This window comes from Pristis pectinata, chromosome 1 (assembly GCF_009764475.1).
Source record: "Pristis pectinata isolate sPriPec2 chromosome 1, sPriPec2.1.pri, whole genome shotgun sequence".
Classification (NCBI taxonomy): domain Eukaryota; kingdom Metazoa; phylum Chordata; class Chondrichthyes; order Rhinopristiformes; family Pristidae; genus Pristis; species Pristis pectinata.
Window position 1 is genome coordinate 124,422,597 of NC_067405.1, and position 288,358 is coordinate 124,710,954.

Sequence of the window (288,358 nt, forward strand, 5' to 3'; positions counted from 1 at the left end):
ATTCCAGTTTCATTATAATTCCAAACATAATGTGAAGCAATCTAAAATACAGCATAACTTGTTATCGCCGGGACATGTGAAGACTGTCATCAGTCTTATGTGCGTTTGGTGTCATTTATTACAGTACAGTACTGTATTTAAGAAAGAAACTATAAACTAGTTACATTGATGTAAGTTATAGGGAAAATGCTGGAATCAATTATCAACGAAATGTCAACAGGATAGGATTGGACAGAGTCAACATGGGCTTATAAATGGGAAATCATGTTCACAAATCAGTTTGAGATTTTAGAAGTTGTAACTAGCTGAATAGGTAGCTGATGTGGTGTATTTGGACTTTGAAAGGTGCCACACAAGTTATTCAACAAAATTAGAGGGCACAGTATTTGGGGTAATATACTAGTGTAAATTGAAGATGGACAAAGAACAGAAAGTAGGAGTGGGAGGCTATAACCAGAGGGGTGTCACCAAGATTGCTGTTAGTGCCCCAGTTATTCACAAATATATTAATAATTTAGATGAAAGGATCGAATACAATACCCCCAAATTTGCTGATGATACAAAGCTAGGTGGCAAAATGAGCTATGAGGAGGATGCAGAGAGACTTCAGCAAATATAGACCTGTGAAGTAAACAGGCAAGGACATGGCAACTGAAATATAATCTGGAAAAATGAGAGGTCATCCACTTTGGTAACAAAAATAGCTGGAGTATGTTTTTAAATGGTGAGCAATTGAAAGGTGTTGATATTCAGAGGGGTTGGGGTATCCTTGTATATGAATCACTGAATGTTAACATGCATGCACAGCAAACAGTTAGGAAGACAGACAGTATGTTGACCTTTATTGCAAGTAAATTACAAGAGTAGTGTTACGGACTCAGTGAAAGTCCCTTTAAGATAGAGAGTGTGTGTATGTGTGTGTGGGGCGTGCTTACGTTAATAGAAGATAAAGGACGTAATGACGTTGTTGGAGAAGTCAGAAGAAGAAGAAGAGAGAGAGAGAGAAGGGAGAGAGACACCAGCCTGCTTGTTTTCTCTTATCGATGGATGAGAAACAATAACTGTGTCTGCCACTGAAATCCATGTATGGAAGTTGGAAGTAATCCGGTGGAGTTCACTTTGTTGCTGACCTGTAGAAGGAAACAGGTATTTATGTGTGGACGACCACGATTCGGATGCTTTTCGGGGTGAGGAAGTCACTACCGAGTAAACACTGAAGTGTCGCTTGGGTTCCATCGTGGAACATTTGGATTTCGTATTTACTCTCTCTATGTTTCTCTACGTCTACGTCTTATCTTCAGACAACAGTGGTTGTTGAAGAAGCCCTTGCTCATGTTTCACCTTATGGCTTGCGGAACTGAACTTTAAGAACCATTCTGGAACTGGGAGTTTTGGACTTTGCCACACACACACACAAAGAGTTTAGTTTTGGGGTTAACGTCCGAGGTTTAACATTTTTGAATTCTAACATACTAACATTTTTACTTTTATTTTACGCATTATCATAAGTAGTGATTAATAAAATAGTTTTTAACACTGAATCATGCTCAGTGTGCTTCTTCTGTTGCTGATTCATGACAGTAGAGACCTTTTATATGGTTGTTGTGAGACTGATAAGGGCTACTGTGTACACCTCTGGTCTCCTACCGAAGCAAGGGTATATTTGCAATAGCAGAAATGCTGCAAAAGTTCAGCACATTGATTTCTGAGATGGCAGTTTTGTCATATGAAGAAATATTAAGCAGACTGGGCCAATCTTGTGTTGCGTTTAGAATAAGAGGTGATTTCAATGCAAAATACAACATTCTTGTGGAACTTTACAGCATAGATTCAGAATTGATGTTTCCTTTGGCTGGGGTGTCTAGAACTTGGGGTCACAAACTCAGAATAAGATGTTGGCCATTCAGGAAAGAGGTGAGAAGAATTATTTTCACCCTGATGGTGGTGAATCTTTGGAATTCTGTGAAGGCCCAACGGCTTCACACAGTCAAGATGAAAATCAATAGGTTTTTAGATATTAAGGGAATTAAGTGTTATGGGATTAGAATAGGAAAGTGGTGCTGACGTGAAGGATTAGCTGTGATCTTTTTAAAAGGCAAGGGAGATGCAAGAAGACAAGTGGTCTACTCCAGTTTCTATTTCTAATGTTCTTATTGTTGATTCCAGTGAAAATAGACCAAATATACTCTCTCTCTCTCTCCTCATTGGTCAGACCCTCATCCCAGAAAGCAATCTCATGAATCTACACTGCCCCATCTCTATGCCAAACAAATTCTTCCTTTGGTAGAGTAACCTTGTTATGTATTTCCACATATAGACATAATGTATTCTATTGAATCAGGGAATCATGTGATATACTTACTTTGTCTGGGCAATAGTTACATTCATTCTGCAGTCAGAACTTGTAGGAGTAACATACATAAAGAATAAGTATGGAGTATTAAATCTTGTTGATGTCTTTTTCTTTTTCTTTGATATGTATTATATCCACTTTTATATGTTAGTACCACATATAGAAGACATTACAAATCTTTATCTACAGCCTTTGTCTCATTTACCAGAAGGTAGGCCTCAGCCTGCTTAAGTGGAACCTATCACAATGGAACAGTTCCTTCTTTCCCTGATATTAGTGGCAGTGTCACATGAATTGAAAATCCTTTCTCCCATACCGCCCTTCAAGCCACACATTCAACCATCTGCTTTATTCAGATATATTTTGTCAACGTGAATGTGGCCCTGCTAACAATCCAGAGATTGTGGGCTGGATCGTGCTGGCCTTGTGCAACAATGTACTTACCTGGGCCTATCTCGCCGGCCCTTTACTCGTTGGATTCCAATAACGTGACTAGATGGTGTGTGAATACTGCAGAGGCCCTCCCCTGAAAGCTAGCAATGCTGGGAAGCAGAGAGAGAGTGAGAGAGACAGACAGACAGACAGCTGGGGCTTTGCCATCAGTGAAAGTAGATGATTTTCATAGTTGAAGTGTCTTTTATATATTCAGAGACATTTAACATGATTAGAATTGAAATAAATAATTCATAAAGTAAAATCATTTGAAGTAGAAAGAACAAAGTTAAATAAAACACATAAATAATGAAAAATATTAAACTAAAGCAAAATAAGTTGTAACTCACTAACGTTCCTACCTCTTTGCCCCATGACGCCCGTTGAAATTTTGGAAGCTGCACACGATCCCAGTGTAATGCTGGTCTACCCTGCTGTTGAACATGTATTCAGCTGTGCAAGGTTAATAAGATGGACTATTGAGCTTCCATTCAGCAGAGCAGACATCAAATCAACCCCTGCCTCCTTGACTGACGCCACAATTTGACACTCTGTATATTTCAATCAAGTGAATGGTCACAGTCTTTCTTCCAGTGTAAGGGAGTCTAAAGCTAACAGGCATAGGTTTAAGGTGAGAGGGGAAAGATTTAAAGGGAGCCCGAGGGCAACTTTTTCCACACAGAAGTTGGTGGGTAAATGGAAAGAGCTTTCAGAGGAAGTGGTAGAAGCAGGTATAATTACAACATTTAAAAGACATTCAGACAGGTACTTGGATAGGAAAGCTTTAGAGGGGTACAGGCCAAATTCAGACAAATGGGACTAGCTCAGGTAGGCTACTTGTTCGGTCTGGGTGAGTTGGACCAGACCCTGTTGTTACGAGAAAGGTTCTTCTGGTAACTTAAAGATAAAGGTATCTGGACACACAGTCTTTGTACTTTAAAAGGAGGATTTTATTCACAAAGACCGACGCGGGAACAGAATGTGAAGGAACAAATGCACCCTCGCACACTCGCACTAGGGTGATCGCGAAACGTGGGGGGAGTCGCAACAGGGCTGAAGTGCACACACGCTCACACACACACACACACGCACACACACACACACACACACAACAAACTAGTACAAACGATCAGGGAACGAACAAATACGTTGTCTGGACCCCCTGAATCGGGATAAACAACGGCTCTACGCTACTGGGAATCTACTCAGGACGCTCCTAGACCCCTGTGGGAGTGCACCCTCTCACCTGTGGTCTCGACCCCAGCAGCAATTGGAAAAGAGGAAGAGAGCCCACATGTACCATCTTTTATAGGGCTGTAGCAGGGTGGAGCCCACTCGGGTGAAACAAGCCAATGATCCAGGGTCAAGAACAAAGGTGGGTTACGAGCCAATCCTTAGGTGTGCTCTTTAATGGGTGGGGCAGAGCCAGACCCTTGATTGGCAGTGGTGCAGCTTCCGACCTGATAGGCAATGCTATCATCCAACCATGGGGGCCAGTAGTGTTGTCACTGTCATCTGACCCCTGGCCTTCCATACTACATTCCACCCCTCAGAAGCTATACCACTTGTCAATCATGGGGATAGCTACAACTAAGCTAACAGAAATACGCGTCAGTGTGCGGTACTTAATGGAAGGCAGAAGTGGTTCTAATAAGGTGGCATGCACAGCACAAAATGCAGACTGCTATTACAACTAAAACGAGGGTGGTAGCCCAGTGGACGATAGTTGCCCACCATCCCCCCAGAGATCCAAATGGCCACCAGTTTCCCCATGAGGTGTCATGCTGGAGGAGCTGGTCTCTTGCTTTTGAATTTTAGTTACCGAGTCCCCAATGTGAGCAGCCAGGTCCGTGATGTTGCTGGACGCATCTGGGATAAAGGTGCAGCACTCCTTCCCGACCACTGCACAGGTTCCACCTTCTGCAGCAAGTAAGTAGTCCAGGGCCATCCTGTTCTGAAGGGGCATCAGCCTGACGGCAGCCAGCTCTGCTGTCGTCTGGGTCGAGGCATACCTGGTATGTTGCAGTGAGATGTTGGTTTTGTCAGCCACTGTCTGGAGCACGCTGGTTATCCTTATGACTTCTCAGGACAGTCGAGCCGTGCTATACATGGGAAAGACAATCATCCAGAACCTTTCCGCCGCTGTGATGGCTCTTCTGTGCCAGTGGCCACCGTATGCTGGGTGCTCCCCGAGGTCGTCGAGTGCGTGGATATAGGGCACCACAAACGCTGGGAAGCAGCAACCGTACCAGCTCGTGGGGAGCCACGGGTAGGCACGGTGCCCGCAGACCCAGTGGGAGCCATTCAAGGTCCAGGGAGCTCCCAGCTTAGCGGCACCGCTGACGTTGGTCACTGTGGCCCCTGGGTACCAGTTGGTTTTGCAGTCACTGTAGCCGACTGGAAAGGTGGAAGTGTGGTCGTTTTGGAGTCTGCGTCAACATTCTCTCGGCCGACTGGATGGCTGCGGGGTGACTCTGAGGGTAGGGACTTGGGTTGAGGTCAAATTGTAAGAAGGGAAATACCAGCTCCTGAAGCACCCACCCCATCGGGAATCACTGGAAGAAATATTCTGTATTGGAGAGGGGAGTGGTGGGGGACTACCGCCCAGCCCCCCCCAAGCCGATAGACCGAACCTGACAGGCGCAACAAGTCTGTGTAGGCAGTTCATTTGGAGATCATCAAAGGGAATCGCTGTAAGTAGCAGAGCTTCACCGGCGTGTGCTGGGGTTCGGAGGCAGATCCAGCAGTCTGATTGATTGGAAGTGTTGGCGAATTCGTATGCGACGCGGAGGAAGGTGTTCGTAGGCTCCTCGATGCCGATCATCGCAGTGAGGAGGAGGAGTAGCGCCATCATCCTGTAGGTTGGGGGGGGGGAGGGACAAACATTCTCGGCGGGTCAGGTTTTGTGTATGAAGGCAGGAGAGGTTAGTTTGACCCGGGATCGCAACCCGAGTGTCCCAGGGACCACGTGCAATGACTTCACCCTTCTGAGGGGGACCTTGTGGCTGTCGGACCCAGACCCTCCCGGACTCCTCAGTCTCGGGAGGTTCGGGGTCTTGCAAGTCGGGTGGTTGTGAGTGGGCCAGATGGCGGGATAATGGGGACCCCCCTTGGCCAGTGGGCCGTGTGTTGAGCTGATCGACAGCCTGCTGCAGCACGCCCGACCACCCCTGCAGTGTGCGGGAGGGTGTCAGTGTGTGTATGGTTTCTTTCAGCAGGCCGTTCATTCTTTCTATCAGGCCTGATGCCTGGGGATGGTAGGGGATATGAAACAGCCACGTGATCCCCACCTCAACTGCCCAGTTTTGTACCTTAGCCCCCGCGAAGTGTGAGCCCTGATTGGATTGTACCTCCCTGGAGTCCCATGGAGGAGAGGTGCTGCAATCCTTTGATGGTGCTGTTCTGGTCGGCCCCCTCACAGGGTACCACCACCAGGACACCCGAGTATGTATCCACCATCGTCAGGGCGTACTGTTTTTTATTGTGGCGGGGGAGCGGTCCCGCATAGTCTATTTGCCACACGCGACCCTCTCCCATGCTGTGGTGAATGTGACCCGGTGGCCCCACCAGCCAGCCTCGTTGTTTTACCTGCTGGCCGGTGGGGCAGTTTGCGACAGTGGTTTTGCACTGATCCACCGTAAGGGCAAACCTGAACTGTTCTGCCCAGCGCCGTGTACCATCAGCCCCTAGGTGACCGCTCTCGCGGTGCGCCCATGCAGCTAGGGTGCTGAGGTCAGGTTCCTCCGGGGAGACAGTAGCACAGCATATCTGGGCAGCCTGGTCCACAGCGGCATTATATATGGCCTCCTGAGTACTCTTGCGGGTATGGGCATCCACGTGGTGGACTGATATCTGTCTCTGGGCGGCTTGGTCCCAGATGTAGCGCCAGTGTTCCTGTCCCCAGAGGGGGCACCCGTGAATTTCCCACCCCGTCTCGTGCCACCGTGCCATCCACACTGCCATACCATTGGCTACTGCCCGGGAGTCGTTATAGATGTGAACTGGCCCGGTGGTGTCCCGTAAAGTGAGTGCTACTGCCGCCAGCTCAGCCAATTGACTGGACCCCCCCTCCGCTCCCTCTTTTGCTAATGTTTTCCCCATGGCAGGATGGAGTGCCACCCTTTTCCAATGTTGTTTCCCGTTTTTCCAGTAGCTAGAGCCGTCTGTGAACCAGGCGTGCAGTTTCTGTTCGGGGTCGAGGGAGTCGAAGGGTTGGCCCCAGGATACGAGAGAGGGCTTGATCTCGGGTATGTCCGGGGGTGGGTCCTGGGATTGGGGGCAGGACATAACCTGTTCGTGGAGGCGGCTGACCCCTTCCGGACTGGGTTCCCCCTGGTCCGCAATGCACCACTTCCACTTTACTGTCGAGGACCTCTGGGCTCTGCCCTCTTTGTGTGTGGAGTCGGAGAATTTGACCCAACGCATTATGGGCAGGTGGGGGCGAAGGACCACAGGGTCAGTACCGGTTTGGTTCTCGGTTGCGAGGAGCGCCAGGTAGCAGGCCAGCAGATGGCGCTCGAATGGGCTGTAGCGGGTGGCGGCCTCAGGTCCAGGACTCTGACCCCCTGGACCTTCTGCCAGAGGCTCCACTCGGCCACCGACTTGCTAGCGGAGACCTGTAACTCGAAGGGGACCCCTTCCTGTCGCGGGGAAAGGGGCAGGGCTTGCTCCACCACCTGTTTGTCTGATTCAAAGGCGGCCTGCTGTTCAGGCCCCCACGAGAAAGTGGCTTTCTTGCGGGAGATCTTATAAAGCGGTCTCAGGAATATGGTCAGGTGAGGGATGTGTTGCCGCCAGTAGCCAAGGAGGCCCACGAAACTCTGGGTGTCCATCTTGTTGGTGGGGACAGCAAAATTTAAAATTTTGTTCTTCGCAGTGTCAGGAGTTTCTCTTCTCCCTGCCTGCCACTGTATGCCCAGGAGCAATACATTCTGGGCTGGATCTCGTACCTTTTCCATATCAATGGCCCAGCCCCGTTCTCTGAGGGAGGATATTAACATATCAAGAGCCTCTGAGACAATAGCTTCCAAGGGCCCCTGTAACAATATGTCATCTATGTAATGAGTGACTGACACCCCTGGGGGAAAGTGAATGGCTTGCAGATCTCGGGCTATTAAGCCATGACAGATTGTTGGGCTATGGATGTACCCTTGTGGCAGACGTTTGAATGTATATTGTCTCCTGTCCCAGGTGAATGCAAATTGGTCCTGGGAGGTGTCGTGGAGGGGGCTGGAGAAGAATGCGTTGGCCAAATCCACTACGGCGTACCATGGTTTGTCTGGGCGCCCTGCAATATCTTCCACTAAAGTGACAATGTCGGGTACCATGGATGCGAGGTGGGGGCAGCCTTGTTTAAATGTTAGTAGTCTACCATCATGCGCCATGTCCCGTTCTTTTTGCGGACAGGCCAGACGGGTCTATTAAAAGGGGATGCTGCGGGTCTAATGACTCCCTCCCGCAGCAGGGCTTGGAAGGCCTCTGTGATGTCTCAGTGTCCCCCTGGCACCCTATATTGTCTACTGCAAACGACCTTGGAGGGAGGGGGAGCAACGACCGGCTCCCACTTGGCCACCCTGACTACCACCGTAGCACAGGCGATTCCAAAAGTGAACTTGCCCCGGTTGGTGTGCAGGGACTGTCCCTTTAAGACGTTGATCCCCAGTATACATTCCGTGGAGTCTGCGATTAAAACAGTCACAGTTCGGGGATGCTTGTTCCCGATGTCATATGGACCCTGACATCCTTTGCGGGCAGAATGGAACCCCCCCCCCCAACCCCTCTATCTGCATTTGGGCCCCCTTCCACGCAGCGTCGTTCCCTGGGATGATAGTGTGCTGGGCACCCGTGTCAACAAGTGCCATCCACCTCTGCACATTCCCCTTTCCCCAGTGTACCGCTAAGGGTACGTGTGGCCTCAGGTCCCCCGGGCGTTGAAGGGTGACGGAACAGATGCGCTGGGGACCCTGGCCTTCATCCTATGGGAGCGGGGTAGGGGGCTGCCACCCTGTGGGTGAGGATTCAAACTGGCGAAAGTGGGACATTTCCTGTCGCAGCAGGTCTCAGAGCTGAGCCCGGAGGGCAGGGAAAGCTGCTTCAGGTGGGGGAGGTGCAGAGGCAGTATCGGTGTCTGCGGAGGCAGCCCATGGGGTCCGGTGCTTGGGGGCGCCCCCCGTGTCGGGCTTGGCCCCTGGGTGGTCACGGGGCGTCCCCCGGCCAGGCTTTCCCCCATAGAACTCTTTCCATCGTGCAAGGAGAGCGGGGGTCGGGATCCCATCTACGGTAGCACGGTCCATCCCTGTGCGCAACAGGACCAGGTACAGCTGCTTGCGTGACAGGCGAGGGGTGGTGTCTCCAGCCTTCATCTCCGCCCTGCGGACCTGTGTGGCCACCCCCCGCTGCATGTATTCTAACCCCTCCAGGAGGGTAATGGCTTCCCGTACTGTCTTCCGCTGGCTGGTCCCTTGAGGGGCAGGACCACTGGCCTCAGGTCGGGGCGCGCGGTGGCAACCAGGTACCCTGCTAGTGCACTGGTCACGATGGTATTTTCTAACAACCCGAGGTCACCCATCCCTGCGTATATGCCGATCACTAGTGCCCACTCCCGGATGACCCTGGTGCCCTCACTGACCGTGCCCCACTGTGTCACGCGTATAAATCCCACTCGAGGAGGGTAGGGTATCGGATTCTCATGGTGGCCACTACCCGATCCCACAGGGTAGTGGCGTCCCCAATCCCTCCCAGTGGCGCCCACAGACCGTTATTAATGCTCTGTTGGTCCGACAAGCTCCCCAGGGCACTCACCTCCTGGTGAGAGAGGTTCACATTGGGGGCCCCCTCGTCCCACAGGCGGAGCAGCCACACAGCCAGCAGTTCGCCCGACCACTAGCGGTACCGATCCGCCAGCTGGGTGAGCTCTTTAATGGAGAAGTCCCGGGTCTCCGTGGTCTCGGAGGGACCGCGGGCACCTTTCCCTGCGGGGGTCCCATCCTGACTCCCTTCCCTTCTATGGCGGACCTGGGACCATGTGGTGACGGGTCGAGCCTGCAGGGGCTCAGGCACACTGGGCGGGGGGTAGGTATAATGGGGCTCGGGCTCTTCGGGTACCCCCCTCCTCATCCTCATCCATCCAAATGTCCCCATCCCCCAGCCATGCGTCCAGCTTGTCGCCACACTGGACCAAGGCACTGATTTTAAACGGGTCCAGTTGCCAGCCAGAACTGCGGGCGGCTTGTGCCTGCTGTACTTGAATCAGCTGGCAGGCAACCTTGGTACCTCTGGCCTCGAGGTCGTTGGCCCGAGTCTGGGCAGCCTGAATGGCCTCCTGCAGCGTGCAACATCGCTGCTGAAGCGTTTCTATCTCCTTTTCCCTCTGTAGGCAGGTATCCCACAACTGGTCAGTAATCTCAACCTGGCGCCTCAAAAGGGATGCCAGGAGCCAGAAGGCACCCCTTTGACTCCCTTTGGCTCTGGGGAACCCCGACTTCTGGAGGAGGGCCACCACGTGGTGCCCCAGTTTCTTACCACGTGGATCTAAATGTTCAGCCCAGTCCACTGGCTCCCTGTGGTCTGCCAGCAGACTGGCCAAGCTCCCAAATCCCTCTCTCTCATCGGTCCATCCTGGGATCCTCTCCTCAGTGCCTACACTTTCTTTCTTCCCCTTGTTCCAGAATATCCTACCCGCGTCTGTGTCCAGCCAATACCCTTAAGACCCTGCTCACAGTGCCAATTGTTATGAGAAAGGTTCTTTTGGTAACTTAAAGATAAAGGTATCTGGACACACAGTCTTGGTACTTTAAAAGGAGGATTTTATTCACAAAGACCGACGCGGGAACAGAATGTGAAGGAACAAATGCACCCTCGCATACTCACACTAGGGTGATCGCGAAACGTGGGGGGAGTTGCAACAGGGGTGAAGTGCACACACACTCACACACACACACACACACACACAACGAACTAGTACAAATGATTAGGGAACGAACAAATACATTGTCTGGACCCCCTGAATCGGGACAACCAACAGCTCTACGCTACTGGGAATCTACTCAGGACGCTCCTCTCACCCTCTCACCTGTGGTCTCGACCCCAGCAGCAATCGGAAAAGAGGAAGAGAGCCCACGTGTACCATCTTTTATAGGGCTGTAGCGGGGTGGAGCCTGCTCAGGTGAAACAAGCCAATGATTCAGCGTCAAGAACAAAGATGGGTTACGAGCCAATCCTCAGGTGTGCTCTTTAAGGGGTGGGGCGGAGCTGTACCCTTGATTGACAGTGGTACAGCTTCCGACCTGATAGGCAATGCTATCATCTGACCATGGGGGTCAGTAGTGTTGTCACTGTCATCTGACCCCTGGCCTTTCATACTACACCTGTTTCCATGCTATATAATTCTGTAATTCTATGTGCTAGTGTTGCAGGAGCAAATACCCTAGCCAACATGAAGGCTGATACGACTTGTATGTGTACACACTGACCTCGCTCAAAATACTATTATCCAATATTTAGCATTCACCCACGTATGTTTTATTGGTTTGTGTTTACAAGTCATTGGTATATCTCCTTTCGCTGACATACATGTAATAACACTCTGTAAAGGAATTGGCGTGCACTAAATGGCTGTCATTTGCTTCTGTAGCACAATTTCAGGTCACTCACACCCTCAAGATGAAGATCTTGTCTTGAGAATTGTGCTTTTTACTGCAGCCTTTTGTCCCTTCGGTCATATTTGTCCCTGGGAGCGGATGAAATACTTCGGCATTTCAGTGTTTTTCCATCAGGGTTGCAACAAGAGAGGGCTTGAAGGTACCAGTGCATGGCGAAGAGGATAGATCTAGGACACAGAGGGAGAACTAGTGGGAGAAGCAATGAATGGAGTGTAAATACCTGAAATCCTGGCTGTGGCCAGAATGGGAGGCCTGGAAAATGGAGCTGGAAGCCATGTGGGAGAATTCTGCAAGCCTTGTCAAATATATCTGCTTAACAATTGGACTGAATCTGTTTGTCATTTAAGGCACATACAAATCTGTCCTGCAGCACATGGTTTAAGAATTCGCCCAAGTTATACTGTGGATAAAACCTTTAATGCAACAATATATTTGATGACTTTTCTCCAGCTTCTTCATTCTTTGTGCCAAACTTCTAATTTTGCAATATTTCAAATGACTTTTTGATTTTGAATGCTTCCAATAACTCTGCCTTTAACCTTCTATGATATAATTGTACATTGTTACATTTAAAAAAACACATGGTCAGAGAACACAGTGGTGTAATTGCATGTCTGTGTATATATTGTTTAGCATAATGTTCAGTGAGAGTTGCGTGCTGCTAGAGTGGAATGAACATATTTGGTCAATGCTCCTGTATTGATTAGTTATTACAGTAAGCGAACGTACCAGACACCAGCAGTATCTGAGATCCAACCAATACCAATACCTTCCCTGCATTCGAGGCAAATAACCCCATCTTCTACACATTTTGAAATCCCTCATTCCTGGTATCATTCCGGCAAATCTCTACACTTTCCTAAGGCCTAAATATTCCTCCCAGTTTTATGTCCAAAATTGGACAGAATCGCACACTCAGAATCTAATAAGAGCTTTAAAAAGTTTAGTGTAACTTCCTGAGTGTTGTATTCTCAGTCACTATTTATAAAGACAAGAATTCCACATGCCTTTTTAACAATCTTCTCAACTTATCTTGTTACCTTCAAAGATGGAAAACATTAGGATAGATAGACACATGAATGTTAGAGAAATGGGGGGGTTATATGGGAGGGAAGGGTTAGATAGATCTTAGAGCAGGATAAAATGTCGGCACAACATTGTGGGCCGAAGGGCCTGTACTGTGCTGTAATGTTCTATGTTCTATGTGCAAATTCCCAGGCCTTTCTGCAATCCCTCCAACATTTAACATATAATCTTGTTTAAATCAAAACTTTAAGAACTTTTTGACTAAAATTTTCTATAAATACATTTTAAGAGTCATTAAAACAAAATAATTTCCAACCTGAGAAAGAAATTATAATAAAAGATTCTCCAAAAGCACAGCAATGTGATTCCATTTAAATAACAGAGTTAAACATTAATAATTAATGGAAAAAAGAGGTTTTGCAAACTGGGCATGTGTATCAAGTAAATAACAGTACTGTTGACTTTCTATCAGTGACCTTCCTACCAAGTCCCTAAAGTCCAACTATTTCACAATTATTCATTTTTTAAAATTATAAACAAGAGGGCAGTAAATCACAAATTCCAGATTGCTAGTGGGAAGAATAGCTAATAAGGTGGATCCCAAAGCCATTGGTAAAGTATTCAGTAAAATATTTTGTTGAATATTACAGTTCATTTGAGAAGTCATTAGTTATTTTTGAACAGTTTTGTAATGAATATTGTTCATATTATTGGTGAGTTTAGTGCTAATTATATATAATATAATTATGTATCAATTATGCAAAATAGCATGCTTATTTATTTCATCAAACGAAGGTGATATTTCAAGTATACAAAAATCATACAAACAAATGTTCATTTACAAAATACTATGACTGTCATTAGCAGAAACAGTTTAAGACGTTGCATAGCTGCAGAATGGCGAAAGGCGTTGTCACCATACCATGTTCCCAATTATTGTTTAATTGAACTTGTCACGCGCTGGGAAGGAAAATGCAAGCCTTCATGTGAAAAATGGTGTGTGTGTGCGTGTGTGTGTGTGCACCACGTGTGTGCGTTGGTGGGTTGGAAGGTGGTGTTAGGTTGCACTGAGATCTTAAATTAGATCTTCTGACTTAGGATGTTGTTATTTCCACTTATATAGTTTTTGTTCACAGCTTATTGTGGAATCAGTGGAGTTTGAATGTTTCCTGCATCCAATTGAACAGAGTTTGTTTGGGACCCACACTTATAGGATGTACAGCAGGAAAATTGGGATGGAGCATTGTAGTCTCTGCTCAATTCTGCATCCCTTGCAACCATGGAGTACAGAATCTTACTAACTGGGCTAGGTTTTATTCAAACAGGGCAACTGACCGTGTTATTGATAGAATTGCTAGAAATCCAACCTGTTAATGTACAGTACAGACAATGGGAAACCTCTGGACTGGTGGATAGTAGGACCTATGATGTATTTTCCTAAATAAGTGGGAGTTAATATTGAGAGTTAGAGGAGCAACGAGTGAAAGATGATTAGAGTGGATGGCTTCAATGTTAAATTAGACACAGAAAGATAAATAATGAAGTTGAATTAATAGATTAAATTGAATCAGGAATGTAGAGTAAGAAAAAAAGATGTTAAATTTTAAAATTTGACATTTTAAAAAATCTTATAAAGCATTTTATGATCTTAAAAATTCAAATCATATATTTGTACATGTTCCCTTTCTGAGCAAGTGGCTGATTGGCTGCCATTAACACTAATAACATTTTTAAAAGAGCACATTTGCTGTTAATTACTAGTGCTAACTTTCTGTGACATGTTTATTGAGCATTAATGTGCAAATGCAGCAACTTTACAAATATAATAGAAGAGTAAGAATGGAAATGCTGTTTTTGAATTATAAATTACTCAGCAAACTTGTGGTGATTCACAGTTCACAGGGCATTCTTTTCTTCTTCACCTCAGCAGCCAGCTAATTTACATGTTAGTAATGGTCTGGATCATACTTGCTCTAGCCCTTGCCTTGAATGCTCCTTTCCTGCACTCCCTGCAACTGCACTTACTTTTTGCAGCCATGAGGCTCCCAACAACTTTGAGGGCTTGCCTTCATGACATTTCATCAATGGAATGATCTGTAAGTAGCAAATGGGCCTCAGATCATGGATCTTGAAACTCTACCCCTGAACCGCCATGATGAACTGCTGAGACCTGTGCTGTCAAAGGCCCTTGTTAATTATTTCAAAATGACATCTGATATCAATATATTAAAACAATAAATCAAATTGAAAACAGGTGTAAATTTTTCTCTAGAAATGATTAAAATGATTAAAACAAAACCACTCAAGGGCAAAGCACGCTAACCCATAAGGAACACTTGAACCATTATTCAGCACTTACCTACCCACTTAAATCAATGGTATTGGTATTGGTATTGGTTTATTATTGTCACTTGTACCGGGGTACAGTGAAAAACTTGTCTTGCACACTGTTCGTACAGATCAATTCATTACACAGTGCATTGAGGTAGTACAGAGTAAAAACAATAACAGAATACAGAGTAAAGTGTCACAGCTACAGGGAAGTGCATTGCAGGTAGACAATAAGGTGCAAGGTCAAACAAGGTAGATTGTGAGGTCAAGAGTCCATCTCATCGTATAAGGGAACCAACCATTCAATAGTCTTATCACCGTGGGATAGAAGCTGTACTTGAGTCTAGTGGTATGTGCCCTCAGGCTCCTGTATCTTCTGCCTGATGGGAGAGGAGAGAAAAGTGACCCGGGTGGGTGGGGTCTTTGATTATGCTGGCTGCTTCACCAAGGCATCAAGAGGTATAGAAAGAATCCATGGAGGGGAAGCTCCATGATGCCAAGATGAATGAACGTCATTGTGATCACCTAAGCCACTTCAACCAAGGCAGATTAACAATGGCAGGCTCAATATATTTAATGCAACTGGTCTAATTGTAGCTTACTGTTTAAATTAAGTAATTATGTTTCACACATTCGGTGTTTTCTTTTAATTCAGCAGTGCGGTATATCTGATGGGAGATGGTATCCAACCTTTATCTAATTTAAACAGAATCCAAGGAAAATAATTGGTTGATAGGGTTGTTAAGAAGGCATATGGTGTTTTGGCCTTCATTAGTCAGGGTATTGAGTTCAAGAGCCACCAGGTAATGTTGCAGCTCTATAAAACTCTGGTTAGACCACACTTGGAGTAATGTGTTCAGTTCTGGTCACTTCATTAAAGGAAGGGTGTGGAAGCTTTAGAGAGGGTGCAGAGGAGATTTACCAGGATGCTGCCTGTAGAGCAGGAGAGCACGTCTTAAGAGGATAGATTGAGTGAGTAAGGGGTTTTTGCTTTGGAGCAAAGGAGGATGAGAGGTGACTCGATAGAAATGTACAAGATGATAAGAGGCATAGATCGAGGGGATAGTCAGAGACTTTTTCCCAGGGTGAAAATGACTCACACAAGGGGGCATAATTTTAAGGTGATTGGAGGAAGGTATGGGGAGGGGGGATGACAGAGGCGAGTTTTTTACACAGAGAGTGGTGGGTGCATGGAATGTACTCTGGGCAGAGGTAGTGGGGGCGGATACATTAGGGACATTTAAGACCCTCTTAGATAGGCACATGAATGATAGAAAAATGGATGACTATGTGGGAGGGAAGGGTTAGATAGATGTTAGAGCAGGATAAAATGTTGGCACAACATTGTGGGCTGAAGGGCCTGTACTGTGCTGTAACATTCTATGTTCTATGTTAATTTACAAAGAAGGCAGGAGAAAAAGTATGCATTAAAATATTGAAATTTTCCTTTATTCGAAACAGGAGTCAACTGGTGAAAATTATGATGCTACCAGTGATTTTGCTGTTAATCGTTACCTTATTAACTGGGACAGAAGCTTCTACAGTAAAGAAGAAACATCATGACCATCATGAAGAAAATATTCAGGTTCATGGCGAAGAATCTGCTCTGGCAGCAGCTTCTTCGGCAAATGTTGATTTTGCTTTCAATCTCTATAAAATAATTGCTAACCGGAGCACTTCCAATATCCTCCTCTCACCTTTGAGCATTTCCACGGCTTTAGCCATGCTGTCTCTGGGAACCAGGTCTGCAACTTGTGAGCAGCTTTTCAAGGGACTTCACTTTGAGAATATGACACAGGAACGAATAATGCAAATGAATAGAGGATACCAGCAACTCCTACAGGTCCTGACTGCAGAAAACAGTGAGATGCAGTTGCTTATAGGAAACTCTCTCCATATTCAAAAGGGGTTTGATGTACTACAAAGGTTTCTAAATGAAACCAAGAAGTTTTACGATGCAGAAGTTTTTACTTTAGATTTTCAACAGGATCCTCAGAATGCTAAACAACAACTGAACAATTACCTGAAAACGGTAACAAAGGGAAAAATTAAAGAGATGTTTACCACGATTGACCCTTCAACTAAACTACTGCTTATTAACTATATCTTTTTTAAAGGTAAATCAGATTTAGTGTTTTAATATTATACATGCAATTTGTTAACTGTGCTTTAGAAGTTCTTTGACTTTACAATAGTATAAGGAATATTCCACGGTAAATATTAAGATTGTTTCCATTGATCAGAGAAAGTACAAGCTATAAATTTTAGATAATTGCAAAGAGAATTTAAGCGAAGTTTAGAACTTTTTTTTGCTGAAAATAGATTTCAGAATTCTCTTCTAGGAATGCTGAAGAAGAGCCTAAAGACATAAAAAAAGCATGGGATAGCTACCTGGATAAAACAAATGTTGAAAGACACGGGTAGCAAGAAAAGAGTGGGATTGGATTAGGTGGCACAGGTGGAGGAAAGCATTGGAGTGGAAGAAGACTTATTGGATAAAAACACAACAAAGCAATTAGTTTGGATCAATTCAGCATAAAGCCAACCCCTACATGCAAGAGCAAATGGCCTATGGCAGTGTTGTAAACACCAAAAGACAGAATGTTTCTGCTAGTTGTTCATTCTCAAGACCATTCTGTCTCACACTAAATGAACATTCATCGTCCCGTCAAACATGCTTAAATGATGACTTGTTCAACCCAGGATGAGATGGTTCTATTCATATCATTTTGATGAACGTCCATGAATAATAAGCAGTCAGAGCTTATTGTACAATAACATCACTGAGACAGTATTACAACAGCTGAAGAGCTGTCTGTCATTCTGATAATGTCTGTATGTTTGAAATGGAATTCATTGATAGCCAAGATTGGTGCATTTAAAAAGACACACTTGGGGTTAAAATGTACAATGCTTTTTACTGTAAAACAGTTGCTGCTTTACTGCCAGGAGCTAACCATAGTCACTGTGACATTATTGAGAAACTCCTGCATCCCTGTTTCACCTGCTCTGCATAGGAGAGCAAATAGTCGAACTTTCTAGGGAAGCCCAGGACTGCCCGACCCTCAACCCTCCTTATCTGCTGCTCTGAAGTAGCAGTGGGAAGTGGAAAATCACCAATGATCTACCCCACTGGAAAAGGAAAAGGAAAACGAGAAGCTATTGACTACTCATCCTACTCAGAGCAGCTGTATTCCAATAGGGATCTAGGAAAGGCTCCAATATGCCTTTGGGAAAGCATGATAACATTTTGAATACTAAGAGAGTCAAGGATATAGTAAACAGGCAGGAAAGGAATGAAATATTAGATAAACCATGGTCTTACTGAATGGCAATGCAGACATGAAGCCTACACTCAGTGACTGTGCATCCATAACCTCTGAAATGGCAAATTCCCAAATCTCATAACTCACTGTGTAAAGAACTGACTGTCCATCTCAGTCCTAGATAGCCAAACTTTTATTCTGAGGCAATGCCCTCTAGTTCTACACTCTCCAACCAAAAAAAGTTTATCAACATCTAAGGTTTCATTCACTCATAATAATAATTGCTATAGTGAGGACATCTCTCATTCTTCAATCTCCCTTCATCCAGTGAATGAGCATGTGCTGTATCATCTCCAAGGCAAGTGTATTCTTCCTTGGATATGAAGACCAAGATTGCAAAGAGTCTCTGGGTGTGTACTCACCAAAGCCCTGTATATTTTCAGAAAAACTTTTACACCTGCGATAAAAGTGAAAATATAATTCAGCTTTCTAATTATTTGCTGTTCCCACACATTTACATTTTGAAAATAAGCTGTTTATTCTTACTTTCTTTCTGTCCTTTCATAACTATTCTTACCCCTAACCCCAAGAGATCTTTCCTTATGGACGTATTGTGTGGCACCTCAAAATGTCTTTTATAGATATAACACACCTACTCATTCCCTCTTTTCTAAAATGCTAACTACAAACTCAATTCTGTTAGGTTTATTAAACATGATTTTTCTTTCATAAAATGATGCTGGGTCTGCCTTAATCACACTATAATTTTCTAAGTGTCCTGTTACCAAGTCCTTAGTAAAAGATTCCAGCATTTTCTCAATAACTGATGTCAAGCTAACTAGTCCATAGTTCCCCATTTTCTCTCTCTTCCTTGAAGAGTAGTGTAACATTTTCTATCTCCTAATGCATTAAGACCATTCAAAAATAAAGTCAACTGTTCCAAATGTAATTTTGCCAATGTGATTTACCCATTCTAGATGAGGATTAAAGTTCTCCAAGGTAGATATTCTGTAAGCTTCTCTTATTTTTGATTAATTGTCTCTCCAACACTACAGCCAAGAATATTTGTCCTGTGTCATCTTTCATCATCACCTATACTGATTTTACTTCAATTTCTTTGAACCAAGACCATTTACTACGATCATCCTCTATTGTCAAGGATATCTCACTTCTCAACCATTCCTCATTTTGCCGGCCCTTTCCAAACATCTGGGACCCAGGAGTATTTAATTCACAAACCTGGTCTATATGCAAGCATGACTATTAAAAAATATTTAATTTTATTTGTGCCAAGACTGTATTCAGATGGTCTCCTTACCTAAGAAAAAGATAATGCAACATTGCAGGTAGTATAAAGAAGATTCACCAGGCTAACTCCCAGGATGAGAGGGTTGTCCTACCCAGACAGACTAAATAGTTTGGGTCTGTATTCCTTGAAATTTAGAAGAATGAGAGGTGACCTTATTCATACATATAAGGTCCAAAGGGGGCTTCACAAGGTAGTTGTTTTCACTGGAGACACAAGTGACTACAGATGCTGGAATCTGGAGCAACACAAAAAGCAGGTCAAGACCCAAAATGTCAACTGTCCATTTCCCTCCATTAATGCTGCCTGACCAGCTGAGTTCCTCCAGCAGCTTTTTGTGTTGTTGTTTGTTATCACTAGTGGGAGAGTCTTGAAAAAGGGGACATAACTACAAGATAAGGGCTTGGTCACTTAAAATTGAGGTACCTAGAAATTCTAGAAATTCTGGTGAATTTCTGGAATTCTCTGTCCCAGCAGGTGGTAGAAGCTGGATCATTATAAGTATTTAAAGTGGAGGTGGATACATATTTGATAAATCAGGGAATAGAGAGGGGAAATGGCACAGAAGAGGAGATGAGGCCAGTATAGATCAGGCTCCAAGGGCTTGATGGCCTACTCTTGCTCCTATTTTATTATGTTCTTATGAGTGTCTTTAATTTTAGCTATTGTAATTTTCCATGAGTTGGCCTTGTTCGAAGATGCATTTTACCATTAAACTTCTTATGCACAGCAGAACATTGTTATGCAATACACAAGTGAATTTCATTGGAAATCCAAATTCTAAATGGGATCAGACACTGCCTAGCATTTATGGCATATAATTGTAAACTGCAAATGGTGCACATCCAAAACGGAAGCTGCAGGATGTGTGACGCATACTTTACATCACTTGTCCATATGCTGTTTACAAATGGCGTGGATCTTAATTACGAGAGCATCTTACGCAAACATTAGAACCATAGAACCATAGAACAATACAGCACAATACAGGCCCTTCAGCCCACCATGTTGTGCCGACCTTTAAACCATGCCTAAGACTATCTAACCCCTTCCTCCCACATATCCCACTATTTTAAATTCTTCCATATGCTTATAATAACAATCTCTTGAACTTGACCAACGTACCTGCCTCCACCACCGCCCCAGGCAGCACATTCCATGCACCAACCACTCTCTGGGTAAAAAACCTCCCTCTGATATCTCCCTTGAACTTTCCACCCATTACTTTAAAGCCACGCCCTCTTGTATTGAGCATTGGTGCCCTGGGAAAGAGGTGCTGGCTGTTTACTCTATCTTTTCCTCTTAATATTTTGTATACCTCTATCATGTTTCCCCTCATCCTCCTCCTGTCCAAAGAGTAAAGCCCTAGCTCCCTTAGTCTCTCCTCATAATCCATACTCTCCAAACCAGGCAGCATCCTGGTAAATCTCCTCTGCACCCTTTCCAACGCTTCCACATCCTTCCTATAATGAGGTGACCAGAACTGGACACAGTTGCTTTATAGGGTCTGTTCCTATCTGGGCCACCACTGGGAGAATCTAGTAGTAAAGATTTTTCCGTTCTTCTTTAGGTGTGTTCCCATTTTGTCTTAGTGTCGTCAACAATCACTGCCACCCTACTCCCCACGATCCACCAAACTCTCTTTAATGGGCCATCCACGGCACTTTGGCTGTATCCTCATTCCACAAAACAATAGAACAATAGAATAGTACAGCACAGGAACAGGCCCCTCAGCCCAACATGTCTGCAGTGACCATGATGCCGATCTAAACTAATCCCATCTGCCTGAACGTGGTCCGTAATCCTCTATTCCCTGCCTGTTCATGTGTCTGTCTAAGCATCTCTTAAATGTTGTTATCATATCTGCTTCCTCCATTTCTCCTGGCAACACGTTCCAGGCACCTACCACTCTCTGTGTAAAATACTTGCCTTATAAATCTCCTTTAAACTTTCCCCTCTCACCTTAAACATATGCCCTCTAGTATTTGACATTTCCACCCTGGGAAAAAGAGTCTGACTATCTACCCTATCCGTGCATCTCATTATTTTATATACAGTACTTTTATCAGATTGCCCCTCAGCCTCTGATTCTCCAGAGAAAACAATCAAAGTTTGTCCATCCTGTCCTTATAGCTAATACACTCCAATCCAGACAACATCCTCTTCTGCACCCTCTCCAGAACCTCCGCATTCTTCCTATAGTGTGGTGACCAAAACTCCGCACAATACTCCAAATGTGGCTGAACCAAAGCTTTACATAGCTGCAACAAGACTTCCCGATTTTTATTCTCCTTGCCCTGACCGACAAAAAGCATGCTATATGCCTTCTTTACCACCCTATCCACGTTTGTTGCCACTTTCAGGGAGCTATGTACTTGCACCCCAATATCCCTCTGTAAGTCAATGCTCCTAAGGATCCTGCCATTTACCGTACACTTTCCGCTTGCATTTGACCTGCTGAAAACGACTATTATTTTTCAAGTTGCCTTCACCCCACAATAATTTTCCAGTTCCACAGTCTTCCGTCTGACACCTATTCTTCTTTCTGGCCTCTCCCAAAACTGTACCGTAGCTTACTCCAATCTCCTCCAACTCCATGGTTATGGCTCCCATGTTCCACATTCTTCTTCTCCCCAACTTTGCCCTTCTCCCCACACAGGACCTTCTCCCCTCCCAACTCAATCTTCCCCTCAACCACCTCACAACTCCCACAACAATCTTCCCCTAATCACTGTTGTCAAGGTTTCCAGCGGGAGACCATGGAATAAAATTTACTGTGTTGTTGGTACAAGCAGAAATACTCGTTTGAATGACAAAATGCTTCAAGGCAATAAGCTTGTTAGAATGTCAGACCCTCACACCCCATACCAAACTGTCAGGGTCACTCTTCTATTACTAAAAATGTGAGTTGAAACATTTCCAGCCCTTTACTGTTACACCCTGTTAATTTCCAAATTGCTAATTTGGCGTTTGACTTTTGTCTTTAAAACTAAAACTATCTTCTCACCTGAACCATTTCCCACACCCATCCTGACTTATTATCCAACTTGCCAGTACATTAGACCTAGCCCAGGTTCAGTCAAGCCAATCTGAAAGGAGCAGTTCCTTAATTCCCCAATCCAGGTGCTAGTGACCATGAATCAAAATGCTTGTCTCCCACATAAGTCCTTTCAACCATGCAGTCAATGCACTGAAACAATCACTTGTGCTAATATACACACGGCGGAGATTATTACCATTACAGCTCTATATTTTATTTCTTGACTTCTTTTCTAACAGATGGAGCCATGATAGAACTCAGTCCTGCTCCATTTTCTATCAACAAGAGATAAAGTGGACATAGATCTCAGGTCATTGCAGAATGTCAGATCTCAAATGTATTATAACAATGTATAATGATCTCATGTGTTCACTTTCTCTAACTCCTGTGCTTTCAGAATCAATCATTGAGAATGAACAATTGTTGTGCTACCAACTCTGTTTTATTTATGTCTGACAGGGAAATGGAAGAAACCATTTGATCCAGCGCTTACTCGAGAAGCATTTTTTAATGTAAATAAAACCACAAAGGTAAAGGTTCAATTGATGTCCCAAAGCAGTCAATTAAATAAGATATCTGACCATGATATTTTCAGCACCGTAATCAAACTTCCTTATTTTGGAAATGCATCCATGATTGCCATCCTGCCTGCGGAAGGAGGACTAGAATATGCAGAACAAAATCTTTCCAGAGAAAAATTTGAAGAGTGGCTTCAACAACTGGCTTACAACAAGTAACTAAAATCTCATTCCCAACAGTCAGTTAAATTGTCTCTAAATTGCTAGTCATACCTGCACCACTGCCATTTGATTGAAAATATTTGTGCTTTCTTTCTCCCTTGTTTGATATTTTGTACAGCAGGAATCTACAAAGGATCTTCTTTCCAAAACTGTCATTGTCAAAGACGTATGAGTTGAAAAATATCCTCACAGAAATGGGTATAAGAGATTTATTTACATCCAATGCCAATCTGCTTGGAATAAGTGAAAATGAAAATCTGAAAGTTTCAAAGGTAAAGTGTTGGATTTGCTTGTCCTGATGCAAAATATTTTGTACCATTTCAGCTGTTCAAACAGAAATAATAACTTTGTTGACAATGGAAGTCAAACATATTGCATCTTGGCCTTGGGGTAAATTGATTTGAATGGACTAACTTCAGGAATCCATGACAGCTGAATGAAAGACAATAATACAGTTCTGTCAGTTCTAGGGCAAAAAGCAAACTGCAGGAGTAACTCAGTGGGTCGAGCAGCATCTGCGGAAGGAATTGTTGACATTTCAGATCAAGTCCCTGCATCAGGACTGTCAGTGGAGAGAGAAGATAGTCAGTATAAAGAGGAGAGGGGGAGTGGTGAGACGGGGGCCAGCAGGTGATTGGTGGACCAAGGAGGGGTGAGGAATGATGGACAGGTGGAGCTGGGTGAGGAAGATGGAAGGGTGGAGTTGGGAGACAGAGGCAGGTGGGTTATAGGTGGAAGCAGACGGAGAAAAGGGTAAAAGGGGGCACAGGAGGGTGAAGGTGGAGACATTGGCTAGAAGATGATGAGTGGGGACACAAAGGTTACAAGTGCTGGAAGCTGATAAGTGAAGAAGGTGATAATGGGAACCATTTAAGGGAGTTATGGGCAGATGGATGCAGATGGGGGTGGGCAAGTGTGTAGGTAGTAGGTGAATGAAACCAGGAGAGGGAAGGGGATGAAAATAGGTGATGAGGGGGGTGTGGGGGGGATGGGAAAGGGAACAACAATGGGAGGCCCAAGGGTGGATTGGAAGGAGATAGAGAGGGGAACACAGGGGGGGTGGGGGGTTGGGCGGGGGAGGTGTTGCTTAAGGGTTACCTGAATTTAGAAAATTCAGCCATTGGATTGTAGACTACCCAGGTGGAATATGAGATGTTGTTCTTAATTCAATTATGGGAATTGCTGGCCTCTGGGTGCTGTATTACAATTCATGGCATTGCAGAGACTCTGAGCTGCCTGTTAGTTCCAGGGCATTGCAGGGATTGGGAACTGCCTGCCTATTCCAGAAATTGCAGGGACTGGAAGCTGCCTAATAACTCAGGGCAATGCAAGGACTAGGAGCTGCTTGTTGTTTCAGGGTATTGCAGTGACTGGGAGCTACCAGTCAATGGGAGATATTGTCATTACTGGGTGCTGCCTGTTATTCCATGGCATTGTGGGGACTGAGATCTGCCTGTCAATCCCAGGAACTGAAGGGATTCAAGGCTGCCTGCTATTTCAGGGTGCTGTTATTTCAGTTACTGCTGACAAACCTGTTGAACTACCTGAGACATTTTAAATAAAATAACTAACTCTTTCTTTAAACTGCCCAAGAAAGTGGGGTTTTGAGAAGAAGAAAGAGCTATATTTAAACTCTAGGCTTGCCACAGCTATATTTGGATTCCAGTATATTAAAGGGCTGCTATTTTAAACAGACATCATTTTACAGAGGTGTGGTGAAATACATAATGTGACACTGCTGCTTCTGGAGGTACCCCAGTGATGACTTTAGTTGGTGTTTTCGGACAGCATTGCACTGGGCAGCAGTCCAGATGAGCCAACCAGTTATCGATGCTTCTGGCTCTGCCTGTGCATTCTTTTCGTTCATTCTTTGTGTGTGAGTATTATCAGGAAGGCCAACATTTACAAAGAAACATAGAAAAGAGGAGCAGGAGCCACCGAGAATGATCATAGCTAATCATCAATCTCAATACCATATCCCTGTTCTCTCCTTATAGCCCTATTGCCTCTTGAGTCTAGAAATTTTTTTATATCCTTAAAAAAATTTAGTAATTTAGCGTCTGTAGCCTCTGCGGTACAGAATTCCACTGGTACACCATCCTCTGAGTGAAGAAATTCTCCATATAAGATATCTTTATTAGTCACATGTACATCGAAACACACAGTGAAATGCATCTTTTGCGTAGAGTGTTCTGGGGGCAGCCTCTCAGTCCTAAATCTCTTGTCCTGTAAACAGAGACTCTGCCCCTGAGACCCACCAGCCAAGGGAAACATTCTCCCCGCATCCAGTACATCTAGCTCTATCAGGACTTTGTATTTTCAGTTAGGTCCCCTCTCATTCTTCTAAGCTCAAGCCAATTCAAACCTAGACAACCTAATCTTTCCTCACATGGCAGTTCTGCCATACCAGTAGTCAGACTGCTGAACTTTGCTACGGTCCCTCTATGGCAAGTACATCCACATCACTGCTGTCCATCTGTAACAGCCCTTGAAAAGTTGATGGTGAACCACCTTCTTGAATCTGTCGTATCCATATGGTGAAAGTATTCTCACAATGCTATTAAGTAAAGTTGTTCACGGAATTTAACACAAAAGCAATAAAATGAATTCAATATATTTTAAATTCTGAATGGTTTGTGGGCTTGTAGGTAAACTTACAAGTGATGTATGGATCATTTTTCCTGTGTTGGGTGCCCTATTGTTGAAAAGACATTCATATCATAGAGAGTGCAAAGCACTGACTCTCTGGGGTACCTTTTCAGCAGATGAAGCATACAATGTATATTTCCAATCAAACCATGCAATACATGTACTTTTCCAACATGAACATCTTTCATTATAAGAATGCAAGATCAAAGAAAGGGTTTAAGGAAACTATTAAATAGATGGGAGGAGAGGAAGCCAATAATTAATCTTTTCACAACCCAAAAAATTTCTGCAAAGATGATGCATTAAATTAACGATGAGCCTCCTTCCAAACAACAGGAGCACTATTGATGTGACGCAATAGCCAACTTAATCATGTAAAAAGATTCTACCAGCCACACCCTGGCCAATCAATGGGAGAGCCAAAAGTGAACCCGATCTCCTTATTTGTGGTCATTCTAGGTAAGGCATTGCCTCATTTGATGGGCTGCTGCTAGATAAACAATGAGAAGAGACTTGAGATATTCTAGTTCCAGTGGAGTTACAATTTGATTGGAAATAGATTAGGAGGTATTAGTTATTTTAAAACTGTTTAGTGACTTGCCTCTATAGGCCTTTGTGGTAGAGATTCACCACCCTCTGAATTTTAAGGGGCTTCAGCAGGGAATAGGAAAAAATTATTTTCTCTCATGGCAGAATTAGTAACAAGTCATCAGCATATTGGCCTGAGGTTTCCTTAAAGAGGCTTATTGTGTGTGTTGGTGCAATTCATAAACATGCAAAAATATCCAAAAACATCAAGAACTATTAAGAATCAAAAGTGTTAAAAAGTTTTAAAATTAAAAAAATCAAAAACTGAAAAAAACAATCAAATCCATTTAAATTAGCACAATTAAATCAAAACCAGCACATAGATGCAACCAACAAGGAAGGCATGCCAGCACCTCTAGTTTCTCATAAGGTTAAGGAGGTTCAGTGTGTCACTGAACACTCTAACAAACCTCTACAGATGTACTGTTAAAAGTATCCTGACTGGTTGCATCATAGTCTGGTACGGCAATTCAAATGCACGGGAACACAAGAAGCTGCAGAGAGTAGTGGATATACATCATGGGCACATTCCTCCCCACCATCAAAAGTATCTATGTGAGGTGCTGTCTCTAGAAGGCAACACCTATCATCAAAGATCCCCACTATCTGGGCCATGCCATCTTCTTGCAGCTACCATTGGGCAGGAGGTACAGAAGCCTGAAGTCCCACACTACCAGGTTCAATAACAGCTACTTCCCTTCAATCACTGAGTTCTTGAACCAACCTGTACAACCCTAATCACTACCTCAGTATAGCAACACTATGGCCACTTTGCACTACAATGGACTTTTTTTTGTTCTAATTGCGTTGCTTCTTGTATAATTTATATTTATGTTTCTCTTGTGAATGTTGTATCTCTAATGGTACATGCCTGTGATGTTGCTTCAAGTAAGTTTTTCATTGCACCTGTGCATACATGTACTTGTGCATATGACAATAAACTCAACTTGACTTGACTTGACGATGTATAACTAATCTACCTTACCTCTGTCTCTTGCAGCTACTCTTCTGCACCAAAATGAAAGTAGTTACTGAATGAGCACCAGCATACCTGCTGGAAAACTGCAGAATTTCACACTCCACTAAACTCTAGAGTCAGAATGCAGTCAAATAGCAGCGATCAGCTGTTTGGTTCATGTATCTCTGTGCAGGAGTACTTGGCTTCCACATAACTATGGGGATAAATGTTCAAGTTCAAGTTTATTATTGTCATGGATGTGTGTGTGTGTGTGTGTTTATGTATGTATGTATAAATAGATAGAGAGAGAGAGAGAGAGGGAGGGAGGGAGAGTATAAATGCCATGAAAATTAGCTTTTTGCAGCAGCAGCACAGTACAGTAGAAGACGAGGACAAACATATGTTAACATAAACTTAAATTAATAAAAATTATACATAACTTACTCGTGTCTAGACGTTAATGGTTCCATGCAGAAAAGCTCCAACTTTTGTAGACATTTCAGGCCAATATTATGGAGAGTGAGGCTCAACGTTATGAGAATTTCATTTATACAGAGTTTTGTTGGAACAGGGTTGATGTACCTTCATAGAGGAAAGATAATTAAATGCTTCAGAACTTACCCAGGTCTGTCTCTGCAACTTTGGTGGAGGTTTCATGGAAATCAGTTTATGATGAAAATCCATCAATGTTCCTCTGACAAAATGGAAATCCTCTGAGAAATTCCCAGCAAAGCATGCAAAAAAAGCAGAACAACAAAGGTCATGAGAATCAGGGAAAATGTTGGATTGCATTGTGGGCTGATTGTAAGTTATACATCACTAATTGCTTCCCATGTCAAACCTTTTCCAAACATCAGAGAAGGATATAGGCCAACAAAATAAAGTCACATCTTAATTTACAACACATTTTGATGAAAGTAACTACAGAGAACTTAGTGTATTTTATTAATTTCATTTCACTAGGTTACTCATGAGGCAGCGCTGGAGATCGATGAAAAGGCCACTGAAGCAGCTGCAGTCACTAAAGTACAAATTGTTCCATTGTCGCATCAGTCGACAGTCAGATTTGATAGACCGTTCCTCTTTCTTATCTATGAGGAGAATACAAACAACATCCTCTTTCTTGGAAGAATAAAAGATCCATCGAAGAAACATTCTCCATGAATCTAACCTGCATGTGGAATAATTCAGGCTATTCTTCAATTTTAGAGCTTGAGGTGATAAGTCCAATATTGTAGTACATCACCTTGATAATTATTTCATTATTAATTTCATAAATTGGTGGGAATACACAGGAGATCTACCAACAGCTGTAAAAACACATTGACGTGTCACAACAGCAGAATTAACTACATTAAAAGAAAATGATTCTGCCAAGCATGTCCTGGCCAAACCTACAGGAACATTAAACCAAACACAATTGAATATTGAAAGTTGAGCAAACATTTCATAGAGTTATTTAAGCAACTGCGTAAAATGAAAGCAGGAAAAAGTGAGATGATTTTTGAAAAAAAATCTGAGAGATTGCAAGATCCAAAACGCATTCAAAAAGCCAAGTTACATACAAAAATATCAAAAAAAATCAATTGGTCTGATGAGCCTATTCTGCACAACACTGACTATCTTCTGTGTAATGATATTCTCTCTACCCAAAACACTTGCTTATACAATACAAAATCAGAAGGGGATAAGACAAAAAATTCGAGGAAATTCCTTGAGGACAACGAGGCAACAATAAAATACAGGACAATGGAGGAAATAGGGAGAAACTTATAAATAAATGCTGCATGTGCAGGAATTGTAAAATTGGACCAGAAAATGCTGATAATACACAATAGGCTCATTAGTCTTGAACAAGTTGGTTTTTCCCTGCTATACTTAATTATGGGTCTGCTCTTAAGAGGTCAAGTCAATTTTCTCTCGCAGAATGCCACAATCCTACATCAGTGTAGTAAAGGATACAATACTAAGGAGTGCTTATAAAATCAACGTTCAGATTAGAAAATCACAAAATAACCAGGAAAACATACCCTGTTCATTTGCAGATTTCTTTATTTTCATATTTTCTTTTATTAATCAGCTAAAATTAAGTAATTATCACTTCAAAACAAATATGCATAAAAATTCAGGAAGCCCAAAGATCTGTTGACAGTGCTTAATAAAACATAGATTTATGTGTCTCTATATCTTTTCCCCGTAGAATTGGTTTTCCCATGACATTTTATGCTTTCATGGTAGTGGTTTGGCCTCAGAAGGACATATTATATGGATGTACCATAGATCAGACTGCATCCAACATTTCATATTACCAGCCACCAATAATATTTTATAAATGCTCAATAAATCATCTCTATTCATGTTGACTTCTAATTTTTTTGATGAATTCTAAATCATTTATAACATCTCTCCTCTTAAACTATCAGTACAAAATTATTAAAAGGGAGCCAAGGACACACTTCCACAAACTTCAACATGCTGCAAATCTCTTCACTGCCAGTGAAATAATGTAGAACAGTCTGAAACTGTTCAGACCTCTGCCACGAGTTCTGTGAAAAGAATTGTTTAACCCACTATCTGCCACTTACTATAATTTTTCTGCAAAATTGCAGGAGCTCAGAAAGTTTCTCTGTACTGCTCAATTCTGAAACATCTGTGTGTCTTTAAAGCTGATACATTAAGTTAATGATGAGCCTCCTTTCCACTCAAGAAGTGACGGAGTATATTATCGATGTTACACAATAAACAATTCACTATGATGCTGGCTGGCAGGAAGAAGTAAAATTACTTGCAGAGTCACAATGAAATAAGAAGAGGACATTCATCTGTTGGGTTGTAATAAATAAAAGTAAGAAAGTCTTGAAAAGGTGAGTCTATTTTCATTTGAAAACTGCAGACGATGTAACTATTTTTTATATCTATGGCATAGACTAGATGGGCGCAAACTATCTCAATCATTTGTGAGTCTAAAAAGAGGAGTTACAGATACGGCTGTGAGGTGATCTGCTTCTTCCGTCAAATATGCAAGACCTCCATCTCCTCCTGAGGCATGGATTCAGAGTTCTCAAAACTCCTTCTTCACTTTCAGGGATCATAGGCCAGAGGTTCTCAGAAGTCAGTGGGGATGTTGTACTTCTTCAAGGAAGCCTTGAGCACATCCTTAAATATTTTCCTCTGTCCACCTGGTAATCTCTTCCTGTGACAAAGCTCACAGAGTGCCTGTTTTGGGAGTCTGGTGTTGGGCATGTGAATAACATGGCCTGCCCAACATTACTGACTCAGAGGACCAGTGTTGGTCTCAACACTGGATATATTGGCTTGAGGGAAAACACAAATGCAAATTTGGAGGACTTTTCACATTTAGCTTTTCTGATATCTTTCCATTGTCATGAGATGCCCACTCCATCTGCCTTTTTTTCTCTTTGTCTACTTCCACCCTTCACCCGCATGCCTCTGTCTCCCAAATCCACTTCTCCTCCTCTGCCACCTGGCTCCAGCTGCCCGTCATCCTCCTTGGTCCTCCGATCGTCTACTGGCCCCATCCTCACCCCTCCCCCCTCCTCTTTACACTAGCGACCATCCCTCTCCACTCACAGTCCTGACGCAGGATCTTGATCCAAAACACCGACAATTCCTTTCCCCCCAACAGATGGTGCTCGGCTCACTGAGTTCCTCCAGCAGTTTGTTTGTTGCTCCAGATTCCAGCATCTGTAGTTTCTTGTGTTCCCGCTATAGTTAGTTTAGGTATTTGAATCATACAGGAAGACAGAGATCACTGCTACCCAACTGACCATGAGTTTTGTGCCAGGTCTGCGATCTTGATCTTCAGACACCCTTTTCTTCATCAACCAAAGGCTTTGCTGGTGCATTGAAGGCAGTGGTGAATTTCGTGATCGATATCTGCCTTCAGCAAGAGGTGCTCCTGAGATATATGAAGTAATCCATAGTTTCCAGAGTCCTGCCATGCACCTTTATTGTTAGAAGGCAGTTCCCTGCAGAGGAGGCAGGTTGGTAGAGGGTCTTTGCATTGCATTTGTTAAGTGTAAAGCCCATCCTCTCATATGCTTCAGTGAATGAGTCAACGATGGCTTGGACCATTACCAATGTGCACAAACTTACTGTAGCTCAACCACTGAGGTTCAGTGACAATGGTTCTGGAGTGTAACCTTTAGTTCTTAAGATTAGTTCCACTTGCATGGGAAATTTGTTGTTGGTGAGGAGCAACATTGCTTCGAGAAAGATTGAAAACGGTGCTGGGTCAATGATGCAGCCATATTTGATACTGATCCTCATTGATCTTTATTGTAGATCCACTACTTGGTATCATGGCTTGCATCTCCTCATGAAACAAATGTAAAATGCAGATGAATTTCAGGGGCAGCTGAAATTGAAGAGGGTATTCCACTGTCGGTCCCATTCTAGTGGCTTGTACAGCCCTTTGCATTTCACTTGGGAGTTGATGCACAATGAACAATACATTACCACACAGTACAGGCCCTTGGGCCACGATGTTGTGCCAACATTTTATCCTGCTCTAATATCTATCTAACCCTTCCCTCCCACATAGCCCTCTATTTCTCTATCACTCGTGTCGGGTATAGTGTGCATCTAGATGGATGCAATCCACACTGTTTGGGGAGCTGATCTTCAGCCACTGGGCAGAGGCAGTTTAGAAAGAGACCACTGATGGCATTCCCTGTGGCAGAAAGCAGAAAGACCTCTCTGCAGTTACCACAGCGAAGGAACTAATTAACCTCAAATGTTCTTGTATTGGAAGCTCTACCATCCAGCAATACAAGGAGATAAGAAGTAGCTTTACAGGTGCTTGAAGGCAGAGAGCCAGCTGAAAAATGATGACCTAAAGCACAGATAGTGGAGAACACAGGAGGCTCAGCTATGACGTGCAGGTTTTTCAGCATTATTGAGGCCATTCATAGCCCAAACACCCAAGGACCCATCCCACTGAGAGCCAAGCATAGGGGTGAACACATCAGGTACAGAGAGGCAGTAAATCCCTGATAGAAGGAACACTTCAAAGACCTCAACCATAATTCTGTTCTGACCATGAGATCCCTTGACTTCACCTCACAACAATCTACTCCAGCCAGATTGACAAGAAATTCATAAGTATACTGAGGCCTCCAAGAAAGAATATCCACAAATGAAGACCTTCAGCCACGAATCCTCGATCTGATGGGCCAGTGGAGGATATATCAGGGAACCTCAGAGATTCTGTAATGATGGGACCATCTTCAAGGAAAATGACCTGATTTTGTCCATCATTGCATCTATGAACTTCCAGAGCGGCACTACGTTTCACAGCACCTAAAGCAGAGTTCTCAGACATCGTTGTTGCTCCAATACCCTTACATCTGCACGCAACACGAGTGCTTTTAGAACTGCAGGAAATGCAGACCAAATGTCTGGTTGGGAAGCAGGCCGGGGCTCCCAAGATGGCGACGGGGGAGAAGTGGCGGAGGCGGCCACTGGGCGGCGGTGTTGGGGGTTCCCGGGCCCCGCAGAATGAGGCTGTCAGCTTGGTAGACGGCGGACGGTGATGGCCGCGGAGCCAGCGAGGCAGTGGACCGAGGAGCAGTTGCGGAGCGAGGATGTGGCTAAGAAGGACATCATCGTGTTTCTGCAGCAGAGCGCCTCGGAGCCGGTGAGCGGCTGGGGTGGGAGCGGAGCAGCGGCGGCGGCGGCGGGTCCCGGAGGCTCAGCATCGCCGCACGCGGTTTGGCCTTGTCCCGCCAGCTCCTGCAAAGCTGCTGAGCTCTGCTCCATGCAATCCCTGTTCGCACCCAGTCTTAAAATGTTTCATGTGCCGTGTTGCAAAGTTGCCGAACGCTGTTCTAGATTTTATATTTTCAATGCAAAAGTTACTTTGCAATTTCTATGCATTGAAAATAAAATTAAACTAAACTTACTTTAAATACAAAACGACTAGGTATGTGAGAACGTTAGCTATTTTGGGAAAAGATTTTCGACATGACATTGTATATTTTTTAATAGTTTCTAGGCGAACATAAGTTAATGGGAAATATCAAGAATGTTGCCAAGACTGCAAAGAAGGAGCAGCTAATAACTGCCTACAATCATCTTTTTGAAACTAAGGTAAAGGATTGTGATTTGAATATTCGTTGTCCACTTTGTTTATAAGTTAAACTGTATAAAATTATTTGATCAATAACTCTGAATTTCTGGTTTGCAAACATAAAAATGGTTCATTTTGAATGCATCGAATGCAATGATTGATATGCTAATTCCCCATGATGCTGATGTAATGTTTGATTTTTGTAACACCTTATGACACAAGCACTTGAATTAAGTTTGAGGTCATTGACCTAATGAAAGAAATATATAAAAACAGGAAAAGATTTGTCCATCCTAATACACATAATTATAATGTCAGGTGTATCTCACAACAAATATAGAACTAACATGATACCTGTAAGCTGTTTATTTTCAAAAGACCAGTTTTAAATGTGGAAACCCATTAGAAAAAATAATTTGGAAATTTCTTGTTGACTCTCTTAGGGTGATCAAAATCATTCCAGTTCTGATTGATGTTATACTGTACTTAACGCTTATACAAGGTAATCTTCATCACTGCTAGAACAAAATTATGCTCTTCTGTGAAGTAATTTAGCAAAGTAGCATTCAACTTGAGTTGAGCCTGTTATGAGCATCCACTGTACTGAGGGAACAGGTGTCAGCTGTTCCCTTTTTGCACAACTCTTGCCATTTGAGTTGGATGATTTTGGTTAAAGTCCCACCCTTAAGACTTGAGCCCAAGAATATTGGCTGACACTTCAGTGCATTACTGAAAGTAATGCCAATTTTTTGGGGGTGGCATGTTAAACCAAGGTTCCACATGTGCTCTGAAGTGGATGTAAAGGAGCTCTTGGCAGTATTTTAGTGGGAGAGTGAAGAACTTCCCTACTGTCCTGATTGATATTTGTTCCTCTTCACAAAAAATTGACCATCTGGATGCTATCACATATGATGTGTGTGAGAACTTGCTGTGTGCGTTTGAGCTGCTGCGTTTCCTCCATTTCAACCTGATTACACTTCTAAAGTATTTCATTGGTTCAAAGTGATTTGGGCTGTCCGGAGGTCACAAAAGGTGTTATATAAATCTGTTCTAACTGCAAATACTTCTTTAAAATTCTCATAACTTTTAACAAGATTCTGCCTTTGCTTAATCAGGCAATTGCAATCTCGAGTGTTATCTAACGAAAAATAATCCATACTCTGCATGTTATAAACCTGATCAAATCAATTCTTGAGCAATGTTAACCCCCCCCCCCCCCCCCCCCCCCCCCCCCCCCCCCCCTCCCCCCCCCCCCCCCCCCCCCCCCGCCCCGCCCCACTCCCGAATCCTTTCCAAATCACCTGGCATAAATGTTCCAACACTGAATACTGTAGTCTTACGGAGGCCATATCATGATTTTAAGCAAAGACAATGGTATTGTTAGCCTTGCAGAGAATGTCCCTGTAAATTATACCGTGCCACCCAATTGGTCTAGCCATTGTCTCATGACAATAGCCGTAAACCTGTAACAGTCTATGAATTATAATTTACAGAGTATTTTCTTTCACCACCTGTTTTATTGCTTTTTCCCCTGAATGTTGTACGTATGTTCAGTATTTGTCCATTTGCTTAATGATAAACAAGCATTGCTGGTCACAAGTCCAGCATTTCTAACTCTGCACTTTTGTGTCTCACACTCATTGTGGTATAAAATTGTAAACCATTCCCCAAATACCTAGAGTGAGAACATGAATGCAAATGGTGAAGTTATAGGTACCTGCAACAGCAATATCTTCATAAACATTGATTTGATGGAAAGAATTTAGTATAATTGGAACAGAGCATTTCCATAGTGCACATCTCCTAAGAACAGTTGTAGTTACCCCACGCCCCCTCTTTGTGACTTCAGTTCTTAAAGCTCCAGTACCTGTCCATCTCCTTTCTAAAATTATTTATGGAATCGGCGCTACCATCTTGTGCAACATTCCGGATCCCCATTCCATTGAGTGTGTGAAGCTAATTCCCATTCTCCTTTGGATTTTTGAACAATGATTTTGATATTGATTTACTCACCAGAAGGTAGTACAATTTCCCATTTACTTTATCAACATTTTTCATTGTCTTGAAGTTTCTGTTAGGTCACGTAAGACACATCTCTGTTCCTATTATAATAGTTCTATAATTTCCATCCTCCCTTCACTTAACTCCTCATGCCAAGAAACACTGTAGGGAAAGTAATCCTGTACTGTTTCTGAGATGTAAAATCACTAGTTTTTCTGGCTATTTTTTTTGGAATAAAACCCTCATTGTGTTCCTTGACCTGCAGCGATTTAAAGGCACTGAATGTGCAGAGAAAGTCACCCAGCAGCTTAAAGATGTGAAGGTCGGGGCTGCTCAGGACAAAGCAAAGGGGAAAAAAACTGAAGTGACCGCAAGTGAGGTTAGTATGTGAAATTGGGAGAGTTTGTTTCAGAAAATTAATGAATTTATTAAAAATTAATGAATACAAATATTTAAGATGGATCTGATTATGTAACTTGATTTATCAGAATTACATTTTCAACATGGCATTGTACAGTTAATCAGTAGATATCGTTAAACAGATCAACTTGCAGCTTCAGCTTTAGATTTTAAACTGTTTTATTAATGAAATTGCTATTGTTGTGAGCTTATAGCAGTACAGCAAAGACATTTGGGACCTGGGTGGACAATAGAAGAAATGGGCATCTATAACCAATTACATGAAAAATCTAAGAAGAAGGTGAATTGGAGGAGGTAAATTCGATGACAAATAATGTGCAGAAAATGGAAATAAGAGTGGGAAAGAAAAATTGATTAGGAAAAAGAAAATAAAGGCTAAGTTGTTTTTAGTCTGAAGCCTTTTTAAAATCCCCAACAATTTGCAATCTGAAGAACTGAAACTTTATTCTTTTAATCACTTTCTCAGTCAGAAGTTTTTAATTGTAGTGATTGAATATAATTACATCATTAAAAGGTTACTAATTTTATTATTAACCAGAGTTCAATTAAATTGTGGGGTGGCCCGGTGCAGTTTTGAACCAGGCTGAACACATCTACAGCGATTTGTAATTCAAGACGCACTTCATCCTCACTTCAAGTCATTAGCTGGAGTGTGCACTAATAACAGCACGAGACTTGGCAAGCTATGTTTATGTTTCAGAGAAAATTCTGGGCCTTTGCTTCAGAAATCTTTAATACGGGGATGCTAAACTTTTGTTACTGGAGGGTTATTTTCAGATCAGAGTAGAACAAGCCAAGAATAAATACCCCCACCCCCAAACATCGACAAGCCAGATAGCTGATATTTCAGCTGAAAAGCCTTGGTGCTGCCATGTAGCTGTACGATGAGTTCATTTTCCTTCATTATTGCAGTATCTGATAAAGAAGATGGTGATGTCTCGGAGAAACACAAGACCAGAGTCCGATGAACACTCAAACACCAACTGATTTCGGGTTAGGAGAAAAACGGATAGAACTGTCTGCAGGCTTCCTTTAGGAGGCCTGGTTTGAATCCTTTTCCCAGGTCATGGCTCTACAGCTTAGAGCAGAACAGATCATACAGTGGGTGGCTCTGTCCTTAATGACCTTAGTTCAATGGTTAAAAACCAGCTGTGTGTGTAAGCTCATGTATAAATAAAAGAGGACAGGGTTTACAGTCAGATCCTTCTGCTGAGACATTCTTGGTGATTGTCCCCATCTGCAGGCAATAGTTTGAGCTTCCCCAATCTAATGTTTTGCCTTCATTTTATTGCAGTTTCACTTATTTGAAATAATAGATTTGAAAGTTGAGAATAAGATTCTATTACAGCAGTTGTTACAGTGCCTTGTGATCATTTTCAGGAACCACCAAAGTATACCAAAACCATGTTGCAAAAAGGTGACAAAATCAACTTTCCCAAGAAGGGTGACACTGTCCACTGTTGGTATACTGGAATGTTAGAAGATGGGACCGTGTTTGACTCAAATGTTGCTTCTGGTAAGCAACCTATGGAACAGAACTGTTTTGCCAATTTGGGGTATGAGCAGTTTGTAAGATATGATGTTGCCTCTTGCACCAAGTGTTAGAACATAGAGCAGTACAGCACTGGACAGGCCATTCGGCTCATGATGTTGTGCCGATCTTGATGCCAATTTATACGAAATGTCCTCCTCCTGTATATCATCTGTATCCCTTCATATTCATGTGTCCATCTAAAAGCCTCTTAAACTCCACCAGACTGCTTCCACTATTACCCCTGGTACCCTATTCCAGGCACCTATCACACTCTGCATGTAAAAAAAACTTGCCCCTTGCGTTGCCTTTAAACCTCCCCCTCTACCTTAAAAGCACATCCCATGGTGTTTGACATTTCTACCCTGGGGAACAGATTCTGACTGTCTCCCCTATCTGTGCCTCTCATAATTTTATCAGGTCTCCCCTCAGCCAACATTCAAGGGAGAACAACCCTAGTTTGTCCAACCTTATAGCTGATACCCTCTAATTCTGGCAGCATCCTGGTAAACCTCTTCTGCATCCTGTCCACAGTCTCCACATCCTTCCTATAATGGGGCGACCAGAGCTGCACGCAATACTCCAAGTGCAGTCTGACTAAAGTTGTATATGGCTGCAGCATGACTTCCTTACTCTTATACTCAGCACCCCTACCAATGAAGGCAAGCATTCCATATGCCACCTTTACCACCTTAGCCATTTGCATAGCCACTTTCAGTGTACGATGGACCTGGACCCCAAGATCCCTCTGTATCCCTCAATGCTATTATGTGGCCTACCATTAACTGCATACTTACTCCTCTTCATTTAACCTCCCAAAGTGCAACACCTCACACTCCATCTGCCACTTCTCTGCCCATATCTGTAACTGATCTATATCCTGCTGTATTCTTTGATAGTCCTTTACACTGTCCACACCTCCACCAATCTTGGTGTCATCTGCAAACTTGCTAATCCACCCATCTACATTTTCATCCAAATCATTGATATACAGTATATCACAAACAACAGAGGTCCCAGCACCAATCCTTGTGGAACACCACAGGTCATGGGCCTGCAACCAGAATAACAGCTTTCCACCCCTACTCTCTGTCTTCTATGGGCAGTCCAGTTCAGAATCCAAACTTGCAATTCACCCAGGATCCCATGCATTTTTATCTTCTGAATCAACCTACCATGAGGGACCTTATCAAATGCCTTACTAAAGTCTACGTCGATGACGTCCACTGCGTTACCCTCATCGAGCACCTTTGTCATCTCCTCAAAATACCAAGCCATGACCTGCCCCACACAAAGCCATGCTGACTGTCCCTAAGCAGACCATGCCTTTCCAAATGTGCATAAACCCTGTTCCTCAGTATCCTCTCCAGTAGCTTCCCTACCACTGATGTGAGGCTCACTGGCCTATAGTTATCTAGATTATCCCTATTTAACACAACGTTTGCTACTCTTCAGTCCTCTGGAACCTCATCTGTTGCGAGTGAGGACACACTGATCCTTGTCAAAGCCCCACCGATCTCCTCACTTGCTTCTTTCAATATTCTGGGATATCTGCCATCAGGCCCTGGGAACATTCACCTTAATGCTTTTCAGAGGACCCAGCACTACCTCCTTCTTAATCTCAAAATGTCCCAGCATATTAGCATGCCCCTCTTTGCCTTCACTATCCTCCAAATGCTTCTCCTCAGTAAATACTGACACAAAGTACTCATTTAGTACCTCAGCTGCTTGATCTGACTCCAAGCACACATTCCCTCTTTTATCCTTGAGTGGAACTACCCTCTCCTTAGTTATCCTCTTTTTCTTAATATATATATAAAATGCCTTGGGATTATCTTTGACCCTGCTTGCCAAGGACATTTCGTGGCCCCTTTTGGCCTTCCTAATCACCTGCTTGAGCACATTCCTGCTGGCTTTATATTCTACAAGGGCCCAGTCTTATTTTAGCTTCCTAAACCTTTAGTATGCTTCCTTTTTCTTCCTGACTAAAGTTAGGACTTTTCAGGTCATCCAGGGTCCTCCATCCTTGTCCTTACCAGAAGATGCTGATCTGAACTCTGGTCAGCTGGTCTTTAAATAATTCCCATATGTCAGATGTGGATTTGTCCGACAGCAGCTCTTCCCAATCAATGCCCCTTAGCTCCTGTTGTAATTTGCCCTTCCCCAATTTAGTACCTTCCCGCAAGCTCCGATTTTATCCTTACTCATAACTATGCTAAAAAAAAATAATGAGTTGTGGTCACTATTCCCAAAATGTTCTCCCACTATCAGGTCTGTCACCTGTCCTGGCTCATTTCCCAAAACCAGGTCCACTATGTTTTCTCCTCTATTTGGACTCTCCACATACTGTTTCAAGAAATCCTCTTGGATACACTGAAGAAATCCCACCCCATCTAAGCCTCTTGCATGAAGGAAGTTCCAGTCAATACTGGGGAAGTTAATGTCCCCCACTATGACAACCCTATTGTTTCTTCACCTTTCCATAATCTCTCTACATTATCTGTTCCTCCACCTCTCGGTGGCTATTGGGGGGGCCTATAGTATAATCCCATCAGTGTAATTGCACCTTTCTTCTTTCTGAGCTCCACCCAAATTGCCTCTGGATGAGCCCTCCAGTATGTCCTCTCTTGAGTACTGCTGTGACATTCTCACTTATGAGTAGTGCAACCCCTCCACTTCTTTTATTCCCCTCTCTATAACACCTAAAACAATGAAACCCAGGAATGTTGAGCTGCCTGTTGTTGTTGAGATGGTTTCTCTATGGTAATAAACTGAATGATCAGCAACCACAGTTAAGCTTGTTGCCTAGGAGATATCTCCAGGGTGGGGAGAGCTGCTGAACAAAGAGAGGAGGAGATAGCAGTTTCCATCACATCCAACAGGAGGTAATGAGAGAGACAGTAGGATCCAAGCAATTTGTCAACACTTGGAGCAAGTGCTGCCAGTCCCCAGCAATGGCCCACATTCACTTTTCCCAGCTAGGGTCTAGTCCTGAGCCTCGCATGTCATGCTGAGTGGTCCCACTACTTGCCCCTGCCTGCCCAACACCAGTCCTCACAGGCAGCTTCTCCTGAATGATTAATAGCAGATAGTGGTGGTGTGTCACGGCAGCACGCAGCCCAAGTGGATGTCCGTTTTTAAAGTTCTGTAAGGAACATACTTGTGAATATTTGTACTGGAGGACTAAGAGCTCTGTAGCGAAATATCGCCCTTGGGGGTACTGGTATATAGCATGCATAGAAGAACTTCAATAGAATTAACTTTTAAGTCATGACTGGACTTTTTTTAACAGGCTCAAAAAAGAAAAAGGCAACAAAGCCTTTGAGCTTTAAAGTAGGAGTTGGAAAAGTTATCCGAGGAGTAAGTACATAATTTGGATTTTAATAACATAAATGCATGAGCCAAATCTGTCTTTAAATTAGTATTTGTTTCTGTTTTTATTTTCACTTCACTTGTCTCCTGCAGAGAAGGTGCTGATTTGCTTTGTTAATCGGCACTGGTAGTATATATTCCTAGGTAACCATGCGAGACCAGGAAGTAAGTGAATGCACAAGTTAACTATGGAGAGAACAACAACTTAATCTTGCAGGCATGCAATGGTCAAACACTTGCATTGTACAGCAAGTTTACAAGCAGGAATCTTGAGTATAATTTCCCTTGCATTACCAAAGGTAGTGACACTATTTCTAGCAAGCTAGCTTGACTGGTATCAGCAACGACCGATAATAAATGCGGGACTTTATGGGATGGATTGAGAATTATCATTATTAGGTCAGACCAATGGGGAAGATTCTTTTCAACGTCAGTACTTGCCTACTTTTTGCTGCCAGATCAATAGACTTTTCTCTCAACAGTGGGATGAAGCACTCCTGACCATGAGTAAAGGAGAAAAGGCCCGGCTACAGATTGAATCTGATTGGGGATATGGTAAGAAAGGGCAACCAGATGCCAAGTATCCTTTTCTCAATGATAGCCTTGTGAAAATCTTAATATTGTAGATGAGGAGAGTACTTCTACACAGACAATTAGTAATTTCAACAAAATATTGTAATTAAATGATTACCAGCTAAGTTATGCTTTTTGGTTCTGTTGTAATGTCTTTCTAGACAGAATTAACTAGTAGTTGTGGATGTTTGTGCTTAGTAGAAGAAATGCAGTGTGCAAATCTTGCAACAGGAGTCTTGAGTTTGCTGCTGTTTTTATTCAACAAGCACTTTTATCCGCTGTTGTTATTAAGTGGTAGATCCACAGCACTTGAGGTGAATAAATTTTCTAGACTTGCAATGCCAGTTCACCCCATAGAACTTTTTTGTTTATTTTTTGCTAATCTAATACCTTGCTTCAATCTTTTGATTTTGCTTTGTGGAATATCCTGTAACTCAACTCCAGTGCCATTTATCTGAGGTGATGATGTAACTTGAGATTGGTTTTGAATTTTCAGGATCTGAACTGATTCTCCTTAACTGCATAACAGGATTCCACCAAATGCTAAACTCATTTTTGAAGTTGAGCTCGTAGATATTGAATAACTCCAAATACAACGTCTTCAAGGTCATGCTTCAGAATATTAAACAGTCCAATGTTGCTCAAAAAGATCTCCGTAAAACAAGATCATTGAATGCTAAAATATGCATCTTCTGGACAAAATTGTGAATTTGTACAAAGCCTTACTGAATTTCAAATGTTATATATGATTACATACCACGCTATTGGTGAAATGTAACTGGTAATCATTTTGATTCATTTAAATTCTTTTACTGCAGACCATAGTAATGCTTGGGACAAGATGAAAATTGCCAAAACAAAATAAAGCTGTTTTGGGGCCACTGCAGATATTCTAACCTGTGAATTGTGTTGTTTTATTTAACAAAAAAAAATTGTATGGTGTTATTTATCCCCCAAGAGCCTTTTATACCTTTGCAGATTTGCCCATTGAGATCGTTTCTCTCAAATGGAGTATTTCACGCTCATCGTAATGCCTAAATCTAGGCAACATATCTGCACTTGATCTGTATCTAATGCTAAGAACAAGCATGAATGACAGTCAAGACAGGGCAGAGGTGGCTATTCACCCATACCAGCTCACAAGCAATCACCCTGCTTTCACTTCCCAGCTCTTACCTTAGTTTTCTACTTTCCTCTGCATCCATCTAATTCCATTTTGAAAGCAGTGATTGGGTTTGCTTCCAGTATTTTTCCGGATAATGCATTTCAGAACATGAGAACTCACCAGATAAATTTGTTCTATTACCTGTGATACTATCACCAATCATTTCAAATCTATGTCCTGTTTTGAGATCCCTCCCACAATGGGAACATATTTTTTCCATACTGTCCAGCTCTTTCATAATAATGAATGGCTATCAAATCACCTATAGGCTTTCTTAAGTGTAAGGAGAACAATCTCGGGTTCCTCCATCTGAGCACTTAAAGTCAAACGTCCTTCAGTCGGTTCTATTAATCTTCTCTGTACCTGCCCTGGATTGTTCCATTCTTTCTGAAGTGAGCAGGGTTGGATGCAGTCCTCTGGGGTTGAACCATTGTTTTGTAGACTCAGGACAACTTTTTGCTCAGGAATATTTGGCATCTAATAAAGTCCTATTCTGAGCTAGCACAGGGAACTGAATGTGCAGTTGAAGATTTGCAAGAAAACAGAGCAGGTGGAAATAGGACTGATAGGATTACTCAACAAAGAGCCAGGGTTGGACTTTCTGGTCTGTAAATAGTTCACAATTCTCAGTGAAATGAATAAATCAAGGACTCCATTACCACAGCAAGGAAGGGAGGATATCTTTAAAGCTGGTTCAAATAAGGCCATGTTGTTGGAGCTTAGAAACAAAAGGGGACAGTCACTTTGCTGGAAGCTCACTTCAGGCCTCTAATTAGCAGGAGATAAAGGAACAGATAGGGAATTTCAACTTCCCCAAAATTAACTGAGATCACTTAGTGTTAAGGCTTAGAGGGATGGGATTTTTAAGTACCTCCAGCAAAACATTTTGAGCCAGTACATACAGCAAGTCAGGTAAGGGACAGTACTAGACATTTTTTTGGGAAAGTAGCCAGGCAAGTGGTAGGAGTGTCGGTAGGAGTGTCAGTGGGAGAGAATCTGAGATAGTGATCATATTACTGCAAATTTTAAGGAAGGATGAGAAATTATGATGATGAATTGGGAGGTGGGGGATTGAAGTCCAATTTCAATAATAACACAGGACCTGGCAAAAGTGGATTACGACCAGCCACTTGCAGGCAAGTCTACAGGCAACCAGTAGGAATCACTGAAAATGAAAATGTGTTCCCATGAGTGTGAAAGGCAAGTCCAAGGAACTCTGCATGCCAAGATACCAAAAGTTTGATTTTTTTTTTAAAAAAGCTAACACAAACTGAAAACAGGAGAGGCCCAACAGAAGTATAGAAAGTGTGGGGGAGAAAGAGCAGGTACTTTAAGTAACTAGGAGGGCAAAGAAAGGGCACAAAACACCAGTGGCAAGCAAAACTTAAGGAAAATCCCCAAGTATATTGAGGGCAAGCACCTAGCTAGGGAAAGAGTAGGGTTCATTAAGGACCAAAGTGCCAAAATATGTTTGAAGCCAGAGGACATAAGAGAGGTCATAAATGAATACTTCTCATCCATGTTCACTATGGACACTGCAACTGGAGAATTTAGAGAAGTGGTGAAATTCAAAAATTATCATTGAAAAGGAGGTATTAAATGTCTTAGTAGACTTAAAGGTGGTACAACTACTTAAAACAGTTGTTGACTCACAGCATTGTGTGCAGCACTAATCACCACAGTATAGGATGTGATTGCACCAGAAGGTGCAGAGGAGATTCATCAAGGATTCAGCTAGGAGATGAGTTCAAAATAAAAAGTGCTGGAAACACTCAGCACTTCAGGCAACATTAGGACAGTGCCTGGGATGGAGTGTTTCAACCAAGCAGGAACTGCATAGGCTGAGTTTGTTTTCTATGGAGTAGAAAAGGCAGAGGGGGAAAACAGACCTGATAAAATTTTAAAAATTTAAAATTTCAATTTACAGTGTGGTAAAAGGCCCTTCCAGCCCAACAAGTCCACACCACCCATTTTAAACCCATTATTAACCTACCCATACATCTTTGGAATGTGGGAGGAAACCCACGCAGACACAGGAGAATGTACAAACTCCTTACAGACAGCGACAGGAATCAAACCCCAATCACTGGTGCTGTAATAGCGTCACGCTAACCACTATGCTACTGTGCCACCCCAAAATTGAGGTGTACAAAATTACAAGGGCCATAAAGTAAATAGTGAAAGACATTTCCCTTTAGATTAGTGGTGATAACCAGACAGCAAATTTTAAAATAACTGATTTAGAAGGGATTTCAGGAAGGAGTTCCCCACCCCAATGAGAATGATTGTAATCTGGAACATACTGCTTGATGGGACAGTTAGATATATGATGCATGACAGATTGGGCCAGATTCTATGCTGAATAACAAATATATAAACCTGCTGGACAAGAGTACATAATGGTGATAATTTTTTTATTAGCCCTATTACAGAATTTAAGTGACTAATATCTGGCAAGCCAATCTTTTGCTTTCTGATTTTTCGTAGCAATACCAATATACCCAATCATGTCTGCAGGAGGCAAAACTCAATGCTGATTAATCAAAGTTTTAAACGACAGAAACAAATTTAGGAGTTTGAGTTTGGCCCCTTCCTCTTGCCAAAGTATGGCACAACATTCACAAAGCGACGATTGTACTGCATGCGCCTCTTTGCACGGCCAGTCTTCTTTTTCCTTTTTTCTTGCTTTGCTACCTGCGTAAAGAATTGGTATTTTTAGTTTGTGGAAATTCAAGGCAATTATAGTAACATAACCAGCTTTTACATTTGGCTCTAATCTCAGAATGCTGCACAGTTTTCTCTCTCAGTTATCACAAGTAGCCCACTTGCTGATTTTGAGTTACATACAGCTAGACCAGGAGCTATGTATACCCGTGCAGGAAAGAGCTTTCTTGCAAAATACACTACACTTGAAGTGTAAAATCAGTGGACTAAAATGAATATAGAACATATAACCAAATTGGAAAAGGAACAGGAAAAAGACAACCAGAAAAAGAACGTTTAAAAAGTAGGTCATTATTAAACTAACTTTATAATCCCCCACCCACCAAATGCACAAAAAATAAATATTAATCCCCAAGATGCTTTGTTGTGAGCACATTTTCAATTAAACTTACCTTTGGCGTCTGACCCTTCACTTTTCCAGCACGAGCAAGGGATCCGTGCACCTTGCCTAACAGGGGAGAGAAAAACCATCAATTTCTAGAAGTAAACAACTTGGAGGCATTCCAACTAGTATATGAAGTTAATTTATTCCTAAGGTAACAAGATCCACAACAAATGCTCGAAAATGGTATATTGGTCCTTAGTGAAATAAGGCTGGTGTGTAAAAATGGAGATATGTTGTTACAATTGTACAGGCAAGGCCACACCTGGAATACTCTGCACCATTTTGCTCTCTTTACTTAAAGGATATTCTAGCATTGCAGATAGTCCAAGAGAGACTCACTAGACTAATTCCTGGGATGAGAGTGTTGCCCTATCAAGAGCAGCTAAAGAAATTAGTATTAAACGCCAAAGAATATCAATCTATGGAGATATGATCTTACTGAAACACACAAGATCTAAAGGGGCCGTGACAGGGTGAATGTCAAAATATTTCCATTAGCAGGAGGCTGTCAAATGAAGGGACATAGTTAAAAGGTTAGGGGTAGTCATTGTTTTAAATGTGCTTAGGAACTTCTGAGGATGGTGCATCACTGGAATTCTCTACTCGATGACTGTGGAAGCCAGTGATGGAAGATGTTTAAAGAGAAGGTAGATAAAATTGAAAGATGCAGACTCCTATACCTACTGCCCACCTAGTTGAAAGGATGGAAAACAGTGCTGTTTGGGACAACTGATTCTAAGGCAAGTCAAGTGGCAATGAAAATTTAGACCCAAAGCAAATGCACAGTTGTAGCATGCAACGAACAGGCAAAATGGGCAGGTTATAGAGTCAGATACAAAGCATCGAAGCAGACCCTTGTGGCCCATCCAGGCCAACCACCCACCACCTACCTACACCAATCCTACAATCATCCTGTTCTTTTTTTAATTCTCCCCATCAACTCCTCCCAGATTCTACCACTGTAGTATTGGCCACCATTAGTAAATACATGCATACTTTTAGCATCAGACAAATGTATTTAAATACATTGAGAAATTTCATTGAAAATGACTGCTGCAAAGACAAATTCCCCAAATTCAGCCACGCCACTGTTGTGGAGAAAGGGCAACTGAAAGGAAACTATAAACTATGAAAATTTAATCAAAGTACTATCACATTATTATTACATGCATAGACAGTGGGTGTAATAAAAGAAATTCAAGTCAGCAAAATACATACCACCCAACAATCGAGCAACTACTTCCAGAGTAGTGTGCTCACTGATGCCACATTGCCCAATAACAGCATCATCATCCAAGGGAGAGCCAGCCAAAAGGATCACTTGATCAACAGAAGAGACACCTTCCAACGATTCAACATGGGCCTAGATGAGTGTTTAGAAAAGATAAGTTCTTGGGAATACCAACTTGAATCATGTCAAGAATAAATATGTGCCACTAGTTTTCTACTATAGGCCAAAATTTTACTTTGCTTTCAGTCTAAACATTAAGCAAAAAAAAAATGTAAATAGCAGCATTAATTTCTACAATCAAATTCAAAATTGCAATCAAAATTCTAGAGAACCAAAAACAATAGACTAACACTTTCTGTGGTCAGCACCCTACCTTAAGTTCCCCAACAGTCTCTTCCCCAGTCACATCAAGTGTGTGGGTGTTCTGACCTCGTAGAAACAGCTGCATGGTGGTCCTGTGAGCAAATAAAAAGTCAGATGTTTCATGACCTGAGCATTTTACCCTTTCAAACTATTCTGGGTGCAGTGGTAGTGTCAGTAATAATCCAGAATCTGGACCAGCAATTTAGAGGCAAGAGTTCAAACCATCAAGATAGCCGTGGAATTTAAGTCTTAAATCTTAAAATGGGGGGGGGGGGGGGGGGGGAGGGAAGGAAGGAAGGAAGGAAGACGGGTGGCAATAGTCCGAGAAGTGACGACCACGGAAACGACTGACTTGTTAGAAAAAGTGTTTGCTAGTGTTCTTTAGGGGAGGAAATCTTTCATCCTGTGGTTTCTATGACTCTAGACTCATCCACGAGTTTTGCTCTCAAAAAACCCTCTAAAAGGCCCAGCAAGCCCATCAGTTGCCACCCCTGCTTAAAGGGGAATTATGAATGTGCAAAAAAAAATGTCGCGGTGAAGCCACAAACTGGAACACATTTAGAAACAAACCCCGCGATGCACCAGCCGGATCCCTATCGCCGACCGAAGGTACAGGTGAGGCCGCGTGGCTACAGACACATCGCCAGGAGCTGCAGCTTCGGCACCACCACCCTCCCCTCCCCAAACCTCAGCTGCCCCACACGATCAACCCAGTGGAGTGGCGATTCCCCCAGAGGCGGCCCGGGGTCCGTGGAGCGCGGTTCGGAGCCTCCCCCAGCGGGCCCGGGGCCTCCTCGCCGCGTCCGTGGACCATGGATCCGGGCGTCCCCACCGCGCCAGGGGCCCGGGACCGCGGCCTCCCCGACGGGCTCAGCGCCATTTGCCTCCTCGCACGTACAACCACACCCCAACAGGCCACACACCGGCGGCGAGGAGAAGCCGGCTGGCAAGAAGCCGCACGCCGCCGGGAGACTCACCAGGAACTCGGGCCGCCGCCGCCACCACAGCTACTCGCAGGTCGGGTCGAGAGAGAAAGAACTACCGCGCAAGCGCAATTTAACAGCACAAGTTACGCATGAATCGCACTGCGCCTGTGCACAATCGGGTAGGGCGGGTGAAAGAATCGTACTGCGCATGTGTACAACTGGGGCGGGGTGGGCGAAAGAATGGCACTGCGCATGTGCACAATCGGAGGCGGGGTGGGCGAAAGAATCGTACTGCGCATGTGTACAATCTGGGGCGGGGTGGGCGAAAGAATGGCACTGCGCATGTGCACAATCGGAGGCGGGGTGGGTGAAAGAATCGTACCGCGCATGTGCACAATCTGGGGAGGGGCGGGTGGAAGAATCGCATTGCGCATGTGCACAATCGGAGGCGGGGAGGGCGAAAGAGTCGCACTGCGCATGTGCACTGTTGCGTGGCGAAGAACAATTTATCGGTGCAGGGTGGGCAGAAATGAAGGAAACGTTCAGCAGGGCGGGCTGTATCCGTGGGGGGAGAGAGAGAGTGTTCACTGGAGTGGGAAATCCAGAAAGCTGGTTTTCAGTAGCAGAGTGGGTTGGAGAGGAATATATAGGATAAATACAATGTGTGAGGGTGAGATCAAAGTTGTGGAGGGGAAAAACTATTTCTACAGTTATCTGGCTGCTATAATCAGGACAGACAGAGAGGGCGAGATCTAATAGGAATGCTAGTGCAGAAAGAACCAGAGCCAATATCACAGCTGGATGACCTAAAGCATAAATTGATGGTTCCGAGACAGCAATGAATTGATATGTACAAACAGTATGCAAGTGACAATAATAAACCAGTACTATCAGGTTCTTGAACTGACCTGCACAACCCTAATCCTACCTCGGAAAGAGAACACTACAGACCACTTCTTGCACTACTATAGGCACGTTTCTGATTTTTTTTGCACTATTGTTTTGCACAGTCTTTTTCTTCACTGACTTGTATAATTTATATTGTGTATTTGAGACACAAGAGACTGCAGATGCTGGAATATGGAGCAATAAACAATCTGCTGGAGGAACTCAGTGGTACAAGCAGCATCTGTAGGAGGAAAAGAATTGTCAATGTTTCAGATCAAAACACTGCATCAGGATAGGTGTCATTCTGTGTGTTGTCTGAATCTATGTACCTCTGATGCTGCTGCAAGTTTTTCATTGTACCTGTACCTCACTATACTTGTGCATGACATGAAACATTGACAATGCCCTATGCACATGATTTTTTTTTAGAAAAAACATACCAGGGCTCTGGCTGTAAACATTTACTATTTGCATGTCTATTAGGAAATGCAACTTTTTTTTTGCACCGAGGTGAGTTTTACAGGGGTTCTCCAACTCTTCTCCCATAATTGAAGGAAGAGCTGCAGAAATCACCCCCCCCCCAAAATTCTGAGACTATTAAAAACGTACCCCAAGAAAATTCCTTTACACCTTAGTCATGATCTTCAGATGCAGAGGTGAGAATTCTGCTACTGAATTTAGTTGCGGGTGGTTATAGGGAAAGGTAATAAAGGAGAAAAATCAAAGGGAAGTCATCAGTAGAAAGGTTTAAAGTGTTTTTATTTTACAATAATGATAGGCAATACAGGAGAATTTGGATACTTTTAGATACCCAAGGTCAGGTAAGTAGCAAAAGATCTAAAGGACAGCTTAAAGGAGTGGGGTACTGAGCATACTTATGTAGGTGCTGTACATCTAAGAATAAAACAGAAATTGCTGGAAATATTCAACAGGTCAAGCAGCATCTATGGACAGGGCACAGTTGAAGTGGATACATTACTAGCATTTCTGATGAAACAAATTAATGTTAATTTAACGTCTGCATGTGATTTCATGATGGTTGTATTTTCTTGAGGGAATCGATAGGAAGTAGGAGATTATATTGCTAAATAACAGCAATACAAGGCAAGGAATTTAAACAATGCATAGGGTTCTTCAGGAAACTAAAATGACTACCTATGGATGTTTGTGTGGACATTTCACAGTTTAAAATCACCACACATAATGAAGATGTATAAGCAGTTTACAAAAATCAAGTAATAAAAGCAAAAAGTGCTGGTAACCACCCCCCCCCCCCCCAACCCCCACCCCGAAGATTAAGCAGCAAATGCAAAGGAACATTTTTACAGGGTAATCAATGTTCATGGATAAATAACAAAGGTCAATATTAATTATGTTGTGGAAAATTAATGATACTAGTAAGGCTTTTTTTTATTCCATTTACTTCTGTTAGCACAGAGTAAATGGGATGTTAAGTGAGCTATTAAGGCAATTTTTTGACAATTGAATTGGTTCCTCTGGATTGAATAAAGTAGTTCCATTAATCAAGGGGGGGAAGAATCTTGTACCTGTGAACTAAATTTGTTGTCTGTTAATTAATCCGACACATTTTTGAAGTGACAGAATGGTGGACCTGATAATCCTAACAATATCACTTGATTTTCAGAAAATGTACTTTATCATATACTACTCAATTTGTTAAACATTACAAATGTGTTGAAAATGAAAAATCTGTTATTGCAGTACAGATTTGAAGAGAACCATACTTAAAAGCCTTTTGCAAGGCCTTATGTTGGAACTGGTTCTGTCAAACATTTTAATTGGTATATAAAATGTTAATTGCAGATGTGTAGTGCATAATTTATACTAAATAATGACTAAAACAATGAGATCAAGTAATCACGTCAGGGGAAATGGTCTTATTTGTGGCCAAATCCTTGTACACAAATAGAGTGCCAAGGATTTGGGATTAGGTAACTAACTCCACACACATTTATTTCAATGAAAAGATACTTAATGATAACAGATGAGTAATCTGAAATAATTATTAGTAATTATTGTTAAAGAACACACTGAAGTGTGATGACAATGGAATTTTTGTAATGCAATCTAGATTTTGACTATATAGGGGTGGTATATCTGCATTTAACAGGATTAGATCCAAAACCGTTTGAATGAGGATAGGCTACATGTTTAGATCATTTTGTCGATAGAAACAAAGGGTTAGAGCATTGTGGCAGTTTTAGAAAAGAGATTGGAGGGATTTAGCTTGAATAGTTCCTATGGATGCAAATAGCAGAACTGCAAGCATATAAGTTTTATCAAATTCTAGGAGGTATTCCTTTTGCCAGGGAATTATCTTCATCTGCAAAGATCACAAACAATGATATAAATGGATCTGTAGCTCATCTCTAAATGGGAACATGGTCAAAGTGAGTGGCAAGCACAGATCTAGTCTTTCTCCCACTACCGTAAATTGCACAAAATATATTGCAATCAAATATCATACAAGTGATAAAACAATTAAAACAGCTGTGACAACATGGTGAAGGGGAAGAACATAGACAGAAATGATGAACAGCTTGTTTTTCAGCTTAGAGAGAAGCATTTTTCCCCAGAGAGTGATAATACCACTTTGCTATTTGATCTTGAACTTAGCTGCATAGGGTACAAATTTAGAAGTTTGTTGAGGACAATATTCTGAAATGTCAGATATAAAGGGGTCATTATAGAATGGGCAAATATGCAGAAACACGGTGGTCAAAATCAATGCATAGATGTACAAGAACAGATATCTGGGGATGTGTGTACAGAAATTTCTGGCGATGGCAGGGCAAGTTATGAAATCTACTCCAAAAGGAGATGGTACCCTGAGTTTTTATTAATAAGAATATTAAGTACAAAAACTGAAAGTTTTGAAAAATCTTTATAGGACTCTGCTGGATATCTGTAGTCAATTGTAGAAATGAGAGACTGGTGGTGCTTGTGGTTATTTATGTTAGAGGAGAGCATGTTAAGAGGAAATTGGTAAAGATATTCAAAATCATGAATGGTTTATCAAAGTCAATAAGGAGAAACTAGTTCAAGTAGCAGAAGAGTTGATATCCAGGATACAAATTTAGGGTATTTGCTAATTGAATCTGATGCAACACAAGAATAAAAGAAGAGAATGTGGAGCTATAGGGAAATATAGGGGAGTGGAACTACTTGAATAGCTCTACCAAAGACCTGGCATGTGTACTAATGACCATATGGTGCAAACAACCCTATATAATTTAATAACAAAGTTAAGCAAGGCCTTGACTACCATATTTAGAGCTGAAGAGTAACTTTTCTTTTGAAAGAGAATTAGCAGGTTACTAGAAGTGTTTCAACTGAGAAAAACAAAAACTAATAGCAAAACTGTTTAAACTTAAGCCTTAAAAATGCTGTTGAAGATAAATGTGATTGGCTACTCTGCCTATTAAGTATCCATGCTATACATATTCAATTATATACCATAATAAATAGAAGCATCACAATATCTTAAGAAAAAGATTTATTTTTGCATCACCCAGCAGTGTTAACATGGTGCAGTTGCAAAGAAAACAGATTTAGAAAACAGCCAAAAAGCATGTTATAAAATGGATCTTGCTCCCCTACAAGATTAGTTCCAAAAAGGACAAAATTCACTCATATACTTTGAGCTGTAATATTTAGATGGCTTTATCAATAACTAAAATAGTAATCCTGGATTTTGATTACTGCTGAGAGGTAATAAGGAAGAAAGAATAATTTAAAGTGTTTCCTTTCAGCAGAAAAAAAATTATTGCAAACAAATGTGTATCAAATGATTTTATAGGAATCAGAACAAAAAGAGCTATAGCTTACAATATATCTCTAGTGCATGGTGTGACCTACTTTCAGATGACCTTCTTTACTCAGAATTGCTCAACTTTTGGCATCAAACTTTCTCTTAACAACTGTAGGATTACATTGGCTATGTCTTGAGGATGCTGCAATGGAATGCATTTAGCAAATCTCCTAAATCAAATACAAGGTTGATATAGTAATACAATTGATTTACATTAAAAAAACTTTTTGATTCAAATAATTGAATTCTTCCAGAATACAGTGACCTTCCCTACCCCAAAAATAACTCCCTTAAATTTACAGGCTTACCCTGTTTTTCCTGAAAATCCATTGTAGCTATCATTCACCTTATACCCTATGTCTAAGAAACAAAAATCTCAGTGTTCATCTTAAAATTTACTGTACTCAGACTTGATTTGATACCCTCTCAGCGCTCCAAATTGAGAGAACTTCTAGATGGCACATTTGCATGAACATTTTTTACATACATGTGAAGTTGCTAGCAGATTATAGCTATTAGAAATCCCTTTAATAAAACTGTTCCTAGAATTGCACCAAACTGCTTTTACAAAAAGCAGTTTCTATGTTTAATTTTGAACAAAGTAGTCTAAAGTGGTTGGGAAATATCCTCAATATCCCATTGCATTACTATGTTTAAGATGGCTAATAAATAGATGAGTACTACATTCACAAAGCAGGAATTATCACTGACACTTAAGCATGAAAAGTCAAGACTCCCAGATGTGTTATTAAATTTTAATTTAATCCAAAAAGAAAAATACTTCTTTGAAGTTAACCTCTTAGAATTACAAGTACGCTAGCTGTACTTTGAAATTAGATTACATATTTTCTAAGCAACTTTTCAAAAACTTACGTTTGCACAAAATTGGCCGTTAAGAAACTATACCATCAGTGGTGCTCTGTAACATTTTTAAAATTTATTTTCCTATTAACAAATTAAAGGAGGATTTAAAAAAAACATTCAAAAAGATATGAGAATTCATTTACGTGAATACAAACCATGCCTGACCTCAAGTATTTTGCATTAAACACTTTTCCCCAGCTTTATTCATTGAAAAAAAAAATTCCACAATTTTGGGTGACATCCATTAAAATGCAGTATTTTCCATTTTTTACTTTTAAAACAAAAGAAAAATTCTTCATTCCCATCGTAAATCCAAGAAAATTATGTAGGAGGTGGTGGGTAATACTGCCCATAGTTCCAGGGTGTTTGATAATTGTACTGTTGAAGAAAACAAATACTGGTCAAATATTTAGCAACAGAGGTTTGTAAACAAATTTTTTTTCCTCGAAAAGAACAATAAAAAATATATTGTTGGTCATACCAGTTTGTGCTTCCAGTGTCAAGATTAGGTATTCCAATCAAATTCAACATTCAGTTGTACAGAAAAGTTTCTTTTATACGTCAGTGTTGCAGCCCAACTTTAGACGAGCAACACTCATTTTCCAATGATATTTTAGCATCGCCACAACAATGTCAATTTGTATTAAATGAAAGGAAGCTTTCAAATGCTAAGCAAATCAGAGACAGGACAATCAGCTTGAGGAGGAGATGGGGTACTAGTCAAGTGGCCCACCTTATCTGGAGGGTGTCAAGCTTGCAGCTGCACTCATCTAGGTCACTGAACAGCATTCCAATATACTTCTAAACTGTATCTTGTAAGTACTTAGAAAGCAAAAGTAGACACATAATTACCAGCTTTGACTTGTTATTGTGATAATGACTGGTTGAGCTTTAGTTTCAAGTCATTGGTGACCCCTACAGGATGTTGATGGGGAATTTGGCATGTTATTATCAGGGACTGTCACGATAAATGGTTTGTTGTTAGAGGTGATCATTTCATCTGTGCAAATATCACTTGCCATGCACAAGTCTGCATTCAGCTTGTGTTGCATTTGCAATATGTAATAAACTGTAATTAGAGCTGAACAGTTTGAAACTAGCCACAAAGCCTTGTTTTGGACCAGATGATGGAGATGGCCATTAACGAATCAACTGAAGATTGATGGTGTAAGATGCTGCTGAGGGATTCAACAAGATGCTGGTACAATGCATTCAGTTTTTACACACACACACACACACACAGTTTTTGTTACAGGCCATCCCTGGGTTAAGAACACCCATTTATGGACACCCAGTGATTTGTGTATTTTCCAACTTATGGACAAAGTTGACTGATGGACTTCTGTAGAAATGGAATGTATTTGTTGCCCAGGGATGGCCTGTTGACTCTTCTCAAAAATCCAGAATTGATTACTTAACTTGATGGAGGATGGAAGGTACATGACAGATCAAAAAATTATAAACATAAAATTTTGCAGCTGCTGATGGCATTTTAAGCTTTTAGATGTATGTAAATCTTTCCCATTTAGCATTGTGGTATCAATATGACATAATATCCCATTTCCCCAATATGAAAACAAAATTACATCTTTGTAATGATATTATAGACAAACAAAAAGGTGACATTTAGATTAGCAAGGAAAGTGACATTTAGATTAGCAAGGTTCAAAAGTCTCAAGACTTGCATGTCATCTGAAGCCATAAAATATCACAAGGTTGCAAATCAATGTTCAACATGTCCAGACGTATCTCTCCAACCTTACCAAAGTTTATAATGGAGTCCAAAGTACACAACAGAGTCTAAGTTCTTGTGGGTCTGTTGAGGTAGTCGAATTGCATATAAACAGGGACAATGGAGGAGTATGCGAGGTTGGCTGACAAATGAACTGCATGTACAAATCCAAGACAATATTTCAAGTTTTTTTTTTGAAAAATGGAGCGAGAAGATATTACACTTGATGAAGTTCAACAATCTATGTCAGAAATGAGTTTTATGATTCTCAGTTTTATAGCAATATAACTTGAGCAGAGATTACCCACCTGATACCAAGCATTGTAGTTATATGCAGCTGGATTAGCCTGCAAGTCCCCACTCATCAGCTGAGTAGAGTCCAATGTTGCATCACTTCTTTGCTTTTTCTCCTCTGGTTCCTCTGACCTGTCACATTTAGACAAAATGAGCAAAAATCATTTATAATACATTTGCCATGAAAATTTGAAAATTATTAAAATATTACCTTTAAATTATTTGTTCAAAGATGACAAGAATATAGGTTCTAAGCTAGTAAGATTAGGGAGATATATTTAATCATTTTGACAAAGTCCTGCATGGTAGGCTGGTTCAGAAGGTTAGGGCACATGGGATTCAAGCTGTGTTGGCAAACTAGATCCAAAATTGGCTTGGTGATAAGAGGCATAGGGTAGTAGTCGAGAAGTATTTCTCTGACTGGTAGTCTGTAACCAGTGGTGTACCACAGGGATTGGTGCTGGGACCATTGTTGTTTGTCATAAATGACTTTGATAAATAAGTAGGTGGCCTGATTAGTAAGTTTGGTGATGACACAAAAATTGGTGGAGTAGTGGATAGCAAAAAAGATGGTGAAAGGATACAAAGCAACACAAATCAGCTGGAAAGTTGGGTGGAGCATTGGCAGATAGAATTTAATCTAGACAAGTGTGAGATAATGCATTATGGTACATCAAATACCAACAGGACATGCATAGCAAGTGGCAGAAACCTCAGGACTATTTGTGTACAGAGGGACCTTGGGGTACAAGTTCATAGCTCCCTGAAAATAGAAACACAGGTGAATAGGGTAGTGAAGGCAGCATTCAGCATACATCCCTTTATAGGCCAAGGCAATGAATACAACATTTGGGATATCATGTTGCAGCTGAACAAAACAACAGTCAGGCTGCACCTGAACTACTGTGTATAGTTCTGGTTGCCAAACTACAGGAACGATGTGGTAGCATTAGCAAAAAATGCAGAAGAGATTCACCACAATGTTGCCTGGAATGGAGGGCTTTACTTATAAGGAGAGCTTGGACAGAATGAGTTTATTCTTGCTGGAATGTAGAAGGCTGAAGGGGATCTTAAATAAGTTTATAAAATTATAGGGTTGATAGAGTCTTGGATTGGGGGGGGAGGGGAAGGGGAAGGGATCTAAACTAGAGGTCATAGGTTTAAGGGAGAAATTTAAAGGAGATCTGAGGGCAAAGCTTTTCCTCAGAGGGTGATGAATATCTGGAACGAGCTGCCAGAGGAAGATACAATTACATTTAAAAAGGCATTTGGACAAGTACTTGGATAGGAAAGAAGAGGGAAATGGCCTAATGGGGGCAAATAACATTAACATCGACAGGAATCACGGTTGGCATGGATAAGTTGGGCCAAAGGGGCTTTTTCTGTGCTGTACAACTCTACGACTCGGAATTTTGTTGGACTGGATAAGTTAGAACACCATTTTAAACTTTATCCTAAGGTGTGAAACCAAAGAAAATTCAAAAAGATATCAAAACCTGTCATTTTTGACCTCAGAACTCACAGCCCTATAGTTCTCTTCTGTCTAGTCTATCTCCCACCTCTTAAATCTGCCATTATCTCAGACTTAAAGAATGGGGTTCCACCTGTACTCCCCAGTTACCAATTCATTTCCTATGCTTGCTATTACATATCTTAAAGAGTTGCTGCTTCTGATTAGCAATGATGGAAAATCCACAGCATGTCTCCTCACACGTTAGCTTTTGTCTAAGGTAGACTAATGTACTTGACCCTTTATATTTAGAATTACCCCATTCAGTGGTTTTACTTATGGGATTCCCTGTTCACCCCAACTTTTCTTGCTTATGAATGCCACATCTGACCTATCCTGGTTCAAACATTCCTAGTGACAAGGAAAATAAGCTGTAGAGTTAAAATTCACTCCTAATTTGGTGTTTCAACTGCTTAATTATACCAGCTTGACACTTTGGCTTCATTAGTTGTTTACTGTGGCCACAGTGCTGCTTGGGAGTTCATAAAGAAAGACTCAGGAACCACAGTCTGGTTTATACACAGTGGTCCCTGGAGTGCAGCAGTCTTCAGAATGCAGGCTTTGGTAAGTAAGGGGGAATTTGGTGAATAGGGTCTGTTGGAGAAGCCTAACATTAGCTTTTGGTTCAACAGTGTGACAAGGTGCAAGGCAGGTTTGTGGGTGATGAGTCTCTTCTGATACATTTATAGCTTGCAGGTTATCCAGTGGGGATGTGGCATGGCAGTGCAGCTCAGTTAATGTGGAATGCACATCCTGAACTACATAGGAGATTCATGAATACTTTCAGTGTTCCAGGCAACCACATGTGCAGGAAGAGTTTCCAGATCCAGCAGCTTGAGCTCCACGTCTTGGAGCTGGAGCAGCGGCTGAAGTTCTAATTCATCCATGAGGCTGAGAACTAAATACACTATAGGGGGCATGGATGACACCAACAGACAAGATGAAAGAGTCTGGTAATCCTCCAAGTCCATCTCACTCACCAACAGATTTTTCCTTTTGGATACTATTGGGGAGGGATCTTTATTCAGAGGTATGAAGTTAGAGCTGGGAAGTGGCACAATGAGTGCCTCAACTACACTTGGGGGAAGGAAGAAAAATGAAAAAGCAATAATGACTGGGGATTGTTAGGGGGCTGGAAAGGTTTTTCTGTGGTCCTGGACATGACTCCAGGATTATACGTTGACTCACAGATGCCAGGGTCAAGAATGTCATTGAATGATGGCAGAGCAACATGCAAGGGAAGGGTGAACAGCCAGAGGTGATGGTCCATAACAATACCAACATAATAGGGGGAAAAAAAAATGTCATCCTGCAAGCAGAGTTTATGGAGCTGAGAGAATAGTTAAAAAGGAGGACCTCAAAAGGTAGTAATCTCAAGATTACTCCCAGTCCCACATGCTAGAACAGATGAATGTGTGGCTGGACAGACAGTACAGGAGGAAGGGCTTTAGATTTTTAATGCATTGGGGCAGGTGTACAAATTGAACAGATAAGATGGTTTGCTGGTGCTAATGAGAAGGTTGGCAAGGCAAAGGAAACCTCAAAGGCATTTCAGGAAGGAGAGAAAAAGCAGGAAGCTAGGAAAGTAGTGCAAAATAAATAAACAACAAAAAGAAAGCCAGGCAGCACAGAGGTTAAAATACAGAAAAATGTTAAAATTACAAGATAAAACTCTAAGAATTCTCACAGCATTTGCGATAAGGTAAATGAATTCAGAGACAAGAAATTCTGCAGATGCTGGAATCTGGAGCAATACACAAAAAGTGCTGGAGGAACTCAGCAGATCAGGCAGCATCCATCGAGGGAAATAAACAGTCGACATTTTGGGCCGAGAACCTTCATCAGGACTGGAAAGGAAGAGGGCAGAAGCCAGAATAAGAAGGTGGGGTGAAAGTGCATATGCAGGCAGGTGATAGGTGAGTTCAGGTGAGAGGGGGAAGGTAGGTGGGGGGTGGAGGGGGGAAAGAAGATGCAATAAGCTGAGAGGTGATAGGTAGAAGAGGCAAAGGGCTGAAGGAGGAGGAATCCGGTAGGAGAGGGCAGCGAACCATGGAATAAAGGATGGAGGAGGGGAGGAGAGGAGATGGGCAAGTCATCAAGGCATGGTAGTGTGCAGCAGGCACAGTAGTGTAACGGTTAGAGTAACTCTATCACAGAGCCAGCGACCCGGGTTCAATTCCAGCCGCCGTCTGTAAGGATTTTGTACGTTGTCCCCAAGTCTGCGTGGGTTTCCTCTGGGTGCTCCAGTTTCCTCCCACATTCCAAAGACGTACGGGTTAGGAAGTTGTGGGCATTCTATGTTGGCACCGGAAGTGTAGCCACACTTGCGGGCTGCCCCCAGAACACTCTACGCAAAAGGTGCATTTCACTGTGTTTCGATGTACATGTGACTAATAAAGAAATCTTATCAAGGCAGGGGAAGGGAGCCACAGGAATAAGGAAAGACAAAGGAGTTGGGCGGGGGGGGGGGGGGGGGGGGTGGGTAGGGAAGAAAATGAAGGGGGGGGATTACCGGAAGTTAGAGAGTGGGTTGGAGACTCCCAAGGCAGAACATGAGGTGTTGCTCCTCCAACCTGCGTCTCGCGTCAATGTGGCAGGAGAGGAGGCCATGGATAGACATGTCAGTATGGGAGTGGGATGTGGAATTGAAGTGGGTGGCCACCGGGAAGTCCCGGCTATTGCGGCAGATGGAGCAAAGGTACTCGACGAAGCGGTCACCCAATCTGCAACGGGTCTCACCAATGTACAGGAGGCACAAATAGAAGTGAATTGGGGGGGGGGGGGAAATGAAGAAAGAACCTGAAAGGGCGAAAAGATAACATCTGATAGGAAATGAAAGTGGACCATGGAATAAAGGGAAGGAGATAAGGAGGGGAGCTGGAGGGAAGAATATGTGGGTGATGGGCAGATTGAGGTAGGAGTTACTTATAGGCTACCAAATAGCATAAATCAAACGGGCTACATGTAATCGTGGCATGGTAACTGTGGCAGACTGATGTACACCGTGACTGGATGGATTACATTTTTTGTATTGAGAAAATCAAATTCATGGAATATACATGATGCTTTTCTAGACAGATACATTGCAGAACCAAAAAAGGCAAGAAACATAAAAATGAACTGTAAGAGCATTTATAAGCATGTAAAAAGGAAAACACTACGGAGGGCAAATGTGGGCTCTTTATAGAAAGATAGAGAATTTATAGTGGGAAAATAAGGAGATGGTAGAGGAATTAAATAATTCGTATGTGTACCTCTTGACAGAAGACACAAAACATGCCAGATATATTTGAGAATCATAAATCTAGCAAGAATAAGGAACTGAAAGAACAAGTATTAATCAAAAAATAGATGTAGAAGTCACTGGCAAGCATGAATCCCAAAATCCTAATCAGACTCTTTCAAGAATTTAAGGAGGTGGCTTTAGAGATAATGGATGCTCTGGTTATCTTCCAGGACGCTATAGATCCTTGAATTATTCCTGTGGATTGGAGGGCAGCAAATGTGACCCTATAATATAGAAGAGGGACACAGAAAGCAGAAAACTATTGACCTGTTAGCCAAATGTCAGTGGAAGGGAAAATGCTGGAATCAATAATTAAAGATGTAATAGCAGAACACCTCAAGAAGAACAGTAGAATTGAGCATAGTCAGATATTTAAAAGTGTTTCGTTTATTGGCTGAACCTCGTTGAGAATAGAAATAGATAAGAAATCCATGCATATTGTGTATTTCGATTTCTGGAAGGTTTTTGATAAAATCACACAGGAATATGGTCATCAAGGTTAGAACACATGGAATTAGACAATATACTGATATGGACATAGAATTTATTACTGGAAAGAAAGCAAAGAATGGGAATAAATGGATCCTCCTTATATTGACAGGCTGTGCATAGTGAGGTACTGCACGGATCAGTGCTTGGGCCTCAGCTCTTCACAATTAATTCCAACAATTTGGCTGAGAGGACCGAATGCCATAATTCCAAGTTTGCTGATGATACTAAACTAGGCAGGATTGTGAGAACTGAGGAGGATGTAAAGCGGAAATGAAAATCTGATAAAGGGTCTTCAACCCGAAGTATTAACTTCCTATAAGGCGAAACCTAACAGCATAAATGGCAGTGATGCTTCACTGCCCAATGAGTTCAATGCTTTTGAAAAGGAGAATAACACTACACCTGTGCGAATCTCCACAGCATCTGGCGACCCTGTGATCTCTGTCTCAGAGGCCAACATCAGAACATCCTTTAAGAAGGTGAATCCTCGCAAGGCATCAGGCCCCAGTGTACCTGGCAGGGGACTGAGAATCTGTGCCGACCAACTGGTTGGGAATGTTCAAGGATATCTTCAACCTCTCACTGCTGCAGTTGGACATTCCCACCTGCTTCAAAAGGGCATCAATCAAATCGGTGCCCAAGAAGAGCAGGGTGAGTTGCCTCAATGACTATCGCCCAGTAGCACTCACTTCTACTATAATCAAGCACTTTGAGAGGTTGGTCTTTGCTGGGATTAACTCCTGCCTGAGCAAGGACCTGGACCTGCTGCAATTTGCCTACCGCCACAACAGGTCTACAGCAGACGCTATCTCACTGGCTTTCCACTTGGCTTTGGAGCACCCAGACAACAGCAAAACATACGTCAGGCTGCTGTTTATCGATTACAGATCAGTGTTCAACACCATCATCCCCTCGGTACTAATCAACAACCTTCAAAACCTGGGCCTCTGTACCTCCCTACCTCCCTCTGCAACTGGATCCTTATTGGGAGACCACAGTCAGTGCGGATCGGTAGTAACATCTCCTCCTCGCTGACAATCAACATAGGCGCACCTCAAGGATGCGTGCTTAACCTACTGCTCTACTCTCTCTACACTCATGACTGTGTGGCTCGGCACAGCTCAAATGCCATCTATAAATTCGCCGATGACACCACTGTTGTTGGCAGAATCTCAGATGGTGATGAAGATGCATACAGGAGTGAGGAAGGTCAGCTGGTGTCACAACAACCACCTCACACTCAGGAATTGATTGTGGACTTCAGGAAGGGCAAGTCAGGAGAACACACACCAGGACAGGGTGCATTTCTACACGTCACTGAAAGTAAGAGGCAGCCGATGTTTAAGAGGACAAATAGTTGTTAGCCTTTATAATGAGAGGGCTCAATTACAGCAGTAAATAAGTTTAATTGCAACTGTACAAGGCCCAGTCCGACAGCACTCAAGTATTATGTACAGTTTTGTCTTCTTACTAAAATGGTGTACTTGCCGTAGAGGAGTGTAGCAAAGATTTACTTGATGGGTTTCCTGCATAAGAGGTTGAGTAGACTGGGGTGGTATTTCTAGAGTTTAGAAGACTGAGTGATCTCAGTGAAACTTACAAAATGTTTTAATTTTGCAGGCTTGACGCAGGAAGGATATTTCCCCTCAAGGAAGAGTCTAGGATTGGGAGCAAGTCTGACAATAAGAGCTAATTTTCCCTTACTGTCAAACCTAATAGGCCACTTAAAACTGGGATGAGAAAAAAATTGTTTCATTCTCTATCCAAGAAGGCTGTGGAAGCTTAGTCACTGTGTTCGTTAAAAACAGAGATTGATAGATTTTTGGACACTAAGGGGTCCTGATGCAGGATTTTGACCCGAAACGTCAACAATTTCTTTCGGAATCAGAATTATCATCACTGACTTGTGTGACATGAAATTTGTTGTTTTGCGGCAGCAGGACAGTGCAAAGACATAAAAATTACTAGAAATTACAAAAAATAAATAAATAGTGCACAAAAAAAAGAAATAACAAGGTAGTGTTCTTGGGTTCATGGACTGTTCAGAAATCTGATGCTGGAGAGGGAAGAAGCTGTTTCTGAATCATTGAGTATGGGCCTTCAGGCTCCTGTATCTCTTGCCCAATGGTAGTTGTGACACCACTCAACCAGCCGATCTATCTCAGTCTTGTATGCCTCCTCATCGCCATCTGAGATTCTGCCACCAGTGGTGTCATTGGCAAATTTATAGACAGCAATTGATCTGTGCTTAGCCACACAGTCATGAGTGTAGAGAGAGTAGAGCAGTTGGCTAAGCACACATCCTTGAGTGCACCTGGGTTGTCAACGAGGAGGAGAATGTTATTACCAATCCGCACTGACTGTGGTCTCCCAATAAGGAAGTCGAGGATCCAGTTGCAGAGGGAGGTACAGAGGCCCAGGTTTTGAAACTTGGTGATTAGTACTGAGGGGATGATGGTGTTGAACACTGAGCTGTAATCAATTAACAGCAGCCTGACATGTTTTGCTGTTGTCTAGGTGTTCCAAAGCAGAGTGGCGAGCCAGTGAGATTGCATCTGCTGTATACCTGTTGTGGCAGTATGCGAATTGCAGCAGGTCTAGGTCCTTGCTCAGGAAGGGTTAATTCTAGCCATAGCCAACCTCTCAAAGCACTTCATTATGGTAGATGTGAGTGCTACTGGGCGATAGTTATTGAGGCAACTCACCCTGCTCTTCTTGGGCACCAGTATGATTGCTGCCCTTTTGAAGCAGGTGGGAACCTCAGACCACAGCAGGGAGAGGTTGAAGATATCCTCGAACACTCCAGCCAGTTGGTTGGCACAGGTTTTCAGTACCTGGCCAGGTACATAGTCAGGACCTGATGCCTTGCGAGGGTTCACCCTCTAAGGATATTCTGACGTCAGCCTCCAAGACAGAGATCACAGGGTTACCGGATGCTGTGGGAATTCGCACAGGCGTAGTGTTATTCTCCCTTTCAAGGTATACATAAAAGGCGTTGAGCTCGTTGCTTCCACAGATGCTGCTCAATCTGATGAGATCCTCCAGCAGGTTGTTTGTTGCTTCAGATTTCAGCATCTGCAGTTTTAGAACATAGAACAGTAGAGCACTGGACAGGCCATTCAGCCCACAATGTTGTGCCAATCTTGATGCCAATGTATACGAAACGTCCTCCTGTATATCACCTATATCCCTCCATTCCCTTCATAATCATGTGTCTATCTAAAGCCTCTTAAACTCCACCAAAATGCCTGATTCCACTACTAACCCAGTAACCCATTCCAGGCACCTACCACTTGTGTCTCTAAGCTGAAGAACTAGATGTACTGAGTGCCACTGCAAGGAGCATAACAGCCAAGGGCAATTCTCCTTTTGAGAATTGTCTGATCTTAATAAGCACTCCACACCATGCACAGGGAACTTTGTTACACCATGCACAGGAAAGTAAAAAAGTGAATTGGTGTCCTATCTAGTGGGCCGATGATGCCTTTTTAATTAAGGGTCACCGTTACACCATTTTTGAAAAAGTATGAAAATCCATATTTTACAATAGAGTCCATAGAAAAGAGAAAATTCAACTAACATAATATACACAATCAGGATGACTGTATATCACCAATATTTTGGGCTCCTGAATCAATTCTTAGTCCACTGCTATTTTTAAGTACGTTCACAGGGATAAACAATACTTGCCCATTTTCTGCTTTTCTTTTCAAGGACTCCTGATCTTTTAAAAGCTGTTGATGATCATCATAAGCCACCATGAGTCTGGGAGATAAAAAAACAATTAGTGGCTGTTCCCACACAAAAGAGATCTCAGAAGTTATTTTGTTCGAACAGATCAAAGACTGTCATTAAGGCCATTCCAGGAAAAGGAATGAAGACAAAAACTGATTAAGCTAGTTGCTTGAAGACTGACATGTACTTCAGGATGTTCCTGTAATGCTCATGCGACACAACTGAAGACTGTGCCCAATAGGGTAAGAGATCCTTACTTTTGTTTGGCATCATAAGCAGAGTATGACTGCACATATGTGCTCTTGTTATTACAGATTCTAACCCATTTCCCATGTTGTATATTGTACACTGTCACAAACATGGAATATGGATCAAGGTGAATCAGTTGTCAGGATATCAATCTGATCTTTAAAATGAATAAAATAGTAAACAAAATAATGCATAAAACATTACCTTTAGATAACATATCTAAGTTGTACTTCTGCTTCTCACAAAAGCAATTACCAATTGTCAGCCATTCAATAGCATTTTCCTTAGTTTTGCAAAATATTTGAGAATCTACCCATTAAAAACTGGAAATTGATGATTTAATTTATATAAAAAAATGCTCAGATTTGGATTAGAGGGAAAGGTAAAATACTGTTAACACTAGTACAAATGCAGAAGTTTGTTTAAAAAGCTACCTGGTGAAACAGAAAAATGTATAATTTAAAGACAGGGTAAACAACAAAGACCAATGTTTCAAATGTTTTTTTTGTTTAAGAAAACAACGAATCTTTACTAATACATTCACCAGTTTCCCACTAAACAAACAGATTTAAAAATACATTCTTTTGTTTCATAATGTCCACTGAAACAAAAATAAAACTCACCTTTTCACATCTGAGCCAAAATCTTCCAAAAATTCAACTTTTCGCTGGGAGAAGGCAATTCTTGTTTCAATGGGCATTGAGCTACTTATTGCAATGTCAAATGCATTCAGAATGTTTTCTTCATTCAGTTTGAGGTCTGAATTGTATTCAAGTTCCAACAAATTCAAATACAGTTTGGTGCTTTCCTAAAAATTAAAACAAATCAACCACCATTATTCAAATGTTTGCAACATCCAAAATACTACCTAGTTAAAATATGGCAATACTTATTTCATAGAAACTAAATGACTACATTTAATTGTTCAGCTCCCAAGTCAGAATCCCGAGTCGGATTCCCAGTCTTGTCAACAATTGGGCTTCCATGGAGAAGTTTCATTCGTCTTAGTCAGCCTGGAGAATGGGAGGGAAAATAAAAATCAGCACTTTTTTGAAAATACATATCCTGAACTGGTGGACTGTGGCAATTTTTTGTCACAGGATGGGAGTAAGAGAACATACCCAGCTGTACACAGCATGGTATATGGTAGTAGAATAAAGTCATTAGAGATGATCCAATGGGTCAAAATATTGTAGAAGGTAATCTGAAAATACACAGGAATGACGAAAGTGAAAGCTCAAGTAAATATATTTCTGTTCAAGTTGCCCACAAATGTGTTAATAAAAAAAACAATTCATACAGAAATACTGCACATTGAGATTGAAACATTTAACTAAATTAAACAGAACAATTCTTATCCAACTTTAAATAAATCACATTTTATCTAGGCATAACAGATACTTACTCTGCAGAAGGCATAATCTTCAGAATTATGTTGCTGATCACAATAATGGCTTTACTTAAAAATTTAAATGTTGTGATAGTTGTATTCTTGATTTTACTAATATGCACATATTAACAGAAGAGAAAATTGGAAATGTACTGAGTATATTAACCAGAAACAGGCCTAAACTGGCAATTTGAGAAAGCCTTCATAGCTTCTGTCACCTCATGCAACATACAATCTCAGGTCTGGATGATATTAAAATTCAGTAGGGATTAAAAACAATGCTGACATTTCACAGTATGATCAAACACATTTGTCTTACAAAAGCATTCATACCGTTATAACATTTGAATTGTACTCGGTACATTTTTCTTACTCAAACAATTCAATGTGGTGGTTGGGGGGAGGGGGGTGGAGGGGAAAGGGAGGTTACCCCACAGATGAAATAAGTGGCAAGGACTAACTAATCTTACTGAGTTCAAAACATATCCTCCTCATTAAACTGGAGATGAGGAGACAACGGTCTGGGGGAGTGTGGTGAGAACAGGGGAAAATGGAGATAAGTCAAGCAAAGGAAGCTTCAAATACACTCTTTATATTTTAGAAATAACTCTGAGGTGGTGCCATCCCAGCACATTATCTAATGATGGAATTAAACACGTTTGCCCATAAATCCAACTAAATAACATTTCAGTGACTCAATTTAAATACTAGATAGTTATTCTGACTCCATTACATAACTATATTTGGTACATTCTTTGCTGTGAACTTTGTATGGCCAGGCACTTCCTTCTAGTGATGAAATGGGTTCAATATGAATAGAACTCTCATTAGTTTTGAAAGTGGCTGTGCATGCAAATGAGTTTGCTGTAATTTTCACAGGGCACTGGGTAAGAAATTTTGCTGGCTTTGATAGAATGCACGTTAGATTTATATTTACAAGTTTATTAAAATCAATGTTATTATTCTACTAATGCAGAATATTTCCAGATGTGAAAAGTGTTCTTCAACTTCACTAGAATTGAAACCTGCAACTCTGCTCCACTAGCTTGTTTGCAATTGTCTGGGTTTTAAAAGTTCGGATTTGAGATAATTTAATTCATACCTTATCAAACTCTATGGCTTCCACTAGAACCTTCCTGGCCTTTGGAAGACTCTTCTCTACTTTGAATAAAAGACGAGCCAACTTCACAGCATAGAAAGATGCCTCATTGGGTGTTTTACTGTTTTTAATAGCATCTTGTAGCAGAAACTCTGCTTCATCAATATTTCCGTGGCGACGTTCTAGACTCACTCGTCTTAAGCGGACCATGGCTAACCCTGGTACAGATTCTTCTAATGCTTTCAGGATTCTTCTTGCTTCATTGATGTTCCCTGTGAACAGGAATTTAAAAAAAATATTTTAAATACTTATTATGTTAAAATTAGGCTTGGCAACGAATCACAACTATCACTTTATCAAGCTGCATCAATTCAATCACAACAACAAGGATCTATGTCCAATTGAATTTAATGGTATAGATGGTATGAGGGTTTATAGCAGCTTACCTTGCTGTTCCTCAAAAGCTGCCCATAGTAAGTGAACCATGGGTTTCTTTGAGAGATGAACTGTACATGCTCTGCTATAAACATGTCGTACACCTTCATTGCTGTGGTTCTCCATATATTTGGCATACTGGAAAAAAATAATCAGAAAATTTGTAAATAATTTTCTTTGCAATTCAAATTAATGATTGCGTTAAAGGCCTGCAATTGCATTTTACTGTGGAATACCAGTATTTTTCAGTAACAAGTCAGAAGTAATTAACAGCTCTTCTTGTTGAATTGCTATGGTCCATTTAATTCAAACTTCAATGCCAAGATCAAATTTTGGACAGCAAGACAGAATATTTATTTGAACTTTGATAATGAAGGCCTTACAAATCATAACACAGATCTCATAAATTAATGACTTTGAGTCACTACATTCAGCAGGTACATTTAACAATCTTAACATTTGAAAAAACCCAAGCCAGTTGAGATTAAACTTAATTTTATTGAGTCTAACACTTGTACTAGTGTCACAGATTTTGGATCACCCCTTAAAATTTATTTTCCTCTTATTGATCCGAGAGCATAAGAAATAGAAGAAAGAGGAGGCCACAGTCCACCATTCAATAAGATCATGGATGATTCTTGGGCTCAAATAATCTGTAGATTCAGGGCTACATTCTATACATAGCAAGTGAAAATAGCAGCACTTTGAATAAGGTTAAAATAAAGACACTTACTTTTATCCAGAAGTCTTCATAAAGGGCACAAGCAACAAGGCACCTCTCAAACAAAACCACTACTCGTTCAAGGGTTCCATTTTCTATCTCAAAGTCAAGATAATCTTTCCAATTTTTTAGCTGTGCTTTTTCCAGCGGCTTCACGTGAAAGTAAGGTCGTTTAATCTATCACATAAAGAAAATTATATTTTTTAAAAAATGTTTTACCCACATAAAAGTTGGAACTAGCTATTCCACATATTTAAAAAAAACGATTATTCAGCAAACCAAGCATACACTAATAACTGCCCTCACAGGAATAATTTTGTCTCGTTCCACTTCCTTGCTAATTTTCCATACCTTTTAATATTCCCCTTTTTCAAATAATTATCTAAGTAATTTAAAACAGAAAACGCTCAGCAGGTCAGGCAGCACATGTGGGAAGTGAAAAAAATGTTAACTTTCAGATCAACGACTTTGTCAGTTTCTGACCTTAAACATTTACTGTAGAGAGAGAAAACAGTTATTGAAAAGCAAAAAAAAAGTACAGATGATGGAAATCTGAAATGAAAGCTGGAAAATACTTAGAACAGGTAGCATCTGTAGAGACAAGAAAAACAATTAATGCTTTTGATATCCTCGTTAATTCTCTTATGATTATTTTTGGAGTAGTTTTTTCTTATAGTGTCACCTATCAAAGAATTTTAGACTTGTTATAATACTGAATGTGCTGTTTGGTCCATTGAGCCCATTCTTCCCGTCTAATAAAGGATCCAGCAAACCAACAATAATCAATTCATGTTTTCTATCATAAATTTATTTGACATTTAATGAAGTGCTTCTTAAAAAAAAAACTTCTTCAACATTATTTCTTTGTTACAATTTAAAGATCTCATATGTGATCCACTTTTTAAATACATGAATTGAATCGAAAAAAAATGGTATTTCTTCAAGGCCTTGGTAATAGCACCTATTTTATAGATAGTAATTTACTTGCAAACAAAGCATAACTACTTAATTTCTTTGCTATATTCCCCTTCATGAAATGAGTAACATGTTTTCCAGATCATTGGTACAATTATCCACTTATTTAATAAAATATATAATGGCACTGAAGGCAGTCCAAAAGAGCTGATTCCTAGAATGATAAGGTTATTTTTTTTAAATCACAAGTGGCTCAAGAAATTAGATCTATATTTCTTGAAGGTTAGGAGAATGAGGGGTGACCTATTGAAAAGGACAAGGGGACATCAGTGGACAGGACAGAGTAGATGTCTATATTGAGTTGATGATAAATATCTGAAAGATCAGGGATTTGAGGGCTCTGGGAAACTGGCACAGAAGAGGAGAAGAGGCTAAGGGTAGTTCATACTAAATGGCAGGGTTGACTTGAGGGCCCAAGACTCCTTTCCCATTTTCTTATCCTTCCATAGAACCTTGGAAAATTATAGTTAGAGCTGCCACAATTTCTTTAAACACAAGATATAAATGATTGAACAAAAATATGACCCAATGCTTTAAAAGAAAACATTGTGGCATTTTTACAGTCAAAGATTGAGTACAGCTGTTGTGTTATAAACAGGCAGAGAATACCAAATGCAGAAATACTTTGAATATTATTAGATCTACAATACTTTAAAATGAAAGGCAGGAGAATCACACGCAGACTAAACAGTCATGGACGTTGCCTTTAGAAGGGAGCTTGGCAAAACAGCTCAATCTTTTTGTGTGCTGCATAGAACACTTCCATTCAAATCATGGGAGAACAAACTCAGTAGATATCAGCCAATCAACCTAATGTCAGTGAGGTAAAAACTACTGGAGACTTGTCTCAGTAATAAAAAAAAATCAGTTCTCACTTGGAGGAGTAAAAATTGGAGGCAGATGGCAAACAGTGTTTGAGATGAATATAGAGTAATTTGATGAACGTGTGGACTGAAGACTGCAAAGTAAATGTATATATGGGTTTACAAAAGGCATTTGATGAAGGACTCCATAACTGATTTAGCAGGATAACAACAGTTCAGGAAATCAGACAGACCGGTAAAATAGGTAGATACATGGCATATGTGATTTAATGTGGATAAGAATGAAGCAAAGCATTTTGGAATTAACAGAAAGTAAAATCTAAATGGCCCTATTTTGAGATGAGCTGTGAACAAGTCAAATAGGTAAGTATATTCACAAATTTTAAGGCACCAGGGGAAGATGAGGATGCTTATGGTATACTTGGTTTTATAAACAGTAATTTAAAACAAAAGATTATTCTACACCTTTACACATCTGACTAGAGTACTGCATGCATGTCCAGACAGCACACATTAGGAAAGATGCCATGGCTTTAGATTGAATAATAAGGCAGTTTGCAAGGAATGATGGTCCTTAGTTACTTGGAGAAATTAAGTAAAATAAGGGTGTTGTACTTATACCAGAGAAAGTTAATGAGAAGTGGGCTAGGTATTCCAATCTAGGAACAGTTTTGTTAAAGCAAAAAAGGTTTTCCTCTGGCACATGGATCACTAACAGAAGGTCTTAGATTTAGAAGTAATTGACAAAAGAATTTGAGGGGATACCCGTGAATTCCATGGACATTCCACACATCTGGAATAGAAAACACAAAGAAGTGGAAGAAGTAGGTTCTTTGAGAACTTTCAAAAGCATGTTTTACTTGTTTAGTTTTATGAGAAGGCTGGGGACTGTGTGTAAATAAAGTGGACTGGTCTTTTGAACTGGCAGAGGCACGATGTGACTTCAATCATAAACTTAAGGATTCTGTAAATACTTGGTACAAAATAGATAATCAACAGTTATAAGTAATGTTTGGGGCTTGAATTTTCCTGTTGCAAGTATATAACATGGATAAATCCTTGCTGCCAATTAATGTTTTTGGCTTTCTTGCTATCAGGCCACTGACCAATATATCCCTCAGGCTAATGGGATTGGTCAGAATCTATCAACATATTTTAAAAGCGACATACAGCATTCTGAAATGGGAGATAGATTACAAGGAGTCCTGTTACTTGGAGAATAAATAAGGTGGAGATTTTAAATACATAATTAAGAGAAAAGTTAAACCAACCTGTAAGTTGTTATTTCATTGGTTACTGACAAAACTGCCTGTTGGATTCAGAGCAATTAGATGGAATCAACATGTGGTACTGATAATGTGACAGGAAGTGATATTAAAATAAAAAACAAGCATGAGGAGAAGGGGAATGTCACTCATCAAGCAGTTCAGCTATTGGTGCAATCGGATTACATTGAATAAAACCAAAAGACACCAAGTTTTTACAAAAGAGCTTCAGCATTGAGAAATGTGCCAAATCCATTCCAGCATTACAAAAATATTTGCTGGAGGTTTTGGGAAAGATAACAACACATTGAAATCTTGGTGAGTAATTATAAAAAGCTATTACCCCTCATAAAAGCCCTGTGATACTTGGTAATCCAACTGCTATTTGTGTAAGTCTTGACCAAAGTTCTTTAATACTCAACATTAATCAATTATGCCAAACACTAAACAAAACTGAAAAGCAGCCTCAAACTGAATTAAAAAATTCAAGTCTTACCAATATTCTTCTAATTTTCAAGGAACAAATGGTCATACATTTTTTCCTCAAGTTTATGCATGGAAAATATTAGAAATCTTCCATATAAATAGCACATACAGAGTCTAAGAACTATTACACTTAATTTGCTTTCGTGACTATTTACTATTGTTAAAAATACTTACCCCTTCCTCAAAAGCCCATCGTCGGCTAACTTCATTCTCATTATGGTTATATATTTCCTGACGAACTTCAATAATTCTATGGCGCATATTTTCTATTTCAGAAACAATCTAGAAAGAGAACAAAAAATTCTCAGCAAAATCAAAAACAATGAAAACCAATCTGAATGAGAATAAATAAAGAGGTAAAAGTGAAGTGCACAATTCCACATTCTGAAAACAGATACAAAATTTGAAGACCAGTTAACAATCTAAAGAAATCTACACAAGTACAGCATCTGTAAAGGAAGCAGGGGTAAGAGGTGCACAGAAAGACAAATCTAGAAAGAGGAGAGAGAGAGCGCAAGAGAAATAAAAACAGAAAAGGAAACAACAGAAGAAAATAGGGCAAAAAGATAGTGAATAGGAAATGAAGTAATAAAAGTGGAAGGTAATAAAAAGGAAAAAGATGTGAGAGGAAAGTATATGAAGAGGAGAAAAGGGGCATAGGAACATTAAAGATAAAAGGAGTAGATCCTTTGGGTCCTCATAGTTACTCTGCCATTATATCTGATCTTTCATCTTAGTGTGACTTTCCTGCATTAAATCCTTTTCCGTACTTCACTTTATATCCAAAAATATACTGACCTCTGCCTTAAAAATACTGAATGACACAGCTTCCACAGCCCTCTTGGGGACAGAATTTTAATGGTTCACTGTCCTCTGGATGAGGAAATTTCTTCTCATTTGTTTTGTTTGGCTGATCACTTACTGTGAGTCTGTGATGCTGGTTTTAGACACCCCAGCCAGAGGAAATATTAACTTTGTAACTCACCAAGCCCTAAAAGAATTTTGTATGTTTCAATGGGATTTCCTCTCATTCTTCTAAAGAACACAGGTTCAGTTTGCTTAATCTCTCCTCAGAAAACAAACCCACCATCCCAAGAATCAATCTGGTGAACCTTTATTGCATTCCCTCTGTCAAAAATCTTCCTCCAGAGGGATGCTAGATCTGTTCACAATTATGCCAGGTGTAGTCTCACCAGAACCCTAGATAATTGCAGCAATATACTCTGCATTTAAGACCAACATATTATTTTCCTTGACCTTGCTATACCTGCACGCTAACTTTCAATGATTTATGCACAAGAACACCTGGGTGCCTCCGAACACCAACAGTTTCCACTCTATCACCATTTAAAAAAACACTTTATATTATTTTCTATGAAAATAATGAACGACCCCAAATATTTCACATAGGATTCGACCTGCAATGTACATTCATTTAACCTAACCATATCCCCCCTGAATCCTCTGTTTCCTCCTCAAAGCCCACACTGCCAGCCAGGCAGCTCTGAAGGAAGCAAGCAGCAGTGATTGTAGGGGAAGGGGTGGTCTCTGGGAGTGAGCAAGTGATAATTAGCTGGACAGTGGGATGGGGAGAATGGAGTGTGGTAGAGAGGAATCAAGAGAGAAAAGAGTTAAGTAGTGAAAAAAGGTGACTGAAGGAGGGAGTTAGGGAATGGAAGGAGACAATGGGAGTGAGGGAGGGAGAGTGAAGTAGGGGAGTGATCAGGTTTGAAGCCGTGGTCATGTGTATTTTTGTTCTTGTGTGCCTGTGGTCAGAGTGCATCTGTGTGTCCACATACATGTGTATATTGAGTCTATGCAGCAGAACCTGGTCGCTAATGGTCTTGGGATTCCCTGTGGTTCCTGGCATACAATGGCCAACTCAACATAAAGGACTTCACAGACAAGCATCTTCACACCTCAGAACCGAGATGGTATCAATTAAGAAAAATACACTTCAAAACATTTATATAAACCATGAATATCTAGGGCCCCAGCACCAATCCCTGCCAGTCTAAGACTCCTGACCCAAAAATGACCCATCTATTTTTACTCTGTTTTGTCTATTAATTTTCAGTCTATGCCATAGATCCCTAATACCCTGCCCTCTAATTTTGTGTGGCACCTTTTAGAACATCAGCTGTTTTTTTCCCTCATCTATTCTGCTAGGCGCAACCTGAAAATACTCAGATTTGTTAAACATTATTTCCCTTTCATAAATACAGATGAACAGGAAGGAAAAGAGGAAAAAATGTCCAAAAATGATTAAAATAAAAATACTGAACGAGTGAAAGCAAAGTTTGACAAAGAGGGAAGAAGTAGAGAGAAAACAAAATATAAAGATCAAGATGCAGAAAGAATCTGAAAGTGTGAAAAGCAGAAAAGCACAACAGAAAGGACAAAGGGGAATAGTGTAAGACTGGGCCTTGAAACGAAAGAGAAAAAAAAATACGTAGAAAGTCAGAAAAGAAAAAAGAATGAGAAAGAACATTCCCACATTCCTGTTTAATTAAACCAATCTCTGATTGTAATTGAAAGTCAAAACATGAACAGTGTATTTCATGTATTTGATATCTGATGTTCTTTTTAAAGCCCCAATTTCCACAAACAGTATACTTGTTCTTTGCAAAATAGTTTGCATAATAAAGCAGATAACACAATGGTTTCATCTTTGCTCAACAGAAGAGTATCTATAGATTTTCTGCTGCACGATTACGTTCCTGGGGGGGGGGGAAGTTAATCTTTAAACTGAAGAGTTTAGCTCTTCCATTTATGAAAGAATAATTAAATGAGAACTGGTATACAAATACAGAAAAGGAGGAACATTAATAAGTGGAAAAAAGAGAGAGAATGGAGCATCACATTTCAGTATAACTAAGGCCAAAAGGTATTTTTAACAAATTATCTATCAGCAACCATAATATCCACTATACTCATTCAACCTTTAAAAAGCTGGAGTTTAATTATTAACCAAACAGGAACTGAGTTGCAAAGATTGCAACATAAAATTTAAAATATAATATTGAATTATAAAATAATTAAAAAATTCTTTCATACTTGTATCTTGTTCAAACTACTTTAATAAACTAATTAAATAAATGTAATCAGAGGGGCTGCATTCTCATAATTGGAATGAATAAATCAGACAACATACAAACATCAGGAACTGCACCTTAAGAAGTTTTTAGTTTTATATGTGGGTGGACCAGATGAAAGCACAACAAAAAACACCAGAATCCCACATACAGGAATAAAGGGCAAAAGAGGAGGAAAAGATAGCTTTTTTTTCCATGTTTTGTGTCAAGACAATATTCTATGACTCCTGATAATGTACCCACACAGCTCAAGTTTGACTTTTTAAGATTACAGGTAGGGCATCAAAAAGGAAAGGCAACAGTGCCTGGGATATAGCTCTGTATTCAGCAGTAGAAAGTGATACCTTCCCACTGATTTTGTTCTCTCTTAATGATCTAAGGCACTGAGGTTAGCTAGAGCAGTTATTGATCCTGGCATAAAGGTGAAAATATGGTTTCAACATTGCAAACTTTTCTGGTCAGTCTAAGCTCATGGCACCACTCTAGTCTTCATCAGAAGATTTGAATTCAAGCCCCATTCCAGAAGCTTGAACATAACAATCAAGCCAGGTACTTCAATATAGAACAGAGAACTTCACTGATGGAGGTACATTCTTTCTAATGATATGTTAAATCAAAGTCCCAGGTGGACATAAAGATCTCAAGGGATTGTTGAAACAGCAAAGTTCTCTCAGTAGCCCATCTAATATTCATCTCTCAACTAACTCCAGTAAAACAGATTGGATAGATTCACCTCATTGATGGCAAGACTTGTTGAAACTCAGTCCCTGGGTTTCAAAACATTAAACTTCAAAACTGCTTTGGTTGCTAAAAGCTATCATAACATTGTGAATGGCACTATATGAATCCATGTACTTTCATTCTACTTCTTGGAAATGACCTTGTGACTCCTCAGATAACGAAGCAGTCCACAACCAAATGCAACAAGACCTGGAAGATATCAAGGCCTGGGCTGATATGTGCCAGGCAATGACAATATCCAAAGAGAGAAAATCCAGCTATCACCCTCTGGCATTACCTTCACTGAATTCCTGCATTATCAATATCCCAGGGGTTACCATTAACCAGAAACTGAACTGGAGTAGCCACATGCACAAGACTACAAGAACAGATTAAAGGCTAGGAATGCTGCGGCAAGTAACTCACCTCCTAGCTCCCCAAAGCCCATCCATCACCTACAAGGTTCAAGTCATAATTTGCCTGGATGAATGCAGCCTCAACAACATTCAAAAAGCTTGACACCATACAGGACATAGCATGTTGCCTGATCACATCCATTCATTCACTCACTCCTCAAATGAGGCACAGTAGCAGCAGTTTGTACCTTCTACAGGATGAACTGCAGCAACTCACCAACGCTCCTGAGACAGCATTTTCCAAACCCAAAACCTCTACCAACTTGAAGGACAAGGGCACCAAAAGCATGGGAATAACTACCACTGGAAGTTGCCCTCCAAGCCACGTACCATCCTGACTTGGAAACATATTGCCGTTCCTTCACTGTCACTAGGTTAAAATCCTGGCACTCTCATCAACAGTATTGTGTGTATACCTACACCTCAAGAAATGCAGCGGTTTAAAAAGGTAGCATACCACCAACTTCTCACAGGCAACCAACGATGGGCAAATAAATGCTGGTTTAGCCTGCAAAGCCCTCATCCCTTGGATGAATATAAAAAAAAGATCCCACGAGGTCAGAGTCTGTATATCCAGACCATGCAATGCAGAAGGTTTAGCTCCCCACAACCAGCTGCTCCATCAACTCATCTGTATGCTTTTGAAATGTATAAAATCCTATCTACAAGTTTCAGCAACAGTGACTGACAAGTTTGTTACTATATTCACTAACTAAAAATAACTTGCTCCTAATGTATTTGATTATTAGAAACTGTAACACCAGGAGCAGAAGACAAACATAAGATTTACATTACCTGGTTGCCCCCGACTTATTATGTGGCATTGGGACCAATGATCAAACAAGTGTACAATTAGGACTGGTAATCAACCATCAAATGGTTCTGAAATCTGACAGCAGTAGGGGACAACAGGATCTAATAGTATTTAGAAATGTTACGAATGCAGCACAGGGCCTGATAGTGGCGAAGTGAGCAAAGAACAAATGCTGCAAATCTGAAATAAAAACAGAAAATGGGGTAATCTGACCTGATGGCATTGCTCCCATCATTCTGTTTTTAATAAAGCTAAAAGAGGGCCATTAGTAAAAAATCCTTTTTCTCATTTTTTCAAGTTTCAGAAAGAACTGGAGTCAGTATAACAGAAAGTAGCAGAACAGAACTTAAAAAAAACAAACAGAACAAATTTATGGCTACTTGATCATTCATTAGTGATACGTGTTAGTTACATTCATGTATTTTGAAATTCTCAAAGTTATCCAAAACATTCTGACTGCAGATGAATCATAAAGATGTTATATAGTTCACATTACTTGTGCAGGATCATTTATGTCAATTGCAGCTGCTACATCACTTCTTGGAGTACCATCATTGTCAAAGTGTTCATTTGTGGATGCCAGCTCTTGACGTAGTTTAATAAAGTCCTCTGGCGAGATTAAATCTTTAGGCAAGTGATTCTGAACATGATCTCTAAACCTGAAAAACAGTAGCATCATTTACACCATATGGGATATCCCACAGTAATGAGCCTTTTATTACCAGACAAAAAGTTAGGAAAGAAAATTCCAGTTTATAATACAAAATATTGGGATACACTACAGGAATTTTCCTACCCTGAAGATTCAGTTTATTGTGAATTTCACATTTAATCCTTTGTTGACTGTAGTAGAATTTCTGCACAAAAATAAAAATAAACTATTACAATTTTTAATTTACTAAGAATATGGAGAATTTAAAAAATATTCTGAGGTTTAGCACAGTTCTTGAATTTAATTTCTTAATGATTTTTGCAGACGATATCAGTCAGGAAATAAAAGGTATTTAAAAATTGAGGTTGTTTTTAGTGCAGAATCGTTAGGCACTCATGAACAGCCCAACATAATAAACGATGTCTGCAGCAATAAAATTCTAACATTGATAAACTGCAACAAATAAAGGCATTATACAAGATGGAATCTGTGCCAGCCAACTTTCTTAAACTTTGCTTGCCAACTAAGACGAGAAGTGTCCTCACTCCATATGTAACTAACCATCCGTGCTTCTTTCTCCCATTTCTATTTTTTTAATACAAAGTACTTCGGTTTTTGTCTTGATTCCTCGAAAAGCAGAACAAGATTTTCAATAGCAGGACATAATTTGAAGTACAAATATAAATGTTTTTCAGTTTTGATTCTTCTACCTTACCTTTGGAAGTGATGACTGTAGAGCTGTGTTGGAATACCAAGAATACGATCATAAATTGCTGTCACCTCTTCCAGATTTCCCCTGTCATTTTCCCAGTTGATGTAAGTTTCCCACAATCTATCTGAGCGAAAGTCAGTTCCTGCAGCTAACACAGCATGTTCAAACACACTGTAAGAATATAGAAGAAAATGTCAGTTTGTTGCTGTAACCAGAAGTTTCCATGTGTCTGTATTTTCTTTTGAAACCCCTAATTGGTATAACTGAATGCAAAACATTGCAAATATTTATGGTCAAAATACATTCAACATAATTAAAGTTTCAGCAACCATTTGTGCTCATTTTAAAAACACTTCAGAAGTAAGCCCTACCCATAATTCTGGCCACAGCCCAAGTAGAATTTATCACTTTCTGTTTCTGTTAATTAAACCGATTTAAACTTTATTTATACAGTACAGTAACAGTCCCTTCCGGCCCAACGAGCCCGCGCTGCCCAATTACACCCATGTTAACCTACTAACCCTTACGTCTTTGGAATGAGGGGGGGAAACCAGAGCACCCGGAGGAAACCCATGCAGTCATGAGAACGTACAAACTCCTTACGGACAGCAGCGGGAATTGAACCCCGATTGCTGGTGCTGGAACAGCAGTATGCTAACCGCTACACTACCATGCCACCCCAAAGACTTTGAGGAGGATCTGAAAAAAAATAAGCTGCAGTTTCATGGAACAAGGCTATATTATAATTGGCAAGTTTGAATATTTTTAAAAAAAGAAACTGATTACTGTACTGCAAACTAACCAGAAATACTTCTGGATATTTTCTAAAAGTTGCCTTCAATAATAAAATCACATTCCTTACAGGTGGTGGCTGACAACTTCATACTCGTATCTTTTTGGGCCCAGACACCAATAATAAAACTCTGCCTTGGTCTGTAATCCCCACTCCTCTGGCACTCTCCTCAAAAAAACTCCCATCTCCTAATCCCTGTATTCCTGCAATCTCATTTTCTTTTCCAAAGTAAATTGATAAATTAGTTTATTATTGTCACATGTACAGAGGTACAGTGAAAACTTGCCTTGCATACCGTCCATACAGATCAATTCATTACAACAGTGCACTGAGGCAGTACAAGGTAAAAATAACAGAGTGCAGAATAAAGTGTTACAGTACAGAGAGAGTGCAGTGCAGGTACTGGTCATAACAAGGTAGATTGTGAGGTCAAGAGTCCATTTTATCACACTAGGTAATTGTTCAATAGTCTTATAACAGCGGGAGGGAAGCTGTCCTTGAGCCTGGTGGTATGTGCTTTCAGGCCTTTGTATCTTCTGCCCAATGGGAGAGGGGAGAAAAGAGTATGTCCAGATTGGGTGGGATCTTTTGACTCTGCTGGCTGCTTTACCGAGGCAGCGAGAAGTGTAGACAGAGTCCATGGAGGGGAGGCTGGTTTCCGTGATGTACTCAGCTGTGTCCACAACTTTCTGCATTTTCTTGCCGTCATGGGCAGAGCAGTTGCCGCACCAAGCCATGATGCATCTGGATAGGATGCTTTCTATGGTGCATCGATAAAAATTGGTGAAGGTCAAAAAGGACACACCAAATTTCTTTAGCATCCTGAGGAAGTAGAGGTGCTGGTAGCCGTCTTGGCCATGGCATCAACGTGGTTGGACCAGGACAGGCTATTGGTGATGTTCATTCCTGGGAACTTGAAACTCTCAACCTTCTCGACCTCAGCACCTTAAACTCTTAACCCTCTCAACCTCAGCACTAAAATCATTGAACATGACCCTCAAACTGCATCCATCTTTCCTAGATCCCCTTGTCTGAACCCCTCCAATCAGGTTTCAGTTCCTGCCACTGTACTGAAATAGTACTGATCAAAATCATTAAAGAAATCCCATGTACTGTGATAATCTGTCCTCCCCCGGCCCCTTGTCCTTCATACATTCTTCCTCTAACTTCTCCTCACTATAAATAACCAGCTGGGTGGAAACATTTTTATCCTTCCCACAGAATTACCACTAGGTTTTACTTATGGCCTCTACCTCTCATCTACAAGCTGCCCTTTGGCAATATCATCTGAAACCACGTCCATTTCAAAGTTTACGCTAACAACACTCAGATCTGTTTCACCACAATTTTTCTTGATGTCTTTTCTCTCTAAATTGTTAGACTGCTTGCCTAACAAACTGTCTGGATGCGCAGAGATTTTCTTCAAGTATTTGAAAGACAAAAATTGTTTACTTGATTCACATCACAAACTTCATTCCCAACCCACCAATTCTATCCCTTCTATTCCATTTCTTACACTTCTGCCCCCATCCACTCTCCTCCCATCCAGTACAAGGAAATAATTTTCCTTGTCCTCCTCTGCCATCCCACCAGCGAACAGATTCAATGGATGATCCTCCACAACCTTCATGATCCTGCCATCTTCAATATAAATGAAACACCAGTCACATTTTTTCTTCCTCCATCATTCCAAAGGGAGCATTCCATCTTCCATCTCCAACAACACCCACTCCTCTTCTTACACCAGTGACCCATGCAACTGCAGGAGATAACACTTGCACTTTTACCCCTTTCTTTTCTATCATTTAGAGGCCTCCTTACTACTTCCACGTGAAGCAATTCCCTTGTAATTCCAATGTTTTTGATATTCGATGTGGTCTCCTCACACTGGATAAACCAAAGGTTGTGACCTGCAAAGATGACCCTGACCTTCCAGCTGCCTCTCACTTTAATTTTCCATCCCATTCCAAATTGTCTTTAGCTTCTTCACTTCCAAAAAGCCCAAAACATAAATTTGAGGAATAGCATCTCATTTTCTGATAGGCACATTAACCGTCAGGACTCAATTTCAGATAACTAGCCTTATATTCTGTGTCAGGACTGACCATTTCTGATTAAAATTCACCAAGTTTTAAGGCCAATTCAGTTTTTTGTCTCTCTCAGATGCTGCCTGACTAGATGGGTTTTTCCAGTATTCTATTCTATTTCAGCTTTCCAGAAACTGCAGTGTTTTGCATACATCTGAGCTTTTTCCCTTTTTCCATTTCCTTCTATTTACATGTCTCATTAACATGCCTTCACCATCCTTTCCCAGCTTGTACCACCACCTTACGTCATTCAAACAGACATTCTCTTTGTCTTTGTCCCCTCTCCAACTTCTCTGCAAATTACAACATTCGATTTCTGAAAGGTTACCAATCTGAAACATTAACTCTCTTTACAGATGATATCAGACCTGCTGAAGTTTCCAGCATATTCCACCACTGAGTTCCTCCAGCATTGGGCACATCAATGGCACAGCTGCTGCACACAATTCCAGCAGCCTGGATTCAAAACTAATCTCTGTGCTATCTGTAGAACTTACAAATTCTCCCTGTGCCTGTTTCCATTCCAGTTCCCACCACCACAGAATCATAGAAATTTACAACAAATGGCTATTTAGCCTAAATAAATTAAAACTATATAAAAAACTATATTAAAAATAACAAAAACTTCCTAACTTCCTTACCCAAAGGGATTCATATCACACTTCTCTAAAATTTTTTCTATTAAAAATAAGGTAATGTTCCTTAATGATAAAGGCACCTACATCAGACTCCTATTTATTGACTACAGCTCTGCCTTCAATACCATAATTCCAAACAAACCCATCTCCACACTCCTAAATCTAGGACTCGGTTCCTCCCTCTGTAACTGAATCCTTGACCTCCTGACCAACAGATTGCGATCAGTAAAGATAGGCAGCAACATTATCAAAGACCCTTCCCTCCTCAGTCATTCTCTCTTCTCTCCCCCTGAAAACATGCACCACCAGGCTCAAGGGTAACTTCAATCCCACTGTTATAAGACTCTTGAATGGATCTCTTGTACGATAAAGAAAAAAACTTGATCCCTCAATCTACCTCGTCACAGCCGTTGCAGCTTATTTTTCTGGTTTATTTGTCTTATTAAGTGCACTGCACTTTCTCTCTAATTGTAACACCTTATCCTGCATTGTTATTGCATTTCCTTTTGTACTCAGTGTACTTATGTTTGGAATGATCTGTCTGGATGGCATGCAAAACAAAGCTTTTTTCTGTATCTTGGTACATGTGACAATAATAAATCAAGTATCAAATATGAGCAGAAAATAGAGTACAGACACAAAAAACTTCAATGTCATGCAAATGTGATAAAATTCAGCAAGAGAGACAAGCATGAGCTGCAGATAAAACATTTAAACTCAAGCTCATGACAAAAGGTCAGAAAAGACTATTTTAAGTTATACATTTTTCTACAACAAAGAAGCTAGAGCAAGCCTCTTGTTTAAAATTTCCAAAATTCTATGAATCATGAAGGTGCATGGTTAATAGAATCAAATCATAAAGTATAACTTCCAGTTTAATCAATTTATTCTTATGAAATTTACTGTCAAAGTCAGCAGAAAGATACAAATTGAATTATCATGTCACCAAAATTCAGGTGCCAATCCAATATTACCTTTTTATTTTTGCATCAGTCTCTGGATTGTTGCTATCCAAGGTCTCTTTTAAAAAATTGATATAGTGGAGCCAAAGATCAACACTAAGAGGGATTGCTTGCAGTCCTTGTCGGTACACCTGTGACAAAGAGTTTCTAGTAATAACTAAAACTAATTTAATAATAAAAAACCACCAGCAGAGTCTGTATACTGAAAATGTTACTTTCCAGGAATTTGTTTGAATAATCATCCATTACCATTATGTGGAGGGTGGTAAGAACATCACAATGTTCTGCTCTCCACGCGTACAGCCTTGATCTTCAGAGTGTGAGATGGCTCCTGCATTCTGACAAGGTAGGGCAGGCTTGGGGTACAGACCATAGGGCACAGACCCATTAGAACATCACTGACAGCCTCTAACCACAAATGTAATAAAATTCAGCAAAAATAAAAACACAAACATAAATATAGGGAAAAATAATTGGGTTTAAAAATCATAGCACCCAAGTAAAACTGTCAGAAAAGCCCTGCCCTACTTGTTAAACTGCATTGATTTGCACTGCAAAGCTCGACAAACTGTTGTACTAATGAACCTGTTAACAAAGAGAGAAGACATTAGCTGAAAACTGCTAAGGGAAAATATTTTTATTTTAACTCTGAAAAAGTGGATGAGACCATAAAATTATTTACTAAAGCCAAAATCAAAATCTCAAAACCTCTTACAAACATGGTTTGTTTTAGCCTTTTGAGTAGAATATGGCTTGTAGTAATCTGAGACATGGCCAGATTAAAATTAAAAGTGAAATGCAAATAGAAGGACAAAGTCACAAGAAATCATTCACCTCATCTGCCTCTGTCACGTTGTCATGTCGCCGTTCAAGATCAGCATACTTTTTCCAATAGCCATAACAATATGGGTAGTGGGACAAAAAATGATCAAAAGCTCTTCTGGCTGCCAGAATGTGGTTCTGTAAAAAAAAATGCTTCAGTTTATTTTCAACACATATACACACATTACCTTTCAGGCACCACTTTGTTTCCTGAACTCAATTATATGGTTGCATTTTGATTTACTACAATTAGAATTCAAAATTTTCAAATTTCCATTTAGCGTACAATAATTATTCACTGAAATTCATCTTTTGTAGCAGTGTTATGGACTCAGTGAAAGTCCCTTTAAGATAGAGAGTGTGTGTGTATGTGTGTGTGGGGCGTGCTTACGTCAATAGAAGATAAAGGACGTAATGACGTTGTTGAAGAAGTCAGAAGAAGAGGAGAGAGAGAGAAGGGAGAGAGACACCAGCCTGCTTGTTTTCTCTATCGATGGATGAGAAACAATAACTGTGTTTGCCACTGAAATCCATGTATGGAAGTTGGAAGTAATCCGGTGGAGTTCACTTTGTTGCTGACCTGTAGAAGGAAACAGGTATTTGTATGTGGACGACCACGGTTCGGATGCTTTTCGGGGTGAGGAAGTCACTACCGAGTAAACACTGAAGTGTCGTTTGGGTTCCATCGTGGAACATTTGGATTTCGTATGTACTCTCTCTATGTTTTTCTACATCTACATCTTATCTTCAGACAACGGTGGTTGTTGAAGAAGCCCTTGCTCATGTTTCACCTTATGGCTTGCGGAACTGAACTTTAAGAACCATTCAGGAACTGGGAGTTTTGGACTTTGTCACACACACACACGAAGAGTTTAGTTTTGGGGTTAACGTTCGAGGTTTAACATTCTTGAATTCTAACATACTAACATTTTTTTTTTACTTTTATTTTACGTATTATCATAAATAGTGATTAATAAAATAGTTTTTAAACACTGAATCATGCTCAGTGTGTTTCTTTTGTTGCTGGTTTGTGACAAAATTGGGGGCTCGTCCGGGATAGTTCCCAAGGTTAACGAGTGTCGTCTGGGATTGTACCCCAGATTGACGAGATTTGTTCGGGATTCAATCCAAAGATTTTTGAGGAAGGTCTGATAAATTCTTTTTAATTGGCTTGTGTGTGTGGAAACCAGCAGCAATGGATATTAAGGCATTTTTGGAGTCACCAACCCAAAAGGGATTGGAGGTGGCGAAAAAGGATGATCTGATAAAGATTGCTACAAGGCTAAACCTTACAGAAGTAAAGCAGTCTATGAGAAAGGCAGATATTCAGAGACTGATAGCTGGCCATTATGTGGAAAAGAAGGTGCTTGAGAAGGAAGTGTTAAAACAGTTTCCTGGCAGTGAAATAGCAATTTCTGAGGCACAGGTGCAGCTGGCAAAGATAGAGGCTGAACGAGAGCAAACTCAGTTAAAGATAGAGGCCGAACGAGAGAAATTAGAGGCCGAACAAAAGATAACTCAGATGAAGATAGAGGCTGATCTAGCAATGAAGAGGATGGAGCTGGATAACGAGGAGAAAAAGAGGCAGCATGAGTTACAAATGAAGCGTAGGAGTTCGGAATCTGATTCTGATGATGGTTTTTCAGCCAGTAGGGAGGTTCGATTAGTCCCTCCTTTTGAGGAAGATCAGGTTGATCAGTATTTCCAACATTTTGAAAAGGTTGCTGTGAGTTCAAACTGGCCAAGGAAAGGATGGACTCTTATGGTACAGAGTGTGATTAAAGGTAAAGCTCAAAAAGCTTATTCTGCTTTGTCTGTTGAGGATGCAGCTGATTATACCAAGGTAAAACAAGCTATATTGAAGGCCTATGAATTGGTCCCTGAGGCTTATAGACAAAAATTCAGAGACTTGAGGAAATCTGCAGATCAGACTTATATGGAATTTGCCAATGGAAAGAGAATATGTTTTGAACGATGGTACATGGCTAAAAATGTAGATGGGGATTTTGATAAATTGAAAGAATTGATACTAGTGGAAGACTTTAAAAGATGTGTTCCAGCTGAATTAACAACATATTTAAATGAAAAGGCAGTGGAAACTTTACAAGAAACTGCTAGGTTGGCAGATGATTATGCTTTAAACCCATAAATCCAAATGGGGACAACCTAAAACCTTTCAAAAGAGTTACAAAGACAATCCAGGTAAACCAGAGATTAAATTGGGAGGTAATCAAAAAGGAAAAGATGAAAAGAAGCCAGGGCTGGAGAAACCTGTTGAGCGTACTTGTTATTACTGTAGGAAACCTGGCCACGTGATATCTAATTGTGCCCTTTTGAAGAAAAAGAAGGAAGCTGGGCCCAATGCTTGCTTTCAGGCAATTAAAAATCAAAAAGGTTTAGGAGATGCTGTTAAAGATCAGTCCTTGCAAGAGGGAAAAAGCGGAAAAGTTGGAGGAGGTGAGAAAAGAATTCCGTTCTTATGTATCAGAGGGTTTTGTTTCACTGAATGATGAGTCACCCCAGGTGCCAGTGAAAATTCTTAGAGATACTGGGGCTAGTCAATCTCTCTTGCTGGACAGTGTTTTAAATTTTGGTGAAGAAAGTGACACTGGTGAAGTAAATCTAGTACGAGGCGTTACAGGTGAGACCATGTCTGTCCCTTTTTCACAGGGTGATTTTAAAGTCAAAGTTCGTAGAAGGACCAGTCGAGATAGGGATAAGACCTAGTTTGCCAGTGGAAGGAGTTTCTTTGTTATTGGGAAATGACCTTGCAAATGGAGAAAGTGATCCTGTGGTACGGTTAACGACCAAACCAAGGATTGATGAGTCTGAGGATGATTCAGATGTTTACCCATCATGTGCGGTGACTCGAGCTAGAGCTAGAGAATTAGCCAAGACAGACAGTCCGATGCAGTCTGATGTGGTTCCTTGTGACAGTCCTAAACAGGAAGAAAATTTTGATGCCTTATCTGAGACTTTTCTGTCTTCACTGGAGGATCAACATCCTTACAGTGAGCCTGAATTTAAAGATTTGTCTTGTCAAGGAAGGATTTTATGGTGGAACAGACAAAGGACCCTGAGTTGACAGAATTGAAAGAAAAAGCACTCTCATGTGAGGAGATTGAAAAAGTGCCAACTGGATACTATGTCAAAAATGGAGTGTTAATGAGGAAATGGAGACCTCCTCATGTTCCTGTTACTGAGGAATGGGAAGTTATTCATCAGGTTGTTGTTCCAAAAGTTTATAGGGATGAGATTTAAACCTGGCCCATAGTATGCCTTTGGGTGGTCATTTTGGTGTGAATAAAACTGTAGGGAAGATCTTGAAACAATTCTATTGGCCTGGTTTGAGAAAAGATGTGGTGATGTTTGTCGAACCTGCCACACATGTCAGATGGTAGGTAAACCAAATCAAAAACCCCCTGTGGCTCCTTTGAAACCAATTCCTGCTTTTGGTGAACCCTTTTCGAAGGTGATTGTGGACTGTGTTGGCCCATTACCAAAGTCTAAGACTGGAAATCAGTATTTGTTAACCATCATGTGTGCCACTTCTAGATTTCCAGAGGCAATACCCCTTAGAAATATTAAGGCCAAGACGGTGTCAAAGGCTCTTGTAAAATTTTTTACCTTGTTTGGTTTGCCAAAAGAAATCCAATCTGATCAAGGTAGTAATTTTATGTCAAAAATTTTTCAACAAACAGTCTATGAGCTGGGAGCAAAGCAGATTGTATCATCTGCATATCACCCAGAATCTCAAGGAGCTCTGGAGAGATTTCATTCTACTCTCAAAAATATGCTGAAGACTTATTGCTTTGAAAACACCAAGGATTGGGACGAAGGTATCCATTTACTTTTGTTTGCCGTTAGAGAATCGATCCAGGAGTCAATAGGATTTAGTCCGTTTGAGCTTGTGTTTGGACATCAGGTGAGAGGACCTTTGGAGTTGTTAAGAGAGCAATGGGTAAATGAAGAAGTTCACTTGAGTCTGTTGGACTATGTCCAAAAATTTAAAACTCGGTTGGAGAGAGTCTGCCAGCTAGCGAGAGAGAATCTGAAAACAAGCCAGATAAGAATGAAGACATATTTTGATAGACGTGCTCGGCCTAGGACATTCGCAGTGGGGCAAAAGGTATTGGTATTTTTCCCCTAGCCAAAATAATCCCTTGCAAGCTCGTTTTTCTGGACCCTATGTTATTGAATCTCGAGTGACTGATCTAACATATATAATCAAAACACCAGATAGACGCAAGAAAACACAACTCTGTCATGTAAACATGCTAAAACCTTATTATGAGAGGGATTCAGTTGTGGCCTTGGTGGATGGTGTAAAGGTTGTTTCTAGAATGCCTGATGTTGATGTTGAGGAAGGCCAATTTAGACCAAATATTGTTCCATCGAAACTGAAAAACCAAAATATCCTGGAGAACCTTGAACGAAGTTGGACCATTTACAAGTTTCACAAAAACAACAGATGAGAGAATTAATTTTAAAATTTAAAAATCTGTTCCCAGATGTTCCAAACAGAACATCGATAATTACCCATGATGTTGATGTTGGGGATGCAAAACCAATCAAACAACACCCATATCGAATGAATGTGGAAAAAGTAAACCTGTTGATCAGGAAATCAAATACATGTTGGAAAATGATATTATTAGACATTCTACTTCAAATTGGAGTTCGCCCTGTGTTATTGTACCTAAACCTGATGGAACTGTTAGATTTTGCACAGATTACAGGAAAGTGAATGCTGTAACAAAGTCAGATGCTTACCCTATTCCTAGGGTGGATGATTGCATAGACAGAGTGGGAAAGGCAAAATTTCTTACAAAGATTGACCTATTAAAAGGGTACTGGTGTGTTCCATTAACAGATAGAGGAAGGGAAATTTCAGCCTTCGTAACCCCTTCTGGATTGTATGAATACAATGTTTTGCCATTTGGAATGAAAAATGCTCCGGCAACATTTCAAAGAATGATTAATTCAGTGATTCATGGGTTAAAACATACAGATGCCTACATTGACGACTTAGTGACTGGGAATGATACTTGGGAAGATCACATCTCTGCGTTAGAAAGGTTGTTTGAAAGACTTTCCAAGGCTAACCTTACAGTTAACTTGGCTAAAAGTGAATTTGGCCATGCCACTGTGACGTATCTTGGTTATGTTGTAGGTCAAGGCAAGCAAGCTCCTGTTCAGGCAAAAGTTCAAGCAATATCTGAGTTCCCTATTCCCACAGGTACGAGGACTGTTAGAAGATTTTTGGGAATGGTTGGATATTATCAAAAATTTTGTAAAAATTTTGCTGATATTGCTCTTCCCCTAACTAATCTTCTGAAGAAGGGAGTAAAGTTTGTTTGGACAGATTCTTGTCAAGAAGCATTTGAGAAGCTGAAAGCCATTTTATGCTACCATCCTGTGCTCAGAACACCTGACTTTGAAAAGCCATTTTCATTAGCAGTAGATGCCAGTGATGAAGCTGCAGGAGCTGTGTTGTTGCAGAAGGGTGACCTTGATGATATTGACCATCCTGTAGCTTACTTTTCAAAGAAATTTAATGAGCATCAAAAGAATTATTCCACCATAGAGAAAGAATTACTGTCGCTTGTTTTAGCCTTGCAACATTTCAGTGTATATGTTTGCACCGCTCAGAAACCATTGACTGTGTATACAGATCATAACCCATTGGTGTTTCTGAGCCGAGTCAAAAACAAGAACAGAAGGCTGTTAAACTGGAGTTTAATTTTGCAAGAGTTTGATCTCATGATAACTCACATTAAAGGCAAAGATAATGTGATTGCTGATTGTCTTTCCCGATGTTAAATGGGAAACATGTATCTGTACTAATCTGATAGTCTGTAGTTGTGTAGCATGATAATTATTAACATTACTAACTGTATGCGCGGTTAAAATTTTCTTGGGAAAATTTTTTTTTTAGGTGGGAGGTGTTATGGACTCAGTGAAAGTCCCTTTAAGATAGAGAGTGTGTGTGTATGTGTGTGTGGGGCGTGCTTACGTCAATAGAAGATAAAGGACGTAATGACGTTGTTGAAGAAGTCAGAAGAAGAAGAGGAGAGAGAGAGAAGGGAGAGAGACACCAGCCTGCTTGTTTTCTCTATCGATGGATGAGAAACAATAACTGTGTTTGCCACTGAAATCCATGTATGGAAGTTGGAAGTAATCCGGTGGAGTTCACTTTGTTGCTGACCTGTAGAAGGAAACAGGTATTTGTATGTGGACGACCACGGTTCGGATGCTTTTCGGGGTGAGGAAGTCACTACCGAGTAAACACTGAAGTGTCGTTTGGGTTCCATCGTGGAACATTTGGATTTCGTATGTACTCTCTCTATGTTTTTCTACATCTACATCTTATCTTCAGACAACGGTGGTTGTTGAAGAAGCCCTTGCTCATGTTTCACCTTATGGCTTGCGGAACTGAACTTTAAGAACCATTCAGGAACTGGGAATTTTGGACTTTGTCACACACACACACGAAGAGTTTAGTTTTGGGGTTAACGTTCGAGGTTTAACATTCTTGAATTCTAACATACTAACATTTTTTTTTACTTTTATTTTACGTATTATCATAAATAGTGATTAATAAAATAGTTTTTAACACTGAATCATGCTCAGTGTGTTTCTTTTGTTGCTGGTTTGTGACAGCAGTGACAAAATAACTATACACTGTTTTATTATTAAACTAATTTTATACTTTATCAGCTTAAGGGATGATCAAACACACTCAGTAATGGTGCATGTACACTGCAGTTATCAGTAAAACTTTAATTCCAACCAAAGAAGAATCAAATTTACATTATCTTTTCATGATGCAAGGGTAGGCCTAAATTCCAGATTCACACAACTGGGTAAATGACTGGGATGCTAAAATGTACTTCCCACCAATACAAAAGCTGGAGAATTTGTTAAAAGATTGTTCAAAGAATGAGGGTGATATTTGAAAGAATGCACTAATTGGACCCAATCTTGATAAACCGAGAATGTAATGATAGGTCACTTTCTTGAACCAATGTACATTAAGTGCACTTCAATAGTTTTCCCCAAAATTCTGCAGCAAACCAATAGAAAGTGAGCAAATACAGACTGACAGATTCTATCCCACAATAACAGGTTATCCAGTCAATTCACTCTAATTTCTTCATGGTGTTCCACCCTTTCCAGAATACCAACATTTCTTTGGTTAGGGAATATATCCCATGAAAGCAATCTGCAGATACCTAGGCTAAAAATCTAAAAATTCCTAAAACTTACAAGGCAACAACAGCTGGTGTGAATTAAATGTGAAGACAACATGTGCATATTACACTAAACAACAAAAAATTACTTTTATAAACTCTACCATAGATCTATATCTACAAACCTTTCTTTGCACTCCAGAGTTAACATATTGGCATCCATTGATCCTGCAAACTGAATTTCAATGGTGTGTAATAAATGAAATATTCTCCCCCGGAAAATAGATTATAGTTTATAAGATAAACGCTGCCAGAAAATGCTGGAGATATTCAACATGTCAAGCTGTTACTGTGGAGAAGCAGTTAACATTTCAGATTTATGAACCTTCATCAGAACTGGGAAAATTTGCAAAAAAGTGGGAGTGGAAATGGTGAAGAGTGGAAACCAACAGATGTTATTCATCCAGTGGGTGGTGATGCCAGCTGAAAGAGGATGCTTAAGGTATTTTATTAATGGCACATAATCTGTCTATCTGGAGCAGCTGTGAAGAGAGGAATAAAAGAAAAGGTAAAAGAAAGGAGAAGATTAAAATAATGATGGAATTGTGAAATAAAAAACACCAGAGAAGCAAAATATTGCAGGTGATGCAAATCTGGTACAAAATAGAAACTGTAAAACTCCGCATATCAGACAGCATCAGTTGAAAGAGAAATATGAAGTTCATGAATTCTCATCAGAACTTCCCCGTCATACAAATGGGAAAGGCTGATTACCTGAAATTGCTAAATTCAAGGTTGACTCCCGAGAGCTGCAATGTACCAAGCTGCAATGACGAAGAAGGAGTGTTTCTCAAGTTTATATTGGGCTTTGTTGGAATGGTGGACAGAGAGTTCAGAGTGCAATGAAGAATCAAAGTGGTGGCATCTAAAATTCAGATTGAACAGAGATGTTCAGCAAAGCAAATGCAGGGACCTCATTGTGAGAGCTGAACAGCAAGTTGGAAGATGTAAAATAATTTATTTGTTCATCTGAAGAGGTGCTTTGGTCTCTGGAAGTGGAACATTTCACATAGGACTTTTCAATTACTAACATGTGTCTTGCAGTTATCTTAAAAGTGAAATTATTACACAATAACTTTTTTTTTTACGAGTAATTGTACACCGTTCATCTACCAGTACTTTTAATTTGTCCATTTTGCAGATCAGACATAAACTGTATTTATAATACTTTATTAGTTGGAGGGGAAGTGCTTATGGCTCACAATCTTGCACAGTAGTCAATTCATTCAAAAGCAAGGAAGGGAATAGAAACCACAATAACTTCTCCCAATAAACACAGGGTAATTCCTCCAGAAAAATGCAACGTGAAGGATAATTAATTTTAAAATAAATGCTGAAATCACAATTATTTAGAGTTGTGTAGCCATTAAACTGGACTGACAAAGCAATTATGCAATCCCCTCCACTATGCCTGGCCACAGCATTATCATTATAAGCATCTATACAATAAATTGACATTTTTTAAAAATAATATCAAATTATTAATGTGGAAGATGTTTTCCATTTTCTAGCTACCAGATAGAATTAATAGTACAGGGGCTCCCCAGGTTATGGAAGACTCGACTTAGGGAAATTTGACTTTATGCAAATTCACCCATAAATTTTTTTAAAGAATTTTTCAAGATAATAATAGTTTATGGTATTCATTAAAAACTGTATACAGTATATGTTCCATCAGTTTAATTAAGGGTAATGTTAGAGTGAATCTAGAAGATAGTTGATGAAATGAAATTATAGAAAATATATGCTGGGCGATACAATTTGGATAGCTGTAGCAAAGAGACATTTCTGATTTACGTGGGGGGGGGGGGGGGAAGAGAAAAACAATTGGCTTATGGACAGTTCTCAGGAACAGAACCCTTATGTAACCTGGGGACCACCTCTACTATGAATTCTGTTGATCTCTATAGGTATTTAATCCAAATAAATATAGATTATTAGTTATGATAATTCCTACAGAGGTAGGATTTCAGTGATAATTTATCATATTGCAGTAAGAAAAATACATTTTCTTTAACAGAGAAACTCTTTAAAAAAAATTATTGTATAATAATATACAAACTCCTGATGAATGACACAGCAGATAACCAACGTTTATTTTATGGTTGAAATTAGCACCCAAGGACTCAGCAATGAACCATAATGAAATCTTAATTGTAAATCTTTTAAAATGATATTTACACAGAAGCAATGGCAATACATCTCTAAATGACCACATTTGGTTGAATTCATAAGTCTGACAATCATCTAGCTTGCCATGCACCATATTTTTTCAATTGATAGGAATTGTTACTCACACCAGCAATAAAAATTCTGTTAATGAAATAACTAAGCTTTCGGTGTAAATATGACAACACACCAGTATATTAAGCATGCTTTTGTGGAAGTGATGAAAAACAATGAAGCAATATTTTGTATAATCTACTCACCTCCTGCTCTACATATTGCAGCAAATATGTCCAACCTGTGAAGTCCTGGGGATTGTCTTCAACCACCTTCCAAAACTTTTCATATTCCGCAGGAAAGGGAATTTCAGAATCATTAAGTCCTGCATTTTCTATATCTTCCACTATTCTATCTGGTGAAGAATTCTCAGCTTGAGATTCAGTGTCCATTGATGCTGAACCTTCAGGAGATTCCACTTGCACTGCTAATGATTGTGGCAAATTTGTAAAGGGCTCCATACTAGTTTCCTGTTCAATAACTTTATTTTCACTTACTAAAGCTTGTGGTTCAGAAGTTGAGATCTCATCTGTATCGGAGTGCTGAGAGTCTGGCACGAGCATCTCTTTTGGAAGAGAATTGTTTGTGGTGGAGATATTTTTATACAAGTCACTTTCATCAATGGAAGCAAGTCCATCGTTCTGCGACAATGCTGTCTCACTTAAGCCTTAAAAAGTAGACAGATAGAAAATTAGAGACATTGATCATACCCCAAAACAATTCTCCAAAATTCATCTTTTCCGCAGTTTCATTGCTTTACAAATACAAACCTATCACTAAGGATTCTCATCAGAAAAAGATATGCAAATTAATTCAGTTTTAAGAGATTGCTTTACTACTACTAATCAGTAACATCTAAATCAGAGTTGAAATTAATTTGTTTTTCTTTAACATCAGGATGCAAGAGTATACTCTGATCACTCAATGTAGGAGTTTTAACATTTCAACATTACTCAAGTCCAAATGCTTAACTGTGATTAAGAAAATGCACTTTATCTGCAATTTTAGAAAATTTGATGCTAACTTTATATGAGTCTTTAAATGAAAATTAATGGAAATCCTAATTAGAGGACATTCTCAATTGGGAAGCATGGGTTGAATATCTTTGTTGATCACGTATCTTTCTTAGAGTATCATAAAGATATTCAGTAGATTTAGACAAAGTAATGTTTGCAAACAAGCTAGACAGAATATTTGCTAGTGCCATTCCTCCCAGTGGACATGAGAAATGAGCTTTTTGCATTGTTTTACTATTCTCATGAAAGTGGTAAAAGGGAAAATTTATTCTTGTTATGGCATTGATGTTGAAAACTGAGAAAATTTAGTACAAAATCTGTGGGTTTATGAGAGGGGGAAATAGGCTAGAAAGGAACAGAATGAAAAACCTTTGCTTCTATTTTTGAACAGTGAGCAATAAATCAATAGCAGCAGGAAACAGACTGGTGGAATGGGTAGATGCATGGTAGGAGTTTAACACAGTGAAATGTGAGGTGATACATTTCAGTAGAAAGAATGAGACACAAAATAGAATTAAGTTCACTGTTCTCAAAAGGATGCCGGAGCAGAGGAACCCGAGGGTATGTGCACACACATAATTTTGGGCTTTATCAATAAAGGCACAAGTATAAAAGCAGGGACCTTTAAAAAACTCTGGTTCAGCCTTGACTGGAGTATTGTGTTCGATTCCAGTCACCACATTATGGGAAGGATTTGAAGCCATCAGAGGGATTACAGAAGAGATTATCAAGGAAGGTTCCTGGGATGAGGGATAATAGTTACAAGGATAAATTTGGACTATTTTCTTTAGTGAAGGCTGAGGAGAGATTTGATAGAATAATGATGGGTCTAAACAGCGTGAATAGCGGATAAGGTGATGGAGTGATCTGAGGACTAGCGGTCACAGGTATAAAGGGAAAGAGAATTCAGCGTGTGGTTGGAATCTGGAATGTACTGCCTGCCAATATGACAGGTTCCACTGTAAACTTCCAGAGGGAAATGAATTATTATGTGGTGAGGAAAGATTTACAAGGCAATGGAGAAAGGGCTAGCATGGATACAATGGGCTATGGTCTCCCTTTGTGCCGTAAGCACTTTAAGAATTATAATGCCCAGCCTGTGCTGTTAATGTTTTCTGTAGAGATAATTTTTACACTTTGGCTTGAATACTTGGATTGAATTGGACTGGTAAGAGATACCCACATAATACATTAATTGCTTTAGTACCCTTCTTGAGAATGAACATTAAATTCTAAATAATATACAATCTGTTAAGTGTGTGTTTGTCAAGCACATTGGTTTAAACTAAGAATGACCAAATATAAGATCTTAAAGCAGAAAAAAACTACATGGAAATGTGGAATAAAAAGTAGAAATACTTAATAAACAGCAGTGGGGAAAGAAACAGGATTAACTTTTCAAGTTATTTCTCTAACGTCACATTCAAAAGACAGCACCTCTGACAACAAAGCATCTCCACAATATCCCATTGGGGTGTCAATCTAATGTCCTGTGCCTGGAGTGTGAACCCACGACTTTCTCAAGCGAGGTGACAATCCTGCCAATGGAGCCACAGCTGATACTATGGTGGTCTCCATAAAACAGGTCCTGGAGGTTTACCATAACGTCTTGAGAGGACAATGTTCTAAGAGTTTTGCTTCGTTACACGGAGTGGAAGTTGACACTAAGTTTAGACTTTTCAACGATTAACTACACGACTCCAGGGAACAGGTGTTCTGGCAGCCACAGCGAAAACTGCGTGGCTGACTTCATGACCCCCGGCTGCCAGCGGGGGATGAGAACTGATATATTTAGACATAGCCGCACCCCACATAAGCACATCACCGCACCGCGAGGACCCGGGACCGGGCGACGTCCGGGGCCGGCGGCCCTCAAAACCCGGGCCCGATGCCTTTCCTACACGTCCCCGAGATTAGGCCTGAGAACCCGGGCTCGAGCAAGGCCCGAGGCCCGGCCGCAACGCAAGCGGCGCGCAGCTAGCCTGTGATAACAAGGAGCGGCAAGAGCCCGCTGCCGGCGGCGGCAGGGCCACTCAGCCGCACGGCTTCACCGTCAGCACTCACCCCGCGCCGCCATCCTGCGGTCCGTTAACGCCGTGGCTGCGCCCACCCGCCCGCGCTCCTGACACGCAGGCGCACAACACCAAAGCCCCGCCCACCCACCTACCTCTGACGTCATCCGTACTGTAAACAGTGAGAGAACCATCCGCGCCTGGGCGTCCCCGGAGAGGGAGCATGTGATAGGCAGCAGTCTCCTCCGGGAGGGCTTGTCGTCGTCGTCGTGGGTTGGAGGGGGTGATGACGGGATGATTTAATTTAAGCAACTTTTAGGAAAGTAATTTTTAAAAAAGCTCCACATGTTCACCTCTTGAAATTGCAGCAGATATATAATTAAAACAATGACCCATTTTTTCAAGGACGACAGGTAGCGTGCTTATAACAAACCAGTAAAGGCGTCACTGGATTGAAATATCACAGCAAGAAAAAACAGCAGGAGAGTAACTGTGTCAAACTCGATGGCAATTTCGGAAGGGTTTTAGCAATGATTAATAAAACTTTTTATTTTGCTGTTTTGTATTTACTCAGGCGTGTGTCAGTTAAAACGGATGAATATCTTTATTAGTCACATGTACATCGAAACACACAGTGAAATGCATCTTTTGCGTAGAGTGTTCTGGGAGCAGCCCACAAGTGTCGCCACGCTTTCGGTGCCAACATAGCATGCCCACAACTTCCTAACCTATACGTCTTTGGAATGTGGGAGGAAACCCATGCAGACACGGGGAGAATGTACAAACTCCTTACAGATAGCAGCCGGAATTGAACCTGGGTCGCTGGTGCTGTAAAGCATTACGCTAACGGCTACACTACAGTGCCTTAATGGCTGTAAGGCACTTTGGGATATCCTGAAAAGGATGAGAAAGATGCTCTATGCCTGCAACACCTAAGATATGCAATCGCAGCAAGAGGAGTCCAGGGAGCATTAAATCCATGGCACTTGAAACACCAAGGCATAGACGACTTTGGACCAAGTGCTGATAAATGGGATTATTAAAGATAGCTTCTTGATGGTCTGCATGGACATGCTGGGCCAAAGGGCCTGTTTCTGTGCTGTATAGCTCTAACTTTTGGTCTGCTTGATGTTCGAGCATAGCGCATGCATGATTTAAGATCATGTCAAGACTGACTTGGTAGCTTTCACTGTGTCCATCAACCGAAAGGTACACCACTTTGGTGGATGAGTACGAGAAGACTATGCAAAAACAATTTGCCTGCCACTGGCACAGAAGAGGAGTTGAGGTCAGCCTAGATCAGCCATGATCAAATTGAATGGCAGGGCAATCTTGAGGGGCCTGGCGCCTTACTCCTGCTCCTATTGTGATCTCTATTGGCACTGGCCCAGTAATGAAACACCTCATGGTCAGTGTGGAGAGGTTGCCAGAGGTATTGCTGGTGTTGGGTGGACCAGGGTGAGAGTACCACCTTTCAGCACTGAGACCTCGGCTGCACCCAAGCTGGCACAGAGTGTGTAAGCCGTTGCTGACAACTGGCAGAATCTATGCCATGTGTTGGGAGACTGCCCAGATCCTACGCTCTCTCTCATCACCTATTGAAGCTGCAGTTTTTCTCTTCCTTGATTTGATTGCACTGCTCTTCTCACCTCCATGGCAACAGACTCAACAGCCAGCAACTACCATTGAGCTTGTTACCATAGAGAAACAGGAACAGGCGTCTGGTTAAAAGACATTTTTTTAAAAAGCTGTTCTCTCAGTAGAGCAATGATAAAGACAGGTACATCAATAGGCTGGAGAGATATGAGCAGACTCAGGCATTTGACCTTTGTGAGGAAAATGGTGAAATATTCCTGAAGATGAATATTACTGTTGACATGCAGGTAACAATACAGGACAAAGGAGCACAGCCATACATGAGAAATAGAAGGTGATGTTGTTGATAGGGTTGGAGTCATATAACACAGAATATTACAGCATAGTACAGGCCCTTTGGCCCACGATGTTGTGCCAACATTTTATTCTGCTCTAAGATCTGTCTAACCTTTCTCTCCCACATAGCCCTCCACTTTTCTATCATGGACGTGCCTATCCAAGAGTCTCTAAAATGTCCCTAATGTATTTCCCCCCACAATCTCTGCCGGCAGTGCGTTCCATGCACCCACCACTCTCTGTGTAAAATACTTACCTCTGATATTCCACTTATACCTTCCTCCAATCACCTTAAAATTATGCCCCTTCGTGTTAGCCATTGTCACCCTGGGAAAAAATCTCTGACTGTCCATTCAAGCTGTGCCTCTTATCATCTTGTACACCTCTATCAAGTGACCTATCATCCTCCTCTCCAAAACGAAAAGCCCTAGCTCACTCAACCTATCCTCATAAGACATGTTCTCCAATCCAGGCAGCATATTGGTAAATCTCCTCTGCACCCTCTCTAAAACTTCCACATCCTTCCTATAATGAGGCAACCAGAACTGAACACAAAACTCCAAGTGTGGTCTAACCAGAGCTCTATAGAGCTGCAACTTTACCTTGCGGCTCTTGAACTCAATACCCCGACTAATGAAGGCCAACACTCCATACCCCTTCTTAACAACCCATCGACTTGTGTGGCAACCCAGAGGGATCTATGGACGTGGACCCCAAGATCCCACTGTTCCTCCATACTGCTAAGAGTCCTGCCATTAACCTTGTATTCTGCCTTCTAACTCGATCTTCCGAAGTGTATCATTTCTCACTTTTCCGGGTTGCACTCCATCTGCCACTTCTCAGCCCAGGTCTGCATCCTATTAGACTACCAGTGAGTCTACCAGTGCCCTGAACTACAATATGAAGACTTAATGAAAACCTTTAAGAGACACCTGAACATAGCACCAGTAGAGATTTTTGAGAGTTACAAGTTTGTTACATTCAACTGAGGAGCAAAAGAAATGGATGGTGAATACATGGGTCGATGAAAGACAGTGGCACAATTGTGTAATTTCCAGATTGGGCATTGAGGGATCACTTAGTGTTACCTGCTTACTGCCAGATCAGAGAATTGAGGTGAAACTATTTTATATAGTAGACTTAATATACAGGGGAGCATACAGGATAGCTACCATTGTGGAAATGGTGCTTAAAAATGAGATATTTTAGGTGAGGGGGGTAGGTTAAGAACAGACGTGAGGAATATGTTTTTTACTGAGAGAGTGGTGGATACCTGGAATCCATTGCCTGATAGGGTGGTGAAGGCAAATTCATTGGGGGCCTTTAAGAGGGGCTTGGATGGGCCCATGAACGAGAGGAAAATAGAGGGATATGGGCATTCTGTAGGTAGGAGGGAATAGCTATGTCGGCACAACATTGTGGGCTGAAGGGCCTGTTCTGTGCTGTTTTATGTTCTTACGACATTGGTGAAGCAGCATGACAGTGAATCGGAGAATAATATTCATGGAGGTGGGTTTATCATAAGACGGAGTAATGTTAACAAAGAATACACCTTCAGAGACAAACAGAATACTAATGGTATTCTTTGAAAATCACGGGCTAAGTTGAAAGCCTTGGAGGCAATACAGGGAGTGTCGGAAGAAGTGACTTCAATCTCAAAATGGGCAGGAGGAAAAACTGGATTTAATGCCTTCAGGGAGTCAATGCACAATGGTGTGAAATCAGAGGAACAGAAATGAAGTGCCTTATGAAGCAACAAAAGAGATTATTGCAATTGGAATAATGTTATCCAATAATGTTTCATTATAACAACTGCAGGAATTGATGAGTCATTTGCCTCTGCCTTAGGTTTTATTTGAATAGCATAGCATATAAAAGTGGTGTCAAGAATCTATTGAACACACAATCACAGAACTGGATACAATACCAAATATTGAAACTACGGATAGTGGAAATCAGAAATAAAAACAAAGTGCTTTAAGGGCCTTCCGATGAAGGATCCTCGACCTGAACTGTTAACTCTGTTCCTCTTTCCACAGGTGGTGTGTGACTTGCTGAGTGTTTCCAACATTTTCTGTTTTTGAGAGATCAGATTTGTGTGAAGCCTACCTTGGGAAATGATCCACTGGAATTACTAGCGCCTGCTCTGGATACTTCAAAGATGTCAAGTACAACTTCCAGTGAAGAGTTCAGTGAGCAAAGAGGCCAAAAGATCAAGTGAATTTATAGTTAGTTGAATTCATAATTGTATGTTGATGATTAACATTGTATAATTTCATGTATGTGAACAACTGAAACTTTGAATGGGTTTATTGTTTCTACAAAAAAGGAAGCAGTGTAGGTGTACCTTGAGGTTAATCATATGACATAACTTTAATTATTATTATTATTTTATTGGCCATCATTATTTATTCACTTCATTAAGGAACTTCTGTTAATAGCTCTACCCATATTATTTTCTTACATAAGCAGTAACATGGAAGTGCCTTCAGGCAGGCACGGCAGTGTAGCAGTTAGCATAACGCTATTACAGCACCAGCAACCTCAGTTCAATTCCGGCCGCTGTCTGTAAGGAGTTTGTACGTTCTCCCTGTGTCTGCATGGGTTTCCTCCGGGTGCTCTAGTTTCTTCCTACATTCCAAAGACATACGGGTTAGGAAGTTGTGGGCATGCTGCGTTGGCGTCAGAAGCGTGGCGACACTTGCGGGCTGCCCCCAGAACACTTGACGCAAAAAGATGCATTTCACTGTGTGTTTTGATGTACATGTGACTAATAAAATATATCTTATCGATATACACAAGACAGGCTCCTGTTAGTTCAGGCAATAGGAGGTTAGGTAGGTATAAATTAAGGATTTAGCAGATCAGAGGAGGGTTCATGTTATTGATAACAGTATAAAAGCAGTCTTGAGAGGAAGAGGATTTTAGACAATACTTATGGCACTCAAGTAATGAATCAGAGGGGACGTATATGTAACTGTGACCTTTTACCCAGAGCATCATGAGTCTTCATCACACTCTGTAAACTACTACTCAAGATACTGGAATAAAAACAGAAAATTCTATACATACTAAGCTAGTTAAGTAGCACTTGTAGAGAGAAACAATTAACATTTAAGGTTGAAGCCCTTTCATCAGAACTGGAAAAAAATAGAAGGAAAACAAGTTTTAAATTGTTAAGGGGAAAGGAGCAGAGAGAACAGAAAGGAGGATTTGTGAAGACCATGGTAGAGATCAGGAGAGACTGAGTGACACCAACATAAAGCACTAATTTTTCCCTCCTAAACCTATGCTCTTGCAATTTTCCACATTGAATTATATATGTCATCTGTTTTCCTATTCCAACTGCCAGTCTTGAAGGCTATTACAATCTTAGCAATTTTGGTATCATCTGCAAATTTAAAAAATTTGCTCTATGATCCCAAATCCAATTTAATGTGTAATAAAAACACATGTTTCAGTGCAGAACCTTGGGGACAATACAGCATGTACATTCTATCAGTACAAAAAAAAAGCCATTTGCTATAATGGTTTGCTTGCTTTAGACAATTTTGTATCCATGCTATTTTGTCATTTGTTTTGTAAAATCCCATGGGTTTTGTATTTGCAACCAAGCCCAGTATATGGTATTTTATTAAAATTCTTACACAAGTTAAGATACACAGCATTCACCTGTTGCAAAACACAATCATGTTGGTCAAGCACCATTTCCTTTTGACAAATCCGGGATGGCTCTCCTCTATTATTCATACTTGAAAATTTTCACTTCGATTATTGTTTTTAAAAGCCTCCCTAACACCAATATTAAATTGAATAATCTTCCATTGGTAGCTTTGTCAATGCCCTCCTGATTAACACCCACCTAAACTGTACATCTAGCCATGAATTCTGCCCAAACTCATCCTTCTGACAACTCGTTTACTATTTCTACACATTTCAAAAGCCTTTAAATTCCCTCATACATTAGATACCATTCTATACTAATTAATCAGTTTTTTTTTTACTTGTGATGCCTGTTTGCTCATTTTTTATTGACTTCTCATTTTTCTTACATTGATCCTGATTCTTGTATATCAAGCTGTCATTTGTTTTGATTTACCTTTTTCATTTTTTCTATCCTCTTTCCTGGGTTATATACATTGTTGGCAATGGAAGAGTTAAAATGTTATAGTCGACCTAGCATTAATATATAACAACTTGCTGTAAAACATCATCAAAAATAGTCGAATAACAACAGAAAATGCTGGAAACATTCAGCAGCTCAGGCCATATCTATGAGAAGAGAAAGAGCTACAATTTCAGGTTGCCTTGACCTGCTGAGCATTTCCAGCGTTTTCTATTTTATTTTAGATTCCCAGCAACTGCAGTTTTTTATTTGATTGTCATAAATATATGAACCGCATGCATGTTAAGTGGTGTCATAGAGCAGTACAATTGCAATTTTAAAATGTAGCTTCTTCATTGTGAATGCCACCTCTAACCAAGCATTTTACCCTCCTGTCCTTTGGGAAAAAATTTTGGAGACATTAACAGAGCAACCTTCCTCATGGAGCAGTACCTCTATCTGCCATTAAGCGAAAGGGCTCAAACACCAAATTCAAAAGTCCAGACATTTCCTGGTTCCATATTTATTCTACTGTACACATGCTAATGGTGGCCTTTTCTTTGTCTGAAGAGCTTGTAAGAAAGTTAAAATAACAATTTTTAAATCATAAATGTACCCATCATCCTCGAAAGGGACACAATACAAATGGCTGAGTTTTAGTGCAGAACATTTTGTGGCTGATCTTTCAGGAATGGTGGAGAAAAAGTGCTGAAGCTCTGTATTTCAGCAATGTACCTTCAGCTTAGACGTTGTGTTTACCATTCATCAAAAGTATGCATATATTTAGCCTCACCATGGTGATAATACACTGAATTGTTGATTGCAAACACAGATAAGAATAAGGAAATGCACTGAACTCTACTGCAGCAGATCCGAATAGAAATTCAAATAAGCATTTGATTAATTTACCAAAAATAATCAAACTAAAACATACCGCATTTAAACAAATAAAGTCATTTACTTCCTTTAAACATTTTGCCTAACATCACATACCTTTGCCTGTACAAGAGCACTGGCGCTATTGTCAACTGACTGTACAAATACACAAATGGGCTTTAGTGTTATTTCACAAATTTGTAGGTAAAAGCAAGATTTTGTACGCTCAAAAATATGGAATATACATTTATCAATGTTGCTTTAAGACAACTATGTATTAGAATCTGTAACAAAAATATTTTTCTTTCAGAGATCTTGGTCATGCCTTGTTAACGTATTTTAAACACAATGTAAAAGCAGAATTCTATGTTCAGCTTTCAAGCTAATGAAATAATTTACAACCAGGAGAAAACTAACACTACACAATTGGAGACATAAACGCTTTCATCTTGGAGGACTAATACAAAATAAACATTGATTCAACTTTGCCAGCCAAGACACTCTACCAATTACATTCTTCCCTCTCCCAGCCTCCAATGATATAGAAACTTAGCATTAAATAGTGATCAGTGGGTATATTAGTTAACACTTGATTACAAATATAGAAACAAATATAATATATTTCATGTGCACTACATCTTTAAAATAAATGACAATTTCCATAGTGATAGTTACATGCTTATTAGATTCTACTGTACAGAAGTGCAAAATTAGCTGCAGTGATTTTTAGTGTAAATGTTGCTCATGGTTACTGCAGAAACCAAACTGTATATTGCAACAGTTACAAAATTTAGAATCCAATATCAACTTGTACCATATATATGAGCAGAGATTTGTTCTAGTCCTTAATAAAAGATCCATTTCAATGTGTGAAAAGTGCAGGTACAATAGGAACACATTTGTGTTATAATCCCTCTTATTTTCACTGAAAATGTCACTGAAGCTGCTTTCTGGTTTTAGGGAGTGGAATCTAGCAGGTCTTGTAAAGTCTTTGAAATATGTGGTGGCCGAGTAGGGGCTTGATCAATTAAGCTTTGACCCATTTGTTCAAACAGAACTTTTGCCAATTTAGCTGCAGCAATACGAATATTTCCTCCGCTACCAGGAAGTGAACCACTGTTCGTCATGTTCCCCAGAAGATGCCACAAAACTGGTAAAACCTTTTGCTCGACAATTTGAGGTTTTCGTATATAGAGGTCTGGCACCAGATCTGAAATGGAAAAAGGAATAAATATGTTATTACAGCTTTTATTTTAAAGTCAATGTATCAACCCATTGTTACATTCAATGAGGCATTCATTATAATTGCTGACCAGCTGAATGATGCATCACAAAAGTGGTTATTTGCTTTTCATTGTTCATGAGATGTGAACTTTACCAGCATTCACTATCCATCCCCAATTGGTCCCTGAACACTGAGGCAACTAAGTTCTAGATTCACATAATAGGCCAGACCAGGTAAAGATGACAGTGTTTCCTTTCCTGATGCAAGAGTGAAAAAGGCAGTCATGAACCAGATGGGCTTTTTCTATTACTGATGGTAACTTTTTAATCCTTATTTAATTACCTGAATTTAAAGTCCCCACCTCAGGACTGGGATTTGAACTTGCATCTCTGGATCAGTTGTCCAGGTTTCTGGATGTCTGTCCAGTAACTTAACCACCGTCTACTATATCCTCATTATCTTTGTCAAAATCCTCTGCCACTTTTCTAAGAAAAACTGTACATGAGGAAGTCAAACAAGGGAATATTAATTGAATTATAGAATACCATGAACTTTACAAGATCGTATTTCCATAGATTCCAGTGGTAGCAGGATAGGTAGAGAAGGTGGATAAGGCAGAATATGAAATTCGCTTTGTATTTTCCATGTTCTGCCATCCTTCGTCCTGCTTCTCTGCCATCGAAAACTAACTTGTTTTCCCTCTTTCTTAGTTCTGATGAAAGGTCCCAGACCCAGGATGTTAACCATTTCCCTTTCCATGCACACTGCCTGACCTGCTGGGTGTTTCCAGCATTTTTCATTTTTAAGCTAAATGCAATATTTGCCTTTATTAGTTCAGACAGAGCATATTTGCAGGAAGATCAAGCTTGAACAATATGAAACATCAAGTCCACACCTGGAGAACTAATGTGGTAACACTAGGGAAGTTACACAAAAGACCAAGAGGATGTTGCCAGGATTGGAGAATTTTAGTTACAAGAGGAAAAACTGACTAGGTTGAATTTGTTTTCTTCTTGTCAGAAGAGGACAAGAGGAAATTTAATTGAAGCATCTAAAATCAGAGAAGCCTATATCTAAAATCAGGATCAGAAGGACTATTTCCCTTGGAGAGCTCAATAACCAGGAGTCATTGATTAAAGCAGAGTTTCACTCAGAGTGGTAAGGGGCTGAAACTCGCTGAGTGAAAGGGGATAGAAGCAAAAATACTAATAATAATGATTAAGAAAGCTCAATGTGGAAAACTTAATAACTGGATTACACTGGGTACCAATTTTTTTTAACCAGCATAGGCTCAACAGGCTAAATTACTGTCTTCTGTGCTGCAAATCTCTATTCTTTTTGAAGCACCTGGTACACAACATTGAGATTTTGAGAGACTAATATCATTACATTTTTTGAGGAAGTAACAAAAAGGGTTGATGACTGCAGTACATTTGATATATCTACATGGATTTTTAGCAAAATAGAGCAAAAATGGGATTTTTAGCAAGGTCTTTTTTGACAAGGTGTCACACAGAAGGCTGGTCCAAAAACTTAAAGTCCATGGGATCCAGGGGAAATGATAAATTGGATCCAAAATTGGATCCAAAATTGGCTTGGTGGCAAAAAAAAACACAGGTGGATGGGTATTTATTTCATTATTAGGCTGTTATCAGTGGGAATCCACAGGCTTCAGTATTCAATCCCTTTGCTTTCTGTAATGAATATTAATGAAAGAAACTTAAATGTAGGTGCCATGATAACTTAATCTGCATTTTTACCAAAACTGACTGTGAGGTTGACAGTGTGCCACTTTAGACTTCAGTAAGACCTGGATGGTCTGTACAGTTAGGGAGAAAACTGGCAAATGGAATTTAATCCAGGTAAGTGCAAGGTAATGCATTTGAGAAAGAGTAACAATATAGAGGAATATATAATAAATTGGAGGATATTGAGTGATGTAGAGTAACAGATGGACCTTGGAGTCCACGTCCAGAGACCTTTAAAGGTAGCAAGACATGCCAATAAGTTGGTTAAGAAGGCAGATAAGGTGCTTTCTTTTATTAAATGAGACAGAAAATATAAAAACAAGGAGGTTATACGGAAACTACATACAGCACTAATTAGACCATAAAGCTGGGTACTGCCTGGTCATATTACCACCAGAAAGTGCAGAGGAGATTTATAAAGATACTGCCAGGACTGGAAACCTATAGCAGTAAGGAAAAAATTGGGTAAGCTAGAGTTGTTTTATTTGTTAAAGAAGTGATAGACTGGATACTTAGATATTTAAAATTATGAGGGGGTCTAGATGAATAGGAAGATGTTCTTTCCCTGGGAACATAGAGTTAAGGTAATTGGTAGAATTATTGGAAGGGAGGTAAGGAAAAATGTTTTCACCTTGAGAGTGGTAGGGGTCTGAAACTCCCTGCCCAAAATGGTGTTAGAGGCAGGAATGCCCATCAGAGTTAAACAGTACTTGGATATGTATTTGGAAAGCTCTAACCAACAGGGTTACAGATCTAGTTCAAATGACCTTCTCCTACATGACAGATTTTCTGTGATTCTACAAATTCCACTCTTTAAATTCATACATCTCAATATTTTCCTTAAATAATTAACTTTTTTTTTACAATACAAACTGCATTTCCTTAATTAATCCCTATCTTTATAATGACCATCTCTAGACTATATTACAGTCACAAGAAGGTATCCACAATTACCTTCCGGGTCTATAGTACCTGGTTTGTACCTTAAGACACAAGTGGATAAAACTGTTTAAGTGTCATTGCTATAATTCATCTTAAAAGAAAACATCACTATATACCTTATAAAACTTCTTCATTAGGTTCACATATTCAAAACGCAAATTTATGATGAATTTTCAGTGGCTGAAAGCATTTTGTCTGTTTGCAGCCAATCAAAAGCCCTTGGAATAATGCAGTTAAATCAATGTGACCAGTTTAACCTTTGCTTCAAGTCTTCTGGAATATCTGTTTCCATAAAAGTGTCAGCAGCTGATATAACTGGATAGTACTTGGTCAAGGCACCTGAAGAATTAATAAAACCCTACCAAATAAGAAACGTTTTCAATGGTTTGTAGATTTTGGAGCGGGCACATTTACTTTGAATTATAATGGAGACCAACTCATTGCTGCCATGGAATATCCATCACATGTCCTAAAGTCAGCTGTTGAGGAGAGAAGGAAATGGCATAGATTCTGTTCATCATAATGGCAAATTACAAGTGAAGGTACAGTATACAATACTAGATCAGTATTTCTTCACCACTGCATTGTTTTCATTCTACGTGAACTATAATTGAAGAAAAATATCCCTTACCTGCAATTTTCTCAGTCATGTCTTGTTTGGCTTTTCCATTCAGGAATTGAGCCTTGTTGCAGAAATGTTGAAGCAGCTGTAAATTATCTGAATACAAATTAAATTAAAATATTTAAAGAAAGGACTTGCATTTATATTATTTTTACATTTTAACTCTGCAATTAGTTTACATTGAAAAACTGTTAAAGAAAAGCTTCAGATATTGGAAATCTAAAATACAAACAGAAAGTGCTGGAAATCAGTTCAGACAGCCCCTGTAGAGTGAAAAAAAAGGTTAACAGTTCAACTCTGATGAAAGGTTATCGATCCCAACTGTTAAATCGGTTTCTCCACATAAATATTATCAAGCAACTTACACTTTTAGTAAAAGCTGGAAGAGCAGGAACATTTACTGATCACCTTTAAACAATGCTAATGGATATTTTATATCTTCAACAAAGCTCTGGGACCTTGGCTTGTCTATATCAAATGCTACCAAGTTAGTCCCCAAATGTGAGCCATGAGTTCTCTCCTGCAAAGATATTATTTTTCATTCTGCAATACTACTCACCCTGAGTACATCCTGACTTAGTACAGTGGTTCTAATGCATTTAAGGCAACACCCTTAAAGTCAAACAAAAGAAACTTCAATCCACCAGCATGATCTGTATTGTTATCAAGGTTGCAGTGATGAAAAGCTGGTGTCTAATCTACACAAAGAACCTGCTTCCACATTCTTAAAAATGGGTGAAAACATCAAGGATAGAAAGTGCCAGAAATACTTAACAGTTTAAGCAATATCTGTGGTGAGTTAATACTTCAGGTCAATGGACATTAAATATGGTTTCTCTCCTCATAGATGGTACCCATTGGTCAATTCCAGTATTTTTCAATATTTTCTCCCAGTTTGTACTACCTCAGTGCACTGTCTGATGAATTTATCTGTACAAATGGTATGCAAGACAAGTTTTTCACTGTACCTCGATAGAAATTACAATAATAAACCAATACCAATTTCCAGATTCTCTAGTATTTAGCTTTTATCAAAGTAAGGCCCCTGCTTATTTATAATAAACTGTATAGGGTGCACAAAGAAACTTTACCTCCTTATTTAATGAGAAAGAATTGACTAACAGGTTCATTCTGATGGATCCTAATGGAAAGTGAGCACAATCATATAATTTTGTATAACAGATATCCAAAAATCACTAAACAAGCATTCTAAAAATGTAGACATCGCAAAAGCTTTTCCTCCCACAAACTGCAACAGATCTCTCACAAAGCATTGATAAAAATTGCTCAAAAATCCTAAATTAAATGAAATTTCAATTAGCTGAACAACTTAAGAAAATGGAAAAAGAAACTATTTCAAGAATGATAAAAGTTCAGCTAATCACACAAAATGCTGGAGGAACTCAGCAGGTCAGGCAACATCTATGGACTGATGAAGGGTCTCGATCCAAAACGTTAACTGTTTATGTCCCTCCATCGATGCTACCTGACCTGCTGAGTTCCTCCAGCATTTTGTGTGTTGCTCCAGATTCCAGCATCTGCAGAATCTCTTGTTTCAAAGTTCAGCTAAAGAAATGTTACTGTGCCTTTCAATATGTTCTTCATTTTTTTTATTTCAAGGCCTGAGTTTTAACAGAATGCACTGCCTATGGATGTATCCTTTTAACCTTGGAACAGTTAAGCTCTCAACAGAATGTACTGTTTGCAGAATTTTATAAATAGATAAATTGCACCAGGAGTGGAAGATAATACTGGTGCATCCAGTACATGTGACAGTTTCTTTGTCTTTCTTCAAAAGGATTTATTCAAACTGTTATTCAAAATGAAATTACTTAGCTTTGTATCTGGCACAAAGCCTGAAGATGAAATTTAAGGCAACTGATGACACTCGTGTACTGTTTCCCTTTTTTCTTAAGCTTTCAACAGCATACAATTTCAAATGCTCTCAGCTGATACATAACAAACTTTAGATGGAAATAAAAAATGCGGATGCTGGAAATCTTAAATAAAAACAGAAAATGTTGGAAAAAACTCTATATTCCAACGTTAGATGACTCACTCTTTCTTTCAGTTTGCATCAGGACTGGCTGTAATTGTATGCCATCCTTTTTTCTTTTCCTTTCATATGTTTGGCCCAGTATGAACCAGTAGGACAGACTGCACAAGTTTACACAGACTTTACAACATTAGCAACATATTACACAAGGAAGCTTAATGGCCCTCAACATCCACATCATTTTACCCTATGAGATAAGTTCCCTTTACTCCACCTATTGTCCTTCCCCTGCTTTCTCTGCTACCAAGGCTAACTGGTTTCTCCTTTCTCGTTTCTGATGAAGGGTCCTAGACCTGAAATCTTAACTGCTTCTCTTTCCATTGATGCTGTCCGACTGAGTTTTTCCAGCATTTTCTGTTTTTATTTTAGTTAGATGGGTATGAAGACACATAGTGGTAAAGTTATGTTCTGCACAAAAGGTTCACGTTATTGTAGTAAGACAAAATCCATCTCCAAACATGTTCTTGTCTGCACATACTTGGAGACAAATTTTCACCAAACACTATTTTGATTACAGGACAGACATCTTAAAAATATCAATTCTACATACCTATATGTTGAACAAGGGCGTCAATAACATTGATAGCAGCATTGTAAATCCCAAGGTTCTTAGAATTCAGATTATTGTCTACAATAGCAGGAATAAGTATATTCAAAACTTGAGCCAGATTATTCTTCAGTAATGGGATTATTTTCTGCATGGCTTCTAGTGCCATTTGATTCACCTTGCTGTTGAAGTCATGCAATCGAGGTTTGAAGGCATCAAATATCTAGATGGGAAAAGTAAACATATTGCTTTGTATCATCATTTTTAAACTCAGACTTGGTAAGAAGCAAGCACTGATGGGAAATGGATCTGTTTTCGCATTAAGGCAGTCACAGGCCAGGTATAACACGGTTTTGAAAACTAAGATAATGCTGTCTCCACTGAACTGAAACTTGGCCACATGGAAGCAAGGTGGAAGAAGAAATACGGAAATAAATATATATTGGTGTGGAATGGTAATTATGCCAGATTTTAAATACTTCCAAACTGGATAGTAGCAGTGAAAAAGATATAGGGATAAGAGCGATTACAATCTGGGGAAGACTTCTTTTTCATGTACACTCCAGGATCTTGTAAAAGGAGATCAATCAGGAATGCAAACCTAGGGGACCAACCAGGGAGTTGCAATTATAACACAAGGTTTAAGATAAAGATAAAGAAGGTTGCAAAAAAAAGCCAAAAAAACAAGTTATAAATTAGAACACAACTAGATTTCTAGGTAAGTGAATGGAGACCCTTCATCAGGACTGGAAAGAGGGAAGAAGCCAATATAAAAGGGTGGGGGGAGGGAGTGAAGCGAGAGCTGGCAGGTAATGGTTTAATCCAGGCGAGGGGGGAAGATGGGGGGGGGGAAGAGGGAGAGTTGGAATGATGCAAGAAGCTGGGAGGTGATCGGTGGAAGTGACAAAGGGCTGAAGAAAATGGAATCTGATAGGAGAGGACAGTGGACCATGGAATGAGATGAGGAGGGGAACCAGAGGGAGGAATGTGTGGGTGATGGGCAGATTGAGAAGGGGGGGAAGAGAGGAAAGAAGGGGTGATGGGGCCAGTGGGATAAGGGAAAACAAAGTGGGGGGAACAGTGGTGAGTGGATACCAGAAGTTAGAGAAATTAATGTTAATGCCATCAGGTTGGAGACTATCAAGGCAGAATACAAGGTGCTGTTCCTCTGATCTGCGTCTAGCCTCAATTTGGCAGTAGAGGAAGCCGTGGACAGACATGTTGGTGTGGGAATGTAACAGCCAGGATCTCCCAGTGGCCGGCCATTTTAAAAAAGTCAGCAGTCCCACACCATAGTATTGATGAGCTGCCAACAACCCCTATTCATCTCAACCCAATTAATTGCTATCAGCTGCAGGATATGGAGGAAGAGTACACAGGACATTAAATCCATCCACACCTCCCCTCACTCCTCTTCCCTCCCAATCACAACCTGACTGGGATCTGCCAGGTATTCAAAACCTATGTCAGCATCGCGCTGGTTGCCGAAGTGGCAGATCCAGGATATCCCTCTGTCAACAGAGAGAGGGACCACAAGGCGGCAATCAACCACAAAACAAACAAAAAATGAAATGAAATCATATTCTGCTGACAGAGTTCAAGAATCTGGCACAAATTCATATGAAGGAGGGAAGGAAAGAAAAAACAGCTAATCCTGGAGTTTCTGCTTCATCCAATTTACTACATTGACAGTGAAAATTCTGAAAATACTGATCCCCTGCAAAATTAAGGATACAAGATCCTTAAATGTTTCTTTTTTTCCAGCTTTCACTGCAGGTTTAACAAGATTTCAGGAGAAACTTCTTTACCCACTAAGTGATTATAATCTGGAAGAATCAGAGTCATACAGCATGGAAACAGACTCTTTGGCCCAACTCCTCCATGCCGACTGAGTAGCCCAGCGAGCTGGTCCCATCTGCCCACATTTGGCTCATAGCCCTCTAAACCTATGTACTTATCTATCCATATACTTATCTAAATAGCTAATGTGCCTGCCTCAATCATCATTTCTGGCAGCTCATTCCAAATACGCACCACCCTTTGCGTGAAGAAGCTGCCCCTGATCTCCCTTTTAAATCTCTCACCTCTGATCTTAAACTTATGCCTTCTTGTTTTTAGCACCCCCTCCCTGGGAAAAAAGACTATGTGCTTTCACCCTGTCTATGCCCCTCCTGATCTTATACACCTCTATCAAGTCACCCCTCAATCTCCTGTGTTCCAGGGAATAAAGTCCCAGTCTATGCAACCTCTTCTTGTAACTCAGGCCCCCCAGGTCCAGGCAACATCCTGGTAAATCTTTTCTCCACTCTTTCTAGTTTAATAACATCTTTCCTATAACAGGATGACCAAAACTGTACACAATAGTCTAAGTGTGGCCTCACCAACATTATAACTTCAACACAACTTCTCAACTCCTATACTCAATACCCTGACTGATGAAGACCAGTGCGCCAAATGCCTTCTTCACCACCCTATCTATCTGTGACGCCACTTTCAGCGAATTATGCAATGCTCTTCTAGATCTATCTGTTCCATAACACTCTCCAGGGCCCTACCTGGTACAGTCTACCCTGGTACAGTCCTACCCTGGTTTGATCTCCCAAAATGCAACACCTCACATTTATCGGGATTGAAAGCCATATGCCAATCCTCAGCCCACATACCTAGCTGATCAAGATCCCCCTGTACTTTTCATAACCTTCAACACGTTACACAACACGAACTATTTTAGTATCAAACACAAACTTACTAACCATGCCTTGTACGTTCATGTCCAAATCATTTATATAAATTACAAAACAAAGGCTAGGGTATTTCAGGCTACCAGTACAAACTTATTTAAAGGGCAACTCTTTCTATCCACTTTGTCCTTCAACTCATTATTCAATTCCTTTGGAATTCTACTATTGAATTCTGCCTAAAATCATGGACCTGTACATTGTATCGCCATTTCTGTTCTACAAATCTTATGCAATACATCATTATGTCACTTTTTCCACCAACCTTTCCCATTTTTACTTTGTGATAATGAATTCAGAAGAAACCTCTTTAGAAAACGAATGATGATAATGTGGAATTTGCACCAGAGAATCCTTGAAATGAACAAAATGGATGTATTTAAGGGGAGGCGAGTTAAGCATTACAGTAAGGAAAAATGGGGTCACACTAGTGGAGTTAGACGATGAATCGCAAGGGAAAGGCAAATGCCCATAGAGGGTCATAAGACCCACATAGATCCAAGTCAAAAGTAAACTGAGATGGACCAGATTTTTCACGTAAACCTCTTGCAATCACACAAGGGTTTCCTTGCTGGCAATCAAAATAAGGGCAAAAAGATATTTAAAAAAATTACTCCATGGTGTCAAAAGGTTTTATGTATGTATTGGAGAGGAATAGAAACACTAAAATCAGAGCAGTCTTATAAATTCACAAACATAGATTCAGTTGTGCATGCAGGATTATGTAATTGGAATGTACACTCATCCTTTGTTATTCACATGTTTGTTATTCATGGTTTTAACTATTATTAACCAGTGTCTGTGGAACATTATGAAAAATATATAGGATTGTCTGTACAAATATTGTGATCAGTTTCCAGACCACTTGTATGAAGTGGCTTCCTGCTGTACAAAATGGCAGCTGCTGTTCTAAAAGACATTGTGATTTCAAAACTCACCACTGCTGGTATGTATCAATACATTCAATAGTTTAAAGTCTGGTTTGTGCTTATTTCAATGGTTACTATATTAACTGTATATCCACTGACTATGGCTTGTTACTCCCTCGCATGCTCACCCTCACAATTAATAAAGCTGGCCCACAGATTCCAGTTTCCCGTCTAGTTGTTTCTGAACCTGCACAGATAGTATAACATTCCATATCTATGACGTAATTTAGTTATCAATGTTCTTAAAACATAATGTGTACTTAATAGCTTATTCTGGTGTTATTTTAATATTTATTTTTGTATGTAGGCATTAAAAAAGGATTTATTTAAGCCAAAATTATTTGCAAAATTTGTTATTTGTGGACATCTCTGGAACATAACCTCTACAACTAATGAGGATTGTCTAACAAGTAACATGTCAGTTAATAATATTTTGACATTAAATGGGACTTCCTTATAAAATAACATTTATTCAAAAAACTCTGTAATTAAGAGAACCATATACCAGCAGATCCTTCCCTTCTTGTTCCACCTCCTATCCTAACACCCATCCCTCCACCTGCTCAACCACAGAAATTGAGGCTCTGGGTAAGAAAAGAAAGGAAGCATGGTCAGGGACGAGTGAATTCCTTGTTGACTATAAAAAGACTAAGAATACTTTTAAGAGGGAAATCAGGAGGGCAAAGAAAAGGTATGAGATTGACCTGGTAGGTAAGGTTAGGGAAAATCCCAAGAGGTTCTATAGCTCTTTTAAAAGTAAAAAGGGCGGCTGGGGAGAGAGTAGGTCCCCTTACAGATCAGCAGGGCCGCCTATGTCTCAAGCCGCAGGAGATGGGTAGGATTTTTAAATGAATATTTTTCCTCTGTGTTTAATGAGGAGAAAATCATGGTTGCTCAAGAGATGAGGGAAACTATCGGAGATGTTTTGGAGGAAATTCATATTACCAGGGAGGAGATAAATGTGCTGTAAGGCTGCAACTGACCAAGTGCATCCTCCGACTTTGTGAGAGGCTAGAAAAAATTGCAGAGGCCCTTGCAGAGATATTTACTTCATCGTTAGCCACTAGTAAAGTTCCCGAGGACTGGAAAGTGGCCACTGTTGTTCTGTTGTTTAAGAAGGTTAGCTTGGACAAGCCAGGGAGGGAATTGAGGGACAGGATCCACCAGTATTTGGATAGACAGAGTCTGATCGGGAGGAGTCAGTATGGCTTTGTGCGTGAAAAGTCGTGCTTGATGAATCTTTTAGAGTTTTATAAAGAGGTAATCAAAAAGTTAGATGAGGGTAGGGCAGTGGATATTGTCTACTTGGACTTTATCAAGGCCTTCGACAAGGTCACGCATGGTAGGCTGGTCTGGAAGGTTAGGTCCCATGGAATCCAGGGAGAGCTAGTTAGATGACTTCAAAATTGACTCGGAGGTAGGAAGCAGAGGGTGGTGACTGAAGGTTGTTTCACTGAATGGAAGCCAGTGACGAGTAGTGTGCCACAGGGATCGGTGTTGAGACTCTTTGTATTCACTATTTATATGAATGATCTGGATGCGAATGCACAAGGCTTGATCAGTAAGTTTGCGGAGGACACAAAATTAGGAGGTGTTGTTGATAGTGAAGAAGATTATCGTAGATTACAGGGGGATCTTGATCAGTTACGGAAGTGGACAGAGGAGTGGCAAATGGATTTCAATACAGATAAGTGTGAGGTAATGCATTTTGGAAAGTCAAACCAGCATAGGGCTTATACTATGAATGGTAGGGCACTAGGGAGTGTAATGGAACAGAGGAACCTAGGAATACAAGTGCATAGTTTGTTGAAAGCAGCGTCACAGGTAGACAGGGTGGTGAAAAAGGCATTTTAGCACGCTGGCCTTCATCAGTCAGGGCATTGAGTATAAGAGTTGAGACATTATGTCGCATTTGTACAAGTTGTTGGCGAGGCTGCACTTGGAGTACTGCGTACAGTTTTAGTCATACTGTTATGAAAGACATGGTTAAACTGGAAGGAGTGCAGAAAAGATTTACGAGGATGTTGCCAGGACTAGAGGGCTTGAGTTATAGGGAGAGGTTGGCCAGGCTATGTCTTTATTCCTTGGAACGTAGGAGAATGAGGGGTGACCTTATAGAAATGTTTAAAATTATGAGAGGCACAGATAAGGTGGATGGTAACAGTCTTTTCCCAGGGTAGCGGAGTCCAAAACTAAGAGGCATAGATTTAAGGTGAGAGGGGAAAGATTTAAAAAGAACCTGAGGGGCAACTTTTCCACGCAGAGGGTGGTGAGCATATGGAATGAGCTGCCAAAGGAAGTGGTTGAGGCAGGCACAATAGTATCACTTAAGAAGCATTTGGATAGGTACATGGAGGGGCAGGGCTTCGAGGGATATGGACTGAAAGCAGGAAATTGGGACTAGGTTGGTGCACACTGTGGACAGCATGGACTCATTGGGCTGAAGGGCCTGTATCCGTGCTGTATTGCTCTATGACTCTAAATGCAACACTACTTGAAAACTAGAGAATGATCCAGAAACAAATATCTCAATTGTTCATTTATCACAGTGATTTGAACAATGATTACCCCCTACATTACCTTAACAATGTTCACTATAACAAGTTCCTGGTTGTTTTGACAATCTGTTAATAACTGTTCAATCCCTCGGCTACGATCCCGAAAGTCCTTCGCACCCAAAAGGCCAGTTATTTCCTTCAGGTATTCTGCATTTTCCATCAAGTTTCGTGGAGAAGGCTTCCATGTATAATCACGTAAATTCACCACTGCTTCTATGATATCCCTGTTACAAATTAAAATCTATAAATCATACAAATAAAATTTGAAGGCAGTTTTTTTGTAAACATTTAAAATACATAAAAGGTGTGCTCAAATAAAACATGCATCATATAGAAAATGTTTGTTTTCTAAAAAGCAACTGCACTTTTGATTGTATACATTAACTAATTTGATTTTGAAGACACAATATGATTTTCCCTTCAGAATATCACATATCAATTATAAGCATAGTGCGCTATAACTGCACCACTACTGCTGGTTACTTGAGTGATGATTAATAAGAAAATGCAATAGAAGCTCAGTCAGGAGGTGCAAAGGAGCGGGAGTGAAAATTAACAATTAGCCCACATTTTCAAAAGACGCATCTGTTTCTGAGAATTAATTGGGAGATCTACTATTGCTGTCGTGCTTCGATGTCTGTTTTCATCTGCATAATAGATGTATGTTAGCCTCGTGTAACTTTTTGTAGTTACTGATTCTGTAACAAAAAAAATACCTGATATGATAAAACATTTAAGTTTTGTATTTGTATAAGACAAACCAAATTTAATGCAGTAGCGCTTTTTTTTAAAAGAGAGGTTAGAAATAACCAGGAAGAGAAAGAACAGGGATACCCAACCAGTTACAATGTCTGGGGTTGGAGTTTCACATTTTCTATCATTTGAACTCATTTTATAAGCGCAGTTCAACTAAAGATGCAAGTCCAAATAAGAAAATAAAATATTTTAAAAAGAACAAAAATTTAGTATCATATATACTGGTAATTGTAAAAAAAACTAATGAATGGAACTCATACCAGAGCCAGCAAAGTAACTGGATTTATATTTTATAAAATAAATTATAACTTGACTATACATCCTGTCACCCTGCTTCAAGTGTCTAAGGCAAAGACTTCTGCCAGTTTCACCTTCTTCATCAAGTCTTTTCTGATGATGCCACCTTCCTTAACTGTGTTGCTTGTATGCCCTCCTTTGTTATTAATTGTGGATTCTCCTCCACCAGATTAGGTGAAGCATGAAAAAGCTGAGAAGGTAGAGCGAAGCGGTGAACTATTGCCAGGCCCTCAACTGTTTTCGTTTCATTTCCTGTACTTCTGCTCTCTGTCCTCCAACATCCAGAATCAAGACCGCATTTCCTTGTCCCCGCTGTCCACCACACCAGCCTTAACATTCAATGTAACATTCTCCATAACTTCCAACATGTCCAAAGTGATGCCACTACCAGACATATCAGCTTGCCCCCACTTTCTGATTTCTGAGGATGTCATTCTCTCCTTCCCCACCAATACCCATTCCCCTTCCATGGCATGTTCCTGAGCTACTGCAGGAGATGGAACACCTGCCATTTTACTTCTCTCTCTCTCTCTCTCTCTCTAGGATCCCAAAGCACAACTTCCAAGTTAAACAGTGCTTTATTTATATTTCTTCCAACATAGTTCACTGATTTTCACTACATCAGGGATAACAAACACAGATTGTGTGGTTGCTCTGTGGAACATGGTCTGAACAGTGCACAACTATTACCTGAGCTTCTTGTTGACTGTCACTTTAATTCTTTGCCTTACACTCACTCTAATTTCCCTAACAGAGTTCAACAATTTCAGATTATGAACATTTTCAACATTTGAATTTTGGTTTGCCGGCTTTTTTTGGTAATTTCAGAAAATTATTCTGCATTTACATCCCCCCTACACTTTAGTTAACTTGCACTATCACCTTATTCCAAACCATCATCTCATCCTGTCTTATCCTCTCATCCCCCTCTCTTCTGGATGTTAAACTTTATTTTATTTCTAACTATTCTCCACTGATGAAAGTTCTACAACCTGAAGCATTAATTCTGTTTTGTTCTTTGCAGGTGTGTATTTATAGCATAAAACAAAGTGCCGGGGACTCGGCAGGTCAGGCAGTATCTGTGGAAGGACATGGACAGTTGCCGTTTTGGGTCAAGACTCTTCATCGTGACTGCATTTAAAACATATTCAGTTTTTATTTCAGGTTTCCAGCATCTACAAAAATTTGCTTTTGTAATGTAAAACTATTGCATGAAATAGTAATGAAACTAGAAATTTAGTTACTACATTGCAATGCTCTTTTTGTAAATATTTAACTGCAAAGTAAATACCTTCCTGTTAAACTTTGTACCTCCCTGGAGCTAGACGAAGCTCTCATACTTCCACTACCTGGATATCGTCTAATCTTCGCTGATGGGGTATCTAATGGCATTTCTCCAAGGCCCTTGCAGAAGTAAAAATATAATTGGATCCATTATAATAAAGAAAAATGTTAGTATGCCAAAAAAGCTGACATGCAAAGCAAATTAATTACTTAAAAAATTCTCCTTCTGTAGTGGCAAAAATGTTTTCAAATATTTACATTATTAATAACCAAATTCACAACTTGCACTTGAAATATAAACTTTTGTGTACCTTTTGTCGGAGATTATTGACAGTCTCTCGAATATAAGGAAGGTCCCTCGGCGATAAATGCTTTTCAAGCACTTTGTCAAAATCATGATGAGGCATCATAATAGACAGCATCTTGCGTCCATAGTACCTGCATATGCATCACAGTATTACAATTCAGCATTTTTATTGCCAAAGTTAAGAATATGCAGTGGATGGTAAGTTAGCTTCAGAATTCAAGTGTGTTATATGATTTGACAAAGCTGTCACATAAGGTTTTAACCGAATAATTTGAAAACTCATTTTTAAGTTCAAATAGTTTAGATTACCAGGCAAGTAGCCTCATTTCCTAATTTTGCTAGAGTATTGGAAGCTATTTATCAGAATAAGAGAACATCTACTATTGTCTTGAATATGCCAAAAAAAAGATTAAAATTCCTTTTCAATCCATGTAAAAATATTCACACTCAGTAATAGCTAATTCAGTTTTCTTTTCAACTTTTTCCCATGCAAAAATGTCTGTTTCACTAAGTAGGTACTATTCCCATAGAAGCCATGTTTCAGCCTTAACTAGACTACAACAAATGCAGTTGTGCACTTAATTTTGGTCTCATCTTACAAAAGGACGTTGAGAACTAAAAAATATGCAAAGATTTATATGGACTTACTAGAATTAAAAAGATGCAACTATCAGGAATGGTTCAGCAAATAAGAATTATTTTCTATTGAAAAGTAACCAAGATAACTGACAGAAATCAAAATTATGAAGGAATTCAATAGGGTAAATATAGAGAAACTATTTCCACCTTGAATGTTTAATTAACAATAAGATAGCGACAAAATATCAAGAATATTTATTCTTTGGAACGTTGTCAAATGGAATGTTTGAAGCAAATGACACATTGAGAGGAACATTTGATGTATTCATGGTTCGTGAAGGAAATGCAGAGATATTGTTGCAGGCTTGAAGGAAATAATTAGAGGGAAAAGGGGAATGTTTGTAATAGATGTGTGTGTGATATATAGGCACTGATCAACTGGGCCAATTGGTCCTCTTCTATATTCTGTATTTCATGTAACAACTAGAGCTGCTGATTGCTCACGTTACAACTGCTAATGACACACATTGATAGCTCTATTAAACAATCTTAAAATATATATACTTGCCTAGTTTCTGGTGATCCATCCTGTGCAAATTTTGCCACTGCAAGTACAACTCGATCAGTTATATCTTTAATTCCAGATAATATTCGACCTGCTCCCATTCGCTCCACCACATTGGCAAGATGCTGTGCTGTACATTTTCTGACCACAGCATTAAGGTGGCTGAAAAGAAGTGAAAATGTAGTTAAAGAAAAACTGTGCTGAAGCAAAGTCATGTATTAGTAGATTTTCAAGGTGAAATATATGCAAGCAAACAGCCTGCTTCACAGAAGCTTCATAATTGCATTATTTATATGCCTTGTTAGGTTTAAATAGGTATCAAAACTGAAAAAGAAATTATACTTTAATTGCACTTTAAGGAGGGATAATACCAAATATGCAATCAGAAAATTGTTGAGAGAGAAAACTGATAGCACAGTATTTTCCTGTAAATTACAGATACTGAAATAAGTGTCATGCTTACTTTAGTCCACCATTTATTAAGGAGGAAACTGCTCGCGCTGGGGTAACATTGAGGACCATTGCATTCAATGTTTTGTCAACATCCTCCCGTATGAAGGCATTTGATTCACCTGCTTTATGTAAAAGGACTTTAACAGTAATATCCAGTTCTTGATCCATATTCTTTTTTAAAACTGTGAACAATTCTCCCAAGCAGAGCACTGCTATTCGTGAAACACCAGAACGTAGATTTTTCACCTGTCAGCAGGAAAAAATAGCTAATTCTAAAAATTGCATATTTTTAAAAAAATTTAAATGCTATTCCTAAATTAAGCATCAATTTGCTATATTTGTCTACCTGGAACTTATGCAGGTTCCTCCAATATCCTCAGTGGGCTAAGCTGTGCTGGTTATGGCCAGCAGCTCCATAAAGACCACTGGTATTCAGCTATTGCTATCAAGTAAATCCTGGATTGCAGAGACTCACTACAAGTCTGGGATGTGTTGAGATGACAGATGCTGGAGCATCTGATGTTGTTCAGACAAGACCGTCAAAGTAGACTTACCACATAGGCCTCCCTGGATCCCTCCAAGGTGCAAACAGTCAACTTGATCAGACTTTAACGCCCAACCCAGATAAGTGCAGGCAGGCAGAGACTGGAGGAGATGGTGCAGATCTAGTACAATTTGGCCAGGCATGTTCTAGAGCTGTATAGTGAATTAAAATGACCTTTGGGAATATCTAGCCCCTGACTGCTCAAAATGGAGAAGGAACATTGGGATGAAATTGAGAACCTCAAGGCCATGCAGAAGGTACACAGAGACCCTGGGTAAGCAGAAGGAGCAGACTACCTCACAAAATACTGCTCTGAAACCACCACCTGCTCCATCTGTGGAAGAATTTGCTATTCCCACATTAGCCACCTCAAAACCTGAGTGCAAGTAAATCATCCTCAATTCTGAGCAATTGCCTAAGAAATAATTACTTTTGCAGAATCCAAATTCAACACGGTACTACAAATGGCATATTAAATTAATAGCTTTTAATGAAACTGTTTTTACTGATGGGAAGTTGGAAATGAAAGGATGTCAAGCAGAAGGAAACTTGAAAAGATAGCTCCTCCAGATGCAACCATTTTGTTTTTAGTCCACTTCAGTATCAACTCAGATCTTAGAATGCATATGATTACACCTTTCTTCACCAGAGTAGAGATGGCTGGGTAATTCTATTTAACTATTTATGTTACAGGACATATCTTTCTCGCTTACGGATAGATTTTGAATAGTGCAAATTCTAATTGTGATTGAAAGACCAGCAATGCTAACAAACTGTATCTCAAAGGCAGTATGGAATTTTGTACTCAGTACCTTTACAGTCATATTTTTGAGATTCTATTTGAATTTAAAAAAAACACTATTTAAATAGACCAGGTTTCACCTGATAAAAGGAACAGGGGTTATCTATTCAGCTCGGTATTTTCTTTCCTATTTTCAACTCTATCAAAAAATTCTATTCTATCATTTTCAGTCTATCACAAAAATCAGCCTCCCCTCCTCTGACTCTGTCTACACTACCCACTGCCTCAGGAAAGCAGCCAACATAATCAAAGTTCCCCTCACCCCGGATATTCTCTCTTCTCCCCCCTTTCATCAGGCAGAAGATAGAAAAACTTAAGAACACGTACCACCAGCCTCAAGGACAGCTTCTATCCTGCTGTTATTAGACTCTTGAATGGACCTTTTATACAATAAAGATGAACTCAATCTCTTGATCTACCTTGTCATGGCCCTTGCACCTTATTTGTCTATTTGCACTGCACTTTCTCTGTAACTTTAACACCATATTCTGCATTCTGTTATTGTTTTACCTTTTGTACTATGTCAATGGACCCATGTTTGGAATAATCTGTCTGGACAACATGTGCACAAAGCTTTTCACTGTACCTAAGTACACGCGACAATAATAAACCAATTACCAATTCTACTTATCCATGCTTTTTCCATAACATAGAATCATAGAATGTACAGCACAATACAGGCCCTTCGGCCCACAATGTTGTGCCGACCTTTAAACCTCGCCTAAAAACTATTTAGCCCCTTTCCCCCACATATCCCTCTATTTTAAATTCCTCCATATGCTTATCTAGCAATCTCTTGAATCTAACCAATGTACCTGCCTCCACCACCGCCCCAGGCAGCGCATTCCATGCCCCAACCACTCTCTGGGTAAATAACCTCTCTCTATATCTCCCTCGAACTTCCCACCCATTACTTTAAAGCCATGCCCTCTTGTATTGAGCATTGGTGCCCTGGGAAAGAGGTGCTGGCCGTCTACTCTATCTATTCCTCTTAATATATTGTATACCTTTATCATGTCTCCCCTCATCCTCCTCCTCTCCAAAGAGTAAAGCCCTAGCTCCCTCAGTCTCTCCTCATAATGCACACTCTCTAAACCAGGCAGCATCCTGGTAAATCTCCTCTGCACCCTTTCCAACACCTCCACATCCTTCCTATAATGAGGCGACCAGAACTGGACACGGTACTCTAAGTGTGGTCTAACCAGAGTTTTGTAGAGCTGCATCATTACCTCGCGGCTCTTAAACTCGATCCCACGACTTATGAATACTAACATCCCATAAGCTTTCTTAACTACCCTATCCAACTGTGAGGCAACTTTCAGGGATCTGTGGATATGAACATGGGAACAAAACCCATACATATTCTACAAGTATGTGAAGAGCAAGAGGATAAGATGCGAAAGAATAGGGCCTATCAAGTGCAGCAGTGGGAAAGTGTGTATGGATCCGGAAGAAATAGCGGAGGTACTTAATGAATACTTTACGTCAGTATTCACTACGGAAAAAGATCTGGGGGATTGTAGTGGGGACTTGCAGCAGGCTGAAAAGCTTGAGCATGTAGATATTAGGAAAGAGGAGGTGCTGAAACTTTTGGAAAGCATCAAGTTGGATAAGTCACCAGGACCGGATGAGATGTACCCCAGGCTGCTGTGGGAGGCGAGGGAAGAGATTGTGGAGCCTCCGACGATGATCTTTACATCGGCGATGGAGACGGGAGAGGTTCCGGAAGATTGGAGGGTTGCAGATGTTGTTCCCTTATTCAAGAAAGGGAGTAGGGATAGCCCAGGGAATTATAGACCGGTGAGTCTTACCTCAGTGGTTGGTAAGCTAATGGAGAAGATCCTGAGAGGCAGGATTTATGACCATTTGGAGAGGTATAATATGATTAGGAATAGTCAGCATGGCTTTGTCAAGGGCAGGTCCTGCCTTATGAGCCTGATTGAATTTTTTGAGGATGTGACTAAACACATCGATGAAGGGAGAACAGTAGATGTAGTGTATAGGGATTTCAGTAAGGCGTTTGATAAGGTACCCCATGCAAGGCTTATTGAGAAAGTAAGGAGGCATGGGATCCAAGGGGACATTGCAGTGTGGATCCAGAACTGGCTGGCCCACAGAAGGCAAAGAGTGGTTGTTGAAGGGTTGTATTCTGCATGGAGGTCGATGACCAGTGGTGTACCGCAGGGATCTGTACTGGGACCCTTGCTCTTTGTGATTTTTATAAACGACCTGGATGAGGAAGTGGAGGGGTGGGTTAGTAAGTTTGCGGATGACACAAATGCTGGGGGTGTTGTGGATAATTTGGAGGGCTGTCAGAGGTTACAGAGGGACATAGATAGGATGCAAAGTTGGGCTGAGAAGTGGCAGATGCAGTTCAACCCAGATAAGTGTGAAGCGGTTCATTTTGGTAGGTCAAATATGATGGCAGAATATAGTATTAATGGTAGGACTCTTGGTAGTGTGGAGGATCAGAGGGATCTTGGGGTCCGAGTCCATAGGACGCTCAAAGCGGCTGCACAGGTTGACTCTGTGGTTAAGGCGGCAATGGTGTATTGTCCTTCATCAATTGGGGAATTCAATTTAGGAGCCGAGAGGTATTGTTGCAGCTATATAGGTCACTGGTCAGACCCCACTTGGAGTACTGTGCTCACTTCTGGTCGCCTCAGTACAGGAAGGATGTGGAAGTCATAGAAAGGGTGCAGAGGAGATTTACAAGGATGCTGCCTGGAATGCGGAGTATGCCTTAAGAAAACAGGTTGAGGAAACTCTGCCTTTTCTCCTTGGAGCGACGGAGGATGAGGGGGGACCTGATAGAGGTATATAAGATGATGAGAGGTATTGATCGGGTAGATAGTCAGAGGTTTTTCCCCAGGGCTGAAATGGTGGCCATAAGAGGACATAGGTTTAAGGTGCTGGGGAGTAGGTATAGAAGAGATGTTAGGGGTAAGATTTTTACTCAGAGAGTGGTGAGTGCGTGGAATGGGCTGCCGGCAACGGTGGTGGAGGCGGATATGATAGGGTCATTTAAGACACTGTTGGATAGGTACTTGGAGCTGAAAAAAATAGAGGGCTATGGGTAAGCCTAGTAATTACTAGGGTAGGGACATGTTCGGCACAGCTTTGTGGGCTGAAGGGCCTGAATTGTGCTGTAGTTTTTCTATGTTTTTTTTCTATAACCTGGGGGCTGCCTGTACTAATCCCATTTACCAGCAGTTGATTAGTCTAATCAAGATATTTAAACTTTTGGGAACATGCACCAAATTTAGGGAACGTGTGCTCATAACATTACCATTGCAAGGCCAGATAACATTTTGAAATATCCACCATATACACATTCCAGAGATGACTTCCTGAGGGATTGTGCTCAACACTAAAACCAGTACCCTAGATAGAGTCTGACCAACACCAAGGAAGCAGCATTTCTTCCCCTTTGTAAACTCCCTAGAGATAAAGGCTCCTTTCTGATTGATGTTCATGTCTATTTACTTGCTTTCAATGGTTTATGTACTGAATTTGTAAATCTTTTTGCTCTTCTGGTTTCCTATATTTTTATCATTTAAGTAGTATTTCTGTTATTCCATTATTATTCCTCAGACACACATTTCATTTTACAATGCCAGTTCCTAGTTGGACACTAACTATGTTTGCTAACTTAGTCTCACCTGCATATTCTTATATTCCATTAAAGTTATTTAAAAATATGATGAACAGTTAAGGTGCCAAAATACTTCCAACATCCTGCCAATCAAATATTCAAAACCATTATCCCACATTCCTTCCAACTTCCCAACACATTTACAACTCAAACATTTTTCAGACTGCAGCCCCAATTTTTACATTGATCTGCAATTTAATTCATTTTGTTTTAATTCCACACTGAAAAGCAACAGTATGGTCATTAAATCCTCAGTGGAAAAGCTTAAATTAATCACCTCTTGAACAACAGCAAAGACAGCCTCATGCAATCTTGCTGTTAACACATCTGTGTGGTGTGCAGACAAACATCGAATGCAATTGATGCCTTCAATTTTTTTCTCCCTGTGAAGATGTACAGAAAGTGAATTAGAATCCCACACTATTCAAATTACTAATAGTCAGAATTACAATTCCATTTACCCATGTTTACTGCTATGCTAAAGGCTGGAACACAACTAACTCTTCTACAGGAAGACAAGTCTTATGCAGGGGTGGTAGGTGAGAGTGGAGATAAGCCCATATTTTTCTTTAGAGTTCGCATTCATTTTAAAGTACACGTTCATCAGAATGTGAGTAGATTGTATGCCAGTTCTCAGGCTGCTTAACACAATTTCTCATTTCTTGTGGAACCACTGGGATACACATCATTGGTTTTACTATTAGAGCAGTCGAGGAAGGAGAGTGAAATTGTTTTTAAATCTTCATGAAAAAAAAGCACATTTTCATGCAAAGTGGTTTGGTGTTCCAGTAAGCTGAACCAATGCAAAATTTAAAATATCAACTAAGGAAACAAAGTACAGCACAGCATGTCTTTTAAATGAAGTGGATGTGATAAATTTTAAGATAGACTGTATATTGTGCAGAAAAAGAGGAAGCAAATTTACTCAGCTGACTAACTACATAGCTATGATTGGTCTCAGATATCCAAAATTAGGTTTCGTAGACCAACTTTATTATAGGAACATGAAAATTTGGTTGTTCTGAAGTAGATTATTCAACTGTAATGCAGAATAACCAAAAACAACTGATGTTAGTTAAAGAAGACAATATTCAATCCATACCAATCTTCGTCAGATATGAGTTTCAAAGCTTCTGATAATGCAAGATCTGGTTTGGAGAAAGGTCTAGCTTCACATGGATCTACAAGCTCTAAACTAGGCAAGACTGAAGATGTTTGATCTCTGTGTGATATTCTGCATCCTGGAGAGTTCTCTCCTCCTATAAAGGACAGAAAATTTTGGAGTACTTTGTTAAATTATATTTTGATTTGAATTGAATGTTAAACAACATTTCAACAACCCATTAAAAATCACTCGAAGCAATTTTCAGTTCACTCAATATCAGAAAATGCTGGAAATACTTAGCAGGTCAAGTAGCATATGCGGAAACTGAAAAGAGTTAATATTTCAGATTGAAACTGGATAAGAGAGAAAACAAGTCAGTTTTAAGTTGTGGAGACAGTGGGGGAGGATGGATAGGAGGGCGAGGCCAGGATTTCCATGCGAAGAAATGTATCCATCAGATATGTTAATTTACAGCTTCTCTTCACAACAATCCTGAACTCATCCTAAAGAGATATTTCCTTTGTCTTATCCATCTCTCACCATCCTCACCGTGCTTCTCCAGTCTTTCCACATAACTTAAGTCCATCATCCCTGATGTCATTTTGCAATCTCTCAAGCACCTTTGCCAAGGCCATCATATCTTTCCTAAGACATGGTGCCCAGAAAAGAAAACAGCCAAGGCCTAACCACATACTTTATTAATATCCTCTCACCTTATCTTAACTACCTTCAGAGATTTGTCCATTGAGGCCTCTGGTCCTCACTCTTTGTACTATTTAGTTTATATTCTCTCTCATTTCTTCAAAAATGTATCACTCCACAGTTCTCTGCATTAAGTTTCATCAGCCACATGCCATTTCAACAATCTGCCCTGCTGTTTTATTTCATCTGCAAACTTGCAGATTATGTACTGCATACTGATGTCTGGGGCATTAATGTATAGTTTATAAAAAGAACCAAGGTTCTAACACCATACCCTGAGAATACCAGCATGTCCTTCCTTCCAGTCTTAAAAGCAACCATTCACCAATACTTTTCTGCTTTCTGTTCAATAATCAATGTGCCATTGCTAACTAATTACTTGGGATTTCATTTTATTAACATATATCATGTAATATTTTGTTAAACACCTTTTAATCTATAAACAACAACTGCACTACCAGAGAAAAATACTGTAGATGTAGTGAGTCTGAAATAAAAACAAATTGCTGGAGACACTCTGCTCAGGCAGCATGTGTAGAAAAAGAAACCGGGTTAATGATGCAGGTAACTTTTCATTACAACTGAGAAAAGTTAGAAATTAAATGTGTTTTAAGTTGCTGAGAAAGGCAGGGGTGATGTTCAATGGCATCATCACCATCCACACACTATCAACATTATAGAGTTACCACTGACCAGAAACTCAGCTGGATCAGTCACATATATACTGTGGTTATAAAAGCGGGTCAGAGACAGGGTATCCTGCAATGAGTGACTTAGCTACTGACCACTCAAACCCTTTCCACTTCCCACAAGTCAAAAATGTAATAGTATACTCTCCACTTGTGTGAAGCTCCAACAATATTCAACAGGTCCATTCTGCTCTTGACAAAACAGCCTACTTGACTACTACCCCATTCACAATCCTAAACATTCATTCCCTTCACCACCAGCACACAATGGCTACAGAGTGTACCATCTACAAAATGCATGGTGGGTACTTGGCTAGATTGCTCCACTACCCTACAACCTCCCAAATCTGTGACCTCGACCACCAAGAAGGACAAGTGCATGGGGACAGTTACATGTTCCTCTCCAAAATCCAGATTGCCAAAAATATCTAACTTTAAAGAAATGTTTTCCCCACCAGAGATGACTGCTCCTCCTGTTCCATGAATTTGTAGGTTTTATCAGCAACTCAGTGAAAATTTTTTTTTGAAGTTCACCCTACAATTTAGGTGGGAGCTTAGAAATGGAGAAATTAAGGCAAAGACACAAGAAATTATTGAAATAAAACCACAGTGACATTCAATGGAATGGAAACCCATCACCTATACAAAATGTGTATTTTCATGTCTACACTTTTAAGTAAATAACAAGTATGAAAGCTGTAATTGTTTTGGCTTTATTCACTTATGCAATACAATTATACAATCTTGCATTTAACCAAACACTACATTTCTAATGCTAAATGTAACCTTGAGATTGAATAGCTACTTACCAGAATTTGGTGAGCTGGAAACGCGACTTTTCCTCACACTAGCACTACGTTTGAGTTGTGAAAGATTAGGAGTGGCTACTTCCACGGGTGAAGAATCAGTTTTCAATGGAAGGAAAACCTCACCACTAATGTCCAACCCTAAATCACAAAGACAAATGCTACCTGGTTAAAATTCGGGTTAGAAATCCTTTGAATTTAAAATCTTAAAAATACTCTTCCAAATATAGCTGCTTTTCAAAAATGTCAACATAAATGTGCAATGAATGTCCATTTTACAAAGCAATTCCATCCCCCAAATAATGGTGAATGTAGCCATTATATGTCTCTTCCTAATCACTTTGCCATGCCAGTGAAATTTCAGAGCAACAAAATGTATCATCGACTTTCCCCTTCCTTTCTGTTGGTCACAGCACACAACTAAAATCTCAATAAACCAGCCAGCATAGAGCAAAGAATTCCCTGAAGTTGATGGCAATCTAATGAATGAATACGTATTCATAAGGAATGGAGAAAAATCAGCTATAGAGACAAAAACAACAGTAGTTGATTGGTATAGGAATCTTACTTTCAGTTCCAGCCTCGTCTGGACCTGCAATCCTTAATTTTTCATGCAACCTTTCTTCCTTTTTTACAGGATCTTTATAATTACGGTCTCTTAGTTCATCTGTATGACACTGTTGAGCTCCTGCCTGTTTCCTTTGCTTCATCTTATTCCGAGCTGATTTTGACATGGAGATCTTTTGAAGAAAGAAAACCTACATTAATATGATGACCTGCACATCCAAACATTATCTTAAAGTACTTTTTAGATAATTAAGTAGTTCTTAAAAGTTTAATCAATGTATGAAAATCAGCAGGGAAATGGAAATATAGCAGGGTACCATAGAACAAAGTTTGACAAGTTTGCTGGGTAGTGAAGGAAGAGATAAACAGGACTCTAAATAGTGCATCTAGATCATTAATGCCCTTTCAGCTCTGTAATATTTAAAAAATGCATGTTCATAGTAAATTTTAGTGTTTTACACAAGTACAGGGGCTCCCCAAGTTATACATTACTTGACTTGTGAAAATTCTCCCAGACGTTTTTAAATTATTTTTAATATATAATATAAATGGCCAGTCTATGTCCACTTTACAAACCAATTCCATCCCTCATCAAAAACTTAAAAGTGAATACATTCATCATTATTTAGTCTCTTCCTGATCACTCTGCCATGTCACTGAAGGGCATAAATAATCTATATGCACTATTTTAAAGAAATATGAGTCCTGTTTATCCTCCCCTCCTCCACCCTACTCCAGTAGTAATAATAATATTTCATGGTATTTATTCATGACTGGATACAGTACATATTCCATTAGTTTATTTATGGACAGTGTTAGCGTGATTATTTAATGAAATATAATTATAGCAAGCGTATGTCGAGTGATACGATATGGGTTACTATAGAAAACGGATGTTTCTGACTTACGGAGAAATTGGCTTATGGACAGTTCTCAGTCACTGAACCCTTGCGTAACCCGGGGACTATATACATTTTTGTCTAAAATTAAATTGATTCAACTGAAATGCATGATGCATGATAACCAAGTTGATATTTATTTTATCTTTAAGAAGTTCCTGCTTTCAGCTCTTTTGTTAATTTTACCATACAAGAAATGTTACAGGTCCTATCAAATTTAACTAATTGTTGTGATTTGTTGCAGCAGGGAATTTTATGCCCATTGTCCTGGAACATTTAGGCCTTTAAATTTTTTGTGGCATGCTGCCAAAAGTGAGAGCATGAACAGAGCATCTGGGACCCAGGAAAACTGTGCAAGCAACATTTTCTTTAGGCAGAAAGATGCAAAGCAAACAGTTAAAGAATCAAAAAAATTAAACTGAAGTCAAGCAGGTGAGGTTAACTTCAAATTTAGGAATATAAAAAGGCTTGGAGAGAGAAAGACTGGATAACAATGGGATGTTTCTCCTTTTCAAGAAATAGGGTCTCAAAATAAGTAGGGTGGCCTTCGAAATGAGAAGAATTTTCTTCACTCAGAGGGTGGTGGAGACAGTCACTGATTGTATTTACACCACATGGGGATTGGGCAGGAAAGTGGTATGCAAGGTAGAAGATCAATTTTAATCTTTCTAAACAGCAAAGAAAGCTCAAGAGGCCAAATAGTCTACTCCTGTTCCCACTTCTTCTATTCTGATTGACAGAAAAGTTTTACACAACAATTGGGCACCTGGATTTCAAATGATAAAAATTAACTTTCTGTGGTTAACTTTGAACCATGCTTGCAAGTACATCAAGCATACCATTTAATGCACATCTACGATAAGGCAAACAGCATGACGCCTTTTTTGATACCTTTTTAATGAAGCAACCTAGAGCGCAGCTTTTGGATTTCTGCATTTAATCACTCATGCATCTGTCCTTTCAGCTGAAGTTGTTGGATCATGCATAATGGTGACTCCCATTAGCCCGTGCACTAGATTGACATCAAAATCTAGCCTAATATAATGTATTATGTTAGGATTTGTTATCATCTGCAGACATACAAAACAGCATAACTGGTTGGAAAGATTAAGAATATCATCTCCAAATTTCAGGATCTGAATCTATTAAACACTGATAAAAGTTGTATCATTTCACTGACTATAAACATAGTTGTAACTAAATGTTAGAGAATCAAATAAGTTCCTTTCAGGCACGATTCTACAACATTAAATAATAATTTGACTAGAAATTAATTTTAAATAGCAAGGTTCACAAAGCCTTGGCCTTAAAACAAGTCATACCAGAGTAATGAGGCAACATTTGAAGTAAATTAGCTCTGCATTAAATCTAAGCTGAGAATGGTTTACAAATGTGTATAAATCTTTGTGTTTACTATTTCAACAGAATCAAATGTATTAGTGGTTGAACAGATCAGAATTGTTCCTTATACCAACATTATACTTTGCTTGCATTCCAGATCACTTGCAATCTATCAGTTTGTAGCAATTACCTCTCTTTCATTCTGTACAATATCAAAGCCGGTTTGACTATTCTGATGTACAGCCCTTCCATAGATTCCTGAAGGAAGGTCCATTGTTGGCCTTCGTTCGCACGCATCATCCGCACTATTAGATGGGGTGACAGCTGGGTTGTGTATTACATTAACTGACTGGGGACTTCCGAAGACACCTAAATACATTAAAAGAATTACAAAGAACTACCTTATTTTGAAAACTGCAATGCATGTCATTAAAACAAATGAATTTTACTTCTATAAATAGCAAAACAAAGATAATCTATTATCAGCTGAAAAATGAACTGTTGGAGAATTTTCACAATACCAAAGGATCAGAAATAGTGATAATCCAGACTGCCTTGCTTAGCCATGGCCTTTCAATGAATAGAAGTGAAAGTTATTCACTATGGTGCAATAGGAACAAGGAGGAAAACAAAGCTCAATAAACTTACCTTTTCCTACTACAACCACAGAATCCTCATGGAGTTCATTACCAGAAATGATATCGTGATTACCCACCAGCTGCGTGCTGATGGTAGATCCTGTCAATCCACACACAGTGGGTTATAAGGACATAATTTGAACAGATGACCAATGTCATTTTAAGAAATTTTATTGCTTCCATAATCCAAAATGCACATGCATAACAGCAAAAATGTGACTTAGGATAGCTTTGTTATCACAAATAATAATGTAATAAAATGTTAATAATCTGATAAAATTACTGATTGCTATTTATCAATATGAATATATTTGTACCATCTATATGTGGAGATATTTAAGTATTAATAAAGTATATGAACAGTTGTATAGCTATGGATTTGTGTGAAAAGTACTTTGCATAAATAGTTATACTAACCTTTTGCAGGTTTATTACTAGTACTTTTTTGAGGCTCTTTGGATTGTAAGTTAGAGTCAACCTGAGATATTTCATTTTGTTTCTCCTCTTCAAAATATGATATTCCATTTCCATAAGTCATGCGTTGTCCAATAATACTCACATCAGAGGTGTTTCTATCATGGAAAGTCACTCCTGTATTTTTTTTGAAAGAAAAAGTACTCATAGGTGCAAACATCTTTTAACTCTATTTTCACTTGATATTATTAAAAAAAAACTTTTCCCCTTTCTTACAAATTCCATCTAGTTGTACCTATCAGAATTCAAAATGTCCCACAGAATATTGTGATCCTTCCTTCATAGCACACAAAGAATGCTGAATGGAAGCTAATCACAAGGATGCATTGTGTGCAAAAACCAAGAGAAGACAATCTGGTAACAAGATAGCTGTCATACACCAATAGCACCATTCAAGAAGTCTTCTCCATATACTTCATTCTAGCCTCAAGATTTATAATTAACTTTATCATAGGTTGTGTTTATATTTTCTGCTAATAGCAGAAACAGAGTAAGTGCATAAAAAGTTTGGTTTAGCTGTACCAACACTGAAAAGCCTGAGACTGGGATTTTAGTAGGTGGTGAAAAGGACCAGCAATAAAGAATAACCCAATCCTCACTGATAAGAACAGTCATTATTCAGGCAAGTCTCATCTTCCCACTGGCAACTCTTTCATCAGAAGAATTAGAGAAGAGCTGAGAAGAAATTATTTCATCTGGATGTTGGTGGATCTGGAACTTACTGCCTGGAAGGATTGTAGGGACAGTAAGGTTTATTGCATTTATACGCTAAGTGCTGAGTGTGGGATTTGGAAGGATAATTGTCTTTTGGCCATCAGTATGGGCTAAGTGGCCATTGATATGAATAATTTCTGAAAGCCACATCAATACCTACTCTCTAATGTCCAAGAGTGGAAAAACTAAATAAATGAAGTTCTTCATAAAATCAGATTTGAACCGAACAATATGAACAACAACGTTAGGATTTGGAAGGCACCACTCCCACGCGACCCAAGTAGTTTGTAGACCTTCGGTAATGAGGTAAAGAATTAACACAAGCAGAAGTAATGAGAGCAAATGGAGACCAGCTTCAATCGTTCAGTGGATAAAGATACTGTCTGATGCCACAAAGAGCAAGATTCCTGTCTCTCTCACAGAAGAGTGATTGATGCTAATAAAGGGAAGATAACTAAGGAAATACATTAAGTATGAGAACAGATGGAAGTTGGGGAAGGCAAGGACAGGAGAACCACGTAATACTCTCCAGTATTTACTTGCCCACAACAATGTGCAACTTCTTTGGAGAAATACCACCCAGATGAATAAGAGACTTCCAAAGCATGTCGATATAATAGAATGTGGATAGAATGGAAATAATAGGCTAGAAGTGAAATGCAAACTATTCATAAAGACTAAAATAGAGACATGCATACAAACCAAAGCACCAGATTCAACCTTATCTGTCTGGCAGAAAGAGAGGAAGTCTGGACTGAGAACCGTTTACATGTCCAATTTTATAGTGCATTAAGCTAGAAGAGCATAAAATTCGACAAGCTGAAAAATAAGTGCCCAATCTGGACCTTATAAGTGGGTTACACTAAATGCAGGGCTCAAGTTTCTAAAAATGTGTACAGGTGAACAAATGAGCAGAATATGCAAAATGTTAGTTTTCTGAGTCACTTGCAGTCATTCTTGAAGTGAATGAAGAGATAAAGTAATTACATCATAAAACATTTTTTTAATATATAAACACATTTGGCTTGCCTTGTGATTGCTTAAGGAGGAAATAAATAGATAGCAGTACCTGAGCTGGAGTTGTATTCCACTGGAGGAGGCCTGGACTTTTCTGATGGCATTCGACTATGGTAGGCTTTAGATCCTAACTGAATACACCCATCAGACCTACAAACATCAAATTGAGTAGTTTTAAAGGTCAATAAAAATGTTTAAGCTATAATTTTCAAAGATGCATTTGGCCAATTTTAGTAGTTAAAGTAATTGGTTTTAGCATAAAATGATTGAAATATTTATTTAAATGATTATCACAATACCACTGCAACCATTATGTTTCCACAATGTAGGTCACTGAAGGTCAATTATCACAGACCCAGGATATCAGTGTAGGAGTTTATCTGTTGATGTTTAAATAAAGACTTTACAGCTGTCTGTTGCTGAAGCATTCCAGTGAAAAGTTGTACACTGTTGGGATAGGAATGAGCCCAGCTGGATTTATCCTTCTTTTCATGGATATCTAGGCAACGTTCCCTATAGTCAGATAGATGCCAATGTTGTGGCTATGCTGAAACAGCTCATCTAGAGGCACAGTTAGTTTTGGAAGACACCTTATCAAACTACAGCCAGCTACAGCTTTTAGTGTTTCTAGTAATCTCCTGAATTCTTGAAATCAACAAGCGCTTCAACCTCTTCTTTGTCACATATGTACCAGGCTCTACCACATGGATATTATTGGAGCTCCTCCTTCCATGACCTGTTTATTTATCCACCACTATTAATGAAAGCGCCATAACTCCAGAACTTTGATTTGATTTTCTGGTTGTGGGATCCCTTAGCTCTGTCTATTACTGCAGCTTTTGCTGCTTAGTAGTTATGCTATTGGTATCACATTTTAAGAATGGTTAATACTGCTGCTTGCACGGCCTTCAACCAATCCAATCAGTCTTGATAATAATGGTACAATGCGGTTTGGTAATTGGTTTATTATCATCTCATGTACTGAGATACAGTAAAAAGCTTTTGTCTGCATGCCATCCAGACAAATCACTCCATACACAAGTACATGGAGGTAGTACAAAAGGAAAAAATTCAGAATGCAGAATATAGTGTTACAGTTACAAAGTGCAAACAGGAAAAGTGCAAACAGGAAAAGTGCAAACATTAAACCACAAGATTGTGGTGGAATATTGAGCAATGAGATTGCAGTGGAATAAAATTAATTGCTTTTCTAAAATTCTCCAAAATGTATAGTAAATGCCAGGGGAAAAACACGTAAACTTAACTGCAATACTAAAATTCATTAAACTAAGTTACAGGATAACATTAAAAGGATGCCTGAAAGTAAATACTGCATTTTTAAAAAAATATATTTTCATTTAAATTGATGCTTATCATGCACATTTCAGTCCAGAAGGTTTATATTAATAAAGCATCATTTGTCCAAATTAAAAAAACAAAATGTTAGGCCAGGTAGATGGTTATTTGTCCAGAAAAAATTTACAACAAATATATTAGGTGAAGTAAGATTAAAAACACAAAAAGATAAGAGTAAGATAAAATGAGAAGCATTTAAAATTTGTTTACATACACTTTAGGATTGAGTATAATTACTTTCAAGTGCGGGGAGTTTTGCTAATGCAGTGTTTAAATTGTGTGCTTTTTGGGATCATTGTGCACAAACTATAGGCCCAGAAGTAAAATACATGCAGTGAGCATTTCCTGGATCTGCCAGCAGTCTAAATTATATCAGCCACATCACCAATTCTTCAGCCATTTCCATAAAGAGCAAAAATAATGAAGGAATGTAGAAAATAAGAAAAGGTTTAAGAGTGAAATGAAATTGTAAAATATAACAGAGAAGACTTTATTACTTGATGCAATGTTTTAGATCAATAATTTTTTGCAAAACCTAGCAAAATGTATTATCCTTGAAGCAAGGATGGATTTGGGTATGTATTATGTTATGGATTAGGTTACTATTGGTCAATGTCTCTTTAAGGCATAGCACAGTAGTGCGTGTGCGTGTGGTGTGATCATGACAATAACAGGAGATAACGACGTGATGACGTTGTTTTGGAAGAGAGAGAGCGAGGGAGAGAGCGAGGGACCCTGCCTGTTGGTCTCTGTATCGTTGGATGAAAAACAATAACTGTGTCTGTCACTACAATCCACATATGGATTTTTGGAATAATCCAGTGGAGTCCACTTTGTCATTAACCTGTACAGGGCCACGTCTCGAATGCCTTTCGGGGTGGCAGATACTTCAGAACAAAGGAATGGAGATCATCCGTGACTGAGGTGTCGTATGGGTTCCATCATGGAACATTTGGATTTCATAATTTCTTTCTATTTTCTCTCTACATCTCTTCAGTCAGCGGTGGTTTTGCAGAAGCCTTTGCTCACATTTCACCTTATGGCTTGCTGAACTGAACTTTGAGAACTATTCCTGGACTTGGAGTTTGGGAATTTGCCACACACACACACTTCGAGTTTAGTTTTGGGGTTAATGTTTAAGATCTAACATTTTTACTTCTAACATTCTAACATTTTTACTTTTATCTTTTCTTATTATCATAAGTAGTTACTAATAAGATAGTCTCTGACACTTATCCATGACTCAGTGTGCTTCTTTTGTTGCTGGTATTTAACAATTATTACGGTTTAAATGCAGACATAGAACTCAGTAATATTGAATAATGCCAATTCTTAATACTTACATTACTTTCTTGCCACAAGGCACTGGGGAAATCAAAGAATCCTGGCTGTAACTATCGCTTTCACTGTAAGTGCTTGTATAAGGTGATGAAGTACGTGATGTAGAATCCAAGCCAAGTTCCAGTTTAAGGGCGGAATCTGGACTCTCAATATCAGATGCACCATTGCTCAATTTAGCCCTTTTCTTTGCAGCACTGTTTCTTAGTGACCTTAGGGCACTCATCATCTGTAAGAAATGCAGATATGTCAATTATCTGCAAAGTCAAGTAAGGAATCATTGATAGTGCCATCATTCAACACTTACTCACCACCAACCTGCTTGCCAGTGCCTTGTTTAGGTTTTGCCAGCACTATTCATATCCAGATCTCATCCCAGCCTTGGTCCAAAAATGGATCAAAGAGCTGAATTCCAAAGGTGAGGTGACAGCGACTGTCCTTGACATCAAGGCAACATTTGTCAGTGTGGCATCAAGGAGCTAGCAAGACCAAATTCATGGGGAATCAAGGGGAAAGCACTCCTGATGATTAGAATCATTCCTTGCACAAAGGCAAGTGGTTTTTGGAGGGCAATTATCTCAGCCCCAGGATATCACTACAGGAGTCTTTCATGGTAGTGTCCTAGGTCCAGCCATTTACAGCTGCTTTATCAATATTCTTCCTTCCATCACAAGATCTAAAGTGGGGATGTTTGTTGACTGTATGATGTTTAGCTCCATTTGCAACTTCTCAGCAAATGAAGCAGTCTAATGAACAATCTACAAGGCAACGGACCAAGAACTGGAAAGTGAGATTAGTTTGAATAACTGTTTGTTACCTGAATGGATAAGTGTCAAGTAATACTTTTATGCCATAAAGTGACATGCAATAGCTATCTCCATCAAGAGAGACTAAACACCCCCTTGACATTCAATCACCAAGTCTCTCACTTATCTAAAAAATGTCGACAGCCCAGCATTACATAAATACTGTATTGAATTGACACCGTAGATTTTGAAATTACATCTCTGGGATTGCCTATGAACTTTAAACTTTCTGATTCAGTGGAACTGACGTGAGCACTGATCCAAGGCTGACAATTCTAACAACAGTTGGTTCAAGCCCTGTACCAATGTGAAGTCCAAATCTAATTGATACTCTTCAGTACTCCTTACAGTATATGGCAATTTGGTGGCACAGTTCTTTGGGAAGCATATTAAGCTGAAGGACTGTTTTCCAGTTGTAACACAGGTGCACATTAAAAATACTACATTACTCAAAGACCACAGTAAATATGCCTATTGTTCCTTTCTCAATTCATACCAAGATTAAAATAGATTATCTGGTGCAGACTTGCTCCCACATTTGCCAACTTAACAGCTTCTGAACTCCAAAAGAATTCCTTGCTAATTTGAAAAAAAAATAAATCGAAGTATTAATTTCCATGCTTCACGTTCCAGCATTGAAAGTTATAATATGTGAACAATCACTCTTTTTCATGCAAGCATACACTAACCTCTTCGTGATCAGTTTCATCTTCATTGTTATCCAACAAAGAAAGATTCAATTCCAGATTTTTGTCAATGTTGTTCTCTTCCTCCCATACCTCTTTAGATTCTGCTCTACTTGTTTCTTTTCTATTATCACAATCAGGTACTTCTGCTTCAACCATTGGACTAGTACCCCTTGGAATGGGAGGAACTGGCTTTGTTGTGTTAAGATCTCTCCGAGATGATGGTGACCGCACCAGTGCAGGTTTGAGTGATATAGGAGAACGATTTTCTTGCGAGTTGTCTCCTGGATAATCAGACATTTAAATAAATATGCACAACATACATCAAACTAGAATTAAATGATTTCTATATCTTATAAGTAAACTAAAGGTAATGCAAGTAAAAATGTCTTTGGACCTATTAACTATTTATATCATTTGCAACTCACTAATGCAGAGGATTTGCAAAATATTTTCAGTTTTCAGAGAGCAATCATGGATAGGAATTTTGTCCAATTTTTTTATAAATATTGGGCCAGATCTTGTAGGGCAGACCACCTGCTTTGGACACTTATACTTACCTGGTCCAGATATGGAGGACTAATCTTGTTGGCAGAAAACAACTTGTAGCATGACTTCAATGGCAGTATTCTATCACTGATGCTCCCCTGATAGTCATTGAGGGGTGGCAGAGCCTTCCCCATCTTTGCTTAAGTTATTTATTTCAATTTCAGAATAATTGTTAAAAACACAGAAATAATCAAAAACATTAATTTAATGCAAAATAATTAAAACTAATTAATACCTCTCCTCACTATGCTTCCAAATTCATTGCCCAGCAAAATCAAAAGGGTTCTACAAATCTGACCTGCAAGTTCCAAGATTCTCATCAAGACTGGGCTCTACTTTTAGATTCCATATAGGATCTATCAGTGAAGCAAATTGACAAGATTTGAATCTATCAGTCGAGGCAGGACATTCGTGACTGTCTGTAATAGAATTGTCTATATAGTGTCTGTATAGAAACATGAACACACTGGTGTTTAATCAACCATCCTTCGTGAGATCTGGTCCATTAAAATAAAAAGGAAAATGCAATGCATAATATTACATTATTTTGTCATGTACCACGCTTGAAATCGTCTCAGACAATAAAGAGTACTAAAATAATCCAAAGCAAGCAAGATTCTTCTTAAAATTAGGTAGTAATTTACAGGACAGGGGTACTTCACATATAATTTTTTTATAGTTTAAATTAGACATTTGCAAAAGTTGTGCTAGATAAGTTGAATAATGTGACCACTAGCTGATGAAACATACAAGGAGTATTGTAGTCACTGCTATACTTCTTTGCTCACTACATAAAAATAAACAGGAGAAAGTTATTTATATTACATGATGGGTCGATAATTAGAGAATATGAATTTATGACTTCGGGGGTTGTAAAGGGTTAAAAAGTCTAGGGTCATTAAATAAATGAAATATAATACAATAAACGATTAATAATTTCCAAAGTGCAGTCCTTGCTGTCATGGGGAAACATGACAGCCAATTTGTTCAAAGCAAACTCCTACAAACAGCAATGTGATTACAACAAATGATCTGTTTTCACAATATTGAGCTTTTGCAGAGACCCAGTGCAAGTATAATGGGTTGAACAACAAACATTGTGCTGTAAGATTTATGATTTCATAATGGTGAGAGTAGAAGTGTACAAAATTTCAAAAAACTTTGATTATTTTCTAGACACACTAATTTGAATAAGCTTATAATATTCAAAATTATTTACCAGAAGTGAGCAGATCCTCAGATAATTGGTTAGTTAACCTCCGTGAACTGGCTGTAGAAGCCCCTTCAAAATGTTTTGTAGGCCATGAGTTTGAAAAATTAACACATTGTTCTTGAAATTTCTTCGAGGATCCTTCGAGTGCAGAGATCTGGTTAAGTCGAATTCCAGATGGTAATTGAAAAGATGGAAGATAATGAGTTCCCTGGCTGGAAGTGGAAATTGGAAATGGCGCAGCTTCGATTGGCATAGGGCTGTAGAGAGCACGGTTCTTGCAGGACAGAACCAAGCTGGAACGAACTGTTAAAAAAAAGCACACAAACTATTTAATTGAAGCAAACATCTGGCTGAATTCAAAAGAGGATTACAACCAGAGCTGAAAACAAGTCATACAAATGCACGGGGATGATAAAATGATTCCAAAGTCCAAAAGTAATTATTTTTCAATTAGATTAGATATTAATTCAGAGATTAATTCAATTAGATACATGTTACAATCAGGAAACCTCTGTATGGTTACCACTCATCATCCTCCCTCAGCTGATGAATCAATGTGCCTTCAAGTTGAACATTTGGAAGAAAGACAAAATAGCAAGGGCATTGAATGTACTCCGGTTGGATCTCTTCAATGTTCGTCACCAAGAGCAGAAAGATTACCAAGCTCACCAAGATCTGATGGACATAGCTGTCAAACTGGGCCTGCAGCAGGTAGTGTGTAAACCAACACAAGGATAAACCTACCTGACCACGTCCTTACCAATACACCTACCACAGATGCATCTGCCCATCACTCCATCATTACTATCAAGAGAAGGAATCAACCCTGGCTCAATGAGGAGACAGAAGGGCATGCCACAAACAGGGATACCTAAAAAAATGAGGTGCTAACCTGGTGAAGGTACAAGGCAGTAATGTATACATGCTAAACAGCAAAATCAACATGGACTATTCACAGCTAAGAAATCCCACAACCAGAGGATCAGATCAAAGCTCTAGCAGTCCTGCCACATCTAGTCATGAATGGTGCTGAGCATTTAAAAAGTTAACAGGAGGAGAAGATGGCTCCATGAACCAACCCATCCTTTTCGAAGGTGGCGCCAAGTATGAGAGGGCTAAAGACAAAACTGAACACTTGCAACAGGCAGCTGAAAGGACTAAGCACACCTTCTTCCAGGAGAGCAAACCAGAAAGGAGGTGATCTTTGTGGGGTGAACCTTGCTGTCAAGGATGGCTAGTCTGGCATCTCTGCAACTACCCATGAGATATGTGAACACCTCATGACCATCTGGCTCACTCTAATATGAAACTAGCATAGTGTAGATCAGTGCATTCGCCCCAATCTCGGAAGCAAGCTTCATGTAGCCAAGGAGGACTTCTACTTCGGGATGTGGGACAAGGTTTTTCCCCCCAATACCAGAGGAAAACATATACTCCCAAGCATAACCCTCTGATAAGGTGTAATTGGTGAGGAGAGATGAGAGAGAATTAATCCAGTGGAACTCTCTCCTGACAAAATGCTTGGAGCACAGTGTTGTCATAACCAACACCATGTTTCACTAGATTGTCAAGCACAAGACCTCACACCAACACCTACAATCCAGGCACTGGAATCTGTCAGATTTTGTTAACTGTCCAAGCAAGAGACCATATAGCACCTGTACCATGACAGGTATTAATTACTACTGGAATGAACTACTGCCTAATCTGCTCCATTGGCTTCATCTACAGCTACAAAGATAAAGATCACGAGGACCCAAAGATAAATCTTCACAGAGCATCTGAACTGACAATAATTAGCTCCTGTGAAAACCTCACCTTCAACAAGTGTTCTGCTGGAGTGGAGCTAATCTACAGGACAAACGGGAAACAGTTCAATCTACATAACTGTCTGTTAGCAGAACATTTGGCCATCTGAAGAAAAGACTGTCTGAAGATCAAGACCTCAAATCTGACACAAAACTTATGATCTACTGGGAGCAGCAATGATTCCCGTCTCACCTGCCCCTCCCTCCGCACACTTCAGAGACATGACCTATGTATGACAGGCATGTCAAAGGACTAGAGAGTTACCGCGAATTCTGTTTCTGCAAAATCCTTCAAATCCACTACTAGGATAAGTGAATTAATGTCAACATCCTCAACAATAAGGCCCTATTTACCCTCAGTCAGCTCCAATGGGCAGGTTACATCATTTGTATGCCCAATGCCACACTTCCAAAGAGGCACTCTTATATTGAGATTACCTGGTGCAGATAGAAACAAAGGACATTCTCATAGTCTTCTTGAAAAGCTGCAAGATACACACAGCATGTGGGAATCCTTGGCCCACAACCACTCAAAATGGAGCAGTAATATTAGGGATGCTACTGAGAACCTCCAGTCCATTTGTTAGGAGTACAAAGAAGCCCACTGTATATAATGGAAGAAGTGCACCATCTCCCAAATGAACCACTTGCCTGCTCCATCAAGCACTTTGTGGCCTCAGAACCCACAGAACTGGAGTGGAAGCAAGTTGGTCTCTATCCTGGGGATGAGCCCAAGAGGATGACTCAGCAATAACCTGCTTGTTGATGCCCAGTTTGGGTCCTGCCAGAACCAGTAAGCTCCAGCTCTCATCATTGGCTTGCTCCAAACATGGACAAAGGAGCTGAATTCCAAAGTTGAGACTGACTACAGTGTACATCAAAGTGGCATTTGACTGAGTGCATCAACAAAGAGCCCAGGTAAAACTGAAGCATAGGACATAGGGAAAAAAAAACTACAGCACAATTCAGGCCCTTCAGCACACAAAGAGAGAAAATATGCAATGTCCATTTAATTGGAAGTGTACCTTGTAAAAAGATGGTGGTGCTAATCATCCCAGCCCAGAATATCACTGCAGTAACTCCTCTGGGCAGTTTCTAGGCCCAACCATTAGTGACAGTCCTTCTAGCACAAGGCCAGAAGTGGGGAGGTTTGGTGATGACTCTGCCATGTTGAATTCCTTTCACAACATGTATCATAAAAAGCCTACTTACCATAGATCATACATGAACTAATCTTCAAACACTAATGTTAACCAAAGGATGCTCTCAGTACTATGTATAAACATCTCACCAAGCTATGAAGTCAGAAGACATTACAGACCATACAGTCAATGTAACTTTAAGTACAAGTTATGATGCTACCTGGTATTCGGCGGTAAAGCAAATCAGCATTTTCATTACTTGTTTTAGCATGTAATTTTATCATAGCAGGTTAGATGATAACAGTAAAAGGAAAACAGTCTTGTTTTTAGAGCCACATTCTACAAAACAATGCACACCATGCTTTTAAAAGTTTGCAGTATTGGGCAACCTTTTTGACATGTTGCACTCTAACAGCAAAAAGTCTACTTAATGCGTAGCATTCATTGTATCCAAAAGAATCCAAGCTAATTAGTAAATCATCAATAACTGATACCTTTGTCTTGTGGCAAGTGGTTTCCAATGCCCAAAAGCTGCAAGTCAGAGTCCACACTAAGACTTTGCACATTTAGCATTCTGGAGGAACTAAAAGGCATCCTCCTACTTCCAGGATGAGTGTGAACTGGTTCCCCAAATCCTGCAACAAAATGAAAGTAAATGTTACTTATAGCAATTACATTTTTTTTCATCCATTGACATTGCTACCTGAAAATTTGGAAGAGAGAAAGCAATATGTTTGGAAATCTCTGCTGTTAGAATACAACAATGAAAGGTACCCTCAAGCAAATATGTTTCCACAATGAAAAATGGTGGAACTGCCCAATCTAGGCCACAGCCACCCCACCCAATCCCCTCCCAACTCCAAATATAGCACTGAAGCTGGACATCCCTGGCTTTGACCTGTTCCCACTATGGAATGGACTCATGAAAAGGTGGCAGCACAGTTAAACAGAGTTGAGAGGGAGTAGCCCAAGGAGTTCTAAATCTTATGGCATCAAACACAGGAAAAGAAACCTTTTGATGATTATCTCTTCCTTCATCTGATTAATCATCCATACTCAACACTGTCACAGATCAAATGCCCACAATAGTAGTGATATTTGTGTCACTGCACGTTCTTGTACAGACCCTCTCCTCTTCATATCAAGGTTAGTTAGCCTCCATTTTGTATTGGGATGGATTAAAATTAGATTTAGCAGAACAAAATTGGGCATTCATATTGTGGCCATTAAAAGGAGAAATGTAATGTACCACAATCTGCAATGTTAGTTTTGCATGTTCTTCACTCGATTATCACCACATCAAGGGTCAACTCTGGTGCAATGAGGAGTGTGGAATAGTAACTCCTAGCACATGTAACTGTGAAGTGCCAACGTAGTGAAGATACAACAGGAATAAAGGCACGTTAAACAGCAGTTATAGAATGCTACAGATGGAATTAAGTGATTCCACAATCAACAGTTTGGATCAATCCGGAGCGTAAATTGGGAACAGACATTCTTGGGAGGAAGTGCACAGCGGAAATGTGGTGGTTGTTTAAGGAATACTTGCATGGGGTTCTGGATAGGTTTGTCTCATTGAGGCAAGGTAAGAATGGTAGAGTGAAGGAACAGTGGTTGACAAGAGATGTAGAATATCTTGTCAAGAGAAAGAAAGAAGCTTACCTAAGATTTAGAAAGCATGGATCAGACAGGGCTCTGGAGAATTACAAAGTAGCCAGGAGGAGCTTAAGAATGGACTTCAGAGAGCTAGTAGGGGGCATGAGAAGGCCTTGGTGAATAGGATAAGGAAAAACCCAAGTTCTACACTTATGTGAAGAATAGGAGGAGAACTAGGGTGATGGTAGGCCTGATCAGGGATAAAAGAGGAAACATGTGCCTGGAGTTGGAAGTGGTAGGGGAGGTCCTTAATGAATACTCTGCTTCAGTATTCATCAGTGAGAGAGACCTTGACGCCTGTGAGGATGGTGTACGACAGGCTGATATGCTAGGGCATGTCGACGTGAGGAAAGGGGATGTGGTGGAACTTTTGAAAAACATTAGGATAGATAAGTCACCGGGGCCGGATGGGATATATCCAAGGTTATTACAGGAAGCGAGGGAAGAGATTGCTGTGCCTTTGGTGATGATCTTGGCATCCTCACTGACCACAGAAGTGCCAGATGTTTGGAGGGTGGCAAATGTTGTTCCTTTGTTTAAGAAAGGGAGTAGGGATAACCCTGGGAATTACAGACCAGCGAGTCTTACTTCAGTGGTGGGCAAATTACTGGAGAAGATTCTTAGAGACAGAATTTATGGGCATTTGGAGAAGAATAGGCTGATTAGGGACAGTCAGCATAGCTTTGTGAGGGGCAGGTTGTGCCTCACGAGCCTGATTGAATCTTTAGGAATGTGACAAAGCATATTGTTGAAGGTAGAGCCGTGGATGTGATGTACATGGATTTTAGTAAGGCATTTGATAAGATTCTTCGTGGAAGGCTCATTCAGAAAGTTAGGAGGCATGGGATCCAGGGAAGCTTGGCTGTGTGGATTCAGAACTGGCTCACCCATAGAAGGCAGAGGGTAGTGGTAGATGGAGCCATTCTGCCCGGAGGTCGGTGACCAGTGGTGTTCCGCAGGGATCTGTTCTGGGACCCCTGCTCTTTGTGAGTTTTATAAATGACTTGGATAAGGATGTGGAAGGGTGGGTTAGTAAGCTTGCTGATGACACGAAGGTTGGTGGTGGTGTGGATAGTGTAGAAGGTTGTTGTAGATTACAACAGGATGCAGAGCTGGGCTGAGAAGTGGCAGATGGAGTTCAACCCAGAAAAGTGTGAAGTGATACACTTTGGAAGATCGAATTTGAAGGCAGAATACAAGGTTAGTGGCAGGACTCTTAGCAGTGTGGAGGAACAGAGGGAACTTGGGTCCACGCCCATAGATCTCTCAAGGTTGCCATGCAGGTTGATAGGGTTGTTAAGAAGGTGTATGGAGTGTTGACCTTCATTTGTCGGGGTATTGAGTTCAAGAGCCGCAGGGTAATGTTCTCTAGAACTCTGGTTATACCACACTTGGAGTATTGTGTTCAGTTCTGGTCGCCTCATTACAGGAGGGATGTGGAAGCTTTAGAGAGGGTGCAGAGATTTACCAGATGAGGATAAGTTGAGTGAGCTAGGGCTTTTCTCTTTGGAGAGGAGGAGGATGAAAGGTGCACATGATGATAAGAGGCATAGATCGAGTGGACAGTCAGAGACTTTTTCCCAGGGCAAAAATGGCTAACATGAGGGAGCATAATTTTAAGGTGATTGGAGGAAGGTACAAGGGAGATGTCAGAGGTAAGTTTTTTTTTTACACAGAGAGTGGTGGGTGCATGGAATGCACTGCCGGCAGAGGTTGTGGGGGCAGATACATTAGGGACATTTAAGAGACTCTTAGATAGCCACATGAATGATAAGAGAAATGGGAGGGAAGGGTTAGATAGATATTAGAGCAGGATAAAATGTCAGCACAACATTGTGGGCCGAAGGGTCTGTACTGTGTTGTAGTGTTGAATGTTCAATATTCGGCAGTCAGTCATGAACTACAATGGCAATTAAACAAAGGAGACAGTTCCTTAAACATTCACAGCCAGACCCCTGCACATGACAGTAAAGAGCAAGGCTAAAGCATTGCCCAGTGGAATTCCAATTTGGCCTCCCCCTGAAGTACACACCATTGTAGCCTTATATCCAATCAGCAATCGACTGACAATCAAAAGGGTTCATCTAATGAATAGAAGTCAGGTACAGATCTTGATTTGCTCGACACTTTTCCTGGATTTGACGAGCAATGAAGATCATGTCAGCTGTCCCACAGGATGGTCTGAACCTGCAGAAAGCCTAGCAGAATATCATTGGCAATGGGAAGTAATTTATTTTGAGAGAACACATTCTTATTTAACTAATTTCTTAAAGATTGTAAAATTATTGGCATTCTCCAGCATCCCAGATTATGAGAAAATTGGAGAGACAGTTTGTGGAGTTTCAGTTCTTCACCCCCACCTTTATAAACTTCAACTGGTGAGCAGTCTAGTCCTTGTTGTTCTTGGCTTGCATTAATGGTGCCTCATACTTTTGAGGATTTCTGCAGTGGGGTAGAGAGATGAAAAAGAGGTTCTCTTTCAAAGTGCTGAGAGGTGGATTCAGTAGTGGCATCTATTACAGTTGGTTTATGGTTCAGAAGTGCCTCAAAATAATTGCCTACAGCAAAGACAATGAACTCCAATGACAATGCAGTTTTGATATTGAAGACGTGCTTTTGAACTGGCCTTGCGTATAGCCAACCTGGTTTAGTTAACCTACAAATGGTATTCACCCAAGAATGTGGAAAATTGGTCAGTTATGCCCGGTCCAATACCAATTCAATCAAGTCAAGTACCAACCCATCATCGCTTACTCAGCTTCAAAGTACCAACTATGCAATCAATCAGCATTCCCTGCCTGCCGATCCTTGATTTGTATTCTGCCAAGACAATGTGTTTCAGACTTGATAACAACGTTGGTCCAACAATGACAAATTTTGACTTTCAGGGGAGAGACAAGAGTGAGTGCTCCTGACACCAAGGCGGCCTTGGGCAATGTGGTAAACTGGAATCCCATGGGAATCAAAAGGAAACACTTTATTGGCTGGAGTCACATTGAGCACATTACTGTTAATTTTCTCAACCAAGGACATTGCTGCAAGAGTTCTTCAAGGCATTATCCTAGGCCCAAGTAACTTCAGCTTCTTTATCAATAACCTTCCCTCTATATGATTAGAAGCAAGGATGTTTGCAGATAATTGAACAATATTAAGCTCCATTAACTCCTCAATTAATGAAGGAAATCAGGTGTACCAAGTTTCGGATAGCTTTCAAGCCTGGGGGGAAAATAACAGAAAGTAACATTTGCTTCTAACAAATGTTAGACAACAACCAGAAAAAGTGGCAAACCATTTACACTTGATACCATTCTGAAGGTGTCATGATCAAGTAGAACAACTGGAGGAGCCAAACAAATACCATGGCTACCAGAGCAGGTCAGAGACTCAGCATTCTGCAGTGAATGACTCACCTCCTGACTCCCTAAAGCTTTTACACCATTTACAAAGCACAAGTCAAGCATGTAATAAAATGCTCTCCATTTTCATGGATGAGTGCAGTTTCAACACAGGCAGGCTTGACACCATCCTGGCAATAGCAGCTGATAGCATCCTGTAATTCAAAATGGCCAGAAGTTTTCAATAGGAGAGAGAGAGGGGGGGGAGAGAGAGGGGGGGGGGAGAGAGAGGGGGGGGGGGAGAGAGAGGGGGGGGGGGAGAGAGAGGGGGGGGGGAGAGAGAGGGGGGGGGAGAGAGAGGGGGGGGGGAGAGAGAGGGGGGGGGAGAGAGAGGGGGGGGGGAGAGAGGGGGGGAGAGAGAGGGGGGGAGAGAGAGGGGGGGTGGAGAGAGAGGGGGGGTGGAGAGAGAGGGGGGGTGGAGAGAGAGGGGGGGTGGAGAGAGAGGGGGGGTGGAGAGAGAGGGGGTGGAGAGAGAGGGGGTGGAGAGAGAGGGGGTGGAGAGAAAGAGAGGGGGAGAGAAAGAGAGGGGGAGAGAAAGAGAGAGAGAGAGAGAAAGAGAGAGAGAAAGAGAGAGAGACAGAGAGAGAGAGAGAGAGAAAGAGAGAGAGACAGAGAGAGACAGAGAGAGACAGAGAGAGACAGAGAGACAGAGAGAGAGAGAGAGAGAGAGAGAGAGAGAGAGAGAGAGAGAGAGAAAGAGAAGGAGAGAGGCTATTTCTTTCACTGGGGGTGGAGGGAGAGACTATTTCTTTCCCGGGTGGGGGGGGGGGGGGTGGGATTCAAAAACAAGGAGGCAATTTAGCACTGAAATCAGACATTTTAAAAAGTATAATGGGTAGTATGGGTAGTAAACAAGCTGGAATTAATCCTTGCAAGTCGTGTATAAGGCCAATATTTGAATGTGGAACAGATTCTTGGGCCCAAATGAAACCTTAGCACAATTTTACTTCTTACCTTTTAGCTTGCATCATAAGAACATAGGCTTACTTTATAATAATCTACAGTGCAAGTAGCAATTTATAATGCAGTTCTCTCAATATCTTGCACATGTAGAATATAAATATTCTAAGTGAGTTTAATTTGTTACATTGTGATGAGAAAATTACATTCAGCTGCTTTAGCCTAAGCTCTGGAATTCCCTCACTAAAGTTGTAATTCTCTTTTAACTGAATCTTATGATGAGCTCCTTGTCATACTCTTTCTCTAAATCTTTGGTTGTCTATGGCTTGAATGACAAGGGTTAACATTCTGTTAAACACCTTGGGAAATTTTAGCCCTATATAAATAAATATTTTTTGTTTGAGAACATGAACTTCTCACTTCCACTCCATCAAATGAAGCAAATCTCCAATTTCAGAACATATTTAGCAGTGGCTTAAATTTTAATGTTTCTCAACATAAACCCATACATATAGAAACACTTCTATAGAATTATAATGTACAATTACATACCATGTAATAGCACTTTAAAATAAAGGAATGTGCAAAGTAAAGTTTAGCTATTAATACCATAATTATCTCAACACTAGCATCCATTTAATCACAGTAAATCCATCTACAACACAATATAGTGCAATGCACTTATCAAGCCTAGTCTTGCCCATCATGTTTGCGCTGCTATTGTCAACATACCATGATGACTTAATGTGATTAAGGTAACTATCGTCAATCTTAGTTTCCAGCACATCTCTTTTCAGAAAATCTCTGACAACAATCTTTCAAAATCACTTAATGAAAAGCTGAATGTATTTTAATACATTTGTAGGAATCTGCCTCTTTACTGGAAATTGGCAGAGTATAACCCCGTATTGCTCATAATTAAGGTGAACAGCAGGTTGTTCTACACAGATGGACCTGAACAATCTTTTCCTCTATTACAAGGGACTGTGCTTCAAAAGTATTTAATTCATAGTCATGTGCTTTGATACATAATGAGGAGCTGTAGAAGAAGTGTTTCATTACTTTTCTCTAAAAATATTTGGCTTCTCAAGAGCAATTAAATGTGAATTGAAAGCAAATCAAGGCAAAAATAAATCAGCAAGAAAATGGGCTGTCATGAGGTCTGCAACATCAATGAGATTTTTGGAGAGTAATTGCTTTTTGACATTTCCTCATTGTTGGGTAATTGCTAATGGTATGGCTGTAAATGAGCTTTGCAAGCATGGCCACCATTTAAACCTATCCCGAATTGCCCGAGAAGTTGGTGGTAACTTGCTATACAAACTATTACAGACTTTGCAGTAAAGGTACTCCCACTGGACCGCTTGGTAGACCAGGGATATGATTTGCTCTGAAACAGATGTCTTTAGTAGCACAGTCAGGATGTTGACTAGGCATCTAGACAACTCAAAAGTGGAACAAGTCAAATTGGCTCAAAGTTGGTTCCTCCAAAAGGTACAAACTTCAAGAGGCCAGAATGGACTATTGATTCAGCAGAGTGAAAATATTCCAGCCTCACCTTTTGCACTCACGGGGATTTGTCATCATGAGGAGGGGGATGAAGATTAGGAACCACCTCCTAATGGTTACTGAATTATCCCACAGCCATTCAACCTCAATGTAGCATAAGTGACCAGCTTTGAACTGCAGCCTTGACTGTCGAAAAGTTCAATTGCAACTTTAATGGCCTGCTTCTGCTGTTTGGCATTTGTGTAGTCTTGTAGCTTCAACAGGCTGGCACTGTATCTTAGATATACTTGGGGCTGCTCCCAGCACTGTCTTCTAACAGTATTGGTCCCTTGGCTTGATAATGATTAGGAATAAGCATTAAATGATGACCATGTTAGTAATGTCCATATCATGCAAATTATTGCAAAATTTCTTCTCAGGCATTATATTTGCAGCTTCCCATCTCTGGTACAAGAGCAGCAATATGCTTAGCTCTTAAATCAAGGTGGAATACATTTGCGTGGCACCTGAATGTTCCACACATAGGACCTCCCAAGACTGCAACTGCAAAGGAAAATGCCATAGATACAGAATCTGCAATCAAGTTTTCCTCCAAGTCATGCACCGTTTCAAAATGGAAATGTTTCTTCATCCTTGCCAGGTCAAAATGCCAGAATCTACTTATGGCTACCTTCCCCAGAAGGAATGCAGCAGCTCAAGGTGGAAGGTCACCAACACCTTCTCAAGGGCAGTTAGGAATAGACATTAAATGATGGTCATGTTAGTAATGCCCATATCATGCAAATTATTATAAAATTTCCTGTCAGACGTCATATTTACAGCTTCCCATCTCTGGTACAGGAAGAATACACATTGGCCTCACTCTTCTTTCTATAACGAATATCAAAAGCTACACTTCAGGTCTGATCCAAATGTGGTTTTATACAAGTTATTCATAATCTCTACATCAATTGGTTGGCAAATGTGCCAACATCACAATAGTTATTACCCTTAAAAAAAGGCATTGTTGAGGCATCCTAAAAGCAATGGACCTTCTGGCTACATAAAAGAATGCAAAGACCATAATAGTCATAATGGCTGCAATAAGATAATGAGGAACAAGTTTGAAGCAATCAAAATTAGGAATGTGTGCACCATTGAAAATAATTGGAAACTTGTTACAATGTCTGGTAACTAAAACACAACTGTTCTATGCTTAATTCCAGTGATATGCAACCACAAAACACAATTTTTATATCATTTATTCCATCTGTATTAACCTAATAATCCTTATGGGGATAATCTCCCCTTTGCTCATGCACGTTGTTTTCAGACATCAGTACAAAGCAATCATTGGCATCCAGATACTGTGATGTCATCAAACTGGCTGAGCAGCAGATTACATTAAAGAATTTTCACTGTCAACATACCAGAAATCAAAGAGCAAATTAAAAAAATATATATCTTCGGAGAAGTTATGTTAAATTTTATAAACCATTGATTTGGCCACAACAGGAGTATTGTACTAAATACTGACCACTTGACCTGAACAAGGATGGGAATGTCCTTGAAACGGCATATATAAACAAAAATAGAAGTTTCATGGATGAGGAATTTTAGGTACAAGGTTACAGTGGAGAAACTGGGGCTGTTTGTTTTTATGTAAAGAAAGCTGAGAGGCGATTTAATAGAGGTGTGCAAGAACATGATTGGTTTAAAGGGTAGAGGGAAGCTGTATTCATTAGCAGATTGTTCAAGAATCAGGGCATGCAGATTTAACATTTTGGCTACAGATGCGAGAGTCTCCTCTCCTCTCCTCTCCACAACACCCCCCCCACCCCACACACACACCTTGAATTCACTGCCCATGAGATTGGTGAAAACAAAATCCACCAGAATCGAAAGGGAATTGGATAGGCTTTTGGGAAAGAATAATTTTCAGGGCAATGGAAAAAAGCAGGGAATGGGACTGACATGATCTGTACATTAGGCATAAATTTGATGGACCTAATGGCCTCCTGTGCTGTAAAAATGGTACGATTCCTACATAATTTGAGTTACTTACACAAGGTTATTAAAAATAAACTATGTATTGTCTTTGTAAGCATTGGATAACTTGCTGACAAGTACGGCTCAGCAATCATGCCATGTTATTGCTTCACCCAAGGATCAATCCAGAGGTTCCTTGCCTGCAGTGGAGAATGTTACAAACTGCACAGCTGGCGGAGGAGGCCTGAATTACTAAAAGCAACTTCACAATTTCTGCACGATTTACACATGCACGGGAATTCCAAAGCTCCTATTTTTCATCTCACTCGCTGATAGTTTTATGTACATTATTAATGCAAAATCCATGCCAATATACAGTGACATGCAAAAGTTTGGGCACCCCAGTCAAAATTTCGGTTACTGTGAATAGCTAAGCGAGTAAAAGATGACCTGATTTCCAAAAGGCATAAAGTTAAAGATGACACATTTCTTTAATATTTTAAGATTACTTTTTTATCTCCATCTTTTACAGTTTCAAAATAACAAAAAAGGAAAAGGGCCTGAAGCAAAAGTTTGGGCACCCTGCATGGTCAGTACTTAGTAACACCCCCTTTGGCAAGTATCACAGCTTGTAAATGCTTTTTGTAGCCAGCTAAGAGTCTTCCAATTCTTGTTTGAGGGATTTTCGCCCATTCTTCCTTGCAAAAGGCTTCTACTTCTGTGCGATTCTTGGGCCATCTTGCATGCACTGCTCTTTTGAGGTCTATCCACAGATTTTCGATGATTTTTAGGTTGTGGGACTGTGAGGGCCATGGCAAAACCTTCAGCTTGTGCCTCTTGAGGTAGTCCATTGTGGATTTTGAGGTGCGTTTAGGATTGTTATCCTGTTGTAGAAGCCATCCTCTTTCCATCTGCAGCTTTTTTTTTTACAGACGGTGTGATGTTTGCTTCCAGAATTTGCTGGTATTTAATTGAATTCATTCTTCCCTCTACCAGTGAAATGTTCCCTGTGCTACTGGCTGCAACACAAGCCCAAAGCATGATCGATCCACCCCCGTGTTTAACAGTTGGAGAGGTGTTCTTTTCATGAAATTCTGCACCCTTTTTTCTCCAAAATTTCCTGCATCCTCAACACAAAATTCAGTGTCAGAAATTTGCAAAGGAACATCTAAACAAGACTGATGCATTTTGGAAACAAGTCCTGTGGAGTGAAGAAGTTAAAATAGAACTTTTTGGTCGCAATGAGCAAAGGTATGTTTGGAGGAAAAAAGGTGCAGAATTTCATGAAAAGAACACCTCTCCAACTGTTAAGCACAGGGGTGGATCGATCATGCTTTGGGCTTGTGTTGCAGCCACTGGCACGGGGAACATTTCACTGGTAGAGGGAAGAATGAATTCAATTAAATACCACCAAATTCTGGAAGCAAACATCACACTGTCTGTAAAAAAAAAGCTGAAGATGAAAAGAGGATGGCTTCTACAACAGGATAATGATCCTAAACACACCTCAAAATCCACAGTGGACTACCTCAAGAGGCACAAGCTGAAGGTTTTGCCATGGCCCTCACAGTCCCCCGACCTAAACATCATCGAAAATCTTTGGATAGACCTCAAAAGAGCAGTGCATGCAAGATGGCCCAAGAATCTCACAGAACTAGAAGCCTTCTGCAAGGAAGAATGGGCAAAAATCCCTCAAACAAGAATTGAAAGACTCTTAGCTGGCTACAGAAAGCGTTTACTAGCTGTGATACTTGCCAAAGGGGGTGTTGCTAAGTACTGACCATGCAGGGTGCCCAAACTTTTGCTTCAGGCCCTTTTCCTTTTTTGTTATTTTGAAACTGTAAAAGATGGAAATAAAAAAGTAATCTTGCTTAAAATATTAAAGAATTGTGTCATCTTCAACTTTATGCCTTTTGGAAATCAGGTCATCTTTTACTCGCTTAGCTATTCACAGAAACAGAAATTTTGACCAGGGGTGCCCAAACTTTTGCGTGCCACTGTACATTTAGCACCATTCTGCTTATGAACTACTTAGAAAAATGGCAACTAAATGAAAATATATGCTTCAGCTCGATGGGTAGTATCAGTGCCTCTGAGCAGGTTGAGTTCAAAACTTTGGGAGATGGCAGAGTAATAATTGGTTCGAACACAAAAAAAAGCTAGGTACCATAATTGGTGGTACTGTAATATGGAGTAAATCTAAAGTGCTTAAAATCCAGTTTAATTGATCTATAAATTGAACCAATAGTAAAAGGGTTTCTCTAGCAACAATCCCTTAGCCAAACAAAGTGTTTCCATAACAGTCTGTCATGACTTCTCCAGAGGCATCAAATTTACTGCTTTCATTATGTAAATCAAGTTAGAGAAGAATACATTGGGAATTCATTCAACTATTCTACAACTTTTTCCTGTCATATTTAAGTTTTTCCTCAAGTTATTTAATTTGGTTGAATATTTTTCAGTCCGTTGAAAAGTCAGTAACTAAGGAGAAAATATTCTTCAGGCTACGACAATGCTTTCAAATTGACGTCCAGATTTTTGTTTGAGGTTTTAACTACAAGATATTAAAGTTAGATATGTTTGGACCCAGCAGTTTTCAGACTAATTCTAGACATTGAAGACAAAAACAAAATTGGATAATAATCCTTCCATGAGAAAAAGAAAACATTTTCACTGATGCCTAGGTCAAAAATAATCATTTCAACCAACTTTTAATGCTACCAGGCTAAATATTATTTTGTTCACAGTCCCTTGTACTTCATACATTACTTTAATGGTGGACAAACTGTTTTACAAGAATGTATTATACAGCAAGTCAACAAATCCTTTTTTTGGATAGTTCTGTGGCAAATTCATATTCTGTGAAGGAAGAGCAACATAAATCCAAGTCAGGGTGTGTGACATGGAATGGATATTTCCATAATATTATTGTTATTGCCTTCTATTAATACATGGCCAAAGAGAGAAGAAAGGTGCTGTTGAAGTAATGTTGGCGAGTTGCTTCAGTGCTCTGTAGATTACACATACTGCAGCCACAGTATACACTAATACACGGTCTAAAGATGGATCAAGCAAACTGCTTTGTGTAAGATGGTGTTGAGTTACTTGTGTTGTTATGGGTGTACCAACAAGATGAATGACAAAAATTCCAAAATCCTCAACTTGAGCTGTGCAAATGATGAATTAAGAGATTAAAACATGAACACTGCAATTCCCCCTGCATCACTCCTACTTCCATGGCACTGATATGGCTGACCCAATTCATTCCCAAGACACTGATTTGGGTAAATTGGAGGCAAGGCTCAATAATTGTACATTGAAAGTTCAAGTGAGATAATGACCACATACAGATATGAATGTTATCTGCCACATACAAGTTCAAGCACAAATATTATTCAAAGCTTGCAGTAGGTCAGATCAGCTGCTGTATTATCAAAAGAATGGTAATTGCAGCTGAATACCATAAATTAAATAAAGAATATCACATTTGAAATGAAGATTATTTCAATGAAGCAAATTAAGATGGATGGGCCAAGGATATTCCTTTACAACAATGCCCTGGAGGTGAGACAATTGCCATCTGCTACCATGACCACATTCCTTTATATTAGGCATGACACCAGCCACTTTAATTACATTACCTCAATTTTACTGGGAATCCTTGATGCCATTCTCAGTTGAACACTCTATGATAAGGAGGGCTATTACAATTAGTTCTACTCTGGCATTCATCTTTTCCATCCACATGTTGGTCAAGGCCACGTTGAGTCTAATTTGAGATTTATTAAGTAGTTACGAGAATATGTTGTTGGGGTACTTCTACTGATTACTACTTAGAAACACATATTGACAAGTCCAACTACAGGTGCATCCAGGTTTTACCAGACTAGTCCATGTGACAAATCAATGAAACTGGCCACCCCTACGATAGATTTTTGAACAATTAATTGGCCTGAGATGTCCGAGGTCCAAAACATGTGGGGTGGGGGCTCTGCTTTTCCCAGAGAGTACTGAATCTGTGGAATTCTCTGCCCAGGGAAGCAGTAGAGGCTACCTCATTAAATATATTTAAGACACAGTTAGATTTTTGTATAGTAGGGGAATGGAGGGTTATGGGCAAAAGGCAGGTAGGTGGATCTGAGTCCACGGCCAGATCAGCCATGATCTTATCGAATGGCGGAGCAGGCTCGACGGGCCAGATGGCCTACTTCTTATGTTATGTTAGGTCAAACATCTGACCCTTTCCTAATGTTGCCGTTTAGATTTGCACAGGAGTATTCCAATTATACGTGGAGTATCACCCAGCACTGGCAATTTACACTTGGGCTAAGGTTTAATTAAAGCACAACATTTAGGTATGGAAAACAGATCCATTAACATTCATTTTTGTCTTTAATGCACAAATAAAAATGGTCCGACCCAGGTTAGATTGTGCTAGCAATCATCCACACAAGAGGAAACTGGCCCAGACACTTCAATACCCAATTCACTTTTGCATAGCTGTCATTTTCTAGACGTCAGTCATGCATCTAATGATATCACAATTCTTGCACTGTACGTTTTCGTCACTGTTTACAGTCTTTTAATACAATTCAAGTCAGATGTGTCTGCTGTGATCTTAACCATTTTGCACTTTGTAGTGGCACAGAGCCGCTTGCGGCACAGGACTCAATAAAGGGGTGCCCAGATCACCATAGTCCTTTCATCGTGTTTTCCCTCATCTCTTATGCAATTGCTGTCATGCGGAGAGTATCTGTAAGGCCTGATACTCTTTCACCATGATCAGCATAGGTCCTGTTTTAGTACATGATTCTATATGAAAACTGTCAGTGTTACTTTTAATATAGTTATGGACAATTTGATAAATTTTGCAGGGGCATTAGTGCAATATGTGGCACTTGCTGAGCATACCAAAGGAAAACGAAACCTAATTTCTAGATGTTACTTCCTCACTTTAGTTATCAATAGCCACCCTGTAACATGAAGATAAAATTCACAGAACGAGAAATGACAGAACACATTGCTGTCATACCTGTTATTGCTTTATACCAGCTCTTCAACTGCAATCTACTCCAATCTCATTTTGCTGCAATTTCTTTTCATTACTCACACAATATTTTTAAAATTACATTCCCATCTCCCCTATCAGCTATATGTATTAAAACGTTACATCTTCTAGAAATCCTGGTAAAACAAAAGGGTGTCAGCAGAAGCCATTCACTCAAGATAAGCACAACTGGTCCCTCCTATAAATGGACTTCTCAGTTCTATGATCAGGTAGCATGATTACTGCCCTATACCTGGTAACAAAATAGAGTTAGCCAAGTACATGGACAAGATTCCTTGCTGGGCATTTTATAATTCTGCATACAATGGATGTGGTGGGGGGGGGGGGGGGGGGGGGGGGGAACTAAAAAAGCACCTTTGAATCGAGGTTAATTATAAACCAACAAATAGGTATAACTACATGAAAGATATCAAATATCTCACTTGCAGCAGGCCACAATGTAATCAAGGACCACTCATTTACCAATCCTGTTTCACCCACCCCCAAACTTCAATATTTCAGGTTACTACCGATACTGCTGGTAAGTTCTAATCTGACAATGATTTCCTGATGTATCAATGCTGCTTCCTGCACTCGTGTGGAACTTGCCAATTTTATCACCTTTGCTACTATTTTCCACCCTGCCCTCAAATTCACTTGTACCATTTCTGACACTTCTCTCCCTTTTCTGGATCTCTCTGTCTGCAGCTCAGGAGTCAAACTATCCACTGATATCTACTATAAACCCACCGACTTCCACAGTTACCTCGACTACACCTTCTCCCACCCTGTCTCCTGTAATGGTGCCATCTCTTTCTCTCAGTTTCTCTATTTCTGCAGCATTTGTTCTCAAGATGAGGCTTTCCACCCCAGGACAGGAGAAATGTCCCCATTTTTCAGGATGTGGCTTCTTTCTACTGTAGTAGACTGAGCCCTCACTCCATTTCCCGGGCATCTGCTTTCAACCCCCTCCTCCCCCTTCCTTGGTCCTCACTATTCACCCCACTAGCCTCTGCATCCAGTACATCATCCTTTGCCATTTCTGCCGGAATCCCACCACCAGTCAAATCTTGCCCTCTCCTCTTCCCCCCACTCCCCTCCCTTTCTGTAAGGACCACTGGACCTAAACAGCCCTTCCAGGTGAGGCAGAGATTCACGTACACTTCTTCCAACCTCATCTATTGCATTCATTACTCTCAATGTGCCCTCCTCTACTTAGCAAGACCAAACATCGAGTCAGCAACTGTTTTATGTAGCACCTACATTCTGTCCCCAAAGGCCATCTTGAGCATCCAGTTGCACGTCACTTCAACTCCCCTTCTCATTCCCACACCAATCTGTCCATCCTCGGTCTTCTCTACCGCCATTGTGCTTCAAAAATAAAGGCAGCTATTTGTAGTGTAGATGCTGCTGCTGTTCCTACTCTCTCCTTCTCCCAACCCCTTCTCCCTCCATCTTACACTTCTTCTTGCCTTCCCTCTACACTTCACCCTATTTTTGCCCTCTCACCACCCTCCACCTCTAAATCCCAACACAACTTAACTGCTAGCCTCAAAACCATTGGCTATTCTGCATGACTGGAACATTATTTATCCCAGACTCATTCAGTTCAGATTGGCCTGGAATTGTATCTTTTATGATTGGATGCCTGGTTGGCAAACCATACGAGAAGTAGAGCATGCTGTATTGATATCCTAGAGCAGCCGATTCTCTATATGATACAGGATTTCCCATCCTATACAGGACTGTTGGCAACTCTGGCAATAATCTTAATTTAAAGGCATTAGACTTGATTCCCCTAACTCAACTACTTCATTGCTCCAAATCACAAGTGATTCTAAATTAAATTTTACACATATTAAGCCCCTAAATAAAGGAAAACAACAAATAAGTTGGCCAAGGCTCATCTTTATTGAGCTGGTACTACTCCAACTCAAACAGAAGGTTGATATTAGGAGGTTATGTAACAAAATAATGGTTCATATAAAGCTTTGTTTTGAGAATTCAGGAAATCATTCAGGAAAACTAAGGATGGCTGGTGGAAATAGCAGTTTTCATTGTCTTACATGAAGACACAGTAATGAAATCAATCAAAGGAATGCGTAAACAGTTGCACTTTATCAATCCCCCCACCCTGCCATAATTTCAAACCATGAATGAGGACCTTTTATGAAGTAACTTACTAAAATATTAGCAAAAATCATAATATTATCTTACCAGAATTTGTTAGGATGGTCAAATTATTCTCAAGGTTTGTATTTCTGATATTAGATTGTCTGGTAAAAAACACTTCATCAGCAGCATGCATCATCTGACTGCTCCTTAGTTTTGGAGACTGCTGCACATCATTGGACAGTTGAACCTTCAAGAAAATAAAAGAACAATCACTGATGCTTTCCTTAAAATATAATCCAAAATGAGCAATTATTTAGTCATTCTCAAAAAAAAACTAGCAATCTTTATAAACTATTCACAATCTGTATTATGTATATTCCAATCCATTAGTGATTCAATATTTAATAAGAAAAAGTCATATGTTAGCACTTAGATGAACAATTATCAACATTGAGGTTTAGAAAACAGAAAAATGTAATTTTGGAAAATACTTTAATGCTTTCACTAATAATGAAGATTGCTTACATTTCAGAAGTAATGGACTTTGTTGGGTACATATTCTTTAGTTATACCGTATATATTTTTCAGTTTTACAAGTGAAAAAATAATAGCATAATTTAAAAATATTTCTCATTTATTATAAACTATTGGGTAAATCATTCAGCAAAATATGTCATGTACCAGATACAATGGAAACATGTAACAACTAACATAAATATAGTTTAAACTAAAAACTTATACAATGAAGAGCTGCAAGTAGCCAGTTAATGCCTCAGATGACTAGTTTCCAAAACACACCCTGTGTTTACTTCTGATGATTTAATAAATATCTCTACTTGCATAGTCAAAAATTTACAAGCAGATTTGTTACTTCAAAATAGAAACTTCAAAGTAGGACAGTTTGCAAAGTGGTATGTCTATTATATACTGCTGGGATATTTCAATCATAACTTTGCAACACTCAGCTGATACTGTCATCAGGAGCTGCCAGGATTTCTACAAATACCAAGAAACTTTAGGTCACATCCAGGAGGTAATCTGGTAGAAGGGAAATGGGAGGATGGAGAATATGATTTCTGCATACAAGACTATAGTCTAAGTACTGATGAAGGGTCCTAGGCCCAGAATATAGAGTCCATTTTTTTTCCAAACTGATGCTGCTTGACATGCCCAGTACTTCCAGCATTTACAGTTTTTCTGTTGCTGTCATGATTAATTACTTTAACTTGTATAATTCTTGCAGCACAATAACATGACTATCAGAGATGGCGAAATTACTTTTGCAATCACAAATCTTCAAATTATACTGTTCAATTCATCTCACTGTAATAAAATTGTAAGTACTCATTAACTAGAACAAATCTGCAGGCTAAAATGAATTTTATATAAATTGATCAATCCAAACTGTGCTTACTGCATTTAAATAAACCACTGATTATTTCAGCATGGTTTATAAAGATCTCCTTAGAATAAAATTATTAAGGCACCATTTCATAAATATGTAATTTTCTACCAAAAGGCTCATGGGTGGATTCAATACCATTCCTCCTATCCTGTTTTCACATTCCAAAAAGCACTTCTGACAACTGAACAGCAGCTTTGTCATGGTTTACAATTCTTTACCTAGAAAATTGCATTTAACAAAATGTAAATTGCTAAATTGAATGCAAGAAATAGACCAAGACCAATAATAAATTTTACCAGTGTTTCCAACTTTACTGTCCTTACTAGTGAGCAATTGTGTTAATTCAGATACTTAAAACATTCATACACATGCATACATTTTTAGCAGTAGTGAGGAGGTATATTCCCATAGCTTCCTTACATTACTTGCACCAAGGAGTATGTGCAGAAAACTGTTGAATAATAAGAAAGCAGCCGAAGTAAAAGCAAAACTAAATTATAAAATCATAAAAGTTTTTAGCTTACATTGACTAAAATTAAATAAACACATCAGCTGAAAACCAGGACCAAGCTGCTAATTGTCAGAACAAGGTTAGCTCTTTGGAATGGGGTGAGAGGCCAGGAGGATGGACAGGCTAGAGCCCAGCAGAAGGGCAGGTGAATTACCAAAGGTTGGGAGGAAGAATGAAATAAGGACGAGAGGCCAGGAGGAGGAGGAGAAGTGGGAGATGGAAGAGAAGAGATGAAGAGAAAGAGGATAGGGTGAGACAGACTGAACAACCCAAAGCAGAACTGCTGAAGAGATTCAAAGTCCTCCAGTGGGCTGAACCGTCTGTGAAGTGCTGGGATAGAAATACAAATCCAACCTGTTATAACTTCTGCTATAATCACTTTCCTAATGCGACTTAGCAATTAAATTATAGTCATGCTTTGATTCAATAAATATCAGTGTTAACTGGAAGTTTGGCACATTTTGGATTAAAAATCCTAGCATAGTTCTCATATGAAATATATTAATGGATCTTTCAGAGTACAGTACAGAACCTTAGAAATAGAACACTGTTTTGGCTCGACAATATAAAAATCTTGGTTATCCAAGAAAAATAAATTAATTAGTTAGCAGTTTATTACTCAGACAGATTCTCATGTTAATGAGAGTATTTTGGTTTATTTTTTGAATGTTATGATGAATTGTCTGCGTTAACATCAAGACCAGCACCAAATGTCCCCACATCAAACATTTTATAGATATTACAGTCATTAGAACCATTGCACCATTATCTGAAAAGTGTGTCTATGATTTCTTTTCATCTTCTCCATTATTCATCCTCATAGCCTTTTTGTACCAAACACAATTTTGTAAATAATATATTTAGGTTAGTTGCTCATGATTTAAGTCCAATGGAAATCTAGGATTACATTTTGACTAAAATATCCTTTCAAATTACCCACCGTTATTGCAGCACAATTCACTGACTTTTGCAGCATCAGGGAATTGCTATAAATTTATTTCACTAAAGAATACTGAGATACACTAGGGAAAAAAACTTGCTCTTATTTCTGTGATTAGCAGTTTCTTTGTTAATTTAATGTTTATAGATATGATTATAAACTCAAATGCATATAGAAATAGCTGATATTAATACAGCTACCCATCCCTAAAAAAATAACTTGCCTAGCAACAATGATGCATAATTAATCATTTGTACTGCAGGGTTGTTGGCAGTGTTGGAGGTAGAAACCAAAACTTTAATTCATTAGTCAATTTTTGATCTATGTTGGCAATAAGAAGAATTTAGACAGCAGGTTTATATGATTAAGCATCATCCACCCTAATCTATAAATCTATTACCAAAAGAACAGCGGGGGAAGAAAAATAAGCCAATTTAGTAACATTGTAATCCCTATATGAAGAGTTTTTCTGGGGGGGGGGGGGGCAAAGTTAATTCTGATCTTTGCCAGACTTTTATTGAATGCGCTGGGAGACATTTAAGATATTACCCATCAATAATAGATGTCTGTTTTTTTTTCTAACAAAAGCATACATTTGTGGTAGAATAGCATGAACTCAGAGTTCCATGCAATTAGTCTGGATACAATAATTTCTACTTGCTGGCTAAAAAGTGCACATTTGTCATTATTCAACAAAATGAAAGAAAACCTTTAAAAACTGTAAACAAATGAAAACATTTTTTGGTAAAATTTTGGGGTTTTTGACTTAATTGTAATTTCTTACTGAAAACAAAGGCAGCATCTCCACACAATAACATCACCTGTGCATCTAGTTAACCTATCCTATAATATTGATGCAAATGACTGGTCTGACCCAAATATTTAGGTCTGTACAGTTCACTGGTTATGAAATGAACTTACAACTTTATATTTACCAAATCTTATTGGTTTTTGCAATGCATATATTTAATTAGAACAAAAAACAGTTTCTACAAAAAGGAAGAAATGCTTCTTTGACAATTCCAATACACATTAGGAACATCAAAACAGAAAATATGTGAAAGGCGTAAGTGAGATGATAAAATATGAAAAATGCAGGACCAAACTTAAATTAGAACAATTTCAAAGTAATATTATTTTATATTTATAGATTCAACTTTATTTTAAAAAGCTGAATTAGTAAATGATTACTTATAAATGTAGCTATTCAATAAACTAGTCTCATTCAAATGTGAACTCGCATCTTCAGAAATAACAGATAATCATTATGTATTCTGCCAGTGTTGCTTAGATACAAATGTGCATCTATGGCTGCACAGAACAAAATGTCTCCAGCAGAGCCAACAATTTAAAAGCCAGAAAAAAATACTCAATTTAAAAACAATTGCATTTAAAAATGACTAATTTATAACTGATGGAAATGCAATTAAAGCTATATACACACAGACACTAGAATTAATACCACTAATGCAAGATCCTACTTTTTAATATAAATTATCAAAGATAGTCCCAATAAGTTTCTCGATTTTGCAGACTTAAAAAGGATAGATTTCTATGGTCATGATGCACGTGCACACATGTTCACGTACACCCACAATCATTTTCAGCTTCTTAATCCCCAGACACCATAGCATTTCCAATGCTAACGTGTTAATCAGCCATCTTAGGGTTATTAATATCACTGATTTCCAAAATCACCTCCCACTAAAGAATCTTGCTGCACAAACTTGTGTAAAGGTAATAACAACCACACATTTCTACTAGTCCATGGTAGAATTAGCTTTATTTTATATATATATATATTCAAGTATAAATTTATTGATCCTTTCATTTACTAAGTACTTTTGGCTTTGGTATTTGCACTATACGTTAAGTCTTAAGAACCCATGAGGTCTTTACTGCAACTATATGGCCTGCCACATTATCCTATGTTATAACAAGGATTCAATTTCAAAAGTACATTAATTGGCTGTAAAGCATAATGGAACATCAGCAGATCACAAAAGATGCTAATTAAGTTCCTTCTTTTATAAGAATTTAAGACATTATAACATAATTTAATTGTTTCCTTTACCAGGGAAATTTTCAACCCAGTTAGTTTACTACCATCAAATCAACACAGATAGTTTGTTTACCTCATAAAAGATAGCTCTTTTGATTAAGGAGTTCAAGACAACAAGGCAGGTCATGAAGTGGGTGCAAAATTAGAGAACCCACATGGCAGTGGTTTAAAATAAATACCTAGCTGAGGAGCTAACTACTTTACAAGAAAACTGATTTTATTTAAAAGAGCTTTTTTCCCCAATAACAATTACTTTAATTCTGTTACAGTCACTTCTAATCTGTAACTGTTTTAGTGATGGGAACTCTACACAACTTGACACCCTTTCTAAAATTAAGTTTGTAATGGATCAAATTTGGTTCTTTAAATTTTACAGCTGCACTAAAACCTCTTTCAGTATTCTGATTTCACTCCCAATTATGCACAGAAGGATTCCGGCACTACTTGTGCAACTATGCTGCAAGATTACATTTGTTCAGATGAAACTAATTTAAAAAAAGTTCTGCCCATTAACCCTCCCCAATATTAGTAAAGATTCTTTTGAAAGCCTCGGTGTCGGCCTGTATCTGCATTTTGTTATGTTCTTAATTTCAGCTACATGAAGCTAAGGAGAATTACAATCTTCTCTTCCCAAAAAATCAGATTTTAGCATCTCTATATTTCAACCTAAAAACTTGCTTGCATTTGGACTAATTAGTGAGATCAAAGATGCTATGAATTATTTATGTTTTACTGTTATGTGCAATATAGACTCAAACAATATATTTTAACTTTTTCGTATTACTAGGTTTATTACTCCCAAATGATTTTTTCCAGATCTTACCTGCTCTGCAGGAGCAGTATTGGAAAACCCAGTTTGCTGACCAGATCCCCTGCAGGTTGAGCTTGTGCAATCCCATGGTAATTTGTTCTTTGCTCGGCCAGCACTTAATACTCTTCTGAATGAGGTATATTCATCTGTATTAGGGCTGGGTGACCCCAAAGATTGAGGCTCATGATCACCGTGATAACTGTGGGCACTCTGGGTTCTTCCGCTAGCCAGCAGCCACTCAGTATCTGCTCCTAATGGAACCTGCATCCCTCTACCATGGGCAGAAGATGGCATTGGTATTGCGTATTCTACAAGTCCTTGAGGACTTAATTTTGGCAGAGTTCGCCTTGCTAGTCTGGCTTGTATTGCTGCCATTACACCATCCCCATCTTCCTGTAATTCTACAGTATCCACTGCCTTAATCAAAGACTTCTTGTTGGAACCAAAAGATGAAGCTAACACGGCAAAAGCCTCTAATGCAGCATGGCGAACCTTTCTCTTAGAGTCAGTCAATGATGGAGCAATAACATGACAAAGTTTGGGCAAATCAAAGTCTTCACTCGGAAAAGTCAAAAGTGAAGCAATGGCAATGTTTAATATTTCCTCCCTAACTCTGGAATTTTTGTGTTTGATATTGTCAAGCAAAATATCAAGTATTTTTTGAGGTCGAATCTGCTTCATTAAACCCATAAAGACTTTCATATATTCCTGTTTGGTGACAACTTTATTGTCACCTAGCACTTTTATTGTTGCAGATGTAATGGGCTTGAGATAATTTACCACACCATGATTTAACTTAAGTACCAGTAAGTTGATGATTTCCAGTGTACCATGTACAACTTTAAAATTTGAGTCATCAAGCAAAGTACTTAAAAAGCCAATAAAACTCAAAATAGCTGTAGAAGACAGAGCCATAAAATTAAAGCTGTCAACAACATTCTTTAGCTCTTCAACAGCATGAGTTCGACTCTTATAATCTTCCCGATCTAGAAGCCGAACATACAATTCCTGTGGAATTATTTGAAACTCCAAGTTGCTACAGTCTTTGGAAACTTGTCTGGAAAATTGAGAGACATCTTTGATATGACTGATAGATCTTCCACGAAATCCTGAATTTGTCCTAAAGTTCCTACTTAGCTCCAGCTCAGGAACAGCATCTCCATTTAACTTGGACTGCGACTCATATTTTATTTCCATTAATTTGTTATAATCTTTTCTAAGAGTCAATGGCAAACGTTTTAAGTAAGAGTTGAATTCTTCTTCGCCAATATGATGTTTTATATGTCCCATGGTAGCAAAGGCTGAGAATGAGTCGTCCACACTATCACCATTTAGTTTTTTAGCTAGACAAAGGGTTACATCAAATAAATTGTCACTTTTGAACTCCTTAGTAAGTAGGATGGGTAAAACATTAGTTACAGCTCTCCTAACAATAGCATCCTGGCTTTCCAGTCCATGCTCTATCATCGCCCAGAAAACGTCCTTAGAGATGTTGGGGCATTTTAAATATGCATGCAAGGTTTGCACGAGCTCCTTGCGCACATTAGGGTTGTCATCCCGCAGACTCCGTATAAGGTTGGGCAGCACAGCAGCCCTAAAGTAATCCAGATCTGAATCCGACCCTTGAATGATTTCTGATATCAGCTGAATGCACGCCACTTTGACCTCCCCTCTGCCGTCCACTAGCACTTCGTTCAAAGTTGAGAATAGATCCTTCTTGTTGGCAAAGGCCAACCTGCCTGCATTCTGCCTGACACTGACACGGAGTGCCCTGAGTGCCTCGGTGCGTTTGATCAAAGCCTGGCTGTTGAGTTGCCGAAGAATCGCATCCTCTTCCATGTCGAGCGTGGGACTGGAAGGCGCCGCAGCCGCCGGGTTGCCGTTCCTCCCCGCGGACATCACGCCATCCCGGGTACGTGAACCACGGCCGCCCACGTCGCTGCCTCCCCTGCCGTCACCACCACCACCCCGGTAGCCGTTCTGTTCGCACTTAAACACCGGCGGAAGGCACTTGGCGACCGAACCTGCCATGAAACTTCCCCACGAGCGGCGCCCATCCGTGCACCAGCGACCGTAAACGCCGCCGTCTCCAGGGCTTCATGCCTTCCCCTTTGACGTCACCCAATCGTTTTTTATGACATTTGCCTTTCTGCACAGCAATCAGCGCCTTCACTCTCCCCCCCCCCGCCACCGCCACACACAGCACCGTCACTCCGCCAGCCTGACTGGCCCTCACAACAAACCGTCCCCGTCCCCGCGCACGCACGCGCAGCGCCCAAAAGCGGCCGCGCGCGCGCGAGCTGTTTTTTTTAAATGGCCGTAACCAGGCAAACCGGTCACGTGAACAAAACGAAGCCTCGCCGCGGACCGCTTCCATGGTGAGGAAGGGGATCGACGCTCCGCCCGGGGTACGCCGCCGCACGTCGGTATCACCCAGCACGCTGGGAACTGTAGTCCGTGGAACCCCGGTCACTGAGGCAGAACTGCGGTGATCGGAACTACAATTCCCAGTGTCGCTCTGTGCGTGGCAACAGGATACTGTGTGAAGAACCAGATTAAGAATTCGAACAGCCGAGAGGATCTTGTAAATTTAAGCAAGTAAAATGTTTTATAATCTGCGATTTAATTATAATTCTTGACTTTTAAAAAAAATTAAAATCCTAACCTTTGCCGGAAATTACGCACTCCCCACCTGTTTTGTATTTGTGTTTGATAGGGAATTGGAGGATTTGTTCATCCTTCGCTTGGCGGTTTTCCACCGTCCTCTTGTTAGGTGAGTTGGGTTGGATGTGACGTTTTAAAATGTATGCATTTTTATTCTTTTTAAATGTGGTAACTGACGTTTTTATGTGTGGTAATAGAAATGCTTGAAATAGGTCAAGGGCCCTTATTAACGCCAATGAATTGGTGGATTAAGTTATGAAAAGTTAAAGAGCCTGATTGTAGAATTAAGTGTACAGATGCATGAATTGTCTCTTGATTGGTACAAACCAATGCCACAACACGAAATATAGGTAATAAAGAAGTGCGAACTTCGTTTTGAAATGATTTTCTTGAAAAAATATATATATCAGTTTTGTTTTACTTGTTGAACGTAAATAAATAGTAACTAGATTGTTTGGGTATAATTTCATGACCTATGACTCATTAATTGATGCCTTTTTCCTGTAGTAATACTCTTATGAAACTTTCCTTCACTCTTGATTTGACGGGCTTTAGGTTTTCAAATGAGCGACATAACAAAGGGGTGAAAGTATCATATTTTGCCCCACGTTATGTTGTAGTATATTTCGAGGTCCGTGGGTGAGAAAATTGCTAATCGTCAACCCTAACGTTGTCTCGCAATGAATCGTTCAGATCTTGTATGTTAAAGACTGTAACTAAAATGTTAATTTCTTTTCCATCTGTAATATAAAACTCTTTCAGCTACTTGTACCTAGTGCCATAAAATGTCACAAACAAAATGCATTTATTCTAAGTATTAGATTGCAGAATTCTGATATTTAACACAATAGTTTTAGTTGGATCTGTTCATAAATGGATTTCTCCCAAATTTGCATTTGCCATACAGAGAAATGACTGAAGATTTATCAGCCATTTTTAACGCTTCTCTGATTATTTGTAAAGGATTGGTGCTATTTCTAAACCAGCATAAGTAAAACATGATGTTGGGTGCCTGGTTTATAATCGTTTTTCTGCAGCAGTTCAAATGGATATCATTGTTTCATCAGTGTGCTTGACTTTTTTTTGCTTGAAGCTCGAATTGTGCATCAGAGAAATATTGTAATTTGTACTATGTTAAATTGAATTTAGAGGTAGTGGTGAGAGCTATTGAAAGTAACATGTCAATCTTTAGCAATAGTTTTCTATAATCTGTTGCCTGTAACAACCTAGCAACAATGTTGTAATTTTAATTTGAAGATGATTGAATATGTAGAAAAATAAGAAATCTGTATTTTAACTTTGTCTTTAAGACTGTTCCTGACCTTGGAGAAGATGTGCATAAGTATGTTGTAGTGGAAATGAAATTTTCCAATGAATGAGGTTTAATGGTTTTCATTCCTGTCAGTATGAAAATAATGCCAAAGAATATTAAGGGGGAGATGAATTGTCAGTTAGCCCATTTATACACTTCAAGTCATTATGAAATGACAATTTGTACTAAATTGATTACAGTTCATAGGTTTATTACTAAGAAAGATAAAGGAGGGAGTGAAATGGAATTGATTTTGGGTCAAAGCAAGGAAATGGGACCATGTAAAAATTGCCTTGGAAATGCCTCCATTCAGAGAGGAGAATTTTTTTCTTCTTGATGCAGTATTTTCTTTTGATTTAAGACTTCTAGATTAAATCAGGAATTTGTGTTTATTCAAGAAAATAGAGATGAATTCTTATGGATTTGATTGGATTCCTTACACTTTACTACATTTTGCTGTTAGCTTGTAGTATCATGATACATTTGAATATGTATAAATACCTGATGAGGGAAATAATCAATTTTTAATGAGATCAGCCTGCACTGAACAGGTATTTATCCATGTTGCACCTGCAATTTTATGCCTTTCTTTGATCATTTTGTACCTATTATGGTGAGAGAGATCTAACAACTTCCTGTTTGGAATATTCTGTTAGCCTTCAGGATTCCCAGGTCAATTTAAAATGCAGTAAAATAATGGAATTGTGATTAGCATCTCATCAACAAAAAAAACATTTGCCAGCAGTTTGTCTTTGCTCTGGCAAAATGTAATTGTCTCAAACTTTGAGCCTACTTATTACATTAGCTTGACACTTGTTTCCATCAAAAGCTATCCTGTAGCTTTTGAGTGAGATTGCAAACTTGTGTTGCTGATTTGACACTACTGGGTATAACTTGCTCATTTTTTTGTAGGATCTTTATAATTAATAAGAATTCTTCATTCAATTTACAGTGCTGGTTTGAAATCAAATATTTGAGTGGTGACTGGACTGAGTTAATCCTCTGTGAGTACAATTACCATGATGAATTTCGATAGACTAAATAGAGGCTATATCCATTGGCAGATAATTCAAGAAATGAAAGGCATTATTTCAAATGAAGAGCAAAAGATACACAAAGATCATGAGCAAAGACTCTTTAATTCATACAGTGGTGATGATCTGGAACCTGCTGCCTGTAAGCATAGTGGAAACAAAATCAACTAAAAAATATGTGGCATTGTGGCACAGCTAGTAGAGCCACTGCCTCGCTGTGCCAGAGATTGGGGTTCAATCCTGACCTTGGGTGCTGTCTTTGTGCAGTTTGCACATTCTTCCTTTTAACTGCTTGGGTTTCCTCCCACATTACCACATCCCAATGACCTGCAGGTTGATAGGTTAATTAGCCACTTTAAGCTGCCCCCAGTGGGTAGGTGCACGGTAGAATCTGTGGGGTGGGCGGGTGAGTTGATGAGAATATGGGAAGAATAAAAATATATGGTGGTTGATAATCTGAATTCAGTGGGGCAAAGGGCCTGTTTCCCTGTTGCATCTTTCCCTATAATGATGTAAAATAATTTACTGAACTATGAGGAAAGAGCAGAGGAATGGAACTAAGTAGAATACAGGATTTGTGGGTCCTGTAGAACATTGATGAAAGGGCCTGTTTCTGTGCTGTACTCTGTTGGGTTGCCCAAATGATGGGATCCTGAGCTATGACAGTTTTGTGATTCAACAAGCAACCATGAATCAATTATTTAATTGGGACCCATGAATATAAATCTACTACACTATTGTGCCATAGCTGCAGCATATAATTTATCCTGTACATGGCAGGAAGTTAACAAATGTTTTCTTAGCAGTCACTATCAAGCAATGACCTCCATCATTAGAAAGTCAAAAGTAATGGCTGCTTACGAAAATCATCACGTCCAAGTTTCCCAACTTTCTAACTTGAGTTTTATTTTGCCATTTGTTTACTGTCACTAGGTCAAAGGTCTGGTCCTTATTCTCTGACAGCATTGTGGGAAACAAAAGAAGCAGTGTTTTAAGAAGGTAGTTAAATCTTCAGGTTCCCAAGGCAATGGAGGGGGCATGGGGGGCACAAATAGGGCACCCATGCTGGTGGCACCCACACCCTAAAAACTTTCTTTGGAAAGTTGGTGTCTTTAGTTCTTGGTAGATGTTTGAATTAAATTAAAAATGAAATTTAATAGTCTAATAATTTTCACTTAGTGTGCATCACTAAGATTAACCTTGCACTCTAGTGCTTACTTCTCTAACAAATGAATCCAACTGTGGTTGTGCTTTGTTGTTCAAGATATAACCTTGGCCTCTGTTAAAATTGGGAGCTGAACTGAGTGGTACTTCAAACATCTGTCAGTTCACTGGAGAATTGGATGGTTGCTGTATGAATTTCACTGTTTTAAAGTTCTTCTGTAAGCATTGTTTGTAACTATTATTGCAGCTTTGAATGAGCTACATGGAAACCAGAGCTATAGATGTAACAGGACTTTATTCAGCAAAAGCAGATACACAAAGGAGACCTAGTAGAGAATTTCTTTGAACTTGAAATACATAAAGTTCTTGTACCCTTTTTTGTACAAGGATAATTGCAGATGATTAATTGCATAATTTAAATATTTTGCGTATGGACAGATGGTTCCATAAAACTACACACTTACAATGGGAACAAATCTTAACCTGACAAGACCAACTATGAATGTTCAAACACTTTTGTAGGCCAATATTGATATTCTAAAAGCTTCTGAGGACAAAACCAAGACAGTTAAAACATCCTGTTTTTGCCACAGTATCATGAAGGATGTCTCCTTGGACACACTAACACCCCAAGTATTGATTGACAGAAGAAAAATGACTGATGTGCAATGTGGTTAAAAAGAAAGCCTAATCTGGAACCCGTTGTGTGAAATCGTTCTTTTCCGAGTTAAGGATCAAGGACTCTGAACACGAGCTTTGTAAACCAAAACTAGTTTAATCACAAAGGCAAATGCGGGACAGAATGGATGGGAACAGACACACGCACAGGATATCAGGAACGTGAGAGGGGAAGCGCAACTAGTTTAGGATACACTCACACACTGATACAAACAAGCACACAATAACAATGTACAACTTCAGGATATAACACTTCAATGCCTGTCCCACACTAGCATTGGCCCTTAATGCTCCCTGAGTCTGAGTGAAACACTCCCTGACCATGTGGTGATACACTCTTACCAATGATCTCTGCAGCATTGTCTCACTACTCCTGGGGTCGTCAAAAGAGGAAGGGCTAGTGGATGCAGCCCTTTTTATGGCACTAGGAGGCTGGGTGGAGCCTCACAGTTATGATTTAAACGAGCCAATGGTGTGGGAGTCAAAGACAAAGGCACCTGCCACAGCCAATGGTCAGGCAGGTTCAGAGACAAAGGGTACTGGTCAGGCAAGTTCAGAGGCAAAAGGTACTCTCACACCTGAGGGGTGGGTGGAGCCACACCTTGATTGACAGTGGTATAACGTCTGATCTGAGGAGCAATGCTGTCCTCCGGTCAGCGGGAGTCATTGTCGTTGCTGTCACGTGACAGCCATGTGGATTTCTCACAACAGAACCTCCCTTGATCCATGACAAAAATAGTGCAAAGTATCTGGGCATTTCCAGATGTCAAGTGCCTGGTTCCAGTTTCTAGACATTCATCTATTGTATAGTCATGGTTAGGATTTCAATTTTGTCCAATTTAATGTAGCCCTGTTGTCTGTATTTTCGCCCATGTATATGAGAATTTCTCGTGATAATGCCATTTACCAAGGCATTTCCAGGATTCCTGCTGTGAGCTGGTAGTTTGTTCCCTTCACAGACAGTCATGTTTATTCACACAGCTAGCCTTGTAATTTTAAAAATGATTATGACTTCTAGATTAAACTTGAGAGCATTTTGACTATTGGTTCTTATTTGTATTAATAGCCACGTACACTTTACACTCTCTGACAATGGTTGCTCTTCCCTAACATCATTAAGTCTACGTAGTTGCCTTTAAGTGCTACTGTGTTTGTATTGTATGGACAATGAAATTATTCACTGTTAAATTCAATAAAATCTTTTATTTAATAATAATATCTATTCAATTATAATGTTGTGGTCCAATGATGGATTTTTGGAGATGCTCTTAATTGGTGGGAAGATCTGGTGATGATGTGTTGCAGGAGGAGTAGAAATGTTAATTACGAGTCCACAGGATTGGATAACAAGGAGAGATTGATAATGGAGAATTTATATGGTTATCTGTATTGAATGTCATTTGCAGTATTGTGGAAGCCAAAGAGGGATGATGTACTATTTTGACAGTGCAGTTTTTCTTTTGTGCCTTTGGTGACTTCTAGTTCTGAAATTGTCCAAAACAGTCTGTAAATCTCAACACTTCCACTTAAAATTATTTTGATCTTCAGTACCTAGAATGAATAACTCTAAATTTCAAGTCCATTCACACTTGAATTATGTTGCGGTGAAAAGTGTTTGCTTTGTTGAAATCTATCAGTACTATAAATAAAACTTCAATGTACACTCATCAAGGTACAAGAAGTAGATATTGAGTTATACATTTGAGGTTGATTGGCATTGTGTGGGGAAAAATATTTCTTACACTGTAAATAGTCCAAGGGAAAATGCTGCCCAGGGTGAATCCTAGCTCCAGAAGCATCATCCTACATTTCCCTTGTCTTTTGAAAAGTGCACTGCTCTGCATCTCCACTACTTAAGCAAAACATTGTAATTATTGCAGATGATACTGACTTTTAAATCCACCCCAAACAAGTATCTACTGGTGTTGGGCCATGTTTTCCCACTTGCATTTTGTTACAAGATGAGGAAATCATGGGGGAGACACTAACCTCCATTCATACAGACTCGACAAAAGCGTCTAAAATCACACCAGCCATTCTGGAAAACAACAACCAATATTCTTGTCATTGGTACTAACGTATTAATAGTTGGAAGGAACTAAAGGACATATTCCATACAGGAAGCAAATACCTCTTTACTGGTCCTACAGTGGAGGTCCCTGCCTTTGATCTCCACAAAAACTACAGACTGCCTCAACAGAATTCACACAGACTGTGGACATTGTGGCTGCCACCTCCACAAGTGGAAAAATGCTTGATAGTCCAAAGTGCAACTGTGGCTATAAATCCCAAACTATTGACTGCGTTACTTTGAACTGCCCATTTTAAGATGTGTTACTGAAAGAACCTCATTTTCCTACTTGGTATTTCAGGAGACCATTGGTTGACAGGACTGAGAGATTGGACATATTTCATTGCCATATAAAAGAGAGAAGGGGACTTCTGCACAAGGAGATTTCTTCAAATAGCTTCAATCACTTTGTGACAATCTTGAATTGATGCACTGTCATGAATTATCCAAACAGATTAAGTTTTCCCCTATATACCATTTTTATTTTTTTAATTAAAACTTTTTATTAGCATTCTTCTTAATTTTCTCTACTCCTATGAAAATGACTCCAGTATCTTGAGTCTATTGTTACAGAAAAACTCCAATATTCTGCTCCCCATTGTTTGGAAATTGATGATTCCACATCTGCCTCACTGAAGCTTCCTTTAAGTCCCTAGAACTCCCTTTAAACTAGATGATTCACTGGTAAGCCTACTATATGGCTGTATAACATCAAAAAAAAATTAAGTGTATGGGGGTAATAATGTGAGTAATGTCCAATAATCTGGAAGTCTGGCAATACCAAAGTCCTGAGGATGCCAGATTAATGTAGTTTTACTATAATTACTACTCGCTTTCTGCCAGCTCCTATATTTTGATATTTGCTTCTTGTGTCCAAGACCAAATAATCTATTTGCTAAGTAGAAAAGTAGATCAAATGAAAAGTAAAGAAAAATGCAGGTGCTGGAAATCTGAAATAAAAATGGAAAACGCTGGAAATTCTCAGCAGCTCGGGCAGCATCTGTGGAAAGAGAAACAGTTAACATTTCAGGTTGGAGACCCCCAAGTAGACCACTTCCTGATCCCTAGATATATGGGGACTCTTTAATGCTTTCAACTCTCAAACCAGACTGGATAAAACAACATTGACTTTTTGTCATGTACAACTTTAGTGTTACAGAGTTTAAATAACATTTTAGTGATTGCTTAAAGTTTAGTATCTGGTCAATTAAATATCATTTGGATATTGGCTTCAGAATTTATTAAAGCTGTCTCCTCAGTTTGGAAATCTGAATGCATTTTTCTAACTACAATGTGTTTTCCGTGATATACTTGTAACTTCTAGTATGAATAGATTTATACTTAGTTTGCTCCACATGACTGAATTTTAAAACAGTATAAGGAGCAACAAGTATCAACGTATCATTATCTGTGATGTTATTTGAATTATTGACCTACTTTGCTCAAATATTCTAGATTGCCTTTTCACTTCTACGCATGTGAAGAAATACTTGGCAGAGAGTAAGTCCTTGGTAAGTACAGCTGAAATTCATTTATTGCTTTTAAATTATCTTGCTACTAGCATCAAGATTTTTAATTACCAATAATATGTTGGTATTGGTTCATTATTGTCACTTGTACCGAGGTACAGTGGAAAAACTCGTCTTGCATACCGATCGTACAGGTCAATTCATCACACAGTGCAGTTACATTGGGTTAGTACAGAAGCTTTGTTTCAAAAGCTTTATTGAGAAGTATTGTAGTCCATTGGAAATGGTTTTCAATTAAACAAAATATGTTATTTTCTCAAACTTGCATGTAAATTTTTATACCAAATTCAGGTATTGTAATGTTAAAGTTTTCTTAGTTGCAGTTGGATATTTTGTTCTGATCTCTTACTCATTCATTCAGATGGACCAGTCCCCTCAATCCTACATGCTTGCCAATCTGACACATCCACATTGTGAGCAGTTGCTGCAGGGATTAAATCTTCTTCGACAACATCGTGAGCTGTGCGACATTGTCCTCCGGGTTGGTGATGTCAAGATCCATGCCCACAAGGTGGTGCTGGCTAGCATCAGCCCATACTTCAAAGCCATGTTTACTGGAAACTTATCTGAGAATGAAAACTCTGAAGTTGAATTTCAGTGCATAGATGAGACTGCCTTGCAGGCTATTGTAGAGTATGCATACACAGGAACTATATTCATTTCACAAGATACAGTAGAATCACTCCTACCAGCTGCAAATTTGCTTCAGATCAAACTAGTACTAAAAGAATGTTGTACGTTCCTTGAAAGCCAGCTTGATCCGGGCAATTGCATTGGCATTTCCCGGTTTGCTGAAACATATGGTTGTCATGACTTGTACCTTGCTGCCAACAAGTACATTTGTCAGAATTTTGAAGATGTCTGTAAGACTGAAGAGTTTTTTGAGTTGAACCACACAGAGTTAGATGAAATAATCTCAAATGACTGTCTGAATGTTGTGACGGAGGAGTCTGTTTTTTATGCATTAGAGTCGTGGATTAAATACGATGTGCAAGAAAGACAAAAATATTTGGCACAGCTGTTGCACTGTGTTCGACTGCCGTTATTAAGTGTAAAATTTCTGACAAGATTATATGAAGCAAATCAGCTAATTCGCGATGAACATACCTGCAAGCACCTTCTAAATGAAGCCCTTAAGTACCATTTTATGCCAGAGCACAGATTTTCCCATCAGACTGAGTTATTGACACGACCACGTTGTGCTCCCAAAGTACTTTGTGCTGTTGGTGGAAAAACTGGATTGTTTGCAACATTAGACAGGTAAGTCATTCAACCAATATAAAGTCCAAATTAATGAGGATAATTTATTTCTATTTTACTGATGTGGAGCCTATATTATAAAATGGAACCATTCAACATTGTGTGCAGTGTTTCTATCTGCTGTATATTTGGCTGAATGCAATAGGGTACTTTATCTTGTAATGTATTCTTGGACACCTATTAGAAGATTATGTATGTGGAAATCATACTTCAAATATGTATCAATTTTGCTATTCCATTGCTTTTGCGCAAGAGAAATTGATGTTGAAATGTACTCTAATGTTATATTGATAGCTCCCTGAATCTATTATAAATTTACCTTGTTCAACGTGAACAGTATAAGCAAAATAAATGACTGACAGCCTAGCTCAGCTCAATTTATCGGTAGTGGAATGTGTATTTTGCTCAAAACTTTTTCCCCAGTGTTTAGATATACAGATTTTTAGTGTGGAGTGAAGAACTCTGATTGATTAATTAATTAATTAAGGAGGTCTCCTGGGCATTTTGCAAACTATGTTAGGGATTGCCTTTTAATTTTTACTTTGTTTAAAAAGTTACAATCTTTGGTGGGCTTCACTAATTTGCTTGAGATTGACATCTGACCCCACTTTTGATGTCCAACTAGAAAAAATGCAACATGTTTCTATTTAACTGTATCAGTCCACTGACTAAGAATCTAGTCTTTTCACTCTGATCAGGAAAAATTTTATTTGCTATTGGAAAAACATACGTACAATAAATGGAGTGTATCCATGAGAATATAGTTCCTTGAAACTGTTAATTATTAGGTTTAGTTATATATGGATTCTTGAATTTGATTTGGAGAAAATGTACTATTGCTGTCAGCAGTATCACTTTCTAAGTGTTAAAATGCATGTTCATGAAATTGGACAAATATTTGACTGGTATCTGGGATATTCTGTTGCTGCTTGACTACCTCTTCCCTCATTGTTTTAAATTAAGATCTTGAACTTCCTTCTGCCTCCTCCATTGAGGCGTTTAGATAAGTACTTGTTGTTCAATGAAGGCTAGCTTATTAACCTGCCTCTGGTTATAGGATAGATTTTAGTAAATATAAATGTTTTAATTACCTTTTTGATGCACAAGGAGATTATTTCCAAAATTTGACCTGAGGGGGAAGTTGGAATTCTGATTTGCATGAAATCTTAGAATTATTTCCTAAAAGCAACTACAATACTTAAAAGTTGGGCTATATTTGTTTGACAATCCAAGGGTATTTTTGCAGTTTTAGGATAAGATGTTGGGCACAAATAGAAGACAGTTTTGCTCAAGTTGAGTGATGCTTTGGTCAAAGTATATCTTGAATATAATAAAGGAGCTGGCTTTTTTGGAATTTCCTTAAATTAACTAGGAGGTTGGTGACTTTCATTATAAATGTAAGTTGCCTGGAAACCTAGGATGTTTAGCCTTGAAAGTAAGTGAGATATGATTTCAATATTTAGAGTCATAGAGGCATATAATACAGAAACAGGCCTTTGGCCCACCAAGTCTTTGCCGACCATCAACACCCATTTACACTAATCCTACCTACACTAATCTTTTTTTTTAATTCTCATTAATTCTCTTTTTCCCTCCATTCTTCCCCCCCCCCCCCTCCCCATTCTATCACAGACCTACATGGACAATTTACCTTGCCCAATTAACCTACCAACCAGCTTCATTTAAAAACCATTTTGCGTTATTTGGATATCTGCCAATTTAATGCAGCCACCTCCTTTAAAATGAGGTATTGATATGAATGGCTTTTGGCAAAGCAAGAAATTGGGAGGTTTAGGCCTCTCAAGTGACACAATTCCTTTCACTTGGTTCAAAATAGAACCAAGTATTACTGATGAAATAGTTGCATACTGTGTGTCTAGGTTAATGATGACCCAAGCAGTTTCCATCTCACGAAATACAGGTCCTCCCCAGCTTATGAATGCCCAAACTTGTGTACAACCTGTACATACGAACAAGCATTTAGGAGACTGGCAATATGGATTTGCTGGCTGCAGAAGAGGGCTGCAGGCATCTTCTGTCATGTGGGAACTCAATTTATGGCCGCGATTCTGATTTTGTGAACTGTTTGGGTTACGAACAGTTCACAGGAACAGAACCCTGTTTGTAGCCTGGGGAGGACCTGCAATTGGTAGGCAATGTTTTAAAATAACCATACAATAATTTACTATGTTTTTCAGGAATTCTTCTAAGTATTTGAAAGAGGATTCTCTGTTACTAATCAATACTGCAACCGTTTCAAAATAGCTCATTAACCAAGTACACAACCTTAATGAATATTAATAGTCAAATGTAGTTGAGGTTCATTTGAATTTAATCAATAGCAGGCTTGTTATAATAGGCAGAATTTATTCCTTTCAGCTTTTAACAAAAAATATTGCAATCAAATCTATGTAGCTCTGTATCTGAAGTAAAGGAAAGCTGCCCCTGGCAGATATTATAGCCCTATATTACAAAATAATGTTATCGTAGACATATTTAATGAGCTAGCCATTTATTTTTCCTTTCTATCCCTTTTGCAGTGTGGAAATGTATTTCCCTCAGACGGACTCCTGGACAGGTCTGGCACCACTCAGTAGCCCACGTTATGAATGTGGAGTTGCTGTTGTTGATCAGAAACTTTATGTGGTAGGAGGAATTGCAACCCATATTCAACAAGGAATCAATTATCGAAAGCATGAGAATTTGGTGGAAGGTTGGAATCCAGAGACAAACAAATGGACATCTGTAGAAAGAATGAATGAATGCCGAAGCACTCTTGGAGTGTCTGTATTAGCTGGTGAACTGTACGCATTAGGTGGTTATGATGGAGAAAATTATTTGCAGTCTGTGGAAAAATACATCCCTAAAGTCAAAAAATGGCAACCTGTTGCACCGATGTCAAAAAGCCGAAGCTGTTTTGCAGCTGCAGTTTTGGATGGAATGATATATGCTATAGGAGGATATGGTCCTGCCCACATGAACAGGTAATGCAGTACAACCTTTATTCCATAAAATACAGCTTTGAAAACACAAAATGGTAAATTTGTATTTGTTGAGGATAAATAGTAGAGATTTTAAAAGTACTTCCATTCGGTCAAAATCTGTTCCACAATTTTCTTTGCCTAAAATGTTAACTCTTATTGTATTATATTATGGGTTCCATTATCACTTTTGGCATCTATGTATGGAGCCCTGGTTGATGATCCTACATATATAGTTGCTAACCACATTCTTCTTAGTGTGAGACAATTTTTGGTCTGTTAAATGCCATGAAAAGTTCCACATTCAATACATAGTGAACAAGAATGAAAATCCTAGCATATGTTTTTTTTTCTGCCCTCATTTCCCTGGTTGAAATAAATTAACTCCACATTGGCCATGAATAGAATCTCCAAATGGTGGGCCAAAGGGCCTGTTTTGTGCTGTGCTGTATGGTTCAAAGTTTTGCTATCTGTATTCTGTTCCTCATGAGATTATAGCTTATCTTTCCATGGATAGTTAGACTTCAGAATGTTTGAATGAAGACTACAAGTCTGTTGCTTGCATAAAAACATACAAATTAGCAGGAGTAGGCCACCTGGCCCCATGAATCGACTCTGTCATTCAATAAGATGATGGTTGATCTGGTTATAACTGTAAAGTGACATTACTGCCTACACTGGTAATTTTTCATTCCCTTCCTTATCAAGAATTGACCTACCTCTGATTCAAAAACTGTTTCCTCTTTTTATGAGAATAAGAGTTGGGGGTGGGGGGGGGGGGGGCCGCGAAAGAAAAACTCAGCCCTCAATTTTTTTTGCTGCTTGTCTGTCTAAAATGGGCAAGACGTCTGTCCACCCCCCCCCCCCCCCCCCCTTATTTTTAAACGGCGACTCCTAGTACTAGATTCTCCCAAGAGAGAGAACATCTGCCCCACATCCTCCAGGATCTGGATAATTTCTGACAAAGGGCTTTGCTCCTGAAAAGTTAATTCTTTCCACAAATGCTACCTAAATTGCTGTGTGTTTCTAGCATTTTCTGTGTTTGTTCCAGATTTCCAGCATTTGCACACTTTCATGTTCATTAGTCTAATAAACCTTTGCTGAACCGTCTTCAATGTCTTAAAGTCCTTCCTTAAGCCAGTAGACCAATACTGTACACAAAGCTGCAGATGTGGCCTTATTTGTGCCCTGTATAATTGAGGCACAACCCCCCTACTTTTATTCATTTCTCCCAGAAATGAATAATAATGACTGGTTAGATTGCCTAATTACTTGCTGTACCTTTTAGCAAATCATGCCGTGGGACACCCTGGTCCCTATATCTTTGCAATCTCTCATCCTTTGGATTTTTTAAATCTTTTTTTTTCCTGCCAAAAATGGTCAATGTCTCATTTTCACCACACTACATGCTATTTGCCAGATCTTTATCCATCCACTTATCTATGTCCCTTTTGTAGCCTTGTGTCCTTGGAGGCATTTTTTTTGTGCCATGTATATGTAGCTTAGCCACCTGGGACATCTTTCAGAAATGTGATCTATTTTGTCTCGTGTTCTAATTAAAGTTCATTTTGATGCAACATTTTGAACCATGAACAACGAATGTTAAAGGTTTAAAATCATTTCCAGGTATCAAGTTTTGGGGGGGAGAAAGACTACTGGTTTCTTGGGCCAATATAGTAGTTGACACGGTACCCAATTTCACTGACAGATTTATTGGCCTTTCCAATTAGCAAATTGTCATTTTAAAATACCATGTTCAGAATTAACTGAACAGTATCTAAACAAATTAAATCCCAATTTGAAGGGTTACATGATGGAAAGTAATTTTCTTCCACATTTTGTTTTATTTTGATTATCTAAACTGAGTATTCTGGATAACAGTGTCCATCTTGAATTTTTGAATAGGAACATGTATATTTTTGCTATAAAATTGCAATTTAATTTTTTCATGAATGTAAAGTTAATTCTTGCATTCAAACCCAGGATTGAAGGAACCTGACATACTTGAGTCAAATAAGTTATCAACTTTTATCAAGTGGACTGACTCCAGTATCTAATGAAACCAAATAACCTTTGATCACTTCAAGGCCAGAAATGTGAAAAGTATTAATAGGGGAATCAAATTTTTGCAATCATTGTGCATTTGTGTTTGTTTTCAAAATGTTTCTGAAAATGTTAGTTAATGGTAACCAAATTGTTGAATATGTGAAAAGCTACATGTAGAGCTTGGTTATATAACTTTTTTTATTCTTGTAATTGCTTGTTCAAGGTGAATTTAATCTGCTCTTTTACTTTTTGTGCATGAAAATAGTGTGGAGCGTTATGATCCAAGCAAAGATTCCTGGGAGATGGTAGCTCCAATGGCTGATAAAAGAATTAACTTTGGTGTTGGTTCAATGCTTGGATTCATCTTTGTTGTTGGTGGACACAATGGCGTGTCACATTTGCAAAGTGTTGAGAGATATGAACCCCATCAAAATCAGTGGACTTTGTGCAGACCAATGAATGATCCAAGAACAGGTAAATGTATAATTCATCTTGGATACTATCTTTTATTGTAGTAACTTGTAATTATATATAATCTTAAAATGATTTTGTGAAATTTCTAGTTTTAAACTGTACAATATTTTTGAAGCCTTTTCATGAAAATCTTTCTTCCCTTGACAGGAGTTGGTGCAGCCATTGTAGATAATTACCTCTATGTGGTGGGAGGTCATTCAGGGTCATCATACCTGAACATGGTACAGAGGTATGACCCAACCCTAGATACCTGGTCAGATTCTACTGGTATGCTGTCATGTCGATGCAACTTTGGGCTGGCTGCATTTTGATGATTGCTTTGATTATGAAGAACTTACTGTGGTAATAAACCCTGCATGACAAGATGACCAACTGTGCTGAGATTGAGGAGTTGCACAATCTTTCAGGTTTCACTGAGCATCTTGGCTGCTACTATTGGTATTTACTTTGCAGAAAGTATTGTTTTTAATTGAATTGGTTACATTGTATATCTTGTGCTATGGGGAAAATAAACTGATGCCTGAAATAGCCAGGGCTAACAAAAGCTCCAGCTTTTCCACCTTATAAACATTTCCCTCCATTTTAAATAACTGTTGCCTCCACCTGTCCCCATTATAATTGTAATGGATCACACAAATTCAAAGCCCTTTCATCTTGAAGAGTCCATGTCTGTTTTGTGCATTATGTTCACTGCATTATCATGTTCAATTTAACATCAGTGATTCACATAAACTTAAGGGCTGCCTTGTCATATCTGTCACAAGTTTTTGAATACAACTTCCTCTTGTTTGCTTGTATTATGCAGTGTGATTTATGTAATTTGTAGAGCTGATGAGTTGATGTAATGACATTAATATTGTGTATATTTTGCTCCTTTTAGCAATCTTCCATCTGAATGATAAGGTCATTTATTAATATTTAATATTTGATCTGGTTTTATTCAAAAAACAATGTACATCTAAAAAGGGATCTTAATTGGGTTACCTGTGCAATTACAATTTGTACTTTTCACAGCTTGAAGTTTAGGAAGTTCTGAACTTGTATTGTTACAAACCTATATTCACAGAGCTCAACGTAGGAATACTATTTCTGAATTGAGTAGTTATAGACTTTGTGAATATAGTGTGATATTTTAATCAATACTGAAGTTTTAAGTATTTGTATATTTTGCCATGTTATTCAGCTCCAATTGGCAAGTGTTGAGTTTATTCATGTATTCCTTTTGTAATATTCTACAGCTGCTGTTGAGGGAGACTTAGTGCCTGGTGCTATCCTAGAATTCAGGACTCAGATGTTACATACACTTATGTTGTAAATGTCCTGTAAATTGATTTTTTTATTCCTCCAATTTTCATGTACCTCCTGAGCAAGCAAAGCTGGAGCGAAGGAATAGTTTATACAATTAACTTTCAGCATCTAAAATCCTAACCTTGCTGACTAACTTGTAATTTGTTCAATGTTGCAAACTGAAAGTAAGTTCATTTTCAACTGCCTCTCAAAATGGTTTTCCTTAATCCTAGTCTATCCAAGGACCTCATTTTGTTAACAAAATGTGGTTGCCAAACTTTTATTTTCTTTCTATAACATTTTGTCACTTTCTATTTTCATCTCATACAATACTTTGAATGTTTTTTGTTTCCAAATTTTCAGATGTACTTCACACAGATACTGTTTTTCCTGTATGTAATGTGACATTAACTGATGCAAACAACTTTGGCGATATGTTCAATTGATATGTGTTCAAAATGATTTACAGATGCACTTTTTCAAAATGTTAGAAATATAATCTCCCTATAATACTGCAGCTTTTTCTGTACCTAAAAATGTGCAAAAAAAGATTTATGTAATTGTGGCAAAGTTTGAATTAACAATCTTTTTAAAAAAAAATGGTTCTTTTGACTTGATTGAAGCTATAGTTAGTATGTTTAGACCAGATTAGCAAAGTACCAACACAATCTTTGTACATGTGGTTGGTAAGCTGTACATTTTGGTTTTGATTGTTAGAGTTAATAGTTATGCATTTTGGTGGTTGCATGGACTTGTGTCTGTGCACTTGCATTAGTGTTCAGGTCAGGCTTAATCATTGTGTGCTTAGTATCTATCCTAACCTTCTGGAAGTTTCTGGATCTTGATGGTGAAGGCTACATATGTTTGTTGGAATAAAATGGTGCAATAACATTTTTTATATGGCTTTTTTATTAAGTGTAATTTATACTTGTGGAAGGATGGGTTGATTTACAGAACTATTGTGCTCTAAATACACCACTTGTCAGCAAAATGTATACAGTAAAATGTAACATTTGTGATGTTCCTTGTGTAGAATGAAGTTCCGTCCTTCTATAACCTTCCGTATTTCTAAGTACAAGTAGAACATTATGTATTTTGTTTCATTTAAATAATGGCATGATTTAATGTACACTGAAATAAAAATTAGTGAAGTCCACAGAAACAACATAGTCCCAAAGGCATGGCAAACTACACAGGTCCTACTGGTTTAGTAGCACAAGTGTTTATCTTGATGGCAGTAATAGATGTCACAGCAATAACTACTGTCAGTGGCATCTGAGAAAATGATAACCTTGTTTGGCCAGTTATTTTGTTAATTTTAGGAATCTTTATATAAAAAAAATCTACTTGATATAAAGCATGTCAGATGTGGGTTTTGCCCATAGTAATGAAGACTTGGATCTAGTGGTAAGTTAAATACTTGGCCTTCATTCTCTGCAGTTAGATATAGTTGGGAGTGTTTGCCAGTTTACACATTTTGCATATTATGCACGTCACAACTCGATCATTAAACAAAAGGATTTGGAAATTTTGGCAAAATAATAGGAACTGACATTTGACATACTTAATATGCAACTTGGAAACTACTTTAAACCCGTTTTTGTTGATTTTTGGCATGTCTAGTAGAAGGAATAATAGACTTTATACATAACCTACTGATGTGGACAAAGCAATTGTCTTTTGCAGCATCTTTATCCCCTACAATTTTTTTTTAAAAAGGGCACTTGTGTTTGTGTCATACTCTTCTGTATTATCTAGTTAGATTCGCACAGAATTTTCCGTAGCTGGTAACTTGATTACAAATGCAAAAATGAGCATTTACTAAAATGAAATATTGTGCACTCAGTTTGTATATGATTAATACAAATATTGGCCATAAATGCTTTTTCTGGAATCAATGTTTTAATCATTTGTTGCTATCTGCATAGCCCCATCTTCTGCCAAGGGGATTTTTTTTTTCCCCTTTTGTCAGAGGAGTTATAGGATACATAAAGCATGTATTTGGATACTACAACTGGAATACTATTATAAAGTACTATGTACAAGAACAAAGTTTTTTTTCATCTACTTGGCTTTCATTTGTTATGGGAGATATTTTGCTGAAGTTGGATGTGGAAACTAATGTTTCTGTGCTGTGCACCACTGAGAGACTTACATGCAAATAAACTGTAAAGAAGTTTTAGGGGACTTTGATTTATTCTGCTAATGTAATAGCAGTTACACTTTGTTCTGAAATTGATAGCAACTTGGATAGTTTAGTTGAAATATTTCTGCCCTTTTATTCACTAAAACTAAATTTGTAATGTTCACTTAACACATTTGAGCCACACTTTACACTCGTTCCCAAATGTCTTAATGAGATTTAAAACAGGATTTTAAACTTCGAATGAATGGCCTAAAATAACATCATTAATGGCGATAGTGGACACTGGATTACTATGGAAGTTTTGCAAATGCAAATTACTTAAACTGATGAGGGACATAGGCAGGGCTATAGTCATTACTGATTTCATAGCTTGCCTTAACTTTTAACTTAATACTTAACTGGATTTTATCTACCTGCCTTTCAATCCAGTGCTTTCCTCTAAATCCAGACTGCTTTATTTTGTTTTTAATAAAATGTGACTCTAAACTTTGTAAATAAAGATTAAAGACCTATTTGTATTTTGACTTGAGGGAATGACATCATTGTAAATGGTTAAATGTTAGTTTGTATAGTTGTATGCTCTGTACCTGCAAATGTCAGTCTTTCACTTAAAACATGAATAACATTTCACCTGCTTTTTGGTGTCTTTTGTTACACGAGTAAAAGTGCTAAAGGACTGTTTTACACCATTTGAGTTCTGTTTTCTTGAAGTAGTGTCCAGATTTCACATGCTTGTGGTACCGCTGTGTCAAATACTGTTTGTTACAGTATTTCATTGTTTACAAAATAAATAACTATTTAAATCTGAAAAGTGGTGTCTTGCATTACCTCCTTTCTACCTTTTAGGGTGGCTAATTACCACCACTAGATTAACATTGTATTGTAGATGAGATTGTTTGTTCCAGTATCTGCAATCTGCTGAATTCAATTTTTTTAAAAATTATCTCCCCTTTCCATTCTTAGTCCTGATGCAGAGTTTCAACCTGAAACATAGACGATTCCTCCCCCCACCACAGATGCTGCTCAACTTGCTGAGTTCCTCCAGCAGATTGCTTGTTGCTTAACATTTAAAAATATTTACATTTGGATAATAATTGAACATGGAAAAACATTTCTGAACTGCTAACACTCAGTAACATGATTTCTGGAAATCCCCCTCTCCCAATTTACATTGGGCTCAGGTTGTGGATAGCATAGCCAAGAGCCAGGGTCTGCATGCTCAGGGACAGCAATCTAGATGTACCACTGTTTTCTTCTAATGCAAGCTCACCACTTGTTCAATATCCAGCTAGCTATAAGCTGTACCTTCTCTAATGAGGTGCTTAGATTTCAACTTTATTTCTGTTACTACGTGCTTTGGGACATCCAGTTGTGAAAGTCACTCAGTAGCACATCCTCAAACTTGTTCATGCAAAATTGTTGGCTGCATGCTTTCTAACTGAGTTCATCCATGGCAACTAAGGAATTTAAATTCATATTTAAATCTGGAATTTAAAACTAGCAACAATAAGTACTGGATCATTTGGGGGTGGGGGAGGGGAAGAAAATCAATCTGGTTCCCTAATGTTCTTCAGGAAAGGTTATCTATTGCTCTTACCCAATCTGGCTGACCCTTAACTGATCAGAGTTCTGGGGTAATTGGGAATGGATAATAAATACTAATACTGCTAGTGATGTCCAAATGTTTCAATTGAATAAATAAAGACATTAATTTCTGACTAGATAGCAATCGGTAAACCAAAGCCTTTCTCTTTGGCTCCTATTATCAACTTAAGGACTTCAAAAGTCCATTGCTTTTGGCACTTGGGTTGATTCAAAGATTACAAGCACTATGCAACCTATTCAATCCTGAAATATTGATTTTCTACATGATCCCACTCACAACTCTGATCTCCACCTTGTTGCCACCATCTGCTACTGAAATCTTCATTTGTGCCCTTCATACCAACACATTCAAATTATACCTAATTTACTATCCAATTTCCACATCCTGAGTCCCTGAAGTCCTGAAGAAGGGTCCTGACCTGAAACATTGACCACCTGCTTTTCTCCACAGATGCTGTCTGGCCTGCTGAGTTCCTCCAGCATCATAATGTTTTTTCATCTAGATTCTACCATCTGCAGTCCTTTGTTTCTCCACATCCTCAAATTTGTTCATGCAAAATTGTTGGTGGTATGCTTTCCAATTAGCTAATGTCATACATTCAAACTTTAACCCAAATCCCTCAAGATCATACAGTCCTGTCTCCACAAAGAGCACTTTGCAATGCTGTTCATGGCTATCTTTTTAATGCATTTCTTCCACCATAAATTGCCACATCTTGCCTCCCTACAATCTGGAACCCAATCTCCAAGCTTCTCTGCAATTTTGTTTTTCAAAATGTACATTCATCTTTGACAAGCTTTCAGGCACCCTTTTTAGCTTTGTTTCAATTTGTACTGTTGCAAAGCACCCTTGATGCTTCAAAAGCATTGTATAATTGAATGTTTTCTCTCCGCTGTGACAATCTAAACTCCACATAATGTCTTTACACTTTTTGCATCTGTTTTTGCAGGATTTTCATTTGGCTGGACTTGTACTAAGTCATAAGAGACTTGGTGTGTAAATACTACCTTCAGTCCATCAAATTCACTCTGACCATCAACCACATGAATTCTACTTAATCCCATTTTTAAAAAAAAATTCTTCCTGCATTCTCATCAACTACCTCCAGATTCTACCTCTCACCTATACACTAGGTTCAGACAAAGTTGCTTATTCAGTGGAACTGTCAGCTGTGGTAGCTGAAAGGGGGAAACCCAAATCCAGTAGTTCAGTGGTAAGTTTATCCCCTGAAAAGGAGAAATTAGAGAGCAGTACATATGAGCTAGTGAATCCAAAAAAATTAGCTAGATTAATATTGTGCTTCAAACCAGAAGAACTCAACTTTTGAGGTTTTACTGACTTTGTCAATATAACAACAGAAAATGCTGCAAACATTCAGCAGGTCAGGGAGCATCTGTGGAAAAAGAAACAAAGTTGAAGGTTGAAGACCTTTCATCATGGCTTTGTTAATATGGTTGCTCCCAAGTCACCTGATCTTTGAACAGATATTTATTGATGTAGTTTAGTTTTGAGACAAGTCCCAGAAGATTGTTGGCACACTTAAAACCATATCTCCACTGGAATTGCTACTTTTCTAGATAAGGAAGAGTTACAAGTTGAGACTGATGCTGAAATTTACACTACATGTTCTGTAACAGAATCAGGTTTATTATCACTGACGTCATGAAATTTGTTTGCACTACAGTGCAGATATAAAAATTACAAGTTACAAAAATAAATAGTGCAAAAGAGGAATAACAAGGTAGAGACAATGGACTGTTCAGAAATCTGATAGTGGAGGGGAAGAAGCTATTCCTAAAATGTTTAGCACATCACTAAGGTACAGTGTTTTGCCTATTATAGAACTTAATTTAGTCTCTGCTACAAATAACATGTTGTTAAAAAAAAATTAATCTAATTCTCATGTAAGACTTGGGTCTGAAGTATGTCTTAAGTATGATAGTAGTTATTTCATCTTGGTAAGTTTAAAGACTAATTCAGATGATACAGGCTGCAATACATTTAATTTCTTAGATTTTAAGTTTTAAAATTACTTGGAATACTGGACCAATGTGTGCATCCAATGATTTAATTTCCTCCTACCATCACGAGAGGATAATTAGTACCAATCATCACTTTCAATACCTCTTTAGGAATTGTTCTTGTCATTTAAGTCTTCTAGATGAGCCATTTTTTTCTCAAAATGCCTGGACTTGGCTAAGTCAGTGGCTAAGTGAATGGGTACTACTGACTAACAACAGATTATGGAATTTCCCTTTCCTGGCAGCTATTGTCAGGCATTCATTCTAGAAGATCCCTAGCATTTGTCAGCAGTGATCATATCACATCAGTGCAGTTACAAAATCAGACTGCACTTCAGGAATTCAAGTACAAAAGTTTGTAAACACAAAAAAATTAAAGCAGGGTTTGGACATTAGTAAATTATAATCCTAGTTTGGAGCCAAAGACTGCCAAGCAGTAATTTTGCTTAGCACACCATTTATTTGCTTGAAGTTTCTAAGAACATTTTTGGTGTATTTTACAGGAAGAATAATTTGTAGATACCTTAAATTCTCATCAGATTAGATTCAGGATTACTTTTGTTTAGGCTGCCAAAACAAAAAGTTGGCTATTACTCTGTGTGAAGGACCAGGCAATCACTCACATCATCAGCTGGTTTTGTTTAACTGCCCATGTGGGTACTTCAGAAGATGCTGTCAGTTTCACAATGTTGATGGGTGCAGCATTTTGCTATCATTGCAACTATAAAGTGTGCCAATATTTTTCTTCGCAGAATTAGTGAATATTACTTTTTCAGAGCTTCTATATTGTGCTGTGGTTTTTGCATCTGTTCATTAGAAACATCTGATTACTTTGTATGCACATATCATTCAAAAATAACATGTAAATAAGCTTTATTCCATAATACAGTTATACAAAAATATTTAGTATCCAAAATACATCTTTGTACATATTTGCATAGTTTTAAAATTAATTAATAATGCTTTGCACATTTTTTGAAATCTTTTTGGTTAATAAAGCAGAACTTTACAGTCTAATTTTTGTTGGATGCCAGGATGGTTCAATTTTCTCCCCATGCTTTTAAAAATTAGTATGATTTATGTAGTCTTGTATATCCATCGCTTCATTTTTGAGTAACACAAATCATTTTTAATCAATTCTTGATCTCGAACATAGACAAGAGAGGACAAGAGCAGCAGCTCTGGAGGTTTATTTAATAACACCAAGTTCTCAGTTCTAAGTCCATCGTAATGCATCCAGTTACCATCAATCATAAAAGCAGCAGAGTAATGGTGCTCCTCCTTGTTGAAAAGTGTTGCTCCCTCTAGTAGGTACCTAGGACCAAAGAAACCAGTTTGTTTTTCTAAACAAGCATTCTATTTCAACATTTAAGAAAATTTGATAGCTTCTAAATTCTATTTATGTTCCCTTCATTTTCTCCCCCCATCTGGGCATTCTGTGGTCCAAACAATCTTCAATTTATTCTCACCTCCCATGCGTTATCATTTATAAACAGTTATCTGCAGAATGTTAAGTGTTCAGCCTGCAGCCTAGAGAAAGGAAACGTTTTTTGTTTAAATCAAGGGCTTAAGTTTCTTAGTAAGTTGTTTAAAAAGAATGCAAAAATTGGCTTTCCTTGCCAATTTTGGGTCATATCAAATTTATTGACAGCTAGATAAAAACGTGAAAGATTCTGCTGCAGTGCTCTAGCATTAAAAATTGAACCAGTCAATTTCAGATACTATACTGATTATTGACAGCTAGATAAAAACGTGAAAGATTCTGCTGCAGTGCTCTAGCATTAAAAATTGAACCAGTCAATTTCAGATACTATACTGATTTTCACAAATCCTCTATCTGCATGGAGTTCTTTAAATAGAATTTTTGTCAGTAATCATTTAAAAGGAGAATTATGTCACCACAAATATATACTTTAGTAAATGTTCAAGAGCATTAAATGTTATTCAGATTGTCTTTGGAAAAATACTTACCTGTGTTCTGCCACAGCCAAACTATATGGGACATAGGCTAATTCCTCAGATTTCCATTGCTGCATATTTAGGATGACAAATGGAGGAGCATCGTGGCAAAAAATTCTCTGTGTGAACTCACGTTGACCATTACATCTAGAAAAAGTGCAGTACCATGTGTTAGAACTCAGATGCCAAATGGCGTACAACAAAAAAAATCTCCATTACTCAGATTTGGCTTTCAAATTATCCTTTCACATTCTCCAACTTGCAAATTTTCAGTTAGAATATTTTCCAAGATGAAAGGAGCATTAAATCATCTCAGTTTCCTTAAAGTGACAAGTAATTACAGAAAACTCAACTCATGGTATATGGAGAGTGACCACTCATTTTATCACATCTTTGCTTAAATTTTTCACAATTAATGCTAAATAATAAAAAACACACACAAAGTGGAGTTATTGACATCAACACTGTAAGTGTAGTGTACAGATTGCAAAATTAAATCAATATTTTACTTTTGTAAAACAAACAGGAGTGAATAAGTGTGTGTACTTTCTTAAATACTTTCTTCTGTCAAATCAATTGTTGCTCTTTAGGGATAGGAAAAAACTTAAATGCACAATAATCAGTACGTTTTGGAAGAAAATGAATCCCACATTAGTTTTATTGGATACACCACAATAAAAGTATATTATATGACATTGAGAATTTTGGAATTACACACCTGTACTTAAATGTTCAAAGAAAGAAATGCAAACTTCTTTTGAGGCACGTACCAAATCAAACAAATAATCATTCCAGCATTATTACAGCTATATCAACATGCCTATTATCAGGGAATCCTGTATTTTTTTCACCCAAACATCCAACTAGGATTCCAGAACTTATTCTTAAAAACTTACAGAAATTCCTTAAAACAACATTACTGTGGTAAAGATCAAAACTAATTAGAACAAATGCCAATTACATTCAGTGGGAGTCAGGGTTTATGTCTAAAATAGAAATCACCCAGCCTGCATCATGATAAGGTATATAGTGTCACTGGGCTGGGAGCAAGTCTTTACCCAGTTCTCTCAACCAAAGCTCAAAAAAAAATCAAGCACAAAATTGAGTACATCTTTCACAATTCCAGACCTATGTTCAGGCAAGCAAAGACAATGGGGCATTTATTCACTCAGCACCATCTGGTCATTCATTATTCAGCTTCCATTTAACAAGGATGCCTGCTCACTGCTTTACTTCAGAAGTGCCCCAGCTCCAGACAGATTCCCATCATAATAAATGATTTCCTACAATGGACATTAACTCACTCCATGGTAATTGTTAACCAAATTACTGGCCTGTGTTCAGTTTGTAAGCACATGAAGTAAATCAGTGAACATACCCAAGTTCTTCGCAGAGCTCAATCCTGGGACAGAATAATTCATCCACTGCTGCTTGAATTACATCACCCAAGAGAGAATCTTGTGAAGGACTTCAGCAAATAAAAAGATATCTTAGTCTCTGAACTGGAAATCAGATCACAAGCAAAAACACTTGCATTGTGTCAGCATCAGTTTAAACCAAGAGAAGAAATTTATCAAGCTAAAAAAGATTGATTCCAGCAAAACATTTACAGTAACACAAAATAATCCGTTAATTACAGTATTAATTCAAAACTGCCAAATTATGATCTTCTTATAGGATCTCTTGTTTCAGGATTGATTCTCACAATAATTGATCACTTTATATTTCTGATCAATAGGAAACATCTTATATATCACAACTCATCCATCCAAATTTAAATTACCATGCACAATATAGAGAATGGTGAAATAGAAAATGTTGGAAATGCAGATTCTGATGAAAGGACATCAATTTGAAACTTTAATTTGGTACCTCCATCAAATGTTACCAGACCTAATGAGTATTTTCAGCCTTTCAGCTTTTGTTCCAAGTTTAAATTCTCGTAATTGTATCAAATGATGCAAAGTCTATGAACTGTGATTTTTTTTTTACAAGTCATTTAGTCAAAACGAAGGCACAACAATCTTATATCTCCACAGTAATCTGATAGTGTTTTAATAGCTAAAAATTGTGGTGCCTGTTCAGTGTAAATTTTAATTCTCTTTTCTGTAAGTTTCATCTATCTTTGAAAGCAGGCTTTCAACTTCAATTATTTCTTGAATACTCCAATTCTGCACTCAGAACAAATGCAAAGCAGGGAAGTTAAAAATGCCTTTTCATTATGCCCTCAATATTAAGTTTAAAAATTTGTGCCATTCTCTTTTACTGGCACTGCTTTTGAATAAGTAAACCAGAATCAGAACCCTGGAAAAAAATCAGTACCAACTTGGACTTTGCATGTTGTGACATAATCTCCACATCACTCTTATGTCAGTAAATGACTGTGTAACGAATGATAAAATGGAATGTTTCTTAATAAAGATTAATCACTATGTATGTCCTTAAATGAAATTCCGTAGTACCTCGTGATCCAAAAATCCAGTATTTAAAAAACTTGAAACATTTGTACTGGAAAGAGAAATACTTAAGAATCCCTGTATTTCCAGAGGCTGAATGAAGCTCATTCTGCCCAACTTTAAAAGAATGTGTCCACTGGTAATAAATTAGGTGAATGTCATGTCAATTTATTACCTATGAATTCATAGCAGTACGAACAAGGTTTAGATTATCCTAACTCATTTCATAGAACTATTTCAGTTTGCTAGTTGCAATGTTGAAAGAAATTTTTAAAAAGTTTTCTTATTGGAAATAAAAATCAACCTACTAGATTACAATTGTCTTGCGTTGATCTTCTTGAACACGTGCTGGACATCTCCCATTAGAACAAAATGTTTCCTGTATAGTAGACATAAGGTTCTCCAGATTCCTTGTGAAGTTTTCATGTTCATTTCCAAAGAGGTCAATTTCTAATGAGGCCTTATGGACTTTGCATTTGTACTGGCATTTTTCCATTTTATCCCAAATCCACAACAACTTCACAGTTGTAAATTTATATGAGTCCATCAAATATAGGAAACGCTCAACAAATTCCTTTCCCAAGTAAGTCGATAACTCTCTACGAAAATTCTCATTTTCACTGAGAATCACATACAGCAACATCAAAAATCCATCAATGGTGCAAGTATTTTTTAGGCTTATCCTTACATACATTGGAGTGCATGCCATTGCGTTTTTTCCAGCTTTAATTTTATACACTCCACCCCATGGAAGAACAGGTCTCCAGAAAGATCTATCTTCATTTGAGTTATTTGTAATTGATGCTCGGATCTCTTCAAATAATGTTTTAGTCCTAAAATAAAAAATAAAAAGGTAATGTGCTCAGAAATTTTGCAAGCCACTCCAGATAGAATTATGCAATTTTATTCATTGCAAAAATCAGACATCTTAACATAAAACAACAAAGAACAGTACAGCACTGGACAGGCTATTCAGCCCAAGATGTTGTGCCGATCTTGATGCAGATTTATACTAGATGTCCTCCTCCTGTTTATCATCCATATCCTCCATTCCTTTCATCTTCTTGTGTCCATCTAAAAGCCTCTTAAACACTACCAAACTGCCTGATTCCACTACTACCCTGGTAACCCATTCCACTACCACTCTCTGCGTAAAAAACTTGCCCCTCACATCGCCTTTAAACTCCACCCCCCCAACCTTAAAAGCATGTCCTCTGCTCTCTGACATCTCTACCCTAGAGAACAGATTCTGACTACCTATCCTATGTATGTCTCTCATAATTTTAAAAACCTCTACCAGGTCTCCCCTCAGCCTCCGACACTCTAAGGAGAACAATCCAAGTTTGTCCAACCTCTCCTTATAGCACATACCCTCTAATCCAGGCAGCATCCCAGTAAACCTCTTCTGCAGCTTTCCCACAATCTCCACCAAAACTGCACACAATACTCTAAGTGTTGTCTGACTAAAGTTTCATATAGTTGCAGCATGACTTCCTTACTCTTATACTCAACACCCCTACCAATGAAGGCAAGCATTCCATATGCCTCCTTTATCGCCTTATCTACTTGCACAGCCACTTTCAGTGAATTATAGACCTGGACCCCAAGATCCCTCTGTACCTCAATGCTATTAAGGGGCCTACCATTAACTGTATAACCTCTCCTTTCATTTGACCTCCTAAAGTGCAACACCTCACACTTGCCTAGATTAAACTCCATCTGCCACTTCTCTGCCCATATCTGTAACAGGTATATCCCGCTGTATCCTTTGATAATAACTGTCCACAATTCCAGTCTTGGTGTCATCTGCAAACTTGCTAATCCACCCATCTACATTTTCATCCAAATCATTGATACATATCACAAACAGAGGTCGCAGCACCGATCCTTGCAGAACACCACAGGTCACGGGCCTCCAGTCAGAATAACAGCCTTCCACCCCTACTCTCTGTCTTCTATGGACAATCCAGTTCAGAATCCAAACTTGCAATTCACCCTGGATCCCATGCATCTTTAGCTTTTGAATCAACCTACCAAGAGGGACCTTATCAAATGCCTTACTAAAGTCTAGGCAGATAACATCCACTGCCTTACCCTCATCAAGCACCTCTGACACCACCTCAAAAAACTCTATCAAGTTCATAAGACATGACCTGTCCCACACAAGGCCATGCTGACTGGGCAGGAAAATAAACAAGGCAGAGGATCAGCCATAAATGGAGGAGCAAGGGATATGGCCTAACCCTCCTTGTGCTTCAATGGTTCTAATGCAGTTGTTTAATTCATGTTTGGATAATTCAAAAGTAATAATTATTCTGATTCATCGGCATGTGCTTTTAGCAAAGAAACAGCATTCAAGTGCTGGAAAGCTCTCTTCCCAACCCCATCTCACCCTTCATCTCAAAAGCAAAGGCAAAAGTACTCAAACTGTTACTATACTCCATTAAAAATCTACATTGAAATGTTTGACAAATATAATTTGCTGTCAATATTAAATTTACTTGAATAAATACTGAAAAGCCAAATACATTGCAAATGTAACATTAGGCAGTCTTTTTCTATTTATGTACACATGAGTATGATTGCAACTTTTTTAGCTAACATTTGCAGTAACATCTGGTAATGATTCACTGGAATTTTCTGACCTGGAAGGTCGTGGAGGCTAGATCACTAAAGGTAATTAAGAAGGTAAATATAGTTTTAGAAGATTGGGGAATTCAGGTTTACAGGGAACTGGCATACAAGAAGAAAAGTTAAGGCTTGTGGCAGATCAGCCATGATTGTATTGAATAGTGGGACAGGTCTTGGGGGGGGGGGGGGGCGCGGAAAAAGAAACCCTACTCCCATTGTATTTCATATATCAAAAGATGATTTACAAAAGGGACTTCCCTTCTTAAAGAATATATTGTTGCCCATTTAAATCAAATTAACACACAAGAGTGAATCCAACATTGTGTTTCTGCTGAAAGATAACCTCCTCATGATCTCATCCTCATCAAATCCTTGATCTAGATTTGTATTGTTTAAGTGTTGAATCCCTATACAGAAAGTAGGCATATACAGACATTGATCTGTGCGCAGTGACATCCAAATTTATAGCAGCAATGCTAGACCAAGGGGAATCTGCTTCCTGGTAACACTATGATCCTTTATAATTCTTTCTGACATATAGGATGCCTGTTTTGATAGTGACCAATATTTATTATAAACCCACCAACTCCCACAACTACTTTGATCACCCCTCCTCCCACTCCACCTCCTTCTTGGACTCCTTCCCATTCTCCCATCCTTTTCAGTCTCCATCATATCTGCTCTGTTGAGCTTTTCCATACCAGTGCCTTTTAAGATGTCCTCCTTTTCCCTTCACCATGGCTAGCCTTCCACCATAGTTAACAGCACTCTCAACCACACTTTCCTCCATTATTTCTGATATTATATATACAAAAATTAGTTTGGATGAAAACGTAGATGGGCTGATTAGTAAGTTTGCGGATGACACAAAAATTGGTAGAGTTATGAATAGTGAAGAAGGATGTCAAAGAATACAGCAGGATATAAATCAGTTACAGATACGGGTGGTAAAATGGCAGATGGGAGTTTAATCCAGACAAGTGTGAAATGGTGCACTTTGGGAGGTCAAATATAAGAGGAAAGTGTACAGTAAAGGGCAGGACCCTTAGGAGCATTGATGTTTAGAGTTATCTTGGGGTGAAAGTCCACACCTCCCTGAAAGTGGCACCACCAGTGGATAGGGTGGTAAAGAAGGCATACGGCATGCTTGCCTTGATCAGTCAGGACATTGACTGTAAAAGTTGGTAAGTCATGTTGCAAATGTACAAAAATCTTTGGGTAGGCCACATTTCAAGTATTCTGTGCATTTCTGGTTGCTGCATTACAGGAAGGCTTTAGAGATGGTGCAGAAGAGGGTCACCAGGATGTTGCCTGGATTAGAGAGAATTAACTATAAGGAGAGGTTGGACCATCTTGGATTGTTTTCTCTGGAGCATCAGGAACTGAGGGGCAACCCAACAGAAGTATATAAAATTGAGAGGCATAGATAGAGTAGACAGGAATCTTTTTCTCAGGGTGGAAATGTTAAATGCTAGAGTGTACAAGTTTTAGGGGAGAAGAGAAAGTTTAAAAGTAAGTTTTTTTAAGACCGTGAATGGTAGGTGCCTAGAACTCACTGCTAGGGGTGATGGTGGAGGCAGATATGATAGCAATGTTTAAGAGGTATTTTGCCAGGTACAAGAACAATCAAGGAATGGAGGGACATAGACTACATGGGGGCAGATGCGATTAGTTTAGTTTGGCATCATGTTCTGCCAAAGTGCCTGTTTCTGTCCTGCACGATTCTATTTTCCTGCACTTCTACTCTCATCCCCTCTCCATCCCAACCAGAACAAGGACAGCATTCCCCTTGTCCTTATCTTCTGCTCCACTTCAATAGATCAGTATCCATAATTTTCACCACCAGGCACATCTTCATTTTCTCTTTTGGAATTCCCTCTGTGACCCCCGATCCACTCTTCCATCTCTACCAACGACTTCCCTTCACATTGCAATTTCCCATGCAACTATAGGAGATGCCTGTACTTTTATCCAATTTGCTTTCCACCATCGAGGGACCTAAACACTCAATGAAACTGAAGCAGCAATTCACTTGCATTTCTTCCAATTTATTGCAAACACAGAATGCAATACATGGTGTTGTCCTCTACATTGTGAAATCAAACACAGACTGGGTGACCAGTTTGGCAAACACCTCTCCTGTGAGCTTCCAGTCCCTTACCCCTTTAATTCTCCATCCCAAACCCACTGTGACCTTTCAATCTCCAGTCTCTTACCTTGCTCCAATGCCCAAAGTAAACTCAAGGAACAGCATCTCATCCTCCATCTGGGCACATTTGCTTCTCTTCTCCATTTTTGCTGTACCTTTGTTCCAATTTGTTTCCTTTTTTGTTGTTCCAGTCTCTAATTGCCAAATTTTAAAGTAATTGTGTTGAAGCTTTGGTCTGTACCCTTTCACAGACATTCCCTGTTTCTGCAACTCAGAAGATGCTTTTCCCACTTTTCTTCCCCAGTTCTGTTGAAGGGCCTTTGACCCAAAACATTGACCATTTTCCCTGAGATGCTGCTTGACCTTGATTGCTTCCAGCTTTTGTATAATCTGAATGAGTGAGTGCAGCATTCATTTAGTCATGTTATTAATATGAACATATACTACCTATAATAAAGGAGACATTTTGCAAAAAGTACATCAACAATGTACATCTTATGCTCACTACCATTTATCATAGTCCTTATCTCAACTTGAGTGAAGACTAGCATTCAAATCATAACATAAGAAATAAAAGCAGAAGGAAGCCATTTGGCCTCATAGAACATAGATAATGTGCTGACCCTATCCATATTCTATCTATCCCCCTCTCTACTTCACTTCCCATTACCTTCTATTTTTCTTTCATCCACGTGCCTATCTAAGAGTCTTTTAAATGACCCTGTCTTATCAGCCCCTACCACCTACCCCGGCAGTGCATTCCAGGCATCCATCACTCACTGTGTAAAAAATCTACCTCTGACATCCCCACTGAACTTTCCTCCACGCATCTTAAATGGGTGACCTCTGGTATTGGCCATTACCACCCTGGGGAAAAGATGCTGGCTGTCCACTCTGTCTATGCCTCTCATAATCTTAACATACCTCTATCAAGTCTCCTCTCGTCCTCAGTCTCTCCAAGGAGAAAAGCCCTAACTTGCTCAGCCTTTCCTCATAATACATGTTCTCCAATCCAGGCAGCATTCTTGTAAATCTCCTCTGCATCCTCTCCAAAACTTCCACATCCTTCCTAAAGTGTGGCAGCCAGAACTGAACACAATATTCCAGATATGGTCTAACCAGGGTCTTATCGAGCTGCAACATTACCTCTCCGCTCAATCCCCCGGCTAATAAAGGCCAGCACACCATATGCCTTTGTAACTACCCTATCAACTTGCACGGCAACTTTGAGGGATCTATTTACTAGAACCCCAAGATTTCTTTGTTCCTCCAAACTGCTAAGAATCCTGTCACTAACCATGTACTCTGCCTTCAAGTTAGATCTTCCAAAGTGTATCACTTCCCACTTCTCCTCAAGACCAGAAATTTATCACCTAATAACGGTATTACACAAAATGTTTTAAAGAACTTTGATAGCTGAAAAATTATGATTTTTTTAAGCCTTGTCTGTTTTGTATTAATAATGTATTTGTCTGAAGATGTGCACATGAACTCTGATTTCATATCACAGCAAACTATTAGATGTACAAATTGGTCCTGATAGTTCAACTTCTAACTGATAATGTATATTGGATATTGATCATGAGTGTGTCTTTTAAAAAAAAATCAGCATTCAAGTGCTAATGATACATCTCAATGCTGTATATTTTCCAATTTTTTCAACTTCCCTTTGCAAGAGTATTGGACCTCTACTATACCATTTCTCCACAAAAACACAACTGAGTTAAAACAAGAGGAATTTATAACAACAACTTTAACTACTCCTTTATAGGCATGCCTTTCTACAAGAAACATTTTTCAAAAGAGTAATATGAACTCAGGAAAACTAAGAAACATTCAACTTTGATGGTTATGAAGATACAATAACCTAGAGTGGCTGCTATTCAGTGCCTTTTCCTATTATACAACTTTGGTCAGAAAAAACTTACAGATTTTAAATACCATATGAATTGCCTCTTTCTAGATATTAGGCATTGATATCACTGATGATTTCCTGAAGTAATTCTGCAATATTGTTCATTAATGCCAATACTGCAAAAACTATTTTTCTCTATTTTTTGCAAGAACCTTCAGCCAGAGGTGCCGAGTGGATGATCCATCTTGGCCTCCTCCAGTGTTCCCCAGCACGATACATGCCAGTCTTCAGCTAATTCAATTCACTCCACACAATATAGAAACAGCTAAAGGCTTTGGAAACAGCAAAGGCTATGGGCCATGACAGCATTCCAGCAATCGTATTGAAGACCAGTGCTCCAGAACGTGCTGCACCCTTGGCCAAGCTGTTCCAGTACAACTACAGCACTGGCATCTACCTGACAATGTGGAAAATTACCCAGGTATGTCCTGTTCATAAGAAGCAGGACCAATCCAACCAGCCAATTACTGCTCCATTGATCTACTCTCATTCAAAGTGATGGAAGGGATAATCAGTGGTGCAATCAAGTGGCACATGCTTAGCAACAACCTGCTCACAGAAGCTCAGTTTGGGTTCCGTCAAAGTCACTCAGCTCCTGACCTCATTACAGCCTTAGCCCTAACATGGACAAAAGAGGGGAACTCCAGAAGTGAAGTGAGAGTAATTGCCCTTGACATCATGGAAGCATTGGATCGAGTATGGCATCAAGGAGTCCTGCAGCCATGCTGTATTACTCTATTACCATACAGGACATAGCAGCCTGCTTGATAGGCACCCCATCCACAGCTATCCACTCACTCCACAACAGATACACAGTAGTAGCAATTTGTACCATCTACAGGCTGCACTGCAGCAGCTCACTAAGACTTCTTAGACAGGACCTTCCAAACCCACAACCTCTACCAGCTAACATGGGAAAACCACCAAGTTGCCCTCCAAGCCGCACACTATCCTGACTTGCAAATATATCACCATTCTTTCACTGTCACTGGGTCAAAATCCTGGAAATCAATACCTAACAACATTGTGGGTATATCCACATCTCAAGGACTGCAGTGGTTTAAGAAGGCAGCTCACCACCACCTTCTCACGGGCAACGATGGAGGGGCAATTAAATGCTGGCTCAGCCTGCAAAGCCCACATCCCTTGAGTGAAGATTAAAAAACATTGAGTCTATAATAAAGCAAGGCTTTACTATAAACAGTGTCAGCCACATTTCAAATTATTTTAGTAGTACTCCTGCATCTGATTCAGAAGTTTGTAAGTTCAAGTCCCAATCCAGAATTGAGCATCTCAATGCAGTAATGATGCAGCATGAGAATAGATATAAAGGTCTGTTTGGATGAACGCAAAAAAAAATCTTCAACAGAAATAAACTGATCATCCATCTCACTGCATTGTCTGACATCATCTTGTTTTGTAGACCAAATGCAGCAATATGCAATGTAACAACACTTCAAAAGAAATTCAATGCATGGTACTTTGGGACCTTGCCAAGAGTGTATTTTTTTGATTGGAGTGTTCAAAACTAAGGAGTCATAGTGTCAGGTTTAAAGGGTTGGTCAATTAAATCTGAGACACGGGACTTAAAAATAATCAAGAAATGTGGGCAGGGACATAGACAAAGTAGAGAATCAGCCATGGACTTACTGTGCAGTGTTAAACCCACGCAAAGTTTGTCTCTCGATGAAGAACAAACATAACATGGTGTCAGAAGATGGTGTGAGGTCTGAACAAGAAAGTAAATGAATACTGTGTGCAATTGAGAAAGAAACTCAGTGAGTACGAAAGAAAAGCTGTAATAAGACAGAGAAAAAGCTGGCCGGCATGGCAAGGGAGCACGTTGTTCCTGAAGTTCAGCAGTCACCGGATTTGCCAAGAGAGATTCAGGTGAGAGGCCGAGAGTTCCCGTTATGGATAAGCTAAGTCCTCCCAAGCCTATGCAGTTTACTGGCAATCTAACTGATAATTGAAAACACTTCAAACAGCGATTCAACATATACTTAGATGCTAGTGGAGCAGGAAGGAACAATGAAAAATTGAAAGCGTCTATTTTTCTGCACGTGATTGGCAAGGATGCTTTGGACATCTATAACAGCTTTCAAATTGAAGAGACAGCTTTTGAGTTGGGCACTTTGATGGAAAAATTTGAGGAGTATTTTATCCTAAGTAAAAACATCACATTTGAGAGATATAAATTTTTTTTCCTATGACCAGAAACAAGGTGTTAGCTTCGACCAATACTTAGCTGAGCTTCACATACTGAGTAAGTCTTGTGAATTTGGAGAGTTGAGAAGCTCACTAGTTCAAGACAGAATAGTTTGTGGAATTCCAGATAACGGACTCAGAGAAAGACTGTTGCGTGAAAAAGATTTGACCCTGGAAAAGGCGGTGAATATGTGTAGGTCAGCAGAAAGCACACGAGCACAAGCTAAGGAGCTGTACAGAGCAGACACAACAGTACATGCTGTGAAAACAGAGAAGCAGCTCCCAAGGCATTTCCGAAAGCAACAGCAAAGCAAAGAGGAAGGCTCAAACAGCAAATGCAGCAGATGTGGAAGTAGACACATTCCAAAGATGTGTCCTGCTTATGGGAAGTCCTGCAATAGCTGTAGGAAGAAGAATCACTTTGCAAGGTGCTGCAAAGCTGGGGCTAACAAGAGAAAGGTGCACACAGTTGATGAGAAAATGGAGGAATTCTTTGTGGATTCTGTACAGACTGTGGCTGCTGGTAAAACAGAATGGATTGTTCCAGTAACTGTGAATGAGACAGTAATTCCATTCAAGCTTGACACCGGAGCTCAGGTGAATCTGTTATCCATGGATGATTATAAGACTCTCACAGTAAAGAGTAAGCTTTACCCTGTGAAGTTAAAAGTGACAGGCTACACTGGAGAGAAAGTTCTAGTAAAAGGAGGCTGTATGGTGACCTTTAAGCACAAAGGGCAGCACTTAAAATCACAGCTACTGATTGTAGAAAAGAGAGTACAGCCAATATTAGGTCTGAGTGCATGTGAAAAGCTCAACCTAGTGAAAAGACTTTTCATAGTAGCTTCACATACCAAAGATGACCACACAACACTGATGGAAGAGTATGCAGATGTCTTTGAGGGTGTACACAAAATTCACAAAGATGAGGCAGTGGCTCCTGTTGTCCATGCATGCAGCAAAGTTCCGTTTCAACTTAGAGATAAACTTAAACAAGAACTAGCACGCATGGAATGAATGAATGTCATACAGAACATTGAAGAACCAACAGATTGGGTGAGTTCACCGGTCATTGTGCAAAAGAAAAATGGAGCATTGCGGATATGTCTAGACCCAAGAGATCTCAATGAAGCCATCAAGAGAGAGCATTTTAAATTGCCAACACGGGAGGAGGTCATGTCCCGGTTTCCAGGTGCCAAATGGTTCAGCAAGCTCGACGCATCGTCTGGATTTTGGCAGATGAAGCTTGATGAGGCAAGTTCAAGACTGTGTACTTGTAACACACCACAGGGAAGATATCGCTATCTTCGGCTGCCATATGGGATCCTGTCTGCACCAGAAGTCTACCATAAAACCATCCACATGATTTTCGAGGGCATACCTGGTGTCGAGACCATGATGGATGACATCATCATCTGGGGGTCCACCAAGGAGGAACATGATACTCGACTGAGACAAGTGCTTGACGTGACAAGGAATGTCAATTTGAAATTAAATAAAGAGAAATGTGAGTTTGGTGTGAAGACACTGGCCTTCATAGGAGATGTCATATCTAAAGAGGGAGTGAAGCTTGACCCAAGAAAGACATCAGCCATTAAAAACGTGGAGAAGCCTCAAAACAAAGAGGAGATGACTTACCTGGCTAAGTTCATCCCTCGACTGTCAACAGTGTCAGCGCCACTTAGGTCACTCCTTGAGCAATGAAATGAATGGATTTGGTTTCATGAGCAAGAAGAGTGTTTCCAGACGTTGAAAAGGGTCCTAACTGAAGAGCCCGTGCTGAAGTTTTACGATCCAGAAAGGTGTATCAGGATATCAGTTGATGCATCCCAGCACGGCCTTGGATCAGTAAAACTGCAGCAGCATGATGGCAAATGGCAACCTGTGGCCTATGCATCAAGAGATTTAACAAGTGCGGAAGCCAACTATGCACAAATAGAGAAAGAGCTTCTCGCCACTACATATGCATGTGAGAGGTTCCATCAGTACATCTATGGGCAAGCTATTGAAGTGGAGACAGACCATAAACCATTGATCTCAATTATGTCCAAACCACTGAATGACTGTCTCATGAGGGTACAGCGCATGTTGATAAGGCTGCAGAAATATGATGTGAAGATGATGTACAGACCAGGAAAATATATGTTTGCTGCTGATGCTCTATCTCGAGCAGTCGACGAGACAGAAAAAAGTGACCAACAGGTTAATGCAGATATACAGGCCTATGTTGATATGATAGTCACCTCTCTTCCAGTATCTCCGGATAGAACAAAGCAGATTAGGAAAGCAGCAGAGGCAGATGAAACAGTGAAAGTACTCAAGGATACAATATGGAAAGGATGGCCAGCAGCAAAGGATGACTGTCCAATGTGTATTTGAGATTATTGGGCATGCAGAGCTGAACTGTCAGTAGTGAAAGAAATGGTTTTCAAAGGGAACAGGTTTGTGATTCCAGTGTCACTATGCAAGGAGATGCTTCAGAAGATACACAAAGGGCATCCTGGGGAGGAAAAATGTAAACGTAGAACACGTGAAGTGATGTACTGGCCAAGAATGAACCAAGACATCAGCCGGACTACTGCTTCATGTGAAATATGCCTTACCTTCAGACCAAAGCAGCAAGCAGAACCACTTACACCACACCCTGTACCAGACAGGCCGTATTTCAAAGTTGGGAGTGGATTTGTTTGACTGCAAAGGGAAGAGCCATATTATTGTAACAGACTACTTTTCCAATTACCCAGAGGTTGCGACACTGCAATCAACGTCCAGCAAAGCAGTTATCACGTTCCTGAAAGCTGTGCTTGCGAGGCATGGAGTTCCATGTGAAGTAGTATCAGACAATGGTCCACAATTTTCAAGCAGTGAATTTAAATCCTTTGCCAATGTTTGGGGGTTTCAAAATCTAATGGCCTAGCAGAGAGTTCAGTTAAGGTGGTGAAGTGTCTCATGAAGAAAGCGCAAGATGGACGAGAGGATTTCCATAAAAGTCTAATGATTTACAGAAGTGCGCCACTGCAGAATGGCCTTTCACCAGCCCAAATGCTGATGGGCCGACGCATACGCACTAATCTTCCAATACATGAAAACCTGCTGACACCTGAAGGAGCACACAAAGTCAAACAGGCTAAAGAGAAAGGGAAAGAAAAACAGAAACGGAATCACAAGACAGCGAAAAGCCTACCAGTCTTGAAGCCTGGGGATCAAGTGTGAATCCAAGATCATGATTCTGGCACATGGTTCATGCAAGGAGTTGTGCAAGAGGAAGTAAATCCACATTCATACCAGATCCAGACAGAGCGAGGGACACCTCTGAGGAGGAACCGCATGGATCTACGACCACAAGCTCCAACCCATGGCTGTGACCCATCTCCTGTCAGTACACCAAAGGGGCCAGGATATGGAGAAAATGAACATGCAGACCAGAGTTCCCAGGAAAACACCAATGCAGCAAATGAAAGCAACACACCTGCAGAAACAAGTACCAGACCAAAAAGGACCATAAAACCACCTCAGAGACTGATTAAAAGCTGCTGAGTAGACAAGGGTTCTTGGCAGGCTTATAAGGACAAAGTATTGAGTTTGCTTGTTTTCTTTAAAGGGGGAAGATGTGTTATTATGTGCTGTTATGTTGTTATAATAAAGAACTACAGTTCCCAGTAGGCAATGCTAGGGGTCACATGGGGGAAAAGGAAGTGGCTGTAAAAGGAGCGGGAAAAGCCAGCCAGCCAGCCTGTCTGTTGCAAGTCTGTTGCAGCCTGTTGTTGCTTTTCAATAAATGTTCAGCTGTTAAACCCACGCCAAGTTTGTCTTGTGATGAAGAACAAACATAACATGCAGCAAAGAAGGTTTAAAGTGCTGCTTCTGCTAAGAGACATATTGCACAGAAACAGGTTCTTTGGGCACCAGGTACCTATTAATACCTAGCCCATTTTCCAGTAGCCTCCTATGCTATGGTATTTCAGGTGCTCATCTAAATATTTTATATAAGTTGTCAGAGGAACTTCCCCCGCTGTTCCCTTGGGCAGTGTGTTCCAGATTTCAACCACCCTGGGTGAAAAAAAATCTTCCTCAAATCCTCTTTAAATGCCCTCACCCTTACCTTAAACTTCTGGTTACAAATGCCTCTAAGGAGAAAATTTTCTTCACTGTCTAGCCTATTTATGTCCTTCATAATTTTGTATACTTCAAAAACATTTCCCTGCAGCTTTCTCTGCTCTAAAGAAAAAAATCCCAGTCTATCCAGTCTTTCCTCAGAGTTGAGTACTCCATCCCAGGCAATATGCAGGTTAATCTCCCCTGCAACACCTTCAGTGCAATCACATCCTTCCTAAAGTGTTAAGTACACACAGTACTCCAGCTGTAACTTAACCAAATGTTTTATATAACTGTACTATATCTCCATGCTACCATATTCTATACCTCAGCTAATAAAGGCAAGTATCCCATATGCCTCTTTAGCCACCTTATCTACCTGTGCTGCTACCTTCAGGGATCCTTTGACATGTGTACCAAGATCCCTTTGTTGCTCAGTACTTCTTAGTATCTTATCAGTCATTGGGTACTTTATGTTCCCAAGTGCTTCCAGTAAAATCATAATGGTAAGCTCCATTTTGGCCAGCTTGTTTAAAAAGGATACACAGACCTTTTAAGATAATATACAAATCCTCTACATCATGAAGGGGCTGTGTCTAAAACCCAGCCATGTCATTCTTATATTCTTTAATATTTTCAATAACAAAAGTAATGAGCTTATAATTCAGTGTTTGCCCAAACATATACATTAGACTGAGATTCCAAATGATGAATCCTGAACCAAGGGGCCACACTGAAGGATTGATCAATTAGGGATCAGGAGAACTTTCTTTACTTATTGATTTGAGCTCAGCTTTGCCAGAAATGACATCTTCCAAATTAAGTTATTATTTGACTTGTAAGGAATGATTACTTGAAAAATCTGAATAGCATGAGATAAACATCTACATACGTTATTTTAAACATCATTTGTTATTGTTCATGTCTACTGATTGCAATTCAGATGTTCTATTAACAGTTTTTCTCAGGTTAAAGGATAGACTTATAATACCACATCAATGCACTGTCATAAAAACATTGCCAACTTACAATTTTCCTATTAACCGTCTTGATTTGTTCCTTTTCATTACAATTTCACCATAATGAGATAAAATTCACAGATGTACCTTGGAGCCGTATATTTCTTTTAAAAAGACAGCTTCATCAAAACACACTTCTCAATGTTGTGATATATGATTCTATCCAATGTAAAACTAAAACCGTACAAAAAAAATCACCATTATTCCACAGATCAGAACAACAGCACTAGATCCGTTCTCAGGACTATGAAAAACCACAACAGGTCATGGACTTGTGGTCTTGAGAACCTGAAGTGTCCCTAGGAAAGGGGCGAGTGCCAATGTCTATCCGGAGCTGCACCGATGGGAGGCCCAGTAACTGACACACCTCCTGCAGTTAGTAAACTCCACAGAAGTTCGCAAACACATTGGAGCCTGGCGTATGGATCCGTCGTTAACTTTGTGCTTACCTTTCACGCTGATCGTACCCTGCTCCCGCCCGCTTCCAGTTGTGAGCGTCACCCACGGTTTCGACAGTCACGCCATAAGGCACGGAGCTTGCATCCATACCGCCATCAGCCGCCAGCCGTAAACAAACCTCCAGCTCCTGCCACCCGCCGCCTGATGTTGTTATTGTGCAACGTCACCGTCCGTCTCGGCGCGCTGGCGCGCAAGGGCGGGGCCCCGGGCTCAGGGGGCGGGGCCAGTGCATTGGGGACGCTGACACAAGAGGCGGGGCTGACGCGGGTGGGAGGAGCGAGCGCAGAGGCGGGGCCAGCGCAGGGGGTGGGGCTTGTCTGGGAAGCTTTGCGAGAGGGGTGGGTTGCAGAGGAATAGGATATCTTTATTAGTCACATGTACATCGAAACACACACGTTTTTGCGTCGAGTGTTCCGGGGGCAGCCCACAAGTGTCCATGCTTCCGGCACCAACATAGCATGCCCACAACTTCCTAACCTGCACATCTTTGGAATGGGAGGAAACCGGAACACCCAGAGGAAACTCACGCAGACACGGGGAGAACGTACAAACTCCTTACAGACAGTGGCCAGACTTGAACCCAGGTTGCTGGCACTGTAATAGCGTTACACTAACCGCCACACTACCGCCCCTGCCCTTGAATGAAGGATTGAGCAAAAAACAATCTGCTGGAAGAACTCAGCATCACCTGTGGAGGTAAAAGGATGATCGACATTTTGGGTCGAAACCCTGTATCAGAGTTCCTCCAGCAGTTTGGAGATGCAAGAGACTGCAGATGCTGGAGTCTGGAGCAAAATAATGGACTGCTGGAAAAATTCAACAGATCAAGCAGCATCTGTGGAAGTAAAGGGATAGTCGGTGTTTTGGGTCAAGACCCTGCATGAGGACTAGTCTTGACCTGAAACGTTGACTATCCTTTTGCTTCCACAGATGCAGCATGACCCGCTGAGTTCTTCCAGCAGATTGTTTTTTTTACACAAGTTAGGTGATTGGGCAAATGCATGGCAGATGCAGTTTAACGCAGACAACTGTGAAGCTATCCACTTTGGTTCTAAAAACAGGAAGTGGATTATTATTGGAATGGTGACAGATTGGGAACCAGTTGCCGAGAGCAAGTGTTAAGGTGTAGCAAGCAGTTAGAAAGGTAACCGGTATATTGGCCATCATTGCAGGATGATTTGAGTGAAAGAGCAAGAATGTATTGCTACAGATACATAGTCCTTGGTGAGATCCCATCTGGGGATGTGTGTGTAGTTTTGATCTCCTTATTTGAGGAAGAATGTTCCTGTAATGAAGAAAATGCCACAAAGGCTTATGAGACTGATTCTTGAGATGGTGGGTCAGATACAGTAGGAAAAATTGGGTAGATTAAGTCTATATCCATTAGAACTTAGAAGAATGAGATAGGAACTCACAAAATCCTATAAAATTCTAACAGCATTAGACAGACTACCTACAGTGGGAATGTTCCCGACGACTGGCAGCGTCTCTACTTTCTTAGAAGCTTAAGGAGATTCGGCACGCCATTGAAGACTCTGACAAACTTCTACAGATGTACACTAGAAAGTATTCTGACTGGTTGCATCACAGTCTGGTATGGAAACTCCAATGCACAGGAATGCAAGAAGCTACAGACAGTGGTGGACTCAGCTAGCTGCATCACAGGTACAGCTATCCCCATCACCGAGGATACTTACAAGAAGGTGATGTCTCAGGAAGGTGACATCCACCATTAAGAACCCTCACCATCTGGTCCATGCCCTCTTCTCGATGCTGCCATCAGGCAGGAGGTACAGGAGCCTGAAGACCCACACCTAAAGGTTCAGCAACAGCTTCTTCAACCCACCTGAACACTACCTCAGATTATATCTCTTTTTTCTCTCTCTCAACTTTCACTAAAGTCATTATGATTATTTTGTTTACTTTGTCACGTAAGTTATGTTAATTTAACTTTAGATAACTTATGTTTGTCATGTTTGTAATGCACTCTGCTGCTGCCGCAAAAAGCTAATTTTCACGGTATTTACGTATACCTAGGTATGTATGCCTATGACAGTGAATGTGAACTTGAATCAGACCATAGCCTTAAGGTAGTTGAGAAAGCTGAAGGAGACCAGGAGCGAAAGAAACAAAATAGTACTGGAAATGAGATACTGCTGCATTCTGCATCTCAGTTGAAGCTTTGTTTTTTTTCAATTCCCTGTCCTGTTTGAATTCATGTCCTTCCATTTGTACCTCCTCCAGATAGATCAGCTGCAAATAACAGGCCTTCACCACCCTCTGCTATCCAGTCTCTCTTGATATCCAGCCTATCACCGACATTGTCCATGAGGTCCCCTACACCCTGCTTAGCATTTTAAAATATACTTGTTTTCCTTCATTTCCTTCTTCTGAAACAATAATTCTGTTTGCTCCTCCACAGTTACTGCCGGAATGCTGAGTATTTCCGGCATTTTCCATTTTAATTCCAGCATTTGTTTCCCATTGTCCTTAAAAAGATTGGTCCCATCTTGAACTGCTACAGTCAATGTTGTGAAGACTTTGACTCAATGACCATTAAAAAATTGTAAGATGTATTTCAAAATCAGAACAGTGTGTGCCTTGGTGGGGCAGGATATTATTCCTAGGTTAAAAAAGGAAAATACTACCAAGTCAGAATGTGCATGGTGTAATGGGGGACTTTGGAGTGATTGTATTTCCATCTATTCCCTTTGTAATGAAGCTTGTTGCTTTTTCCTTCTAGTTGATGAAGATAAGAAATTTGGAAAATGATATCAAAGATGCCATATTGCATCTTATATTGTATATCATATAGGTGCATATTGTAAACATCTTGAGCAATGATGGAGAAGTAAATATTTAAGTGGTGAATGAGGTACCAATCAAGTGGAAAAAAAACAAACTGCTGGACGCAATCAGCAAATTGAGCAGCATCTGTGGAGGGAGAGGAATTGTAAATATTTTGGATCAAGACCCTGCAACAGTCCTGATGCAGGGTCTCAACCCAAAATGCTGACAATTCATCTCCCCACACAGATGCTGTTTTACCTTCTGAGCTTCTCCAACAATTTTTTTTTGCTCCAGGTTCCAGCACCTTCAGTTTCTTCTGTCTGCCAATTAAGTGGACTGCTTTGTTCTGGATGGCATTGAGCTTCTTGTATGTTATTGCCATGGCACTTAACTGAGCAGGTTAAGCATATTCTACAACACTTCTGAATGATCCTGTTGGAAGATGGAATTGGCTTTGATAGTTAGCAGGTGAATCACCACATTAACCAATATCTGCTATGCACAGGGCTCAGTTTAAGTTGCTGACCAAGGGTAATCCTCAAGATGTTGCTTGTGAGACATTCACCTAACTAAGTGTGATGATGTCAAGTTGTTAGAGAGACAAGAGCAGACATTGCCTGGCACTTGTGTGGCTCAACTGTTACTTGCCACTTATCAGCCCATGCCTGAATGTTGTCCTTGCTGCATGCAAGCAGTGTTTTCTGTGGAATTATGAATAAAACTGAACATTGTGCCATTATCAGCAGACATCTCCACTTCTGATCTGTGACGGAGTAAAGCAGTTAAAGCAGTTTGTTCATAGTATACTGCCCTGTGGAAATCCTGCAGTGATGCCCTGGATCTGAAATGATTGGTCTACAGTGACCATAGCATCTTCTTTTGTATGAGGTATGTCTCTAGACACTGGAAAGTTATCCACAGATTCCCAACAACTTCAACTTTGGTATCAAAAATGCAGCCTTGATATTAAGGATAGTAAGTCTTTTCTAACTCTTGTTCTGTTTGTACTCATGCTGTAAAGAGGGACCACTGGATTCGTGTGGTCCTGGTGGAATCGAAACTAAGCATCAGAAAGCTGGTTATTAACAATGCCAATTACACTTTTCATATTTTGCTGATGATTTGGTAATACTTCAACACACTGCTGCTCCACAATCTCCTCTTCGCATTGGGCACAGTTAAAGATATTTCTGATGATTTAGTTTTCATGAAATATGTTTGAAGTTTTAAACAAAAGAATATCATATGAGTATGTTAAATATTCGTCAACTACTATCAACAACAATGTCTAATCTTATGTGCTATACCTGCAGCCCATATTCTAACTTCCACCAATTCCAGTTAACCCATGCTGTACATTGGATCATTACCCAACAATGCCTGCATTTTCAAACACCTATCTTTATTTTTTGCTGTCCCTCAAGTAAACCTGTCAGTCTCTCTCTCTCTCTCTCTCTCTCTCTCTCTCTCTCTCTCTCTATCTCTAATATCTGAGGATATCTAAGGCCCTATATCTAAGGAAGGGTGTGCCAACATTGGAGACAGTCCAGAGGAGGTTTACAAGAATGATCTCAGTGATGAAAGGGTTAATGTATGAAGAGCATTTGATGGCTCTGGGCCTGTACTGCTGGAGTTTAGAAGGATGAGGGGGGATCTCATTGAAACCTACCGAATATTGAAAGGCCTGGATAGAGTGGACATGGAGAGGATGTTTCCAGTAGCGGGAAAGTCTAGGACCAGAAGGCACAGCCTCAGAAAAGAAGGACGTTCCTTTAAAACAGAGATGAGGAGGAATTTCTTTAGCTAGAGTGTGGTGAATCTGTGGAATTCATTGCCACAGGCGGCTGTAGAGGCCAAGCCATTGGGTACATTTAAAGCAGAGGTTGATAGGGAGAAGGCAGGAGAAGGGGGTTGAGAAGGAAAAATAAATTAGCCATGATCGAATGGCTGAGCAGACTCGATGGGTGGAATTTATTTATTCATGATTAAATAAATATTAAAAGTGAAAGTTTACATACTTTCTGGAGTTCTTGAGCATAGTGCATTTCTCAGGCTGCGGGAAATGAAAATATAATGTTCAGGTTTATACAATTGAATTTCTTGAATCCAACAGTAGATGGCAGCAGTTACATTGGTCTCCAATTCGTTCATTACGTTATTTCTGTTATTTTCCAGTGGTAGTCATTTTCATGAATTTGCAAATCAGATGTGAATTATTACTATACAATTTGTCTAGGATTTTAAAGTGCTGTGGCACTTGAAACTTTTCAGAGCATATCCTTGAGGAGTAGTAGTATAAAGTAGCAAACTTACATGCTTATTCAGTAGCTTATTATGACGCTGATGTGCTGAAAGGCAATTTACAATTATTTTTATCAAAGCTAATACTTCATCCTTGCTATATAATTGGAAAAACATAAATTAATAATTATTTTTTACCTACTGGCAGTAGCTGCACAGATTAAGTTACGGCACATCTGATACAATAATTTGTTTTGCTCATGCATAAACTCGACCTTTTCAAAATGAAGCTTAGCTTGCATCTGGCACTTCAATATGTGATTTTCTGCCTTCTGCTTAGGAAAAGACCTTTTGAGGGACAATACATTGAAAAAGATTCTGCAATCCATACACAGAGAAAATTGCCATAATGCATAAAGGTTAATGAATCACAAAATAAGATATCTTTTATTAGTCACATGTACATCGAAACACACAGTGAAATGCATCTTTTGCATAGAGTGTTCTGGGGACAGCCTGCAAGTGTCGTCGCGCTTCCGGCGCCAACACAGCATGCCCACAGCTCCTAACCTGCATGTCTTTGGAATGTGGGAGGAAACTGGAGCACCCAGTGGAAACCCACACAGACAAGGGGAGAATGTACAAACTCCTTACAGACAGTAGCCGGAGTTGAACCCGGGTCACTGGCGCTGTAATAATGTTATGCTAACTGCTACACTACCATGCCTGCCACATAATATAGATGCTACAGGCTGGTCTGAATTTGGTCATGGGAAAATATACTAAATATTGGTTTGTTTAAAAAAAAAATCACATGCTAATTGTAGTAGTTTTGCATTCATTGACTAGTTCAGGATGAAATAACTAAATGCCCCCATCTGTAAGTTCAGTGCAAAAGTACTGAACCCTTGCTTCCTCACTTCAATACCCACCAAAAGGAACAATGAAGGCAAAGATTTAAAGTGATGGTGCTGTGAGCTAGCTGATGCTGGTGCTGTGATGGTGGAGAGCTACATCACATGGGAAGTTATGGCACAAAGTAGTCATCAGCAGGGCAACCCCATTTTAACTAGCAATGCTGGAAAGTCAGCAGTAAAACCCGGATGGTAGCAGAAACTTAATCTTTAAAACATCTTTAGTGATAATTCCTTAAGAACCAGAAGAAGTAGGAATGCCACTCTGGACACTGGTGGGAATACTTGGGCTTCCCCAGCTCCAGATTTTCCTTACCTCCTACAAATGGAATCATTATGGATTCCATAAGGAAGGAGGGAAGGAAGGTAGGAAAATCCTTTTCTGTGTAGCACCTTTCATTCCCCTTTCGGAATATCTCAAAGCACTTTGCAGCATATGTTATTGTCTACCTGCACTGCACTTTATCTGTAGCTGTGACACTTTACTCTGTATTGTTTTACCTTGTATTACTTCAATGCACTGTGTAATGAATTGATCTGTATGAACAGTATGCAAGACAAGTTTTTCACTGGGCCTCGGTACAAGTGACGATAATATTCCAGTTCCAATGTTCTTTTGAAGCATCGAGCTGTTGTTATATAGGAAATATAGCAACTGATTTGTACACAGCAAGTTCCCAGAGAGCATTGTAATAGGACCAACTAATATTAGAAATATTGACTGAGGGTAAATATTGGCAAAAGCACCAGGGATATCTTTCCTGCTGTTGTACAAAATTCTGGCAAGGGATCTTCTCTTTTATTCACTAGAGAGAGTAGGTAGTGCTTCAGTTCAATATCTCATCCAAAGGATAGCCTCTTGTAACACAGCCCACCTTCAGTACTGCACCGCAATATCAGCCCTGGAGTTTATGTACAAGCATCTAGAATGGAACATGAATCCAAAATTTCCTGACTCAGAGATTGCTATCAATTGAGACACACTTTGGAAATCTCCCTTCCCGGCAGGGTATCTCTTAAGGGTGACAGATTTACATAGTGGCTTCTATTCCACAAATCTGTAAAAGACAGTACACAGATAAAAAAAACAAACCATCTTTCAAACCAGGCCCCTATTGATAAAGCATAATTTATGCACACCATGACTTGTTAGTCACTAGAGAGCCTGCTGAGCAGTATCAATGCTACCAGTTTGAATGCAGTTTTATTTTTAATTTCAAGTTTATTTCACTAAGTGAATTTAATCTCAAGCAGCCATGGTGCATTTTGAACTTGTGTCTTCAGATCATTAGCCTAGACCTCAGACCCATGTAACATAATCAATATGTTAGTTTATCCCTATATCAGACATTCCCCAATGTCTACTTTGGTTACTTTCTCAAAAAATACAATTAGGTTAGATATGACCAGTCCTTTGACAAATCATCTGTGGGTTTTTCTAATCTACTCTCATTTTTCAAGTGCTCAGACACACTTTCCTTAATTATAGATTGCAATATCTTCTCCACAACAGATGTTAGACTAACTGGTCTGTAATTTCTGAAATTAGAATTTCAGGTCTCTTGTGACACTCTGATTAACATAATGAGCAATGGTAGCATAATAAATATGCATGTGTTTCATGAACAAAAGCAGTATTTCTCTCTGTCTGCTACCACCAATGTAGTTATCTTTACCAGTGCCTGATCACTCAGAAGACCACATTCAAGTAAGGGTAGCTTGTAGCGGATGCCTGAGAGCAGTAGGGCAAGAACCACAGAAGAACATGAAGACAATTTTCCTTGATTTAGCACTTGATGAATATCCAGTCCAAGGTGCAAATGGGTTGTTATGAGGTAATACCTAATCTCTGACTCTTATGTTATTAAATTTCCCCTGGATTTTCCCTGCTAGGATGCAGGTTGACCTACACCTGCAATATGTACAGATCTATCAGCTGCTTGTAAATGTGTTGAGAAGAGACATTCCTAACCTCTTCTGACAGAAACATGAGAAAATGTTGGAATTAGGCTTGTACAGAAACCTCTAAGTGGAAAAACTGAGCAAGGGCTTCAAAGTTTGTATTTATTTGGATGATCTTTTGACCTTAAGGATCTTCTGACCCATGCTCTTAATCTGTGTATTTAAAAATTGAAATATCATTTAAATTAGTAACTGTGTGATTTAGTCCCACTATCTATTTGTGAGTATATATCTTAGATTATAGGATAGTGATAGAATACTATCAGGTGCATCCCATTTTTGCAATTTCCACTTAAAAGGGAAAGGTTGGCATTTGGTTAAAAGAATTAATATAATAAATAATAACAAGTTTGAGCTGAACACTCCCATTTCCCAACCTTGACAATGCCGTATCAATGGGCATGAAAGCATGCATCTATTACAGTAGTCAGGAAAGAGAATGCCAGCATTCATATTGCCAAAGCTTTCACAGTATCTTTAAATCTAGGCCAAAGTTCAATAATAATGTAAATCAAATCACTATGGAAACATGATGCTCTCTAACTGCCCCAGAGTTTTCTGATGTGTTGCAGTATTTGGTACATTGACTTGAATCAGTGTTGGGACAACAATGGAAGAGCAATTTCCAGAAAATATTTTAGGATTCGGAAATTATTGATGGGTTTGAGTTGCAGTTAATGCTAATGTCAGACATTGACTCATCTATATTGTCATTGCCTATTTCTCCAGGAGTTTCACTGTTGGATGTTTCATGAAAATCCCAAATGTAAAATCAAATTAAATTCATTCACATGCCTTTTTTTATTTATTTTTCTGGCTGTGGGCATTACTGGCAATGCCAGCATCTATGCCCCAAACTTTATTGCCGCTGAATAGGTGGTGGTGAGTTATTTACTTGAACTGACAATCTTTTCATAGAGTCATAGAATCATACAGCGTGGAAATGGGCCCTTCGGCCCAACTGGCCCATGCCAACCAAAATGCCCATCTAAGCTAGTCCTATTTGCCCGCATTTGGCCTATATCCCTCTAAACTTTTCCTATCATGTACTTGTCCAAGTGTCTTTTAAATGAATTAATGTACCTACCTCAACCACTTCCTCTGGCAGCTCATTTTATATATGGACCATCCTCTGGGTGAAAAAGTTGCCCCTCAGGCTCCTATTAAATCTCTCCCTCACACTCACCTCACAATCTACCTTGTTGTGACCTTGCACCTTATTGTCTACCTGCACTGCACTTTCACTGTAGCTGTGACACTTTACTCTGTACTGTTATTGTTTTTACCTGTACTACCTCAATGCACTCTGTACTGACTCAATGTAACTGCATTGTGTAATGAATTGACCTGTACGATCGGTATGCAAGACAAGTTTTTCACCCTACCTCAATACAAGTGACAATAATAAACTAATACCAATACCTTCTTACCTTAAACTTATGCCCTCTAGTTCTTGATTCCTCAACCCTGGGAAAAAGATTGTGTGCATTCATCCTATCTATATTTTACACACCTCTAAAAGATTACCCCTCATTCTCGTATGCTCCAATGAATAAAGCCCTAGCCTGCTCAACCTCTCTCTGTAACTGAGTAAACCTTTTCTACACTCTTTCCAGCTTAATGGCATCTTTCTTATAGCAGGGCGACTAAAACTGAGCACAATATTCCAAACGCAACCTCACCAACATCTTTGTTGAAGGTTATTGTGGGGCAATTTCCAGTTTTTTGATCCAGCAATGATGAAGACATGATTATATCAAGATGATATAAGTCAGGATGATTTGTTGACCTGGAGGGGAACCTTCAGGTAACAGTGTCCCTGTTTACCTGTTCCCTCTTCCCTATTCATAGTAAAGGCTAAAGGTTTGGGAGATGTTCAGGGCCAACCAATGTGTTTGACTCTTTACCACTGTCTCATTTCAGGGGCAAGTAGAGATGGGAAATAAACATTGGCATTGGCAGTGATGTCTGCATCCTGTGGATGAATAAATATAACAAGTAGCCCAGTCAAGTAGCTGCCATGAATTTTATACATAGTAGACACTGCAGCCACAGTGCACTGAAAAGAAGCTAAACCATCATGAATAACTTTTAAAAATATTTGCATTTTGAAATATTTATGTAAAGGAATTACATTCTACACACATAACACTAGGCTTTTTGACCAGAAAGCTAGCTAAGCAGTAATTATGGATTAGCATGCCATTAAAACTACATTTCAGCAACAAAACAACATTTCTAGAGTATTTTACTGTAGAATAGTTCTATAAATTCTCCAAGTTCACATCAATTCAAGTGAGTACACTTGATGTCATTGAAAAAGGCTTTTAATTGTGCAGACTCTAGAGGAGGCCAAATCGCCAGCCACACCTTCAGAATTTCTGCATTAATCTTTTCGTATGTGGAAATCCTAAAGTTGTTATGGTCAGTTTTGCAGTACAATTCTAATGAATACTAACAGTTTTGTCTTCCTTACTGCTGCAAAATCCAGTCCAAGTACTTGCATTTACACAACCTTGAAATGTCACAATGTTCTTAACAACAGCAGGCACGGCAGTGTAGCGGTTAGCGTAACGCTTTACAGAGCCAGCAACCTGGGTTCAAATCCGGCCACTGTCTGTAAGGAGTTTGTATGTTCTCCCCGTGTCTGCGTGGGTTTCCTCTGGGTGCTCCGGTTTCCTCCCACATTCCAAAGATGTACGGGTTAGGAAGTTGTGGGCATGCTATGTTGGCGCTGGAAACGTGTCGACACTTGCGGGCTGCCCCCAGAATACTCTACGCAAAAGATGCATTTCACTGTGTGTTTCGATGTACATGTGACTAATAAAGATATCTTAATCTTATCTTGAAGTACTTTTTAAGTATAATTACTTGCAATATAAAAAAGCTGCATCTGAACATTTCTACCCAGTCAGTCCTGCACTGTTCTCCATGTTTCACCAAACATTATGCTCAGCATTCACTACTTGTATGAAAGTGAGAGGACCTCTGAAAACCATGGCATGCCTGAAGCACCAACAGCACCAAGGGAAAGTATTTGAGCTGCCACTGTTCTCCTAGTGTAATTTTTTAACAAGATATACCATACATCTCCAATTTTGGGGATCTTTCTTTAGAAAGGATGTTAAGGGCATGAGCATGATGCAAAATATTTATTATGTCAGAGTTTAGAGAGTTAATTTATAAGAAAGTATGAGAAAAACAGAGGCGTTTTTGACCAGGAAAGTGCAGGCTTATGGACAGTCTGATGGAGGTGTTCATATTTGAGGAGTTTGAAATGCTAATGCAGGAAGAAGTATTTCCATCAAAAGAATAAAAGAGTTCAAGATTTTTCCAGTCAAAGGATTATTCAGGATATAGAATGGTTACTAAAACTACTTTTTTATAAATGTATAAAAAATAGTAGTAAATGTGAACATGTGCCCATTAAAGGTAGATTCAATTGAGGGAAATAGGGATAAAAATGAGATAGCAATTGTTAAATGAGCAGAAGCAAGAGAAAAAAGTACCAGCAGCATTAGGAAAACTGAAAATAAAGCGAAGGGAAAATAATGGGTTATTTCATATAATTAATTTATTATGGGTTAAAAGGAAATAGTCATAGAAAAAGTAATGGTGGTTGACGTGGATAAATCTTCAAAATCTGACAAAACAAAGGACTGCAGATGCTGGAATCTAGATGAAAAACATGATGATGGTGGAGGAACTCAGCAGGCCAGGTAACAGGCAGGTTTCGGGTCAGGACTCCTGACCCGAAATGTTGACCACCTGCTTTTCTCCACGGATGCTACCTGGCCTGCTGAGTTGCTCCAGCATCATCATGTTTTTCTTCAAAATCTGATGGTGTCCTAAGTATCTTTTATTTTAAAATTGAAGAAATTGACAATGCTTTAGTTATAATTCTGTGAAGTTATCTGGATACAGGAATTGCCCTTTTGTTTGTAAAATTCCAAATTGTTTAAGAGGAGAGGAAGAAGTACAGATCCATCAGTTTAACATTGTTGTCTGAATGTTACTTAAATTTACCCTTGGATTTAGAGTGCCTGAGCAGATCAAATGAAATTGGCATGGATTTGTAAATTGTAGACTTGTCAGCCAAACTTAAACATATTTGGAAGTCATGAGCGTAGAAAATGATTGCTTGTTTATGCATAGTCATTAATCAACAACCATGAGACACTTGATAGGATTCTGCACAGGATATGAGAGTGAGTGAAATTAAAGGTAGCTTGTGAGGAGGATGGATAATTGGTTGGGTAGTGGAAGGCAGAGAGTACTGTATTTGTTCTCTGATTGCTAGAATGTGACAGGTGTTTTACATGCATCTGCAATGCAATTTTGCTAATTTCATTTATATTACTGATATGTTGAAATCCTGTAAATAAATTTACAAAGAAGAGTATTTTTATTCAAGTCTACAGATAATGCCAAGTTAAGAGACAGCAAGTTGTGTGGACAGGAGTAAGCAGTTTACAAAGAGACATGGACAGACAATGTTTATGAGCATAACTATGGAAGAAGGATTTCAGTGTCTGAAAGTATGAAGTCATCCAGTTGAGAAATTACAATATTTAATTTATGGGGAGGGACAAAAGGAATTTGGAATTTGTTCTGTTTTAATCAAAGTTGTGGGAGAAATTGTAAAATTTGGTATAATTACACAGTATGCAAACTTATCAAGAACCTTACATTTTTTAGTTCCTGTTTGCATACTTATCATTTAACATTTTCATTGAATGGAATTTATACTTGCCAGATACTTGTCTTAGTTACTGATTTTGTGCTAATAGCATCTGCACAGGACTGAGAATGAAACCTGCCCTCTCAGCTGGGAAGAAGCTCATTCCTTTCCCAACACTCAAATGAGTAGCTGTGTAATGGAGGAAAAATAAGTGAACATTAATCATGGGAAAAGATATAGAATTACCATACCCTACCATGTATATGGAAAATGCAGATCATAGCCATTAGTTTTTGATTTTTGGAGCATACTGATTATTGAAAGCAGTTATATAGTTTTACTGAAGGCAGAGAACTGACGTAAGAACCACACAGTTTTTGATGCATTTGCCTGATGATGATGCTGCCAACAGCTCATATAATGAATATTCTTATTGCAGAACCATTTATTGAGTGTAGACTATAATTTCATATGTGTGAAGTGCTGTTAGTGATGTGAACTATAAAATAACTAGAATTAATTTAGTTGTTTTGATGACACAGTGAACTAAAATAATATTTTGATATAAGGTATCTTAAGCATTGTAGCACTACTGTTGACTATCTCTTACCTTAATCACTTCTTGGCCAACTACAGAGATATGTAGCTGCCATACATATGATGGTTGGCTTTAAGTATTAACTAAAAAGCAGTGGGAAAATCAATTCTTTTACTTGCATTGAAAATGTTCAAATTAAAGCTTTAGTAGTCATGGGTGCCTAAATTTAGTTTGTATTTGTGCCATACTGTGCACATTTATATTGGCACTGAACTTATTTGACAAACATATAAAGCCACAAAATATCTATGTTACGAAATGGTGTAAATTTGTTACGCACGTGTATGTGGCCAAGGATTTCTGATGGCACCTATTATTCCCAGTGTTCTGCTGGAGAAGTGCACCTTTAGAACTTACATCTAGTTTCAGGAAAGGCTGATGGATGAGAGGCAGCCATCAGCAAATGATGGAGTTAGGAGGGTCTAATATCACTCATCCTATGTTTCAGTATGTTTCCTTCCCATCGCCCCTGGAGAATATTTGCTGCCACTGTTCACAAGGTATGTGTTACCAAGCCTTTTGATCAAAGCAAAAGTAGTTTGGTGTTACGGACTCAGTGAAAGTCCCTTTAAGATAGAGAGTGTGCGTGTATGTGTGTGTGGGGCGTGCTTACGTCAATAGAAGATAAAGGACGTAATGACGTTGTTGAAGAAGTCAGAAGAAGAAGGAGAGAGAGAGAGAGAGAAGGGAGAGAGACACCAGCCTGCTTGTTTTCTCTATCGATGGATGAGAAACAATAACTGTGTTTGCTACTGAAATCCATGTATGGAAGTTGGAAGTAATCCGGTGGAGTTCACTTTGTTGCTGACCTGTAGAAGGAAACAGGTATTTGTGTGTGGACGACCACGATTTGGATGCTTTTCGGGGTGAGGAAGTCACTACCGAGTAAACACTGAAGTGTCGTTTGGGTTCCATCATGGAACATTTGGATTTCGTATGTACTCTCTCTCTGTTTTTCTACATCTACGTCTTATCTTCAGACAACGGTGGTTGTTGAAGAAGCCCTTGCTCATGTTTCACCTTATGGCTTGCGGAACTGAACTTTAAGAACCATTCCGGAACTGGGAGTTTTGGACTTTGCCACCCACACACACGACCAGTTTAGTTTTGGGGTTAACGTTCGAGGTTTAACATTTTTGAATTCTAACATACTAACATTTTTACTTTTATTTTACGTATTATCATAAGTAGTGATTAATAAAATAGTTTTTAACACTAAATCATGCTCAGTGTGTTTCTTTTGTTGCTGGTTCGTGACATTCGGAAAAGGAATGATGTTTATCAAGATGCTTCATGGGTTCAATTGTGCTCATAAATTCTTCCCCCACAAGAGCTCATCACTACTAAGCTAGGCTCTGGGGGCTACATAATGAGCTTCCTGATTAAGTGTTTTATACGCTAGAGGAAGAGAGTAGAAGACATTGTTAAATCAGACTAATCATGCAGCCCAGAGAGAAGTTAAACTATCTTGACAATAATCAGCATATAAAGTGGATTGAACTCATTTTCTCAGGCCCATCCCAAGAAAACTGTCTCAAGAGGTGAACTTCAGTCACAAAGCTTTGGACCTGTATTTGCAACATGTCGATGCAACTGTATTTGCAGCCAAGTTCCATGGCATGGAGAACTCCCACTGGCACAGAACGTGAGCACAGTTCTCAACTCATTTGCTGAAGGGAGCCAAAGAGGCTTCTGTTAAATTAGCCAATTTGCTGAGAATTCCTTTGGAAGTCACCAATAACCATTTTGTTAGAGCAGCTCATTTTCAAGTTCAAGTTATACTTTATTGTCATTCACCCATATGCTGTAAAACACATGGAGGAACGAAATGTCGTTTCCCCCAGACTCACACAACAGAGGACATACATAGAACAGAGAACATACAATAAACACAGACAGAAAAATTGTGCAAGCATAAATAGTTCAAAAAAAGGCATATACAGGATACAAAATTAGTGCAAGGTTAGTGCAAAGCCGAATTGGACAAAGAAAATACAGAACTCAGTGTGTTGCATGCACTAAGTGTATAAACATGTTCAGTAGCAGCCAAAGTTCTTATGCGCCGTTGTGCAAACCAGGACTTTTGACGCGGCATTTGTCTGAGACTGCCTCCAGGGTATTCAGGAGCCTGAAAGCCTGTGGAAAAAAAGCTGTTGTACAGTCTAGTAGTTCTGGCCTGGATGCTCCAGTACTGCCTGATGGCAGTGGGACAAATAGGTCATGGGAGGGATGAGAGGGGTCATCTATAATTCTGCAGGCCTTGCGGGTGCATCATGTGTTGTAGATGTCCAGGATGGAGGGAAGAGGTACTCCAATGATCTTTCCAGCTGTGCTTGCAATTCTCTGCAGAGTCTTGCAGTCTGAGGTGTTACAGTTACCATACCAGGCAGAGATGCAGCGGGTCAGGACACTCTCAATGGTACCCCTGTAGAATGTGGTGAGGGTGGGGGAGGGCAGGTTTGCTCTCTTCAGCCGCCGTAGGAAGTGGAGATGCTGCTGTGCCTTCTTGGCGAGGGAGAAGGTGTTGGTTGACCAGGACAGGTTGTCTGCTATGTGTATTCCCAAGAACTTATAGCAGCTGACTCTCTGTACAATGGTGCCATTGATGCACAGGGGTGAGTAGTCAGCCTGAGCCTTTCTAAAATCCACAATCATCTCCCTTGTTCTGTCCATGTTCAAGGAGAGATTGTTGACTGAGCACCAGTCCACCAGCCTCTCCACCTTCTCCCTGTAAGCTGTTTCATCGTTCCTGCTGATGAGGTCCACCACTGTTGTATCATCAGCAAACTTGATGATATGGTTGGAGCTTGAGTTGGCAGAGCAGTCATGGGTCAGCAGCGTGAACAGCAGTGGACTGAGCACACAGGCCTGGAGGGCTCCAGTGCTCAGCCTGGTGATGTTTGAGGTGGTATTTCCAATGTGAACTGACTGTGACCTTTCAGAGAGAAAGTCCAGAATCCAGTTGCAGGTGGAGGTGCTGAGGCCCAGCAGGTGTAGCTTCCTTATGAGGTTCTGTGTATACAGTTAGTCGCTGTCACATGCATGGATGTGCATGCCACTGTAAATCTTCAGAATAATCATGTTGCACAGCCCTCTTCAAGCTGTTGAATGTATCCATTTTGTACTGCAAGGCCCAAATGTAACTGCAAATACTTCCATTCCTAAACATGCATTTCATTTATGCTAAAAGGCACAGCTTCTCGTTTGTGAACAGAGCATTTGCTGAGGGCTGCAGTGTTTCACCTCCGTTTTAACAGAGGTATGAGTCGGGATGGCTACTGGGTGAAAAGGATTGCCCTCCTCTTCTATGGATTATGATTTCTCTTTAGAACAACACCAGAGTTGCAGAGAAATGCTTAATGATGCAAACATGATGATGAGGAAGATTCCAGTGAATGGGTCAATCCAATGATGTTCTACAATGTGTCACAGCATGCTCTCTGGAATCGTTTAAATGTGTAATTTACAATATTATGACCAGTTTAGAATTGAAGGTAGACTCATATTTGTACACTATTTACTTTCCCTTCCTTTATACGTGCTGCTTTTTATTCCCCTTCCCCTTATAATATTCTTGAAAAAAGAATTTAAGGAGATCAACCAAATGCTTACTCAGTAGGCTGAGTCTTCGCACTCTCTCACTATTAACATACTGGGAACTTCAGTCTGTAGTTGAGGGATGAAGAGGAACATAGCAGAATATTGGGTGAGAGGGTACAGAAGGATAAATGGAAAGAAGAACTAATTCTAAAATGAATTTTGATTTTTGTTTAATCTTGGAAATTACCTGATATTAATAGCTTTATAGGATTCAGCCTCCTATCCACCTGACTAACTTGCTAACATTGCCTGGGATGGCTGACTCACTTTTCCAACTGCACCTAAGTAGTAAAATTGACCCTTTGGTCACTTTGGATAGCAGCAGATTGCATATCAAGCTGTAATTGGAAAATAAAACTGTAGCTGAAGCCAATCAAATAATAATTTTGGATGAAGAGTTAACTGCCCAACCACTGAATGGCCAGTATAATTTACTTACCCATCATTCCATGATTCCATTGGCTGAGGTTGAGAACTTGACTAATCTTGATTTGACAGACGGCATTGATATCAACATGTACTGTCATTTCTAAAGCTTGACAAGTTGCCCCAGCAGAAAAGGAGATTTTGTTGGATTTTGGCTGATTCAGAAATTCTGCATAGATTTGGAGGACATCTCTCTTGCAACTTAAACTGACCTAATTCTTATCAGGACTTTCTGTGAGTCACACATTCAGAAATAAACTTCGTAATGTGAATGGTGTAAAGTAATCAAAAGGAAAATATGATCTCATGATAAATTATTTTTTCAAAGCATTAAAATATTTTGTTCCCTATGGGTTAATTTACTGGATACTACTTAATTGCATGCCATTTAAAATTAGTCTACTTTTCTCTTTGATTATGTATGCCTTGCTTTATTAACTTTCAAGGTTCCATAATCTTTTTATACATCAAGCCACTTGTTAGTGACAAACACATAAGGCTGAAACCACATGCATCATACCTGGCCATATGTCATTTTCTATGCAAAATAAAGATTATGTTCACAGGTGGACTGACCTTTCAAGTAAACACATGTGAATTTAGATACGTAAGTTATTGAAGAAAATATTCATATTCACACCCCATGATAGCTTATTCAGGGGAGTCCATTTTGATTTTGTTTTCATTTACTTCATTCCAACACTTGTAATGAAAAATCAAACAAATTTTGATTTTGTTAAAATCAAACAAATTTTTCCTAAAATCAAATTTTTCTTAAAATCAAACAAATTTTGATTTTGTTTTCATTTATTTCATTCCAGCATTTATAATGGCCGAAACTTCTTATATGAAACAATTAAGAAATAGAGCAGCATCATTTATTTTGAAAAGGATGCTACTGTCCAGGACTTGGATTAACTGGCATTCACTTTGCCAAAACTTGTCCATCAATGCAAGGGTTTCCATGTTTCCGAACCTACCTGCGAAGTTCTTTATTATTTGGTTTTAAAATATGGACCATCTAGAAAAGGCAGTATTTATTGCCACACAAAATGCTGGAGGAACTCAGCAAGTCAGGCAGCATCTATGGAGGGAAATGAACAGTTGATGTTTCGGGTTGAGACCCTTCATCAGGACTGGACTGGACTGAGCATTTTGTGTGTGTTGCTCCAGATTCCAGCATCTGCAGAATCTCTTGTGTCTCAGTATTTATTGCCCATCCCCTATTGCCTAAGCCTGTCATCACATGCTGTTTAGATAGTTAGGGGGTGGTAGGTCCTTCCCTTGAATGATGTTAGTAACCAGTCAGATTTTAGATTTCTTTTAAGCAACATTTTTCTGGTTTGTTAAGAAATCAATTCCATTCCAGGTTATAATCTGCTATGCTGAAATTTGAGTGCAGATTTTTGGGTTGTGAGTCCATTGTAAGCACTTGTTTATTCAAGGAGTCAGATCTGAATTTAGATTAGTGCAGTGCTTTCCTTGTCCTGGTTGAAGCCAAGAACAAAATTTGGGACACGGTGTGTCAGAAACTGTAGGTTCAGAGAATATTTTATGGCACTCAGATATCAACACAGCTGGTATAAGACACGATGTAACAGAACAAATGTCCTTGCCCTATTAAACAAGTAAAACCCGGTGTGAGTACAAATAATGAGAAACAAACAGCCTGCTGAAATGTTCTCTTGAAGGTAACATCGCTTTGCAGGGGGTGACAGGATTGTAGCACCCTTTGTAATAATATCCAAGACAATTAGGGACTTAACTCAGTAACAGGACGTGTGAAGCAGGATAATGCAGATGGAGATATAGGGGAAACACTTGTCTCCAGATAAGCAAGCTACCAAATAGCTGCAGGGTAGAAAGGAGACAAACAAAGCTATACCAGAGAAATAAAGGACTGCCGATGCTGGAAACTAGAAGAAAAACACTATGATGCTGGAGGAACTCAGCAGGCCAGGCAGCATCCATGGAGAAGAGCGGGCGGTCAACATCTTGGGTCATGTTGACTGCCTGCTTTTCTCCATGGATGCTGTCTAGCTTGCTCAGTTCCTCCGGCATCATAATATTTTTCATCAGGAAAGCTATACGCTTGTTTCTAAAATAATTAACCCCTGTTGGAATGCAGAAAGGCTTGTTAAGTCTGTGAACACAGAGTCACCAAAGTAAATGTGGCAACTAATAACAGGTTTGCTGAGTACGAATGACCTTGGAGTGATGTGGCAATAATTAATTGAGTTAATCAAAGGAATGTTTTGTTTGTTATGAATAAATACTAATCAGGGGCAGGAGTCTCATCTCGGGTTGGTCAAAAAGTGACAGCTAAATGTCAGCACATTGGACAAGAAACTGTCCATCTGTGGTGTGCAACATTTGACCTTAGATTTGGATGGTACAGGTCACATGTAACCATGCTTAGTGTCTGATAATCACTTCATGAGTTGGGATTTTAAGTCATCCCATTTTAAATTGGGATTTTAAGTCTGGATGGCTACCTACAAATGCTCAAATGAACAAAACAAAGGAACTTGAGTCTCCACTACAGGTAAGATAGTGACTGAACTCTCCTTGATTACTGTGGCTGCAGTGACTGAACTCCCACTAATTACCATGGGTGCAGATATAGACTGAACTCCTATTGATTACTGCAGGTGTGGAGGGTGACTGAAACCCTGTTGATTACTGTGGGTGTGGAGGGTGACTGAATCCCTGTTGATTACTGTGGGTGTGGAGGGTGACTGAACACCTGTTGATTACTGCCGGTGTGGAGGGTGACTGAATTCCTGTTGATTACTGCCGGTGTGAAGGGTGACTGAACACCTGTTGATTACTGTGGGTGTGAAGGGTGACTGAACACCTGTTGATTACTGCCGGTGTGGAGGGTGACTGAATTCCTGTTGATTACTGCGGGTGTGAAGGGTGACTGAACACCTGTTGATTACTGCGGGTGTGGAGGGTGACTGAATCCCTGTTGATTACTGTGGGTGTGGAGGGTGACTGAATCCCTGTTGATTACTGCGGGTGTGAAGGGTGACTGAACACCTGTTGATTACTGTGGGTGTGGAGGGTGACTGAATCCCTGTTGATTACTGTGGGTGTGGAGGGTGACTGAACCCCTGTTGATTACTGTGGGTGTGGAGGGTGACTGAATCCCTGTTGATTACTGCGGGTGTGGAGGGTGACTGAATCCCTGTTGATTACTGCGGGTGTGGAGGGTGACTGAATCCCTGTTGATTACTGTGGGTGTGGAGGGTGACTGAACACCTGTTGATTACTGCGGGTGTGAAGGATGACTGAACACCTGTTGATTACTGTGGGTGTGAAGGGTGACTGAACACCTGTTGATTACTGTGGGTGTGGAGGGTGACTGAACACCTGCTGATTACTGTGGGTGTGGAGGGTGACTGAACACCTGCTGATTACTGTGGGTGTGGAGGGTGACTGAATCCCTGTTGATTACTGTGGGTGTGAAGGGTGACTGAACACCTGTTGATTACTGTGGGGGTGGAGGGTGACTGAATCCCTGTTGATTACTGCGGGTGTGGAGGGTAACTGAACCCTTGTCGATTACTGCAGGTGTGGAGGGTGACTGACCCCCTGTTGATTAATGAGGATACAGAGAGTGACTGAACACCCACATGGAAACCCCTGGTAGATGGTTATTCAGGCTGTTTGGAGTGCGATGTCAGGACAACCCTCAGTGTCCTAAAAAATATAACACAATGCAGAAAGTAAGTTCATACCAACAACTGGAAACTGGCTACAGGTCATCTCCAGGTTACGGCAGGGTTCTGTTCCTGTGAACAGTTTATAACTCAAACAGTTCACAAGTCGGAAATGTGGGCACGAACCGAGTTCCCACACGACAGAAGATGCCTGCAGTCCTGTGGAAGCTGGCAAATTCACCCTGATGGTGTCGCAAACACTCATTCATATGCACGAGCTAGAATTGAATTGGTTTATTATTGTCATATATACCAAGGTACAGCGAAAAACTTGTCCTGCATACCGTTCATACAGACCAATTCATTACAACAGTGCATTGACGTAGTACAAGGTAAAACAATACAGAATGCAGACTAACGTGTAGCAGCTACAGAGAAAGTGCAGTGCAGGTAGACAATCAGGTCATAACAAGGTAGATTGTGAGGTCAAGAGTCCATTTTATAGTAGTGGGACATAAGACTGACTGTACATAAGTCTGGCGTTCGTAACCAGGGGAGGACCTGTACTTAGTTTGTTTCTCTACCATCTCAACTTTCACTTTTGTTGACTTCTATCTTCTTCAGTCATTTCTTCATCATTTATCACATCCTGTCTTCCTATTGTGTTAGCTCCTTCTGCTGCTTATGCGCAGCCTCGGTCCGCTCCTGATGAGTGGCCTCAAGGTTCTCAATACCACCCCAAATGTTCTTTCTCTGCTTTGGGACAGAGATTCCCTGGAGTCAGTGGGAATGTTACATTTCTTCAAGGAAACTTTGAGCACATACTTGAACCTCCCACAACAGAACTCAGAATAGAGTGTCTGTTTTGGGAGCACACTATCAATGTGCTGAGAGCAAGTAGGACCTCGGTGCTGGGGATGTTGACCTGGGGGAGGGCACTGATATTGGTTCACTTACCACCAATGAATTTGGAGGGTATTGTGGAGACAGCTTTGGTGTATCTTTCCAGTACCTTGAACTGCCTGCTGTTGGCATCCAGGTCTCAGAAGCATATATCCACACACCTGCCTATCAGGCACTTCCTGCCCCACTTGTGGCAGTCAATGGTTCCCATAATGGCCTTGTGAATCACCTCAGAACACACAAGAACAGAGTGGAATCATGTCTTCATGAGGAACTACCTAAGAAGGACTGCCAGAAACACCAATGCCATTTCTCATTTCCTTCATTTTTCATGCTGCAGGATGAGGGTGGGATAGACCACTGAATGATCGAAGTGTTCAGGAGGCTCCCATACAAAGAAAGGAATCAGTAGAAAAATAAATCCTGAGGGAGGAGCCTTAACAAAGAACAGAAACAAAGAGGCTGTAGAAAGGCATTGCTTTGTGCAGATGTCTGGAACATCGGGTATGTGCTAGGGCTGGGTTCTTGGAACTTATCCCTGCAGGATGAATAGGCAGGCAATCTTCTGACTGGTGGGTGTTGAGGGAGACTGCAGGAAACAGGTTGACATGAAATGGATCCTGAGAATTCCACCACAAAATAAAGTCACTGCTGACCTGGAAATTATAATCCTTGATGGAATATTCATTTCAACAAACTTTGATTCATCTCTCAAGGAATTGGACACTGACTCTGAGATTGTTTTAGCTGTCATGTTGATGAAATTGTGGCTTTGTGGAATACTTTGTGTTTTTTGTTTTGGCTTGTTCTGTGGGGGATGGAAACTGAGCATAGTGCCTCAATATTGCACAATTAATTTTTGATCGAATGTGATTGGGGGAAAAACAACTTTCATAAACTAAATTTTGAAAAGTTGATTAGAATGCAGAAAAAATACGCAAAATGGAAAAATGTGACACTAGACTCAATGGCATGTAGCTGATAAAAATAATAGTTTTTTATATACTGAAGTAAAGAAAATTCATGAAACAAAAGTGCCATTTCAGATCTAAGGCTGATACAGTGGAAGTTAATATGTTATTTTCTCAAAGTTATAGTTCCCACCAAACAGCTTAGTTTTGTTTATTTTTTTTGCATCTGTGGGCTTATAATGATAATGGCAGAATCATCACATATTTTTGGTTGCTATCCTCGAGAAGTCATTGGTCTCTATTGAATTTATCACTGATCAGAAACTGGATGGTGCAGTGAGATGGCATACTGCCTTTTTGCCTTAGGGTTTGAATCCAGCCCACAATGGAAGTTCCCTTTCTTTAAAAGCTTCTCTTGCTTGGTTTGACTTAGAGCACGCTTAACTAAAACATAGGACTGTGTATCTACAATAAAAATGATGCGTAACTAAACCATAATTGATAAGATAATCTTCAACGATTGTAGCAGAAGAAAAAGTCATACTGGTGCAGTAAAAATCTTGCTGCTATTAAATCCTTCGTATCTTTGGAAAACTATTTGTGTTCTATTATTTTCTGCAAAAGTTTTCAAAGAAAAACTTGTGTTTATAAAGCAGTTTCATGACATCCCAATGCACATTATAGCCAAAAAATACATTTGAATTTTGTAATACAAGAAACCCACAGCCAATTCACACAAAACAATCAGCAATCTGATAATGATCAAACATTCTGTTTTTCTGAAGTTGGTTGAGAAATGACCAATTAGTGATAAGAGCACTGTTTTTCTCTGGAATAAAACCACAGGATCTTTCACATTAGCTCAATACAGCAGAAAGGGATATGAGTTTGAAAACTAATTTGGAAGAGGGGTCCTTTGACAGTGCAGCACTCCTTTATTGGTGCTGCCTCACAATTCCAGGGACGCTGTTTGATCCTGACATTGAGTGCTGCCTGTAATGCGTTTTGAACATTTTCTACATAACCACATGGGCTTCCTCCTGGTGCTTAGATTTCCTCCCATATCCCAAAGACTTGCTGGTAAGTGATTGACTACTGTAAAATACCACTTAGTGTAGGTTAGTAGTGAAAAGAATCAAAGGGAATTGATGGGCCGTGTGAGAGAGAATATGTTGCATGGGTACGGGGAAATGAGGAGAGGAGGAACAGGACTAATGCAATGCTTGTCTGGCAGTGGCCATGGGCCCAATGGGCTCAATGGCCTCCTATATCGTTACAAGTATGAGGTAAGTGTGACTAGAATCTTCTCTCTCAGAGATGAAATCCAACCAATGATGCCAAAACTGGCATTAGCAAAGATATTAACACACAAACAAAACTACATCATGGGCAAAACAAAAATCAGAACACATGAAGAACTCAGTAGGTCAGTTAGCATCTGTGGAGGCAAAAGATGTAAGTCGACTTTTTGGGTCAGGACTGAGAGGGATGAGGAAAGATTGCCAGTATATAGCAGTACGGGGGGTGGGGTCAGTAAAATAGAGGCTGGTGGTAACAGGTGGAATCAGATGGGGAGGGGATGATGGGCAGATGGAAGCAGGTGGAGGGAGAAGATGGTAAAGGTGATCAAAGGGAAAAGAAAACGAGGTGGACAGGTGAGTGTGTGTGGGAGGAGAACAGCGGGTTTGTGGGTTACTGGAAAAGTCAATGTTCATATCATTGCTACCCGAGTGGAATATGAGATGTTGTTCTTCCAATTTGCATTTGGCCTCCCTGAGTAAAGGAGAAGGTCGTGGACAGACAGGTCAGTGGAGGAGTGGAAGAAGAGTTAAAATGACATGGACCTGGAAGCTCAAGCTGGCTGTTGTGGAGAGAGCGCAGATGCTCTACGAAATAGTTGCTTTGTCTATGCTTGGTTCCACCAATGTAAAGGAGGCCATATTGTGAACACCGAATGCAGTAGACCAGATTGGAAGTGGTGCAGGTGAACCTCTGCCTTACGTGGAAGGGCTGTCTAGGTCCCTGGATGGTGGTGAGGGAGGAGGTGAAGGAACAGGTGTTAGTTACATCTCTGATTGTAGGGGAAAGTTTGCTTCTTTCATGAAGAGAATACAGCACTGGCAGAACTGATATGTGGGGGATTCACACTGCTTGAATATCCAACAATTATTTATTGGTCACCAATACATATGTATGCAGACAAGGTTTCAACTGAAGAAGTAACACCATTAGGATTACTTGTTAAACTAACGGATTTTCCCATAAATATTTAATTTCCATACAATCAAGAAGTCAGTTTAGTTTATGACACCTTTATGTTATATGATTTGGGGGGACCTATATTTCATACCAGCAGAATTCCATATTTTCTTGATTCCTTTCTTGCTAATAAACATCTGTAAACTCTGTGGTAAATTTTGGTGTACTAATTATTCTACATAGTTTAAATATTACCAATCATTAATATTACTAATTCTGCAGTAATATAAGCTAGCAATTTTACAGGACATGATGTCATCAGTGAAATGATATAATAGCAACACCACCTATTTGCTCTTTATGCTTTTTTAAGTTTTTACTTATGTTTATTTATTTCTTTGGGTGGGTATTTCTTTGCTCAGCAAGAATAAGTGTGCCAGTATTGGAACAGAACATTTTATACTTCAGTGAGCTATGTGTAGTTCCCAGTCCTCCCAGGATCAGGCATCCTATGGTTTCAAGAGTCTTTGTATTTGCCCAACAGCACATGTCATCCTTGCCCTCAGATGAGTTACTTCTATCTTAGATCTTCCACCTTCCATATTTTTCATAAGTTTAAATCAATTTCCAAGAAATAACATTTCCAATTGAATCAACTGACAACTCCCTTTTAACAAAAACTTAAATGGTTCTAACAATGAATAATATTTGATTCAAAATAAAGCATTAAGAAAATCTCTGGTGCAGACAGATGGAGACCTGCTGCACTGGGGTTCTTATCTTGGGGCTAGCCTGACAGACTTCTTCTAAGATCCTGAAACTGAGCCAAGCACAACACTGAGCCAGTTACACAGCACATTTTTAATCATTGCATCCTGTTGCAGAAATGAACAATTGGTTTAAACTAAATTGTGGGTTAAGAGGAACTCTAGTGAGGGGAATTTTAGAAAATTAGATGGGAAGGGTTGGCCAGGGTAACAAGATGGGTAATAACATCCAGAGTTTGTCAGGAAGAGATGGAGCATACAAACACATGAGTTTATCTTCAATTAGAGTCAGAGCAAAGAAAAATGTTAAGTGCATTGATTCTTTGTAACAAGATAAGTGAATTAATTGCACAAATAAATGAGTATGATCTAATAGCAAATACAGAGGCTTGGCTGCAAAGTGATCAAGGTTAGAAATTAAATATTCCAGATACACAACGTTTGGGGCAAAATGGAAAAGATGGTGAGGAAGCCCAGATATTAAAGAGCAGGAGAAAAGCAGTAGAAAGCAAGCATCTTAGCTCAGAAAATCAAGAAGTAGAATCAATTTGGAAAGAGTTAAGAAACAGCAATGGACAGCAAATATTAATATCCCAGACAATAGTGGTACAGTACAAATAAGAAAAATAGAGGACCATGCAATTCAATATTCAGGAGGGACGGGGGAGGCGGTGATGGGTGTGGGTGGAAGGTGACGGGAATCTAATCTACCTATAGATTGAACAAATCAAATTAGCAGTAATAATGGGGAAGATGACTTCATGCAATGTATGAGAAATGCTTTTCTTGATCAGTGTGCTGAAGAACCAATGAGGGAAGATTCTATTTGATCTAATTTTGTGCAGGTTAATTGAAGATCTAGTGGCTAAAGGGCTTTTAGGGAATGGTGATCATAACATGATTGAATTTTACATAACTATTGATTGTGATTTAGTTCAATCTGAAACCAGGTCCTAAATCTGAATAAAACAAGCTGGAAAGGCATGAGGTAGGAGGCATGCATTAGCTATGGTAGATTGGGAAACTACTTCAAAAGGTATGACAGCAAAGAAACATTGTCTAGTATTTAAATAATTGGCATGCAGTTTACAGGTAGCATATATCCTTTTAAGAGAAAGAAATCTGCAAAGTTGAATATAAGAGTAGGCTGATAACAAATATAAAAATAGATCAAAAGAGCTTCTACAGATATATAAAATAGAAAAGAATAGCTGAAGTTAACATAGGTCCTATGTGGCAGAGGTAGAAGATATTATATTGGGGAATAAGGAAGAAGACACAGAAAACCTCTGGGAAATAGTGGAGAACTACAAGTCTGGAGTGAGGAGCTCAAATTAGTAAAAAAAATTAGTATTAAAGAAATTAATAGGACTGGAAGGCAATAAATCACCATGACTTGATGACCTGCATCCGAGGGTTTTGAGAGAGGTGGCTGTGAAGAGGGTAGATGCACTGGTCGTCTTCTTTCAAAATTCTATCAATGCTTGAACAGATCTTATCGATTGGAAGACAGCAAATGTAAACACCACGATTTAGGAAGGGAGGAGAGAGAAAAGGGGGAACGATAGACCAGTTAGCCTGACATTAGTAATAGGGAAAATACTGGAGATTCAGAAAGTGGTAAGAGGACACTTAGAAAATACTAGAAGTAGTCAGAGTCAACATGAATTTATGAAAAGGAAATCATGTAGTAAATCTGGACTATGAGTGTTCCCTCATATTTGACCTTGACATTTGGAATGAGTCGAGTACAGTTTCACATCAGCAAGAACACTCTGTGACATTTGCCTTGAATGAGACCAGGGTGATTGCTAGATCCACAGCTCAGCCACATCATTTCAGGACCCAACAGATGGCTGATCCTCCTGACAACTGGCAAGCGGCCGAGGAGCTTACAATCACCTGCCCTTGGAATGTGTTGTGTCTTCCAATGTGGTCCTGGGATCAATCTTCTGATAGGAGGCTAGCTTCCTGTAGATTTATAAGATCTGGTGAAGTCCGGCATGTTTCTGATGGTAAGTGGCTTGCTCTCTCCTTGAATGGCCTCAGCAGCCAGTGAGGTCCTACCCATGGGCTCACCATCAAACAGCTAGCAGCATTTGTCACAGCTAGATCAGGCAACAGAGGTGCTGGGACTGAATTATAAAGAGAGTAAAAAAATTCCCCAGATTTAATCTATGTAAAAAATTTTAAGGGAAAAGTTCAAGATTCTAAAAAAACACCAAACGCCAGGAGATCTTTTAAAAAAATATATGCAATGACCACCCTTGACCTTCAATAAAGCACCACTCCGCAACATATTCTGGGTCCACTTTCACCCAAGGAGTACATTTCTGACTTCTGATTAAGTAGCAGAGTATCATTAACTCCACTTCTCCACTTAAAATGACCTGCTGAGTAGCAAAGCATTACTGATGCTAGCCTTCAAACCTATTTTTTCTGGAAATTTTGCACAAAGCTAATGTTACAAGTACTTTAGATTCCAACACTGTACCTGGTCATGCAGATACACACACACACTATGAACACTATAATTGTTCACCATTCTGATGTGCAGCCTCCAGGTTCTGATGGTCATGACAATAGTTCAATACACTAAATGGTGTGATTCCCACCTTGCCTCCTGCCAGTGATGGAATCATCTTTATTCCTTTTACAGAGGCTGTGCTGCAATGAATGACACTGTATGGACTGCACTTAATTCCATTTCCATTGTTGCAGCTGGCAGCTGAATATCAAGGACAGAGACTGACAGCTGTCAGGCCAGACCTGCATCTCAGGACTGGACATTCCATTCTTCACCACTTGCATTATGGAGCTCACTTCAGGAAAAGGAGTCTCCTGCCTGCCTCCTACATCAAGATTTATACTTCTCGCACAGTTCCTCCTATCCAGGTGCTCTGACTCAGGATTGATGGGAGAAAGAAGCTTGAATGAAACGAGACAGGCAAGTCAGTCCTGGAACACTGAGCTGCATGGAGAGCTCCAAGCTCAGCATTGCCACACAGGCATTTCAGGATGGAAATGCAATGATTCAATAGATTGGAACCTCACCCTAGCTGATGACAAAGTGTTGGCCTTCTGATCAGAAAATCTAATAGGTGCTGTCAGTTACAGATGTAACTGTCTAACCTCAGCAGATCTGACTCAAACATTTCCAGAAGAGGTAATTTGATAGAATTTATATGTTTTATAATATACAAGAGCAGGGAGGTTAAGTTAGAATGGAATACAACACCAATTAGCCCATAGCTTGAATACTGCATAAATTCAAGATATTTTTTTAATAGGGTTTTTATTATAAGGTTTAGTTTTTATAAGGTTCTTTTTTATAAGTTGTTATATAAGTTTTAATCGGGAATAGTGGGGGCTGGACTACGCAGGCTCATGACGTCAGCAGGTAAGGCGCGGGCAGTTTGAAAAGCAAACTGCCATATACAGCGGGCAGCATCGGAGCGGGCAGCTGAGTGAGAGGGAGCAGAGTGGTTGGATTTGGCTCAAGAGGCTTCAGCGTAAAGGGGCAAGGCGGGTGAGTCGTTGGTAAGTAGGTAAAGGTAAGGTTTTACCTGTTATCTGTCATAAATTTTTAAGTAGGAAAAACTAGGGGGGAAAATAAAGAAATAGTTCAGATGGAGGACATGGTGGTGTGCTGCAGCTGCTTGATGTGGGAGCATGTGGACCTTGCTGTGGTCCACGATGGCCACATCTGCAGTAAGTGCTTGAGGCTGGAGGAACTTCGGCTCAAACTTGATGAGCTGGAGTTGCAGCTTCAAACACTGCGCAGCATCAGAGGGGGAGAGAGCTATGTAGACACTATACATCAGGAGATGGTCACCCCCCCTTAGAGCAGGTACTTTTGGAGTCCAGGAAGTAGATAGGAGGGTGACTGTCAGGGGAGGGAAAAGGAAAAAGAAAACAAACAGACAGATAGAGCAGAGGACCCCGGAGGCTGTTCCCCTCAGTAACAGGTTTTCCACTTTGGAAGCTGTTGAGGGAGATGAGCTGCCGAGGCCTAGCAACAGTAGCTAGGTTTATGGCACTGGGACCAGTCCTGCTGCTCAGAAGGGAAGGGAAGAGAAAAGGAAGGCAGTAGTGATAGGGGACTCGATAGTCAGGGAAACAGATAGGAGGTTCTGTGGCAGTGAGCATGAATCCCGGATGGTATGTTGCCTCCCAGGTGCCAGGGTCTGGGATGTCACTGATCCGGTCCACAGGATTTTAGAGCAGGAGGGAGAACAGCCAGAAGTCGTGGCTCATGTTGGTACAAACGACATAGGTAGGAAGAGGGATGAGGTCCTGAAAAGTGAGTATAGCGAGCTAGGCAGAAGGCTGAAGGACAGGACCTCGAGGGTAGCAATCTTGGGATTGCTGCCAGTGCCACGCGATAGTGAAGGTAGGAATAGGAGGAGATGGCAAATAAATGCGTGACTGAGAAGTTGGTGCAGGAGGAAGGGTTTTAGATTTTTGGATCATTGGGATCTCTTCTGGGGAAGGTGGGACCTGTACAGAGAGGACAGGTTACACCCGAACCTGAGGGGGGCCAATATCCTTGCAGCCAGGTTTGCTAGGGTGGTTCAGGAGGGTTTAAGCTAGATTGCGAGGGGGATGGGAACCGGAGGAGTAGGTCAGAGGAAGAAGGGGATGGGGAAAAGTCAGATCTGAGGGGTAGAGAGGGTTTGAGGAAGGAGAAGCAGAGTACAGGCTACAAAAGTAGTAAGGTGGATGGGCTAAAGTGCATTTACTTAAATGCAAGAAGCATCAGGAATAAGGGAGATGAACTGAAAGCTTGGATAAGTACATGGGACTATGATATTGTGGCTATTACAGAGACATGGCTGACATCAGAGCAGGAATGGATATTGAATATTCCTGGTTTTCAGTGTTTTAAAAGGGATGGGGGGGGAGAAGAGGAGGAGGGGTGGCGATACTGGTCAGGGACACTGTTACAGCTGTAGAAAGGGTAGATAATGTAGAAGGATCCTCTCTAGAGTCAATATGGGTGGAAGTTAGGAACAAGAAAGGAGCAGTTACCCTCCTGGGAGTATTCTATAGGCCCCCAGTAGCAGTAGGGATACTGAGGAGCAGATTGGGAGGCAGTTTTTGGAAAGACGCAAAAATAACAGTGTTATTATAATGGGAGACTTCAACTTTCCAAATATTGATTGGCACCTACTTAGTGCCAAAGGTTTAGACAGGGCGGAGTTTGTTAAGTGCGTCTGGGACGGATTCCTGTCACAGTATGTTGACAGGCCGACTAGAGGGAATGCCATATTAGATCTAGTTTTAGGTAATGAACTGGGTCAGGTGACAGATCTATTGGCGGGTCAGCATTTGGGGGACAGTGACTATTGCTCCATAACCTTTAGAATTGTCATGGAGAGGGATAGGAGCAAAGAGGACGGGAAGATAATTAATTGGGGAAAGGCGAATTATGAGGCTATAAGACGAGAACTTGGGAGTGTAAATTGGGATAACATTTTTGAAGGGAGATGTATTATGAAGATGTGGTCGATGTTCAGGGATCTTTTGCAGGATGTTAGGGATAAATTTGTCCCGGTAAGGCAGAGAAGGAATGGCAGGGTGAAGGAACCATGGGTGATGAGAGAGGTGGAACAACTAGTTAGGAAGAAGAAGGCAGCATACATAAGGTGTAAGCAGCAAGGATCAGACAGGGCTCGTGAGGAATATAGAGTAACAAGGAAGGAACTTAAGAAAGGGCTGAGGAGAACGAGAAGGGGACATGAAAAGGCTTTGGCGAGTCGGGTTATGGAGAATCCCAAGGCTTTTTTCTCGTACGTGAAGAGCAGAAGGATGGCTAGAGTAAAGGTAGGTCCGATTAAAGACAAAGGTGGGAGGATGTGCCTGGATGCTGTGGGATTGGGTGATGTTCTCAATGAATATTTCTCTTCAGTATTCACCAAGGAGAGGGGTCTTGATGATGCTGAGGACAGTGTTGGTAAGGGTAATGTTCTAGAATATGTAGATATCAAGAGAGAGAATGTGTTGGAGTTGTTAGAAAATATTAGGACAGATAAGTCCCCGGGACCTGACGGAATATTCCCCAGGCTGCTTCGTGAGGTGAGGGAGGAGATTGCTGAACCGTTGGTTAGGATCTTTGAGTCCTCATTGGCCACGGGAATGGTACCGGAGGATTGGAAGGTGGCAAATGCTGTCCCCTTATTCAAAAAAGTTAGTAGGGATAGTCCAGGGAAATATAGACCAGTGAGCCTTACATCTGTGGTGGGTAAACTGTTAGAAAGGATTCTAAGAGATAGGATCTATGAGCATTTAGAGAATCATGGACTGATTAGGGACAGCCAGCATGGCTTTGTGAAGGGAAGATCTTGCCTTACAAGCCTGATAGAGTTCTTTGAGGAGGTGACCAGGAAGACTGATGAGGGTAGTGCAGTAGATGTGGTCTACCTGGATTTTAGTAAGGAGTTTGATAAGGTTCCGCATGGTAGGCTTCTTCAGAAGGTCAGAGGCCAAGGGATCCAGGGAGGTTTGGCCATGTGGATTCAGAATTGGCTTGCCTGTAGAAAGCAGAGGGTTGTGGTGGAGGGAGTGCATTCGGATTGGAGGGCTGTGACTAGTGGTGTACCACAGGGATCGGTTCTGGGACCTCTACTTTTTGTGATATTTATTAATGACTTAGATGAGGGGGTGGAAGGGTGGATTAGCAAGTTTGCAGATGACACAAAGATCAGTGGTGTTGTGGATAGTGTGGAGGGCTGTCAAAGCTTACAGAGGGATATTGATAGGATGCAGAGCTGGGCTGACAAGTGGCAGATGGAGTTCAATCCAGAGAAGTGTGAGGTAGTACACTTTGGAAGGACAAACTCCAAGGCAGAGTACAAGGTGAATGGCAGGATTCTGGGCAGTGTAGAGGAGCAGAGGGATCTGAAGGTTCATATCCACAGATCACTGAAAGTTGCCTCGCAGGTGGATAAGGTAGTTAAGAAAGCTTATGGGATGTTAGCTTTCAAAAATCGTTGGATTGAGTTTAAGAGCCGCGAAGTAATGATGCAGCTTTACAAAACTCTGGTTAGGCCACACTTAGAGTACTGTGTCCAGTTCTGGTCGCCTCATTATAGGAAGGATGTGGAGGCGTTGGAAAGAGTGCAGAGGAGATTTACCAGGATGCTGCCTGGATTAGAGAGTATGGATTATGAGGAGAGACTAAAGGAGCTAGGGCTTTACTCATTGGAGATAAGGAGGATGAGGGGAGACATGACAGATGTATACAGGATATTGAGAGGAATAGATAGAGTGGACAGCCAGCACCTCTTTCCGAGGGCACCAGTGCTCAAAACAAGAGGACATGGCTTTAAGGTATTGGGTGGGAAGATCAAGGGTGATATCAGAGGGAGGTTTTTCACCCAGAGAGTGGTTGGTGCATAGAATGCACTGCCTGGGGTGGTGGTGGAGGCTGATGCATTGGTCAAGTTCAGGAGATTGTTAGATAAGCAATTGGAGGAATTTAAGTTAGAAGGATATGTGGGAGGAAAAGGTTAGATAGTCTTAGGTGTGGTTTGAAGGGCGGCACAACATGGTGGGCCAAAGGGCCTGTATTGTGCCGTATTGTTCTATGGTTCTATGGTTCATATTACAGGAAAGATATGATTGCAATTGGAAAGGGCGCAGGTTCACAAGGATGTTGCCAGTTCTGTAAAACCTTAGCAATGAGGAAAGATAGGATAAACTGGGGTAATACCTTTAGAGCAAAGGATTAGGAGTGCTATGGTGGTGGGCAGGGGCCTTAACTGAGGTGCATAAGATTACGAATAACTTTCATAAATTTCATAAATTTTATAAGACATTGAAACAGGAGTACACCAGTCATTCCCCTGTACCTGACTCCATTTCAATAAAGTCATGGATGCTCATTTGCCTCAGCACCACTTTCCTGCCCATAAATTCCTGAAACCCTCATTATCCAAAAATCTATAGGTCTCTGAGAATCAGAATCAGGTTTATTATCACTGACCTATGTTGTGAAATTTGCTGTTATGCGGCAACAATACAGTGCAAAGACATAAAGATTACTGTAAATTACAGAGTAAATAAATAGTGCAAAAAAAGGAATAATGAAGTAGTGTTCATGGGTTCATGAACCCTTCAGAAATCTGATAGTGGAGGGGAAGAAGCTGTTCCTGAATCATTGAGTGTGGGTCTTCAGGCTCCTGTACCTCCTCCCCGATGGTAGTAACGAGAAGAGGATGTCCCGGATGGTGAGGGTCCTTGGTGATGGATGCCGCCTTCTTGAGGCACCGCCTCTTGAAGATGTCCTCCATGGTGGGGAGGGTTGTGCCCATGATGGAGCTGGCTGAGTCTACAACGGTCTGGAGCCTCTTGTGATCCTGTGCATTGGAGCCTCCATACCAGGCGGTGATGCAACCAGTCAGAATGCTCTCCACTGTACATCTATAGAAATTTCCAAGAGTCTTTGGAGACATACCAAATCTCCTCAAACTCCTACCAAAGTAGAGCCACTGGCGTGCCTTCTTCATGATTGCATCAACGTTTTGGGCCCAGGATAGATCCTCTGAGATGTTGACACCCATGAACTTGAAGCTACTCAACCTTTCCACTGCTGACCCCTCAATGAGGACCGGTGTGTGTTCTCCTGACTTCCCCTTCCTGAAGTCCACCATCAATTCCTTGGTCTTGCTGATGTTGAGTGCGTGGTTGTTGTTGAGACACCACTTAACCAGCTGACTTACCTCACTTCTGTATGCCTCCTCATCACCATCTGAAATCCTACCATCAACGGTTGTGTCATCCGCAAATTTATAGATGGCATTTGAGCTGTGCTTAGCCACGCAGTCATGAGTGTATGGAGAGTAGAGCAGTGGGCTAAGCATATATCCTTGAGGTGTGCCTGTGTTGATTCTCAGTGAGGAGGAGATGTTATTACCAATCTGCACTGACTGTGATCTCCCAATAAGGAAGTCGAGGATCCAGTCGCAGAGTGAGGGACAGAGCCCAGGTTTTGAAGCTTGTTGATTAATACTGAGGGGATGATGATGTTGAACGCTGAGCTGTAATCGATAAACAGCAGCCTGACATATGTTTTGCTGTTGTCTAGGTGCTCCAAGGCAGAGTGGAGGGCCAGTGAGATTGTGTCCACTGCAGACCTGTTGTGGTAGTAGGCAAATTACAGCAGGTCCAGGTCCTTGCTCAGGCAGGAGTTAATTCTAGCCATAACCAACCTCTTGAAGCACTTCATTACAGTAGATGTGAGTGCTACCAGGCAATAGTTATTGAGGCAGCTCACTCTGCTCTTCTTGGGCACCGGTATGGTCCAATCCACCAATTCTAGGCAGTGCTGTAGACAGTCCCCTGCCTCCCTTAACCATACCTTCGTGTTCCTCCCACTAGGGCTGCGGTCTTCATTCTCTGCCTGTATGTTGGGAGTAGAAGTACAGCCAGGTGATCAGACCTGCCAAAGTGCAGGTGCGGCATGGCACGGTGAGTGTTCTCGATGGTGGCGTAACAGTGATCGAGTGTGTTGGCTCCTCTGGCTCTGCAGGTTACGTGTTGGTGGTAGCTGGTCAGAGGCTTCTTCCAGCTAGCCTGGTTGAAGTTGGAGAAAGTTTTTGAGTCTGATCTACTTGATCTCTCCTCATCCCCCCACCCTGCCAAATGCCAGGAATCATTCCAGTGAATCTTCATTAGACTCCATCTACCACAAGTAGATTCTTCCTAATTCCAAACCAGAACTCCACATTTTTGTTTTCCGACAAAGATAGATGACTTCACATTTTATCTACATTATTGTCCATCTTCCCTTTCACATAGCCTGTTTCTATCCTTTTGGATTTGGTTGGGTTGCTCTGTTTTGACTGGCACAGGCCAAATGAGACGAATGGCTTCTTTCTGTGTCATAAATTTTCTATGATTCATTCTCTCACTGTCCACGCCACTCTGCTAACAGAAATTTCAAGATACATCATAAGTGGAACTTACAGCTTTCTTGGCAGATACACTTCACTACTGCGTCATTTGAAAAATACTGTCTTTTCTACAACCATTGTTATTTCAACATGTGAGATACCTTTCATTATGTTGTGAAGATAATGTAAAATCTAAACTGTGAGTATTCACTGTAATGCTAATTGACAATATCTTGATCAAATTGCACTTTCAATCCAGAGAGGACATTTCAAAATTATTTCTAATTATAGCATCTTCTCCACACATGCATAATTTATTATAAAATATTACAAAAATATAGTGAGAAATGATGCAACTATTTATTTCCATATTAATAAGATTATCTGGAAATATCAGCCATCTTCATAAAGCAAAATGCATTATGCTAATCTGAAAGGAGATTTGGCAAGAATAATTATTTCTGCATTATTTTTATTGATGTAACTCACAGGAGCATGAGTAAATAATAAATAACTGATACTGATAATTAATTCTTAAGTTCATAAGTGTGCTGGACAAAGCACTGTTTTGTCAATGTGTTTTTATCAGTGTGATATAATCCTTCACCTATTTCCTTCCTGCTGTTTACCTGACATAGTTCCAATAGCTCACATTCCTAACACAGTGTGAGGAAGAGGAAGTTTTGAAATCATGCTGATATAAGTGACGTTACAGTAACAATTATTGATTTGTGTACCTTGCACATACTGTGGCCACTACAGAGCCATACAAAACAAAACTGCTGCAGCTTGCAGGGAAATGACACATTTTATATCAATCTTAGAAAACCATATCTAATGAATAGAAACATTGGAAATAAGTGATAATTTCTGATAATTCTGATAATTTCTGATTTTCTCTTCATGATCTGCAATATTCCTCAGCAGAGGACAGAGGAGAATTGGGGTAAAACGATGTAACTTGCAACATTTGACTTGTACCTGTCCCTGGGACTTCCTAGGGTATCCCAACAGAATGCAAGTGGATCTGCACCTGTGATGGTCTGTGGCCCAAATATATTATTGAAATGTGTTGTTAGGAGGCATTTCTGATCTTCCACATCAATGTTCATTGCAAAGAACACTGGACAGCAAAAGGACAGCTATTAAAATTTGCAAAATAACCTGTCATCTGTTCTCAACATATTAGAAGCTTATCAATGTTCCTCAATTGTCTTGGTGGGTCCAGGAATTAAAGATTCACATCCAGGTCACTACTTTAGACTAGCCAGGAGGAATATCAGAAGGTGCAAAACATTTTGTTTTCATATTCTTTGCAGATTTTCACATTTTTAAAATATTGGAGATGATTGAAAATAAGCTTGTTTTATTAAAATTGAACATGAATTCAATAAGGGGAAGAGAATTTATTTCTTCTCCAGTTTGCACGAGTTGAATATCTGACCACACGTACACTCCATCACTAGGACCACTTCTTCTCAAACTATATCATGTTTAAACTTGGAAAAAATTAGGAGTGGTACTGTTGATCCTTTACTTAAATTTGAGGAAGTTTGGAGTCCATTTATTCAATATTTTCACATGATATAGATCCCCTTGTAATAACCTTTCAACTTAGAGGAATGGAGTTGACGACATAATATTGCTCTGTTTCTACTGAGAAATTTTAGTCCATTTTTTTTTGTTTGTTTTTTTTGAAATTTTTTTTTCTTTAGCTTGGTTTGGTTTGATATATTGCTTAGAATTTTTCTTATTGTTTTGGGGATTTTTCTTCTTTCTTTTATATTTTATAATAAATCTTTTTCTTTCCTTTCTTTTATATTATATTCATTCACTAAGAGATCGTTGGATCTACAGATTTTTTTTATATTTTATTATTTTTTATGATTATCTATGCCATGATGGTTCTCCTGATCTCTTTGTATTACATGTACAAACATTGATGTTATTTATTAATCTGTATTAATTTGAAAACTAATAAAAAGATTGAAAAAGAAAGAAAGGACCACTTCTATTGACTGCACATCAGCTTCCTCTGACTTGCTTCAGTATCTGCTACTAAAATCATCATCCATACTTTTTAATATCAATGGGCTTAACTAATCCAATGCTCTCTGGGACAGTTTTCCTTCCACACTAAATGAATTTGAGCTTAACAAAAACTCTACCACCCATATCCAAGCTCACCCATCCCCTTGTCCTTGATAACTTATGTTTGCTCCTGATCTGACTACACTTTGATTTTAAACTTTTCTTTTTTCTTTCAATTCCCTCTGTGCTCACTGCTCCCTATCTCAATAATCTCCTCAAAACACTTTAGGTTACCCCCTCAAATGGTCCAAATTGGCCCAGTTGTTGATGCTCATGCCTTTAGTAGTCCAGGCTCTAAACTCTGGAATCCTTTTCCAGTAAAAAAAAAGGGAGGCAAAGTGGCTCAGCCAGTAGATCTGCTGCCTCACAGCTTCAGCGATCTGTGTTCAATCCTGATCTCCGGTGCTGTCTGTGTGGAGTTTGCATGTTCTCCCTGTGATTGCATGTGTTTCCCCCAAGTGCTCCACGTTCACTGAATAGAGTGATAGAGTGGTAGAGATGTATAGCACAAAAATGAGACCTTTGGTTCAACTTGACCATGACGCCTATCTCTGCTAATCCCATTTGTCTTCATTAGGCCTGTATCCCTCTACTCCTTTCCCAACCAAGAACCTCTCCAAATGTCTTTTCAATATTGTAATTGTATCTGCCTCCACCACCTCCTTTGGCAGCTCATTCCATATACCCACCACCCCCTGTGTGAAAACTTGCCCATATCCACTTGCATTTCCATTTTCAGGGAGCAAAGATATTGCATTCCAATGTCCCTCTGTACATCAATAGTCCTAAGGTACCTGCCAACCTTCTTCACTATCTATGCCTCCACCAATTCTTGTGCCTTCAGCAAACTTGTTAATCAGACCATCTATATTCTCATCCAAGTCACATATATGTAAAACAAACGACAAAAGTCCCAGCACTGATCCCTGCAGTACACCATTGGTTACAGACTTCCGGTCAGAAAAATAACCCTTGGCCACTACCCTCTGCCTCCTATCACCAAGCCAATTTTGGATCCAGTTTGCCAACCCCTTGGATCCCATGTGCCTTCTGGACTAACCTACCATGTGGGACTTTGTCAAAAGCCTTGCTAAAGTCCATGTGTACCACGTCTACTGCCCCGCCTTCATCAAATTTCCTAGTTACCTCCTCAAGAATCTCAGTTAGATTTGTGAGACAGGATTTCCTCCCACATCCCAAAGACGTGTGGGTTGGTGAGTTAATTGGCCTCCCTAAAGTGCTCCAGTGTAGGTGAGTGTTAGAATTTATGGGAGTGTGGGGAGAATAGGTTGGAGGGAAAATTAGCATGGGAATGAGATTTTTCTGTGAGCTAGCATAGACTTTACAAGACAAGTTTGCAGATGATACCACTGTACTGAGCCATATCTCAAATAACGATGAATCGGGGTACAGGAAGGAGAGAGAGTCTGGTGACATGGTGTCATGATAGCAACCTTTCCTTCATTGTCAGCAAAATAAAAGAGCTGGTCATTGACTTCCGGAAGTAGGGCAGTGCACATGCTTCTGTTTACGTCAACGGTGCTGAGGTTGAGAGGATTGAGAGCTTCAAGTTGCTAGGAGTGAACATCACCAATAGCCTGTCCTGGTCCAACCACATTGAAGCCACAGCCAAGAAAGCTCACCAGAGCCTCTGCTTCCTCAGGCCACTAAAGAAATTTGGCATGTTCCCTTTGACTCTTACCAATTTTTACTGATGCACCATAGAAACTTCCTAACTGGATGCATCACAGCTTTGTATAGCAACTATTCTGCCCGTGACTGCAAGAAACTGCAGAGAGTTGTGGACACAGCACAGCACATCATGGAAACCAGCCTCCTCTCCATGGACTCTGTCTACACCTCTCGCTGCCTCGGTAAAGCAGCCAACATAATTAAACACCCCACCCTCCCCAGACATTCTCTCTTCTCCCTTCTCCCATCAGGCAGAAGGTACAAAAGTCTGAAAGCACGTACCACCAAGCTCAAGGACAGCTTCTATCCCACTGTTACAAGACTATTGAATGGTCCCCTAGTACAATAAGATGGACTCTTGACCTCACAATTTACCTTGTTATGACCTTGCATCTTATTGTCTACCTGCTCTGCACTTTCTCTGTAACTATAACACTTTATTCTGCATTCTGTTATTGATTTACCTTGTACTACCTCAATGCACTGTTGTAATGAAATGATCTGCATGAACGTTATGCAAGACAAGTTTTTCACTGTATCTCAATACATGTGACAATAATAAACCAATTTACCAATTTACTTGATGGTCTGAATGGCCTGATATGTTTTATGGAAATATTGAAACTTCCACCTTTCCACCACTCTTTCCTTTGAAACACTCCTTAAACCTACATTTGTGATTGCCTGCTGATATCTTCGTATTTGTCTCAGTGCATATTTTTGTTTACACACCTGCCTTTAAGCACTTTGGTGCATTTTACCAATTAAAGGCGCTATATAAATGCAATTGCTGATGACTATGTGATCGAGTGATGGCACCTTTGATGATATGTTAATAATTTCCAAAATACTCCTCCGTTTGCAGTCTTTGGCAAACCCTCCTGAAATCTGAGGAACCTGAATCCATCTGAGAAAGTATGGATCCACAACAAAACATGTCAAATATTTGGCATGTATTTGGTTCTACACTGAGGTTCTTCTTCTGAGGTTCTGTAGATATATGTAAAAACACTTCACCTTGTAAACTAATGTAAGCGAAAGATGCGGTTTCCCCCCTTGAATTAGCAATCCCACTTTTCCACCACTATTGTGGTGTAGTCAGTGTTTATCAGTAATGAGAAAATTGTCAAATCAGGGAAGTGAGGTTCTCTTATTCTGAGGAGGATTATTTCCTCTGTGCACTGGCTACAACTACAGGTAAATCATAAATGCATACTTTATAAATGTGCTTATAATTTTGCTCCCATTGTGCAAAGAAGGAATTTTCCTCATTGAGTGAGCCAAGGACTTTACAGTGCAACTGGCTGGGTTCTGGCCAAGGAACTTTGGCTCAAAATCGATGAGCTGGAGTTACAGCTTCAAACACTGCTCAGCATCAGGGAGGGGGAGAGTTTTGTAGATACTGTACATAAGGAGACGGTCACCCCCCCCCCCCTTAGAGCAGGTAATTCTGGAGTCCAGGAAGTAGATAGGAGGGTGACTGTCAGGGGAGGGAAAAGGAAAAAGAAAACGAACAGGCAGATACAGCAGAGGACCCCAGAGGCTGTTCCCCTCAGTAACAGGTTTTCCACTCTGGAGACTGTTGAGGGAGATGGCCTGCTGGGGCCTAGCAGCAGTAGCCAGGTCTGTGGCACTGGGACCAGTCCTGCTGCTCAGAAGGGAAGGGAGGAGAAAAGGAAGGCAGTAGTGATAGGGGACTCGATAGTCGGGGAAACAGATAGGAGGTTCTGTGGCAGTGAGCATGAATCCCGGATGGTATGTTGCCTCCCAGATGCCAGGGTCCGGGATGTCACTGATCCGGTCCACAGGATTCTAGAGCGGGAGGGACAACAGCCAGAAGTCATGGTTCATGTTGGTACCAATGACATAGGTGGGAAGAGGGATGAGGTCCTGAAAAGTGAGTATAGCGAGCTAGGCAGAAGGCTGAAGGACAGGACCTCGAGGGTAGCAATCTCGGGATTGCTGCCAGTGCCACGCAGTAGTGAAGGTAGGAATAGGAGGAGGTGGCAGATAAATGCGTGGCTGAGAAGTTGGTGCAGGAGGGAGGGTTTTAGATTTTTGGATCATTGGGACCTCTTCTGGGGAAGGTGGGACCTGTACAGAGAAGACGGGTTACACCTGAACTTGAGGGGGGCCAATATCTTTGCGGCCAGGTTTGCTAGGGTGGTTCAGGAGGGCTTAAACTAGATTGCGAGGGGGAAGGGAACCGGAGGAGTAGGTCAGAGGAAGAAGGGGATGGGGAAAAGTCAGATCTGAGGGGTAGAGAGGGTTTGAGGAAGGAGAAGCAGAGTACAGGCTACAAAAGTAGAAAGGTGGATAGGCTAAAGTGCATTTACTTGAATGCGAGAAGCATCAGGAATAAGGGAGATGAACTGAAAGCTTGGATAAGTACATGGGACTATGATATTGTGGCTATTACAGAGATATGGCTGACATCAGGGCAGGAATGGATATTGAATATTCCTGGTTTTCAGTGTTTTAAAAGCATAGGGAGGGGGGGAGAAGAGGAGGAGGGGTGGCGATACTGGTCAGGGACACTGTTACAGCTGCAGAAAGGGTAGATAATATAGAAGGATCCTCTCTAGAGTCAATATGGGTGGAAGTTAGGAATAAGAAAGGGGCAGTTACCCTCCTGGGAGTATTCTATAGGCCCCCAGTAGCAGTAGGGATACTGAGGAGCACATTTGGAGGCAGTTTTTGGAGAGATGCAAAAATAACAAGGTTATTATAATGGGAGACTTCAACTATCCAAATATTGATTGGCACCTACTTAGTGCCAAAGGTTTAGACGGGGTGGAGTTTGTTAAGTGTATCCAGAACAGATTCCTGATGCAGTATGTTGACAGGCCGACTAGAGGGAATGCCATATTAGATCTAGTTTTAGGTAATGAACTGGGTCAGGTGACAGATCTATCAGTGGGTCAGCATTTGGGGGACAGTGACCATTGCTCCATAACCTTTAGAATTGTCATGGAGAGGGATAGGAGCAAAGAGGACAGGAAGATATTTAATTGGGGGAAGGCGAATTATGAAGCTATAAGGCGAGAACTTGGAAGTGTAAATTGGGGTGACATTTTTGAAGGGAAATGTACTATGGAGATGTGGTCGACGTTTGAGGATCTTTTGCAGGACATTAGGGATAAATTTGTCCTGGTGAGGCAGAGAAGGAATGGCAGGGTGAAGGAACCATGGGTGATGAGAGAGGTGGAACAACTAGTTAGGAAGAAGAGGGCAGCATACGTAAGGTGTAAGCAGCAAGGATCAGACAGCGCTCGTGTGGGAGGATGTGCCTGGAAGCTGTGGAAGTGGGTGTGGTTCTCGATGAATACTTCTCTTCAGTATTCACCAAGGAGAGGGGTCTTGATGATGCTGAGAACAGTGTAGGTGAGGATAATGTTCTAGAGTATGTAGATATTAAGAGAGAGAATGTGTTGGAGTTGTTAGAAAATATTAGGACAGATAAGTCCCCGGGACCTGACGGAATATTCCCCAGGCTGCTTCGTGAGGTGAGGGAGGAGATTGTTGAACTGTTGGTTAGGATCTTTGAGTCCTCGTTGTCAACGGGGATGGTACCGGAGGATTAGAGGGTGGCGAATGTTGTCCCCTTATTCAAAAAAGGTAGTAGAGATAGTCCAGGTAATTACAGACCGGTGAGCCTTATGTCCATGGTGGGTAAGCTGTTGGAAAGGATTCTAAGAGATAGGATCTATGAGCATTTGGAGAAACATGGACTGATTAGGGACAGCCAGCATGGCTTTGTGAAGGGAAGATCTTGCCTCACAAGCCTGATAGAGTTCTTTGAGGAGGTGACCAGGTAGATTGATGAGGGTAGTGCAGTGGATGTGGTCAACATGGATTTTAGTAAGGTTCTGCATGGTAGGCTTCTTCAGAAGGTCAGAGGCCAAGGGATCCGTGGAAGCTTGGCCAAGTGGATTCAGAATTGGCTTGCCTGTAGAAAGCAGAGTGTTGTGGTGGAGGGAGTGCATTTGGATTGGAGGACTGTGACTAGTGGTGTCCCGCAGGGATCAGTTCTGGGACCTCTACTTTTTGTGATATTTATTAATGACTTAGATGAGAGGGTGGAAGGCTGGGTTAGCAAGTTTGCAGATGACACAAAGACTGGCGGTGTTGTGGATAGTGTCGAGGGCTGTAGAAGCCTGCAGAGGGATATTGATAGGATGCAGAGCTGGGCTGACAAGTGGCAGATGGAGTTCAATCCAGAGAAGTGTGAGGTAGTACACTTTGGAAGGACAAACTCCAAGGCAGAGTACAAGGTAAATGGCAGGATTCTGGGCAGTGTAGAGGAGCAGAGGGATCTGAAGGTTCATATCCACAGATCACTGAAAGTTGCCTCGCAGGTGGATAAGGTAGTTAAGAAAGTTTATGGGATGTTAGCTTTCATAAGTCGGGGGATCGAGTTTAAGAGCTGCAAAATGATGATGCAGCTTTACAAAACTCTGGTTAGGCCACACTTAGAGTACTGTGTACAGTTCTGGTCGCCTCAATATAAGAAGGATGTGGAGACGTTGGAAAGGGTGCAGAGGAGATTTGCCAGGATGCTGCCTGGATTAGAGAGTATGGATTATGAGGAGAGACTAAAGGAGCTAGGACTGTTCTCATTGGAGAGAAGGAGGATGAGGGGAGACATGATAGAGGTATACAAGATATTGAGAGGAATAGATAGAGTGGACAGCCAGCGCCTCTTTCCCGGGGCGCCAATGCTCAAAACAAGAGGACATGGCTTTAAGGTATTGGGTGGGAAGTTCAAGGGTGATGTCAGAGGGAGGTTTTTCACCCAGAGAGTGGTTGGTGCATGGAATGCGTTGCCTGGGGTGGTGGTGGAGGCTGATACATTGGACAAGTTCAAGAGATTGTTAGATAAGCATATGGAGGAATTTAAGATAGAGGGATATGTGGGAGGAAGGGGTTAGATAGTCTTAGGTGTGGTTTGAAGGGCAGCACAACATGGTGGGCCGAAGGGCCTGTATTGTTCTATGGTTCTATGGTTCTAATGGTGCTTGATGCTGAAATTACATTTGTTCATTTTACTTGCAATACTGATATTGCTCACTGCAATAAACACAAGAAAGTAAATCACCATGAAATGTAATTAAAAAACAGAATTGCCCTCCAGAAAAGAGATTACAGAAGTCTGATGGCAGCAGATACATTCCTGTCAGTATGCTGCCCATGAAACGAAATTTGTAAAGCAAGTCGTTTCTGGAATTTTTCCAAAATCCCTGGTAATTGTTAACAAATGTTTCATTAATAGACCCAGTTCACTGCTGTTTTGATATTTTTCCTTCACAATGTGTTCTGTAAAACATTCTGTGGCAATAATGTGACAAAAGTAAATAAAGAATTTTTAAGGGATATTTTTCTCTATTTTGGAGATAGAGAGTAGAATAAAGATTTTCTCTATCTCAAATTAGTTTTATCAATGGGTAAAACTAATTGATATAGAAATACGATATTCTATCCCATGGTGAAACAATATTGTTTCACTTTACCCAGTTCTTGTTCCCTTTATTTGTGTCTTTATCAGTAAATCTCGTTACAGTAATGCTACAATTATAACAAAGGTCTTGACTTTTGAAAAAAGTAGGCATATTCATTTTGTTTCATGGGATTTGGTGGAAGAAAGCTAAAACTTTAATTTGATTTCAATTTGTGACAATTTAATTGCTAAAATCATTTGCAAAGGTGCAATGGACACTGTGAAGCAAAAAATACACAAAATCTTCCGATGAAGCCAGCAATTTGCAGCTAATTTGCAATATATACTGAGAAGGAAATTGAAGACATTTCTAACTCAGTAATTCTGATAGGTCAAACAAAGACCAATGACAATCCAATTCCAGCTGGTAAGGAGATGTGATTTTTTTTTCAAGATGATATTATCTAACAGAGTGAGGATTGAGGTTCTGAATTTATTCACTGGAGGCCACCCAATTGTTTTCTTTGGACGTCCACAGATTGAGGGGTAGGTGGTATTCCTGTAGGACCTTACAGCTGCATTTACCTCTGCTGTTGTAGCTGGAAAATCTCCTGCACTAGTTTCCCTTCCTTCCCTTGCAAAACAGGCTTTGGAGACCCCTATGACATATTCACGGAACCCTTCTATTTTGTATCTGCATGCAAGCTCTTCAGAAAGACAGATTCCATGAATATACTGATAAAAGTCGAGTTCTACCTCTCCCTCTTTTTTTTATGTGCTGTTGTGCAATCTGCATGTCGCTGGCAAGGCCACCATTTATTGCACATTCCTAATTGTCATGAGAAGGTATTGGTGAACCACTTTCTTGAACTGCTGCAGTCTTTTTGGTGAAGGTACTCTCACTGTACTATAGGGGAGGGAGTTCTAGGATATGGACAAAGTGATGATGAGGGAACAGCAATATATTTCCAAGTAAGGATAGTGCTCATATTGAAGGGAAATCTGCAGGCAGTGGTTTTCCCAAGTGCCTGTTGTCATTGTCCTTCTTGGTTGTAGCGGCTGATGAATAACTGGAGTGCATTTGCCGATTTGCCAATACACACAGCAGCCACTGTGTAGTGGTGGAAGGAATGAATGTTTAGGTTGGTGGATGAGGTGCCAACCAAAGTGGATGGTTTAGTCCTGGATGCCATTGAGCTGAGATAGTGATCCCTTGTTCTAAACTCCTAAGTCCCTCCATGTATCCAGCTTATAAAGCCCTGTCATTTTAGAAGAATATCTCTCCTTCTAAACTTGAGTGAATGTAGGCCTTGTGGACATAATCTATTATCATATGAAAGTCGCCCCATCTCGCAGTCTCCATGCTTTGGGCATGCAGCATGGAAACTTGTCCAGGGAGATACAAATCCCATCTTTTCCTGGGAAATACCTCAATCAACTCCTACCAGGGGAACTGATGTCAGAGGTACAGGGCCAGAAAGCAATAGCAGTAGTCCAGATCAGGTATTGGCCTTTGTCCTGCTACAGTGGTTAATGTTACACCTGCTTCATGCCTGGAAAATAAGCTCTCTGATATTTAATTTATATGTCATTGGAGATTCCAACACAACCACATAAATGCCACGAACCATCTATTTGAAATGAAAAGGACTTTAAAAAAACACCTCCACAAAATGTTGCAGTGGTGTTATTATACGTTCTTAATGTTTTTAAACGAGACTTAACCAAGTCCTCATTTAGTTTATCTGCTCCATGTGGTCCACCTCCTGTTCTGCTTCCTCTTTCAGCTTCAAATTATTCAACTACTTCACCAAATGTCATAAGTGATCTGCAGTCACAATTCCCTTCTTACTGGTAGGTGCTGTTACCATCCAAACCTCAAAAGACCACCGTCCTTTGCAGCTATGTCACTTTTTAAATCTCTGATTGCAAGCTCAATTTTGAATAATACTTAAGGCAATGGAAGTTATCCATACCTTGAGTTCCAACAGAATCCAAATCACTGGATAGACTGATATAGCTTCAGGTTAAGAACTAATTACTATGTTGCCCTTTAGTAACAGGCAAAAATTCCCAAACCCCTGCTAAGCCAGTTAAACAGCATGCAGCTGGTAATCATACCCAAAGTTCTAATATTTGATCAATTTCATGCCAACTTATACGGTTAAGCTGTATATGGAAATCTTGAGATTGAAGCTATTTGAACAGTGTTAACAAATTCCAGTGCATATCTAACATTGCGAAATATTTTCTACAGATAATCTGGAAATGTCAATCATGTAGCAGCAGTGGAAAAGATAGGACTAGAAATAGTTCTGGTGTCCACCAGATTGGTCCCAAAAGCTCAGATCCCTTAATTATCTTTCTCTCCAATATGTCTTCTATGCTATTTGCCTCCACAGCCTCAGCCAATCTGTTTTACATCATGCTATCCCAATTTGTGAAGGAGATGGACTTAAAGTGTCTATATACCTTCCTTCTTCCAAGCTTTCATCCTCACAAGATAGACAACTAGGCTTCTTGCCAGCAGCTTTCTATTGAATTAATGCAGTCTCAAATCTCTGGGACATGGATTGATAAAGAAATGGATTAATGGCTTCAGGGCATATGCCAAGATAAGGTTAGCTAGCATTTTATTTTATCAAGTGAACAGATAAAGTAATCACTCCAATAGTTATCTCTTTGTCGGCTACACCCTAATTAAATCTGCATGCCAATCCATCAAAACACAACTCTTTTTGACTGTATCAACATGGGACCATAATGCAGTATTGTAGTTTAACTCTAAGCAGAAATATTGTGGCGAAAATTATTTGGATGTCATATTCAAGGGAGGCATTTGCTTTGTAGAATTTTTAGTCAGATGTTTAGTCTTTGAGTAAATTCAGGTCTAAGAATGGAAGATTTTTGAAATCTAGTGGAATCAAATCCATGTAGTTTATCAACCATTCATTTAATCCTACATTAATCACGCTTTTTTTAATTCTCCACACATTCATATCAACTCCTCCCAAATGCCACCTCTCACCTTCACACTAGGGGCAATTTAGAGTGGTCAATACACCTACCTACCTTCACGTCTTTGGGATGTGGGAGGAAACAGAAATGCCTAGAGGAAACCCACATGGTCACAGACAGAATGTACAGACTCCAAGAGATAGCACTCGGGTCTGTGGTACTGTGAGGTAGCTGCTTCACGAGCTGCACTACTGTGCCACTCTGAACTTTATGTATTTGCCCTTTGTGAGTCAGGTAACTGAAGATAGGTCCAACCTGAACAACCAAGTATGTAGAAGTTACCAACAGCAATAGTATTTTGGAAAAATATTTCAATCTTTCTTAGTACCAATTTTTGAAATTTATTTGAAGAAATGTTAATTTGCACATTTCAAAAACTTTCTTGATCATTATCTTGAGTGTTTTTGAAACAGCACATGCATGAGAGTGAGTGAATGAGAGTGAATGGAAGAGAAATAGTCCCTTCAGACCGACAACCAGTATTGATTGCATGGCCAGGGAACTTGTGTTTATGTTGGTTTTCATTGAGTTCTCAGTCCTTCAAGGCATGTGCTTTTCTGGAAACATGAACTTGGAACTGCCCTTATGTACAATTCCTTCAAAATGTTCGATGCATTCACTTAATCACACAGTGAAAAACCTTGGGTGTATTTTGTTCAAAAATAAGGAAAACAGACTTCTATTCCTTCCTCGATGGCATAAAATCGACAAACAGGTGACAACTGGGTCAAAGAAGTTTTTAAGTCCCTTGACCACTGAATCAAATCAGGCTCAAATGTGATGTGTCTCATTAAAGAGATATTTTTGAATATCATATTTGCATAAAAGTAAGAATTTAAAAAAATTAAATTGTGACTGATGTTACGGACTCAGTGAAAGTCCCTTTAAGATAGAGAGTGTGCGTGTATGTGTGTGTGGGGTGTGCTTACGTCAATAGAAGATAAAGGACGTAATGACGTTGTTGAAGAAGTCAGAAGAAGAAGAAGGAGAGAGAGAGAAGGGAGAGAGACACCAGCCTGCTTGTTTTCTCTATCGATGGATGAGAAACAATAACTGTGTTTGCCACTGAAATCCATGTATGGAAGTTGGAAGTAATCCGGTGGAGTTCACTTTGTTGCTGACCTGTAGAAGGAAACAGGTATTTGTGTGTGGACGACCACGGTTCGGATGCTTTTCGGGGTGAGGAAGTCACTACCGAGTAAACACTGAAGTGTCGTTTGGGTTCCATCGTGGAACATTTGGATTTCGTATGTACTCTCTCTATGTTTTTCTACATCTACATCTTATCTTCAGACAACGGTGGTTGTTGAAGAAGCCCTTGCTCATGTTTCACCTTATGGCTTGTGGAACTGAACTTTAAGAACCATTCCGGAACTGGGAGTTTTGGACTTTGTCACACACACACACACGACGAGTTTAGTTTTGGGGTTAACGTTCCAGGTTTAACATTTTTGAATTCTAACATACTAACATTTTTACTTTTATTTTACGTATTATCATAAGTAGTGATTAATAAAATAGTTTTTAACACTGAATCATGCTCAGTGTGTTTCTTTTGTTGCTGGTTCGTGACACTGAGCAAACTTTTTGCAAATGGGAGTATAGGGTAGAAAGAGAACCAGAAGAAAAATTGAATTGTATCCTTGTAGTCATTTTCCAGTTTGTTTTTGAAAATGCTTTCAATACCATCTGGGGAATTTTACTTGGTTTACAAGTAAACCATTGGCCAAGGAATTGATATGTTCCTGAAGAACTCCTGTACTGCAATGGTTCAGCTCCAAACTCCTACATCCACCTCCAACATTTGAGAGGGTCAGCTGGAAATGGGACAAGGGCAAAATTGCTTCATTGTTGGAGGATATTGGGGAGTGGGTTGGAGTCACTGAAGAAGGCCTATGTACAAAATCCTTAGGGGCCCGACGGGGTAGATGTAGGGGTGGTTTTCCATGGCTGTGGTATCTAAAAATGTGTGTCATAGTCTCAAAATAAGAGATTACCCATTCAGGGCTGAAATGAAAAGAAATTTTTTCACCCAGAGACTAGTGAATCTTTATAATTCTCTACCAAAAAGGGTAGCGACTGCTCTGCCACTGAGTATATTCAAGAGAGAGATTGATGTGTTCTTGGATAATTAGGAAATAAAGGGATATGGGGTCATTGCAGAGATAAAAGATCAGCTACAACCTTATAATGCTGGACTAAGTGCAAGGGGCCAAATGGTCTTCTGTTTTTATTTATTATGTTCCTAAGTTATTAAACCATGGTTTAAATGTGGAACCATGAGGCACAAATCTGGATCTCCCAGCTCCAGATTCAAGTATATATTTTTAACAAAATTACTTTTTTGATAGCAGTTTGATACTCCTGCTCTGGGCAACAGTGGCACAGCAAGCTGAGCTGCTGACTCACCGTGCCAGAGATCTGGTTTAATCCTGACCACAGGTGCTATTTGTGTAGTTTTGTATGTCCTACTTGTGACTGCATGGGTTTCCTCTGTGTGCTCTGGCTTCCTTCCACATCTCAATGAACCTGCTGGTCGGTGAGTTAATTGTTTACTGTAAGTTGCCCCTCATGTGTTGGTGAGTGGTAGAACCCGGGGGAGGTGGGGTGCATGGACAATTGAGGGGAAGTTGTGGAAAATAAATAGGGATTTCTGTAGGATTAATGTAAGTAGGTGATTGATGGTCAGCTTGGACTCGGTGGTCCACAGGGCCTGTCTGCATGTTGTATCTCTCTATGACAGTCTACTGTGATCCCTTTATGGGCTAAGTGTCAGGCCATGTATAACCTCGGTTTTCCTAAACATTGCCAGTCACCTGCACATCAGTTGCATTGAAGGCAACCCACTTCTGCACAGAGGCTTCAAACAGGTACTGGTTCAAATGTAATGGAGCTGACTCCTGTTTCATTTGAAGGTCTGAGTATCAGCTGGTGATTGGATCTTAAGTTAAAATAATTTCTAGAGCCCACCTCTTCCACCCTGGAAAGAATCTGTTGCAATGCCAAATCAAGTCATTAACATAACATGTTACCAATACAGATGTTTTAATACATTAACAAGATGAGTTTTTTTATGGCATACAATTAAACAGTCAATAATCAATAAGGTAATTTCAATCTGCTTTCTGCTGTGACATTATATATTATGCATTGGAAAAGATGGTGTGAGACTGTAATGTGTGTGGGTTCTTATTCTAACCACATGTAGTGTCAAGAATGTAATGAATCACTAAGAGACATGGGGAGCTGCTAAAACATGTGCATCTTATTTATTCTACTCTCTCCAACTACACTGTGCACGTATGCAAATAACATACATACACATTGCACACGTACATACTTTGAAAAGACAGAAAAGCTGGCCCCTCCTAGCAAGAGACAAGCATAAAGCTGGTGAGTCTGGCTCTGAAACAGACAATTCTGCATCAAAAACTCTGGTCTGTGACCAGATCATGAGAATATGATGAGCAATATATTTGAGAGAGCAAGGCTGGAAGGCTAGATGTAGGAGATGGAAGAGAACAGAGCAAGGAAAGGTTAAAGACTAAAAATTAGACTGAAGTTGTTTCTGGACATATGAACATTACCAGCTACAGGTCCATCACTTATTGACCTTTCTGTATATGTAAAAGATGTGAGTAAACAGAATGTATGGATTTGTGCTTACTTATCATCAGGCATCAATTTCCATTATAAATATTAGTTCAAATCTCATGCTAGTTGATGGGGAAATAATGCAACAAAGAACAAAACATCTGCAAAACATGGGTCTTCTACCAATTTGCCTCTACTGTATATCACTGTCCTCCAACAGTAAATGTGCATGCCGAGACCCTGGAAAAACTGGACCATCTCCCTTACCTCAGGAGCACCTCTCAGTGAAGGCAGACACCAAAGGTGAAACTCACCATCACCTTCAGTATGCCAGCACCTTCTTTGGTTTCTGAGGGAAAAGGGTGTTTAAAAATCAAGTCTTCAAACCCAGTCTCCCAGGCAGCTAGGAACACTGCATCAGAATCATGGACAACCTACAGCAGCACACAAAGCACTGGAGGTGTACCAAACGCTGCCTCCGCAAGATCCTCCAGATCCACTGGCAGGTTAGGCAAACCAATCTCAGCATCCTCTTCTGGTCAACGTTCCGGCACTGAGATCTCAATAACCCTCTTTCACCTCCCAAGGGCAGACCACATCATTTGCAAGCTTGACATCACAATCCTAAATAAACAACCTCTTCCATGTTCTGTCACTGATAGAAATTACCAGGTGGACAGAGGAAAAGATTCAAGGATGTTCTCAAAGCCTCAGTTTGGCATTCCCACTGACTTGTGGGAAATCTGAGCCCTTAAGCATTTAAAATGGATACGGAGCCTTCAGGCCGGGAATGTCCATTCCATGCACCAGGACCACATAGGGGCACGACAGAGACAGGGAAGGCAGTCTACCACCTCACAAACTACCCATCCGCCCACTCCACCTGTGGTAGAGTCTCCAGGTCCCACAGAGATCTCATCATCCATCCTATAAATCACAGCACTAAAGTGGGAGCCAGTCACCTCAACCCCAAGGGATTACCTAAGAAGAAGAAGGTGCATGGATCAACCATGATGTCCCCAAACCAGCACTGCATCGGATGTGATACCCAATAATCTCTGCAAGATACCAGGCTGGAGCCCCAGGACAGACCACCACAATCCTAGCTAGAACCCCAGAGTGGGCAGTTACTGTCCTGGAAAGAGCCCCAGGATGACCTGTCACTCTGCTGAAAGCTCATCGACCTGGAATGTCGATTCTCTTTCTCTCTTCACAAATGCTACCTGACCTGCTGAATATTTCTGCCATATTCTGCCCTTGTTTATGCAGATTCCCACTGCCTCGTGGTGTTGAACTTTAGATCAAGCTGCTTTTGTGTCCTGCACAGCGGAGCTTGAAGTCACGGCATTGTTTGCCTGAACAAGTCTAGTGGCAACAATCATCCAGTGCATTGTGTTACATTGGAACTTACGCTTCTCTTTTTGACACTTGGTAAGCACACATGGTATTATCTAATTTCCTGGTCATTCATTTTTACTTCACAAAATGTTGAACTTATAGAAAAATGGATGGTATCTCTCTCTCTCTCTCTCTCTCTCTCTCTCTCTCTCTCTCTCTCTCTCTCTCTCTCTCTCTCTCTCTCTCTCTCTCTCTCTCTCACACACACACACACACACACGGACGCATTACAGCAAAAGAACAAGGTGATGGCCTTTGGAGAAACAATAAACAAATTTAAAAGTACATTTTCTTCTCATTTTCTTAACTATTATTTCCAAAGAATATTTTCTTATATAAGTTATTACATTTAGAAAACTCATCAATAAAACAGAACAGACTAATTAAGCCATGCACGTTAATTTGTATGCAGTCTTTGCAAATGTAATTACTTCAAAAATATTAAGTATTTTAATTACAACATTGTTTGTTCTAGATTAATTAATGGGGGTATTAAACTGTTTTTTGCATTTAAAAATCAACTTCAGACCAGAATCTAGATTGACAGCTTTGGAATATTGTTGTGGGGTTGCCTGATGGCCTAGTATAGCCCTGGATAGGTCATACTGGTCCTCAGTGTTCCACACTTTCCTTCTTCAATAGGATAATCGTCCCTGCTTTCCATGAATACCCCTCATCAATAGGGCATTCCTCAATGCGCCCTGGTCCACCTTCTAGTGCGGCTGACGTTTGGAACTGTTCTCCTGGTGCTTGAAAATACAAAGAGACACCTTTTTGGAGAACCAAGATCAACCCATCCTATCAATGTTTCTTGACTTAACCTGTTCTCAGTATCACCAGAAATACAAACAGAAAATGCTGGAAATACTCAGCATTGTGGAGAGACATTACATTTCAGGTTTTAGACCTCTTATCAGAAATCTCAGACCTGGAACACACTCTACATTGATGTCATATTTCGAGGCCAGAAACATACCCTGGACCAAGACATAATCAATGATTAAGATCCCTGGTGCTACCTGCCCCAGATCTTTTGGATCATCCTAAGATCCCCTGTCAGTCCTTTACAGAAAGGTGCCCTCTGCAGCCCTGCACCTCTCCATCTTTGCCAGAGTTCTAACAGGAAGTTTCTTTGGCTACAGCCAAGGTTCCAAATGACTGGAGGACACCAATTGTAGCACCTTTGGTCAAGAAGGGCAGCAGGGATAATCCAGGTAATTACAGGCTGCTGAGTCTAACATCAGTGGTAGAGAAATTATTGGTAAAAATTATGAATGAAAGGATTATTCTGCACTTAGAAAGGATAGTCAACAGGGAAAATCCTGTTCGGTTAGCTTGAATTTTTTGAGGAGGTGACTATTGCGTCAATGAGGGTGGTGAAGTTGACGTAGTCCACATGAACTTTAGTAAGGCTTTTGAGAGGAAGTGGGAAATAGGTGAGTGAAAGGGGAAGGGACTGTGATGGAGAAAGACCAAAGGAGGAGGCTGAGGGGGACAGTTAGGGCAAGGCATCAGAGGGAAGAAATTGAGGGAGAGAAGACCAAAGGATGGAGGGTATCAGGATGAGGGAGCATTCTGAGGGAGAAGCACTGAAAAAAAGATGTAGACAAGTTCATGCACCATCATGTCTGTGTATGTGGTTAGAATGTGTCTGTGTGTGCTTAAGGTGTGTGTTTGTGTGTGTTCACTCTGTGCACCAGAACCTGGTCTCCAATGATCCTGGACCTCCTTGCCATTGGAACAAGACCTTGATCTGTCAAGACCATTTGATAGCTGCTGGGCAACAGCTGAAATAATTCAGACACAGACAATCTGAGAGAGGGAGCAGAAGCAAGTCATTTTCAATCCACAAGCATTGTCCACCTTCCTAAGTGCAAGACCCAGAAACTGCAGCATAATTTGTAGGATGCAGAGTGCCATTCTGAGTAGGTGAGATGATAAAATTTAAGACTGAATGAGAGATCTGATCCCCAATAATCATAAAGGAGAGCTTTAGCAATATAGAGTAAATGCTACAAATAAGGAATTGCAAATACTTGAGGGTGTTTTAATTACTTTCTAATGAAGCCTCTTAATAAATTCCTTGCCTTAACAATAAATGCAAATCAAAAATTTCCTGAGGAATTATAAATATCAGCAGACTCTCAGCCATCCAGCACCCATGTGGAATGGGGGGGAGGTGCCGATTGCATGAATATGCTGGTTGGGTGAAAATTGCTCAAAAATAACATTACATGACGCACCATCATTCTGTGCATAAACCTTTAAATGAGTTGCCAAACTATATTTTATCAATCTCTGAGTTCATGAAGACCTCTTTAAGCTTTGAACTTTGCAACTTAATGCCATAAATCATTGAGGAACCAATGTTGAATTCTTTCATAAGAACATTATGATTTTCATCATTTTCCAGTCTTCTACATATTTTCATTTTTTTGTTTCCATGTTAGAACAACATATTTTCACTTTATACCTTTGCTGGGAGTATTCTTATCTGACATAGTGGATAGATGGGAGAAATACAGTATAGTTTATGAAACACAACTGGAACTATGCATCTCTTGTAAACATACACGAGGAACTGAGGGTCAACTGCTGTGCTGTAGGTTGATGGGAGACAGGGTGTGAACAAAATTGCATCAGAACCTGGCTCGCCAAATTCACATATACGTTTTTGAAAAAAAAGTTATGAAATTGCTTAATATTATCAGAAGTTTTTGCCATTTGTATGAGAATTCAGGATGGACAAGTACTGGATAAGTGAGAGGTTACTCTATAACTATTTTGTTTCTAAACTGAAATTTTCTTCAATTTTTTAAAAAAGGTATTTGGATTCAAATATCGATTTTAATGTGATAATACCACAAAGGAACAAATTTCGTGCACTATCTTGCCAATGGGAATGTGGTGGGCAGAATGTGTCCCTGAAAGGTTGATGTTTTGACCAGCTGACCCCAAATGATAAGAATCAGGTCATTTGAATAACAGGAACAAAGGCAGACACAAGATCCTGCAGCAGGGCAGTAACAATGTTTGGCCCAAAGAAAGCAGCTTGCCATTCCAAGAAGAAGTTGTGTGCCTGCTGAAAGCGGGCAAAGATCTGACTGAGCCTCTGGTAGATTCTTTAGACAGCTCCCAAGATGCTGCAACAAAGTTACTGGAGAGGGAAGGAACTTTCATTTATAATTATGCTGAAAGGGGCAGAACCTAGCAAATCTGGCATGTGCATCATACCATCGCTCCAACTCTACAGCACCAATCCATCCGATAGCAAAAATGATCTGTAGTGTATTTAAATGACGTAGTGGCAAATTCTGCAACTTGCCAAAATGCGCAATCCCATAGAGATTATAGAAACAATATTAAAGAATCTGCTCCATTATGTATACAGAAACTTAACAGGGTTTTAGTGGAAGCATTTTTTTGTGGAAAATTCTGGCAGATGTTTAATAGAAGCATTATTCTTTTCCAAATCAATTGTCATATGGTAGCAATAATTCTGTGTTGCAGAGACTTATAAACCAATATGCAATATCAGACATGACACCATTTCTACACCACTATCTGTGACAATAGGATCAGTCTTACAAGTTACATTCACCCAATGATGCCAAATTCTATTTCATGCACTTTTCTTTAAACAAAATCCTCTAAATCTACTGGCAGGATAATACAATATAGTAACTTTTTCAAGACAATATTCCATGTAAATAGCAATGTGTATTATTTTAATCTGATAACTCATGCAGTTACTTCCTGCTCCAACATTCATCACTGGGGACAAAAAGGTAATCCTGGCACTGCAGTGCTTCAAAAAAGAGATTTTTTTCTAATTGGGAAAAAAAAGTGTTTTGTTTTACACAACCTCAAAATGCTGTCGGTGCTTTGTAAATCAAGGCAGTCAAGTGAATGAATCAGTCTCACTGTGGTGATCATTTCTGCGTTGTTAAGCATACAGCCCAGCAGATGTGTTTTCAGCAAGCTCTTAAGGAAACATATCTCAATACAGACAACACTCTTCCAGCCACAGGGAAGTGGTGATATTAAATGAAGGAATGCTTCAAGGTAGGAATGGTTTGGGAGAATACTGAAAGGAGAGGTGGACAGGTTGGTGCACAAACAGTGCATATTCTATATGCAAAGAGACAATGAAGATCCTCAAGGGCTGCTGGAGTTTGCAAGGGTGTTCTCTGTAAGGACACAAGTACAGTCTGAATGTCTGCACTTTGGGAAACCTGCGATGCTGGCAAATGCCTGTCCCTACTCTGTCTGCTGCTGTGGGCTGAAAGAAAAGTAGATGAAGTTTCCTATTCTTCAGCATGGAGCTTTAGTGACTTCTTGCATTGAACAAGCAGCTGTGAAATGTGACAGATCAACTGCAGCAGCATGGAATGATTCTGACTCTAGGAAGCTAAGAGTGAATGTGAAAGACCTCCATGGGCAAATCAGTCAGGGCACCTTGAAGGTCATACATCGAGGTCACGGTGAGGAGAAAGAATGCAGTTAGAGAATTGGACTTTAATGGACATGGTTTCACGGGAGAAAGATTTGGGAACCTGTTTGTTTCTGTGAATAAATGAGAACTGTTGCTTTTTGGACCAGTGAAATTGAAGATAAATTCTGTGCATTGCATTACCATTAACTTTATCTGGGGGAGCTTTTATGCTACAAGTAAAATCCTGCCAAACTAAGAGCATTCGTATTACCCAATGGGCACTGAGGCTCCTGGAAATGTGTGCAAAATTGCTCTTGTCCAAATTAAGCTGATCTTCAACAGCACAAGGTTGTTTATTCAGACCAAACAACAAGCTGCTGGAGGAACTCAGCAGGTTGAGCAGCATCTATGGATGGCGTCGACATTTCAGGTTGGGACCCTGCATCAGGACTGAGAGTATAAAAGGGAGACAGCCAATATAAAGAGGCGCGGGTGAGCGGTGAGGCAGGAGCTGGAAAGTGATAGGTGGAAAGTGATCCAGGTGAGGAGCAGGTGGAGCCAGGTGGAGGAGGGAGGGGTGGAGATAGCGACAGAGACTGGGAGGTGATAGTGGAGGCAACAAAAGGCTGCATGTTATAGAAACTGAAAAAAAAGGAAGGTGATTTGCTCCAGATTACATCTGCAGTCTCTTGAGTCTCACTATCTATTCAGAGCTTTGTGAACATTTTTCCAGCCGCCAGCATGATAAATCATCAGAACACATGACAGATGGAGATGGATAAATCATGGAACAACCCATTTGGCCCATCGAGTCAATGCTAACCACAAAACACTTCCTGTCCTTCTTCAAAGAGTGCCAAGTGTTCTCTTCTGTTACTGAAACAAGTGGCTGGGACCTCAATCTAATATTTCATACAAAAGAAAATAGAAATCCATACTTAATCACTTGCACTATATGTGCAACATATTAGTGGCCACATATTGCACTCCATTTTCAAAGTTTACTTCCATGGATGGTAGAAGCAGAACTCAAGACACAGCCTCTATTAGAATGTGCATTTATTGCATACAAATGGGAATACATTTCTAGGCTCCCTGAAAATGCAGTTTGGTTATATGATACATCTGAGCAAGAGGGTGGAGCTTTGAATCCATGACTTCCTGAATCAGAAACAAGAGCACACCCAATAGAATCATTGGCCATTTCACTCTCATAACTGACAGTGTGGATCATCAGTTAATCTAACCAGTGGTTTTATCAGCTCTCATAAGCAAGTGGCTGGGATACCCACCCACAGTTGACAAGGTCCTGAGGTCTAAGTAGGGAAGTAATTTCAGCATTCCGACTAGATACAGGGAATTTGGAGACAACTGGGAGGAAGAAGAGGCTGAAAATGATAAGATTTTCTCTCAACTTGTATGCCAGGAGGAAATGGGAATTGACTGGCAAGATTTAAATGAGAACTGGGATGAAAATAACAGGTGGTGAAGTGGATAAGTTACTGCTAAAGCAGTCAGAGTTCTAGACCACTGATCTAGAGATATATTTACATCCCTTTATGGCAGCTTGAGTTTTAAGTAATCACTAATATCATTAATGGTAAAATGATATTGCTAAAACAACTTATAACGATAAAACCCATCTGGTTCACTGAAGTCCTTGGAAAATAAAATTGCCATCCTTACCTGGTCTGGCCTATGTGTGACTCCAGATCCATCAATGTGATTGACTCTCAACCGCTTCCTTACAATGGATGCAGTTAGGGATAGGCAATAAATGTGTGTTGTCAGCGACAGCCACATCCCATGAATGAATAAAGAGTAGCTGATTTTTTCCCAAGTCAATTTTCAACCTATCCAGAATTTAAGGTGGTGACCTCAAAGGATATGGCATCAGTCAAATACTGCTCCCTCCTGGGTTAATTGATCTACGTTAGGATTGTTGTGATTTTGTGGCCTCAACGTAAACTGAGATGAATATCAGGGGTACTTACATCTGGAAAATACCAAAGGTTATAAAGGAATAGGTTAACAATTTTACCATGACAAATTACTATCACAAAAATGTGAATACACCAAATTAAGAAATCCTGGAATGAATTTACAGAAAAAAGCATTTTAAATACTCCCTCCAGTTCTGAAGTATACCATTTGGTTATGTTGAACATATGTTGAGAACTGGGCAATCATGCTGATAGGAATCTATGAAATAATGTTAGACATGACCTGATGCAAAAGGTCACAAAATATTAATTTTAAATCGATCTGTCTGACCTTTACTGACTTAATATTGTGCTCAATGCAATCAAACAGTTAATGGCTTGAAATAAATGTGCTTTTTCTTTACAAGATGTTGGCCCAGACCGTGTGGGGAGCACCCTGCAATAATCATTAGCTGATTCTAATACTTACACATCACCAAGGTCGTTCTCTAGGCTTCTGCACTGGAACTCTGCTTATTAGAAATCCATTTTGGTGTGAACAATGTACGCATTGATGTGTTGCCCTCACCAATCAGACTGAACAACCCTTGCTGGTTAATAGAGGGTTGAAACCTTAGCTCCCAAAACCAAGTGGCAGAGGGTTGGAACTAAAGTCAAAATATCTGAAAAAGCAACGCAATCACCTCAAGCCTGTTCATTTATAGATAAAACCCAGACAGAAGAAAGAGCTAGTGAATAATCTCCTTGCAGGACATGGGTGCGTCATTAAATTATTATAATTAAGTTGTTTGTCTTCATTTTAGTCATTTTAACTCATATCAGACATTTTACTCATGCCTTGGGAAAGCCAAAAGGTGAAAGATGAAGAGCGTAATCCATGAGCTAAGAGTACTACTTATTAACACTCTGAACAACAGCCCCAAAACCTCAGACAGTAAATGCCCCATTCCACAATTGTTCTGTTCCTCCTATCCCATCATCTGACCCTCAGTCACCTCCATCAACTGGGAAATTGCTCAAGATTGGGGCTTAGATTGGGAAGGGAAGAAGATCAGCAATTTTGTAAATTCAGCAGGTAGATTGGTGTCAGGATTTTCAGTTACCACGTGCGGAGGTGAGGCAAGGCAAGGGCCAAAATGATAAAAGGTAAATATGGGACTCATCCAGTGGTCCGCTGGGAGTGCCTCAACAATGGTCATTCTCTCAACAGTTCAGTCTACTTTACCTGCCCTGCTTCAGAATTAGTGTTCAACTGAAATACCAAAATTTAGTGCATGTCTGACATTGGGAAGTGCCCAGTCAAGTTTCTGGTGTAACCCAAAATGACTCGGAAACTCTCTCTTTGCCAGCTTCATCCAGTTCAGCAATTAATTGCTGTTGTTTAGCATTCTCCTATATACTGTTGTTTGTCTGTCTTCAATCTCCTTTAATAGCGTTTCCAAAGTGGCAAATCTCTGGTCGAGTTTTTTATCCAGTTTAGAAATAGCTTCCAAAATGAGCCTGAGGGTCTCCAATTACCCTTACTATCAGCTGCAGCTTTAGCTCTGGTGTTTATTCCGGCAATTAAAAATCAAAATCAGTCTTGTAAAAGAATTATAAAAGTCTTATTAAAGGGTGGTGTACAAGAAATTAAAAGATGAATGGAGCAGAGCCAAGATGCGACCTATTCCATCTAGCGCCACCAAGAGAGTGATCTTGAACCAGAAATATTAGCTTGTAGCAACTCACTGCACTGGCATCAAACCGGCTCCCGACATCGCGACGTCGTCGGAGGCCCCGATCCAAGATGGCGTGGGGCTCTCCTTCTTCCCCAGCGTTGGGCTGGGAAAGCCTGCGCACAGGAAGGTCAGGTGACCCGCATGTGACGTCAGCGCGGTAACTGTAGCACGGGAAGTTTTCGGCTATTAAAGGCGCACCACGCCCCAGGTCGGCATTTGACCTCTGATTTCGAAACCAGCGACTCGGTGTCTTCATTTCGTGGTGTGTAGCTAGCTGCTACATTGGTGACCCCGAAGGGCCCAAATGTTTTTGGACCCACGATGTCTGCACAGCAAGAGGTACAGGCAGTAGCCCTTAAACTGCCCACCTTCTGGACCCTCCAGCCCAGTGTCTGTTTCGACCAGGCCGAGGCCCAGTTCCAGGTTCACCAGATCACCAGGGACGACACCAAGTACTATTACATGGTGGGCGCCGTCGACCAAGACACTGCCGCCCAGGTCAAGGATTTCATCCAGGCGCCCCCGGAGGAGGAGAAGTACGATAAGTTCAAGACCCTCCTTCTCGAGACTTTCGGCCTTTTCCGACGTGAACGAGCCTTCTGCCTACTCCACCTCGATGGGTTGGGCGACAGACCCCCCTCCGCGCTCATGAATGAGATGTTGGCCCTGGCAGACGGGCATAAACCCTGCCTGCTGTTTGAGCAGATCTTCCTGGAGCAGTTACCCGCCGACATCCACCTGCTCCTGGTGGATGCCGATTTCAGCGAACCCCGGAAGGTGGCTGCCCAGGCGGATGTCCTTTGGCGGGTGAAAAAGGAGAGCGGGGCGTCCGTCGAGCGCGTTGCCATGCCACATACCCAGCGGCCCAGCAGGCCAGCCACCATGCAGGTTTCCGGGAAACGCCAGAGCCAGCTGCCGCTGATGGCTATGGCGGCTGGCCACCCAGATAGCCTCTTGCATGTGTGGGACAGGCGTTTCGGACGTCAGTTCCTAGTGGACACAGGAGCCGAAGTCAGCGTCGTGCTTCCCAACGGCCGTGAGACTCGCAACTGCACACCAGGACCCACCCTCAGAGCTGCCAACGGCAGCGCCATTCGGACCTTTGGCACCCGGTTGGTACACCTCCAATTCGGCACCTGCAACTTTACTTGGAGGTTCATCCTGGCCACCGTCGCGCAACCACTCCTTGGGGCAGACTTCCTTCGTGCTAACAGTCTGCTGGTTGACCTGCGGGGTAAGCGTTTGGTACATGCCAGGACCTTCCAAACATTCTCGTTGGGTGAGGCCAAGCTACTGGCCCCACACCTCGACTCTGTCACCACGTCGACCAGCGAGTTTGCCAGGGTCCGGCAGAGTTCCTGTCCGTACTAACGCCCCAGTTCTCCACCACCTTGCCCAAGCATGGTGTCCAGCATCACATCCCAACCCAGGGCCCTCCCCTCCACGCCCGCGCCCGACGGCTACCCCCAGACAAGCTCTGCCTCGCGAAGGAGGAATTCAAAAAAACGGAGGAGCTGGGGATCATCCGCAGGTTGGACAGCCCATAGGCCTCTCCGCTACACATGGTCCCCAAGGCAGCCAGAGGCTGGCGGCCCTGTGGCGATTACCGACGCCTCAACGACATTACTACCCCGGACCGGTACCCCATGCCGCACATTCAGGACTTTGCTGCCAACCTACATGGGCGGTCCATTTTTTCCAACGTCGACCTCGTCTGCGGGTATCACCAGATCCCAGTGCATCCAGACGACATTCCGAAGACGGCGCTGATCACACCTTTCGGCCTCTTTGAATTCGTCTGGATGCCCTTTGGTCTCAAGAACGTTGCTCAGCCCTTCCAACAACTCATGGACGCGGTCGGGCGCAACCTTGACTTCACCTTCATATACCTCGACGACATCTTGATCACCAGCAACAGCCGCCAGGAACATTTCACGCACCTCCGCCAACTCTTTTCTCACCTGAGGGATTTCGGCCTGACCGTCAACCCAGCCAAATGCCAATTTGGGCTGGAGGCAATCGATTTCCTGGGTCATCGGATTGACAAACACGGCGCCACGCCCCTGTCTGCAAAAGGTTGACGCCATCTGCCATTTTGCCAGACCCACTTCCATCAAGGGCCTGCAGGAATTCCTCGGTATGGTAAACTTTTATCACCGGTTCATACCATCCGTGGCCCGCATCATGCGCCCGTTGTTTGCTCTCCTGTCGGGCGGAAGCAAGGACATTGTTTGGTCAGAAGAGGCTCACACCGCGTTCGTCGAAACCAAGCAGGCCCTGGCAGATGCGGTCATGTTGGTGCATCCGCGCACGGACATCCCGACTGCCCTCACGGTCGACGCCTCCAGCACAGCGGTCGGAGGCGTGCTAGAACAGCTTATCGAAGGGCGTTGGCAACCACTGGCATTCTTCAGCAGGCACCTTCGACCACCAGAGCTCAAATATAGTGCCTTCGACCGCGAGCTGTTGGCGTTGTACCTGGCCATCAGACACTTCCGTTACTTCTTGGAGAGCAGGCCATTTACAGCTTTCACTGACCACAAGCCGTTGACCTTCGCCTTCAACAAGTTCTCAGATCCCTGGTCAGCATGGCAACAGCGGCACTTGTCGTACATCTCAGAGTACACCACTGACGTCCGCCATCTGTTGGGGAAAGAGAATGTGGTCGCGGATGCACTGTCATGGCCCACCATCCAGGTTTTGTCCCAGGGGGTGGATTTCGGCGCCTTAGCGGAGGCACAGCGAACGGACATGGAAATGCCCAGCTATCGCACCGCAGTCTCGGGCCTGCAACTGCAAGACCTTCTGGTAGGCCCCGGTGAGCGCACCCTGTTCTGCGATATCTCTACAAGTAGACTCCGCCCCATCGTCCCAGCTGCCTGGTGCAGACGGGTGTTTGATGCCATCCACGGCCTTGCACACCCATCCATCCGGACTACTGTCTGGATGGTGTCAGACAAGTTCGTCTGGCATGGTCTGCGTAAACAGGTTTCTGAATGGGCCCGGTCCTGCACTCACTGCCAGACCTCGAAAGTACAGCGGCACGTCAAGGCCCCCTTGCAGGATTTTCAGCCTACCCGCCTGAGGTTCGACCATATCCATGTCGACCTGGTCGGCCCCCTTCCAGTCTCCCAAGGAGCGTGGTACCTCCTCACAATTGTCGACCGTTTTACCTGCTGGCCTGAAGCCATTCCCCCCGCAGATACCTCCACCCAGTCCTGCACAAGGGCCCTTTTGTCAACATGGGTGGCCCGTTTCGGTGTCCCGGCACATATCACTTCAGACAGGGGAGTTCAATTCACCTCCGGCCTGTGGTCTGCCGTCGCCGACTTGTGGGGTTCCCGGATCCACCTCACCACCACCTATCATCCGCAATCCAATGGGCTGGTGGAGAGGTTCCATCGCCACCTGAAGTCGGCACTCATGGCCCGCCTTAAGGGGCCCAACTGGGTAGACAAACTCCCCTGGGTCCTGGTGGGGTTACACACCGCGCCAAAAGAGGACCTGCATGCCTCGTCCACGGAGATGGTCTACGGAACACCCTTAGTCGTCCTGGGCGAGTTCCTACCAGCCCCTCGGGAGCCAGAGGAAGGACCTACCGCGGCGCTCGACCGGCTGCGCGAGCGGCTTGGAAGCCTGGCCGCGATTCCCACCTTGCGACACAGACAGGTTCCGACCCGCATGCCGACTTCCCTCCAAGACTGTAAGTTTGTCTTCGTCAGGAGAGGCGCGCACCGATCACCGCTGCAGTGGCCGTACGAAGGGCCATTCCGGGTCATCAGGAACAATGGATCTACGTTCATGCTGGACATTGGGGGGCGCAAGGAGGTGCTTACGGTTGACCGGCTGAAGCTGGCTCATTTAGACTCGGACCAACTCATGGTGGTACAGCGAGCACGGCGCAGGGGCAGGCCACCCAAGTTATAGTTTATTTAATTCTGGTTTTCATGACTGTATTGCCGGTTCTGGGGGGGGGGGGGGAGGTGTTATGTAGCGACTCACTGCCCCAGCATCGAACCGGCTCCTGACATCGCAACGTCGTCGGAGGCCCCAATCCAAGGTGCCGCATGGCCCTCCTTCTTCCCCAGCGTTGGGCTGGGAAAGCCCGCATGCGGAAAGGTCAGGTGACCTGCGCATGACGTCAGTGCAGGAACTGTAGCGTGGGAAGTTTTTGGCTATTAAAGGTGTACCGCGCCCCGGGTCAGCATTCGACCTTCGATTTTGAAACCAGCAACTCGGTGTCTTCATTTCGTGGTGTGTAGCTAGCCGCTACAAGCTCTCTTTTTCTTTTCACAGATGCTGCCTGACCTGCTGAGTATTTCCAACATTTTCTATTTTTATTTCAGACTTCCTGCACTTTCTTGATTTCCACACTGTTCCATGTTCCTTTAAATTTCTCCCCTCTCACTTTAAAAGTATGCCCTCTGTTTTTAGACTCCTCTGCCCTGGGAAAAACACTCTCACTATGTACCCCAACTGTGCCCCTCATAATCTTATAAACCTCTATCAGGTCACCTGATCAGCTCAGCCTCCTGCGCTCCAGTGAGAACAAACCCAGCCTATCCAACCTCTCCTTGTAACTAAAGCCCTCCATTCCAGGCAACATCCTGGTGAATCTCTTCTGCACTCTCTTTAATGCTATCTCATCCTTCCTGTAGTTCAGGCAGCAATTCCCTGATTTCTGCATTTAACTGTGTACATGCAGGTGGTATCTGCTTTAGATCATAGGTCATAGAGTCGTACAATATGGACACAGGCCCTTCAGCCCACCTCATCTGCACCGACTATCAATCACCCATTTTCACTAATCCCATTTTGTTTTCTCCACTTTCCCACCAACTTCCACAGATTCTACCACTCACTCACCTACACACTAGGAGCAAGTTCAAGTTCAAGTTTATTGTTGTCATAGGCATACATACACCAGGTATAAATGCCATGAAAGTGAGCTTTTTGCAGCAGCACAGCACGAGGACAAACTTAAGTTAACATAAACTTAAATTAACATAAATTATACATAGTTTACACATGTGCAAAATAAACAACACAGTAAACTTAATGACACTAGTGCAAGATTGAGAGGGAGAAAGAAAAAAAATTACAGTGTCTAATTAATCTATCAAACAGCACCTATTTGGGATGTGGGAAGAACCCAGCAGAAACCCTCACAGTCACAGGGAGATTATGCAACCTCTACACAGGCAGCACCAAAGATTAGGTTTGAACCTGGGCTGCTGGACCAATGGGGCAGCAGTTCTACTGGTTGTGTTACTGTTCTGCCCCTGGTCCTTCCTGAATAATGATGAGTGTTGATAACCTCACTGTTTATTCTGAGTCATCAGTTTTGTCCACTTGTTTGTTAAGGATTTTATTGTGCAGTAATAGTAGCCCTGAGCCAGTTATACACTCCTGGAGAATACTACAGATCTTCAAATATTCTTTAGTTGTCGTGGTAATGAAATTCACCAAGCACAACTGACCATCACCAGGAAACCTCTGTACTCTACTTTGAATATAAATGACAGGGAACTTGAATTTATTACCATGTTGCTGTCTGCAGGAAATGTTAATTGGGTAAAATTTTACAGGAGCCAAATCAAGAGCATGAAAATAAAGAAGGATAGCAGTTAAAAAGCAAGGAAATTTTGCATTTGAAGTACTAACCATCTCAATATTGACAAGTCGGCGAAGATATTAAAGGGAAAGCAAACACTTTTGTTCAAAAGGGTGCATCAGACTATTTTATTATTTTAAGTGAAAACAGAAAATGCTGGAAAAAAGTAGACCAGGCAGCATCTATGGAAGGAGAAACAGAGTTAATATTTCAGATCTAAGACCTATCATCAGAATGGTTCTTACCTTATTATTTTGAATTTTTTTGCTCATCTAACACTGATAGCCAGCTTCATGATGTTAAACCCTTAATCACTTGTCTTTTTTAATAATCTGTGACTTTATTTTAAACACACTTTCATCATTGGAACGCAGTTTTTAAAAAGTCAATGCAAAAGAAGTATTTGCATTCATGGAGCTTTTCATGACCTCAGCATATACTTTATAAGAAGAGTTGTGAAGAATAGTCACAGAAGTATGGCAGGCAATCTGTGCAAAGCAAGCCCCCACAAACAATGATTTTGATATCAATCAGATGACAAGTTTTAGTGATGCTGATTGAAAAGTAAACATAAACTAGAACACCAGGGATAACCTAGATCTTTGAAATAGTGACTTGACAGCTTTAATGCAGACCTTAATTTAATGATTTAGCTGAAAGACCACTCTCCAACTGCAACACTCCTTCAGTATCACAGTAGAGTGTCAGCCCTGAACTTTGTCCTCTAACTTCTGGTGAAAGACTGATGATGGCACCACTGACACTGAACACCTGCCCTATAAAAACTACAAAGCAGGTGCAGCAGTCAGTGCCATTTGACAAACCGTCTCAAATCCTTGGGGCAAATATCAGCCCATTAGAGTATAGCTTTCTTGAATAAGACATAAAGAATGGGGAATTAATATGCTGTGTGGCTTGTTGGGCCTGCTCTTCCATAAGAAGCCACATGTGTGTACTGTAGCTGGATCTCAGGGAGCAGAGGCAACTTATTTACTGCATAGCTTCCAAAGATTGGATGGTTGTAAGATAAATACAATATTAGCTACTGGCTAACACCCAATACTATTGAAATGCTCTGCCGTAGTTTTAGGATAACTTGCTCTAAGTAGCTGTGATCTTTGCTGTCTCTTCAATACTCTTCCATCCCACTTCCAGTTTTTTCAGTCATTGGTCATTTATCATGTATTCATTCCCACACTTGTTTGTGGGTTAAAGATTATTTAGACCTTGAGTTATAAACTTAACCCAGTATAGTTTTGAACCAGTATGGATCTGATTAGCCTATTTCAGATCTGATCTAAAGTCAGTTGATACATATCAGTATATGTAGAATAGATTGCACTGAAATGCAATTTAAGGAATTTAAAGGTAAATATATTTAGTTTAAAAACATTAGAGATTGCCCCAAAGGTTTCCAGGGCAGGCCCATTTGAAACATAAACAATGGCAGGGATCAGTTGGGCCAAATGGCCTGTGTTATGGTGTGCATCATCTGGAATAAGATGGTGCCTGATACTTTACCTCATTCGTTCTTCTGCCCTATCCATATCCCTCTTCATTTACTTAATGCCCAAAATTCAATCAGTCTCAGACTTGAGTACAGTCACCATCCAAGCATCCACAACGTACGAAGATAAAGAATTCAAAAGGTTCACATTTCTCTTGGGTTAGAAATTTCTCCTCACAGTCCTGAATTCCAACCCCTGAGATGGGGTTGAGATGCTGAGATTATGACTCCTTGCTCTGGACTCTCCAGTCTGGGGAATCATCATCTACCCTATTAAGGTGCGCCCTCTGAAAATGTTAAACCTTTCAAGGAGTTCACTTCTCTTCCAAATTTCAGCAAGAGTGGGCCTATCCTATTCAACCTCCCTTCTATAGGATAATGGTCTCTTTCCAGGCATCCGAATGATTAATCTTTGTCATCATTATTGGCCATGATCCCTCAATTCTAGAGCTCTGTGCCACAGGTTTATTTTTGAGTCCTGAGGTGATTCAGAGTTCAATTCACAATCCACAAACCTGACATTTCCTGACTGGACAGGTGCCTGCTGGCAGGGGGTTCTTTACCTTTCCTACCTTCTACTCCTCTTTTCAGCTTCAAGTACAGAACACATTCCTTCAAAGTGGGCCATTGCCTAAAGGATGTGGTGTCGGTGAGGCTAATTGATGACCTTCTCCTTCTAACGTGACACCTATACTTGTTTCCTTGAGCTACACTTTCAGCATATCCTTTCACCTGACCACCACAGGATCTCTGACCATGATAAGATAAGATAAGCTATCCTTATTAGTCACATGTACATCGAAACACACAGTGAAATGCATCTTTTGCGTAGAGTGTTCTGGGGGCAGCCCGCAAGTGTCACCATGCTTCCAGTGTCAGCATAGCAACTTCTTAACCTGTTCGTCTTTGGAATGTGGGAGGAAACTGGAGCACCCAGAGGAAACCCATGCAGTTACAGGTAGAACGTACAGACTCCTTACAGACAGCAGCCGGAATTGAACTCAGGTCGCTGGCACTGTAAAGCATTATGCTAACCACTACACTACCATTACTGCCCGTGAGTGCACGAGGCATGGAGGGCTTGTTTTGGCAAACGAGAATGAGAATCAGGAACCACTACTACTTTTGTCACTTGGTCTCTACCCTATCTCAGACATTTCTGTTGTTCTCTTCGCCATTTCCACTTTTCTAACTTAAAACATTTTTGTTTACTAACTTTTATTTGTTCTAATGAAAAGTCATTGGCCTGAAACAATAGGTATGTTTCACTCTCCACAGATGCTGCCTGACCTATTGATTATTTCTAGCATTTTCTGATTTTATTTCAGTTTTCTAACATCTGCAGTTTTTTTTCTTGCTTTCTTGGAAAATAAAAATCCATTGTACTCACAGCCTGACAGTCAGATGCTCTGGTCTGCCAGTTTCCTGTGATTTTGCACTCTTGTTCACAAGAGAGTAAGGTGTGTCTCCCACATTTATTTTGACAATTAGTGGCTTTTCTTATTAATTGTCCAATTATTATCCTTCACAATGGCAATAGAGCAGGCTAACTTGTTTTTCAATCTTTCTTGCATTCCTTGGGGTAATAGCTGGAAACACCCAGCTGCCTTTTAAACCAAATGCTTTCTTTTCACTTTTCTTAGAATATCAGGTATGTTCACCCAAGCTGTCAGTAACTGCTAATTTCACTCAGCATTTGAAAGGTTGGCTAATATAAGACTCACAGACACTTGCACAGGAAATGCCTTTGATTTTAGGCATTAGAAACACTGGGGATAAATTTTCTGTGCTTTTTTAAAATTTTAGTTACAGCATGCTAACAGGCCCTTCTGGCCCAACGAGTCCGCGCCGCCCATTTTAAACCCAAATTAACCTACCCATAAGTCTTTGCAATGTGGGAGGAAACCGGAGCACCCGGAGGAAACCCACACAGACACAGAAAGAACGTACAAATTCCTTACAGACAGCGACGGGAATCGAACCCTATCTCTGGTGCTGTAATAGCGTCGCGCTAACTGCTACGCTACTCAGAGAATGGTCTGAAAAACCTGTCCAGCACCAGGCCACTAAAACAAGTTGAGTGCCAGAGGCAGTGCACAGAAGAGCTTCAAGCCTGATCTCTGGTGAAGAAGTCTGTGTTTGTAAGGATTGGTAAATGGGTTTAAAATGGTGTCACCAGCAAGCAGTTTCCAGTAACAATGAAAGGTCATCAGTGTGAAGTGTTAACTCTGTTTCTCTCTCATGCTGGCTAACCTGCTGAGAATTTGCAGCATTTTCTGTTTTTATTTCAGTTTCCATCAATACTTCCACTTAAGCCTCTGCACATGGTACTCTCAAATTTAGAAAATCAGCATTTCTAGCAAATGATATATCTAAACTGGATTTTACGATGGCAACAACACATGCTTATAGGTACGTTTCATCTTGTAGGTATTCAAATATAAATTTCTTTTGAAAGCGTAGTGACATGCTGATTTTTAAGATTATAATGGTAGGAGGTATCAAGATTAAAGGAATGTTTGTGTGCAGAACTATGACTCATTTGACATATTCTCAGTATGGGACAGGATGTAAATAGTGTTTAGACCATGTTATGCATTGCCTTCAATTACAACCCATATTTATAACGGTGATCTTAATGTTGAAAACAGTCAAAAGTACAATCAGGAGAGGGGACAATTAACAGGAATAAAAATAATATGGACCCAATAGATGATAGTTATGATGGAAAGATTGAGGGATAATTGGAAGCTTGATTAAAGAGGGGAATTTTAAGAGGGTTTCTAAAGGTGGAGAGGGAGGGTCAGAGATGGGGTTAGGGAGCTTTACAGTGTAGGACAGAGATTACTCAAGTGCATGGGAAAACTCCTGAGAATTCCCATGGCTCTGCTTCCTCCTTATCATCTCTCAGCTTCCTGAAATTTTTTGCACTAGGCTTAAAAGCTTCTCAATGTAATTATATTAATTGGTAATTCTACATCCCTCAACGCCTCTACAAAAAAAATTGGTGACATGCATGACAAAGGATATCCCTGCACATAGCTGTCAGAGATTGTTTCTAACCAGTACTGGGTCTGGTTCCAGCATCCATCTCTTAGGAAGTGAATGGAGTGAGTCCATCACGTTGTTTGTTCAGTGCTGCTGGAACAAGTACGCGTTGTTAACTGACAAAATGGCTGCTGCAGCGTTCTCTAATGGGATTAAAGATGAGCAAAATATTGGACCCGAAAATTCCCATTGTTCTTAGTGCACATACAGATAATGTTTGTTGCAGGTATAATGATATTGTTTTCCATTTTGCAACTCCCATGCAGGAAGTATTGCAACACAATGTTCTATTGCCATGTTCTTAACAACAATCATTCATCACCCTCAGCAGGAATGCACCTTTATCTGTGGTGTTCGTGATGTAACAATACTATTTAAAGAGCCACAGATAACTTTGGAAAGCTGCTGCTCAGAATTGAAAAGACTCGCATTTTGTCCTCAAATCTCCACCTAATCACTTCTGCCACTGCACAGTTCGAGACCTCACAATACTCAAGTAATGGAGCATGGATGACTGCGCCCTAACACAACATTGAAGGCGTGGACATGGAGGAAAGGCAGCACAGACATCAAAATCACACAGGGGGACCTTGAGAGAGGAGAATTCCAAGTGCCCATGTCCCAAAATCTTACGCTGGAAGATTTTCAAGTAAACACATCCATACCTAGATTTCTCTGAAATCTAAGCAACCATCCCATTATAACGTGTATGAAGACATACAGACCTGAGCCTGGCATGGGTTGTTCTTTCTGTCAAAGTACTTGTAGTGATTAGGCAACTTGCTAATAACCCTAACCTCTTCATGTACAGGAAGGGCTTTCACTGCCTCAATGCCCAGCTAGTAGTTGACCACAGGATGCATTTCATGAGGTTAGTGGCAGCTTCCCAAGCAGTTCCTATAACTACATCAATCTATGTCAGTCTAGCCTGCCACACCTATTTGAAGGAAGGATTATTTGCATGGATAGCTACACTGAGATTCTGTCGTCACATCTCACACTAGTAAGGATTCCCGTGTCTCAAGCAGAGCGTAGATAACATGAGTCCTGAATTCTGTGGATATGCTGAAGATGAGATTCTGCTCTCTTCACCATTTGGCAGGGTGCTTTGCCGCACTCATCCATCACATGGATCTCCTGCTTTATCAGAGTCTGCTTCACGCCGTATACTTTTGTTACCGACAGAGCAGAGCCTATGCCGGAGGAAGAGGAAGAGGAGGAGGAGGAGAAGGACGAAGAAGAAATCTTGCAGGAGGAAGAAGGGTCTGAGCAGCAGCAGTCTCCCTGCACAGAACAGTCTCAGTTGATGTCAGAGGAGGAGGAGAAGCCAGAGACAAGCACTCTCTAGCAGAGCTGTCAGCCAGTAGCTGGCCACCACCAATTTTTTCAGCCCACAGTGTGACCAAGGAAGAAGGCCACCAGGAATCCCATCCACCCAACTGAAGTATTAGCCTCAGAATTAGAATTAAATTGTTATGTTTGCCAAGCCTTGGTAAACTTTTTTCCAAAATTATTATTAAGATCTTTATTAGTCACATGTACATCGAAACACTCAGTGAAATGCATCTTTTGTGTAGAGTGTTCTGGGGACAGCCCGCAAGTGTCGCCCCGCTTCCGGCGCCAACATAGCATGCCCACAACTTCCTAACCCATATGTCTTTGGAATATGGGAGGAAACTGGAGCACCCGGAGGAAACTCACGTAGTCACGGGGAGAACGTACAAACTCCTTACAGACAGTGCCCGGAATTGAACCCGGGTCACTGGCGCTGTAATAGCATTACACTAACCGCTACAAGCTCCTTACAGACAGTGGCTGGAATTGAACCCGGGTTGCTGGTGCTGTAATAACGTTATGCTAACCGCTACATCTGAAGGCATCTTCTCTTGCCCACAGTTAACATGTGATAAATGAAATATTATCCTAATTTGCAACTGTATTTTTTTCAAACATTGCCCATTTTGAGTTAACAGAAACAACAGATATTAGCACAGTTCTTGTCATTAAAATTTACCTTACATAAACATATTGTCGTAGAGAAGGACTCAACCAAATCTCATTTCAACCGTTACACTTCTCTGAACACAACCAGCTGCTATATTCAAACATTTGTCTCAAAGTTATCAACTGTAAGAATCTTCAATCCTTTCCATAAACACTCAGACATAATAGCAACATCTTTCTTGCAACATGCTTTCAACACTTGCACTGCAGGGTACAGACATAGCCAATAACAGTACGAGGTAATTTAGCCCTATAGTCCAAGTTCTTCACAATTATTTACGTAGTTTCTGAAATTTAGAGACCTTGCATGGAGATGATGATTAAAGATAAACTGTGCTCTGATCGTGGTAATGTCATTAGATCTTAGGGTACACTTGATAGGCTGGCTTCAATTGGAATGTATTGATTAGATATTTATCCTTTAATCACACTCGCTATATCATCATTGAAAATTGTCGTAATAATGAGTACTTATTGTCAAAGTGTACATGTTGCCACCAACCTGGAATGAAGCATTATCATAAGATGTCCATGGAATAACATTCAGAGTTGTATTACTAGTTTTTCAGACAGTGTAATATGGTAAAGGTAAAATTTGTTAAAGCATCATTTGAGGAATTCAGAAAGTACAGGAAAAAGGCCATGAGATAGAACATAGAACATAAAACTACAACACAGGAACAGACCCTTTGGCCCACGATGTTTGTGCCGACCATGATACCATTTTAAACTAATCCCATCTGCCTGCACATCATCTATATCCCTCCATTCCCTGCCTGTTCATATGCCTGTCTAAGTGCCTCTTAAACAATACCATCATATCTGCTTTCACCGTTTCCCCTGGCAGCTCATTCCTGGCACCTACCACTTTCTGTGTAAAAAAACTTGCCTCTTAAATCTCCTTCAAACATTTCCCCTCTGACCTTAAAGCTATGCCCTCTAGTATTTGACATTTCCTCCCTAGGAAACAGACTCTGACTATCTCCCTTATCTGTGCCTCTAATGGAGGCAGATTCTTGATGGATTTCCTCAAAAATCAATGGTGTCGAAAGTGTAATTTCTTCTGATGATGCTTTTGTTTCCTTCAAAATAATGCACTTAAAGGTTCCACTAAAGTGACTGAATGTCTACATAAACACACTGCTCGCTTTTTCTTTCTGAGCTGTCTTTGTGTGATCCCATGTGTAAGGTGATCACAAGGTGCTCTACTACTTTTCACACCAAAACATGTTGAGACAGGGCTTTGCCATTTTAACCAAATTTACAATTTACATTGCCAAAATTTTAATGAAAATAAAATTGTACAAAAGAAAATATACACAACACACTTCTTACACAGAACGTTGTTTATATGTTTGTTAACTCTTGAAGAACAACCCAGTGCCTTCACTGTAGCTGCAGCCAGGCTAATGGAAGGCAGAAACAGTAGATGCACACGTTGGACATCCATGCTCTGTTCCTGAGAGGGTCAACTTCAAACTGCTCTCTCTCACTGGGACTGGGTACAGTTTGGAGAAACATGCTGGAGTGTGTATGCAAGGACGTGGTGTGAGAGTCAGTACTGGTACATGGAGAACTAATATCTTGAGGGAGGTCAACATGCTCTCATGCCTGACTGAGATTGCCTGGGGACTGTGGAGACACCGTGGTGCATGTCTTCCATGAGGCAGATCACGTAGCTGTTGTTAAACCTCCAGACCTATGCTCACACCCAAGGAATCACCTCACGCTGCTGTTCCCAGCTCCCACCAGCCTCTCTCTGCTCCTGTACGGCAACAGTCTGTGCTTGCAGGGCAGCAGTCTGCTCACAGGTGGCATCCAGCAGGGCTGCAGTGAAGCAGCTTGAGCCTCCTGTGCCAGGGTTATCTGTTGAAATGACACCGCCTGCGCATGTGTGGGGTGCAGCAAGAACATCCTTGAGGCCGAGTGATGCAGAGTAGGCCATAGTGGAAGGCTGGGAGTTATGTTTAACTCAGCAGTCAGGGTTCTACTCTTCAGTCTCATGGGTACCCATGCACTCCCCAAAAGTTACAGCAAACTGTTGGTAAGTCACTACCCTTAGCATTTCATTGTACATCAGCTACAACAGCCCCCTGTGTGCTTCTTTCACGGTGCTCACCTGCGTCCTCTTGGCCAGAATTGCTGCCCGAAGCCCAGATCCTAGCGCACTCACCCTTTCTGTCTGTCCTAACTGTAGCTCACTTACCCATGAGACTCACCTGTTGAAACAGGACTCCAAACTGCTCCAAACTCTTGCTGTTCACCCCTCACAGTGCCTGAGCCTGAGCTGGTGCTATGAGAAGTCAGACGCAGTGGTCACTTGGTGTCTGTGGCTGCAGCAAGTGTCTCCATGAACATGGGAGGGTCAAGGTATCTTGAGTCCACAAACTCTTCATTGTTAGACTTCTCAGGTGGGTGCCTCACATGCACTCCTGCCACCTCCTCCTCTTTCTCTTGCTCCTGCACAGGATCTGCAGCCCTCCTGTGCATTCCCACACTTGTTTTTGATGCAGTCGTGGACAGAGGGAGAAGAAACACAGCGCATGTAGAGGTTGTTACATAAAGCCGGTGACAGACATATAGTCAGCTGATAAAAGGCAAGGATCATGAAGAAGGGACAACTGAACATCATACACAAACACACCTGATCCTGACAGACACTCTCAGCCACTCCAAACTTGTGGCTGGCCTGCACTGTGCCCAGTAGTGAGTGCACACGTTTTTCCAAGGGAGTCAGCTTCTGTTTCATGCAAGGCTCTGGATCAGTTTGGAGGGTCTGCAATTCCTGCTGACCTTAGCCTGCTTAAGGAAGGAGACTGTGTTAGCCTGTGCTTGTTGGGACAGTGATTGTATGCATGAGTGATTTGTATCATGCATGTCTTAGAGTCCTATTAATACACTTATGGCTCTGTGAGGGAGACTGAGTGTAGAGATGTTTGTGAATCTGTTAGTGTCCTGAAGAGCAGAGTTGTTTGAGTATGAGGTCTCACCTTGACATATCCAGTCAGGGTGAGACTTGGTACTCAAACAAATGAAATTTTGTGAAATTTCTTCCAGCACTGATCTGTAGTCCTATGAATTGGAGAATGTGCTGACAGGTCTTTTGCCACCACACCCTGGCCCTTCTAGAGATGGTCCTGGAGGCTGTCTGTCACCCCTTACACAAAACAGATTCTTTCTTTCTTGTCGTTTCCACCAGTACCTCCACATTGCTCTATGAGAACCTCAGGGAATGCAGCCGGGTGTCAGTGTCCTCTCTGTGTTGCATAATCAAGCACTCACCACTTGCTACACTATGGTTAGTGATGTTGGAGCAGCCCCTTTAAGAGCTGTAACCCATGTTGTTTGGCTGCTGGGCAAACAGCTGGCAGGTGTTTGATGTTGGAAAGGCAGCACTGTTCCACAGCACTATTGGCCATGTGGGATAGCGTTTGCCAACTTAAACACAACAACATGATCTTGAAGTTAAACATTGCAATGTAAAAAATACCTCCATACAGTAGTGTAGCAGTTAGCGTAATGCTATTACAGCACCAGTGACCTGGGTTCGACTCTGTCTGCTGCCTGTAAGGAGTTTGTACATTCTCCCCGTGTCTGCATGGGTTTCCTCTGGGTGCTCTGGTTTCCTCCCACATTCCAAAGACGTATGGGTTAGGAGTTGTGGGCATGCTATGTTGGCACCGGAAGCATGGCGACACTTGCGGGCTGCCCCCAGAACACTTGACGCAAAAGATGCATTTCACTGTGTATTTCGATGTACATGTGACTAATAAAGAAATCTTATCTTACTTTTAGTACACTATGATGTTTTAACAATGACTTCTTATCTGTATTCAATATGTAGGCCAATATCTTCAAATCAATCTGCATCTTTACAGCTGTTATTGTAAATATATTCGTGTGAATAAAGTAATATAGAAAAGGAATGAATGGTGGTAAATTCTTGTGTAGGTGGATTTTGATCTATTTCCAAATAAATAAAAATGATTATTTTTATCAAGGGAATATTAATGTTAGATAAGCATATGGAGGAATTTAAGATAGAGGGATATGTGGGAGGAAGGGGTTAGGTAGTCTTAGGAGTGGTTTGAAGGTCGGCACAACATGGTGGGCCGAAGGGCCTGTATCGTGCTGCATTGTTCTATGGTTCTAATATAAAGGGAAGATTTAGACTAGGCGGAATCTTTTATGGATGGACACATCTCAAAATCATATGATATGTTTTGAAAAATAAAAGGCATATTTACCTGATTTAAAATTTCTTTCAATTTTGGGGAGAGTGTCACAATAACTGTCATCCCCGGTGTCTGATTTCATTTTTTTAAGAATATTGACTATAACTTTAAAAGGAGAGCTTGCTACCTTATGGTTAAACTGCCCACAGTCAATTCAAAGTTCAAAAATCTGAAGCCAATTTTGATCATTTTACCAGAGTGAATAGTCAAGTTCTTTCTAACATTTTAGTTCTTCTGACTCAGTAATCATGCAACTTATTTAGACCATCAGCTTGCACACTGAGGAGATTCAGATATCAGAAAATATGGCCATGCAGATAAGACAACAGTGTCAGTTGTACCTCAGAAGGGTATTAACTGCTCTACTGAGCATTCACGGCAGCCAAGAACTGATGCACTTTCTTTCTGTCTTTCCTGATTCAACTGTTGCAGTAAAATTCATTCATCAGGGCAATATGAGTGTTAAGAAATAGAGTGTTTGGAAAAAGAATCAATCTTTCCATAACTAGATGGAGCAGATTCTAATGGAGTATTTATCTTGTTGTACTGCCTTTCACCACCAGTGCAGATAAATTGCTAAAGATCTGAAAATCTGACAGCAACAAACACTGCTATTATAGCGGGCCACCATTACATGTTCTGGGATAGAGGGAGGGAGGTTACTGTTTCCTCCAGGAATGCAAAACGCTCCTGTGGTAGTTGATGTCTGGAGCTTAGATCTCTGGTCATGGTTCAATAACCTTAGTAAAGTTGTCAAGGTGAGAATCTTAGCTAATTATCTTACCATTCCTGACAAACCTACAGCCACACCAGCTTAAAGCATTGCCCTCCTAATTTCCCTTCATTCTCCGACAATCCTGCAGCATTCCATAACTTCTCAATCTCCTCACACACTGCACTTCCTACTGTCTGCACTGATGCAGCCCTCTTTTCCCCATGTGCAGTGCAATAAGATTAGGATTGGATTAACATTGACATTTTCCCTACACAACATATGAATTGCTCACCATGGTAGGCACATTTTCTAATCTCCTCAATAACTGGCATCCACTTACAGGAGGAGATCCTGCTTAATGTACAGCAGGAGGCCATGATTAGGGTGGAAGAGCCCACCAGCACATCCTCTGCGTTGGGAAAGAACACACGTTGGCTATCATGGGCAGGGCAAAAGTCTTGGCGGTGGTGAATGGCAATCCCAGTGGAGCTGCCTTGCAGCATTTCTTCACACATGCTAGGCTTTTTCCCCTTTCTTCTAACTCAGCCTACACAGCAGCCCTCAGCTGCTTTCATTAGCCACTTCCACTCTCCCTTCACCCATGAAACACTCTTGACTGAGCTGTTTGCTGAGGTCTCTTGCAGGGAGGAACACAAATGGTCGCTGTTGTGCTTGATGTTCATCCCTTTAAATTGATTTCAGGAGCAGATTGTGGTGGGGATGAGGGTCATGAGGGAAGAATGGATTGTGGTGGGTGTCGACAGGGTTATAGAGTCGGTGTCTGATGTCACTGCATGCCCAGCAGACTCCATCGTGCACATCCCATAAGCCCATAAACACAGAGCCTACACATCCAATTTCAGAAAAATAAGCTGCTAGGATACTGAATATCCAAATGCTAAGCATTATTTGCATTTTTGATGAAATTCTACTGCATGGTGCTGAAAAATAGTGATAGAATTTCTAGGATACTGTGTTTATTTTAACAGTATTGAAAATTTGGCTTCAGTTCACTAATTTACTTGTAATTCAAATTCTTCCATTTAGGATTTCCCTGCTGTTTTGAAATAAGCGGTAAAG

At 40.3% G+C, this 288,358-nt stretch overlaps 7 protein-coding genes and 1 long non-coding RNA gene across 18 annotated transcripts; 3 read left to right on the forward strand and 5 right to left on the reverse strand.

Annotated features, from left to right (window-relative positions):
* The first annotated feature begins 12,960 nt into the window (after positions 1 to 12,960).
* LOC127572123 (alpha-1-antitrypsin-like) lies at positions 12,961 to 30,212 on the forward strand. 2 transcript variants are annotated; one of them, XM_052019052.1, is made up of 5 exons: positions 12,961 to 13,083; positions 16,264 to 16,919; positions 22,874 to 23,147; positions 23,273 to 23,426; positions 28,313 to 30,212. In XM_052019052.1, the coding sequence occupies exons 2-5, from the start codon at positions 16,283 to 16,285 to the stop codon at positions 28,511 to 28,513; spliced, it is 1,266 nt and encodes a 421-aa protein (XP_051875012.1). In that variant the 5' UTR covers positions 12,961 to 13,083; positions 16,264 to 16,282; the 3' UTR covers positions 28,514 to 30,212. The 2 variants fall into 2 exon arrangements, with proteins under 2 accessions (XP_051875012.1, XP_051875021.1); XM_052019061.1 differs by having other exon boundaries at positions 23,276 to 23,426.
* LOC127572182 (uncharacterized) lies at positions 15,063 to 32,867 on the reverse strand. Its single transcript, XR_007956600.1, has 3 exons — positions 32,717 to 32,867; positions 27,971 to 28,062; positions 15,063 to 15,182 (listed from the first exon to the last, which is right to left on the reverse strand). It is a non-coding gene; the product is annotated as an uncharacterized LOC127572182 (long non-coding RNA).
* fkbp3 (FKBP prolyl isomerase 3) lies at positions 32,863 to 42,242 on the forward strand. Its single transcript, XM_052019101.1, has 7 exons — positions 32,863 to 33,008; positions 33,359 to 33,460; positions 35,707 to 35,820; positions 37,242 to 37,377; positions 40,685 to 40,752; positions 41,247 to 41,344; positions 41,867 to 42,242. Exons 1-7 carry the CDS (start codon positions 32,904 to 32,906, stop codon positions 41,919 to 41,921), a joined length of 678 nt encoding a protein of 225 aa, XP_051875061.1. The 5' UTR covers positions 32,863 to 32,903; the 3' UTR covers positions 41,922 to 42,242.
* Positions 42,243 to 44,899: 2,657 nt separating this feature from the next.
* Positions 44,900 to 48,303, reverse strand: faua (FAU ubiquitin like and ribosomal protein S30 fusion a). Its single transcript, XM_052019102.1, has 5 exons — positions 48,183 to 48,303; positions 47,216 to 47,297; positions 46,830 to 46,974; positions 45,619 to 45,674; positions 44,900 to 45,196 (listed from the first exon to the last, which is right to left on the reverse strand). Exons 2-5 carry the CDS (start codon positions 47,288 to 47,290, stop codon positions 45,071 to 45,073), a joined length of 402 nt encoding a protein of 133 aa, XP_051875062.1. The 5' UTR covers positions 47,291 to 47,297; positions 48,183 to 48,303; the 3' UTR covers positions 44,900 to 45,070.
* A 4,222-nt stretch (positions 48,304 to 52,525) lies between these two features.
* Positions 52,526 to 96,547, reverse strand: prpf39 (PRP39 pre-mRNA processing factor 39 homolog (yeast)). 3 transcript variants are annotated; one of them, XM_052018971.1, is made up of 14 exons: positions 96,476 to 96,547; positions 93,602 to 94,062; positions 83,932 to 84,057; positions 83,110 to 83,228; positions 78,621 to 78,788; positions 77,750 to 77,912; positions 72,383 to 72,490; positions 68,671 to 68,835; positions 67,949 to 68,075; positions 67,506 to 67,774; positions 65,637 to 65,821; positions 64,720 to 64,794; positions 55,756 to 55,873; positions 52,526 to 54,093 (listed from the first exon to the last, which is right to left on the reverse strand). In XM_052018971.1, the coding sequence occupies exons 1-14, from the start codon at positions 96,486 to 96,488 to the stop codon at positions 54,037 to 54,039; spliced, it is 2,154 nt and encodes a 717-aa protein (XP_051874931.1). In that variant the 5' UTR covers positions 96,489 to 96,547; the 3' UTR covers positions 52,526 to 54,036. The 3 variants fall into 3 exon arrangements, 2 of the variants coding, with proteins under 2 accessions (XP_051874931.1, XP_051874945.1); XR_007956570.1 differs by lacking the exons at positions 52,526 to 54,093; positions 55,756 to 55,873; positions 64,720 to 64,794 and adding exons at positions 65,929 to 66,026; positions 66,135 to 66,217 and having other exon boundaries at positions 65,682 to 65,821; positions 96,476 to 96,532; XM_052018985.1 differs by lacking the exons at positions 52,526 to 54,093; positions 55,756 to 55,873; positions 64,720 to 64,794; positions 65,637 to 65,821 and adding an exon at positions 65,929 to 66,026 and having other exon boundaries at positions 96,476 to 96,532.
* Positions 96,548 to 103,398: 6,851 nt separating this feature from the next.
* LOC127572083 (TOG array regulator of axonemal microtubules protein 1) lies at positions 103,399 to 168,399 on the reverse strand. 2 transcript variants are annotated; one of them, XM_052018954.1, is made up of 22 exons: positions 166,125 to 168,399; positions 160,486 to 160,630; positions 144,288 to 144,428; positions 140,850 to 141,146; positions 139,085 to 139,365; positions 137,595 to 137,818; positions 134,948 to 135,045; positions 133,108 to 133,281; positions 132,701 to 132,790; positions 132,243 to 132,421; positions 129,814 to 129,985; positions 129,249 to 129,386; positions 127,046 to 127,202; positions 126,221 to 126,326; positions 120,953 to 121,188; positions 120,493 to 120,651; positions 119,350 to 119,476; positions 119,046 to 119,158; positions 116,724 to 116,925; positions 110,480 to 110,699; positions 107,883 to 107,969; positions 103,399 to 104,546 (listed from the first exon to the last, which is right to left on the reverse strand). In XM_052018954.1, the coding sequence occupies exons 1-22, from the start codon at positions 168,141 to 168,143 to the stop codon at positions 104,293 to 104,295; spliced, it is 5,619 nt and encodes a 1,872-aa protein (XP_051874914.1). In that variant the 5' UTR covers positions 168,144 to 168,399; the 3' UTR covers positions 103,399 to 104,292. The 2 variants fall into 2 exon arrangements, with proteins under 2 accessions (XP_051874914.1, XP_051874923.1); XM_052018963.1 differs by lacking the exon at positions 103,399 to 104,546 and adding an exon at positions 107,600 to 107,730 and having other exon boundaries at positions 166,125 to 168,356.
* A 51-nt stretch (positions 168,400 to 168,450) lies between these two features.
* Positions 168,451 to 187,621, forward strand: LOC127572105 (kelch-like protein 28). 6 transcript variants are annotated; one of them, XM_052018991.1, is made up of 7 exons: positions 168,590 to 168,710; positions 168,829 to 168,885; positions 176,491 to 176,546; positions 176,926 to 177,824; positions 180,365 to 180,808; positions 183,117 to 183,325; positions 183,473 to 187,621. In XM_052018991.1, the coding sequence occupies exons 4-7, from the start codon at positions 176,926 to 176,928 to the stop codon at positions 183,634 to 183,636; spliced, it is 1,716 nt and encodes a 571-aa protein (XP_051874951.1). In that variant the 5' UTR covers positions 168,590 to 168,710; positions 168,829 to 168,885; positions 176,491 to 176,546; the 3' UTR covers positions 183,637 to 187,621. The 6 variants fall into 6 exon arrangements, with proteins under 6 accessions (XP_051874959.1, XP_051874951.1, XP_051874966.1 ...); XM_052019006.1 differs by adding an exon at positions 171,041 to 171,092 and having other exon boundaries at positions 168,630 to 168,885; XM_052019015.1 differs by lacking the exons at positions 168,590 to 168,710; positions 168,829 to 168,885 and adding exons at positions 168,895 to 168,916; positions 171,041 to 171,092.
* A 3,433-nt stretch (positions 187,622 to 191,054) lies between these two features.
* c1h14orf28 (chromosome 1 C14orf28 homolog) lies at positions 191,055 to 209,405 on the reverse strand. Of its 2 annotated transcripts, XM_052019088.1 has the most exons (6): positions 209,267 to 209,405; positions 199,648 to 199,970; positions 195,109 to 195,633; positions 193,723 to 193,812; positions 192,357 to 192,491; positions 191,055 to 191,700 (listed from the first exon to the last, which is right to left on the reverse strand). In XM_052019088.1, the coding sequence occupies exons 2-6, from the start codon at positions 199,833 to 199,835 to the stop codon at positions 191,463 to 191,465; spliced, it is 1,176 nt and encodes a 391-aa protein (XP_051875048.1). In that variant the 5' UTR covers positions 199,836 to 199,970; positions 209,267 to 209,405; the 3' UTR covers positions 191,055 to 191,462. The 2 variants fall into 2 exon arrangements, with proteins under 2 accessions (XP_051875048.1, XP_051875055.1); XM_052019095.1 differs by lacking the exon at positions 199,648 to 199,970 and having other exon boundaries at positions 209,267 to 209,402.
* Between the last annotated feature and the right edge of the window lie 78,953 nt (positions 209,406 to 288,358).

Bases quoted from the DNA above. Each gene is read 5' to 3' on its own strand.
- LOC127572105 (XM_052018999.1), top strand. From the start codon at position 176,926: ATGGACCAGTCCCCTCAATCCTACATGCTTGCCAATCTGACACATCCA. The intron at 177,825-180,364 runs GTAAGTCATTCA...TCCCTTTTGCAG, and splicing joins TTGTTTGCAACATTAGACAG to TGTGGAAATGTATTTCCCTC. The intron at 183,326-183,472 runs GTAAATGTATAA...TTCCCTTGACAG, and splicing joins AATGAATGATCCAAGAACAG to GAGTTGGTGCAGCCATTGTA.
- LOC127572123 (XM_052019052.1), top strand. From the start codon at position 16,283: ATGATGCTACCAGTGATTTTGCTGTTAATCGTTACCTTATTAACTGGG. The intron at 16,920-22,873 runs GTAAATCAGATT...TATGTCTGACAG, and splicing joins TAACTATATCTTTTTTAAAG to GGAAATGGAAGAAACCATTT. The intron at 23,427-28,312 runs GTAAAGTGTTGG...TCATTTCACTAG, and splicing joins AAAATCTGAAAGTTTCAAAG to GTTACTCATGAGGCAGCGCT.
- prpf39 (XM_052018971.1), bottom strand. The intron at 78,789-83,109 runs GTAATATTGGAT...ATATTCTTACAG, and splicing joins ACTGATGCAAAAATAAAAAG to TGTGTTTGAACATGCTGTGT. The intron at 72,491-77,749 runs GTAATGTGAACT...TTCTCTTTCTAG, and splicing joins ACATAAATGATCCTGCACAA to ATTGTTTCTGAAATAGAAAA.
- faua (XM_052019102.1), bottom strand. From the start codon at position 47,290: ATGCAGCTGTTTCTACGAGGTCAGAACACCCACACACTTGATGTGACT. The intron at 46,975-47,215 runs GTAGGGTGCTGA...ACACTCATCTAG, and splicing joins AGACTGTTGGGGAACTTAAG to GCCCATGTTGAATCGTTGGA. The intron at 45,675-46,829 runs GTATGTATTTTG...CTCCCCTGTTAG, and splicing joins AGTTGCTCGATTGTTGGGTG to GCAAGGTGCACGGATCCCTT.
- fkbp3 (XM_052019101.1), top strand. From the start codon at position 32,904: ATGGCCGCGGAGCCAGCGAGGCAGTGGACCGAGGAGCAGTTGCGGAGC. The intron at 33,461-35,706 runs GTAAAGGATTGT...CTTGACCTGCAG, and splicing joins ATCATCTTTTTGAAACTAAG to CGATTTAAAGGCACTGAATG. The intron at 37,378-40,684 runs GTAAGCAACCTA...TTTTTTTAACAG, and splicing joins TGACTCAAATGTTGCTTCTG to GCTCAAAAAAGAAAAAGGCA.
- c1h14orf28 (XM_052019088.1), bottom strand. From the start codon at position 199,835: ATGTCTGTGAAAGGGTACAGACCAAAGCTTCAACACAATTACTTTAAA. The intron at 193,813-195,108 runs GTAGGTTGATTT...TATTTGCTGAAG, and splicing joins CGCAAGACAATTGTAATCTA to TCCTTCACAAGATTCTCTCT. The intron at 191,701-192,356 runs GTAAGTATTTTT...CTTTGGTCCTAG, and splicing joins TTGGCTGTGGCAGAACACAG to GTACCTACTAGAGGGAGCAA.
- LOC127572083 (XM_052018954.1), bottom strand. From the start codon at position 168,143: ATGGCAGGTTCGGTCGCCAAGTGCCTTCCGCCGGTGTTTAAGTGCGAA. The intron at 137,819-139,084 runs GTTAGTGTATGC...CATTTCTTACAG, and splicing joins ATGAAACTGATCACGAAGAG to ATGATGAGTGCCCTAAGGTC. The intron at 132,422-132,700 runs GTAAGTTTATTG...TAATGTATTTAG, and splicing joins TGTGGTTGTAGTAGGAAAAG to GTGTCTTCGGAAGTCCCCAG.